The 224,501-nt window shown below is 41.4% G+C and overlaps 2 protein-coding genes and 3 pseudogenes across 2 annotated transcripts; 3 read left to right on the top strand and 2 right to left on the bottom strand.

The window, feature by feature from the left end:
• Nucleotides 1-15,713: 15,713 nt before the first annotated feature.
• LOC120610328 (uncharacterized) lies at nucleotides 15,714-15,832 on the bottom strand (annotated as a pseudogene).
• Nucleotides 15,833-30,978: 15,146 nt separating this feature from the next.
• Nucleotides 30,979-31,096, top strand: LOC120610327 (uncharacterized; annotated as a pseudogene).
• Nucleotides 31,097-37,168: 6,072 nt separating this feature from the next.
• Nucleotides 37,169-171,656, top strand: VWA3B (von Willebrand factor A domain containing 3B). The gene is given in 29 exon segments (XM_039872637.1): nucleotides 37,169-37,391; nucleotides 41,452-41,679; nucleotides 51,765-51,859; nucleotides 53,594-53,844; nucleotides 55,357-55,516; nucleotides 60,928-61,097; nucleotides 67,740-67,855; nucleotides 86,039-86,164; nucleotides 101,619-101,815; nucleotides 106,590-106,744; nucleotides 108,991-109,129; nucleotides 110,175-110,306; nucleotides 111,583-111,681; nucleotides 114,838-115,020; nucleotides 123,976-124,106; nucleotides 126,494-126,651; nucleotides 129,981-130,097; nucleotides 131,507-131,594; nucleotides 131,679-131,835; nucleotides 140,531-140,649; nucleotides 144,697-144,747; nucleotides 148,080-148,284; nucleotides 158,752-158,863; nucleotides 164,286-164,410; nucleotides 165,440-165,577; nucleotides 167,673-167,773; nucleotides 170,543-170,780; nucleotides 170,870-170,978; nucleotides 170,981-171,656. Coding segments are annotated over 28 exon segments (3,942 nt in total). The 5' UTR covers nucleotides 37,169-37,391; nucleotides 41,452-41,483; the 3' UTR covers nucleotides 171,055-171,656.
• LOC120610337 (uncharacterized) lies at nucleotides 71,044-71,162 on the bottom strand (annotated as a pseudogene).
• Nucleotides 171,657-186,210: 14,554 nt separating the features above from the next.
• Nucleotides 186,211-220,856, top strand: CNGA3 (cyclic nucleotide gated channel subunit alpha 3). The gene is made up of 9 exons (XM_039872496.1): nucleotides 186,211-186,269; nucleotides 200,316-200,446; nucleotides 206,956-207,066; nucleotides 209,165-209,341; nucleotides 212,140-212,193; nucleotides 214,388-214,459; nucleotides 215,508-215,612; nucleotides 216,980-217,086; nucleotides 218,602-220,856. The coding sequence occupies exons 2-9, from the start codon at nucleotides 200,346-200,348 to the stop codon at nucleotides 219,999-220,001; spliced, it is 2,127 nt and encodes a 708-aa protein (XP_039728430.1). The 5' UTR covers nucleotides 186,211-186,269; nucleotides 200,316-200,345; the 3' UTR covers nucleotides 220,002-220,856.
• Nucleotides 220,857-224,501: the final 3,645 nt, after the last annotated feature.

The raw sequence follows: 224,501 nt of genomic DNA, 5'->3' as shown, positions 1-224,501 counted from the left end.
GAGAGTTCTAGATTGCCTGCACCATTTCCTCCTTTGGTTCTCAAAGCGTGCTCTCCGGGGCCAGTGTATCAGCGTCACTCAGGAACTCCCCAACCCAGATCTACTTGATCAGAACTCTGAAGGACAATCTGAGTTTTAACAGACTCTGCCAGGGAATCTGGTTCTAGGTAAATTTGGGAACCATGGTTTCAACCCTCTCTGGCTTTAACAGTCCGCGGCTGTAGCTTAGGATAGCTTGTGGATTTGTCTGCTACGTGAGCATGAGGCTGTTGTGACAGTGAAACGAGGTGACCATGAAAGTCCTCAGCTCAGAGCCTAGCACGCGGTGGGCTCTGTACACACGTTTGCTGGATTGTAAGCGGCACAGTCACACTGTTGCATTCTTCCAATGTGACTCTTTGAGGAGCTGTAGAAGTTTGGAGCTGCCTTTCCCAGGTGGTGCTGTCACCGAATCATGGCATTCCCACTCCTTTGGACATTAGTGTCATCTCAGAGGAAGTAAGAGAGGAAGATAGGGTTTAAAGTCTCCGCAAAATTTAGGGGCATCAAAGGTGTGCGACACCACCTCTGTGCCCAGGGGCTTTCTCATCCATCCTCATCATGGAAGGGTTGTGTGGGGGAAGGCCCGGTCATTGCTTGTGGGGACAGGTCAGGAGTACTGAGAGAGCTTGTGCCTGCTGCCAGCATTGTTTAGTCTGAGGGCTTTCCATGGAACAAGCAATCCTCACAACCACGGGAGGAACGCACAGACATCACTCCCAGCACAGGAAGAAATGGAAGCATAGAAGGTGGCTTATGACAATGGAAACGTATTCTCTCACGTTCTGGAGGCCGGGCATCTGCAGTCAAGGTGTCGCAGGGCCATGCCCCCTCTGAGGGCTCCAGGGAGGGGCCTCCTTATCTCCTCAGCTTTTGATGATTGCCAACATCCTTGAAGCATCTTGGCTTGTCCATGTGTCACTTCGGTCTCTGTCTCCGTTGTCATGTGGCCCTCTCCTCTGTGCGTCTGCTTCTAGGTGCCTGTTTTCTCTTATGGACACCAGGTGTATTTCCGCATATTAGAATGATGGGCTTTTTTGATAATCTGATATTATTTTCCTTTTAATATTTATATTTATTGATTTAACTAATATCTTCGATCTCAATTGTCATAGTTTATGTTATGCTTTTTGTTTTGATTGATTCCTTTTAAAACCTTTCACCATGTTGTCTGACTTCTGTGTGTGTGTTTTCTGATTAGAAGATTTATTTTGTTCAAGAGGATTCTTTTTAAACTTTTTTTTTATTGACATGTCAGGTTGGGGTTAAGTTTATGTTAGTCTCTTAACTTTTTGTCTTTTTTTTCTGGAAAAGTTTGTGTAATATTGATCCTATTGATGTTTGGAGAAATTGTCCAGTTGAAGCCATCAAGGCTTGGAATTTTTTTGTGAAAAGTTTTAATTATATATTCAGTTTTATTTAATAAACGAAGACTGTTCATATTTTCTATTCTTTCATGAGACAATTTCAAAAGGTTGTATTTTTCAAAGAATTTTCCCATTATTGGTATAATGATATTTTTAATATCTTCTCATTATCGTCTTAATGTCTATAGAATGTTTATATTGCTGTTTTTATGCTATTTTTTCTTCATTGTTCCTGGTAGGAGATTATCAATTTTATTAGTCTGAAAATTAATGTTAGAATTTAAAGTTTTTTCTGTGTTGTCTATTTCTTATGATTTATTGATTATTGCTCTTTATTAGCTTCTTTCTGTCCCTTTTGGTTTTATTTTGATAATCTTTTTCTAATTTTCTTGACATTGGTAAAAAATAAATTGAAGAATTAAAAATTTCAAGAGTTGATTTGAGTAAAAGTTGATTGGAGTTAGGCAATGCTAAACCCAAAGTGGTTAGGAGCATTCCATGACAGGAGCTAAGGGGAGCCTCTCAGAGAACAGTTGGAAGCAAAGCAAAGAAATCAGTTGATTGGCTATAGCTTAGGCATTTGCCATACTTGAAAAAAGACTAGATGGCTCTCTGTGATTTGCTGTCCTTAGGTTTTGATTTCTTAAAGTCCTTCAAGCATTTCCAGGCTCAGGTTTGGTTTGCTTACATAGGCTGCTAAGATATTAGAACCATCTCAGTATAATGGCTTCCTTATTTAATTAACAAAATGGTTGCTTACCTAATTGACTTTTGGCTTTTTTTTCCTCTCATAATGTACACTTTTAAAACTAGAAATTTCTCTCTAAGCATGGCTGTGGCTGAATGTTACCTCGTTTTTGTTGTCAGTTAACTTTAAATATTTCATATTTTCCACTGTAATTTCTACTTAGACTTCTCGATTACTTAGAATAATCATATCTTCCTGTTAAATTGATTCTTTATTATAAAATATTCTTTATCTGTAATAATAATTCTTGTCTTAATCTCTACTTTGTGTGGTATTAGTACAGCTATTATAGCTTACTTTTGGTTACTGTTTACATCATATATACTTTTTCTATTTTTTAAAATTCTTTCTGAGGCCCCATATTTAAAATGTCTCTTCTAGTCTACAGCCATGCTACCCTGAATAAGCCCTATCCCATCTGATCTCAGAAGCTAAGCAGAGTCAGGCCTGGCTTAATACTTGATGCTGGGAGACTACCTAGGGAAGATTTGATGAGGTACTGTAGGTATAAAAAATAAGGGATTGTGCAAGCCGTGATAAGATCTTGTAATCTGTGAGGTCAACTGGCGGGCGGCTATTTTGCCTTGAAAAAAAAAAAAAAAAAGTCTCTTTTAAGCACTATAGAATTTGATCCATTTTAATGAAGTCTGGGAGTTTTTTGTCTTTTAATTATTTAGTTCCTTTACATTTAATGTAATTACTAAATACTTGGGTCCAAATCAACTAACTTACTATTTTTCTACTTGTCCTAAATTTTCATTGTTTCCTTCTATTTCTCTTTTCTTGACTTCTTTTAGATTAAGGTTTTTTTTGGTTGTGCTTTTGTCATGTCATTCATGCCCCTCTCTTCATTGCAGTTACATATTCTCTTATTATTTACCTTTGACATTGCGACATGCTTCTCTGACTCTTTAGAGTCTCCCTTAAATGAATACTTTCCCCACTTCCCAGGCAGTGTGGGGACCTTTGAACACTTTCATCCCTGATTTCCTTCCCACATTTTTGTCCTATTGTCATCATGTATTATATTTGAACATATATTTTAAACTCCTTGAGAAAAAAAATACTATTTTAAAATCAATAATGATTTAGAATTTACCCCCATTTTAATTTTTCTGGTTTTCTGCCTGCACCTGCAGTTTAGACCAATTTTCATCTGACTCTAAAAATGTAAACTTCATTTACTTCTCAATTTAGTAGTTTGCTGGTAATATAGTCTATCAGATTTTGGGATTTTTCTTTTGTTTTTGTTTTGAAAATGACTTTATTTCTTTTTCATTTTCGAATGCTATTTTTCCTGAATAGAGAATTCCAGGTAGGCAGTTATATTCTTTCAGTACTTGAAAGATGACAATGCATTTCCTTGGGCTTTCATAATTTCTCTTGAAAGTCAGCTAGAGATACTATTGTATCTTTGAAGGTAAGGTGTTTTTATTCTCTTTTTATAATTAAAAATGCTTTTAAGACTTGCTCTTTATCTTTTTTTTTTTCAGCCTTTGAATGATGTGCCTAGGCGTGGTTTTCTTTGTATTTATCCTGCTAGAATTCTTGACTCTGTGACTTGATATCTTTCATCACCTTGGGAAAATTATAAGCTAGACTCCGTTCAGCCACATTCTTTCTCATTTTCTCTTTCTGGGACTCGAATTCCATGTATGTCAGACTTTTTCACTGTGTTCCATATGTCTCTAATGCTCTTTTCTGAATTTGCTATCCTTTGTTTTTCCTTTCAGGATTTTAATTTGGATATTTCCAACTGACCTATTTTGCAGTTTCCTAATTCCCACTTCTGTGTCTAATCTGCTGCTGTTCTTGGGGAGGAGGAGGCGGGGTGGGAAAAGTTGATCTGATACAAACAACTCCATTGCAGTTGGAGATATCTCCAAATCATGAAAATTCCTTGGTCATTTTAATTAGCTCATTTTTCTCAATTCTCTCTTTTTATCTTATTGTATTTTCAGCTAAGTCTCTTCTCTTTTTAGTCTGTTTCTGTAATTTTTTTTTTTTTAATTTCACTGCTGTTCTATGCTCCGTTCACTCATATTCCTTCTTCCTTTGGGCTTACCTTCTCTTTCCTGGGCACCCCCAATCTGAGCATATTGTGCTCTTATTTTTCATGAGCAAATAACTTCATTTCTTTGTAAAATTTCTGGTACTATATTCAGTCAACTTTTCTCCCGTTCTGTGGCAATAGCCTTTTTGCTAAGTGTTCTTTACCTGCCACTTCCTCCCACCGTTACTTTCATCTTTTTATTTATTGTGTTACCTTTGTTTAGATTCTGTGACTTTTAAAAAATTAGTACTCGGAGACCACCTAGGAAGACCAGGTGCTATAGGCGTAAAAAATAAAAAAATAAGGGATCGTAAGCTGACAAGGTCCTTGCAATCTGTGAGGTCAACCAAGGGTTGCTTCGCCTAAAAAAAAAATTAATACTCTTTTATAAAGATATGAATTCTTCCTGAAGGTTTAGATTGAAGAGGGCCCAGTGCCATTTTCCAGGCTAATGACGGTTGTGTGTATGAGCATTCTTTTATTCTTTAATCCTCCCCAGTCAGATGAGATAAGCATGGCAGGACTGCTCACACCATGCTGTCTCACCATCAGAATGCAAATGTGGCTTCTCTGTGTCCTTCCTCATTTGGTCCCTGCCTTTCTTATTTGTCAAGACTTTGGATTTAAGCACTCTATGGAATCTTCAGCTGCAAACCTGTACACTGTTTCCATTCTCATTGTTCCAAAAAGAGATTTCCATGTCCCTTAGGGTGTGTCACTTACTTTGAGGGACCAAGCCTTCCTGGATTTGTCTGATGTGTCCCACTATGGACACCCTCCCTCGTTATCTTGGCTGGCTTGACCTTTGCTGCATCTGGGAGCCCTTCCTTACCTATTTCGGTTCAGGGTTGCAGATGTCTCTTAATTTCTTTCAAGATAGAATTTTGTTCCCGTTCTTATTCTTCTTGCTTTTGGGTGATTTCTCAGAAGAGAGAAAGTGCCCTCTTTATGCTGCATTTTAAAACCAGAAGGCTCACCCTCAGAGAGTCTTTTGCATACAATATTCTGTTTAGTTTCAGTTCTGCATCGCATATAATCTTTCAAGAGTCATATTAAGTGGCAAATAGAGAATTGAATTCAAATTTAAATTCAATCTTACCTGGTGCCACCAATGCAAATAACTCAATTGACGTGACAATCAAGTCATCAGAAACTGTCACACCTGGCTACATTTGTTTATGTGCAGGCAATGACAAGCCCATCACAGTATACTTTGCAACCTGGAAGCTAATAAAAATGTAAAAATTTGGAAAAACAGTCTATGGCAGTGGTCCCCAATTTTTGTAGCACCAGGGACCAGTGCTCCAAAGAGAATCCAATACCTGATGATCTGAAGTGGCGCTGAGGATCAGCTGGGGATCAGCTGCAAATACAAATGAAGCTTCGCTTGCTTACCCATCGTTAACCTCCTGCTGTGTGGCCTGGTTCCTACCAGTCAGCAGCCTGGGGGTTGGGGACTCCTGGTCTATGGCATTTCAGCTCAGCCGGAATCCAACTGGCTGGTGAAGAAGGTGAATTCATTCTATGGAGAAGCATTAACTTTTGTAAAGGCTGAGATTTTAGAATGGGTTTAGCCAAACAGAAAATAGTGCAAGTGGGAGGGAAAACAGAGTTCTACAGCATGTGGCACTTCTTTTCTACTGAATTGAATGCCAGTTCTTTAACTGAGAAATGAAATCTACACCAGTTTTCCAACAAACCCTTTGTCTTCTTGTTGTCCACAGAACAACGCTTAAATACTGCCACCTGGGACTCAGACCCTTCCACCCATAAGACAAAACTAAACTGAAGAAATTGGGTTAAATGACCAAATACCTTCTGTTTTGATAGCATTCTCTTTCTGCTTCCCCTACTGGTGTGTGACTGGTGTGTGTTGTCCGTCAAACATATCTTGCACTTTCTAGAATTTGATTCCTCCACTTGGAATTCTTCTCTTTCTCAATGACCAAATCTGCTGATAAAAACTCTGCTTATCTTTCAAAGCCCCACAGTCCTGTCCTGATTCCCCAACCAGGTGTGAACTTGCTTTCTACCTCTCAGCTGCATTTTTCATGTCTTTTCAGACCAAGTACCACTCCCTCGAGAGGTAAGGACTATTACTCTGACACCTCAACTCATCCCTCTGGGAAACTATTTTCAAAACCAGCCTTCAAAGTCTTCCTCTCCTGGCTCCCTCTGTCTAGCCTGAATCTCCATGTTCCACTGGCCTCTCAACTTTGTTCCTACATGGGCTGCAATTGGCTTCCCCAGAAGAGTCCTGGGAAATGTGGGGCAGGGGCAGACACCGTGGAAGAGCTCAAAGCCCTTTGTAAGCATCTAATCCTCTCAGATCCCTATGAAAGTAAGTGTTATTACTTATAAATGAGGGAACTAAAGCTTGGAGAGAGTGAGTTGCGCAAAGACACACCCCAGGAAAGTAGGCATAGCCAGTGATAGCCACCATGAGCCCTGCTTCCTGGTATCTACACCATCCTGTAGTCCCAGTTTCCCACAGAGAATCAGAACCAATGTGAGGGATCCAGAGAATATGGCAGAAATGACGATCTATCATTTCCAAGGCCAGGTCCTAAAAGACCTGTGGGTTCTGCCACCTTCTCTGAGATTGCTTGCCCCTGCAGAATTTACTGCCATGTCATGAGAACATTTACACGGTTCATAAAGAAACTCACATGAAGCCTTCTGTACCATCCTGGAAGTGAATCCTACAGCCCCGGTCAAGCCTTCAGATGACTGCAACGCCAGCTTTTAGGGCACCAGTCATATTGGATTAGGGGCTCACCCTGCTCCAGTATTACCTCATGTCAACTGCTTATATCTTATTGGCCTTATTTCTCAAAAAGTCACTTTCTGAAGTAATGGGGGTTAAGACTTCAACAGCTCTTTTCGAGGGACACAACCCATAAAACCTGGGAGGGTCAGGTGCAGGCACGGATTAGTAAGAGCTCCTCGGGTAGAAAGCGTCTGTGTAAACTCATGTCGGTGTAAATTTCTGTCTCGATGCCAACAGGGATGGGCCAGTGGGGTAGGTGGCTCCAAGTTATCATGGGAAGAGGGATAAGGAGGCAGAGGGATCCAGGTGACCCAAAGTAAATCGAAGATAATGGTTAGATTGAGAAAAGGAAGGTGATCCCTCATGGAAGCTGGGATAAACAGGGAACAAAGAACATAGGAAAGAAGCGTGTTTGATCCTCAGGTGTTCTGCTAAGTTGAAATATTTGAAAAATAATACAATTGATTACAATGTCAAGAGAAGGAAGTCAAAGCAGAGGCATCAAATGTCCTTCTAGGTGTTATTTCCAGGAGCATGTCTTGGTGGCATGTGTCAGGGGACAGTGCAGAGAAATGTCTGACATCTTGGGAACCACTTTTTTTCATCTTTGTGGAAGGCACTGCCTGGAGCCCTCTTTTGCTAATTTTCATGGTTTTGTCTTTTCCTCCAAGTGGCTTAAGCCACTTGAGGTCTACCGCTTGGCTTCAATAACAGGTTTCATTTTCAACTTAGCATACTTCTACATCAGCCAACACCCGTGTTTTGTTCCATTTGGTTTAGCTATTTTCAAAAGTTACTTGCATCTTCAAAGTGACTGCTTGCTACCTTGTGAGCAAAGCTAGCCCACAACTAAAAGCGTATTTCACACCTGCTTCATACAGCAGTTTAGGCAAATTAGGGAGAAACATTGTATGTTCCTGTATTACAAATATTTTCAAATTCATTCAACCTTCCAGCAGTTACTTGAGTATCTAGCACCTGGCATAAGATTAAATATTCTGCTTTTCCTATGGTATTATTCACTTGGCTTGAAAACTTTAAATCTGTGACAGCTTTAAGTAGGTGTTTTAGTTTAAAATACTGTTGTCTTAATGTATTTCTTTTCCTCCAACCTACCCATTTTCTTGCTTTAAAAAAAATTTTAAACAAATATAAAAATTCATTCTAAATTAGAAGTGAAAGTTCCTCTTTCAAACTCATAATTAAGAAAAATACTATCAGCCAGGAACCTTAGACCAATGAAGGAAGTTGTTTCCTCATTCAGAAAACTCACTCGTGTCGTAGAGATGGCTTTCTCACTTTGGAGAAACCACCATACAAGTTTGTCTTGTTTATTTTTAAAGGAGGGCATCGGATAAATCTCAAAGACATTATGTTGAACAAAAGAAGCCAGACACAAAAGAGTAAATTTTTATAAAATTCTAGAAGACTCCAACTAATTTACAGTGACAAAAAGCAGATCAGTGGTGGCCTGGGGCTGGAGCGTGGGGGATATTGTGACTGCAGAGAGCCTAGAAGGAATGTTCTGGGAGCGTGGAAATGTTCTATATCGTGATTGTGACAGTGGTTACACAGATATATATACATTTGTCAAAACTCATCAAACTACACACTTATTTATATGTAAATTATACCTCCGTAAAACTGACTGAAAAACAAGTACATAAATTCAATCTGGAGCTAGGATCTGAATGAAAAAGAATTCTTAAGGGACAATACAAATATATGCATACACACACACACACACACACAACATTTCTTTATTTCTGCTTTTTCTTTAAAGAGTTTTATTGAGGTATAATTTATGCATCATAAAATTTACCTGTTTTAAGTGTACAACTCAATAAATTTTAGTAAATGTACTAAAGAGTTGTGCAACCACCACCACAATCCAGTTTTAGAACATTTCCATCATCCCGGTAAAATCCCTCATACCCATTTGTCATCAGTCCCCAGTGGAGCATATGTTTTATTGTGACTTTGGGGGAAGTGAGCTAAGTGAGTACCTTAAATGGCTGAGCTCATTTGCCAGGACCCATGACTCAAGACTTGGTGGGCCTATTGTGGGGGTACAGCCTCACAGTCCCTCAGTGGCCCCTCGGAGGCAGGTTCTCCACTTGTGCCTCAATTCTTTCTGCAAATGTCCTCCATGGACATCCCCCAAAGACGGGCATGGGGAAGCCTCTGGCTTCTTCGGGTGCATCCTGCTGCCCTCTACGCCCCATGCTCTGCCAGTAAACAGGGCAGCTCCCTTGCCCAGTTGCTCTGGACAGCCCACCTGCTGCCCTTCTATGCCCAGGCACTACTAGACAGGGCTCAAGTGCATCACCTCTGCTCCTGCTCGCTGTCCAGGAGAAGGCCCAGGAGGAGCCTGTTCTGCTGGTCAGTTATCACTGGAAGCAGTGACAAGAACAGCTTGAATGTCCCAAGAGCAACACAAGAAAGTGGAGAGAACACAGGAATGATCACAGTGGACTTGGAGCAAAAATTAGCCCCACTTTGAACAGCAGTTACGTTTAATGTGAAAAGCCTGGCCCACTCCCAGGAATACGGATAACGCTGTGACCTTAATCTGTGGAAACCAAGGGTGAATGGATGACAGGAAGGTAGAGGACAACCTGAGCCTCTCCTCCATGTTTCCACGCAAGGTCAAAGTCAAGGGCAGAGCTCAGGATTTACTTTATGTGCCTCCCCAGGACTCTGCTGATGAAATTTAGCAATGAACAAGGACGACACCATTATTCACACATAGACTATCACAAATGGAAGACTATATGTGGGCCGAGGCCCTTTGTAAGGGGTTCTGTAGGTGGTGTGTGCAGCCCTGAGCTGTGGAGCTGCCCACAGCCTACGTGGAGCAATTTGTAAGCAGTGTGACAGGCCAGTCATCCCCGGGGCATAAAAAAAAGATATGTTACCCCCAGGACATTAAAAAAAGATATGTCATCCCCAGGGCATTAAAAAAAGATATGTCTTCAATATTTTAGAGTGTAAGGGCAATGTTAAGTGTGACAACAAGCTGCCCAGGGGACCCATGGCTTAGTGAGTTGCTTGTATATATGCTCTATGTTGGGTCATTGCCTTCAAGGCTGGCTAGGTCGTTGGCTAGGTCACTGGCAGGGCTAGTGCAAGATGAAAATGTGGGTCCCTTTGTTTATAAAGAGGAAAATGGCTTTTTCCTTTCATTTGTAGTCTCCATCTCAACCTGAAAAGGTGTTTTTTATTTGCTACACCCTACTATTCACTTCCTCGTCAATCCCTTTTGGCCAAATCCCACCTCAGATCTTCCCAGGAACTGAACTCAGACAGGCAGGGAAGGCTCTGCTCTAGTTGGATGACCACTGAAACATTATTGCTAAGGCACCGTGGTGAGTTCCCTGGATTGTTTTTCCCTCATTTACTCTAGACTCAGAGTGGAAGAAGCTGGAAATCTGGAGATGGTAATTGTGCAGACAAAAAAGTCTCAACTAAACGTGCTTTTTCTAGCCAAAGGACCAGGAAGGGACATCCTACAAGACAGAAAACTTGTTGACAGAAACTGCTCTCCTCCATCTAGATACCACAGAAAAAAGCCTGTGGCCCCACTGTCACCCATTCCAGCAAAGACTAAGTGGGAAGCCTGGACTTCCAGCTTTACCAGGTGTAAATAGCTGCCCCAACTTTCTGCCTAGGTGGGGTTAGAGAAGCCCAGTGAAGAGAGTCGGGATGTTCACTATTGCCCAGCAATCACAAAGCCACTCTCAGATGGTGTCAGTGGAGGCCATGTGGGGAGCAGTAAATGACAAACTTTTACTTATCCCTGCCATGGGGTTACGGCCTAGTGAGGAGACAGAATTTTCACCCCCACCCAGCAGTAATGAGGAGCCTCATCACCCTTGAGTATCAAAGGAGACTAGGTAAGGAACCCAGACTGTACCCTAACCCGGCAGTTACAAGGTGGCAACCTCACTTCTGCTAGAGTGGTGTCTAAAGAAGCCAACTAGAGCAGAAGGTTTAAAGAAGATCCAGAGTCTCATAACATAATACCCAGAATGTCCAGGATTCGATTTGAAAAGATCACTCATCTTATCAAGATCCAGAACTAGCTCAAACTGAGTGAAAATAGATAGCTGATTGCAACGCCAAGATGACAGAGACCTTAGAGCTAGCTGATAAGGTTTTAAAGCAGCCACAATAAAAATGTTCAATGAACATGTATGAACAAATGAAAAGTAGAGATTCTCAGCAAAGACAGCTGTTTTTTCAAAAAAAAAAAAAAAAAAAAAAAAAGACGATATAAAGAAGGACTAAATGGAAATCTTAGAACTGAAAAGTAAATAACCAAAACTGCTATATATAGGCTGAACATCAAAATGAATGAAATGGAGGGAAAAATATGTGAACTTTAAGATAGAACAATAGAAATTACTCAATCTGAGCAACAGAGAGAAAAAAATCGAGGAGCCCCTAGAACCTGTGGGACTGTAACAAAAGATTTGCTATGAATCTCACTGGATTCCCAGGATGAGAGGAGAAAGAGGGCAGGATTGAAAAAGTCCTGGAAGAAATAATGGCCGAAAACTTCCCAAATTTGGCAAGAGATGTAAAACTACAGATTGAAGAAGCTGAGAAAATTTGAAATAGACACACACACACACACACACACACACACACACACATTCCACACCAAAACGTGTTATAGTCAAAGTCTGAAAACTAAAGAGAAAATAAAAATCTTGAAAGCAGCAAGAAAGAAACGTCTTATCTATGGAGAAAAAACAATTTGAATGACATTAGACTTTTTATCAGAAACTATGGAAACCAGAAGAAAGTGGCACAATATTTTTCAAGTACTGAAAGGAAAGAATCCTATATCCAGTGAATATATTCTTTAAAAATGAAGAAGAAATCAAGATATTTTCAGATGAAGGAAAACCGAAGAATTTGTTGCCAGCAGACCTAAGCTAAAATAATGAATAAAAGAAGTTCTATAAACAGAAAGGAAGTGATAAAAGAGGGAACTTGGAAAAGCAGAAAGCAGTAAAAATACAATATAGTCTCTCTCTCCTCTTGATTTTCCTAAATTATATTTGATGATGGATGTAAAATTTGTAACACTGTCTGATGTGGTTTTAAATGTATGTAGAGGAAATATTTAAGAAAATTATATTATTAGTGGAGGACAGTAAAGGGCAATAAAGGGAAATAAATTTTTATGCTTCACTCAGCTGATAAAACGAGGACAAGACACTAATAATATATGTATATGTAATATAATACCTAGAACAACCTTTAGAAATGCTATAAAAATAGAGACACTAAAAACACTATAGGTAAATCAAAACAGAACTCCAAAAATATATAAGTAGCCCAAAGGAAGTCAGGAAAAAGACAACAGAGTAATGAAAAACAAAGAGAAAAAAACCCAGAAAATCAAAAACAAATGGCAGATTTAAGCCCCAAGATATGCCATGCTAACACCAACCAAAGAAACCTGGATGAAATAGTTTGCTAGGGCTGCTGTAACAAAATACCATAAAGTCGGTGGCTTAAGCAAAAGGAACTTATTGTCTTACAGTCTTGGAAGTCAGAAGGCCAAGATTAAGGTGTGAGCAGAGCCATACTCCCTCTGAAGGTGCTTGGAAAGGATTTGTCCAGGACTCTCTCCTAGCTTCTGACCAGTTCCTGGCTTGTGGCCGTATAACTCCAGTCTTCAATGGTGTTCTCCCTGTGTATGTGTCTGTCTCTAAATTTCCCCTTTCTGTAAGGATGTCAGATATGTTGGATTAGAGTTCCAACCTACTCCAGGGTGAACTCATCTTAGCTAACCACATCTTCAACAACCCTGTTTCCAAAGAAGAGTCGCATTCTGAGGTACTGGGGATTAGAGTCCCAACATCTTTGTGTAACACATTTCAACCCATAACACTGGAGTAGCCATATTAATTTCAGATCAACTAGACTTCAGGGCAAGGAAAATCATCAGGGATAAAAAGCAACTTTACATTATGATAAAAGGGTCAATTCTCCAAGGAGACAGAACAGTCCTTAAAGTGCATGCACCTAACAACAGAGCATCAAAATACATGAGGCAAAACCAGATAGAACTGCAAAAAAAAAAAAAGAAAAAAGACAACTCTATTATTATTGTTGGGGACTTCAGCATCTCTCTATTAGTAATTGACAGAGCAGTTAGAAAATCAGTAAGTATAGAGCTGACTGAACAACACCTCAATCAGCTGGATCTAAGCAACATTTATAGAATTCTTCATCCAATAACAGAATACGTATTTTTCTTAAGTTCATTTGGAACATTCACTAAGATAGACCACATTCTAGGCCACAAAACAAATATAAAACAATAGAAATCATATAAAGTATGGCCTCAGACCACAGTAGAACTAAATTAGAAATCAATAACAGAAAGATGGCTTGAAAAATCACCAAATGTTTGAAGATTATATAACATGCTTCTAAATAATGAGTCAAAGAAGAAGTCTCAAGAAAAATTTTAAAATATTTTTAACTAAATGAAAATAAAATATAACTTACCAAGATTTGTGGGATATAGTGAAATCAGTGTTTAGAGAAAACTTTATAGCATTGGGTGCATATATTAGAAAAGAACAAAGATCTAAAATTAATAATCTGAGGGACTTGAGAGCAAAGACAATGACTAGGAACAGAAAGGGTCATTTTTTAATAAAAGGGTCAATCCACCAAGAAGACACAGTAATCCTAAATGTGTATGCACCAAACAACACGACTGCAAAATATGTGAAGAAAAATTGTTATATCTAAAAAAAGTATAAAAATTCATAATCATAATTGGAAAATTCAATACCTTTTTATCAACAGTTGATAGAACTATTAGACAGAAAATCAGCAACAATTTAGAAGTGCTAAACACCATCAGTCAGGGAGATCTAATTGGCCTTTATAGAAAGTTCTGCACAACAGTAAAGTACACATTCTTTTCAAGTGTCCACAGTATATATACCAAGACAGACCACATCCTTGGCTATAACACAAACCTCCACAAACTTAAAGGGATTTAAATGATAGTGTGTTCTTCAATAATAATAGAATCAAATTTGTTGTTAATAATGGAAAGAGAACAGGAAACTCTCCAAAGACTTGGTAACTAAACAAAATACTTTTAAATAATCCATAGGTGAAAGAGGAGCTTTCAAGGGAAATTTAAAATACATTGGATTGAATGAAAATTGAACTCAACATTTGTGGAACACAGCTAAAGGAGTGCTAAGAGGGAAATTTGTAGCACTAAATGTAAACATTATAAAAGATGAAATGCCTCAAATAATCTCAGCTCTTACCCTCAAGAACCTAGAAAAATAAGAGAAAAATAAACCTGAAGCAAACAGAAGGGAGGAAATAAAGATCAGAGCAGAAATCAATAAAATTGAAATTGAAAAAATAGAGGAAACCAATGAAATGAAGAGTTGTTTCTTTAAGAGATCAATAAAATTTAAAATCTCTGGCAAGATTGACAAGGGGAAAAAAAGAGATAACACAAACTACTATTATCAGAAATGAAGCAGGGGTATTATTATAGACTTTGTACATACTAAAAAAATAATAAGAGAATACTACAAACAACTCTACCCACGTAAATTTGACAACTTAGACAAAATGAGCCAATTCCTCAAAATACACAAACTACCACAACTCACATTTATAAAATAGCTCATTTGAATAGCCCTATAAATATTATGAAATCTAATTCATTATTTAAAAATCCACCCCCCCACAAAATAATCAGTCTCAAATATTTTACCAAGAGGTTGGTAATTTAACACCAATTCTACACAAACTACACTGGAAATGGAAGGGGAGGGAACACTTTCCAACTCATTTTATGAAGCTAAAAAAATGGACAAAAAGATTAGACCAATATCTCTCATGAAAATAGATGCAAAAATTCTTAACACAACATTAGCAAATAGAATTCAGCAATATATATAAAGAATTATACCACAAAAACAAGTGGGATTTATTCTAGAGATTCAAGACTGGTTCGATACCCAAAAATCAATTAAAATAGTCCACTAGGCTAAAAAAGAAAAGTCACATGATCATATCAATGGAAGCAGAAAAATAATTTAATATTCAATTCATGATAAAAACTTTAATAATTGAAGGCTCAGAAAAAAGATAAAAGAAAGACATAATATGTAATCAGTGCATTCTTCCAAAGTAAAGGCCAGATAATGCCATGGCTTGAAGAAAATTTCACCATAGTTCAAAGGGCGACAATGATGGGAGCAGAGAGTCCTCAAATAGAACACGGTGATAGAGGCATTGCTGTGGAAAATTATATTCCTGTTGTAAGCAGCAATTTAGATCCAGCAAACCAGTATTATTTATTACATTGACTTAGTAATGTCAATTATTAATAGGTAAAAGTAATTGAAATTTAGTATATATACTGATTAAAATTTTATTGGATTTGTTGCTTTGCTTGTTTCACATCTCTAAAACTGTGTATAAGGAGTTTATATCTAGTTTTAAGTTTATATATTTAAGTAATATTTTGATTAAAACAATTAAAACACTATTATTAAAATAATCAAAAACAATAAAGTGGTAAATACTCAAAGTCCACAGAATGCTTTCCTTCAAGTATTATGCTGTCACAGAATAAATTTTTTCTTTTTTAGGCGAAGCAACCCTTGGTTGACTTCACAGATCATAAGGACCTTTTCAGTTTATAATCCCTTATTTTTTTATTTTTTATGCCTACAGCACCTGGTCTTCCTAGGTGATCTCCTATCCAAGTACTAGCCAGGTCTGACCCTGCTTAGCTTCCGAGATCAGATGGGATTGAGCTTTTTCAGGGTAGCATGGGCATAGACTGTTACAGAATAATTTTTGAACTGAAAATTCTTCAGAGATTTAATAGAGAGGAAACTGAAGCCCCAAGAGATTAAAAGACTTTCCCAAGGTCAGACACAGTTCTGTCAGTTTGGATAGGGAAGAAATGACATCTTCGTTTTCACTATCCTCAAACTGAAAAACTGTGCTTCCCTCCATTGTGAAAGCAGGCTGCATGCTGTGGCAGGAGGGGCACACCAGTGGTTCCGCAGGGGCCAAATGTTGGGTTTTTCCTTGATCTTAGTTGTTGTAGTACCTCCAAGGATTATTTATACTCACCATGACTTTAAAACCACAATAATCATTAGACTTGCCACCAGATCTTATTATTTAAAGTGTTTATAAAGAAGCACATATATTACTAGTAGAGCATAAATTTTCAGAAAAATATTTTGAGAACTGTACTTCAATATGTTTCCTCTACAATTCTATGCATTGTATTTTATTCATTTAAAAGCATTTTTCTTTTTTTCCTGAGAAGGGCACCATGGGCTTCCCAGACCACCAAAGAAGGCCATAGCACAAAATATTCAAGAAACCCTGCCCTAGAGGGTTAATTAACACAGGAATGTTAGAAATTATTTTTCTCCCATGTTAATAAGAGCTGTTCAAGTAGTGAGTCTGGCTCTTACAAACTGATGCTCCAGAGTCTAAACTGCAGTCCAACACTTGTCAATTAGACCAGGACCTTGGACCCAACTTGGTCTTCTCTTTACAAAAGACATGATCACCTGGCTCAGCCAGAAGCCTGGCTAGTCCTATGGTCAAGACATTTCTGTGTTGGCTTTGGAGTGATTCCTTCTGACAAGGTGTGTGTCATGGGTTGGTGTCCTCCAAAATGACATGTTGAAGTCTTAACCCCTGGCACCTGTGAATATGCCCTTTTTGGAAATAGGGTCTTGTAAATAAAATCAAGTTAAAGATGATGTAATGCTGGAGTCTAATCCAATATGTCCTTATAAGAAGAGGAAAATGCCATGCGACGACAAAAGCAGAGATTAGAGTGAGGCAGCTCAAACCCAGGAACACCAATGATTGCCGGCCAGCGCCAGAAGCTGGGAGAGGCCAGAGAGGATTTTACCCAATGTTTTGGAGGGAGCGAGGCCCTGCCGACACCCTGGTTTCAGACTTCTAGGCTCCAGAAATGTGAGAGCATATTTTTGTTGTTTGAACCACCAAGACGGTGGTGCTTTGTTAGTGTGGCCCTAAGAAACGAGTGCAGTGTGTGCCAGAATCCTTACCAAAGGGAGAATGGGAACCTCGCTGAGGCCACAGAGCTGGCTATGAGACTTTTGGAACTTCATCACTAACATACGTACATGTGGCAGAATCTGGTCTGAGCCTAACACCAGTTGTCACATACCATCTAGTTGAGAGGTTGTGGGGAAGGCAATGTAGAGTAGCCACACACTCACTTCCAACTGGCAGAACCTAGAGATGCCCAAAATAGCAGCACAATTGTTGGGCTTAGGGATTAGCTTAGCACAGTTGAAAACAGAATATCACTCTCTCTTTTTGTGTTACACTCAGCTAAATCCGTCCCATCTCAAGTGAAATCTGCACCTTACATTTTTACTCACCACCCTTTCTTTCCCTGGGGTTCAAACCCTAGTCCAGGGAAGGCTGGCTGGGGCCCACACTCACTGGTTTCATAGGGCTGTCTCCCTCTGCCTAGGATGTGTTCCGTCCCCGGGGCAAGTGGGATTGGTGCTCAGTCCTTTACACAGAGACATATGCAAAGTCTGCCCATGACTTTGCCAGACCTCTACCTTGTCTGCTTCTCAGGAGTGGGCAGGGTATCTGCGAATCAGGACTCTCGTCTCTATCAACCCAAGGCCTATCTCCCCAAGACATCAGATCCTGTTGGGTACCAGTTCAGACACCCATTTTAGAAAGCCCTTTGTGCGAGTTCTCAGGCAGAAGTGTTCTGGGGCCTTGAACTTCTTGCCTCCCTGGTTTGGATGCTTGAGGAAGGAACGGTGGAGCTTGGGAATCCTTATGGAAAGGAACATCCCATTATTGGCACTGCCACTTCTTCCCTCTTGAGGCCTCGTTCCCGGCTCCGAATCCTCATCAGTCCAAGACAGCCCTTCCTTCCATGGAGCCACTGCCTTCTCTTGCCCAGAAACTAAAGTCTGCCCTGCTCCCAACATATCCTTTAAAATACCCTAGTGCATTTGTAAGAGCCACCAATTCTTTAATAATTGCTCCCAGATCAAATTCAAAGTCAAATATTGATCTGCATAAACTTACACTTATGTAATCTCATCTTCAAATGTCAGAAAAATGGCTTCAACCTTCTCCATTCCTGAGAAAGTGTGCAGCTCCTTCAGTTTCACACAAAATCTTCTTCAAAATGTGTAGTGTGGTCCCTCAAATTAAGTTTTCAGCTGAAGAAAAACTATTGCTCAAAATGCTTGTGAACTAGCCTTTCATGCTACTAAACCACGCTGCTCCCTCTGCTATTTTTGGCCAGTGAACTAGCTCCTATACTTATTGATTTACTGAGATAATTCACATACCATAAAATCCAGCCATTTAAAGTGTATGGTTTAGTGGTTTGAGTGTAGTCACAGACTTGTACACTGATCACTACCATCTAATTCCAGAACATTTCATCACCCCAAAAAGAAATCCTGTGCCCAGTAGCAGTCACTTCTCCCCTCCCCCGGCCCCTGGCAATCACTAATTTCATTTCTGCCTCTATGGATTTACCTGCTCTTTTATTTTTTTTCAACCCTTTTCCATTCCCAAGAATCCACTCCAGCTCCACCAAATGAACACTACTTTAGCGAAGGCCTACTGTGAGGGAGGGACGCTCTGGGCTTTGACTTTGAAAGGCCAACCTTTCAAGTACTCTTTACTTGTAAAGTAAAGGAAGAGGGGCAGGGGGCCATAGATCCCAGGAAGGGCTGGGCTCAGGGGTTAAGGAGGTGTAGTAGCAGTGACCACAACACCCAGCGCTCCTGCTTCCTCTGTTGGAGCAACACTGCCTATCTCCTTAGCGATGAGGCTTCATAACCATGGAGAATGTGTGCCAAGTGCAGGAACCTTTGTTTCTAACTACAGGAGAGTTGCTGCAGGTGCAGCTAGCTTTCAGTGCAAACAGAAACACACTTAAATGTCCACTGAACTACTGGAAACTCGATTCTCTTGGGCACAGTCCACTATCTCTCTGGGCCCCACTATCTTTCACAGTGACCGTTTGTTGGCTCTGGTACTGCTGGGTTGACACCATCTACGTCCTCCTTCATGGCAGGGCTATTACTGCATCACCAGCTAACCAAAGTCTTATGAGATGAAAATAGTTTTAAAGACACCTTTGGAGAAGGTAATTTAGCCTTAAAATATATAAAATTAAGCATATTCATTTTGCTAGAATTTTTTTCTAAACTAATCTATAGTAATTCTAAATATACTTTTAATTTTGAAAGAATGTACATTTTCAAAATAATATAAAAAGATGTTCGTTTTTAAATAAAGGTCTGAACAATTTTTGGCAGTGTTCTTTTCTATTTATGGTACCTACTACTAGTATGTAAATGGGTTCACCTTGGTATCTCTTTATTCAGTTCATGTCCTTTTCTTTATACACTTTCATATAGTAGCCTAATTTATAATCTCTTATAACAATTTAGGTATTTTATATATATTAACATTTAACATATTAGAAGTTAAAACTGAAAACTTTAAAAATATTTAATTCCTTTAAAAATAACAGTAAACATATGTTAACAAACATTTTTAAGAAAAATAAGTATGTTTTCTAAAGAACTTTAGTGAGAAGAGTGGCATTGTTTTATATTTTGCAAATCTCTTTAATATCTCAATAGAAAATAGCTAGTTGCACATCAACTTTTTAAAATAACAGCTTTGTCAAGATCTAATTTACGTATCATACCATTCATCCACTTAAATTGTACAATTCAATGGTTTTTAACATATTCACGGAGTTGTACAAGCATCACAATTAATTTTAAAACATTTTCATTACCCCTCAAAGAAGCACTGTACCCATTAGCATTCACCATTTCCCCTTGCCCTCCACCCTCTTGGCCCTGACCTAGGAAACTCATGATTCCACATTCTGTGTCAGTGGATTCGCCTATTCTAGACATTTCCAGAATAGAAATGGAATTATACAACATGCGGTTCTTTGTGACTGGCGTCTTTCACCTGGCATAACATTTTTAAGGTTCATCTACTTTGTAGTGTGTTTCGGTGATTCATTTCTTTTTATTCCTGAATGACACATTTCATTGCATGCATATCTCACATTTTGTTTATCCATTCATCAATTGATAGACATTTGGTCATATTTCCATTTTTTGACTATTAGAAATAATGCTGCTATGAACATTCTTATACAAATTTCTGTATACATATATATTTTCATTTCTCTTCAGTATATGCCTAGTATATGCCTTGGGACATTGGGACACATGTCTCAGGGAAATTGCTAAGTCATATGGTAACTGTGTTTAACGTTTTGAGGAACTGCCAGGTTGTTTTCCACCAGATTTATGTTCCATTTTATATTCCACCAGCAATGTATGAGGGTTCCAACTTCTCCACATCCTTTCCAACACTTGCAATTATCTGCCTTTTTTATTTTTGCTGTCCCAGTGAATGTGAAGGGCTAGTCCACTGTGCTTTTGATTTGTATTTCCCCAATGACTAATGGTGTTAAGCTTCTTTTCATGTGCTTATTGGCTATTGTATATTTTCTTAGAAGAAAGGTCTACTTAAATCCTTTGTCTATGTTTAAATTGGGTTGTTTTATTGAATTGTAAGTCTTTATATTCTAGATATGAGACCTTTCTTGATACGTGATTTGCAAATATTTTCTCTCATTCTATGGGTTGTCACTTCACTTTCTTGATTGTATCCTTCTAAGCAGTTTTTCATTTTGATGGTGACCTATTTACGTATTTTTTTCTTTTACTGCTTGTGCATTTGGTGTCATATTTAAGAAACCATTGCCTAATACAGAATCATGAATTTTAAACCTATGGTTTTTTTTTTTTTTTTTTTTGGTGAGAGTTCTATATTTTTAGCACTTATTTTAAGTCTTTGATCCATTTTAATTTTTGTGTCTATTAAGTAGGAGTCCAACTTCATTCTTTTGCATGAAGAAATCCAGTTGTCCCAACACCATATGTTGAAAATAACATTCTTCCCCATTGGTGGTCTTGGCACCCTTTTTGAAATTAAATTGACAATAAAGGGATTTCTTTCCAGGCTCTAAAGTTCCTTCTTTCATTCCTGACTTTAGTCTTTTCTCTTTTTCCTTGGTCAAACTAGCTAAAGATTTGTCAATTTTGTTGATCTTTTCAAACAACTAACTTTTGGTTACATTAATTGTCTCTACTTTTCTATTATCTATATCATTAATTTCCACTCTAATATTATTTTCTTCTATTTGCTTTGGTGTTGTTTGTTCTTCTTTTTCCAAGTGTAATAAGGTGGAAAACTAGGTTATTGATACACACAAGTGTTTAGAGCTATACACACACACATACACACAAGTGTTTAGAGCTATAAATTTCCCTCTAAGTACTGCTTTTACTGCATCCTATAAGTACTGTTATGAAGCATGAAGCATGTGGTGTTTCTCCTCAGAGGGTGCATACTTGGGCACACAGTCACTCTGGGATGTTAGTGGCTTTAGCAGTGCTCTCTTTGACCGTCTCTTTTATCTCTGTTAAGCTGTCTGCACCATTTGCCTTACCCCCAGCTATCTGAGTCCACTACTTGCTGTCTAATTGCTCTATTGTTTTTGGCAATTCCCTGGAACATGTAGGGGTAGTTTTTGAGGCCAGTATTTTTCTAACCCCAGGACTCCTCTTCTTAACCGTTTATTTCCCTGGTTCTCTCTAGAGAACTAGCTGGCCTATGGTTTAGCTTGTTGAATTAATTAAAAGAAGCTTCCAGTCTCCTCTTATTGGCTGACCACCAAAATCTCCACTGTTTTTTAGAGGCCCCTTAAAGCTTGAACTTCCCCATATTCTGTTTCAAATAAAGTCAGTTCCTTGGGAGACTGATGGAGTGCTCTGTCCTTATGGATTTCATCTACCCCTGGGAAGATCTCCGAGCCTCCATACTCTGGGCCCTGGGTAAGAGTGGCAGCCTCTGGTCTTGACTTGCCTCTCCTGGTATGGAACCTCCACCCTACAGGCAGAAGGGGTAAGGTGATCAGGGTCCCAGCCTGCTCACCCTGCCTTACCTTGGATAAAGCCTCCACCTTATGAGTGGGGTCTGCATGGCAGAAGAGAGCCTCTGACCTGTTGTCCACACTTAGTAGGAATTTAGCCTCTTTAACTGGGAGTTGGAGATGAAAAATCCTGGTAACCTGTGCCTCCCTGTGAGATATTATATCTCTTGATGAGAAGTCCGTCCCTTGATGGAGTCTCATCTTCTTGGCCATACCTGTCCGAGTGGGGCTTCTGTCAAGCTGAGCAGGGCAAGGAGGAGTGGGTCATGATTCAAGTGCCACAGACTCTCTTCTAACAGAGTTTTGGTAGATTTTCTTGAACAAATATTGCTTCATTTGATGTGTGCCTTTAAGACAACTTCAAGAGACTTTATATTGTTGTTTTATTATAGTTTTCTAATAGTTTATAGTTGCCATTGTGGAAGTGGAACTCTCCTCTACCTCTGTATTCAATCCGTTTGGTTGAAATATGAAGAAAATCTATCACACAAATAGGTAGTTGGAAAAGACAGGAGTACTTTAATCACCTTTCATATAACTGTGGATACTCTTTGATATAACATGCAAACTCTATGATGTGGTAGTTCCTTAAGGGTTAATTGTAATTTGAAATAAAAAAACTATAGCAATGAATGTTTTGTTCTCTTATATGAAATTCATCGATCTGTCTTTGACTGGTCTCTTTTGTCCATGCATGATTTTATAATAGTATGTGTTGGTCACTTGGAAAATATTAGTTCACTAAGCTACAGATCTTTCAAATAGTGATACAATTCAGTATATGTAATATTTAGAATAATCACAGTTGTTAATGTTATAATCAATTTCATCAGAAGAATATTTAGGTGTTGGAAAGCTGGCAAGTTCATGGTGCTAGATACTAATCTTCTAAAATTCTGACTTTCACTTGAGAGCATACATTTTAACTTGAGTGTCAGATACCATCAGTTGTTTTCTTGAAGTGACAGGTTTACTTTATTTTCAAGAAAATATCTACAAAGCACCCAAGTCTGAATAATCATAGTTTGTCTCTCAGTTGTTCTTTCAAGAAAAACTGTTCTCTGAAAAAAGTGGCTAGTTCAGCTTACAATATGAATCATCTCACAGCTAATTTTCCTTAAGACAACCACTGTACTTGGTACACAGAAATGTACTTCCCATTTTGTCACAACAAATGTTTAAAAAGGTTGAGATTTAATATTTTAAAAAATAACTCACTGGTTGCTATTAATAAAATTAATAAATTTACTGCTTCCTCAAGATACTTTTAAGTGAATTGCCCTTTTCTCCTTGTATGTAGTGTGGAGAACACAATGACTACCAGTACAGTGTGGTGTCACTGCAGGGTCTGTGCTAACGCTCTCGCAGTTTTACCCACTATTGCATTATGACATCGATATCAATGTCGACTCAGTGAAGACGACAAATAATATTGTGAAAATATTGTTAGTATTATTGGAAAATACTATTGTGAAAATAGTTTTAAGCTGTAGACTTCCTAGAAGTGTCTCAGGAACTTGTAGGGGGTCCATGGATCACACTTTGAGAACTGCTGCTTTATGACATAAATGTTGTACGTGACATCTATAGAGTGAACTGTTTCCTTCTCCTCAACTTGTCCAGCTGTCATTGCTCCACCCCAATAATCCATACTACCCTGGAGTACAAGTTTGACAGGGAGAAGCAATCATTTCTAAAGGTTTATCCTGGTTCTAAAAATCCAATTTTAGCACTTTTTCACATGACTGTGATGACCATGCATGGCTTCAAGATGGTTTTAATTTTCAGTGCTTTATCTACATTTTCACAGTTGTAGCTTTCTTGAGTAGAACAGCTTTTTGAATGGAGAGACACAAACACAGAGAAGGAGACCAGATGGTCTAAATAGGAGCTCACTCATCTTTTCAAAGATTTTAGTGATGAGAAAGTGTACACAAGTCCACAAGTCCTTCTGGCCAAGAAGAGTGTTCATTTTTATCCCCTTTCCTTGTGTCTACTCCAAATGGTACTGGATCCAAGATTCAGGAGATTTAAACTGCAAACTCCTTCCTGTCTTGAGAAAAAGTGTTAAGAATTCTTCCCGTTCTGACTAGAGCTTAGAACATGTGGGCATGTAGTCCATACCTACGTCATAGCAATGATAATGCCATCAAGAACAATAATGACAAGTTTAATTAGGAGCTGAAAATTGCTGGGTGCAAAAGAATGCCATCTTGACCACACCTCTTTGAGCAGTAGAATATCTAGGAGGACATATTCTGAACTGTCACATACAAGCGAAGTCATCAAGTTCTTACCAAAATCAAGAACGTTTTTTCTTTAGCTGCTAAAATAAGGAATATAGTTACTCGATTAAAGGCATGTGAACAGGTCATTAACACATCTATTTTTGGAGTTTCTTACATTCTTCTTCCTCCTTCCCTAAACTAGTATTTGGTTTTCCTTTCATCTTGTCTGCTGGGTCCACCAGCCTTGGTACCATGTGCTGGCTGGCAGTAGGCCATGGATGTTTCGAGGCCCTTCATGAAATAACATGTGTGCTGAGAACTAGGATGAATGGGCCCATCTGTCTATACACATACCTGTCAGTGGGCCATATACCATAAAACCTTTTCTCAGAGAATATTTACTAGTTATAACCAAAAGCCAAAACACCAGTTAGGCGTTTTTACAAAGAACAATGTGGCTTTGGAATTGGTTTGAGGTGATGGAACTTATGGGTAGGGTCATTGAAAAACATCACCATGAAATTTGCATTTATGTCCAAAATGCTGGAAAAGGGCAACATTAATAGACTGCTAATTTTTTGGCATCATAATTATTATAATAATTACTACAGACATTTGTTAAGTTCTATAGTAGGTGATATAGGAAGCAAGCAAACCAAACAGACTCATTGATTTTTACAGCCTTGGCACATATGGGGCTCCGAAGACAATAAAAGCCAAGATTTCTTAATCTTCAGGGATACATGAGCTCTCCTGAAGGAAAAGGAGACAGACACTATTGTATTACATTATCTTTATTATAATATTTCCTAAATGCATCTACATACAGCTAGTAATAAATTGTTCAAGCTTATAACACATATAATTTTAAAACCAAAATAAATTTACAAAATAGAAGCCATGAAAACTCACAAAATTCAAGCTGACATAGACTGGGACATGCTACTGTTCTGCTGAGCCCACACTACTACTGCCATTGAGGAATGTTCTGACTGCTCCTACTGCCCTCTGTTACTGTTTGTGACATGATGACTCTATTTTTATACCACTGGTCTCTATCAAACTATGGTGAAACCTTCTCTAATAGAGGTAGCTTTGACGTCATTTGGCCTTTACTTGGCAAAATGCATCATTTCACATTCATGGTATTTTCCTGATTCTTGTCTAATTATTTGAGACATTTAATTTCTGACACTAAAATATCAAAAAACACATATAAACATGGTCACTCAATTAATCATTGAACGTAGTGACAGAAAGAAATTTAGCTATGGGTGGTGAACATACAAGGCAACATATATACATGCCTTAATGTTGAATTGTACCTGAAACTGGATTTTGTTAACCAATGTCACCATAATAATAAAAAAAAATACCTTGGGAAAAAATTAACCATTGGTTAGTCAGATATCATTCAAATATTCATAAATCAATCAAGAATATAGTTATATATATTTAAAAAAGATTAATAATGGAAAGAAAACAAAAAGTTAACAGATTTTCATAGAGTATTCATAGACATACAAAAATAAATTTAAAGAATGTAGGGGTGGGAGCCTAGTGTGAGAAACATTGTTGTAGGTTGATCTCTGATGCATTAAAAAATGTGTTGGTCTCACGGCTAAGTGTGAGACACTCAAAGGGGAAGTTAAATAGGGCTGAGGGAGAGGACCACAGTAGTCAGTTCAATATGCAAATGCAGCACCAGAGGCATGGTGCTCTAGAAACCACAGCGAAGCTTTATCAAGTAGGTGACATCAGTACTGGGCCTTAATGAATGGCAAAGTATTCTCCAGGTGGAGAATAAGAGAGGAGAACTCAGGGCAGAGAGAGCAGCATCCCTGAAATGAGTGGTTGTATGTGTTTGCAGCTCTATATTAATTATAGTAAGTCAATTAAGCAACAATGAGTACCTACTTTGTGTTTAGTTCAGTAGGGGACACAAAAAAGCTCATGTCTCTGCTTTCAAGAAGCTGAGAATCTAGTTGGATAGACAAAACCGCAGCTGGTAATAAAAGCCAAGATTTCTTAATCCTACAGTGAACCTACAAGGAGTGTGGCTCAGAGTCTAGATATGCTCCTCCCATGAAGCTCTTGGGACACCCACCCCACTCCTGCCACTCTGGCTGTTTGCTGCAGGAGTGGCAAGCAGCCAGAGTGGCAGGAGTGGGGTGGGTGTCCCAAGAGCTTCATGGGAGGGGAGTATGAATGAAGCCCAAGAGGACTGAACTGAACAAACCCTGCAGAGTGACATGCCTTCCAAAGGGCTGTCAATAAAAGGGGGGCCCTGAGGGCATCCCAACTCTGGTAAAGAAACTGCACACATGAGAAGATCTGGTACGGCCATTAGTGTAATGGTGTCAAGCTATGCTCAATTTTGATAGCCGAAGTCAATGTATTTTACCCAGTCATTAAATTTATGACTTTCCTTCACCTCTTCTTTTTCTCTACCCCAGAGAATAACTGTGTAGCAAGCAGAATTAACTGACAGGTTGCTCTTTCAACTGTAGCCCACAGACCACATTATATTCAATATTCTACCCACAGCAGTCAGGTTCCTGGCAAGAGCAGCCACGACTGTGCTTTAGGAATGCACAATCCTGTCTCTTGTAGTGAATGAGTGGGTAACAGCCCTCATGGGAAATGCTGGTTAAAGCCTCAGGCACCAAAGGCTTGTGAATGACATTAAGACAAAAACTTGATTAAGTCTGCTAAAGATGACTTCCAGTTGATACTGATTAAATTTTTAATTTTCAAGTTTATGTTAATTTTTGAATGGGCTATACATTTGCATAGTATAAAATTCAGAAAAATATAAAACAATATTTACCGAAAAAAATCTTCTTTCTGCTTGTGTCCATAAACATTCATTTCCCCTCCCTGGAGTCTTGAATTCCCTTCCAGAGATAGCTTATGCAGACAAGGAATCATGTATGTGTTCTTAAAAAATTGATTCATGTCAGACTTTCAAATCCTAAATAACTTTAAGGATGTATTTTCTTTCACTTAAGGGGGAAATGGTTGTTTTCAAATTATAAAATAATGCTTATTTATTATAGAAAACCTACAAACTACAAAAAGGAAAAGGAAGAAAATGAAAATTGCCTATTATCATACCATTTGGAGATAACCTACAATGATTTATACTTCCTTCTGGTACTTCTACACTATGCATATAATGTATTACACTGGAATCTTTTTGTTTTCATTTATTATAGTGTTTCAGCCTTTCCAAGTCATTGTGTCTCTATACGTTGTTTTTAATGGCTTGTTTGTATATACCATAATTTATCAAAGCCACTTATTTGAAACTCAAATTGATTCCAATTTTGCATCATTATGAATCTTTACTTGATAGATATTTGGTCTTTCCTGAGGACTTTGTAATTTAGACATAAGTTTCCTGAGGGAACAGACTGTGCTTGTCTTGATTACTTATATCCCTGGAGTGCAGTGCCTGGTTATTTGAATTTAACTATTAGACCATATCTGCAATAAAAAAGGATTTATTTAACTGAAATTAAATCTCAGAAAGTGTTGGATTACTGATTTCTCATGTAAGTTGATTTTGGAAGCTAGGACAGTATTTTTCCACCTATAGCTATGGAGGATACAAACAGGTTTGTTTCTCTTCTTTCATAAAAGGAAGAATTATGACTAGGGGTATTAAATAGAAGAACAAGGTCACAAAAAGGGCCTCTGTTTTTAGTAAGCAGCACCTTCTGTAATTCCTCTTATAGTAGGACAAAGAGTATACACTTTGTATCACTGGAATAAACAAGCTGTAGGGCATCCACACCAGCTGAAAAACATCAGATAAAACACTCTTCACAGTGGCTGTCAAACAATGCCATTTAAAACATTACAGAAAGCTATTTTCTCAAAACAATCTCCTGCTCCTCAGGTGAGGTCAATTTTAAAAGATACTAGTCACTAGACAAGTGTGGTCTTGTTTATTATTATTCTAAATGAGGCAACAGAACCCTTTTAGTTTGTTCAGTCTGCAAAAAAGCCTTTCCCCATCCCTAACTGTGAGTCTCCACCTGGGAACAAAGGATGTTTCAAGGGCAAGGGACAGACTGGCAAAGGAGGAGGACGGTTAGAGCAGATTTTTGTGGGATTTTGACTTGTGACTCAGCGGAAAGTTAAACTTTCAAATCAAAATGAGTGTCTGGAGATCACCCTTGTGTTGACAAAGTCCCATGCCTGGTCACAAAAATGGCCATGAAGACCAGGAAGGAATACTGAGTGCCCAGTATCAGGGATGATGGCAGTCTTGGGCATCTCATGTTCCTTTCACAATCAGGCCCTAGTCTAGGTTTAGGCTTATGCATGTGAAAAAATATCTCCCGCAAGTCTTTGACTTTGAAAACATTTGCAGAGAGAAGAGACACAATCACAAGCTTTTTCTTTGCTGGGAACTAAACTTTTGACTATTGTATGCAGAAAGAAGCTCTTTCTTGGGTCTGTCTTTCCCTGAAAGTATAAAAAGCATTTCTGCTTTTTTTTTTTTTATGATGATCCTTAAGACACTGATGGAGAAAGTTTCAATACTTTCAAAATTATACTTTAACACAAACTTGGCCAGCGTTTACCCTCAAATGCATCCGACTTTACAATCGACTCAACATCGCAGAGGAAATACAATTCTGCTTCTGTTAAGAACAAGATATAATCAGCCAAATAGATAAGGTCATTTATATAAACTTTGAAACATATACTACCCTTTTTTTTTTTTTTACTTTGATTTTTAAATAATTATAGACATGAGAAGTTGTAAAAATAGTAGAGTTCCCTGTACTCTTCCCTGGCCTCCAGTGGTGACATCTCACATAACTACAAATCCAGGAAATGGACATTGACATCGGTGTTATTGCCACTACTCATTTCGATGTCTGACAGTATACAAAATGAATGAGTTCCATCTCCTGCCAAGATTTACTACTACCTGGTTCAAGTTCTTCACACTCTTCTTTGTGCAGGCTATTTTGGTTTTGCCTTCTTTGGGCAGAGAAATGCTATCTCCTGTGAAACTTGATAATTCTTAGCCTTGAATGTAGAGCAAGCCTTACTTGTTCCTCACAGACCATCTTCTAATTGTTTTACTAGAAAAATAAGGTGAAATCTTTGTGGGTCTCTTCTGGTGCTGTATTTTGACTTTTCTTTTTTTTAACTTTTTATTTTGAAATAATTATAGATTCACAGAAGTTGTAAAAATAATAAAAAGTTCTTAGTACCCTTCACTTTGTTTCTCCTTTAAGACTCATTTATCAGGTTACTACATTTTAAAAAGATAATTCTTGCTTTGTTTGGTTTGGTTTAAACTAGGAAACATCAAACCTTTCTTTACTCCCTTTGTTCAGTGAAAGAAAATCTATCATGGCTGCATATCTCTTATTCAAGGGTTGGGGCTAATTGTTAACCAGTTAATTGAAAACATAGGAATCATTAAAAAAAAGAACGCTCTTACATACCTCATTTTAATTTGGCATTCTTCAAGCTTTTGATCTAGGGTTTGTCAACTGAAGGTCTTCACTACCAATTCAATGCCATTAAGAATCCTCAATTTGCGGTATGGGGAAGCAGGGAGACTTCATTTAGGGAAAACAGCTCAATTATAATACCCCTGGGCTGTGACACAGCTTGGGCCTGAGAAGGCTTAGGCATTACAGCTCCAGTTACCTTGTGGGAGGTTCAGCTTCTCAGCTAGTGAAACATCTCCTTGATAGAAATTGAAAGTGGTTGCCATGAGGAAGAGGGGTCTTATATAGAAGTGTGCCTGCCCCAGGATCCTGATTGGTCCATTGCTATGTAAATGAGGACTCCAAATGCTCACAGTTTGATTGGTCCAAATAACACCATCTTGGTTGGAATGGAGCCACTCTGATTGGTTGATAATAATGCAAATGAGTATACAGCTGCATAACTCCAATTAGACAGGGAAAGTCTCAGTTCTATTGGTGGAATTTCAATCCTAGGAGCTCTCTTATAAGGGTCTAATCAGATGGCAGGAACACAGCTGAAGAGGCTTGACAGTCCAGTCCTATGGTTTTTTCCTGAAAAGCAGCACATGTGAGAGGCCTCTGTAAACAATGGCTGCTAGACTCTAGTTATGAATTTGAGCCCTATTGACCATGTGGAATCCTTTTGGGCAGGTGTCCAGGGGCTACCTGGTGTCAACAAGTTGTACAAAAAATGTTTATACTTCAATGGAAAATGATGCATTGTCTATAGGGTACTCTTTTGCCTTATCAGATTGATTCTATGGGAACTATTTTATAAATCTGTACAGTATAGGTAATTGATAGATGTGCAAATTATGTCTTGTCTGGTAGGGATGGGCTTCCCTCGCCCCTGTGGAAAAGCCAGTCTGTGTTCATTTGCACATTTAATTCAACATTACTTTATATATATATATATTTTCTTTTCCTTTGAAGCAATTATAACATTTGCCTGGTTCCTTTGTTTGATGAGTTTAATAGGGTATTAACATGCATTCATTTTTATGTCTAAATGAGTCATGATTTTATCCTTTTCTGAAACTTACCTTTTAATAGAATCAAGGCTTTTGTCTTTGAATAATTTGTTGACTGTTGAGAGTTACTCCTCTTTCTTTCAAAAATCACACTCATACCATGGACAACAATGATCCCCTGTTTCCTTCTCTCTGAAGTGGAGATAGAGTGTCTATGGCCATGCCACTCTGAATGTGCCCGACCTCGTCTGATCTCGAAGCTAAGCAGGGTTGGGCCTGATTAGTACTTGGATGGGAGACCACCTAGGGAGACCAGGTGCTGTAGGCGTAAAAAAAATAAAATAAATAAAGTGGAGATAGAGATGTAAAGATACATGTATTGGAGAGCAAAATACTTCTAGATTCATATAAGTGTTTGTACCTTCTTCCAATCATCTACCGGGGTTTCATCCATCCCTAGGTCAATAGCAATGAAATTTAGAGACTCATTTTCGTCTAGTATTTCCAAAGCATTCATCCTAAGTTGTACAAAAATGAGAACCTTTTCTCTTGTAACACTTGTTTTTCACTAATTTATAACATTTATTCAAGGGTTTATGTAATAAAGGTCTAACAAGCATGAGTAAATTTGAGCATGAACACATCTGACATGATGTGTTCAGCTGGTTGGAGAAGAGCCTGGAATGTCTGCCTTCCTGGTTCTGGGAGCTGCAGTGCTGTGCTCGGGCAGCGTGCTGCAGGCTGGTTAATCTCGTGAACATGCTGAGGGGAGGCTGGTTAAGAGAGTCTGTGGAAGAGATTGGCTGTTTTTTTCTCCAAATTTCTTTCTCCTTCTTGGGTGCACATAAGGAAACGGAGTCCCCAGATCGCTGCTTGGAGAACCTGCTGATCAGAAGTGTCACTTTTGGCCTTTACACGAGCAAGACTTTAACTTCCATTGTGTTTGGCCCATTGTCTATTTCTGGGTTTGCCTGTTATGGCAGCTACAGTCAATGAAACTGATCTTGAGCTCCCACCGGTTCACCATGGTTGACTCTCTGTTTCTACTTACGAAGAAGAAGGCAAGTCTTTCGATGTGGATTATCTAGTAAAGGTAATTAGTTTAATTAGTCTGATGAAGTGGTTATTCTACTGAAATATCCTTTAAAAAGAAAACAAGCTGGATTTAGGTTCCTCACATCTTAATTCATTTCACAAAGATGCCTGGAGGAGCTATTGCATGCCAAGCACTATTCTAGGCCCCGCAAACATGCAGTGAACAGAACAAAGATCTCTGTTCTTCAAGAGCTCACATCCCATAGGGAAGAGACAGAGAATATGCATAATTATTATAGAAGTTAGGTGGAGATGCGTGCTGTGAAGAAAAGGGAAGGTAGACAGAGAGTTAGGGAGGGATGTGGGGTTGTCTGTCATTTTCAGTGCCTTCGTCAAGGAATGCCTCAGTGAGAAAGTGACGTTTGAGCAAAGATTTGAAGGTGGTGAGAGTGAGTCACATGGCTATCTGGTGGAAGAACATTCCTGGAGGAGTAAATACAAAGGTCTCTTTCCACTCAGGTTAAAATTCTACTTCCATTACGTAGTTTTAAAAGTCAAATATGGATTGGGGTAGGGGGTGGATTTCTGCAGTGATTGGGCCCCTGAGCATGGCTGCTGTGATGCTTCTTTACTGGCCTGCTGAACCAGTGTCTTGGGTAGGTCCAAGGGCACTGGGATATTAGAGATTGAGGCTTGAGCTTCACAAAGGAAGAGAGCTGACATTCATCACAAAGTTAGAGAAGTTCTCCATGGAGGGAAAAAAACCTATGAATATGTACTCCTTTAAAATCTTCTTTTCAATTAAAGAGGACTTTAAAGGATAAAAAGTGGCTTTTAGGTAATGACTCTCTGAGACTCTTGTTTAAACTTTTACCACAGTTAAAAATCAGCAATTCTTGCACTATTGGTTAATGACTCAAGAACCTGGTTAATTCATTGGTCAGAAGATAATCTTCAGATGATCATTATTATATTAACATTTTACAAAAGCCCTTGGTATATAATATTATAAAACTTGTCTCTGTGACAGCATTTCTATTTTAGTAAGCAAATCTTAGTATATAGTTTTAGATGAAACTGGATTTGTATGTATGTACGTGTGTGTATGTGTTGTAGGATATGTGTGTGTTGCAGGGTGTGTGTATTTTCCCGGCTCTCTGCATATTTCAAGTGCCCTTGCCACCACATTTTACCAGGCAGCCTGTTCCCCACTTCATTTCCTCAGGTGATGTACGTAGCATGGTAGAAAGCTGAGTGTGCCTGCAACTCTTTCTGGCTGTTGTTCTCCAAAAGTCTAAGCCTTGGCTTATATGGAAGAGAGAAATTCTCTGCCCAGTGATTATCCTGTGCTCCCCATATTTCCTCATCTTCTAGTCATTAAGTGGAGTCATGTGACTTGCTCTGGCCAGTGGGCTATGAGTGGAAGCAAACATATTTTTAACATAAAATGCACTTATTGCACGTATTTGTTCTGCAGCTTGATTAAAAAAACTCAACAGTATATTTGGAGATCTTTCTAGACTATAACAAATAAATTTATTCTTTTGAACTGCTATCATATCACAATGAGAATATCATTCCAACCACTGCCTTATGGACATTTAGACGATTTCCATTATTTTACTATTACAAGAAACACCCTTGTGTGTTCTCAAGGAAACCTGGAGGTGGAATTGCTTGGCAGAAAGGCATGTGCTTTTATGGATTTTAAAACAATAATTTAAAATATATTCTACTAAATTCAATTTGCTGGTATTTTCCCTAGGATCCTTATAATTAGATTCATCTATGAGAATGTCCCAATTCTTCTAATGTTAATCCTCTTCTTCTTCACTCTGCAAGAAGTGGGAATACTGATCTGATTGGCTCAGGTTCCAGGATGTTGATGGTGACAAGTTTACAGGTGTGAAGAGACACACCTGGGTGCACTTAGCTCATTCTCAAAAGGGAAAAGAGAGCAGCCAGACCAGAGCCTGCCACAGACCTCTTCTGTCTCTTCCTTCCACCTGAGCAGTGCCACACGTGTGTCTCTCTAGACTTGGCAGGGATCTGGTAGAAAGATCTGAGCTTAGAAGAAGAGAGGTCCTAGACTTGTGCCCAAGCCCTGTGCCCATACGGGGTTGCCAGGTTGCCCTATGCTAGGGTCAGAGGGACTTAAAATAAAGAAATGACTTCCTGTCCACTGCCATCATCAGGTGTGTGTATCCTCTCCTGAGGAGTCACAGAAAGAGGATGACAGGGCCAAGGCAAAGTACAGGCCCATTCCTAAATATCACGTCCTTAGGATCAAAATCTCATCCCAGGAGTATTGTTTTCAGCATCTTTTAGTATGAGCATCTGTTTCGAAGAGCAATTTTTAAATTTCCAAGTGTCTGAAACTTTTTGTTTAAATAAAGTATCTTTCTTTAGTTCTTCTTAATTTAGCTGTTGGGATGTGATAGTAGACCAAAAGGCATCCAGTTCTTTGAAAGCAGGGCCACATTGCAAAGACATTGGTTAGCAGGAAGTGTGGGAGGGAATGGTAATTAGAAAATATACCAGCTTTACGCCATTTAAAATCCTTTCGAATCCAGTGAGGTCTTCATTGTGGCATTTATATCTAGTTCTAAATAAACACTGTACGACTGAGATGACAAAACGTTTTTTTGGGGAAAACTAAATCCAACAACTGATCAATGTAGTGTATAATTAAGGGGGAAGGGTGTTGAGGCAGGCTGCCTGGGTTCAAGTTCTGGAGCCACCCTACACTAGCGAGTGGCCTTGGAGAAGGTGCTTAATCTTGTGTCTCAGTTTATCTGTAAAATGGGGGTAATTACAGTATTTCCCTCACCGAGCTTTCAAAGGGTTTGAATAAAGTGATAAAGTGGTTGGAATATTGTCTGGCATTCAATAAATTTTAGCTATTATTATTAAATGTTGATCAACACAGAACAGAGTCATTGTCAAGGGTAGGACATGATGCCTAAAAGCTCTATCCCTCACAAAAGGTGTTAGATTGAGAGCCGCGGGCTGCATTCACTCCCCAAATAATAAACACTGACCTGAAGAACATGACAATATACACAGTGTCTGTTAGACTCTGCCTCCCTCTACTCCCACCCACCTCTCTCAGGCAGGCCCAGACAGCCAAATACCCTGGAGCGACAGTGCCAATCAAGGTTCACCAGCAACTGCCATCCGTTTCGTTACTCTGCTCCCCCACTTTCTCCATCCTCTTCTTCCCTCTTTAGGAATGTTTCTGTGAATTCCGTCTCAGACTCTTTTTCACACATGCATACAATTCCCTTGAATGAATGTTCTGTTTATTCTTTGGCCTTGGTTTTTGTGGTGGGAAAATTGCTTTTCCTCCTTTTATTTCATTTATTACCCTCCCTGCTCCTCTCAAATTCTAATCATGATCATAAGGCCAAGTAGTGCCAGTCATAGACATGCTTAAAGAAAAACCATCCAACCTGAAAAGTAAATAGCATAAAGGTCAAATAATAATGTAAGTGCTGTCACAAAGCTGTGCAGTTGCCAAAGTGCAGTGCTGATGACTGACGCAGTGTTTGAATAGGTAGAGAGAAATGATTGGGTCTGGGGGGTCCATGGAAGAGAGAAGCACTTGAGCTGACCCTGAAAGATCTGGAGGGCTGTGGCCCCCAAACTTCAGTAATGCAGGATTGGTGAAGGGGGTGGTCTGAGTAAAGACATCTGTGGGCAGAGGCAGGGACCAGGTCAGCATCTCTGCTGGACAGTTTGCATTGTGGGCAGTGGGCAAAGAGGCTGAAAGAATAATCTAGGCCCTGAAGGGCACACTTAGGTTAGACATTAAGGATGAGATTGATAGGAAAAGTGTCAATTACTGAGGTTGAGGGTAGGATACAAATGATCTGTAAAATATAAATTCAAATCACATTTGTTAAAATTCAGTACAGTGATATATCACAACGGTGCTAAAGGTATTATTCCAAACCACTCAACAAACAAAAATGAGGTGAACCATCCTATAGCTAGCTGAACTCAAGTCCATATCAGCTATGTAATATTTCAGAATAACCTAGAATTCTGCTCAATCATCTGTCTAAATTTAAGTAGTGTTTATAAATTTTTGTAAGAATTTATGCTTACAGACCCATAAACATAATTGACAGAAACAGAGAGTCATCTGCAGTTACTTGCATGTAAGTGGCAAGTGTCCCAGGGAAGGCAGAATGCACGAGCTGAAGGTGGGAACAGGACTGCCTGGCAGGACAATGCAGGCAGTGGGTTTGGCTGTGTGGATGCTATGTTTTCTACCACATCCACATATCCCAGGAATATGAGTCTGGCAGGGTGAGGACAGCAGAGATTAATGTGGCATTAGCAAATGTGGGCGTGGCTGCTATGTTATCTCCCTTCTGAACAGAATTTTTAGTACTGTTGAGTTTTTGTTTGTTTTTTGGTGGTGAGGTTGGAAGGTGTGATTTGCAGGGCCAATCGCATACAATCATATAACTTTACAGAATGATTTGTGATATACAATCAAAGCTTTCAGTACTTTTTAGTTAAAAGAATGGTTTAGTGTTGAAAGAATGCAGAAAAACTAAACCTCTGTGAATGAAGTACTTTTCTGTTGAGGACAATTATTTAGTTCCAATATTAAATATGTTTTATTAGATCTTTGACTTAAAACCCTACATAAGATTTGGTCATTTCTTGAGTTTTCAAATCTAAAATGCAATTTTATGTCCCAATATACTTGCCTGTGGGATCTTTTATTAAGGATTTAAAGATGCTTTTCACAAATACAGTTGTATTTCCAAGTGATTGAAAAATCACAGGCATAAATTTCGAGCTCTTTGATCAGATAAGGTAAAACTAAAATAGGGTTAAAAACAAAGCTGAATGAAGAAAATAATGCCTCTAGGAATCCTCATAACTAATAGATAAACTTATTTTTGGTAACTGCAGCCCCTGCCCTCAAAATTGCAAAAGTGCAGGTCACAGCGCCTTGGTCTCAGTTCCACCCTTGCTCCAGCTGCCTCCCTCTTTAAGCTTCTTTCCCTGAACAGTAAAATAAAACAACGCTCTTCACAGCGTTGAAGTGAAGACTAAAAAGTTTTCTGCAGGTTGGAAAGTACATACATAAGTTAGTGGTAACATCTACAGTGTGTGCCGCATACGCCCATAGCCTCTACCAGAGCTCGTCTGTGTATTCGTCTGTTATGTTTGCCAGCGCAGGGGACAGTGCCTTTCTCCGCATCAGCTGGCGGGGTGCCCTTGCTCCGGGTGCCAGTTGGAGGGACCGCGCCCAGAACCCGCCTCGGGGCCCCGCCCCTGTCCCCGCCCCCTCAGGACGCGCGCTCTGTGGGCGGGACCGGCTGGACGAACCGCACAGCAATTGGTGCTGTCCCAGCAACCGCGGCGCCGCCGTCGTCAACAGGCCGCGCGCCTTGCGCTCGGGTCACACAGAAGTCGAACGGCTGGAATCGCTCGCTCGCGGGGCTTGCTGCTTATCACCTAGCAGGATGCGTCCCTCCCCCGCCCCCTCGGGTCTGACGGCCCGCGGAGGAGGGGAGAGCGGCTGCTGAGCGGGAACCGCCTGGCTTTCACCTGACAGAAGCCTCGTAAGTGCGGGATGCGGTCCCCTCCACGCCAGCACCTCCGAGGTGCTGAGAGAAATCTTGCAATCACACAAGTTCCGAGCTGGATTGCCCCCACTTACAGTTGTGGAAACAGGCTGGGCGAAGCTCCGCGACTTGCCCAGACTCACCAAAGTGTTTGGCGCCAGTGTCAGGGCGGGAAAAGAGTACCCGGCCCTGCTCCCCCAGAGCTCCTCCCACCCCTCACCCTCCATCTCATTCCCTCCCCACCCCGTGCCCCACCCTAACCTCCCGCACCTCCCCTTCCCAGTTCCTGACCCTGTCAGAGGCCGAAGTGGTGAGGTGAGGGCCGCCTGGGCTTCGGAGGCAATGCGAGAACCAGGAGAAATTTATTTGTGAGAAACAATCATAATATGAATAGTCTAGAACCGAAACCCATGTGTTTGGATCAGCCCTTGTGACAGCTTTTTGTCCTGGAAAGGCTGCTGGCTCCTTCGCTTACGTGTATGGTTGTCACGGTCACATTACTAAGATGAGCCCCACTCAGTTTTGCTCGTTACATATGGGAACGGAACTTAGATTTACTTTCCCCTGGTAGAGTTTTCCTCTCATCTTGGGAGCTCTTTTATTATTATTATTTTTCCTTAGCAATGACCTTCCCTTTACAGCACCCCATTTATTCTCAGATTTTCAGTCCATTTCAGTCTCCTTTCCTCTGCCCACATTACTTGAGTAGATGACCACAGTTTAGCCTTGACCCTCAAGGGCAGAAGAACGGAGGGGGCGGGGTTAAGATTTTCTTGGGGAGAGTTACAGCAGGGTACCATGGGACTTCATCCCAGCTTTCTTTCTTTCTGGAACAATTGTAATTCAAAATTCACATAAATCACAAGATATATCCACTTAGCCCACATTTGTTTTTCAGACACTAACAAGGATATAGGAAGTTTTGAGTGTTGACAATAAAGCAGGTAGAAGTATATGACATGTTTAAACTGAATTGATGGACTCAAGTTGTGCATTGTACCTTGACCTCTGGCCACATAGGACCTACTCTCTTAAGCCATGAAGACTTCCATAGTTGCTAACCCCAGGGCAGCCATGGGGCACCTCTTGGTTGCCCAACACGGGCAGATGCCAGCAGCCTAGGCTGGCTGTACATGGAGCCCCATCCTAGTTCCTTTGGTTGGGGCCTTTGCACTGGTGCCAGCTTAATCTTTCCATTTTCCCCCAAAACTCTGCCTGCCTGTCTGTCATCAGACTTTCACTTCCTTTTTTTTTTCTCCTCCCATTTATACTTCCTCTTTCCATTTAGGAAATTTCTTCCTATGTCCCCAAAATTTTGGCCATTAAGATAGTGCTTAGGGCACTGGGGTTTGTTGTTTCTTACTTCCTCAGTTTGTAATAACCTCGGATGAAGAAATCCTAGGTAATAATAGTATTAATAACAACAATATAGTAATATCCAGAAAAAATATGTCTCTGTTTAAAGAGATAACTATTTCCTGATCTTAGCTATATTAAAACTGTAAATCTTTGCCTTGTTGGAAAAATCAGGATTTGGAGTCATCAATTTAATTCAACTCAACACCCATACAGAGTGCCTGCTGTGTACAAGGCAGTGTACTGAGGACATTCATATAATTTGTCCCAGCAGGCATTGAACCTTCTTTCAGTCTAGAGAGGACAAACCTGACGTGTCCAAGGCCACATTGGTGAAGTGTCAGAGCAAAAGCCAGGGCTTTCCCCAGGGGAGGCTGCAGAAGGTTGGTGAAGGGGGTAGGAGAGGCTAAATGAAGGCAGGGTTTGAAATGGGCCTTGAAGGCTAAGATTCCACATAGGATGGCTGGGGACCAGCTTGGAGGTGGTAAAGCAGGTGGGCTGTGTGTAGAAGGGTTGTTTCTCAGGCCACTTGGCAGCATTGCTGTGGCACAGTAGCTTTTATCCCTTCAAGAAGGATGATCCTGTTTCTTGGAGATGCCCTTTTTTTTCCTTCCTTGTTTTCTCTGGATAAGTTCCATTTTTCAGTTACTTTCATTTCCAACAATACAGGAAGTCTCAGCCTAAAAAAGCCCTAAAGGTCAAGATCTAAATCAGAATGACTCATATAGGTTCTCTGATCCTAACGACTTTTTTGTTGTTGTTTTTTAAGTCATGTGCATGCAAAAGGAATTGAGTCATGCGCCTCAGCTGGAGGATTCAGTAGCCTTGCAGCAGCCTGGGAGGTAGGGCGCTTAGGTGGTGGTGCCACCATAGAGTGGGGAGGTCACTTACCTAAAGGAGTGGAATGGACCTATACAGAGTTTTCATTCTAAACTTCCCTCCTCTTGCATGATGCTCTCCAAATACTATTGTAACATTCTCATCAAATTGAGCCCTTGAAGAAAGAAGAAGGATCCTCACCAATAATACGAGTTTGTGTACCTTTGGAATTCAGCGTATACCGACAATGAAAATTCACATAGACCTTAAAATGGAAATTGTTATCTTTAAAAACTTGAAGATGACGAGCCAGGAAGCTCTGTCTTCGGTGAGGACTTAGGAGCCCTAAGGGGGAGCAGTCCTACTGGAATGCAGTCTGTCCGTGGGCTCAGACTATAGGTCAGGCAGGTCAGTTATAACAATTGTAGAGTGGTTAGGAAATGGCTTTGACTCCTGCTTCTGTCACTTACTGGCTGTGGGTCCTGAACAACTTCTTTAAATTCTTGAAGCTTCTGAATCCTCAAATGTAAGTGAAGTGTTAGCAGTGCATAATGGATGTGGTTATGAAGAATTTATGAGACAGTGCATATAAAAAGCTCACCCAGTACCTGGCCAACAAATGGAAGTTGCTGTGGTTGTTTTTATTATAATAAAGGCCACAACATTTTGTGTTCTAGACTCTAGAGTTTGGAATCTCACACCCCTACCTCCTGTGCAATCGTAGGCAAGTTAGCCATACTCAGTCTTGGTTTCCTCATCTGTAAAATGGGAATAATAGTAGCGCTACCTACCTCATAAAGTTATTACAAGGATTAAATATATTACTACACAGAATATATATAGAGTCAAATAAGTATTCGCTAATAATAATACTTCTACTTTTTATAAAACCTCCCTAGCTTGGGTCCAGCTGATTTGTGTGACTGAAATTTCGTGTCATTAACACGAGACTTCCAGGAAATACAGAGTTTTAAAAATGGGAAAAGGGAGTATTTTCATTGTCGAAGAAAAGTTTTATAGTCCAGAGACCACACTCATACGCACTGTACACTCCGGCTGATTTCTGATCTTTTCCCAAGTTGTCAGGCTCTGCCTGAAGCTGTGTGAGCGGGTTAAGCCTGCTTTACAGTTAAGCCAGTCCTTTCCTCCTGTGGACACTAGCTATATTTAGGCAGGTCTAGATAAGTTTAATATGTTGCATATTGCCTTGAGTCTGGTTATTCCCAGAACAGCTGGCTACATGAACCAGAATATTTAAGTCAACATTAAAGTCCCAGAGAAGAAAACATTCGGAAGGTGATGGAGTCCATGTATCCCAGCAGGGCTCTGCGGAAGTCTGGTTCCTACCCTGTGGTGAGCTCTCAGGTGGCCACTCCACCTGCTGAACAGATGTGTTTCCTCTTAGGGTTTTGTCCTCTTTATCCCCTTTGGAAGCAACAGGTAGATGTGATTATAATTGGAATACTGATGTGTAATGAAGGTTCAGGGGCAATCATTTATTTTCCAAAATGGAAGAACTTTGTATATTTCTGATTATAAAAGTAACTCCTGTTTTAGAAATGTTTAAATAATGCAGAAATTTAAGCAGTGTAGAAAAGGCAAAAACCACACATAATCCTACCACTCAGAGAAAACTACTGTATACCTATTGGCAGATATCTTTGTAGATATTTTTCTGTGTGAATGTGGATGTTGAATTTTATGGATACCTTTTAGCAATATCTGTGGCTATATTCTTTGCCAACAAATATACATCTGTATTATAATTTTTAACTGATAGAACTCCATGGCTGTACTATAATTTATGTTAAATCAATCTTCTTGTGATGTTAGATTGTTTCCAGGTTTTCAGGAAGTCTGAGTCTGACAATTGCCCTTACAGGAGGTCCCTTTGACTTAGATCCTGACTCAGAGATGGAGGTATCAGGTTCATCTTCTATCATCTCTGAGCAGCAGCTGCGGAAACAGGAAGGACTAAGAAACACCAAAACTGACATGGCCAAGCAGAGTCTCATCTCGTCCGAGGCATGGCTCCAGCTTCATGGGCTTAAGAGCAACAAATTGACCTTGAAACAGATTTTGTCACAAATTGGATTCCCACACTGCGAAGGTAGAGTACTCACAGAGTGATGCTAGCTGTGAAACCCAACTAGCATGCCGCCTGTTAGCCTCTGAGGAGGCTGTGTCGGTTCTGAAGGTCCCTCAAAAACCATGAGTCTCTGTGCTTATTTTGATCTCATAAGCTTATTGATAAAAAAGTTTGCACTCTCAATATATGTATATTATGTAGATGTACAATTGTCAATCCACATATTAAATATTAGTCATGCTTGATTTTGTTCTTTCTTCTTTGAAAGATGAAATAGGAGATATTTGCATTTATTCCCTGGGATGTGCAACCTTTGGAGATCATCGATTAAAACAAAAGCTCTGTGTAGTTCTAGAGAGAACATGCTGCTTTCCCATGTGGCCTTCCTTCTGCTGCAGTCCAGTGTTTTTTAAATGCGTTGGTTCAAGTGTTGGCTCTCCATTCTCAGGAGTACTGCCCTCCAATGGAGTATGGAAATATGTGAGGATGCGTTCTATTTTGGATGACATATTGACTTGGGTTGCAATATACTATAGGGCCTGGGAGTCAGGGACAGTGAGTATCTTACAACATGTAACTTAGCCCTCCCAGTAGGGATGTCCTGCCCAAACTATCAGTAACACCCCCACCCAAGGAGCATGCTTTCAATCAGGGCAATTTCCATTAGTAGGATTTTTCTCAGTAATTCTGAATTGGCCAATTAATTAATCAATTAGTTAAACAAGTATCTATTGACATCCTTTACTAATGTGTTTTTCAAAATTTTCACCAGTTCTCTTGGCAGCTTTGTTTCATACTGGTGATAAGGATAGTCCAGAGGATATGTTTCTTACAGACTGTTTGGAGGCCCATTCTGATGGCAAGGCCTTGCCCATCACGGCTCAGGCTGTGCCTTCTTATTTTTCCTTCCAAAGGGGCTAGTACAGCTCTGTACCATCAATATATTTTTTGAGTGGGGGTCTGCTAGAGTCAGGGCCTGTGAGATTCCTGTATAAGGAAACAAACTGAAAGCAGTTTTGTCTCATATTTCAAGTAATTATAATTCAGTCATTAATATTTGCAAAAATAGCAATTCTTTATATTTTGGTAAAGGTTTTTCCATCTAAGATCATGAGAATATTACTCTATTTTTTTGTTTTTGTTTTTTTACTGTCCTTGTCAGGTTTTGGCATCAAGATTATGCTGGCCTCATAAATGATTTGGAAGTTATTTCCTCCTCCCCTTCTACGTTGTGATGTCGTTTCATGTAACTGGTACTAGTTCTTCCTTAAATGTTTGATAGAACTCACCAGTGAAACTTATCTGAGCCTGGAATTTGGTTTGTAGGAAAAGTTTAATAAGAAATTTAATTTTAGTAAGAGATGTAGAGCTATTCAGATTTTTGTTTTTTTTTAAATTTTTTTATCATGCTAGTTTCAGAAAGGGGTGTTTTTTCAAGGAGTTTGTCTGCTTTTATCAGTATTTCCTAAGATATTGGCAAAGCATTGTTTATAATATTCCCTTAACATTTTTAATACCTGTAAAATCTCTAGCGATGTCCCCTCTTTTATTCCTGATACTGATAAGTTGTGTTTCTCTCACTTTTTCTTGATAAGTTTTATTAGGGGTATATCATAACTCTTTTTAAAGAACCAAATTTTGGGTTTGTTGATTTTTTTCTATTTTTTGTTTTGATTTAATAGATCTGCTTTTATCTTTATTTTTTACTTCCTTCCACTTAGAGTTTAATTTGTATTTCTTTTCCTAGCTTTTAAAATTGAAACTTAGATAATTGATTTTAAGGTTTTTTTTATCTCTTCTAATGTAGTCATTTAAAATTATAAGTATTCCTCCAAGCTTTGCTTTAGCTGAATCCCACAAATCTGGATAGGTAGTATTTTCATTATAATTGAGTTCAGAATATTTTCTTTTCCTCTTGTGACTTTTTTCTTTGATTCCTTTTTTAAAAGAAATGTGTTGTTTAATTTCCAAATATTTTAGAACTTTTAAAGATACCTTGTTTTTGTTGGATTTGTAATTTAATTCTATTGAAGTTAGAGAATGTATGATTTTAGTCTTTTGAAATTTACTGAGATTTGTTTTATAGTCCAGCACATATCTTGGCAAACATTTCAAAGACACTTGAAAAGAATGTGTATTATGCAGTGTTTAAGTAATGATTTATAAATATTAATGAGGCCAAGATAGTATGATAGAGATATTCTATATTTTTAGTGATTTTTTTTGTCTAGTGGATTTGTCCATTTCACCCTTTAGTTCTGTCAGTTTTGTTCATGTAGTTGAAACTCTAAATGCATACACATTTAGAATTGTTATGTCCTGGTGAATTGACAAATGTTAATATTTTGAAATGTCCATCTTTATTTCAGATGGTAGTCTTTGTTTGGACATTTACTTTGTCCTATAGTAGTATAACCACTGCAGCTTTCTTATGCTCAATTTTTGCATGGAAGGTATGTTTATGGTCTTTTACTTTCGATTTGTCTGTAGTCTCTATGTTTAAAGAGTGTCTCTTTAACCCTGTCTCCTAATCTCTGTCTTGTAATTGTAGTGTTTGGTTCTCTACATTTAATGTAATAATTGATAGTGTTAGATTTAGGCCTATCATTTTACTTTTTGTTTTCTACTTGCCCTATCCTTTCTTTTACCCTCTGTTTCTCCTTTCCTGCTTTCTTTTGGGTGAACTGAATATTTTTTAGTATTTCATTTAACTCCATTTTTATTTTTCCATTTAATTTTCAATAGGCTTAAGTATACCTTTTTGCATTATATTTTCAGTGGTTGCTCTAGTGATTATATCCTTAACTTGTCACAGTCTGCTAAACACAACCTTCATTCTACTTCTTGTAAAATGTAAGAACTTTATAGCTCTACCTACCCTGCACTCCTCTCCTTGGTGTCATTGTTTTAATATATTTTATTTCTACATACATTACAAATCTCACAATCCAGTGTTATAATTTTTGCTTTAAAAAGTCATTAGCCTTGTAAAGAAACTAAATGAAAAAATAGCATTTTAAAATCCACATATTTACTCTTTATAATATTTTTCCTTCCTGTAAGATTTGAGGTTCTATCTGGTGTTTTTTCCTGAAGAATTTCTTTTGAGCATTTCTATTAGTGCAGGTCTGCTGGTGACAGATTTTCTCAGTTTTTATCTGATATTATCTTTATTTCACCTTCTCTTTTTTAGTTGGTTGATTGATTGATTCATACTTTTTATTCTGAAAAAATGATAAATTCACAGAAAGTTGCAAAGATAGTATAGACAGATCCCGTGGCCCTTTGACTCATTTTCCCCAAAGGTTACCTCTTATAAAATTATAGTGTGATATCAAATCCAGGAATTTTGACATTGATACACTGTGTAATTTTATCACTTGTGTAAATTTTTGGAATTACCACTACAATCAAGATATATAAATATTTATCACCATGAAGATCTCCCTGTGCCACCTTTTATAGTCATTCTGACCCCTGCCTCCCAACAGCCTTAACTCCTGTGCGCCATCAGTCTGTTTTCCATCTCTACAGTTTTCTCAATCAGAGAGTGTTTATATAAATGCTGTCATATCATATGTGAGCTTTTGACATTGGCATTTTTTCACTTGGTATTATTTCTTTGAAGTTCATCGAAGTTGTTGCATGTATCTATAGTTTGTTTTTTTTTTATTGCAGAATAGTATTCCATGTTATGGATGTACTACAGTTTAACCATTCACCCTTTAAGAGACATTTGAGTAGTTTCCAGTTTCAGGCTATTGCAAATAAAGCTGTTGCGAACAATTGTTTACAGGTTTTTGTGTGAACATAAGTTTTCATTTCTAAATGCCCAGGAATGCAATTGCTAGGCTAACGGTATGTTAAGTATATGTTTAATGTTTTATTTTGTTTTGTTAAGAAACTTGCAACTGTTTTCCAGAGTGGCTGAACTACTCACATCATTAATCTATGAGAGAGAGTTTTTTCATATCACATCACCATTTGGTTTGTCACCATTTAAAAATTTTAGCTGTTCCAATAGTTGTGTAGTGATATTTCGTTGTTTTAATCTGTATTTCCTAAAGTGTAGTTTTGTTGAACATTTTTTCATGTACTTATTTGCCATATATTATTTTGGTGAGTTCATGTTTCTTCATGTTTTTTCATCATTTTCTAATTAGATAGTTTTTTTAATGTAGAGTTTTGAGAATTCATTATATAGTCTAGAAATGAATTATTTGTTACATATGTGATTTGCAGATATATTCTCCTACTCTGTAGCTTGCCTTTTTATCCTCTTGTTTCTCAGAACAAAAATGTGTTTTTAATTTTGACAAGGTCTAATTTATTGATTTTTTTCATGTATGGATCTTGCTAGATCTCAAAGATTTTCTCTTATTTTTTTTTCCTAAAAGTTTTATAGTTTTGCATCTTATATTTAGCCTGTGATAGATTTGAGACGTTTCTATATAAGTTCATTTTTTTGACTATGGATATTTAATTGCTTCAGCAACTTTTGTTTAAAAGACTGTTCTTCTTTTGAATTGCTTTTGCATTTTTGTTAACAGTTAGTTGGTTGTACTTGTGTGGGGCTATTTGTGGGTTCTCTATTTTGTTCTATGCATCTATGTGTCTGTCTCTCCACTAATACCATGCAGTCTTAATCACTATAACTATAAAAAATATCTTGAAATTGAGTAGACTGATTCTTCCTACTTTATTCTTTTTCAAAATTGTTTTAGTTACTCTAGTTCCTTTGCCTTTCCATATAAATTTTAGAATAACCATGTGTGTGTCTATAAAAATTTTGCTGGGATTTTGAAAAGAATTGATTAAACTTATATTTCAATTTAAGAAGAATTGACATCTTTACTATGTTGAGGCTCCCAGTCCATGAATATGGAATATCTTTCTATTCATTTATGTCTTTGATTTCCTTCAGCTGTCTTATAATTTTCAACATTCAAGTCTTGCACATGTTTTGTTAGATTTGCACTAAATATTTCATCTTCTGAGCAATTATAAATGACATTTTGCTTTCCACATGTTCATTGCTTGTTTATAGAAATATGGTTGATTTTTTTTAATGTTGAGCTATTCTGTGACCTTACTGAACTCATTAGTTCTAGATTTGTTTGTTTATTTGTTTGTTGTTATTGATTCCTTGAGATTTCTAGGTAGACTGTGATGTCATTTACAAATAGGGAAAGTTTTCATTCTTCCTTTCTGACTACGTGACTTGTATTCTTTCTCTTGCCTTGTGTTGTCCAGAACTTCCAGTACCATGTTGAATAGCAGTGGTGAGAATGGGCATCCTTACTTCATTTCAGATCTTAGGGGAAAGCTTTCAGTCTTTCACTATTAGCTATGATGTTAGCTGTAGGTTTTTTGTGGATTAAAAAAAAATCAAGTTGAAGAAGCTTCCCTATATGCTTAGTTTTATGAGTGTTTTTACCATGAATGAGTCTTGAATTTTGTTAAATGCTTTTTCTGTGTCAATTGAAAGGATCATGTGATTTTTCTTCCCTAGCCTGTTAATTTGGTTGATTATACTGATTGGATTTTGAATATCAAACTAGCCTTGTATCTTGTAATAAACACTACTTGGTTGTGTTGTGTAGTTTTTTATGTTGCTGAATTCTATTTGCTAGGATTATGTTAGGGTTGTTTTTTATTTTTTATTTTTGCATCTGTATTCATGAAGGATATTTGTAGTTTTTTCTTTTTATACGGCCTTTTCTCTGATTTTGGTTTAAGGGTAATACTGGCTTCATAGAATAAGCTGCGAAGTATTCCCTTGTCTTCTCTTTTATGGAAAATACTGTGTAGAATGTTAATTCTTCCTTAATGTTTTGTAGAATTCTCCAGAGAACCTATCTAAGCCTGGGGATTTTTTTTTTATCGAGAAGTTTTTAATTACAAATTCATTTCCTTAATAAATATAGGACTATTTAAATTATCTATTTCATATTGAGTTATGGTAGTTTGTATTTTGAGGAACTGATTCATTTCATCTAAGATGTCTAATTTACGTGTGCAGAGTTGTTTGTAGTATTACATTATTCTTTTGATGTTTGCAGGGTCCTTAGTGATATTCCCTGTTTCATTCCTGATATCAGTAATTCATGTCTTCTCTCTTTTTATCTTTGTCAGTCTTGCTAGGGGTTTGTCAACTTTATTGATCTTATTCAAATACCAGCTTTTTGTTTAATTGATTTTCTCTATTTTTTTTTGTGTTCAATTTCATTGATTTATGCTTTGATCTTTATTACTTATTTTTTTCTGCTTGCGTTGAACTTGTTTTACTCTTCTGTTTCTAGTTTCTTAAGGTGGGAGCTTATATTGTTGATTTAAGACTTTTTGTATCTTTTATGTGATCATTTAATGTTATAAATTTTCCTCTTGGCATTGCTTGAGCTGTGCGCCTCAATTTTTTATATGCTATATTATGATTTTTATTCAGTTTAAAGTATTTTTTATTTCTGTTGAGACTTCTTTCACCCATGGATTTTTTGAAAGCATGGTATTTAGTTTCCAAGAGTTTGGAGATTTTCATATCTTTTTGTTATTAGTTTCTAATTTATTTCTATTGTGGACAGACAACATACTCTGGTTTTAGTTATTTTAAAGTTTTTGTGGTTTGTTTTATAGCCAGGGATATGGTTTGTCTTGGTATATATTCTGTGAGTACTTGAAAAGAGTATGTATTCTTTTGTTGTTGTGTAGAGTTTTCTATAAATGTCAATTAGATCCTGGTTTTTACTGGTGTTGTTGAGTATCCTTGCTGATTTCCTGTTTAGTTATTCTATCAATTGTTGAGTAATATGGAAATCTCCAACTGTTACCATGGATTTGTCTCTTTCTGCTTTGAGTTTCATCGGTGTTTGCTTCACATCTTTTACAACTCTGTTGTTTGGTGCATACACATTTAGGATTGCTATGTCTTCCTGGTGAATTGACACTTTGATAATTATATAATGTTCTGCTCTGTCCCTAGTAATATTCTTTTGCTCTGTAGTTAACTTTTATGATATTAATATAATCAATCTTGGTTTCTTTTTATTAATACTCATATGATTTACCTTTTATTTTAACATATATATCATTATATTTGAAGGAATCTTCTTATAGATACCCTATTGTTGGGTCATTATTTAAATCCTCTTTGGCAGTCCCTTTTAATTGTTGATTTAATCGTTGTATTTAGACCACTTACATTGCATGTAATTATTGATGTATTAGGCCTTGTCTGCCATTTTATTTTGTTTTCTGTTTTTTTCTTCTTGGTTTTCCACTCATTTTTTTTCCTATCTTTCCTTTTGGGTTACTTAAACATTTTTTAGACTTCTGTGTTTACTTATCTACTCTACTTTTTAGTATATCTGTTTATACAGCTTTTTTAGTGGTTGTGCTAGGTATTACATTATAAATACATAACTTACTAAAGTCTATTGGTGTCAGCATTTTACCATTTTGAGTGAAGAGTGGAAACTATTTCCCTGTATGCACTTTTACCCTCCCCATTTATAATATAATTTATTATTTTTTTCATATTTGAAGAATAACATTAGACTGTGCTATAATTTTTGATTCAACCATCAAACATAATTTAGAAAACTCAAGAAGAGAAAGTGTATTGTATTTACCCATATTTATGTTTACTATGTTCTTTCCTGTTGTTTCAAGTTCTTTCTTTTATTATTTTCTTTCTGTTTATAGAACTTCCTTTATTCTGTAGCTCTGTTGGCAACAATTTTTTTTAAGTTCCTTTGTCTGACAATAACTTTATTTCTCCTTCATTCCTGAAGAATAACATTAATATATTTAAGATTTGGAGTTGACATTTCTTTTCTTTTGGCACTTAAAAAACATTGTGCCACTTCCTCCTGACCACCATAATTTCTGATGAGAAAAATCATTGCCATTATTATTGATTACCTATCACTAACATGTAACAATTTTTACCTTGATATATCTTTATTCAATTCATTACATCTTTGTATACTTTCATATCATGTCTTTTTTAATCTCCTATAAGAACTTGTATAATTTATATCTGTTGATATTTACTATATTGGAAATTAAAACTAAAAACTTTAAAAAAAATTTATTAATTTAAGAGTAACAAATTCATTATATGTTAACATAACATTTTTAAGAAAAATAAGTGTATTTTCTAAAAAACTTTAGTAAAAGTGGCATTGTTTTAAATTTTTGCAAATCTAATGTCTGTGTCAATAGAAAACACTTAGATTCTCATCTCTACCTTTTAAAATAACAGCTTTATTGAGCAGCGATTCACAAACTGTGTCATTCCTCATTTAACGTGTACAATTCAACAATTTTTAGTGTATTCATAGATATGGTCATCTGTTACCACAGTCACCTTTAGAACATTTTCATCACCTCAAAAAGAAACCCCGTACTCCTTGGCTATCCAGCCCACCTCCTCAACTACCAGCCCAAAGCAATCTACTCTGTCTCTATAGATTTGCTTATTCTGGAAATATTGATATAAATGGAATCATATGACCTGCGGTCTTTCATGACGGGCTACTTTCACTTAACATAATGTTTTTAAGGCTCGTCCATGTTGTAGCATATACCAGTACTTTATTCCTTTTTATGACCAAATAATATAAGGAGATGAATTGTATGAATATACCAGTTTGTTTATTAATATATGAGTTGATGAATGGAGAGCTGATTCTTATTCTAGCAGGCAGTTAATTTGGTTGGACTCAAACTCCAAACTCTTATGCTAAATAAATGCAAATCCCACCAATTTCCTCCTTTCAAGGATTAATGCCATTCCAGTTTCTGTCTATTTTTGATTACTCTCTAATGCCTTCAAGTAGCTATTTTTATATTTTGCCCAGAGTTTATAATTTTTTCTGTGTGAAGTTAGCCAATAAAATCTACTCCACCGTTAATGGATACAGACCTCACAATGCCTCACATTTAAATTAGTGATGCAGTTTATAGAGTCTTCCGTAGGCTCATCTCCTTCAATCCTAAAAACAAAACAAAACAAAACCCTCTTCTGACTCTAAATAAGTGTCAGGTAAAGAGAGTGCTGCTGGTGTTCTGAAATTGCTCTACCAAAGTCTTATAAGAAGTTGAACTCTTGGAATGGATATTTTAGAGTTTGAGAGGTTTATTGAGTGAGGTTATTGCTGATGGAATTCAAGTATCCATTCTTTACTTTTATTATGAACATTGTAAGTTTTATCACCCCTGGTGATTTGGGACCAAGCCTGCCCAGAGGCTATAAAATTCAGCCTTGCCCTTTCTGCCTTTCAAAGTAGGCTTTTATCCTGTCCCCTTAGAAAGTCAGAGGAATGAGCATACTGTATTCAAGAGTACCACCATTCTCTCCCCCACCTTGGGACTCAATAACACCAGCAACACTGAAACATCACAATAGGAGCAGTTCTCTGAAGCCTCCCTGTGAAGCTTGGCTTCATTGCCTATCCTGCCAATTCAGAGTTAGTCCTTGAGAACTTTCTGTAGCCTTCTGTTAGTTCCACGAAGGCATAGAAATATATTTTAGGCAGCATCATAGTCCCGTCCTGGAGTGCTGTGCTTAGCACTTGGGGTGCCCAATAAGTGTTTGTGAGACGGCTATTGAACAGCTGAGTATATAATCTGAGAAGAAATGTTGTGGTTTTGACATTCTGTGTGGGTATTCCGAAGCTATTACCTGCTTGCTTCATTTCACTCATCTATTCATGCACCCCAACTTGAGAGAATAATAGATAATATCTAAGTTTAATTTTTAAAATTGTGAAAACTAAGTCCAAGCCTTAATAAAAGTTTTTGGGGATTAAACAGTTTCTATGTTGTCTTATTGACCTCTGCCTTAATCATTCTGGGTAAAAGAACCAGGAAACTAAAAAACAGACCCTGTTTTTCTTCTCCATTCATTCATATGTTAAAGGATTATGTGTGTCATAAACAGTTGCATTTATCATAGCACCTAGAAACACCTCATTATGGAGAAGCATCACAGATTGCAGCTGTCACTGGGGATAATATTTGGTGTCAGAGAAAAGCATTTTGAAATAAAAATAAGAAGCATTGATAATGCACCATTTTGATTGCTCTTCTTTGTAAAAATGCAGATTATGTGATTTCTCTGGGGAGACTCGTGGCTTCCCGGTATGCCGAGGGCCTGTTTCCACGGGTCTACAGAGCAGAAGATGGTACAGCATATAATGTAAGTAGGACTTCCCTCGAGGGACAGACTCTGTGACACGCTGCTGAGGTCTGGGAGTGGCCCACGCTGAGAGGCTCACATGAGCCAAGGCCCTGAAAGTCCCTGCTCAAGAGCTGGGGAGGGAAGCACTTGGCCTGTTAGAGGTAAGTGCAGGAAGCTCTTGACCAGAGCTGAGAACCTCTGCATATCAACACCTTGCTTTGCCTTTAAAATAAAGAAAAAAGGCATTATGACAGAGATTAGCTAAAAGGCAAGAGCTAGTTGCTATTACCTGCCAGAGGCACTAGGAGTAGAGGCTGCTTTTGCAGGAAGGAGTGACAGAGAGCAAGTGGAGCCTCTTGCTGGACTCCATTCCCAGCAACAACACATGGTTCAGTTCGTGTGCCCACATTGTGGCCGGCCCTGCACATACCTGGTACATCACAGGGAGCTTGCGAAGACATACAGCCCATCATGGCATTTCACAGTGTATGTACACATGCACCTCCTGGACTGTTATTTCTTCATATTTAAAAAAAATTACTCTTTAGACAGCCTGATCCTAAGCAATAATATCCACGGACTCTTGAGTTTGGTGTGCTAAGTATGTTTGTTATCTGATCCACATGGAAATCAATACAGAACTATAGAAAACGTCTGTTCCATCTAACTCCACAGCCCCTGTGACTCGGCCCCATCCTGGTTTCTGCATTGTGGTAGGGATTTGTAGTAAGTCCTGTGAGCACTGGTGAGACAGGAATTCTGCCTTAAGGAGCCATAGAAAGCAGATGCTAGAGTTCAAGGAATAAGCTTGAGAGACAAGGGATGGAGAAGGAAAGGAGTTTAAGGCAGAGGGGCCAGCACATGCCAAGGCATGAAAATGTAGAATTTCACGGCATGTTCAGAAAACACATTTTCTTTAACAATTTAGGTATTTTGGGGGTGTTCTGAAGATTGTTAAAAAAAAGTACTAGATCTTTTAAAATTTGATTCTTCACAGAATAGGGTACAATTTTTATTATTCCTTTTTTATATCTCCTACTTCCCTACACCCTGAAAGGCCTTGCACAATTGTGTCTGATTTGTGAGTGATGGTTTATTTGTGTATACAAGAAATCACCCCCAAGTCTCTGTCTCCTTTCAGGGACCACCCCTATTGGTGTCGGTGGCAGCTGTGGATGATTGAGTGATCCAGGTACAGGGAAGCTTGGCCTGAGAGACAGAGGACACAGGACAAAGGTCATGAACAGGAGGCTGAGTCACTAGGGTGGCATTCTTAGAGGAAGCCAGGCAGATGTGCTGGCATGTTTAGAAGCATTTTCAGAATATTTTTGGCATGTCGTACTTAGGAAAACTTTAATGAGAACTATTTTTTTCAATCAGCTTTTGTTGATCTCTCTTTTCTCCCCAATTTCTTAAAAGTTCCCCTGGACATTTTCTAATAAAGATAGAACATGATCAAGAAACACATTTCTTCTTTAAAGAGTGCTGTGTTTTAATAGAACACACAATCATCTTTTCTCTTATGGAGAATCAGCGAAGGGTTTTCAGTTTAAAGACTGGGACACTTCTTGCTGGGTTATGTGGGGTTTGGAGGATCATCTACAAAACTACCGTTAACCTGCAGTTCTTGATGGTAGAGGCCTTGATTCAGTGGGCCCTGTTGTTCCTGGCTGCACTGTGGTCCAAGTGACTTACTTTGGTGTGCATTTATTTATTTATTCATTTATTTATTTAACTTTTATTTTCATTAAGTTGACAGCCAAATCAGAACTGATCTATCAGTTTGTGGAACATTTAACACAAGCTGTGGAGAGCTATAAGCAGCGGATGGACTGGCTCACCAGCGAAAGCCGGCAGATTTTTGGTGTCATCTTGGAACAGCACATCACCATAGTGCTAGATTTGGGCGGCATGCAGGAGGAGGAGCTCCGTCTGTGCCAGGACGCCCTAGTAATGGTCTTCCGGGAGCAGGTGGCTCACATAGCCAAGTTCAATATCATACGGTGAGCTCCTATAGGAAGGAGTTATTTTAGTGAAACTACAAAGGAACTTCCATTTACTGGAATTAAGTAGCATAACTAACATAGTTAACTCTATGGTGGGACGTGGGGGCAGTGTTATCTTGTAATTTCCCAGAATATAGGACTCCAGCAGAAACCCACAATGAATAAATCTTAGAAAACTTTTATCTGCTTTGCACATGGCATCCTAGTTTTCCAGTGAGGAGATATTTAGAAACATACTTTTTTCAATTCATGGTAAGGTCAAATATAAGAAGATAAATTATATTGAATATATAATTAAGGCCATAAAAATCCCTTCACTCATTTGAGATTGTAGCTTGGATAATGAATTCAAACTTGTCACAAATATCACTGTTTTTCACACTGAGCTTACAACTCAAGTAGACCTCCCCACAAGTTGACCCCCTTAATCAGAACAGCAGGTGGCTGGCTTTATAGAATTTCCCATATTTCAGAGTTTTTACAATCAATCATTTACGGATGCTTGGATTTGAGAGGATTTGGACTCCAGGCCAACTTCTTATGGGGAACAGTGGCTGTACCTCCCTGACAGGAAACATCTGGATGGGGGCTATCTACCTGACTGACTTTTTTTTTTTAAAATAAAGTATTTTCGGCTAAGTAGATCTCATCTTTGGGAACGCTGCCTAATTGTGTTCTATCTCAGGTTTCTGTTTTTGTCATGAATATATTATTGAAGGAATTAAGTGCTTAAGTCTGCAATGCTTTAGCTTTCTTGGAAATCCATGCTATATCATATATGCCATTCGGCCAGATTCCCTATCTAGAGGTGACATGTGGAGGTAGCCTCTGTCTTTGGAGGTGGGCTATGAGGAACAACTCAGGATGATTCATTTAGTCCATGAGTCATATAATTCTTATAATCCCGAATTCATATGTGACTCATAATTGTTCAGTTATAAACAGAGATAAATTCAAATAGCTGTTCTTGTACTCAAAATGATGAATCAAACTTTTCCAGGATTTAAAAACATATGCTCTGCTGAACTCAGAACAATACTGTTTTTGACCTAAAATGTAACTGATGGGAATCTTTCAGAACAATGAAAACAATGTAATAGAAGAATTAGACAAAATTTTAGAGTAATAAGATTATTGGTGATTTACAAATCTCAATGCTGTGAAGCCTTTTAAATTTACTAGTAATAGAAGAGTTACATATAAACCTACCTGTTTATGATAGTAATGTCCCTCAATAATTTTAATGCACTCATTAATGTTTGAGATTATTTTCCCGCAAACATTGTTTTTCCGTTGTCAGTACAGCTGATAGAAGGTAGTGGTGCTTTGGAAACCCATCTCAAACAGCCTGCCTGTTTTGTTGGTAATTTTCAGAGAGAGGACTGGAAGCTGCTTTTTCTTTCTCTTAGCGCTGGTGACCTTAAGTGGCTTGTTGCTTATAGCTGTGAGACTGAGGGCTGACAGCTATGTTGACCAATGCCTGGTGACAGCCCATGTGATTCCTTTCAGGGCTTCTCAAGAGCCTGTGAAATGGCAGGACAATGCTGCTCCTGTGACGGAACAATCCATAGCTGCGGCCATCAGTTGGATTGAGAATCTGACCTTTGAGCGTGCTCTGAGCCAGGCTAGCCACCTGGATGCTCTGCTGGAAGCTGGGAAAGACAAAACTGTAAGTGTATATCCAGAGCTGGCCGAGGTCCCGAAGGTGGCTTCAAGCTGATTCTTCACACTCAGTATCTTCATACTGCCTTTCAGCTGATCTTGGGTCTCTCCCAGTGGCCTCCCACAGAGGCCACATCATTAGCATTGAAGAGCCCATAAGTCTTAATCCTCTTCACCTCCGAATTTGGAACCAAGTGAGAAATAAGTGACAGGCTACAGATGGGGATCAAAATGGCCGGTTTAGTGATGGCAGATCTGGACCAACCACAATGAGACTCCCTAACCCCAGACCCTGAGCTTGCCTAGGCTCGCCCTGTAGGGCGATTGGGGACACAGGCAGGCCCTCATTTGGCCAATGACAGAAGAGCCACATGTGCTCACAGCTACTGAGCCTCGAGAAAGGATAGCATTAGGCCACAGTTGCACTTCTCTAACACTTTAATTCCACTCCTGCTTTTCAGTCCACTGGGAAGGGGGAAGAGGGTGGGATTCACAGAAGCCGAGGATGAGGCAGTAGGGCTTCCCAACACTGTTCCGAAGCTTTCCCACTTCCTTCTCTTCACAAATGAGTCTGTCAACTGTTTCTGCCCTGCATCATCCTCTTTCAGATGTCAGTGTATTCACATATGCATTTTGAAGGGACCTTTTGGAAATATTTATCTGGAAGAAGCAATTAAATGGTGTGTTACTGTCTCTTTTAGCCACAGGGTGTGTGTTTTTGTGACTAACCTGTGGCTGTTAAGGGTAGTGGCCAGTCAGAGAGTATGTCCTCTGTGCAGGAGGGGCTTTTGGCATCCCAGCTCTCTGCTGGGTGTAGGCCTGCTTTCCTTTGGGATACAGCTACTTAATTAATACCTATTAATTAATTAACATTTATCAGTAATTGCTTCCTCCACCCTGGAAGCCCAGGGATTCTGGAGATTTCAGGCTTTACTCTGTTGCATTAAGAAGTCCTTTCTTGGGCAAGGAGGCCCTGTAGTGGCACCTTGGAAGAGCAGCCCCCAGTGGTCACCAGACTGTGTTTATTGATACTGAGGATGATGATTTGAAATTGGAAACATGTTGTTTATCCTCATGAAGCCAGAGGAGCAAATGTTTCCCATTAAAGAGGAACAAGATATAAGCTCCTTTGTTCTTTGGCCTTTCAAGTTTGTTTTGACATCTGTAAAATTTCAAGTGTCTGGACACTGTAATTAGCATTCAAGAAACAGAAGGTTTCACAAGCTCTTGGATGTCTGTGTGTGTGTGTGTGTGTGTGTACATGGGTGTTCTCTTTCTTTGTCTGTTACCAAGCTACCCTTGTCACAGCTGACTCCAGTGACCTGACAGGACTGCAAGATTTCCCGGTGACCTTGATGTTCTATTTTTCTTTCCCTCTGGTTTATGCTTCTCCTTTCTCTGTTTTCATCCCAGCCCAGGAAACATGGAACATTTTTGTGAGTTCTAGGAAAGTCCTGTAGAAGAGGGAGAACCTAGAAATAAGCTTACAGGCATTGATCATCAAATGCCACCTGGAAACTCTTGAGCTATGGAATATGGCAAACGCAAAACATATTCAGACCACTGTGTCCCTCCACCTAGAGCTTATGTATGGGTGTGGTCCCAAGGGAAATTCTGGGAAATGTAACTGCTTCATAATTAAAAATGCCATTCCCTGTGGTCTATGAGGGGTAAACAAGACGCATGTGTTGGGGTACTGTGGGGAGGGGAATGGGTTCTATAAGGGCCGATCCCTTTCTTCTGTGCCCCTCATGTGCATCCCAGTGAGTTTGAAATGGATCCATGTAGCTGCCATTTGCTATGAGTAGAAGACATTTAAGGCTTAGGAAACTTGAACAGTAAAGCTAAACACCCAGACCTTTCCTATTGATGATCACATGCTTTGGGTTAGTGTCTCCCATGAGTGGGTCCTGACAGGAACTGAGAAAGTGGGTATTATCTTGTGTGCTTGGCAACGGTGAAGGAGGATGCTCAGAGCCACTGGCCTCCTCCAGCACTTGGCTTTGTAAGCACAGGTAGGACAAGAAGATAGAATGGAGAGGGGTGACTGAGCATGAGCCCCAGGTCCAGAGGAGCTGGACAGGGTGTGGGGTCCGTGTAAATCCTGGCTCTTACTGTAGTGTGTGTGGAGCACTTGATGGATGAACTGCAGTTGTACTCTGGGATAAGGAGCCTACTCATGGGAAGGGCAGCCTGTGGGGGTACTGAGGAAATGTTTGGCAGTTTAGAGGGGCCGGTGTCATCCCCAGAGCCCAGATGTGCCATCTAGTGCAGAGTTTCTGCTCTGCGGCACCCCATGGTCCTAGGACTCGCCTCTGGGAGGTTGGTAGCCTCCCTGGCTTTTGTGAGGAGGTGGTGTTGTGCCGCAAGTCCCCGGGAGGCCTACTGATCCAGGATGTGAGGGGCCTTTGGAAAAGGCAAGGCTGACGATCCAGTGACTGGGTCTGACTGCCTGAAAAGACTAACTGAGGGCCTCTGCTCTGCTTTCAGCAGAAGGCCACACACCCAGAGCGCACTCCCTCTCTCTGTTCGCTCAGCCTCTCTTCCATCCACCTGACAGGCACAGATTTGTTTCCTTTTTTAACTGGGAGACTAAGTGGGTGAATTAGAGGCAGATCCACATGACTCTGTAAGGGGACTTCTCCACTGGCCAGTAAGCAGAAGGACCAGCCACATCAGTCACGAACCTGCCATTTCATTTACCTCTGAAGGCAGTCCAGACAGGCATCATATCTTTTTACCTTTGTGTCCCTAGCGATGTCAAGGCCTAGCCCAGGCTTGGTAAATCTTCATTGAACATTGAAGGGATGGAAAGGAAATAATTTGATATTCTTAAGGGGGCTAGATGTGAGTCTAAGATAGTCCTGTCCTCACCCCTAACCAGCACCTCTGAGCTCCTTGGGGCAAGAGCCAGTCTGGATGACCAGCAGAAGCAGCCAGGACCGGGAGCAGCTTCCTCGCTGACCAGCATGTCCTTAAATGCTAATCTGCACTGAATTTGACAACACAAAACATGAAAAATATTTGGGTTCCATTCATCCATTTTACCATGAATCACAAACTCTTGCTACTTTATACTCTGTAAAATAGGGTGGAGCCTTTCTGTTTTCACTTGAAATGTCTTATTCTTTCTGAGATATTTCTCCAGCAGCTTCCCACAGTAACCTACATTCTGCCCAGCCAAGGAAGCCTTGACATCTTCCCAGCCACAGAGAATGGGGGAGGGGCAGGCGCCTCAGTGGGAAGTGTCCCAGGAAATCTGTGGCGTGGATAACTGAGAGTTGGCAAGAGACAGGCTGAGTGATGAACTCAGCAATAACCCTATAGTCTTAGTGAAGGAAAGGAAATCTGACTCATTGCTGGCTACAGCAATTTTTAGTTCGATGAAATCTGAGGGAAAAACCTTTCTGTGCCAGGACCTTGGAGTATTTATTGCCAGAGCAAAGAAGCTGAGTTTGCATGCCGGACAGCAGAGCTACAGGGTGTCAGAAGCCGCAGACAGACCACCTAGAGATCTTTGTCCTCACGCACCTCCCCGTTGAGCCAATAAACCCAAGTACCTCCCCGCACCATGTCTGTTCGCCTGTCTCAGGCCATGTGTGATTTTAGATCCTTATGAGAGGATGAACCCGTCCCCATGCTGTGCTTGGGCACCAACACAGCTAGAACACTAAGTAATAACTGCAGCTCAGTAGAGCTCATTTAAAATCTGACACAAGGTAATGTATAACACCAGGAGACAAATGGAATGAATTAATGCATTTGTTGGAAGAACAATATTAGTTGTCTAATACGGAATCTGGAGAACTCTTCTTTCAAAGTTTTTTTCTGCCACTTGGGTGACTGTCTGAGAGAAGGTATAGCATTCCTCAGTCTTTGCCTCCCATTAGACCTTTTTTAAAACCAGGGAGCTGGTGCTGAAAGGCCTGAGAGAAAGAGTGGGGGGTTAGTTTGGGGGGGTAGGGTGGACGTAGGGGATGCTTTATGCCCACTTGGAGGAGGGTTGTTGGTGCAATAGGCTGGTCTCAGCACCCACTTTTGCTTTCTCCTAACTCCCGGTCTATGCCCTCTACCACCCTGCCCTCACCTGGCTCCGGGAGCACAGTCTGCCCTGCTACTGCCCACAGGGCATCCTACCAGCCTGTGACTGACTGTACCCCACCTCTTTCTGTATGGGTTTAAGTCTCAGGTTTGAAGTCGCAGGCAGGTCATTGACTATATACTTTCTGTTAACGGAGGTCTATAATTAGATCAGAGAGAGGCTCGTGAATCCTAAAAGGGGAGGACATCTATTTGTCCCTTAAACACAACACATTTGTGGGGTTTCTTCCCTAGGTATCTGTGGAGACAGTTGATTTGGGTGTTTGTAGGGCAGGCTTAGATGATATGTAGCCCCAGCTCTCCCTGGGTTTTTACATTCTGAGATTTACTTATGTAGGTGAAGCCATCTTGTTCAAACCCAGCTATGAGTTAAGCTGCATTCTCTCCCTTATTGCTACTAAATAAATCACTTGCCTGAGGTTACAGAGCTCATGAGTGGGGGAAGACAAACACCATGGAAGGCAAATCCTAGGGAAAGAGCAAGGGTGGTATGGTTGGGGTTGGGATTGGGGGAGAGTCGTTGTCATGGGGGGCTCTTGGGTAGATTTGACATCTCTCTCTCTAAATTAAGCAGAGAACAAGTTGGGATTGTTTCATGCCTGGCAAGGTGTGTATCTCCTGGGTCCCTGAAGGTTGGGGTGTTTGTGTGTGTGTCAGGTGTGCTTGTATTTGTGTGTGTGTGTATGTGTGTGTGTGTGTGTGTATGTGTGTGTGTGTGTGTGTTTTTCCTGACACAGGGTAGTTCGTTCTCCCATTCTTCTTATGGCTTGCCATGGCGGTGGGAGGCAAGGCCCTGTGGGTGGACCTGGCTTCTGACCTGCTGTGTGAAGTCAGGACAGCCTCACCTCCCAGGTGAGACCAGAGGATGAACTAACTGGTAACATGCCCTCCTGCCACCTTCAACTTCAGAGTGAGGATGGAGGAGTCGGCACTGTGAAATTCTGGCTCTGCCATGGGAAATGGCTAATGAGCTCCCCACGCACTTGCCTGTGCCAGTGTTTCCTTCGTGTTGAAAACACCTGTTCCTGACCGATATGATGTACTCATGCACTTGGAGGAAGCGCTTCTCCAAGTCTACCCGCCACGTCCTTTCCATGCGAACCCGAGACTATACCCACCGCCAGGAGACCTGCTTGGCACCATCCCTTGAGTGTCTCACTTCCTGACTTTGGCCCCTAAATGTCCACACAGGAGAGTGAGCAGTGCCACCTTTACTGCCCTTTATTTAAAGGCAGTGCTGTAGATAGTATATAGCCCCTAAGTCCAGGACAAGGCTGGGCATATCAGGAGATAAACTGCTGGTTTGCTGTTTTGCAGATTGACTCCATTTACTACTTTGTGGTGGGGGACGTTCCTGAGGAGTCTAAGCAGCTTCTCGTCCAGATGACTTTGGAAATCCTGTGTCCTGTCTGCACCGTGTCCTTCAATGCCAGAGGAGAAGGCACTGTAGCTTTCTTAAAGGATCTGAGTGCCAAGGCCCGTGGCAGGTAGGCAGAAACGTGCTCTGCTGGGACAGAGAATGAGCTGCCTGCTCCCACAGGATCCCCAGTGGGCCTTGGGTCTTTCATAGTCAGAACCCATCTGCTGTTGTATTCTTCCCATCTTGCTCACAGTCTTTAGCCTCCAAGCACTTTCCTTCTCTGTCCTGTACTAATCTTGCCTTTTTATTTTCTGTAATTTGAATGTTTAGACATCTTGGAACCTTGCGGACTGCACAGAGACCACCTTCCCAGGGCTGGCTAATTCTAAGAGGTAGTGAACAACTCACCCAGCAGCACGCCTTTCACATGCAAACTAATCCAGAGCCCACAGGCTCACTCTCAGGACCACTATTCCCTAGTCACCCCCTCGCTGGACACCAGATGACTCGGGGACAGCCTATATACCCTAGAACCTGTAGAAATTATTCAAACTAGCCAGTGCTAAGCCTGCTTACTCTGCTTTACCCATTCCTTCCTGCAGGATCCACGATACAGACTCTCTCTCATGTTTTCCCTTTGTTCCCTCTGCCTCCTGACCAGCCCCAGTGCTTCCCTGTGTGGCCCTTTTTGGGTGGCGTGGCCCCCCTCTTCGGCATTGTATAGTCAGTTCGGGCTGCCATAACCAAGTACCATAGACTTAGGGCCTAAACAACAGAAATTTCTCATAGTTCTGGAGGCTAGAAGTCCAAGGTCAAAGTGCCTGCTGATTCAGTTTCTGGTGAGAGATCTCTTCCTGGCTTGTAGACAGCTGCCTTCTTGTTGTGTCCTTTTATGAGAGAGAAAGAGTGAGAGAGGGAGAGAGAGGGAGGGGACAGAGAGGGGGCAGCAAGCACATCTAAGTTCTCTGGTCTTTTTAAAAGGACGCTAATCCAGTAGGACCAGGACCCTACTCTTATGACTGCATTTAACCTTGATCACCCCCTTACAGGCCCTGTCTCTAAATACAGTCACAGTAGGGGCTAAGGCTTTGACATATTAATTTTGGGGGAGACATAATTCAGTCCATAGCAGAAACTATGAGTAGCAAACACTTTTCAATGGCAGTTGCACTAATCTGTTGGCCTCATCATACCTGAAAATAATGACACCTACATTTTAAACCATACTTCACTGCCCCATCTGTATGTATGTGAGTTTAGGTCCCTTATGGAAAAAGACCAACTGCTTATGCTATTACAAGGGGCATGGTTGGGTCATTTCCTGGACTAGCTCGGCTGACGTGAGCATGATGGCTGCTCGTGAGTTTCTAGGTCGAGTTGCTCATCATACTTGTGTGACGGCTCACTGGTCATCAGAGGCCTGGGCTTCACTGTGCAGGCTGGTTGCACATGGTCCAGGGGTCCCAGGAATGTGATCTCACCCTTCACGCTGTGTAGGAATTCCTGAGGGAACTTGACTAAATGCAGAGGTCTTGGCCATAGTGCCCTGGAGTCCGACCATTTGGCTCTAGTGAGAGCCAGGGATGTGCATTTTTTAACAAGAGTCTGGTGATTCTGAGGACCACACTCTGGTTTCTCTTAGAGCACTTTGAAGTCTTGGCTTCCATTCTGGGTTCCTGAGCCCCTCTAAATACTGAAGGGGCTCACTGCCCCTGTTGTACCAGTGGAGGGAGAAAAAGTCAACTGGTAGGGCTGCCTCTCTTGTTTGTCCTCTGCCCACCTAAGGGGGCACTTTCTCTGGGCCAGCAAGAGGCCAGGGGATTTACTCTGATTTTTAGCAGTTTAACTTTTAGCAACTGAATACTCCAGGTTAACTCCTGACTTTTAGGCCATGTACCACAGAGTAGGAGTTTTGGAGAAGAGGACAAGGTGTAGACAGCCCTCCTGTCCTTGCTCTGGCCCTTAAAAGCGATTCAGCGCACAGCTGCGGTGCTCCTGCCTACTTGGTGCCTGCCAGGCCCCTGTGGCTCCTGCTTGACCTCTGCATCTTCCGCTGCTGAGGCCCAGCTGACGTACATTTATTTATTATCCAACTGTAAGGGAATGTCCTGGGCATCTCAGCTTGCAGGGAGGCTGGACTCTGGGTCCCCCTGTGCTCAGGGCTGTGTCTGGGCCAGAGCCATGAGCCACCAGGCACAATGCTGTCCTCTCCAGCCTCCCCAAAGATCCCATCTTAAAGGTGATTTACTTTCTGCCCAAGTGAGGCTGTATTAGCCAGAAGGGATGTCTGCCTTGTTCTCTTTCCTAAACTGGAAAACACATCCTGGGCACCAAATGCCTCGGCACTCAGGGTCGGGGCTGCCAGGATAAACCTCAGCATCTTTCCTCTGCTCTGCAAGGATGCTGGCCATTTCTGCTTTGGAGGAGGTCCCAGCAAGAGGCTGGCTTATTCACTACCATGAAGCCATCCTCCTGATGTCAACTAAAAACCTTTAGAAATAGACATGACAAAGGCTTTCCATAGCCCAGGAGAGGCTCACACCTCTCCTGCCACTGGCCTACCTATCTGTCCACCTTCACCTATGCTTCAGGATTCTCTTTAGGTTAAGTAAGTGGCAACAGGTCTCTCTGGAGGGGCAGAGGGACCATTACTCAGAGACCTCCGTCCAAAAGAAAGTGCCTTTTAGATTCTAGATCATTGGCTTTAGGTGGGACTTAGCCCATCAACCATGCACTACACCAGCACTCTTTTTATGTTTGTTTTTTCTTTTTCAATTAAAATTGACATACAATATTGTATTAGTTTCAGGCGTATAACATAGTGGTTAGACATTTATATAACTTACGAAATGATCCCCACCCCCCCGCATTGGTCTAGGATGCATCTGACACGATACATAGTTATTACATTACTAATTGTATTCCCTGTGCTGTACTTTACATCCCATGACTATTTTGTAACTACTAATTTGTATTTCTTATTCCCTTTGTTTTTCACTCAGTCCCCCAATACCCCTCCCATCTGGCAATCATCAATTTGTTCTCTGTACCTATGAGTTTGTTTTTGTTTTGTTTGTTCATTTATTATGTTTTTTTAGATTCCACGCTGATTTATTTCACTTAGCATAATACCTTCTAGGTCCATCCATGTTGCTGCAAATGGCGAGATTTCATTCTTTTTTATGGCTGTAAATCCCCATTATGTATATGTACCACATCTTCTTTATCCAATCATCTATTGGTGGACACCTAGGTTGCTTATATATCTTGGATATTGTAAATAATGCTGCAGTGAACATATGGATTCACATATTTTTGGATTAGTATTTTGGATTTCTTCAGATAAATACCTGGAAGTAGAATTGCTGTGTCATAAGTAGTTCTATTTTTAATTTTTTGAGGAATCTCCACACTGTTTTTCATAGTAGCTGTACCAATTTGCAATCCCACCAGCAGTGAAGAGGGTTCCCTTTTATCTGCATCCTCACCAAACACTTGTTGTCTGTTGATTTATTGATGATGTCCATTCTAATAGGTGTGAGATAATATCTTGTTGTGGTTTTAATTTGTATTTCCCTGATGATTAGTGACTTTGAACATCTTTTCATATGTCTGTTGGCCATCTGTATGTCCTCTTTGGAGAAATATCTATTCAGGTTCTCTGCACATTTTTTTAAAATGAGATTGTGTGTGTGTGTGTGTGTGTGTGTTTGTGTGTGTGTGTTAAGTTGTATGAGTTCTTTATATAGTTTGGATATTAACCCCTGATTGGATGTATCATTGGCAAATATATTCTCCCATTGTATAGGTTGTCTTTTCATTTTGTTGATGGTTTCATTTGCTGTGCAAAAACTTTTTAGTTTGATGGAGTCTCATTTGTTAATTTTTTTCTTTTGTTTCTCTTGCTCAAGGAGATGTAGCCTAAAAAATGTTACTAAGAACCATGTCAAAGAGTTTATTATCTATGTTTTCTTCTAGGAGTTTTATGGTTTTGGGTTTTCCATGTAAGTCTTTAATCTATTTTGAGTTAATTTTTGTATATGGTATAACAAAGTTATGTAGTTTCATTTTTTTAATGTATCTGTCCAGTTTTCCCAACACCATTAATTGAAGAGACTGTCTTTACTTCATTGTATATTCTTGACTCCTTTGTTATAGGTTAAATGACCATATAAATGTGTGTTTATTTCTGGGCTCTCTATTCTCTTCCATTGATCTATGTGTTTGTTTTTATGTAAATACCATGCTGTTTTGATAACTATAGCCTTGTAGTATAGTTTGATATCAGGGAACACGATACCTCCAACTTTGTTCTTCTTTCTCAAGATCTCTGCAGCTATTTGGGGCCTTTTGTAGTTTTATATAAATTTTAGGATTATTTGTTCTAGTTCTGTGAAAAATGCCATTGGTATTTTGATAGGGATCACATTGAATCTATGAGTAGATGAATGCTTTGAGTAGTATGGATATTTTAATAATGTTAATTCTTCCTATCCCTGACCGTGGTATATTTTCCATTTATTTGTATTTTCTTCAGTTTCTTTTTTTAACATCTTATAATTTTCCTAGTATAAGTCTTTTACCTCATTGGTTAAATATATTCCTAGCTATTTGATTTTTTTGATGCAATTATAAATGGGACTATTTTCTTAAATTATTTTTCAGATAGTTTATTATTGGTATATAAAATGCAACCAATTTCTGAATGTTAATTTTATATTCTGCTACTTTGTTGAATTCATTTATCTGTTCTAATAGTTTTTTGGTGGACTCTTTAGAATTCTCTCTATATAGTATTATGTTATCCTCAAATAATGACAGTTTTACTTCTTCCTTTCTAATTTGAATGCCTTTTATTTCTTTTTCCTATCTGAATGCAGTAGCTAGGACCTGAATAATATATTGAATAAAAGTGACAAAAGTGGACATCTTTGTCTTGCTGCTATTAAGATTCTCTCTTTGTCATCTCTCTTTGACATCTTAATTCGATGGGTCTTGGTGTGGGCCTCTTTAGGTTCATCTTGTTTGGGACTCTCTGTGCTTCCTGGACTTGTATGTCTATTTTCTTTGCCAGATTAAAGAAATCTTCATTTGTTATTTCTTCAAGTAGGATTTCAATTCCTTGCTTTCTGGTACTCCCATAATGTGAATATTGGTATTCTTGATGTTGCCCCAGAGGCCCCTGAAACTATCCTCAATTTTTAAAACTCTTTTTATTTTTGCTGTTCTGATTGGGTGTTTTCTGCTACCTTGCCTTCCAGATCACTGATTCAGTCCTCTACTTCTTCTAATCTGATGTTGATTTTCTCTAATGTTGATTTTCTCTAATGTATTCTTCATTTCAGGTATTGTATTCTGTATTTCTGACTGGTTCTTTTTGTTTTCTATCTTCTTTTTTATGTTTCCTATCTCTTTGTTGAAGTTCTTACTGGGACCCATTTATTTTTCTCATATGTTCATTGAGCATCCTTATAATCAGTGTTTTGAACTCTTCATCTGCTAGCTTGCTTGCCTGCATTTTGTTTAGTTCTTTTTCTGGAGTTTTGTCTCGTTCTTTCATTTGGGACATGTTTCTTTGTCTCCCCATTTTGGCTGCCTCTCTGTGTTTGTTCCCATGTATTAGGTAGATCTGATACATCTTCCAGTCTTCTTAGAGGGACCTTATGTAGTAGGTGTCCTGTGAGTCCCACTGGCACAGTCATCCTGGTTACCCGAGTCAGCGCTCTAGGAGTGTCACCTGTGTGGGTTGTTTGTGCCCTCCGGTTGTCGTTGAGCATCGATTGATGTTGGCACATCAGTGAGTGGAGTTAACTCTTGGGCTGACTGGCTGTGAAGACTGGCTACAACTGTAGTTGATGAGCTGCTATGTGGGAGCTGACCCCACAGAGTCGGATCCACCCCAATGGGGCTCTGGTGCCTGCCAAGACCACTTTTTGGGTGTATCATTTGTAGAGCTGATTGGGTAGTGCTCTGGTGTAGTCTAAAGCCAGCTACCAGATATGTTTGTTCTCAGGCCTCTTGCGAGCGGCTCTGGTGCAGACTTGTGCCAGGCCTGGGGCCACCTGGTAGGAGGTATAGAGCAATTCATGGTTGGCAGCTGCCTGTGTACACCAGCACTCTGGGGAGCTCATTCAAGTGCAGATTCAGATTCACATCCAGGTGGGTGCAGGAACGCACACTGTAACCAGTTCCCAGAACTGGCGCTGCTCCTGGGACCACACTTAGAGGAGTCAGGTCCTAAAAGCCTGTCCATACAAGAATTTTTTCCATTAGTGCTACACTTAGGTCCTGGGGAAGTGTGTATTTGCTGAGTTAAAGTTGACTGCAGCCTGTCAGTCATCAGCAGGTAAGCAACGGTGCCTGTTGTCGTCTGCTTTCAACATTGACCACAGGCCTGCAGGCACTGTGGGGTCTCTTTAGACTTGGCCTGTGAAACTGTACTGCCATCATTGAATCCTGAGCACAGAGGATAAGCATAAGCCCAGGGTGTCTTTTTTCCAGGGTCAAGAAATACCATCTGGTTGAGTTGTTACCCTGTACTGAAGTGAAGGGTCAGCAGTTAACATCCCAATGCATCCACAGTTCCCTGTTCTCTCCCACCTCCCTGTCATCTTTCTGCGGGGACAGAGAAGGTACAGGGGAAGTGGTGAAACGTTTGTAATGCTAAGCACCCGCGGAAGAGCATATTCATGGTGTTGGAAGAGTGTGTGGACACCTGCAAACACTACCTTCCTTCCAGCCTACTGTTGCAAATCTCTTCATATTACAGATTCCACGCGTTTGCAGAGAGAACAGAGTGTGTGGAATTTCCTGAGTTCCCCCGAAGGGATGGTGACAGTACGATGACTTGGAATTCAAGGAAACTAAAAGGAAAACCCCCTCCAGGTACTTGGAATGAAAAAGGAACAGTATCTTAATAACTTTGGGTGACCCATATCCTTAGGAAGTAAAGCACTAGGTAGGGACTGTGTCTTTTTTATTTATGTGGTACAAGGACAGAGTTCATGGATATTAATGGAGAATTTATCAGTTTAGTAACTGGGCATAAATTTATCACCTAGGCAAGTGACCTAAGTGATATGTGTTTACAAACTTGGGAACCTTCCAGAGACATGGCCCTGGGTGTGTCAGCACAGGACTTAGTTCTTGGCAGGGCAGAGCTGCTCTGCTGTCCAGGTTAGCTGGACACTCTGGTGAGGACGCCTGCTATGATGAGGTTTTCTGCTGGCCTGCCCATCAGTGACAGCAATGCTTGTAGATGCACTTGCGGAGTTCACCTGCCTGTGTGGGGCCGGGGCCTCACAGGAACCTCTGTGGAGGCTGAATGAACCTGCCTTTCATTCAAGGAATGTGATCAGAAAATGTGATCAATTTAACAGGCATAGAAAATGAAGTCCAAAATCAGTGAGAAATGGGGCCATGATTAGGAAAAACAGTACTAGACAGTTACTCAGAAAGCCAAGAGATGGGAGTTTTGGGGGGGCTGATGAAATTGCAAAGTACCAAAGATAACTGAGTAAATGGCGCTGAGAGAGGCAGGAAGGAAGCAGGGGTAGTTAGGAGTCTGAGGAAGCCCATCTACCTCTACCTTCTTGCTCATTTTTAGTACTCAACACAAAGATTTCTAGCTTCACTATGAGGTAAGAACTCCTCTTTGGGGACAGGGGAGAAGCTGAAGGATATAGCTACTTGAAAGTTTCTTGTTTACATAATGGTGTTGAGAAACTCTTGGAGGAAGGGCGCGGAGACTGAGCAGGAGGCAGTTTTGTCAGATAGAATCAAAGGCAGGGGGCGGAGTCACAAAGTGTGATCCACACTTTGTAGATTCAGATCCTAGTGCCTCAAAGCAGAGCCAGGGAGAGATTCCCTGGAACTCATTGCAGGCATGGCTTTAGGTAATAACTTACACCTTGATTCCATGGTGAATTGGACATCAAGAATTTGAAAAAATGCCAGTTGATAAGCAAGGTTGATGCTAATCTAGGCAAAAAAATTAATTCAGGATGTATGCCATGCCTATTGGAAATAATTTACAAGATTATTCTAGTGGGCAATGAATCAATCAAGGTAAAGTGTGAGATGTCACCACCTCTTCAAGGAGTGCCAGTTACTGTAAATGGCCTGCCTTTTTTTGGCAACTTAGTTTAAAAGGAAAACATATCTGGCTGCATAGCTTACATTTTCAGCAAGTACTATGTTCCTAATCCTGCAAAGCATACAAAAAAGTTTTTCTTAGTATGAAATGCTCAGAGTGTGGCCTGCCAGTCTAATACCATTTCAGTGATCACATGTTCTGACTCTGAAGAGAGAGTCCCAAATCCTAAGTATGCCATCTTGTCTCCTCTATCCATCACAATGTCCCAGAAATTCTAGCATTTTGAAGTCGACCTCTCCCACTCAGAAACTGCCCCGAAACCCTTGACTATTTTGGTTTGGAAAGTGCATGGTTTCCAGCATCACCTGGGGCCTCAGAGAAAGTTCTTTTCCTGATCCGTTCCATGCCTCTGTGCTCCCATCATCTGTTTCCAGCATTTGTCAGTGTCCAGTTTCCTCAGGCCCCTCTCCAGTTTGGGAAGAGAGGTTGTCCCCTCAGGAGCTAATTTACCTCCTTTTGTAGAGAAAAGAGACTGTCAAGTGGAGGAGCATTCTCAGAGAATTCAGAGAGAATTTTAAAGAAATTTCCTGCTATTCCTGACTTTTTAGATTCCAGGTAATTGGCTTTCAGAGTATAACTTACCATTACCCTCCCCCATGCACTATACCAAAGCAAACAAAACAAAACAAAAAACCCTATAGTAAAGGTAAACAGTAGTTTTAGAAATTGTACTAAAAGATACTTAACATGAAATTGACCATCTTAACCACTGTTAAATGTACAGTTCAGTTGTGTCAAGTACATCATTGTGCAGCCATCTCTAGAACTCTTCTCATCTTACAGACTGAAACTCTGCCCCCATTAAACAATAAATTCCTATTCTTCCCTCTCCTAGCCCCTGGCATTCACCAGTCTACTTTCTGTCTCTGTTTCCATTGCTTAATTATTATTTTAAAATTCAACAAATGCTTAGACATTGCTTGGTATGTGCCAGGCACTGTTCTAGCCTCTTATCAATTTTAAAACACTGCATCTTCATCCCAGCCCTGTGGAGCAGGGTCTGTTAGTATCCTTATATTAGTATGGGAAAACCAAGACAGAAAGTGGCTGCTTTTCTCAGCGAAGCATTTTATGTATAAGTATGATAGATTGCCTTTGTCTGTCTCCTGATCTATCCTTTTCCCACTAATATTTTAAATACTTTATTTCTGTTTGTGTTCACTTTCTCTGGTTTCTCACAGTGAGTTCCATTATTTATTTTCTTCACTGAGCTTCTACCCATTTTATCTTCTGTGATTTTTTTTCTACTTTCCTGAGTTTTGGGGATTCCATTTCTTCCTGTTGTCTTGCCATCTCACTTGAGTTTTTGAATTTCTGCTTTGTTTCCTTCCTTCATGGAGATGATGGCTTCATGTATACATATTATATACATAGAAATAAATTCATGGTGAAATATTGGATCACAATTTTCATGTATTCCATGATAACATTTTTAGTATTTTTCATCTCTTGATTGGTTTTCAGCTCTTTCCCTCATTTTTTTTCCTCATAATGCCATGTTTGGATGTTGTGTGCTAGCTTTCTTTTTGTTATGCTTCACTAGAAGGAGGAGACCAGATGTGTACAGGCGGTTCCTGTGGGAGGCAGGGAAGGGAAAGGCTGTGCTTCACAGCTCAAGGCTCTCTTCTCTGCTGCTGCAGAGAGCAGTGCCTACGGGTAAGTTTGTTCTGGGTAATGCTTTGGGAAGCCCTCCACTCTTGCCTTTCTAAACCAAGTAGACAGACTTTGCTATAGCCCTTGTTACTGAGATACCAGAATCCATCATGGCCAACCAGGCTCACCTTTGACTTTCAGAGGCCCCCTCTTCCTAATACCTGCTCAGCCCTCTGATCCCTTCCAGGTGCTCACTCTCTGTGCTTTCTTCCGCACAGTTTCTGCTCTATCTTAACTGCTCTTTTTTTTTTTTTTTAACACCTGGTATTTTTAGCATCTAGTATTCCTAGGTGGTCTCCCATCCAAGTACTAACCAGGCCCGATCCTGCTTAGCTTCCAAGATCAGATGAGATTGGGCACGTTCAGGGTAGCATGGCTGCAGACCATCTCAGCTGTTCTTGACAGCTCTTATCTGGATGTTATTTTTGTCTCCTAATTTAGCTGAAGGTATTTGTGTTTTCTTTTTCATTCTCATTTCTCCCCATAATTTCTAGGAGAAAGGGAAAAGATATTGGCTTACAGAGTTGTGTTTATCCTGGAAGTAAAGGCTGCATCTTAAATGTTCAGGGGTGTGTTACAGTGAGCTCTGAGACCAGATGTGAAACCTAATGTCGACATCTTTGTGGGGTAGACAAGATCTTTCACCATTTCTTGTCATACATTTATTTATATGTCATACATTATGCTGCCACTCACTGTATTTATATAAAAAAGTGTCATTTGAACACAGCTCATCTAGTATCAATTTCTCAAATTCCAAAATAACTTTTGATATGTTGTTATAAAATTCTGGTGTTTTAAAAGAGAAAATAATTTGTTATATTAAATATGAATATTAAAAAATAACTATCATCATGTTTTTTCTCCCATCATTACATTAGTTATTTCCTAGAAATCATGATATCATTTCTAATTATTGAATAAGAGTGATGAAATGTATTAACCCTCTAAATGTTTAACTTTTGTCACTTCAAAGGATTTTTTCCTAAGATGGTGAAAGCTGGGCTATGTATGTGTATGTGTATGTGTGTGTGTGTTGCTAGGTACATTACATACATTTACTCATTTAATCATTACAGCAATCATGTGAGGTGAATGATACTATTATCCCTATTTTTCAGAAGAGAAATAGCCTCGGAGTTATTGTCTGAGGTTACATGACTGGTAAGAGGCAGACCCGGAGATCTGAAGGACTGAGCCCAGGCTCTCATGAACACTTGGCTGTCCTGCATTCTGCTGACATAGAATAGACAATATGCAAAATATAGAGAAAAAAGGAAATGAAATATTGTTGCTACCCAAAGATTCTCACCATTGAACATAGCAGTATATTTCCTTCCAGTCTTCTCATGGTATACTATTTTCAAAAAATTAAAGCATAAACATCATATTATATACCAATTTGAATATTACATTTTCTTTTTAATTTAATTTTATTTTTAAAAACTTTTTAAAAATTAAGTTTATTGGGGTACATTGATTAATACAATTATATAATTTTCAGGTGTACGTTATAATTTGACATCTGTATATACTATTGTGTGTTTACCACCCAAAGTCCAGTTTCCTTCAGCTACCATATATTCGATCCCCTTTACCCACATCACCCTCCTCCTATATTTGACCCCCTTTACCCAGTCTACCTCCCCACTCCTCTGCCATCCCCTACCCTCTGGTAACGACTAGTCTATAGTACATGTCCAACAAGTCATTTGTCTTGTTCATTTGTTGCTTTTAGGTTTATATCCCACATATAAATGATATCATGTGATTTTCTACTTTTTCAGTCTGGCTTATTTCACTTAAAATGATTATCTCGCAGTCCATCCACATTGTTGCAAATGGCAGTATTTAATCTCTTCCTATGGCTGAGTAATATTCCATTGTATATATGTACCACAGCTTCTTTAGCCAATCATCTATCTTAGGACACTTCGGTTGTTTTCATGTCCTGGCCACTGTGAATAATGCTGCTATGAACATCAGTGTACAAATATCTTTTCGGATATGGATTTTCAAGTCTTTGGAGTAAATACCCAGTAGAAGGATTGCTGGATCATATAGTAGATCAATTCTTAGTTTTTTGAGGAACCTCCATACTGTTTTCCATAGTGGCTGTACCAATTTGCAGTCCCACCAGCAGTGTATGAGGGTTCCCTTTTCTCTGCATCCCCAGCATTTATTACTTGTCCTTTTGATAACAGCTATTCTAACACGTGTGAGATGGTATCTCACTGTGGTTTTGATTTGATTTGCATTTCCGTAATAGCTAGTGATGTTGAGCATCTTTTCAAATATTTGTTGGCCATTTGTATGTCCTCTAGGGAGAAGAGTCTGTTCAGGTCTTCTGCCCATTTTTTGATTGGATCATTTGTTTTTTTGTTGTTGTTGTTATGGACTTGTATGAATTCTTCGTATATTTTGGATATTAGGCCCTTATCAGAGGTGTTGCTTGCAAATATATTCTCCCATTCAGATGCTTTTCTCTTTACCTTGTTGACTATTTCTTTTGCTGAGCAGAAGATTTTTAGTTTGATGTAGTCCCATTCATTTATTTTTGCTTTGACTTTCCATGCCTTTGAGGTCAAATTCATAAAATCTTCTTTAAGTCCAAGGTCCTTGAGTTTAGTTCCTATGTTTTCTTCTATGCATGTTATTGTTTCAGGTCTTATATTCAGGTCCTTAATCTATTTTGAGTTAATTTTGGTATGTGGTGATAGGCAACAGTCTAGTTTCATTCTTTTGCAGATGGCTTTCCAATTTTGCCAGCACCATTTATTGAAGAGGCTTTCCTTTCTCCACTGTATGTTTTTGGCTTCTTTGTTGAAAATTATTTGCCCATATAAATATGGGTTTACTTCTGGACTCTCAATTCTGTTCCACTGGTCTGTGTGTCTATTTTGCTGCCAATATCATGCCGTTTTCATTACTGTTGCTTTGTAGTATAATTTGAAGTCTGGCAGAGTGATGTCTTCAGGCTTGTTCTTTTTTCTCGGGATGGCTTTGGGAATTTGGGGCCTTTTGTGCTTCCATACAAATCTGATGATTTTTTGTTCTATTTCTTTAAAAATGCCGATGGGATTTTGATGGGGATTGCATTAAATCGGTATAATGCTTTAGGTAATAAAGTCATTTTAACTATGTTGATTCTTCCAATCCAAGAACACGGAATCTCTTTCCATTTCTTTGTATCTTCTTCAATTTATTTTAATAAAGTATTGTAGTTTTCATTATATAAGTCCTTCACTTGTTTCATTAAATTTATTTCTAGGTATTTTATTCTTTTTGTTGCAATTGCAAAAGGAATTATTTTTTCCACTTTTTTTTTCTGACACTTCCTTATTAGAATATAGGAAAGCTATGAATTTTTGAACGTTGATTTTGTATCCAGAGACTTTACTGTATTTGCTTATTGTTTCTAGTAGTGTTCTTGTGGAGTCTTTAGGATTTTCTATATAGAGAATCATGTCATCTGCAAATAGTGACAGTTTGACTTCTTCATTTCCTATTTGGATGCCTTTTATCTTTCTCTTGTCTGATTGCACTCACTAGGACTTCCAATGCTATATTGAATAACAGTGGTGATAGCGGACAGCCTTGCCTTGTCCCTGATCTTAGAGGGAAGGTTTTTTAGTTTTTCACCATTAAGTGTAATGTTGGCTGAAGGTTTGACATATATGGCCTTTATTATGTTAAGGTACTTTCCTTCCATACCGATTTTGTTGTGTTTTGATCATAAATGGATGCTGTATCTTGTCGAAGGCTTTTTCTGCATCTATTGATATGATCATATGATTCTTATTTTTAAATTTGTTTGTGTGGTGTATCACATTAATTGATTTGCGTATGTTGAACCATCCTTGTGCCTCTGGGATGAAGCCCACTTGATTATGTGTTAATTTTTTTAATATGTTGCCATATTCAGTTCACTAGTATCTTCTTTAGAATTTTTGCATCTGTGTCCGTGAGAGATACTGGTCTGAAGTTTTGTTTTTTTGTGTTATCCTTACCAGGTTTTGGTGTCAGGGTAATATTGGCCTCATAAAATGAGTTGGGAAGTATTGCCTCCTCTGATTTTTTTGGAAGAGTTTGAGGAGAATAGGTATTAAATCTTCTTTGAATGTTTGGTAGAATTCACTGGTGAAGCCATCTGGTCCTGGGCTTTGACTTTTTGGTAGGTTTTTGATGATTGTTTCAATTTCCATACTGCTGATCGGTCTATTTAGATTTTCCAGTTCTTCTTGATTCAGTCTAGGAAGGTTGTATTTTTCTAAGTACTGGTCCATTTCTTCTAGGTTATTAAATGTGGTGTTATATACTTTTTCATAGTATTCTTATATGATCCTTTGTATTTCTGCAATGTCAGTCATAATTTCCCCTCTTTCATCCATGATTTTGTTTATTTATGTCCTTTCTCTTTTTTCTTTAGTGAGTCTAGCCAGAGGTTTGTCAACTTTATTAACCTTCTCAAAGAACCAGCTCTTGTTGCATTTATTTTTTCTATCTTTTTTTTTTGTTTGTTTTCAATTTCATTTATTTCTTCTCTAATTTTGATGATTTCTTTCCTTCTCCTGACTTTAGGCTTTATTTGTTCTTCCTTTTCTAGCTTTTTTAGATAAAGCATTAGGTTGTTTATTTGGGCTCGTTCTTGTTTTTGGAGATAGGCCTGTAATGATATGAACTTTCCTTTTATGACTGCTTTTGCCATGTCCCAAAAGTTTTGATATGTTGTACTATCATTATCATTAATTTCTATGTATCTCTTGATCTCTGTTTTTATTTCTTCTCTGACCCAGTTATTCTTCAGTAGCATGTTGTTTAATCTCCATTTGTGTTTCTTCCCAATTTCTTTCTGCAGTTCATCTCTAGTTTCAAAGCATTATGATTAGAGAATATGGTTGGTATGATTTCAACCCTCTTATATTTGTTGAGGCTATCTCTGTGTCCCAGTATGTAGTCAATTCTTGAGAATGTTCCATGTGCACCAGAGAAGAATGTTTAAGTAGCTGTTTTGGAATGGAAGGCTCTGTAAATGTCAATTATGTCCAGTTGGTCTAATGTGTCATTTAAGGATGTTATTTCCTTATCAATATTCTGTTTGGATGATCTGTCCATATCCATCAGTGGGGTATTTAGGCCCCCTACTACGATAGTGTTTTGGTCTGTTTCTCCCTTTTGTTCTGTTAGTAATTGCTTTATATATTTCAGGGCTCCCTTATTGGGAGCATAGATATTAATAAGTGTTATGTCTTCTTGGTTCATTATTTCCTTTATCATTATGAAGTGTCCCTCAATATCTTTATTTACCTTTTTTATTTTAAAGTCTATTTCATCCGACATTAGTACCGCTACTCCCGCTTTTTTCTGAATGCCATTTACTTGAAATATCATTTTCCACCTTTTCACTTTGAGTCTGTATTTGTCTTTGGAGCTGAGATGTGTCTCCTGGAGACAGCATATGGTTGGGTTTTGTTTTTTGATCCATTCTGCAACTCTGTGCCTTTTTATTGGTGAGTTTAGTCCATTTACATTTAGGGCGATTATTGAAATATGAGGTTTTCTTATAGCCACTTTATCTTTTGCTTTCTGGTATCTCGGTGTTTCCACTGCTTTCTTGTCCTTGTGTTTCTGTTTTCTTTATTTTGGTTGGCTTTTGTGGGTTTTCCCTCTGGTTCTTCTCGTTTTATGTTATATACTTAGGTTCTGAATCTTTGGTGTGTGGTTACCATTACAAATATGTAAAGGATAGTTAGTTAATATATACAGCCATCCATTTTCTTCTGCATGTACCTTATCCTCCCTTTTTCAGTCATTGTTATCTCAATTTGTCCCTATGTATGCTAAATGTTCATTACTGTCTTGCTATAGCAATTCTCTTCTTATTATGTAAGCTTATAATGTCCTGTTCTTAGTAAGGATTGCACTCCTCTACTTCTATTTGCCTTATAGTCACTTTACTCCTAATTATGTTTGTTTGGTTTTTGTTTTCTTTTGTTTTCTTTTTGTCATTTTGTTTTAGGTGAGCTGACCCCTTTCAGTATTTCTTGTAGTGCAGGCCTAGTAGTGGAGAATTTCCTCAATTTTTGTATGTCTGAAAAGGTCTTAATTTCTCCTTCATATCTAAAGGAGAGCTTAGCTGGATACATTATTGTAGGCTGGTAATTCCTTTCACTTAATAGTTTCAATATTTGATTCTATTCCTTTCTGGTTTGTAAGGTTTGTGCTGAGAAGTCAGGATAATCTAATGGATTTTCCTTTATAAGTTACCCTTTTCTTCTCTCTGGCTGCCCTGAGAATTTTAAGAATATTATATTTTCTACTTAATATTGTTGCAAGTATTCTTCCCTATTCCTGGAAAACTTTTGTAAGTGATGTTTAAAAATATATAATACTTCATTAAAGTGGTATACTATAATTTTGTTAATCACTTACTGTTGCACATTTGGGTACTTTCTAATATCTTTGCTATTAGAAATGATACAGCACGTATCTTTTTTTGCAGTGTATTTACTTTTGTATTAGATTTTGGGAGGGTAGATTTTATAGTAGTGAAAATATTGGATTAACATGTTTGAGCATTTGGGGGTAATTGCTGATTGAATTGCTTTCTGAAAAATATTTTAAGGCCATGTAATTCACATCAAAAATATATGGAGAAGACCCATTTCACTGAACCTGAATTATCATAAAAATAGTATCTTTGATTCCATATAAATTTCTTTGATGAAGAAATTAATGTAAATTAATAATGAAAAGTGCTGAAATTGAATTTTTTTATATTTAATTTGTTTTGTGAATTACCTGTTTGTCTTTTGCCTAATAACCTCTTGGGATCTTGTGTTTCTTATATTGCATGAACTCTTTGTATACTTGACATTAACTCTGGATAATTTATCTCATAATTGTTTTCCTTTTGATCATGGCTATATTTTATATGCAACCTTAAACAGTAAATCCAATCTGTAAATCCTATAACTTCCATGATTCCATCTCTTTTCCATTTGGTTCTTTATAGCCTGAGTTTAAAACATAATCAAGAATCTTTTGGTCCATTTAGATTTATTTTGAGGTATGGTGTGATGTAAGGATGTCTAGTAGCTAACAGCTGTATTCACATCAGTCACTTACTAACCTTTTTTCTGCCTTCCTTTGTAATTTATTCCAGTTTGGGATGGGTTTACTGCCGGGCTGTGTGCTCTGCTTCGCTGCCCTTTCTCTTCTACTTGTCTCTTTCTAGTGATGACATTTGGCATTAATTCATTTTTTACCTGCCCTCTATAATCTTGTAGATATAAAAAAACAGATTTGATATTATCCAAATAAATCTTCCTTGTGTGTGGTGCTGAACTGGATCTTCTAAGAGGGGAGCATGTATATGCTTGGTTTCTGTGCTATCTTATGCAGTGCGTGCTCGTTTCCTCATAATATCCATTGATGTTTTAAGATTTTATTCTTTTTCCTAAATACTTTTTCCTTCTTTTCTCTTTTTTCTTTTCTCTATTCCTCTTCCCACTCTGTTCATTAATATAGATTTAGGTAGGTCCAGTGGTGCAATTTGAAAGGAAAATAAAAGATTGAGCTATATCAGCAGTTTGCATACTGTACTTCTCTTGTCAATGTATTAAAGCCTTTAAAAATTTGGAACAAACAATATTGTATTTATACGCATTATCAGTTGGAGATTTAAAATGTGACAATTATTCTCTAAAGTTCCCAAAGTCTTTTGTACTACTACAACTTAAATTAGTAGAGACTAGGTGAATTACATAAATGCATTGCTACAAATTCTAATTTCATTTAATTTTAACATTTGATACTTGTTGATAAGTAGATATTTATAGGAATTTGCATTTCTTATAATGAGTTTGATAAGTAAATTCTAATAGTGTCTGCAAATAAGTTAACCGAGTATGAATTATGACCAACTGTTAGGGCTTATATCTTGGGGTGATTCCTTACACTAACCTCTCTTCTAAGAGGAAAACATAGTTGTAAGCTAAGAGCAATTTTGTTGTTTCTTGCTTCATTACAAATACGCGAAGTACAATAATTTGTTTTGTGCTTGCTTTGGATTCATATGTGCACATTAATTTCTTAGAAGATTCCCCCCGCCAGATTGAATTTTTTTCCTGTTTGTTTGATTTTCCAGGACTGCTCTTTTCAGGTGATGGAAAGCTTTCCAGTGTTTTGACACAGGCAATATGTGCTGCTTAGGGTGGTACATGAAACAACACATTGCATTTTAATGTTTTCTTGCATTACCTCCTGAGAGTTCATAGTCAATCTTTTTTGACTGTCAAGAATATTTAAAGAAAGGACAGGATGGGGACTAAGGTTCGTGGCACTGTGTGTGTCAGCTCCGCTGAGCACTTGTGCAGGTGGTGGTGCCTCCCACCTCAAGGATCAGGAGATAATCACCTCTAACCCCTGATTCTGTGGTAGGTGCTATCTGAAGACCTTTCTCTGTGTTTCTGATAACGCATAGAGGAGTAGGCATTCCCTTCCATTCCGCTTGCCTGCTAGGATCCTCTGTTTGCCTGCGCTGTGTCTGCTTTCCCCATGTTAGCCTGGGTGAAAATTCATTTCTTCTGTTTATTCTCTCCCTCACACTCTTCATTAGGTGTGATTTTAATAGATGGTACTGACTCTCAGAAAGGTAGGAAAGATGGGCATGCATCGTCCCTGGATCCTCTCTTCTAGTTCTCCGTTTGCCTTCTGAAGACTCTCACTGTTTGTTTTCAAGAGCAAAACATGCCACAGAATCTCCCCTGCAACTCTGATGATGCATATCTTATACTGGGGTTTGTTGAGCTTCTTAAACTTGTTGGTTTATAGTTTCAATAAAATTTGGAAAAATTTAGACATTGTTTCCTGATCACAGATCTACAGATCAACTGAGGTTTGATTACTCTAGGATGGACTTATTCTCCTTTAGCTAGTGTTATCCAGGGTATATTTTTATTGCGGCAAATATCATGAGCACAAGAGCCAAGCCAAACCCTGAAGCTATGTTTAAGGCCCTTGCTCATGGCATGTTCACTAACATTCTGTTGGCCAAAGGAAGTCACATGACCAAGTCCAATATCAGTGGAATGGGAGGTCTACTCCACTCATGCTGAGATGGAGACGGAAATAAATATTTGCTGAGCAATAATACAAGCTATCGTGATCTTCTGTTCTGTGTGATTCCTTTTTGGCTCTGGGAAACACTGTTTTCTGGACAGTGAATCAACTTTGGAGTCACACCTGGATTCAAATCCTAGTTTTGCCACTAATTACTAGTATGACCTTAGGTAAGTTACCTAACCTTATGAGCTATGTTCCCTTAGTTGTAAAAATGGGAATAATAACATTTACCTCATATGGTTGTTGGGAGAATTAAAACATATAGCACACATGGAAATGTTTAGCGCAAAACTGGCATTCAGTTAATGTTAGTTTCCTTTTGAGATTCTAGCTAGGCTTTTCCTGTAGAAATTGGTTCTAGAAAGTAAGACAAACAATCCAACAGGATCTAAAAGAGCACTCTTAGAATAGTCATGATACTGATCAGTTTATTTGCATGTGTAATGATGGATGGGAACTGGATCTTGGAACTAGGCAGCGAATACTGTATTGGTGTCCTGATGAGAGGAAGAACCAGATTCAAGATTGATACTGGGGTAGGCCACTGGGATCTATCTAGAAGAAGCCAGGGCGCACCTGTTCTACTGGAGGTGGTGAGTAGGATTCTACCGTAGGGCCCTTTCAGGGCATGACATCACTCACTTTTGTTTGTCAGACTGGGCTCAGTGAGGGGGTCGCGTGGTGCAGGAATATTTGTAAATGGGACATGGTAATTTTGAAGTCTCAGAAGCTGTTATGTAGGGGTTAATTGTTCTGGGCTGGGTTATTGCTGTCCCAGGAGGAACTTTCACAGCTCATGCTTTTCGGGGACTGTATCTTTATGGGGTACAGTCCTAGTCGTGTGCAGAGCTGCTTCTGAGGTTCTGAAAGCCCTATGGGCCCAGACCGAAGGGTCTATTTAGTGGTTTGAGGAAGGAAAGAGACTTTTGATCTCTTGGGTTCAGACCTTATCTTTCATTTTGGTTCTTTCTTCTTGTTTTATCCTTGAAAAAATCTAAGCTGAAATAGTGAAATTTTCACTGATGGCCTGGCATCAGGCTAAAAGAAAGGAAATAATTTCAGCATTGACGGAGCTAGCCTGGGACTCATCAGCGAAACTGACAGTGGACTGATTTTAGATGGCCTCTGGTGTTAGGCTCTTCAGAATTGGAAATTCAGGCCACTTCAGAGGTAGAATGAGCACCCAGGCTGACAGCCACAGCAGGAGCTCTGAGCTCCCACTTTGAGCCAGAGCATTGAACTTTATACCGAGAAGAAGGAAGAAGAGATGACAAACTACAGACAATCAGAACACAGTTTTAACTTTAGCACGGTTTCATTTATCCAGCCAATAGAACTTTCTCCTGGTTCCAGGAGGTTGGGGTTGGTCAGTCTACCCACCCACATCAGCCATTACCAATCAGTCCACCAACGCCCCCTCCCACTGAACCTGCTGTACTCATAGGGTGAGGCTGAGTGTAGATCCACGCTCACCTCAGCAGGGAGGGCCGTGGGGCCAGATCAAGCCAGCAGGTGTGCAGTGGCCTCTCAACAGTGAAACATCTTAACATAGAATTTAACACAAGTAACTGGGAATTTTTCTGTTATAACGAAAGTCACCGATTCTACCATTTTCAATCCCTGTTGGAGGTACTACTCCCCTTCTCACCAGATCCATACTCTAAATTTAGGTCTCTGGGAATTTTAATCACCTCATAGTTTATTATTATTTTTAAAATGTTATATTTTAAAAATATTTAAAATGTTTTCTAAAAATAGAAGTGTGTGCTGCTTTTCATGAAAATACATTTCCTCAAAATGCCTTTTGATGATTGTTTTCAGCTCTCTCAGATGTTCATGACCGAAAGGGAGTTTGACCAGACAGCAAGGTCAGGCAAACAGCAAGGTCCATACCCGGCTAATCCTGGGCGGTGGGGAGAGGGCAGCAGATAGGCCGCAGGTGGATCTGGGCATGGTCTGGGGTTCAGCATTGCTGTGGGGGGTTTATTTTTGGACCGCCCTCTCCAGGGCTACACATTAAAGTGTCCTCAGACCAATGCCACATCTAGCTGCTTTTCTGTCTGCCTCCCTACTACCCCCACCCTCAGAATAATATTTCAGATATTTAGAGAAGCCCTGCCTGACTGTCCTGTAAAGGTCTATAAGGAAAGGACTTCCTACTTTGGGGTGTGTCATGGCTAGTGTCTGGGGTACCTGGGGCATAGCCCTATGCTGAGATGGTAGCAGTTGGGCACGTACCACCCAAGAACTTCTTGCAATATTGAGGCCATCAGTTATGAGGCAAGAAGGAATGTTTCGTGCTCAAAAATTGTTTCTTTGTAATTAGGAAAAAGAAAAACAAGAAAGGGTGGGAATTCTTACCAGAAACTCTGGATTCTGTGCTAAGTGCTGTGGAGGATTCAAAGAAAGAAAGAACATTGTCCCCATGCTCAAGATGTTTGCAGTCTAGTGGCAAAGTCAGCCTGTACCACCATGAACAGCAGCCCAAGGTCATACATTGACTCCAGGGGAGATCTGCAGGCCACAGTCTCAACAGCACGGTGGGCGTGGACACGCTGCTGGGTGGGGAGCTGTGCTGGAAGCTGCTGCCTACTGCCTTTGTGAAGGATTAGACTCAAGGTAACACGTATATGAACTTATCACTGGCTGATGTGCCTTTGTGTGCCTTGGAACTGGAGGCTGGTGTGACAACACAGCCAGGAATTGCACATACCACCATCCCATCTACTAGCGTGGCCCAAAAGGGTGTCCTGGAAGCAAAAGACTGAGGACAGTGGCTGTGGCTGGTGCATTCCATGGGAATTGAGAAGGAGCAGGGGACAGATCACTGTTTCCAGGGGTGGCTGGGCCAAGCTTGATGGTGGAGTCAGGATGGCACCTTGAATGAAGTGTGGGGCTAGGGAGTGCCATGGAGGGCTATGAGACCCCTAGTAGGGAGGACACTGGGAGGATGGAGATCCTAGGGAGCTGTGAGGACAGTGTGAGTATTAGAGGGAATGTTATGAGGCCTTAAACCTTGGACTCGAGTGTTAATTCAGGACCCTGTCACCACTGCGTCTCAAGTGGTAGTGCCCACCCACCACATAGTAGGTGCTCAACAAATGTGTGCTAAGTGAATAGATTAACAGCTGGACTCTGACAACTGGACTTTATCCTGCAGGGGAGACACGGAAGATTTGACAGGGAGGAGGTATGTGTTGTAGCAGGTACTCAGTGGCTCTTCCCCTGACACATCAAATGTATCTGACCTGGGTCTCATGTCTCTTGTTAAACTAGTAGTCTGAGAAATCAATACTGGGCACTAATGAAAACTAGCAGCTTGACATGACATGTCTCCCAGTTGATGTCAGCCTTCTGTCAGCCTTCAGGTTGTGACCTTGGCATGTGGGACATGTTGGGGTTGGTGCAGGAGGGGCCACTGGGTTGGAAGATCTTTCAGGTCACCTGGATGTCTCTGTGAGGAACCATGTTCTGCTTCTGGGCACAGTAGGCCGGGGCTGACTGACAGCCTGGTGGTTGAGATCCATAGGCTTCATTGTTGTTTTGTCACCTCTCTGGTTGAGCCTAGAAAATTTCAAATTCACAGAGCTCTCCAAACACTGGGATTTCTGCACTCTGTCCTCCCTCCTCTTCTCTCTCCAGCAGGGTTGTCTCCCTGGGCTGCGGCTGTCCAATATCCCAGCTAAGTCTCTTAGAAGTAACCCTCATGAAATGGCAACCCTTCCACACTGCTTGTGGAGTAATTTGAAATAAAACTTCTGCATTCTAAGCTATGCTTTTTACTGCCCTGTGGATTTTCCTGTTCTCTAGCTGGTTTTGTTTTTAAAGCAAACCTAGTTAAGTGGATAGTTTTGAGTTCTGTTTCCTCATCTGCAGCGTAGGAATCTGTCGCTGCCTAGTCACAATGATTAATGATGGCCCTAATTATTACTCGCACAGGGGAGCAGGTCTCAGGTCATTGCTGCCCTAAACACACTTTTGTGTCTCTGGATCAAGACCCAGCTGTATTGGATATTTCCCTCAGATGCTGACCTGTGGTCACCCACCCTTAAGATAGTATCAACGAGTCTGGTGTAGAGGGATGGATGGAAAGCCTTGACTCATTTGAAACTTTTTAAGTGAGATCCCTGTTACTTAAGACCTCCATGCCTAAATGAGAAACTGGAAGCAGGTCTTGCTTTTGTAGGGGTCAGAAAGGCCCATGGGCTTAAGGTTTGCATTTGGCAGGAGGCTGTGGTATTTTTGGAGCTCCAGTTCAGGGCTGAGTACACATCATGTTTCATCCCTTGGGCTGTTGATGACTGCAGAGCCGTGGTTGCCATCCATCTCTGTCAGGGCTTGTCATTCGCTTCTTTCCAAACACAGCTATTAATACCCCCTCACTTGATCTGGCCAACTTCTGGAGGGTGAGGGCTCTGATGTTCCTTTTCTGCTGCCCTGCCCCTGTGACTACCATTTTAAAGTTAGAAACAAGCACTGTGGTCCACCCCACTCTATCTGGTTTAGGGTCAGTCCTTTGCCCTGGTGGACGAATCTCTTAGGGTGACCCATAAACCTGACAGTGGTCTTTCATTCTCTGTGGCTGTGTGAACTCAGGTGTCTGTGGACTGTTGTGTAGACAGGCTTGGTTAGCAGCAGAGAGAGGGGTGACAGGGCCCCTCTATAACCATCCACTTCTTTCTCAGGGCAACTAGTCAGGGCGGCTGAGTTGGTGAAGTCACACCAACTTGGGTTTGACTCTCTGCTGTGCCACTCATTGGACAATTCTTTCTGCCTCAGTTTAGGCAGCTGTAAAATGGAGACAAATAGAATTTACCTGCAGAGTTATGGTGAAGAGAAATAAGAAAATGTTTAGGAAGGCCCAAGTGTAGTGCCAGGCACATGGCAGGTACCCCCAGAAGGTATTTATCATTAGAGAATTTGGACTCAGCTCACTTTAGTATAGCATCATCTGTGTTCTCTGAGCTGATTGTGTACAGTCTGTGAAACAAACTTGTGTTTTTCTCTAAATAATTTTTTACTGGAATGGAGTTTTTAAGACTAGGGAATACATCTGCTAAATTCTTGTCTGTACAGCTATATTAGAAGCATCCCCAGAGCAGTGCCTCCCCTGTACCCCCCACGATGCCTGAGTAGTACCAGGCTGGTGGCTGGGCCCACGGATGCCACTGGAAATGGATGTGTGGCATCTTCCACTCATGGTGGCCCCTTGGAGTCACCACTGGCCTTGTGTGCACAGCAAGTTCTGGCAGAGAGATGTGGAGATAATTGTAGGTTCACATACAGTTGTAAGAGATAATGCCGAGATGCCCACATGCCCTTTACCCAGTTTCTCCCAAAGTAACATCTCGCAAAACTGTAGAACAATATCACAACCAGGATATTGATGTTGAAACTCAAGATACCACCACAGGATTCCTCCTGTTGCACGTTTACAGTCACGCCCATTTCCTCCCAACTGTTACACCTTCCTTAACCTCCTGAAATTATTAATCTGTTAGAGCCTGGACCTGGGTGAAGGCAGAGCATAAACTTCTTACTATGGGATGAACTTTTATTGATTGATTGATTGCGAGAGTGACATAAATGTCTATATTAATTGAGCCAAATCATTAAAAAAAAAATGATACAGCCCAAACTAGCTCTAAGTTGAGACAATAATGGTGCAGAAAAGAAGGCCAAAGACTTGTGATTATATCAGGGGAAATAAGACTTTGTGAGGGTGCTTTGAAAGAAGTAGGCAATCTCAACTAAATCAACAAAGGAGGAGAGTTGTTTCTTTCATAAAGCATTGAGTTTCCCTTCCTCACCACGGTCACCCTGGCTTTTAATAGGTGCCTTTGAATATTTTTATTCTTTGTCTTGAGTATTATCAATAATTCATCTTAAAACATTCTGGCTGCTACAAATATTTACTTTATAAGGTTTTACTGCATCCTAAAGTCTGCATTTATGATTTCTTGAGATGACAGCACTTCCTTAGAGATTTCAGTCTGCTTCTCAGATGTTAGAGGGGAAAGTGGAATGTTCAGAAATGTTATGGAAATTTGGCCAGGGTGTGCCAGGCCTGCTAGGCCCACGGGAGAGTTCTTGGGCCTGCTGGCCTACTGGCTCACGCCGTGTTTCTCTCCCAGGAGCTGGGGTCCGCGAGGACGTGTTTCTCATTTGGAGGGAGATGGAGGAAGCCTGCGGCACCCTGGCCCAGATCCAGAGGCTGCTGGCCACACTTCCCAAATTCGGCATGGCCACAACAGAGCATGGTGGGTGCTACTTATGGTCACTCGGTCGGTCACTTGTGTGAAAGAGTCGAAAGTGTTGCTGGTTGGGCATGGGGCCTGTGTCCATTTTCTCTGCCAAGGAGAACTCCCTAGCCCAACCCGAGGAGAGCGTCTGGAGCTGTGGGGTGTACGTGTGTGTGAGTGTTCACGTATGTGTATGTGTGTGCGTGTGCGTATATTGTTAAAGTGAAACCAGAGCTGGACAGCAGTTAAAGCAATAAAACAGTTTCTATTTAGGAACTACTGCAACAGGGAAAAGAGATGTTGGTACGAACTGGGCTATTATGGATATAAGGTGGACACTGTGGGGATTTATAGCCACAGAGCCAAGGGGGTTGGTGGGTGGAAAATCACTGAGAGAGAACATCAAGTGTCAGGGGGTATTTTTGGCTGAACTGGCCTGACAGGATTCTGGCTGTAGTCAGGCCAGGGTGACCGGATGGATGTCCGGAGGTCACCTGGGGGTGGTGGTGAAGCATTTGATCAGATAATAGGGAGATTCTGGCTAAATTGCCTTTGCTAAAATTGGGGGATGTGAAGACAACAGGGAAGTCCAAAGATCAAGGTCTAGTTGAGAAGACGATTCAGAGGAGCCTGAGTTTTGGAATGAGAAAGCCCTGGTTGTAGATTCCATCTCCATCACTAGATTAACCTGACTTAATCTCTTTAAGCCTTAGTTTATTATTCTGTAAAACGATTATAATATTGCTCTCAAGGGACTATAGTTAATGTTAAGTAAAATAATGTATGCTTTCCATCAAGCAGGTACTTGGTAAATGTTCACTCACTCATTTCCCTTTCACAGTTAGGGTGAGGGATGGTCAGTAGACTGACTCTCCTGCCTGAGCACTTGAGTCAGTGAAGGACTTCCTCTGTAGGACACTTTTTCATTCGGGGCACCCCTGGTAATAATAGCAGTTAATTCTTACAGCATGTACCTTACACATCAGGCACCCTTTGGGGCTCTTCACAAATATTAGCTCATTTAATCCTTCCCACAATCTTATAAAATAGGTGCTACTATTATTTTCATTTAGGGATAAGTAACCCTCAAGGTTATGCAAGGCCACACAGCTAGAAGTGATAAAGCTGGGGTTCAAACCTAGTCCATCAATAAAAGTACCGACATCTGGCGCCTACCCCAGATGTTCTGATTAATCCGTATGGGATGTGATCTGCACACCGGGAGTTTTGAAAACTCCCCAGGTGATTCTAAGATGCAACAAAGTTTGGGAACCTCTGCCTGGTTGTATTGCCTTCTGGTACCCTGCCTGCACTATAGGTGTCATGTGGAAGGAGAGCAAGGATACCAGGCTGGCTGAGAACAGGGATGCAGTTGAAGAAGAGAAATGGAGAAGGGGACATGTGTAGTGGGGGAAGTGATCGAGGGCCTGGGCAAGCTTGCCCTGTGCAACTTGATAAATTTCTGGTGACAGGGACTTTTTTCTGTGACTGGGTATCTGACTTGACCCTGAGAAGAAGCAGCTGCTATTGCTTTGTCAGAACCAGCTCTCTGGGGTCCCCAAGCAGGGGCCTAATTAGCCTTGTCTGGAGGGGTCTCTCACTTATAGTGACACCCCACTCAGAAAGCTTAGAGTCTAGAACCCAGACAGTCCTCTTTCATCCTGAGAGAATGAAAGTGAAGCAGGCAGACATAGGCTGAAGTAAATATCCATGCCAGGCAGAGAGAATGGTGACCCTGCTGCTATTTGGTTGTGGGGGTGCTATGGACGGAACTGTATGTATTCCCTGCAAATTCATATGTTGAGGCCTTAACCCCCTGGAGACAGGGCCTTTAAGGAGGTGATTAAGGTTAAATGAGATCATAAGGGTGGGGCCTTAATCCAAAATGACAGGTGTCCTGATAAGAAGAGAAAGAACTCTCTTCAAGAGTGCATAGAGGAAAAGCTGTGTGAGGACACAGCAAGAAGGTGGCTGTCTATAAGCCAGAAAGAGATGCTTCAACAGAAACCAACACTGCGGGCACCTTGATCTTACACTTCCAGCTGCCAGAACTGTGGGAAAATCAATTTCTGTTGTTTCAGTCCCCCATCTATAGTGTTTTGTTATAGCAGCTTGAGTAGACTGACACAGGCAGTATTAAGCTTGAGGCAGTTAATCTTAAGGGTCAACAGAAGGCTTTTAGATGTTGTTCCTAAGGGAAACAGAAGAGTTATTGGCCTCTGTAATTGATAGAAGGATAGATCAGATTACTTCCTTTAGATCTACCCCCCCACCAAAAAAAAAAAAGCCCCAAAAACTAAAAACTGAAATAACTCTAAGCATAATTTTTCAAAAGATGCTTCAAATGTACTACTTTTATTTAAAAAGGAAAATTTGGCCAGGTCCTTTCCAGTGTTAGATACCCCTCGAAATTTTGTAACCTTGCTTTGTTTGGCATCAGAGGCCACACATGGAGTATCTGACCTGCTTCAGTTGCCACCCACAACCCAGTGTTATTGAGGAAAATGCTGTGTCAGCCAAAGACCCTGTGTCTGTGTCACGTGAAGGCAGTGGCCATCCCCTGTGTTTGGCTGCTCAGGGCCTGCAGGCCAGAGGACATGGGGTAGTCATCTTAAAAGAGGAAGGGTCAGAGGGGAGATCATGTGGGCTGCCATTGCATATGGAGCCTTCATGTGAATTAGACAAAGACTTGCCTCCTGGGCATAACAGCTCCCATGTGCCCCTTAGGCTGGGCACACTGGTTCTGGGATCAACTGGCACCTGTAACCATAGGGCCAGTTTCTGGCAGGGATGACTCATCAGCCTGATGCCTGGGATAAGAAAACAATGAGGCCAGTCACTACGGACACTGGTAATTTTGTCCTCTTTTAATTATCAAGAGCAGGACAGAAGAATTCCCTTGGGAGGAGAGGTAAAAAAAATGGCGTAGATGATAGAGACTTTGTTTATCCCTCTTGTGACCAAATCAAAGTTATGACAGAATCACAGAACAAACAACAAGGAAAGTCGCCTGAGATCTAGATGAACAAGTCCTGCAACTAGAGAGAGAAATAAGAAATCACCCTGGAACATGGTCCCGAGTGGCTGAGTGGGACAAATGCTATGGCAGTGGCAGCTGGCAGCTGCAGACGTCTCTTAAAGGGACCATGTCCGCCAGCGGACTTTTGAGGTGACGGACTTGCTCTAAGTACCAGTGCTGGGGATGCCGCGCGGGGGGCGCCAAAGACTTACAGTGTTGTTGAAGCGAGGGCTGGAGGTGAGGCATTCTCCTGGACAGAAGTGCTGGCAGTATCCATTATTCCTTTGTTGAGCCCTCCCCTCTTCCAGTGTGTGGACACAGCGCTTCCTCAGCTGAGATGTCATCACACTAGATAACAGAGGTCGCTCTGCCCAGAGGATTCCCTGAAACTCTGCCTCCCCCAACTCACGGCCCCACCCAAGTCATATCCAGGTGTATCCTCAGTGAGTCAGGTGCTCCATCCTTGGAGCAGCACCAAGGCTCACACTGGTGGCAGCTGGCCTTGGTTTCTGGTGTGGTTTCTTAAAGTAACTATAAGCACAGCATCTGTGGATTGCTAGCTGAATCTTAACAGGTGGCAAGAAGCACATGCTGGGGCTAAACCTGGCCTGCATCTGAACCCTTCTCAGGACTGTGTCACTGGACACCTAGTAAACAAAGCCTCACTAATAAGACTGGGAGACTTAGGAGCTTTGCTCAGTATATAGTGGCAGACACAGAAAGGCAGCCAAAATGAGGAGACAGAGAAGCAGAAACCATATGAGAGAACAAAACAGAGATCCAGGAATAATGGAGTCAAGCAATCTAACAGATATGGGGTTCAAAACACTGGTTATAAAGATGCTCGATGAATTTAGGGGAAGTGTAGATGAATTCAGTGAGAACTTTAACAAAGGGATAAAAACATTAAAACTGAAATTATAAAAAGGAATCAGTCAGAAATGAAGAACACATTATCTTAGATAAAGAGTATATTAAGTGGAATAAACAGTTGATAAAGAAGAGGATCGAACCACTGATATAGAGGATGGGGAAGCCAAGGACACTCAATCAGAATAGCAATAAAAAAGAAGCCAAGATTGTAATAATAATTTAAGTAGCCTATAGGACACAATTAAATGTAAAAATATCCAGGTCATAGGAGTACCTGAAAGAAAACAAGAAGTTGAAGAGCTATTTGAATAAATAATGATGGAAAATTTCTCTCACCTGGTGAAGGAATTAGACATACAACCCCAGGAAGCTCAGAGAGTCCCAAGAAGGAGGAACCCAAAGAGGCCCACACCAAGACACATCATAATTAAAATGCCAAAGGTTAAATACAAAGAGAGAATCTTAAAAGCAGCAAGAGAAAAGCAGTTGGTTACCTACAAGGGAGCACCCATAGACTGGCATCTGATTTCTCAAAAGAAACCATGCATGACAGAAGGGCTTGGCACAAAATATTCAGCATGATGAAAAACCAGGATCTACAACCAAGAGTCAAAGGACAGATAAAGAACTTCTCAGACAAAAATAAGCTAAAGGAATTTATCAACGCCCAGCCAGTAGTACAGGAAATGTTGGAGAGACATCTTTAAGAAGAAAAAACATGTATCAAAAACAGGAATAAAGAATGATAATAACTACATTCCTATCAACATGTACCTCAAATGGATAAGAATTAAGTGTTCCAACCAAAAGCTAGAGTGGCTGAATGGATAAGAAAACAAGAACCCTACATATGCTGCCTACGAGAGAGTCACTTCAGATTAAAAGACACAAACAGACTAAAAGGAAGGGGATGGAAAAAGATATTGCCTTGTTGGACCTAGAGGATATTGCACTGAATGAAATGGATTGGATAGAGAAAGACAAAAATCGCATGATTTCACAAACATGTGGAATCCAAAGAACAAAATAAACAACAACAACAAAAGCAGAAATAAATTAATGGATACAGAGAATATTTTGAGGGGTACTAGATAAGAGGGGAGTTAAGAGGGACAGCAAAAAGACAAAGGTATTCAAGAGGTACACACAGATAGTTGCAAAACTGATGTGGAGATGCAGAGTGTAGCATGGGGAAGATAGTTAATGATGCTGTAATATGTAAGGGGGAAGAGGGGTACTAGATTTGGTGGGGTGATCACTTTGTGAGTTATGTGGATCTCTGATCACTAGGCTTTACAACTGAAACTGGTATTGTATCCCAACTATAACTGAAAAAAAAAAAACCACCTCATTGAATTGTATAATGTAAATATGAGCAACTAATTATCTATTATATTTCAATAAACCTGGAATAAAAAAGAATTCCCTGGGGGGGAAAAACTAACAAAAGTATATGAAACAATGGTTTTTCAAGACGTTGAACATCTAGCAATTAAGGCCAGTGGACCCTGAAATACAGGGAAAATTCATGGCGAGCTCTATGATTGTCCCAGCTTAATGCTTAGAGTTTCCAGGCCATGGTATGGGGACAAGGACCTCAGTTGAAGCACAGCAAATTTCTGAGCTTGGAAGCCAGAGTGAAGAGTCCAGGGAGACCAAGATATCTAGATTTCACAGAACAAAGTACTAGAGAGGAGAAAGGTGCACAGAGGGAGAACTCTGGAAATCTGCAGAGAGTTTCCCTTGAGAATTCAGCTCAGTTCTAATCAGCTCATTTACGTGAGGAAATTACTTGAGACTGAGAAAGAGTCATTGGAAAGAAAATTAGAAAGAAAAGCCTCGGTGCTCACACATGGCCTGTTCTCACCAGCCTGACTAGAAAATGTATAACTTCGGGACACCACTGAGTTGGCTACTTGGGAAGGTCTTGCCTTGGTAATGGGGACTGACTAGCCTTAAATTGACCTCTGGGCTCTCCTAAGAAATCATCAAAGCAAGACATGAAAGGAAGGAACTCTTCATAGGTAACTCAACTGCATTGTAGAACAAAACTCATGAAGATTTATAATAATACAGAAACCTCCAATACCCAATGAGGTAAAACTCACAATGATTGATGTCCAATCAAAGTTACTAGACATGAAAAGAAAAGGAACAGGAAGTGTTCACCTTCAGAATCAATCGATCAAGCTGACTGGGAACTGACACAGACATTAGAATAGGCAGGAAAAGACATTCAAAGAGTTGTTATAATGATTTCATATGTTCAAAAAGTTAAGTAAGGATAGAGGAGATATAAAAAAAAGGTACATGTTGAACTTTTAGAGATAGAAACTTTTAGGGAAGAAAATATCTTAGATGAGAACATGCTAAATGGGATTAATGGCAGTTTGACATGGCTAGAAAAAAAGATTAGTGAACTTGAAGACATAGCGATAGAAACTATCCAAAATGAGACACAAAAAAATAATAAAAAGAAAAAAAAATGAACAAAAAATAACTAACAAACAGAGCATTGGTGAGTTGTGAGACAACTTTAAGTGGCCAAATATACATGTAAGTGGAATTCTCGAGGAGAGGAGAAGAGAGAAAAATATTTAGAGAAATAAAGATTGAAAAATTTCCAAATTTGGTGAAAACTATAACCTAGAGATACAAGGAGTTCAATAAATGGCAAGTACAGGAAAATGAAGGAGTCTGTACCAAGGGACATCACAACCAATTTGCTCAAAACTGATAACTAATACATAGGAAATCCTAAAAGCAACCAGAGGAAAACAAGGCATGTTATGTACAAAGGAATGAAGGTGAGCATGACAGCAGATTTCTTGTAAGTGAAGAGATAGTGGAGAAACATCTTTTTTTTTTTCCATTCAGTACCTTAAATTTTCAATGTAGAATTCTATATTCCATGAAAATATATTTCAAGAACCAAAGCAAAAAAGATGTTTTCACACATATAAAAGCTGAAAGAATTTATTATCAGCACATTTGCACTGCCGAAAATGTTAGAGGAAATCACTTAGGCAAGAGGAGAATGATACTTTTTTATGGAAAAATGAAGGGAAATATGAATCAATACAAAAGAATAAAGAACACCAGAAACAACTACGTGGGTAAATATATGATATTTTTCTATTTAGACATATTTAAAAGATTGTTTAAACACAAGTAATAACAGTGTGCTGTGGGGTCTATAACATATGTATAAGTAAAGCATATGACAATAATAGCATAAAAACTATCAGAGGAATAGCAGCATTATTCAAAGATAACCCATATGGCCACTGGATAAACAAAATGTGGTATATACATACAGTGGAATTGTATTCAGCCTTAAAAAGAAAGGAAATTCTGACATATGCTACAACTTGGATATACCTTGAAGACATTATGATAAGTGAAATAAGCCAGACACAAAATGACAAATATTGTGTGTTTCTACCTATATGGGGTACCTAGAATACTCAAATTTGTAGAGCAAGAAAGTAGATTAGTGGTTACCAGGGGCTGGGGCAGTGGGGAATTATTATTTAATGTGTACAGAGTTTCCGTTTGGGATACTGAAAACGTTCTGAAGATGGAAGGTGGTGGTTGTTGCACAACAATGTGAATGTACTTAATGCCATGGAATTTCACACCTAAAAGTGATTAAGATGGTAAATTTTGTGTTATGTACATTTTACCACAATTAAAACAACAATAAACCACTGAACTGCAAAATAAAATTCAAGAGGGGAGAAAAGGAAGTATGCTGTTGTGGGTTTCTTATACTATTTGTGAAGTGGTGTAATATCAGTTGAAGTCAGACCATGATACATTAAGAATGTATACTATAAACCTAAAATAACCACTCAATGACAAAACGAGCATACAAAGTATTATAAAAAAATTAAAAATAGGAAGCTGTCAGAAAAAAAGATAAAAGGAAATGAATAGCAAGATGATAGACATAAATCTAATCATACATATGCCAAAACTTATCAGTTTGTACTAATAATGTGTATTGTTTATCATACGTTGATTATATGTTAACCCAGCTGTTAATAAACAAGGAGGATGTAGGTCACTCCTGAGAGGCTGAACTGTTCAGAGTTGGTGTGTTTGAGCGTTCTTTGTATGTGTGTCTGTGTGTGCCAGGTGTGACTCTCAAATGAGAAGAAGGTTTTTCTCACAAAACATTCAAGAATTCGTCCAAAGTTAAGGAAACTTTACATTTATTTGGATAATATTCAGCTGAAAACATTTCAGGAATTTTTTATTTTGAATAACCTTCACAGCCATTTTATGACCCACTGGAGATAATCAGTGTAATTGTGTTGTGTAGCCATGCCAAGATTGGACTCTGAATACTTGGTTGCTTCAAAATATCAGACTCAGTGACAAAAGACAAGGAAGGGGGGCTAGAGGCTCACTCAGGCTCTGCAGGGAGTTCCAACCAGGATCTCCACAGGAGTTTTGAGCACTTATTTTTGAACAAATGGAGAGAGGGACAATCCTGATTTTTTATTGTCATTGTATTAAAATAACCAGCCAGATTTCTCTGTAGTCCTGGGTGATGGTGAAGTACACAAGTTTGGAGTTAGAAAGATATTCATCCTGGTTCTGCCTGCTCCTATGTGACCCTAGGCAAGACATTTATTATCTGTGCCTCAGTTTCCTTATTTGTAAAATTAGGATGATAATGATAATACCTACCCCACTGGGCTGAGAATTAAATGAGGAAATACATGTAAAACACTTAAAACTGTGCAGGCTTATTGTTAGAATATAATGATCACTTAAGAAAATGTTAATATATTTATTCTTTCATTTATTGAGCAGTTACTATATGTAGCTCTGTGCTAGATAATGAGTATAATGATGAATAAAATAGACATGGAGTGGGCCCTCATAAAGCAGGACCTTGTACTATTTCTTGCTCAGGAAGGGTAGAAAACTAGATTCACAGAGAAGTATGATTACCAACTGGGGTAGAATAACTAAGTAAAAATGTGAGTTTCTGAGTTATTCTCTGGAGTCAAGGAAAGCTTTGCTGAGGAAATGATATTGGAGCTGATATGTAAGAGTTGAGGAGGTAAGTTAATGAGGTGAAGGAATAAAGGTAAGAGAATATATACCAGGCAGAAGAACATCACATGCAAGGGTCCTGAAGCAAGGAGGAGCATGGCACTTTAGAAGAGTTTTAAAAATGAGTGTGGAGCTCAGAGTTTAAGTTAGCAATTGGCCTGTGATGAATCTGGAAAGGACTAGCTCATGCTGGGTCTGGAAGCCATGGTATGAGATGTCAGTCTTTTATTTCAGATCAGCAGGAAGCCATTGGAAGATTTTAAGCAAGGGAATGATAAAATCAGATTTGCATTTAGAAAAATAATCATTTTGGCTACTGAGTGGGAAGCAGATTGGAAGGGAAGGACCAAGCAAAGATGAGGGAAGAGAGTTACGATGTTGGAATAGATGAGAGATTATGGCATCTGGGACTAGGGTGGTAGCATGTGAAGGTGTAAAGCTTTTGTGTACTATTAAAATTAATTTGGTATTAATCCCAGCTGGGTTGTGATAAAATGTTAATTGTAATCCTGAGGGAAGCCACTAAGAAAATAACTAAATATATATACTTATATATATAACTAAATATATGTAACTAAATATTATATATGTATGCCAAGAGAATTAAAGCAGTATCCTAGAAAATATCTTTTTAACACAAAAGAAGGCAGTGATAGAGGAATGAAAAAGATTTAAGACATATAGAAAAATGACATGTGTAAATCCTGCCATATTATTTATTATATTACATAAAAATGGATCGAATACTTCAATAAAACAGCAGAGATATGCAGGATGCATTTTAAAAAAACATAATCCAGCAATATGCTCTATAAAAGACACATTTTAGACTGAAAGATGCAATAGAATAAAAGTAAAGGATGGAAATAATATACCATACAGTTAGAAACAATTGAAGAGCTGGAGTGGCTCTACTAATTTTAAACAAAATAGACTTTAAGACAATATTTTTTGCAAGAGGGACATTTGATGATAATGAAAGTGTCAGTTTACCAAGAAGTTATAACAATCATAAATATATATGCACCTAAAAATAGATCCTCAAAATGTATGGTGCAAAAACTGTCTGACTGAAAGGAGAAATAGTTCAATAATAATTGTCGAAGACTTCCGTATCTCACTTTCAATAGTGAATGGAATAATTAGGGAGAAGATCAATAATGAAATGGAAAACTTTCACAACACAACAAATGAACTACACCAAATAGATATCTATGGAATACTCCATGTAACAGCAGTAGAGTATGTATTCTTCTCAAATGCACACTGATTATTCTCCAGAAGAGATCATATGTTAGACCACAACAATAAATTTAAAACGATTGAAATAATACAAAATATGTTCTCTAACCTCAATGGATGAAACTGAATATCAATAACAAGGATTTTTTTTTTGAAACTGAGAAATATGTGTATATTAACAACATACTCCTAAATAAAAATAGGTGAAAGAAATCAAAAAGAAAACTAGAAAATACTTTGAGGTAAATTAAAACCAAAAACTTAATTTGTCAAAATTTAGGCAATGCAGCTAAAGCAGTTTGTACAAAGTAATTTATAGCTGTAAACACCTATATTAAAAAAGAAAAAAAAGAACTCTAATAAACTAACCTTCTACCTTGAGAAATTAGAATAAGAAGACACTGAACTGAAAGCATGTGGAATGAAGGAAATAATACAAATTAGAGAATAATAAATGAAATAGAGAATAGAAAAATAATAGCAAAAATAAAAGAAACCAAAAGTTAGTTCTTTCAAAAGATGAAGATGTGCTGGCATTAAATAGTGGTGATGGTTGCACAACCATGTAAATAAACCAAAAACCACAGAATGGTACACTTTAAAAGGGTGAATTTTATAGTATATGAATTATATCTCAACAATTTTTTAAAGAATACAAGAAATAAATATGCTGACTAAAAGTGAAAAAAAATACCTTGGTGATGGTGATACAAGATCAAAAAAGTGGCAAATATTTTAATTTCTGAAGGGAACAGATTCAGATTTCTGTCTTGGTTTAATTCCAGTATTCCCACTCTGTTGCAGAGTTCCCATTCTCCCTGTGACATGAATTTCAGGTTCTTAATCTAAAGTTCTCAAAGTCCATTTATTCTTTTCTCAGTTCTCAATCTTGATTTTTTCACTTTATACGAAACATCTTGAATTGACTTGTTTATTTAGCCAGGTCACACTATTTTTAAAGAAATAGTTGCCTGAGGTATAATATTCTTCCTACGTCACTGACCCTGAACTATTTTCGGCTTATTTTAAATGTCATTTTAGATGTAGATACATGAAAATGTGGTTTTCAAAATTCTTCTCTTGTAGTCTGTGCTCCACTAGTGGTTTCCTCTCAGCCTTTGTGCAGGTTTGTCACTAACCTATTGCTCCTTATTCCTCAGTGGCCAGTTGCATGTGATGTAGTTTAAACATTCTTCCTACTTGTAGAATAATATTTTTTCTTTCTTTCTGTCAGACATCTGAACCTTTTCCTTTTCAACTAATTTCACAGCATCCATTTCCCATGCCAGTTCCCTTGTGGCAGGCAAGGGCTGGGTTAGTATCTTATGGTACCTGTGATAACAGAAATGTTGGGCAGTGTGTACCAAACTGTCGTCTATCAAATGTAAGCCCTCCAAAATGTTCTGTGTGGAGAGGGTCTGGGACTAACTAACTTTAGGAAATGCCATTTATGCCTCTGCTTATGGCGGCCCCACTGCTGTGTCCTCTGTCAAAGGCTCGAGTAAGCCCTATGATAAAGAACCTGTTGAAACTGTTTAGCTTCAAGCTCCCCAAACTTTTTGCGAAGGAACCCTCTTTCTGAGTTATGTCAACTCCCATACAGTGGACATATGTTTGTGGAACACAGCGTGGGAAATGTTGACCCTGATGCTCTCTGAGGTTGGCTCCATATAGGGCTCTAGTCTGTTCGTTAGCTGGTGGTGCTTCCCTTAAAAGTCACATGGGCCTGGCATGGCAGGAATGAGGCACTGGACAAGTTACTTTCAGTGGAGGAAGATGGCTGTGTTAGTCGGGGTTCTTCAGAGAAACAGAACCAATAGGATGTGTGTGTGCGTGTATAGAGACAGAGGCAGAGAGAGAAATGACTCACATGAATGCGTGGGTTGGCAGGTTCACAATCTGCAGAGCAGGCTGCAGGCTGCAGACCCAGGGAAGGGCTGGCATTGTCGTCCAGGTCCACGGGCTGACTGCTGACAGAATCCCCTCTTCCTCAGGGAAGGTCAGTCTTTTTTCTCTGTACTCTTTCAACTGAGCGGGGAAGCCCACTCGTGTAAGGCGGACAATCTACTTTACTCAAAGCCTATGGACTTGAATGTTAATCTCAGCTAAAAAACATCTTCACAAAAATGTTTAGTATAATGTTTGACCAAGTATCTGTGTAGTGTGGCCCAGCCAAGTAGACACGTGAGACCATTCATCACTGTGGGACAGGCAGTTGTGGTGGTAGTGAACCCTTGGTGGCTATGAGACTCTCAGGAACTGTACCCTGAGGGTATCAGTGGACACTGATACACTGTGCTCAATTTGTCATTTGGCCTTGGCTGCAGCAGTGATGTTTCAAAAGCATTGGCCAGTAGGTCTTACTCATTAAAACATGTTCCGAGATTGCTAACTAGGACGGAGAAGACCATGCCAGGTAATTCTGTGGCATAGGTGTGGTCTGCCATGTTTTCCTCTTGTTGTAACTGACAGAAACTCCTTAGCAATGTAACACATGGAAAAGAAATTAGTATAACCAGGATGAACTGTGAGCTCACATCTCTAATAAATGGAGGTATTTATTATGTTGGGCTCTGGAGGTGAGAATTTGTGTAAGGCTCTTGTTAAGACAACTGCAGAGAAATGGAAAGAACTCCTCAGCAAGTGACTCTGATGACCTGACAAGGCCCTTCCCACTGACCCACTGGGCAAAATTTGGCTCAGCTACTAATTGGTACAATACACACTGAAAGTGAAAAGACTTCCTCTTTTACTGTCTTCAGCTTTGGAGCACTTAGGCTGTTTTTGCATGAAGTTCAGGTTGCTTTGGGATCTCCTCCCAGCCCCCTTTTTGGAGGGTGATTAGAGTCTGAGTCGTGCCCTAAACTGCCCTGCCTGATCCTTGATGAAGCTAGAAGGAGTCAGAAGGTAGATTCTTTAAACAATCTTGTTAAAATTGGTTTGATTTTTTTTTTCAGGAAGTTATTTTATGGTAAGCTGGAATTTATCATTGATAAAGGGCTTTTTAAAAAAAGGCAACCGAAAACAGAGCAGGATGTGACAGTATGTGTGTTGCTGTGGAAATCATTGAATGAAAAATTTACTTTCTTCTACACCTACTGATCAGAATAAAGGGAGGCGATAATAAAGTAGGAACAAAGAGGCGACAGAGACTCAGAATGTAATTAACAATCATCAGACAAAGTGGCCACCCAAAGAATTTCTCAAGAGGCTGATTCCACAGATGAAATGACTCCGTCCTCTTTGTCCTGCTTCCCTATGATGCAGGTGAATGTGCAGAGGAAACTTGGGCATCAGAAGCTCTGGGAAGACTCTGATCGGAGCTCCCTGCATAGGGTGAGAGGACACTTTGCGAGTCACATAGAAACCAAGTGCTGGTATTGTGGATGGTACCTAAAGGGGCTTTCCATGCCAGGTTGGTTTAAAGTTCAAAAGCCAAAAACAAGGTATTCTTAAGGTATTCCAGCTCCAATAGATTTCAGAATGTGTTATTTAAAAAGTGTTCTATTAATATTTGAGGACATGGCTCACATATAGAATTAATGGACAGATACTTTACCTATTATTGAGAGCAGTTGGCTCTAAAGTGTTTTATGTCTCCAAATCTTATTCTAATTATATATTCCCTTAAATATAGTAATGGGCAAGTATGGGTCATATTTTTGTTCCCTAATAGTGAGCAGTACTTTTTAATTAAAAGTATAATTTGACTTGACTCTGTGTCTGGTGGAAGCATAACCGATGGAATCACCAACTCATAATTTAGAAAGCTCTTTTCGTCTTACCCCAAGTGCAAAGTTTGTATGCATGGTATAATCATCTGGAAAGCTTTGAAAAATCCCAGTGTCCAGACCAATTAAAACAGAATCTAATGAATGGGGCCCAGGCATCAGTATTTTTATAACTCCTCAGAGGATTCCAGTGTGCAGAGTTAGAACCACAGATCTAAGTGGTAATAAACTCTGTAGAGCTGGTGGACCTAATACTCAGTAGTACGCTCAATAAAAACCCACCTCTGCCCAGCACCTCGCGGTCCTTCTAGTGCTGTGCTGTCCCTTCTGTGGGGCTGAAAGCTCAGGGTCCCTTCTGCCTTCCTTCCAGCAGGCATGCAGATAAATGTTTACTGATCCACTCTCTGGAATTAAAAAAGCCCCGATTTGTAATATTTGCTGATTTCTAAATTCCGTGAATACTCCCAGCATGGTCAATTTCACCCCCCCGCTCCCCCAGCGATATGCTACCACTGAGCATGGGGCTGGCAAGAGAGGTGCCGTCAGCTCTCATGGGCCAGTACAAGTCAGTTCCAGCTACCCATGCCTCCTCCTCCTCAGCTTCAGATCTGCTTGCCTTCTTGGTGCCCATCTCCCTCCCTCAGATACCCTGGTCTCTCTCAGATGGCAGCAAGAGTTTTGAGCCACCAAGATAAATACTTTTCTGCTTGTATGATAGCTGGCTTTTGTGTTTTTTTTTCTGCTCATACAGCATAATACCTCCTACCACTTAGAGAGTACAGGAAAGCTTTGGAAAACACCAAGGGTCTGTTCCTAAGGCTGGGGATATTTGGGCAGTTGGCCTTCTGGGTTATACTTTATCCTGGGAATCTGACCAAGGTGAATTGCCATAGATCAACTCCTGGGGCCAGAACTGACATGTGAAGATTCTGAACCTGCAGAGTTGAGGACCAGGCTCTGAGTCAGGATAAATCCATCAAGTTAACAGGGAAGCTCTGGGAGGCAGCCTGCTAGCCTTCCAGGGTTGACTCATTCCCACCTCAGTGCAGGTTACATGCCCCAACTTCTCCCTGCTTGTTACAAAGCACTTCCACATGACTTTTCCCCTTGAATTACTCCAACACATCTAGGAAGACCCAGCAGATGCCATCTGCGGGCGAAGAATTCTGCTGACGCTCGGGGAGGTTAAGTGGAGTGACTAACCCAAGCTAGTAAGTGATGGAGGCAGAAATTGAACCCAGAGCTTCTGACCCCAAGTTTCAGTCTCTCACGACACACAGCTTTGATCTGTTGGCCATCTCCACCTGTGCATGGTGCCAGTCAACTTAGACAGAGGGGACTGTGGGGTGAAAAGCATCAGATTTCTGCCTTCTGTCTTGTGACCCAGCTCTCTACCAGTCTTGCTTTGGAATGCGTACTTCCCGAAAAGAATGTGGTTTAACAGAGAACAGTTTCTGCTTGGTAAATACTGAGGTGGGGTGAAATACAAATGGTTTGTGTGATATGGATGGCTGATGAGCTGTGATTCTAAAAACAGAATCTGGAGCCACCTCTGTTCCGAACGAATCAAATCTAGAAGACACCTGGGACTCCAAGAAGTGGCTGCAGAAATATGGCTTAAAAGCCCAGAAACTGTCATTTTATGATGTTCTTGCTGAGTGCTCCTTCCGCCACGCTGACGGAGTTGTTGATATAAAAACCAAACCTGAGAATGAGTCCACGCAGACAAATGCGGTAAGTGACGAGCATCCTGCAGGGCTGTGGCCTTCTCTCAGTGCCCTGGGTGGGTGTGGCCTTCATGAGACCAGAGCCCAGGGCAGGACCAAGGTTGAAGGTAGCATAGAGGAAACCGAATGGGGTTTTCGCGTAGAAGGGTGCCCCTCTGCTTCTCACCATCCGTGGCTCTGAGTTGTGCTTATGGGAGTGGGGATTTAGTCTGAGAATGGTTTCTAGAGATAAGTGAATCATACAATAATTATCCATAAGCCAGGAGCTGGGCTCGTAGAAATTCAGGCATTATGACTCTTAGAATTATTCAACAGTGTGTCAGAAGAGAAGCCCTTTAAGCCCTGATGTTGAATGGAAGAGAGAAATTGCTGGTGAATATGCCCCAAGCAGACATTTCTAGGGTCCTCTTATATTGTCACTGTCTTAAAGATACATCAGTCTAGGGACTGCCAGTCTGTATTTTGTGGATTCATAGTAAATATAAAATCAGATTCTCTAAGGGGTTACAGCCCTAGAAGGGTGGGAAAACTTTTGAAAGCTGTAGTTTCATGGTGCCAGTGGGTCCGAAAGGAATACAGCTTCTCGACTGGCTCACAACGGAAGGATAATGACCTGTTGCAGTGGCTCCTAAACTTTAGTGCAGGAGCCAATGGGTTTGAGGGGGCTGCCAAGAATCTGCATTGATAACAATGCCTAGATGAAGTGAAGCTACTGATCCAAGGGCCACACTTCAAGAAACATTGATGTGTAGAACAGGACACGGAAGACTTTCAGAGCTTAGAATTATGGAAAGACTAGTTTAGAATTCTGGAAAGACTAAAATGTGTCACAATATGAAACAAAAAATTGGGCTGAGAAATATTCTAAATTTGTAAAACTGAAAGAAATCTCTTTTAGAAGATAGTAAAGGCCCAGTTACACACTGTGAAGTGAAAGCTGAAATGCCAGCAACAGAGCAAACAACTGGGAGAGGAAGTCAAGGTCTTTTTCAAATGCAGGCAGCTTTACATATTCCCTAAGGCTCTGATTCAGTGTCAAGATTGCCACTGAGATGTCTGTCAATTCAGAGGTGAAAACCCAGTCTCGGACACTCCTTGGGCTATCTGGCCACAGGGCTCCTTACCCTCTGGGGAAGGGCTCTTTCCTTTGGAGTATAACAGCCACATGATGTTGTGTTTTTGCTCTCTCACTGCCATGTGTTGACAAAACTACAAGGAAGAAAATATAAAAATTGAATTAGAAAAATGCAGCACTGACGTAAGACTTGTTTCCTGGTGCAGACACTGGGACACAGAATAATTGCTGCATTACAGGGAAATCTCATTTGTTCGTTTCCTGGCCCAGTACAGTCTTCTGATTTTGTGGACATTATTCAGATATGTCATTAGTTCAGAAAATTATTCATAACTAAATTTTTATTTTTAAAATGCATTAGGCCCTGGATACTGAAAGATATGAATCCCTGTCCATTTGAACATAGCTTACTGTGACAGTGTGGTGGTACACTCAGGCTTATCTCTAATACTGATTTTCTCTTTGTTCTTTCTTGACAGTTTTAAATGAAATTTTATGGGGGCAATTTGACAAATCAGGCTTACAAATGGGAAATTTCACCTCAAATTTCTTGTGCTAACAAATAATAATACACTGAAAGTTGAGAAGTATATAGTACAGCTGCCCTCTTTCACAATGATGAAAAGGGGACCATTTTTTTACTATTTGGGGCTACATATCCGAAACTGGATTTATGACTAAAATTGTGATGTATATAAGGTAGGGAGAAACTGAGGCTGTGAAATAGGTCAATATCCCTCCCACTGTCTAGGACTCCCTAACCTTTTAACTCTAAAAACTGGTTGGTAGGTATGAATCTAGGAAACTCTACATCTATGACAAAAAAGGCCTTGCTGTGTAGCATTTCTAAGATAAACGACCAGGTGGGAGGAGGAGACAAAAATATATTTCTAATTAGGGCATTTTAGGCAACATCTAGTAACTTAATATTTTGGGGCACCCATGAAGTCTTATTCATGGTTATTTATGCTGCTTGTGTACAAAGCCAGCCCTGATGTTCAAAAAGCCACGCTAGTCTCACTATTTATTCCTCTAACAAATATTTATTGAGCCTTTACTATGTACTAGGCAGTGTGGTTTGGTGGAACGTGCACCAGATTTGGAATGAGAAGACCTGGGTGTGAATGCTATTTCTACCCGTTACTAATTATGGACTAGTGAGCAAATAATTTGACTTATTTGAGTCTCACTCTCATATCTGTAATGTGAGTGGTGTTAAAGTCCAAATTAAAAAATGCATATCTGAGTACAGTGCCTGGCGCTCAGGAGACGCCCAGTAGACATTACCTTCCTCCTTCCCGTTATTGCAAACATGGTGAATCAGAAATAGACATTTATGGAATGCCCATGTGCTTTAGATAAAAGATGAATATTTGTGCTCTCATGAGAAAAAGTCTTAAGGCCTCAGAGAGGTTAGGCAACTCACCTGCTATCCAAGGTTGAACTCAGCTCTGCTTTGCTCTCACACTGTGCTTTTCTTTATCATTTTGACACTCTCCTGCCTGACATCTGTATTCACATAACTTTCTAGTTGGGAGTGCCCAAGGCACAGCTGGGAGATTCCATGTGATGGGGTTGAGAGTAGGGAGAACTCTCTTGGGTGCTATCCCCGGGAACGGGGTGAGAATGAGAGAGTGGACATCCTTCTCCTTCCATCTTTGCTCTGAGGTGAAGCAGTGGTTCTCTCTCTACTGCCTGGGCCACAGCAGGGCCAGTCTCTTCGTGCCCTCAGCCCTGTTCTCACCAGTCACCGCCAGACCCCTGAATCTCATCCCCGAGTGGCTCGGACCTCCCTTCCAAGCCTCCTCCTCTATTCCTCCCTGACTCCTAGAAGCCCTGCACCATGCCCTCCAGAGCTAGAAGTCATAAGCAATCCCCCTAGAACCTCAGGTGCTCTGAGATGTTTCCTTCACTTGCTTGTCTGAGTTCTCTCTCTTGAGAACCCTGGTTTTTCTCCCAGCATCCTGTGGCCCAGAGGTGGCTTCCTTGCTCTTCTTTGCTGTTTCTTGATCCTTCTCCCACCCTCTTCCTATGTCATCAGAAAGTACCACCCACTACACCTCCTGTGGGTGTCACCTACTGAGCCCCAGGTCATCTCTGTCAATCCTTTGTGAAGCCTCCGACAGTAAACTTCTGGCTCACTGTCACTGGCTTCAACTGTTTTAAGTCTTAGTGATGTCAGTCACATGAGGATGGCACATCCCTTACCCTGACCTTTCGTTTCTCCGACATCCTCCAACAACTTTCTCCTCCACTCCATGTCTCCCCTTCCTGTTGTAGGCATACCCTTGGTCTTGTAATCATAACCCACTTCATTGATTCCAAAGATCCACAATCTGACCACTTTTTTTAGGTCATTAATTCCACCAATCTTTCAACCCTGCTGGGATGTAGAATTTGTTTCTACCACCTTTTCTCTGTCTCCTCTATCCTCAGTCCTTCTCGTATGTCCTCAACTATGTTTTCTCTCACATTATTGCGCTCCTCTGGCAAAATCTCAACCCTGGTTAAATCTCAACTTACTGCCTTTTCTGCTTTATACCTGTGCAGTTGACTGCAGTGGAAGAAACTGGAGAAAAACACAGTCACAATGCTTGGTTTCACTTTAAATCCATGACTTCTAACTTCTAACTTTGTGCTGCCCTATAATCTCACTGTGCTCTCCCAATCCACTCAGACTCTCATTTTGCAAGATGTCTACCTTCTTCTTCCTCTTCAAACTTCAACACCTTCACCTCCATGCTCTCTGTCAGCAGGTGACCTTGCCTTCTATTTCACTGAATGTGGAAGTGAACATCCACGAACACCTGCCTCCATCTTACAAATCTCCCATCATCTGCACCTGTATGTTCTACTCTTATTTCTTCTAGGATGGCTATACTGTCCTAGCTTCTGTCCAAGGCCAGCACCTCCATGTGTGCACTGATACCCATTTGGTCCCTCACTTGTTCTTTCTCCCTTTTCTATTCCACATCATCAATATTGCCCTCATCTCCAGACCTTTCCCATCAGCATGCAAACATAGTGTTATTTCTCCCATATTAAAAATACAGCATTTGACCCCCTGTTGCCTCTGTCTGTACCTCATTAGCCTCGTTTCTCTTCTCCTCTTTAGAATTTAACTCCACATTCCCCCTCTAAAATTCTGTGGTTTCCCCATGTTCTGTTGAACACACTCTAGTCAGGCAAAGGCCCCCCTCCACCAAAACCCACTCATACCTGAATAACTAAATCCAGGTGTTGATTCTCAGTCTCTTTCTTAGTTGGCCTAATATCAACATTTGATATAGTTGGTTACCTCCTTGAAGTTTTTGTACTTGCAGAAAATACCTCTCCTGTGTTTCTTCCTACCTCACTGCTATTTTTTCTCAGCCTTCTTTGTTACTTCTTTCCCATGTCCCCAACCTCTAAATGCCGAAAGTGCCATCCTCAGACCTCGTTTTCATCCACACTCATTGTCTAGGTGTTACCCACTGGATACACTATCTTCTCTGGGGTACAGATGGGATTGTGCATTTCTTTCTGAGCATCGTTTGTGACGTCTAGCACAAATAGGTCACATTTGGTCGAACCGACAGTTGAATGAATTTACCATGGGAGTGCGTGCTAAGGGCTGAGTAAATAAGGCAGAGATGGAGATGCCATCTGGAGACTTTTCTTCTTTGTATGGTTTCTGAATGGCTTCTGTTCTTTGCCCTTTCCTTAGGAGACCAAAAAGAAAACAGTCCATGCAAAATACTGTAGCAGATTTATCCACGCTCCTTGGAAGGATGGGAGCTTGGTCCATGTCTGCATCACTAAGGAGAAGTGCACATGGTACAGTGAGAGGATTCACGCAGTCCTGGCCCAGATCCAGAGGAGGTTGGTGTGTTTATGGGAGGGTACAAATGATCTAGTCTCTCTTGAAATTCAAGTCTGCTCGACCTCTTGGTAAAAGCTTAACCAAGAGAAATGGCCAATAAGCGTATTGAGTTAAGTTTGCCACCTGATGGTCTGCCAATGGCCTCTTTGTTAATAACAGAGGGTGCTGTTTGTGTTCAGGTTCCAAGCTGCCTTGGTGCCAGTGCAGACTCTTGAAAACAACAAACAAAGGTTGTGTATCATTGGGGTAGCTAAGGAGAAGGCTGCTGCCCATGTCTTGCATTTCTTGTGGGTCACTGGTATATTGAGGCTGTATTACACCTGTCTTCTGTACTCTCGAATATTACATTTCAGGACAGCTTTTACAATGTGAAATATTTGAATACAATGCAAGAATATATATATGTATGTATGTAGTTTAGAAATCAGCTAAAAATAACTTCATGTGATCCCTCTCAACTCTGCTGTTTCATAAAGTGTGGTGATGCTAATGAATCTGGTGTACTAACACTGTGACTTCAACTTCGGCCCCATGAGGATGATCTACCTTCATGCTTTTACCTCCTGATGCCAGGGGACAGCTTTAGACCACAAAGACCAAATCCATTTAGGTGCATGGGCTCTGAGGTCAGATAGAAATGGATTCTAATCCAGCTCTGCCACTTGCTGTGTGACCTGAGACAAGTTAGTTAGTGTTTTTGTGTATCAACTTCCTCATTTATACAGTGGGAATAATAGTGCCATTTATCAATATATTCTATGGATTAGATGAGATACTAAATCTAATGAGTCTAGGCTAGTACCCAGCCTGCAGTAGCCACTTGGAAATGAGAATTCCCTCCCTCCTTGTGTGTTTTCTGTTACAAAGCCACAAGATGCACAGCCTTGTCTGTCACCATATTAACTTTCCAGAGCCCCAGCTTCTCAGAACCCAGCCAGTAATGAATCACTCAGATAAAGTAAGCTTTGTATCTGGAGTCTCCTTTGTTTATACTTTTACAGTTGACTTTTGGGGAGAGTAATTTGGATTTCAGCTCTGGGAAAAAGGATGCTGTTTAAAAGATACTCTACCTGGCAGCTGCTGGGTCTGTTTGACCCCCTCCTCCCACCAGGTGTCAAGGCTCTCTGCGAAGTTTTCTCTCCTCTATTTCCCAGAAGACTTTGTGGCAAACTGGTATCATCTCTCCCTTAAATGTTTGTAGAATTCATCACTGAAGCCTGGAGTTTTTCTTTGTCAGAAAGTTTTTAACTATGTATTCAATTTCTTTAAATGCGCATAGAAATTATGTTGGTAATTTATGTCATCTTCATTTTCTAATCAGCTTGGCTAGAGATTGTCCATTTTATCCATCTTTTCAAAGAACCAACTTTTGGTTTTATTTTTTTTCTCTATAGGGTTTTCTTTCTATGTCATTGTTTTTACTCTCATCTTTTTGTTTCCTTTTTCCTCCTTACTTTGGGTTTAAGTTTCTTAAGATGAATGCTTAGATCACCTATTTGAGACTTTTCTTTCTTTCTAATATAAGCATTTAATTTTATAAATTTTCTTCTGATTGCCACTTTAGCCACCTCTCACAAATTTTGATATGTCGTATTTCATTTCATTCAATCCTCTGTATTTGTCCTACAAATTCAAGTTGTCTAGGCCTTGCAGAACTCAACTCAGTTTCAAATAATTTTTTCCTCTGCACTTCCTCCTTCCTCAGGCTTTGCGTGTAGCCACACACTTAATTTACATCCTGTCATGGGAGCCTGAGCCTTGATCCCAGAAGCAGTCCTATTCATACAGCCACCTGATGCTTGGTTGTTATAGGGAGCTGGGGTTGCTTGATACTGTCCATAAGCTTCAGAAATGTGCTGGCATCACTGGCTAGACTGCATTCAACAGGGCTGGGAGAGCAAATGGCCTGAGTCAGAGCTGAGGGCTTCATACTCTCAGATGACTGGCGGTAATTTACTTTTGGCTTCAAAACCCAGTACTGAATTGATTTTTCTGTCCTATTGATTTTCCTAGTTTTGTTTTACTTAGATTGATGATGGACAGTGGAGGGGGGCTGATGAGACAGCCAGCCTAAATATAGGATTTTCCACAGAAACCCCTGAAAGTGAGTAATCGACTCACAGAAGATTGTGTGTAAACAATACAAAACAGACCTGGCCTCCATACACGTATCATTCAGTTCTTAGGAAGATGCTCTTGTTGCCATTGGCTTTATCCATTCACTTGCAACCTATTTCCTGCCTAGGATTAAATGGCTACAGGATGGGAGTCAAATCCTTTTTGGAAAAGTGCGGAACGATTGCATCTATGTCCTCATTGATACGTCTCACTCAATGAAAGACAAATTGGTCTTCGTGAAGGACAAGATTATCCAGTTCATACAGGTTAGATGGAGCCATCAGTTCATGCATTTGTGGGCCTGTGTGTATCATGGGTACATCTCTACCATGGTCAAGGGAGAGGCACAGGCGAGTTTTGCACACAGAAGTCCACAGGAAAGCCATTTAGGGGAAAGCTCCCTCCTGCCGTTAGAGAACCTTCAGTTCTCCTTTGAAAGCAGAGCTCTCTTCAGCAGATCCCTTCTATTAACTCATGCGTTGCTTAGGGAATTTCTCTGTCCATTGCTTCTGGTTTTCTTTCTTCTGAAGTCTGCTGTGTGCACACACTTCCATGGTTTGCCAGATATGTATCAGCTCAGCGTTTGAATGTGAACTTCAGCATTTATGAGGGTGCTGTGTGCCCTGGCCCCAGCACTGAGGTGTGGGAGGGGGGCAGGCTGGTGATTAGGAGTGTCCCCTTCTTACTGCACCTGTGCTGCCTCTGAGTTGTGGGTCCTGAAGCCACGGCCCACATTTCCTAACTCCGAGTTTCCACACCCAGAAGCGGGGATCGCTGGTGGTGCTGATGTGAGTATTAACCACAGAAAATAATCGTGGGGAGTGTTGACAACTACAAAACACAGCTTCTAATTTGGTAGACCTCTGCTGGAGAAATATGGGCTCTTGGAAGGCAAGTGAATAGATATGTAACGGAATAATGGCCTCACCAAAACGAGGGTGACCTAAATGTGACACTGTGTTGGGTTTCCTTTCCTTTAAGCATGTTGGATTTAGTGTGCATATTTGGTATACCATCAATATCAGCATTAAAGACATTTAATGTCATTATATATATAAACTTATATGTATATGTGATATATATAATATATACTTATACATATTTACACTTGTAAAGATTTAGTATCCAAACTGTGTGTAAATTTTACTTAAATGCCTTTTGTACTAGAAAAGACTTTCTCTATTGAATGTAATTTTTAGCTTCTAGACTGAAAACATATCATAGTGATTTAAATTTATCAAAACATCACCTGTCATAAAATTTTCTTTCATTTGAGTGGTTTTATGGTTAAATAATAATTGTCTCTTACAGGAACAGCTGAAATATAAAAAGAAATTCAATTTTGTGCAGTTCGATGCTCAGGCAGTTGCTTGGCAGGAAAAACTTGTTGAAATTGATGAAGATAATTTGAAAGGGGCTCAGTCATGGGTGAGAGACATTAAGGTAAGATGGAAGGGGGTCTGGGAGAAGCAGTTTGACTTGATCGCCTGCTGAGGTTGTCATGGCAGAGAAATTCTTGAGGAAGTGCTCTGAGCCCCAAGCATGGTGGTAGCTTCACACAGACGCTCATTTGTTTACAAAGGTTACATTAATCCACTCCCCTTAGTGTTTTAACTGCTCCTCCCACAGGTGTGGAGGCTTTGCTTTTCCCTTTTTCTTTCCCCAGCTGTCCCTAAGGGCGCCATGTTCAAGCCTTCTCCCCTCTTCCCCACCACACACAGATTAAGGCTTTTGTTTTGCAGGGGAGACAGGAAGGGCCTCTGTGGAGATGTATGTGTTGCTCTCTCGCTGTCCTGCATCATGAAGGGGACTCCCTGGGACTCTCCCTATCTTTTCTGTGAGCCCATCATGAAGGGGACTCCCTGGGACTCTCCCTATCTTTTCTGTGGGGCCTGTGGTGGCAAAGCCTTGGAGAGAATGCAGACTCCTCTCTAGTCGTGGTCTCCGGGCTTTTACCTGTCACCAGTGTACACCTGGGCGGCCTCTACCAGTTCACCAGTTACCCCAGCCAAACTCCTTATGAGTGTCTGGCTGTGTCTTGCCCAGGAAGCCATCACTTGCATTATGCCAGATTCTGCAGGTGCCCGTCTCCCCCATATTTGGGGCCAGTTGGTTACCCTGTGACCTGAGCACTCCGATGGGTGTAATAGCAGTTACGTGCTTGCTGACTTGCTGGCTTTCTTTTTATCGTGAGTTTCAGAGTAACATTCTTGCCAGTGCTCTGCATCTCTGAGCAGAAACAGCAGTAGGAGTTTTTAAAATTTGCAGTTTCTTTGCTATACATGCAGATAGCTAGTGATATCACCTTCGTGTCTGCCGAATTCTGGGTGTCACGAGTCAATCCTGGTTTGACACAAACCTGATCCCTGCCAGGGTGTACTCAGGCTGCGTGGTTAAGCTGTGCTGACAGCTGAGCGAGCAGTAACTGAGTTAGTGCTTCACACAGAAATACACAAAGATAAAATTGCATGAAGAGCTCTGCCATCAGGACAGGAAGTCCATAGTCTTGGCTTCCTGAGACCATCAGAGGCTCATGGCACACCAAGGTTTGGCTTCCTGGAATTACTGGGCTTAAATTATTATCTCAATATAATGTTAATTTACCTTTTATTTCACAAGTACTTTTTTTGGGGGAAGCAGAAAATAAATAACACTTGTTTGAGGCCTTTTTTGAGATTCAAGTGTGTGCTTGGCTTCTCTTTCTCTGTCTTCCCTATAGATTGGAAGTTCCACAAACACTCTAAATGCCTTGCAGCTTGCTTTTGCTGATAAAGAAACACAAGCCATCTACCTTCTGACAGATGGCAGACCCGATCAGGTACTTATCAAAGTTGGGGACAAAGAGGAACTCACCAGTGTTCTGAAAGTCAATGCTGAGAATGGTTTTGGGGACCAGAATGGTTTGGGGGAACTTTCAGTTGCTGTCGAAAAGCCGTTGGGAGATATTTCCTTGGCTGAGGGACCCAGAACTGAAGTGAGAAAATATACAGAGGAATCCCTTTGTTTCTCCCCTGAAACACTGAGGAGAATTTATGTGACCATGAATGTCATCTGGTTAGTGTGACACATGCCTGCAGGCCTGGAAACCAACCCCATGTAAGGAGATCTCCGCCTTCCAATGAAGACTGGTTTATATTTTATTATAGACTAAGAGTGAGAAGACTCTTTTTGATTTTTTTCCTTTGGAGATTCTGAATCTAAACATGTCACTGCACAACGTCCTTGGTTTTACCCCTAATTTTAACTTAGTAATCATTTAAACAAAAGCAGGCCTTTCTAGTGGAATGTTCTTTGTTTTGTTTAGCCTGACTGGAAAATATTTGAAAAGTTTTGGTGGTGTCTGTTCATCTTCTTTTGAGCTTTGTGAATGGAAAACTAATGCACTGAGCATTATATAAATACACAGACTTGCAGGCCAGTACAATGTGAATTAACTGCCAAAGTGAATTAGTACCAACTTGTTTCCTTCATCGTGAGGTGTTTGCTTGTGAAGACTGCTAGGCAATTAGTATAAAATATATTCTGTGTCCAATGGTTTAGGGCTTAAACAGCAAAGCAATTGGATTTTACTGCAGCATTAGATTTATTATGACAGACAAATTCTATGTAAAATGAAATTTTATTTGGAATGATTTTTTTTTACCAATCTCACAGTACTTTCTCTGTGGAAGCAATGTATTGTGCCCTGCTCATGTTCTGTGTGTGGTGTCAAGGTTTGAGGCTACAGAGGTGAATAATATCCCTGCCTTAGGGAAGGTGACATTGGGGAATGTGCTAGATATATGGTTAACTCTCACATGATGTGGGGAGTGGGCTTGCCTATGCCATGAGATGTTTCAGAGCACAGAGTGGTGAATTCTGCTGTGCATGAAGGAGAGATGACAGGCTGTTTCCACTGAGGAGGGAACATTTCAGCTGTGTCTGGAACGGGGAGAAAGAATTTTCCAAACAGAGGCGATTACTGGTATCCTGGGCAGAAGGAACAGAGAAGCTGCTCTGAGAAACAGCCTGAGAGCAGGGCAATGATGAAGTGTCAGGGCAGAGGCTCGAAGGCTAGGCTGGGGGAGACTGTGAGGTCCTTGAATACCACATGGAAAGAGCAGGCTTCCCCACAGTGGGGACTCTCCAAGAAGCAGATGGTCTCATACATCTGTATTTTATAACTCTGCCTCCTTAGTGCCAGGGAAAGACTAGATCTGGTAAGGGCCCACCTTGGATAGCAGCAACAGAAATGGAGACAAGAAAACTCTTCAGAGATGAGATAATAGAAGTAGCCTCAAAGGACTTGGTGACCAATTTGGCAGGGGAAAGAGGGCAGCATGAGAAGAGGTGGGAGCAAGGGAGAAAAAGGGGTCAAGATGACTGATTTTTGGTTATAATGATTATGTTATTAACTTATTTAAATTCGAAGAAGGAGCAGGTTTGGAGGTTGCTGGTGGGGGAAGCTGGGCTTGAGCACCTGCAGTCCACAGATGTCAGAAGCCCCAGAAATCTGAGGCTGGCATTTGGGGCGGATGTGGGCTGGAGATTCTAATTTGAAAGTCATCTGGACAAGGGGTCTTTTTCTATTTAATAAACTCTTACTGAGTTTATTGCAATTTATAAAATCTAGACAAGTGTACAAACATAAGGAAGAAGAAAACTTAAATCATTCATAATTCAATTTTGTGTTTGCTTTTTAAAAAAATCTCATATGCATGAGGTTTGTTTCATGAGAAATGTTTCGGAAACATTCTTAATGACTGCATCATATTCCATTATATAGATTTCATGAAACTTCTGTCTTAAAAACTAAATTTTTATTTAATTTTAGGGTAGTAATACATTTTCATTGTACAAATTACAAAGGTACAAAAGGCTATATAGGGAAAATTCTCCCTCCCATCTTCTGTTTACTCATGAAGAGGCAACTTATATTACCAGTTCCTTGTATCTTCTTTCAGAGATAGTTTGTTTGCAAGCAGATATGTATATGTGTGTGTGTGTGTGTGTGTGTGTGTATCTCCTTTTAAAATATACAAATGGTAGCAAGTTACACACAAAATTCTAACCTTTAATAATAAAACAATATAACTTGGAGGTTGCTTAATATCATTTCATAAAATGCCTCCTCAGCTTTGATAGCTGCCTACTATTCCATCACACAGCTATTTAGCCATTCATTCTGTAGATGGACATTTAGATTGTTTTCTATCTTTCTGTTATAGACAATGTTGCACAAGTAACTGTGCACATATATTATCTTGTACATGAGTATATCTAAGAAGTAGACTCAGTCAAAAGGCATATGTTTTGATAGATACTGGCAAAGAGCTTCCGGAGGGGATGCACTGGTGACACTCCTGCTCTCAGGGTATTGAGAAGGCACAGTCTTTCCAGAACTAATTCACAAGACGGTTGTGAGGACTGACCAGGATATTATACCCCAACAGAGTGCCCAGAACACAGAAGGACACTTAATGGCCCTTCCTTCACTCCATGGGAGGCACATTGACAATGGCTGTCTGAGGCTGGAGACTGCTCTTTTTGTGATGATCTTAGGAAGTCACATCAAGGTCCAGTGCCCCACTCTGCAGAATCCTGGTTGTCAGGATGTTCTACTCATGGCTTCCGACTCCAGTACTTTAAATGCTCTATGCATAGCCTAGTACTTAAGAGTATGGACTCTAAGCTTCGGTGCCCCGAAAGCTGAGTTATCGGTTAGCCAAATCTTTCTCCCGATCGTTTTCCCCACCAAACTGTGACCCCACAGAGGGAAAGGGCTGTGATATTGGTCTCTTGCTGTCTGGTAGTGTTGGCTTTGCTCCCTGAATTGGATTGACACCTTTCAAAGAAGCCAGTCACTGCTATGTAGGGAATTACAAGTTGAGGATTTCACTATCTGTAGTAAACACTAAGGGTTTTTACATCTTATTTTTTTGTTCTCTTCTCTCTTCTCATCTCCCATTCCCTCCCTCAAAATTTATCATTTCAGCCACCTGAAATGGTGATAGACCAAGTCAAGATTTTTCAGAAAATTCCTATTTATACCATCTCCTTCAGTTACAATGATGAGATTGCAAATGGCTTTTTGAAAGAGCTTGCTTCCTTGACTGGAGGAGAGTTTCGTTCTTACAATTTTGGCTTCAAAGATCCCTGTCCTATAGAGCCTGTTCAGGTAAGAGCTTGATAAACTGAGAATAATGTTCGCTTAATTGAACGTTTGAGGCTGGAGGCCCATGGACAAGTATGTTAGTTGTAAAAACAATAGCCACACAGACAATTAAGTTGAGCAAGTGAATCACTTAGAAATGAGTGTACCAGTGTTACTCAAAATGTGGTCAAATGACCACCTGAGCTAGGACATTTGTGAAAATGCAGATTCCTGGGTCCCACTTCAGAGCTATAAATTGGGCTTTAGGCCTAGAGACCCAAAAATCTTATTATATTTTGTTTTTCTTCTAAGCTTTTTTATGGTGGAAAGTTTCAAATATATACAAAAGTGGAAGAGTATATGTACCCCCATGTACTCATCAGTCAAAGTCTACAGTTATCAACATTTGGCCAAAATTCAGGAATCTGTATTTTTAACACGCCTCTCAGGAGGTCCATATATGGCATTTGTTAACCACTGCCATTTATAGACATTTGTGAGAAACTTTCAAAAAATCCAGTCTTCTTAGACTATATAATAACCATGTGACCCTCTGATAAAGCAATTTTTTCTAATGAGCTAATGAGAGAAAGGAAATCAGATTCTTGGCCTGAGGGTATGCATTTCAAGAGTGCCCTTCTAGTGAATGTGTTTTTCATCTTATTGTCTGTCCTGCAAGGTGACTTTAAATCCAGGACAAGTCAGGGTACTGATCAGTGCTTACATGTGAGGGAACTACTGGAATCTAGGCTTGGATCATTCCAGAGGGTTGCAGGGAAGTGTGCTCTGAGCTCACTCAGAGCTGGGAATAGTGACTACTCCCATAAGCTAGACTAGAAACCTTATAATCCCATAGGCATTGGGTAGAGTATGCAGAAGGGTCTTACCTCAGTACTGGGAACAACCTAATATGGCTACAGTTCTGCCTAGAAAATCTTAAATGGAAGACCTAAAAGGATCAAACTGTTGCCAAGGAACTTAACTGCATCCCTGAACAAACCTTAAGAATAATTATAGGAAAGCAAAAATATCCACTACCTAACAAAGTAAACCTGAAATTTTCTGGCATCCAACCAAATAATACCAGGTATGCAAAGAAGCATGAAAATACAGACCTATAATGAGGAAAAAATTCAAATAGAAAAATTAAAACATACATATAACTGCCTCAGATGTTAGTGTGAGCACATTAAAAGTTATTGCAATTGTATTTGATATGCTCCAAAAGTTAGGGAGGGACATAGAAGATAACAAGTGAGATACAAATCAAACTTCTAGAGGTGAAAACTATGATGTATGAGATGAAGAATGCATGGAATCTGATGAACAGATCAGACAGTGCAGAACAAAAGATTGGTGAACTGCAAGGCACCATAGAAACTATCCAAAATGTAACAAAGAGAAGAAAGAGAATCAAAACCAAAACAAACAAAAAGCCAGGCATCAACAAGCTGTGGAAAATTTTCAAGTAGCTTAATTAATTTGTCATTGAAGCAACAGTGGCCAGAAATTTTCCAAATTAGATTAAAACTGTAAACCTGTAGATCAAAAAGTCCATGAATCCCAAGCATAAGAAACATGAAGAAAACCACACCAAGTCACATCAGAATTGAACTTCTCAGAAGCAGTGACAAAGAGAAATCTTAAAAATAGGGAGCAAGAAAACTTATTCTGCAGAGGAACACAGTCAAGGAAGGCAGCCAGTTTCTTATCAGAAAAAAATGCAAGCGAAAACATGGTAGAGTGACATTTTTAAAGTTGAAAGAAAAAGACTGTCATTGTAGAATCTATACACAGTGAAAATATCTTTTGAAAAGAAATGTGAAATAAAGACTTTTAAATATATATAAAACAAAAAATTCATCACCAACAAACTTGCAGTACAAGAAATGTTAAAGGGAGTACTTTAGGCAGAAGGAAAATCATACCGCGTGGAAATACAGATTGACATTAAAGAATAAAATGCAAAGGATTTGGTAACTGCATGGGTAAATACTTAAGTTTTTTTCCTTGTTTTCTAAGTCTAATTATAAGATAAATTGCTGGAGGGATGTCTAGTCCCAGCAATAACAGAGTAGCTCCATTCCTCCTAGGTCCTCCATCTTAGCTAAAAAGTCCTGGACATAACACAACAAATAAGCATAAGAAGACTCTGAATGATGGAAAAAAAGTAGGTGGGATGCCTGGAGACCTCTGGACTTAAGGAATGACATGGCAGTGACTCCTCTGGATTTTGTTACTGTTTCCCGTGTATCCTAGATAGGGTACAACAGAAGCCTCCAACCTCATCTTTAAAAGGCACAGACAAAAAAAAAATCATTCAAGAAAAGTCTGTTTCCCCTAGCCAAAGGACCAGGAAAATGTTGGCCTAAACATAGTAAACTTTTTGGCACTATCTGCCTTACTCCACCCATACATCTAGGGAACAACCACACCCCTTTCCCTGGGAGTTCAATGGAGCTGAGCAAGAAGCTGGTCTTCCACGCCACTCCCCTGCCCCATGGAAATAAGTGACGATGATCTGATCCCCCAGCTGAGTGGTATTCGTGTAGCTGACCAGAGAGCCGAACTTCCATTCCCCACGTGGTGGAAGCAGATGGTGATGCTCTGAGTTCTCTGCTGGAATCATCAGTAGGACTGAGTGGAAAGCTGATTCTCTAAACCCCACTAGGCATTACAACAAATCTGAACTAATTTAAAATAATTAAAATCATTTTAGTTTGATTTTAGAGTTTAGAGAGTTTTAGAGTTTAGAGAACAAAATCATAGAGTTTGTTCTCTGACCATGGTGGAATCAAACTGGACATTAATAATGGAAAGGCAGCAGGAAAATGTCTAAACACATGGAATTTAAACAACAGAGCCCTAAATAATTCAGAGGTCAAAGAGGAAGTCTCAAAGGAAATAAAAAATATTTAAAACCGAATGAAAACAAAAACACCATATATCAAACTATGGAGGATGAAGTTAAAATAGCATTGGGAGTAACGTTTATAGCCCTAAATGCTTATGTTGGAAACAAGGAAAGGTATTTAATCAACAGTCTGAGTTTCTGCCCGAAGAAACTAGAGCAAGAAGAGAAAAATAGACCCAAAGCAAGTAGGGGGAGGGAAACAATGAATAAAAGAGCATGAATCAATGAAATTGAAAATAGAAAAATAATAGAGAAAATTAGTGAGACAAAAACCTCTTCCTTTGGAGAAAAAACCTTAAGAACTGATAAAACCTTTGGAAGGCTGACAAAGACAAAATGAGCATTCACAAAGGACTAATATCAGAAATGAAATAGAGGACATCACAATAGATCTTGGAGTCATTAAAAAGATAATAAACACAATGGACAACTTTGCACTCATAAAGTTGATAACTTAGAAAAAAAGGATCACTCCCACAAAACCCACAAACTACCAAAACTCAACCAAGATAAAATGGACCATGTGAATAGCACTAAAATCATTAAATAAATTACATTCATAATTTTTAAACTTCTGAAAAAGAGATACCCAGACTGAGATGGCTCTGTGGGGAATTTTACTAAATAATCAAAGAATAACTAAACTGATTTATTTCAAGAAATAGGAGGAATCACTTCATAATGCATTTTACGAGGCTCCCAAACCAGATAGACAGTATAAAAAGAAAGAAATCTACATACCAATCTCCCTCATAAACAGAGATGCAAAAAGCCTCAATAAAATATTAGTAATCTGAATCCAGCCATACATTAAAAGAATTATACTTCATGACCAAGGGGGATTTATTTTGGATACACAAGGCTGGTTAAAAGTTAGAAAATCAATGAATGTAATCCAGCATATCAACAGGCTAAAGAGAAAACATATGGCTACATCAATTGTGCAGAAAAAAACCTTGACCAAATCCAACACCCATTTATGATAAAGACTCTTGGCAACATAAGAATAGAGGGCAACTTTTTCATCGTATGTCATCCTAACACCTACAGCTAAAGTCATACTTAATAGTTAAAGATTGATTAATTTCCTCCTAAGATCAAGAAAGAAATGGTCATCCATTCTAATCACTCTCATTCAGAATATTACCAGAAGCTTTACCCATGGCAACAAGACAACAAAAGAAATAAAAAGCATACAAATTGGAAAGGAAGAAATAGAACTGTCACTTTTTCAGGTAATGTACTGTTTACATAGGAACCCCAAGAGATCCACACCAAAAAACTTTGTCAAGCTATTAAGTTAGTTCAGCAAGGTCACTGGTTATAAGATCAGTACATAAAATTTAATCACATTTTGATAAAGTAACAATGAACTTGCAGAAGTCAAAATTGAATAGTCAATATCATTTATAATTGCTTGAAAGAAAATGAAATATTTAGGTATATACTTTAAAATATGTACGGGTTTTTATGCTGAAACTTTAAAAATGCAGAAGTAAGAAATCAAAGACTCAACATATTAGAGATGTCAGTTCCCCCCTTATTTGATCTATAGATTTAATTTAATTTCTATCAAAATCACAGAAAAGTTTATAGATATAGTTAAATTTTATATGGCAAGACATAGGACCTAGAAAAGCTTAAACAATCTTGACAAAGAAGAATAAACTGGGAATAAAGCTTACTCTGTAGCTGTATTAAGACAGTGTGGCTTTGGGAGAGGAATAGACATATAGACCAATGGACGATAATGTAGAATCCAGAAATACACTCACATGGTATGCCAAACTGATTTTTGACAAAGATGTAAAAACAATTCAGTGGAAGAAGGAGAGACTTTTCAACAAGTGGTTGGAGCATTTGGACATTCATAGGCAAGATAATAAAGCTCAACCTGTATCTCTCCCTTCATGCAATATTAACTCAAAATGGATCATGAATTTAATGTAAAACATGAAACTATAAAACTTATAAAAAGAAATATGGGAAAAAGTCTTGAGGACCTTAGGCTAGGCAAAGAATATTTAGTCTTGACACCAAAAGCATGATTCATGAAAGAAAATATTGATAAATTGGATCTCATTAAATTAAAACCTTTTTTTGTGTGTGCGAGAGCCTGTTAAAAGGATGGAAAGACAGGCTACAGACCTGGAGAATATATCTACAAACAACATATCTGAAAAAGGCCTAGAATCTAGACTGTATGAAGAACTCTCAAAACTCAACAGTAAAAACCAAACCATCCAATCAGAAAATAAGACAAAACACATGCACATGCATTTCACTGAAGAGGATATACAGATAGCAAGTAAACATATGAAAAGATGTTCTACATCATTAGCCATTAGGGAAATACAAATTAAACTGCCATGAGGTATGGCTAAAATAAAAAATTAGAATGGCTGAAATAAAAAATTGTGACAAAATTTAGTGCTGGCAAGGATGAGGAGAAACTTAATACATTGCTGGTGGCAATGTAAAGTGGCACAGCCATTCTAGAGAAGTTTGGCAGTTTTCTTAACAACTAATATTTAATTACTGTATGGCTCAATACTTATTCTTTTAGGCATGTTTCAGAGAGTGAAAACTTATATTCACATAAAAGCCTGTATTTGAATGTTCATAGCTGCTTTATTTGTGTTAGACAGAAACCAAAAACAACCCAGATGTCCTTAAACAGATGACTGGTTAAACCAATTGTTGTATGTCCATATCCTGGAGTATTACTCAGTAATAAAAGGAATGAATCATTGATACATGCAACATCTTGTATGATTTTCCAGGTAATTATGCTGAAGGAAAAAGCCAGTCCCTAAAACTCAGATACTATATGATTCCACTTGTATGACATTTTTGAAATGACAAATTTTTATAAATAGAGAACGGATTAGTGGTTGCTAAGGTTTAGGAAGGATGTGGGAAGGGTGGAGGGAGGCGGCTATGGTTATAGAAGAGCAACACGAGCCCTCTTGTGAAGATGAAACTGCTGCTCTGTATTTTGACTGATGGAGGATGTACAGACCTACACAGGTGAGAACACTATATACAACTAAATAAACACACAAACTAAAACAGGTAAAACTGAGGACATTGGAATAAGACTGGTGGGTTGATCAACTTTATTATTCTTGTTATGATATTATATTATTGATTTCAAGGTATTACTAGCAGAGGAAAGTGGGTGAAGAGTATATGGGCTTTATGTTATTTATTACAAATGCATGTGAATCTACAGTTATCTGAAAATAAAAGTTTAATTTTAAAAAGACAAAGACAATTTACTGGTAATGCAAAAAATAATAATAAATTTAACATCTAAGATTAAATGATAAATTACTCAAAAGACACAAATTACCGAAAACTCTCTCAAGAAGAAATAAATAACTTGACAACCCTACATCTATTCAACAAATTGAATTTGAACTTAAAAACATTTTTGCAAAGAAGACTCCAGCACCAGATGACTTACTGCTGATTTGTATCAATTATTTAAAGGAGAAAATATTATCAATTCTATACAAACTCTTCCAGAAAATTGAAAGGAGGGAATACTTCCCAACTCATTCTATGAGGCTAACACTAACCTGATACTAAAACCTCACAAACACATTGTAAAAAAATTATAGGCTAATATCCCTCATGTACATAGATGCAAAAATTCTCAACAGAATTTGTAAAAAATATAAATAAAAATATATATAATTGGGGCAATTAACCATATTAACATACTAAAAAAACTTTGTAGTCATTTAACTTTACGGAGAAAATGCCTTGACAAAATCCAACATGCATTTCTAATAGAGACTGTTAGTGAAGTACGACCAGAACAGACTTCCTCAATCTGCTAAATGGCATCTGTGAAAAATCTACACCTAACATCATACTTTAATGGTAAAAGAGTGTATGCTTTTCCCTAACAGCAAGAAAATGAAAGGATGTTTGCTTTTGCCATGCCTGTTTAACAGTGTAAGGGAGGTTCTAGTTAGTACAAGAAAACAGGGTGTGGGAGGGTGGGTGGGGGAAGGCATATAGATTGGAAATAATGCAGTGAACTGTATTTTCATTCAACATGTTTATCTATGTAGAAAATTCAGTGGGATATACAAAAAAAGCTACTAAAACTAATAAGTGAATTTAGCAAGATTGTAGGATGCAAGGTTAACAAACAAACATGAATTTCGTTTCTACATATTTACAAAAGACAATGAAAAATTGAAATAAAATCATTTACAATCACATCAAAAATATGAAATATGTAGGAACAAATCTATCACAATATATGGAAGGCCTGTATACTGAAAATTACAAAACATTGCTGCTGACATTTCTTATTTATGGGTCAGAAGATACAGCAATATTAATATATCTATTCTCTTTCAGTCGATCTGTAGACTCATCGAAATCCCAATCAAAATGCCAGCAGGCTTTTTTGTAAAAATTTACAAACTGACTCTATGAAGTTCAAAGGATTTGGAAGAGAAAAAGAAAGTTGATGACTAACACTACCTGATTTCAAGACTTATAAAGCTTTAGTAATCAAAAAACTGTGATATTAATATAAAGATATAGATAGGTGATATATAGAAAGGCAGACAGACAGACACAGATATATATATATATATATCAATGGAACACAATGGAGAAACCAGAAGTAGATGGACATTTATATGAATAACTGAATTTTCAAAGATGCAAAGACAATTCAATGGAGAGAGGATGGTCATGGCTTTTTTTCCCCATTGAAGTGGTATTAGAACAATTGGATTTCCATATGCAAAGAATGAACTTTGACCCACACCTCACACCTTATTAAAAAATTAACTTCAAATAGTTTATGGACCTAATAAGACCTTGGTTTTTCTCCTTATAGAGGAAAACATATGAAAAACCCTTTGTTACCTTAGACAAAAAAAATTTTAATAGGATTTCAAAAGCATGATCCATATAAGGACAAATCGATAAATTGGACTTGATCAAAATTAAAAGCTTCTCTACAAAAGACAATGCTAAGATAATGAAAAGACAGTTGTAGACTGGGAGAAAATATTTTCAAATTGTATATCTAATGAAGGACTTGCATCTAGAATATATAAAGATCTCTCGAAACTAATGATAAGGAAACTCAAAAAATAGGCAAAAAATTTGAACAGATACTTCATCAAAGGAGATATATGCATGGTGAATAAGAACATGCATGGCGAATAAGAACATTATTAGTCATTAGGGAAAATACAAGTTAAAACCACAATGAGATACCTGTGCCCAGCTGTCAGAATGGGTAACACTAAAACGATTGACCATACCAAGTGTTTGTAAGAATGTGGAGGACTCGGCATGCTCATACTTCACTGGTGGGAATGTAAACTAGTGCAACCCTTCTGGAAAACAGTTTGGTAGTTTCTTTAAAAGTTTAGCATCACCAGCCATATGATCTAACTGTTCCACTCCTAGATCTTTTCCCAGGAGAAATGAAAGCAGATGTTCATAGCTTTGTTTATAAGATCCCAAACCTGGAAACAACTCAAATGTGCATCAACAGGTGACTAAATTTTGGTGTTCAGTATATAATACTTCTCGGTGATAAAAATGAGTGAGCTATTGATTCATGCCACAACATGAGTGAATCTCAAAATACTTATATGGGTGAAGGAAGCTAGATAAAATAGTACACACCATATGATTCCATTTATGTAAAATTCTGGAAAAATGAGACTATAGTGACAGAAAGCAGATGAATAATTGCTTTGGAATGGGGGAAGGGGTTCAGAGGTAGGGGAGGGCAGATTTACACTGGGGCACAAGGAAAATTGGGGGCGATGGATATATTTATTATCTTGATTACGATGATGATTTCACGGGTGTGAATGTCAAAACTATTTAAATGGTACACTTTCCATACATTCAGCTTATCAAGTGAGAATTACAAGAAAGCTGTTTAAAAATGAAATAATGGAAAAACTACATGAATTGTTTACCTTTTTTTCCTGATACAGTGGCTTTATGTTAGAATGGTTGCAGTGCGAACTCATATAATCTCATAGTGTATTCACTTCTCATTTTGGCAGAGTGAAGATCTGACTCTTTTAATTAAAGAAATGGAGCAGGGACGCAGTGACCTGGAAAAGGTGCAAAACCTTTATTCCGAGTCCTTGATCATGGACTGGTGGTACAATGGAGAAAAGGGACGAGACAATAAGTGAGCATGCCAAACCGTCGTCACTGGGGGGCTCTCTCACGCTCTATTCGCTCTCCTTGGCCCTTCTTCCTTCTGCAATGCTTTGTGAGACTTCTTTTAGTGAAAAGAATCACATAGAGTGATTATGTAAGGATTTTTTTTTAAACAAAGAGAACTATCCTTTATAATATGATAGTTTAATAACGAAGGACTTAAGGAGGTCACAGTTGTTGGTTTGATTGATACCCAGTGTAAACAGGCCGCTGACCTAAGCGGAGCGGAAGTGTGTGTAGTGAAGGAGACTTGGGGCTCAGGATGCCCAAGGGCTGGACTTTACTCTGCAAGCTGGTGAATTCATAACTTCCCTCCATGCCTGGCCCTTGCTGTGGGTCTCTCATCTTTGAAATGATGGCTATGGTCGTAGGGTTTGGGATTGATGATTTCTCAGGTCTTTTCCTACACTATATTCTAATATGTTTTTAATTAGTGGTTTTTAAACAAAAATCAGAACCACCTCAACATTCAGAAAATGTGTCAAATCTCCTTAAAGTGATTTAGCATTATACAGATATTTGAGTATCACAGCTTTATATTAATGCTTTATCAGGAGGATGTCTTTTTATTTAAATGAGTGAGAGCAAAATGGAAAGAAGTTGAAAATATATTTGTTAATCAGGATTTGTTCTTGATTGAAATTCACCGTCTTCCTATTAGCAACTTAAGCATTAATATGGGCTGGGAACGGTGTGGGCATGGAATCGGTAAAAAGAAATAAATGTTATACTGGGTATCTCTTATAATGAAAGTTTACAGCATTATTTTTTAAGTATTTGGGAAGGCTCAGATACATTTTCTAAATTCAGAGAATTTGAATATATAAACTAAGAATTAAGTACATGAGCAGCACTTCAGTGTAAACTAAGAATTAAGTACATGAGCACTTCTTCATGTACTAAGAATTAAGTACATGAGCAGCACTTCTGTGTACTAAGAATTGTGTACATGAGCAGCACTTCAGTGTAAACTAAGAATTAAGTACATGAGCACACAATTAAGTACACTTCTCTGTATTTTCAGCCAGTATCTACCTTTATTGTCCTTATCCCCTTGTTTAATCATACTAAAACTCTCAAGACAGAATGACCAGCTATTGGAAGTTGGCTTGGTTGGTTGACTGTACTTGCTATTTATTGATTGAATAGTGGATGCATTCTAGTGTTTTTATATTTCTTTTTTAGGGGCTGGAAGGGGCAGGTTCTAGAATCAAGCAAAGTATTTTAATACCGGCTTCCCATCATTCCATGTTAGGTAACTTTGGGCAAGTTATTCAGCCTTGCTGAGCCTTGGTTTCCTCCTCTCTAACATGGGAATAATGGCAGTAATCAAGTTGTTGGTGAATTAATGAGGGCACGCCTGGCACATAATAAGAGCCTGCATTAATATAAAGGAAAGAGTAAAAAGCAGTGCCTCGTTCTACAGACTTCCTTGTGACATAACAGCATTAGGGCAAATTAATTCGTTGACTTAGCTATGGTCAAAAATGAATTGCCTTGCTCTAGTTTCCTACCAGCTGTAAATATGTTACAGTCCCCAAATCTCCTCTCCCTTCCCTTTTTTTCCCAATCATTTGTTGAGTACAAATCAGGCACCAGGTGAACTGGGTGGCACAGATGAAATGTAAGCCTGGTCCCTTTGTCACAGGACGCACAGCATGGTGGGTGATACAGAAAGGATTTTAGACACTGAGTGGTAGCAATACTACACAGCGTTGGAGTAGGAGCTTGTTCTGGAAACATGCCTTTCTGTGGCTGCTGTGTTCAGTGCCTCAGAGAAGGCGTGTCTGGGAAAATACTCAGGCACTTCTAGGGTGTCCCTTCTGGCACCCCTGATCATCACCAGAAAAGCTTGCTGTGATCTGGTGCTGGCACAGGGGATCCCAGGTGGGTTCCCTCATCTGACTTTTGCCAGAGCTAGCCATCAGCCCTTTGCCTAGAGGTATGGCTGTCTGTAGTGCCTCCTGGTTTACAGCCGGCTCTCCTCGTGTCTGTCCTCAGTCAGTGCCAGCTAAGGTTTTCAGCAGTTTATAGATAAGGAAAGTGCTGAAGTTCATGGAAGACTGAGAGACTTCACCGAGTCACACAGTCAGGAAGAACCAGAGCTGTGCTGTGGGCCATATCTAGTGACCCCACTTCTGGGTCCCTGTGTACTACTCTTCGGGATGGGGCATGGAGAAAGGATGATTCTTACACACTACCCAAATAGAGGAAGGCTCACTTCTTTAAGTTTCCAACTTTCTACATGGTATATTGGTCTAACTCTGCCTTCTTGATGGAAATTTTATGTTTCCCCCTCCTTTTTCTTTTTGTTCTTTCTTTCTCTTTGTCTACTTTTGATCTAAATCAAAACAGGCATCAAAAAGAAATCTGTTCTATGGTTTCAACCCCAGAAAAATGTGTAAATCCTCACTGCGATGTCGAAGCAACACGGACGTCATCCTTAAATATGGCAAAATTACCAGAAGACCTTTCAAATCAAAAGATTCAGAAAAAGAAAGTCCTCCACGCAGGTATCAGTGAACAAAATGGTTTGAATGTCATTACTGGTTTTCCTTCAATGCAAGAAGGTAGAATAAAACTAAACCCACTTAGTATTATTAAAGAAGCCTAAATCTGTGTTTTTTTTTTAATTGAAATTTTTATTGAGATAATTAATTAAGCATTCACATACAGTTGTAAGAAATAATACAAGAAATCCCATATATTTATCCTTCTTTCAATTTCCCCCAATGGTGACATCTTGCAAAAAGAAAAAAAAAAGTAAAATATTGTACCCAGGATCGTGACAGTCATACAATCTATGATCTTATTCAGCTCTCTCCAGTTTTAGTGGTGTTTGTGTGTGCATGTAATTTTATACAATTTTTAAATTGCCAAACTATTTCCCAGCGTGACTGTGCCATTTTACATTATCACCAGCAATGTACACATGATCCAGTTTCTACACATTCTCACCAGCATTTAGTGTTGTCACTATATTTTTTATTTTAGTCATTCTAATAGGTGTGCAATATCTCATGGTGGTTTTAACTTGCATTTCCCCAGTGGCTAATGATGTTGAGTGTCTCTTCATGTGCTTGTTTGCCATCTGTATGTTCTTTTTGGTGAAATGTCTGTGCATGTGTTTTGCCCATTTTTATTGTGGATCATTTGTCCCTCCTCTGCTATTCCTGGAAGAAATTGGAGTAATTCTTTTTTGAATATTTGGTAAAACTTTCATAGAGCCACCTGGGCCTGGAAATTTCTTTTCCAGGGCTTTTTAAATTAAGAATTCAATTTTTAAAAATGGTTTTAAAGCTATTAATATTGTCTGTTCCATCTTGGTTGAGTTTGGCACTTTGTGGTTTCTGAGGAAGTGGTCCATTTTTTCCCCTAAGTTGTGAAATTTATACGTGCAAAGTTGTTCATTGTACTCTTTTATTGCTTTTATAATGGCTGCAGGAGCTGTAGTGATGTCTTTCTGGTGGATTTATAACTTTATTATGTGAATTTTTCTGCTGCAAAATCTACATGATCAGATTTTAATATAGCCACTTTAGCTTTTTATTAATATTTGCATCGTATATCTTTTTCTATCCTTTTACTTTCAATCTACCTAATTTGTAGTTGGAGTATAAATTTCTTATATGTAGCATATAGTTGGAAATACAACTTTTGTTTCATTGCTGAGGTTTTCTATTTGTGCATTTGTCTCAAGAGAACTTATAATTAATTATTGAAGCATTTAAAGACAGCTTCTTTGAAATTCCTGTCATATAACTCCATCTTCTGATTCATCTTGTTATTTTTTTCTCACTCAAAGTGTCATTTTCTTGGTTCTTGATGTAATGGGCGATTCTTTTTCTTTTTTTTTTTTTATAGTATCCTGAACATTTTGTCTATTATATTTAAATCTTTTATTTTAGAAAGTAGTTGCCCTGGTTAAGTTTCACAGATAGGCTTTGGCCTGCTTTTATGGTCTGTGGTTCCAATGGCAATTGAATTTTCACAGCCTTTGTGGTTATTTTTGGTGCTTGGTTTTCTGATGTCACTGGGGCTCCTCTTGGTCCCTGCTAGTGCTTCTGAGGGAGCAGTAAGAGTTTGCTCAGGCCAGGATGCTGGATGGGGCTTCTCCATCAGTGTCTGCTGCATGTCTCTAGGGGAAGAGAGCCTTGAATACTGATGGGCCACTCACTGTATCTTGGTTCCTCTTATGTGATGTCCACTTGTCCTGGTGTTTCTAAGCAAAGGTGGACTGTCTTAGGCTCATGGGAACACAACGGCCTCCATTTGTGTGGCTGCATCCCTTTTGCTAGTCTTGCCTGCCCATTCAAATAAATCTGGGTTTTGCTAAAGATGCTACTTGCTAGTCATTATAAACATTTTAATGGTCTTTTGGCACTTCTATCATTTCACTTAGATTTGGGATCTTTGCTACTGTCAGGCAACTATGTGCTTAATTTTTATTCTATTTCAATTTATAATGTAGAAGAATGAATTATGTGAGGACTGACTTGCAGAGCTTGGGGAATAATTAAATCCTTGAATCCACTGCTAGATAAATATGCTTTTATTCAGTACTTGCAGAGTTTGGGAATAGTACAGGTTTTGTTTGGGGACTTTTGGAGATAAATTTCATTTTTATTTTGGCACACCTATGTATGTGGTTGTTTTTGCCTAGTGATTTTGGCCAAGGTGGCCTGCCTGTGTGATCAGCGGCAAAGTTCAGCTCTCCTGTGCGGATCATTTATCTCTTTTTCTCACAGACACAGCTTCCAAGAAGATTTATCCTTTTTAATCCCTGGTTATACAGGCAACCAAGATAGGACTCACCATTTTATTGCCTGGAAAAACAATGAATAACACATAGGATACTCCTATCTCCAGGCATGGAGACTTTTCTGACAAAAGATAGATAATTTGCAGATTATTAACTAATCTTCACCCTAATTTCTTATGGGAGATACTAAGTCCCTTCTTGTTACCAACAAGCACACGTTTTATCCATGAGCACTCTTGAAGCTTTGGCAGTTGTGCTCCTAAGTTGTGAATCACAGGACACATTTACCATCAGTATAGGTTGTGTAATCACACATGAAAACTCATTGAGATGTCTTAGTACAGGTTTATTATCCTCCAAAAAATAAACCTGAAATACTGATTAAACATCAGTATTTCAAGTGTCTACCTGCTAGTCTAAGGGCCCCAACAGAGGGTAGAAAATAATATAGATAAAGGTCTGGACAGCGACAGAGGTAGGCAGAGTTTCTAAAATGGCCTACCAAAGATGTCCTAATCTAAACCCTGCAACCCGTGACTATGATGAGTCATCACTCCCATGATTATGTTATGTTGACCTTGAGACAGGGGTATCTGGGGTGGGGGCGGAGGGGAGGCAGGTACTCATGAGCCCTTAGAAGCAGGGGCTTTTTCCAGCTGGTGGCAAAAGAGAAAATCAGAGAGACTTGAAGCACAGAGGAAGTTAGCACTCTGTTGATGGCTTGGAGATGGAGAGGGCCATATGAATAGAAATACTAGTGCCCTAAGGAGCTGAGAGAGGCCCCTGGCTGACATCCAGCAGGGAAACTGGGAGACCTCAGTCTTACAACTGCAAGGAAATGAATTCTGCCAATAACCTGAATGACCCTGGAGGCAGATTTCTCTCCAAAAAGGGCAGAGCTTGAACTCAGATAAATGGAGCAAGCTATCACCACAGCGTTCAGTTGGTGACAGAACTATGCTCTGAGGATTGGAACACTGAAACTGCATTCTTTTAAGGATCCAAGGAAATAGTTGCATCTAATGAAGCATCTCTCTCCATCCCAAATTCCTTTAACCCCTCTCCCTGTGATACCCACAGAATCAACAAAAACCAGCCTGCTTAGAAGCCAGATGTCTACCTTCAAGAGCTCACCTTTCAGTGAAAGGAAGGATGACCTTTACAGTTCCAGCAATTGGAGCACTCCAAGTGACACAGGCAAGCCAGAGAGGGTCTCTCTGTCAGAATGGCCTCCCTTTGCCCAGTGTCTCTGCTCTTGAAAGAACTGCATATAGATACTTTAGGGGCAAACAAATCATTTTGAAGTGGGTCCGGAGTGCTTTCTACTCAGAGGATTCTCTTGTAAATCAGGTCAACCTGCTTTCATAAGCTGGATTTTCTTAGAGACCTACACTTGCACACATGTGGCCTGCATAACTATGGTGCTGGTAGTGGTAATGCTGCTGCTCTATGGTTTGAATTTGAACATCTAATATTTCATTGTATGTTTATTTTCTTCCCTTCATTCATAGATATAACCATCTGATGAGCCCTCTCTGGTTCATATTGTCAGCTTTTTGGGGCTAAATGTGAGGAAAATATGACTTTACTCAATTTTTATTACTATTGATAAAATCATTATTCTTAAAATAGTAAATTTCTAAAAGTTTAATTCTTGTAGTATTTTTCTCTATATTTTAAATAGTTGATAAATGATAAATCCCAGCTACACACACACACACACACACACACACACACACACACACACACACACACATACACACACACACACACACACACGCACACACTCCCCTAGATAGTAGGAAGCACCTGACAAATTCACACCTGTTGTTACTTGGTCATAGCTTAATCAAACTTTGTGTTCTTCGATGCTGGCTGGTGTGATGTCTTTTCCCCACTTTCAATTAACCTATCATATTTCCTAAGTCTGCTACATGCATAATCCTTAAAGGATTATCATATGATGATTAGGATATGATTTCTTAGGCATTTAACTAGCTCACTCCCAAACATCCCTCCTTATAGATGCTGCTGATTCAACTAGCTAATATTCCTTTTCATTAATAAATCCAAGTTTATATAAAGGTATACATTAAAACTCCCAAATACTAATTCAAAATTTTGAACCTACAACTAAATAGGACCTAATAGGGATTTTAGTTTCCCACATAGAACTGAACCACAAAACAATTAAAAACTAAAATGTTGATCAAGGCTCCCGTGTGTAATTTGAAAGGAGTCTAATGAGGACAACATTGAATGATTGCTAGTTAATGGTATTCTTATTTAGCACTTTTAAAATGTGTTCTCTGGAGAATGAGAGAATGGGTATGTCTCATTCTTCCCTGGAGAGATTTCTCAATGGCCACAGGGTGAGGTAGATAAAACAATGACAGCACCATATTTACCTCTACATTGCTTTTTGGTATCAATTGCCAATGAATCTTGCCTGAGAACCCACTCTGACACACCAGCATTCTCTGAAATGTGGTCCATTTATTAGTCTTCAGTTACACCTGAACTCCAAGATATGTGTGATTCTTTTGTATTTTGATATAAACCCCATATCTGAGGAAATTATGCAACTGCCATTTCCCTTTCCACAGAAATGAGCATCTTGTTGACAAATGAGTATCCAAATGACAAACCATTAGAAAGACTGACTCCAGAAGGAAGCCAAGTTTATGATCAAGAGTGAGTATTTTAATTTTACTAGGATAGTTTTGTTGTGTTTTTAGTTGTTATACGTTTTAAAATGTCACAGTCTTGTGTTCTCAGTTCCTCAGATATATCTTTAGCAAACTGGCTCAAGACCCATGGTTTGGTTGCCAAGAAACTCACTATCATGGACGCCTTGTCAATGACAGCCATCCCTCACAGCCCCACCTACGTTCCAATTTTGGACAAGCATGTTGCTTCCAAGGTCTTTGATGAGGTAAAACTGATTTTCTACATGTTCCTGAGTAGCATAGTTTCAATTTTCTGCTTAAACGAAAATAATCTCCTTTAGTATCTTGTGCAGTTGTAACAGAAATGTGTTTCAGCCATTGAAATAGAATTATTTGTAAAGGTAGTAAAAAGGAGAGAGAAAAGCTTTTAAGCATTTTTGCTTTTAGGCTGAGAAGAAATTGGCCTTTGTTGGGTTGGCAGTCATGGTTCACTGCTGATGGGTGGCAGTGTGGAGATGCAGAAAATGCTTGAAAAGCCTCTAGGTCACAGTTCTGAGTCCTGAGCGAATATCATCCAATATCAAAGGATAGGAGCAATGTGTGAGAAGTTATGTCCTTCTTTTGCTCACTTTCTATTCCTAAGAGTGGTGGTATCTTTACTATCATGAAATTCTCCAAGGAAAAAGAGAGAGAAGGAGGGAGAGCAGAAGAAGAGAGAGAGAAATGGAGAGCAGAGCCACAGCAATAGGAGCCCTAAGAGAGTGACGAGTAACAGTCATTCATGTCCTAGAAGGAGAACAGAACTTCCAGGAAGAGGGTGTGGTAGGGTTAAATATGGAGGGAGCCAAGTGAGTGCTGCAGACTTTCCCTGACTTGGGCAATGAGAAGGCCCTCGCCCTCAGCAAAAGCAGCCCAGTGGGGCAGCCAGATTGCACAGCAATGAGGGCCATGAAGGAAATGAGAGAATACAAGAATTGAACTGTGGTGCTTCAAAGATAACATCAATGAGTGATTTAAATAGGAATATATCAGGCTTTACAGTCACTAAACGGAAATAATACTCTTATCTCATACAAAAATATTTATAGAGGAAATGTAAGAGGTTTGGGATCTGCTTCAAGATAATCTGGATGGTGGGGGAGTGGGGGGAGGAGTACATACAGCTAGATTAACCATGAGTTGACAATTATTGAATTTAGATTATTGAGTGGGAGGAGGCTCATTCTACTGCTCTGTCTGCTTTTTCATATATTTGAAATTTTTCATAATAAAAAGTTAAAAAAAAAACAAAAGCAGGAAAAAAAAAGGCTTTATCTAATGTCTTACAATAGCTGTGATATGATGTATTTGGAAAAAGTGAATGAATTGGTGAATTTTTTCTATTAGTCACATTTAAGAAATTGTACCCATGGAGTTGACATGTCCAGTGGCTCTTGCTCTGGAAGTTGTGTGTGTGATCACTTAGGCTGGGTTCCTGATGACTTTGCCTCAAGGTGAGTGGTTCTGTCACCTTGTGACTGGCAGAGTCTATTTATATCTTCAGTGAACTCTAACCTGATTAGTCAGATATCAGCTTAGCATTTGAACTTTTCTTTCGGAAGAAACAGAGAAACCAAGCCCTGATTTATTTATTCTAAGGAGTTTGGTGACAGCTTCTCATATTCTGTGGATTTATTTTATTAATATTCTTGAGTTTTATTTGGAATAAAGTATATTTAGTGAATGCTTCCTGGAAATGGAATTTTCTTGTGTTTATCATGTCTCCTTCAAAGTCTCTCAATAACTCAAGATACATCAGAAAGTAAATTTCTCAAAACATAAGCATGATAGGGTAGGAAAACAAGCATAAAATCAAAGGGAGAACCCAAAAGAAAAGATTTATAGATTAAATACATAAAAACATTATTTTGCATAAAAACATAAAATGAAGGCGGTATGAAAGTCAACTGCAATTGAAAAAATAAATAAAATTTAAGAAAGAAATTAAGATACCAAATAGACAGAAAACAATTAGGCCATTAAGGACTAGAAAAAAAAAAATGAAGGCAACTCTCAGAAAAACACTGGTAACATATACAACAAAGAACTGAGGAAATAGCAACTAAAATAAGACGTTCTAGATAAATCTGATGAATGGAAAGTGCAGAGTGCAGGTGCAGGAGAGGCCCCTAACCCAGTTTCAGTTGTCAGAGCAGTCAGGCCTGGGGGAAGAGAAGGAGTTAGAAGATGCTGGGTGGGGAGGAGTGTCCTAGGCAGTGGGCAAGCTTGTGAGGAAGGCCAGAGAAAGTTTGTTATTCCAAATAAAGTTTAGTTTACTGGAGGAAGGTGTTAAAGCAGGTAAGGGAAAGGTCTTGATTGAGTTAAGGATTTGGAGCTAACATTTTGAATGTCATCCTGAGGGGAACTGAAGGAGTTTTAGCAGAGGAGAGAAAAGAACAAGTTTGGGCTTTGCTGCAATCTAGAGACAAATTGGAGAGGTGTGAGACCCAGAAGCCAAGGGGCAGTCAGGAGGTGAGGTCTAGGAGGTGAGGTTTAGGTGGCTGTGACCCCAGCGGCAGCACCGGGGATGGATCCAAGGCTATTTATAATGTCAAGTTGAGGGTTAAACCACATGGGGCTGAGAGAGAGAAATGTCAAGAGTGCAATTCAAGAAGGAAAAACTAGGAGGAAGAATGGTGAGGGTCTTGGTCTTCAGGGCAATGTTCAAGTCTTCTGACTCTAGAAAGCAAAGACAAGGAAAGAGGACTGACATTTTTCAAGTGCATTTCACCATGGGACTGGTGCTTGATAGCTTTGTGACATTGTAAATTCTCCTCACAAACCTGTGGGTCAATTGCATATTGCCCAGCATGCTTCATTATTGACAGTAAGAGCAAGAATCATGATGATGATGGTAATATACTGCAATAAATTCCAATTTCACCCTCAAAGCACACTCAATATTTTCTCTGACTTTGAGAGGCCCTTGGCTGTAAATGGGAAGAATCTAAAAATATATCCCACCTGGTAGGATAAATAGCTTTTTGAAATTTGGACCTGACATTTTATGTAAAAATAGACAAAAAGTAGAATGAAGCTGAAAAGGAAACATGAATTGTAACCCACTCCACTGAGAATTTTAATTGGCTCTTACTCCTGTGTTCTGTGCACAGCCACATCTGTCTGGGTAGAGTTGTAAAGCAGTGTTTGGCTTTGTCGCCAGCTCTTTGTTTCATTGATGACATATGTGTGGGTTTTCTTCTTCTGGAACACAATGCTGTTTTGATTTTCAGTGTTTCTTGGACCAGCATCGAATCTGTCACCTTGGAAATGAAGTACTGAGCACAGAAGTTGTCCTAGCAACTCTTCATTACAAGATGCTAACTGGCACTTTCAGTTTCCAATAGACCAGATAATTTTACCTTAGCTCTTTCAAAAAAATTTACTCATCGCTAAGTCATATACAGAATAAAATTGTTTAAGTTATTTGGTAAATCAAATAACTAATTCAAAGCTTTTTATTGGCAATTGTTTTGCAAAAATAAAACCAAAATAATCTGGGAACATTTTGCCTGCATCACTGGAAAATCGTCATCGTCATCATCATCATCATCATGTCTTTAACAGCGTCCCCACATGCTTTGCTCTAATGTGGGTCCAGCAGATGGCTTTGTGGTCCTGGGCTTGCACCCCAGCTCTGTCCTTTACTACTGACAGAGACATGGCAGTTCCCTGATCTAGTACGGGAGGAGTCCTCATCCTAGATTCGGAGCAAAGCATTTAATATCATCTAAGTATTTCATCTAAAACTTAGAGCAACCTAGCGAGGTGGATATTCATCCCATCATTTAGCTGACAAAGAACGTTAGGTGCACAGAGTTTGGGGGTGCTGGTGCAGACATGGCATTTTGTTGCTTTCAATGTAGTAGCATTAGACGCAACTTTTTTTATCGATAGAAAAACTTATTTTTTTGCTTTTAAAAATGAATTTTATTGAAATCTAATTCACATACCATACAATTCACCAATTTTAAGTGTCCAGTTGAATGGGTTTTTTTTTTTTACTTTACTTTTATTTTATTGTTAGTTTCAGGTATACAGTACATTGGTTAGACATTTATATAGTTTATGGCATGATCTTAGAAAAGCTTATTTTAATTAAAAAGTTTTAAAGAACAGTTATGGCAAAAACTGTATATATTCATTGTGTAGAAAAATTAGAAAGTGCAAAAAAGTGAAAAAAAAACCCCAATAGTTATAACAGATGAATCACTGGTGTTAGTTGGCCATAGCTTTTTCACTACATGCATATCCTTTGTTCTGTGTTTTTGTTTTACCAAAATGAAGTCAAACTGTACCGTTTTACATCCTTGTTTTTATTCAACAATCTATTGTGGGCATTGTTCCATGCCAACAAATATATATCTATTACACCATTTCAATTGAAATTTAAATTGAAAAAAACAATCTTTTATTTTCTGAAAGTTTAGGTTGAAAAATGTGAGGTGTAACCTAAACATATTTGTAGTAATATGTAGTAAGTAACATATTTTCATGGGTTTATGAATGATCTATTGTCACACTGCTTTGCCACGTAATGTTCTGGCCCTGCCTTCATTTTATTCTTTGGAGATAAGAGATGGTTCAGCTTGAAAGCAGACGTGTAGGCTTCAGCACTTGGCAGTTTGTACAGTGTGCCATCTGTAAGGCCATTGCGTCTGTGTTCAGTTATCCATTTGGGCAATGTGTGCATGGCTGTTGCTTTTCATCACACATGTCTAGTCACACCTGTCTTTGGCCAATCTGACAGCAAGCTCTGGGATGCTTATTGGAAGAACCTATTTTGTTGCAAAAAAGTGAAGTTGGTAAATTCAGTCAGGGTGGAACAATAAATATATAAAAACCAGTTTCTCGTTTTCAACATGTGGGATTACTTATAAATACAGGATGTTGCTAGGTAGAACTCTACCTGTAGTACTTTAATATCTAATAGAACTGTACACAGTTCTATGTTCCGCTTTTTTCATGTAATGTATGTTATGAACATATGTCCTTGTAATGTCCATTTGGGAATGAATTTTTTTTTAATCTTTTATTTTTTTATTTTTATTTTTCCCCCTCCCCCCTCCCCCGGTCTCCTCTGGTAACCACTAGTCCATTGCCATGTCCATGAGTCTCTGTTTGTCTTGTTCATTTGTTACTGTTAGGTTTATATCCCACATATAAGTGATATCATGTGATTTTTCAACCTTTTCTGTCTGGCTTATTTCGCTTAATATTATTATTTCAAGGTCCATCCATGTTGTCACAAATAGCAGTATTTCATCTCTTCTTATGGCTGAGTAATATTCCATTGTATATATGTACCACAGCTTCTTTAGTCAGTCATCTATCATAGGACACTTTGGTTGCTTTCATGTCCTGGCCATGTGAATAATGCTGCTATGAACATCGGTATGCAAATATCTTTTCGGATATGAGTTTTCAAGTCTTTGGGGTAAATATTGGGGGTGAATTTTAATGGTTGCACTAGTATTCAAAAATATGAATTACTACATTTTATTTAACTATTCCTTCCATTATTGGGCAGTTTACTTGGGATTTCAAGAGTATATATTTTTCTATGTATTTGCTGTCACTTAGAGCAGTAACATTAAAAAAAACTTTGCTAATTGTTATGTGAAAATGGTATTCTATTTTAATTTTATATTTTATTGTTTGAGAATAGTTTTCTTATGTATGCTAACTACCTCTCTTAAAACCTTGTTCACTTTATTCATATTCTTAGCAAACACTTCTTTAAAAAATGACAAAGTTATACTCATCCTGTGCCTAAATTGCCAAGAATTCAAATTTGGTAGAATTTGAACTTAATTATGTTTTACAATATGAACAAACATTTAATTTTGAGCCTTGGCCATTATTTTAATTTTTATATAATTTTAGTCTTTCGAGTATTCAATAAATGGTCACTTCATATGTGTGTTGTGCTAGAAACTAGTATTTTCAAAAAGGAATAAAGACCTACAGAGTTTAGTGGGGAAGAAAGCCATATAACAAGAACTGCAATTCAATGTGTATATCTCTACGTATATCGATAAGCCTTCTAGATTCATCTCAAGAGAACTGAGGTAGGTAATACCTTGAGTCTCCCTTTTGTTATAAAATATTATCTAGAAAGGACTCTCATTAGTTGGTTATGCTCGATTTTCATTCTAAGAGGTATTAAGGAGGGCATTTTCAAAGGAGGTGTGATCAGGTGGTTTTATTCCCTCTCAAACAGTTTATTCATTAACTGCGCCCTCCTCCCTTGCTTCCTGACAGTGGCTGGGCAGCCATGATTCTGATTGCCCCAAGTCCCCCTGAGAGTATCCCTTATGACCTCATAGCCACATAAAGTTGACATCATAAAGAGAATACCCATGGTACCACCATGTGACCATCATGTTATAAAAACTAAGACCACAGACTGAAGGTGTGGAGTATGACTTTGTCTTTCCCTAAATCTGCATTCACACAAGCCAGATTTGAACAGATTTGAACGGCTACCACACTGAAGTGCACCATGGCCACGCAAGGCATGAGATCCAAATCCACAAAAGAGGGAAGTGGAGCGTTGAACAATGGGTTTTCTTTTAGTACGTTGAGTCAGGAGTCAAGCTGATCTTGGCGAAATATGATGACGTTGCTAAATATTTTGTGGTGTTGATTTGTAGTTGAGCCATAAGTGGGCAGACTTGGAGAGTTATTTGTAGACTTCTAATGGGAGATTTTTTTTCTCTCAGGGATGATAAAAATATAAGTCTTTCCTTTTGTTGACATTGATTTTCTTTTCCTCTGAAAGTTTATGTGATATGCAGCTCTATTTTGAAAGAACTTTTTTTTTTTTCATTTCTGCAAGCTTCATTCCATTTTCAAAGTCCAGTCGACTCACCTTTTAACCCACTGTTCTGGTTCCTTCTCTTTGACAAAGGTTATTAGAAGCCACATGCTGAATTCATGTGTCTGAAAGTTGCGAAATTTGACTATGGATCCTGTTAACTTCATTTCTTCCTTTTCAGTTTTCTGAATCTTTGCCAGTTTCCTTGTTTGTTTTGGTCTTGATGTTTTAATTACAAGATTAATACATGTAGTTTCAATTTCAGTGTTTGTTCTTTCCAAGATAGATTTTATTATTTAAAATATTTTTCTTTTCCCCATCTATCTCCTCTTATGGCACTTCCGTTTATTTTTGTACTTTTATATGACTGTTGCATCTTTGAACAACCTAATCATAATTAAAATAAAGCCATTGTTAGATGGCTCATAAGTTAATTTCTTGTCAAATGAACTGACGTTCTGATCACTGATTTGCTTGGCTGTCATTTTTGGCTTTTTCGGGGGGGAAATGTTTTGGAATTTTAGTATGCTGGCCCATTTTAACAAGCTTTTTATAATCTGTTTTATTTTCTCTTCTCTCCTGTTTTTCAGTTGCCTAAATCCGCCCCCTTGAACCTCCCTCATTGAGATTTAGGACTCTTGTTTCTTGGTGACACTACAGTATCATAGATTGAGAGGGTGGCTTGGTGTAGTTCTTGGTTGCAAGGCTGCATCAGTACCCTCTGTCACTAGACCAGGCAATCTTTCAAGGGTAAGGGACCCTCATGCCAGTGCTGGCTTTGGGCACTGAGCCTGACTTGGACCCTTGTCTTTCAGAAACTCACAGCCCCACTTGCTTTCCAGAAGCTGAGCTCCCACTTCTCAGTTGCCTTTGGGCACAGAGTGGGCAAGCCCACAGGTTCATCCCCACTCACTTCCTCACAGTTCTGTTCAATTTTTTGCTTCTGGAAATCTATTTATCAACCATGCGTCTTTCTTTTTACTTCTTTCTTTTTTTCTATGCATTTTTTTCTTCAACAACAACAACAACAACAAAACAATTTTTTTGTATGATTTTGGAGGCAAGGGGGAACATTAAAGCTTGAACTATATCATCTTGATTGAAAGTAAAAATTTACTTCTTAAAAGCAATTCTCACATTTCTAAGATACGCCTTGTGGTTAGAATCAGGTACAATTTTGAAATGATATTATAGCTTAGAATTCTCTTGTTAGACTTTTGTTGTTTTTGTTTAAATATTAAAATATGGAATATGCCTTTTTGTGAACGTATATTCATTTATCAACAAATATTTGTTAAGGACACACTATGTGCCAGGCACTGCTCTAGGTGATAGGAATACAGTAGTGAATAAAACAAAAGTTCTTGCTCTGATGGGGCTTACACTGTACGGAAGAAATAAGTAATAGGCAAACAGGTAAATGTGTAACATTACAGGTACTGTTAAAATGGCATGGAATCAGAGGCATCCCAACCTGAAAGTAAGCACCAGGTGCAGACAGGAAGAACTCAGAAAGAAGCCCTTTCTTCCTGCTACTCTGCTGTTCTTAGAGAGTGTGCTTTCCTTGATCGCTAAGCCTTCTTGACTTGACGTGCATGTATTAGAACCTCTTATAAACCATTAAGGAAAATGATCAAAAGATGTTAACTCTCATCAGATATTCTCAAGAGAAAATCAAATGTAAAATAAATATATGAAAAAGATGTTTTAACCTAACAGGTAATTTACAATGTAGCAACCATGAGATGCTATTTCTTATTGCTCACTCTCATCAATTTGATGGGGGCTTATGAAGATAATACTCAGTTCTAACTACAGTTTCCTGAAACAGTTTTCAGTGTGTGTGTGTGTGTGTGTGTGTGTGTGTGTGTGTGTGTGTGTGTGGTGATTTTTTAAAATATATAGTTTTTGGAAGGAAAAGGTTAGTAATGATATCTGATTCCTATATTTTCCTTAATGATTTCCTATATTTTTCTAAATTTTTATAATTATAATATGTTGGTTTTATAGTCAGAAAAACATACTGCATAGTTATGTAGATCCATTTTTGAAGGTACACGTTAGCCTATCAAATGACACTTTGCTTTGGTATTAATGTGTAGGTGTTCCCTCTGGCACACGTGTGCAGCGACACAAACAAGATGACATTAATTAACCCCCAAGGAGTCAAGCTCAATATCTACAAGCAAAAAGTGGAACAGGCAATTAAGTCCTACGAAAAGTGAGTATGACTCTTGGCCGCTCTTTACAGAGCACTCGTAGTCCCACTTACTCTCTAGCCAATAGAACAGCACCAAGTCTTTTTTAATATTGGTAGTCAAAGGATCGATCTAATTATAATCATGTGTTCTTATCTATCCCTTTTAGTGTATACTCTACTGGATATAGTATAATATATATCATATGTATCCAAATACATCTCCATCTCTATATCTACATCTGTATCATGGAATTTTTTCTTTTGGCCTGTTTTCTCTCGTTTTAACTTAAATTTTTTTCAGGTGGAGCAACTGTTTAAAACTTGTCTATAAGGAATATCAAATTCAGCAGCAGCAAACATAGGTGCTTCCTGTATGTCAGGCACTGCGTTAAATTCATCACCTGAATGTGTTCGACAGAGTTTTAAAGAAACCGTCTTCCTTTCCAAATTCTGTAGAAATCTCATGTTTCCACAATATTAGTAAATTCCTTTAGCAGAGTGAGTTTGGTCATTTCAGTACTTAATGTTCTGTAAACCAACTTGTAGAACTGCACGATAATGAAATAATAGAGAACATAGAAGTGTGTGCTATTATGTAAACTGTTTTTATATCAAGATCAAAAAGACAATTATGTTGACAACGGTAAAAATTACACTCTTAATGGTCCCTGTGTTAGTGCTAAGATAGGGGCCTTTTTCACAAGGGCAGATGACTTGGTCTCACCCTGTCCTAGCTCTCTAATCACCGCCCCCCGCCATTCTGCCTCCAGCACTTAATTAATCCTTGGTGCACAGCACTTAATTAAATTTGGAGGGTCCCCGGCTCAAGGCAGGCTTAGTCTTAATTCTGGAAGCTGTGCCATAGGGTTTCCATAGGGTTTCATTGACCACTGCCTGGGTGGGAAAAATGAAATAAAGTACACGAAAGTTAACCAGGTCTGTTGTCATTGTGTAGTGTATGTAGTGTGTGTCCAGAAGAAGACTGACTCCTGCCCCACGGGGTGCACAGCCCAGCTCAAAGGCAGGCCTTGCCCACCGTGCTCATCACAGGCCTCTCTGCATCTCCTTTACCTGAGCCTTTTCTGTTGCCCTCACCTAGGAAGGGAAGCCGTTTGCGTGAGCTCCTTCAGCTGCGTCCAGGGCTCCTCAGGACTCCTCTGTGTCCTTGTCTGCCCTTTGTTTCTCTGGCAGCAGGATGAACTGTGTCAAGGCTCACCCTTCCCTGGGGGCCTGAGACCTGGCTCTGCAGTCAGCCCCTCTCCCTGCCCAGGCTTGCCTTTCCTTGCCTCCAAGCCTTGCTTCACCTCCTTCTGTCCCCCAGCTGGCCTCTTCCAATGTGCCAATGGCCCTCTTCAGAGAGGCCTTTCCCAGTGACTGTCCACCACCCACCCTGTGTGTGGCCCTCAAGGCACTCATGGCTTCCGCGCAGACCTCACTATCCCCTGCAAGGATGTCAGATGCCAAGGACAGGGGCTCGGGCAGCCTTCTTTCCTCCTTTGTCTCCTCTGCCTAGCAGATGCCACTATATATATTTGACTATTGGAATTTAATTTGAATTTGATCTAATTCAAGTTTAGTCATTAAAATTCTTCAAAGTCAGTTATTCAAAGTGTAATATAATCATATCATTCATATTATAATTTAATTCACTTGAATCATTAAAATATTTGACTTTTATAATTACCTGGCCTGTGGAAGGCTGGTACAGGGCCACAACCTGGGGGCATTGAGGCCAGACAATTCTGGGTTTCATTTTTCTCTGTGACATCTACTTGGCAAGTCATGTGACAATTGTGCACTTCCTATTCCTTTACAAAATCTATGTCACAGAGTGGTTGTAAGGGTTAGGTAAATTATATACAGAGAGCAGCTGATATTAATTGCCTCCCCTTTCCTTCCCTGGGTCTGCTAATCCTAAAATAACCATAAATAAATGGAGCATCATAGTCACATAGCTCTTCCCCAGGGTTCCCAGGACACACGGACCCCCTCCCTCCCAGGCAGAAGAGAGACCTTCTTCCTTATTACCAAAACCAAAATACATAGTAAGTGATTTGTCCTGATTCTTCTTTCCAATGAGTGAGTCTGGAAAAGCCTTTTTGAAATACCCTTAGGAAAATATATTGTATTTTAGTATTAATAATAACATTAATTTTAATATTTAATATTGTTGATTAAATTAGTATTATTTGGTATTAGCAATTTAATGCTTATAGTAAATGAATTATTTATTTGATATTGTTATTTACTAATATTAATAATCACATTAATATAATATAGAGCAATACTTCCTGATCTTTTGCATTCAATAGTATTTAAGAATTTTGTTGGTATGAGGGTCAATTCCCTTTTCCATTTTGTTCCACCTTCTTAAAGATATACATAATATGAAAAATAATTAGTGAAACCTGGCTTACCCCAACTCCACCCCCAGTGTAATGTGTCTAAGGAATTCCCACCACACGGAAGCCAGACGTAATCATAAATCCATACAGTTGGAGACGACAAGGCAAATGCAAAGCTCACAGCCCTTCAGCCACAAAAGTGACATAAACTAGCTCTTTTGGTCACATTTAGTGCCCGTATGTGGGAGTACTTCTGTTTCAGTATTTTAAGGATGGAGGCAGCAAGTTTTGGCTTTGCATGTCCGAGCGCAAGCTTCGTATGAGGATTGCCAGGCCTGGCTGAATTCTGGGGCAGTTTTTCTTCAGCTTACTTTGATTGTGACTCTAAGGTCAAGGTTGCAGGCCTTAGATCCACAGGAAAAGCATCAATTCCAAGTTGGCTCTGGGACCGTGCTTAGTAACCTCTACTTACAGTCTCCGAAATGCTTGGGCTGCTGCCTGAACTTCTGAGGTGTCATTAGTAACAAGTTGCTTTGCGAATAAGTCAGTTCTGGGTACAAGTGTAGTTGTGACCCAGAGTTATCCAAAGCTAGTGAATGCCACCCCTCAATCACATCTCCTAAAATAAAGAGGAAATCTGTGGGCAGTCACATACCTGAGTGGAAGGGCTGGGCCACCACAGAGAGAAACTTGTGTGCAGCGCCGTCTGACATCCCCTAGGGACCATCTCAGAAAAGTCTAGCTCTGGGCCCAGGCAGTCTGCCTCTAGGGCCTATGCTCATCCCACCATGCCAAACCCCTGTTCCGTCATCCTGCCAAGCTTGTGACAGGCGATCAGGGCAGGGCGGGACCTGCCAAAGTACATTTCCAGAGCCCTGTGCACTGGTGCTGGGGCCAGTGGTCGGGAGAATGCCTCCTGGAGAGTGACAGTATTCTCCCAACTCACTTTATTGAAGCAGTTTTTGTCATGGGACACCAGCTCACAAGCCCAGGAGCCGTGTTCCATGCCCCATGCTCCAGGACCCGATTTGGGTAACGATGTAGTATCACTGATCTGGGCTGGAACCTCAGAAGGCAGCATCACTAATCAGGAACCAGAGGAGGAGCCTGACTTCTAGAAACCACTACTCTAATCTCCTCCCTTTCCCCTGGGTTGGCAGCATCTCTCAGACTAGTCCAGCCATGAGCTTCAGTCTCAGCATCGCCAAGCAGCTGTGGTGGGTGAGCAAGGCACTTCATTAGTCACCCCTCTAAGGTGCCTCATTTGGAAAACAAGATCAGGCTGGTTGGTCTTGAAACTGTGTCACAATCTTCTTAACGTGACCCTATTAACCTCTTTTGCTCTGGAAATCTAGGCAGAAGAATGTCTACAGAAGGCAAGCTAAGGGCACACTTATTGTTTTCTTCAGGAAGAAAAATGGCGGGTATCTAGAAATACTTTCATTTGGATAGGAGATCAGCTTGTTTGCTCCTTTTCTCAGACTGGGTTTTACCTGATTGAGAGAGAGCTGTGTCCTCCTCTAACATTTAACACAACTGCCACAAAGCCACAAGGCTTCTACACTGATGCTGAGGCTGAGGGACAGAACGCTTATATCGAACCTCTTTAAGCAAATGGTGGTGACACGGGCTCTCCCTGCAGTGCCCTTCAGGGCCTGGGGTCACCTTTTGCTATGAAATGAAGTATTGGTACTAAGCAATTATTGTTGATTTTTTTAAACAGGCGCTTGAATAAAATCGTTTGGCGCGCATTATCTCAAGAGGAAAAAGAAAAGTAAGTCAGTTTTTCCTCACTTTTTTTTTTTGGTGACAGTCACATAACCTACAAGTAACTTTTTTAAAAGCGAACAATTTAGTGGTATTTAAATTATTCAAAATGTTGTTCAAACTACCACCTCCCTCTACTTTCAAAACTTTTTTTTTATCACCTCAGAAAAACACTTTATATCCATTAAGTAATCTTTTCCCCTTCCCCCCACGCTCTCTGGTCTGCTTCCTATGAATCTGCCTATTCTGCACATAACATATGAGAAGAACCATATAACAAATGACCTTTCATGTCTGGCTTCTTTTACTTTACGTATAAACGTAATGTTTTCAAGTTTCCTCCAAATTGTGGTGTACGTTGTCGTTCATTCCTTTTTATGCCTGAGTAATGATCCTTGTGTGTATGTGTGGACGTTTGGGTTGTTCCCACTTTGGGGCTATTACGAACAATGCTGCAATATACACTCACATAGAAGGTTCTGTGGGGACATATGTTTTCACTTCTCTTAAGTACATACCTAGAAGTAGTTTCACTGGATCACAGGGTAATTCTGTGTTTAACTTTTTGAGGAACCACCAAACTGTTTGCCACAGCAACTGTACCATTTTACATTCCTACCAGCAATGTATGAAGACTTCTCCACATCCTTGCCAATGCTTGTTTATTGATTTATTGATGATAGACATTCTGACAGATGTAGGTTATATCTCATTGTGGTTTTCATTTGCATTTCCTTAATGAATTTCAGGTGCTTGTTGGCCATGAGTATATCTTCTTCAGAGAAATATGTATACAAGTCTTTTGCTTATTTTTAAATTGAGGTGTTTTTTTTTTTTGTAGTTGAGCCATAAGAGTTCTGGATATTCACCCTTTATCAGAGAGATGATTTGTCAATATTTTCTTCTGTTCTATACATTATCTTTTCACATTCTTGATAATTTCCCTTTTTTGCCCAGAAGTTTTTAATTTTTAGGAAGTCAGTTCATCATTTTTTTCTTTTGTTGCTCATGCTTTTGGTATCAAATCTAAGAAATCAATCCATTGGCAAATACGAGGTCATGAGGGCTTACCCCTGTTTCCTTCTAATAGTTTTCTGGCTTTTAGCTCTTACATTTAGGTCATTGATCAATTCTGAGTCAATTTTTACATATAGAGTGAGGTTATCACTATCTGCAAATAGTTTTCTTCTCCTTTCCAATTTATATGCCTTTTGTTTCTTTCTCTTGCCTGGCTAGATCTGGCTAGGACTTCTAGCATAATGTTGAAAATAGCAGTGGTGAAAAGGGGCATGGTATCTTGTTCCTGATTACAGAGAGAAAACTTTTAGTCTTTCACCATCAAGTAGGGTGTTAGTTGTGGATTTCTCATAAATGCCCTTTATTGTGCTAAGGAAATTCCCTTGTATTCCTAGTTTGCTGATTTTTTTATCTTGAAAAGTTGTTCGTTGAATTTTGTCAAATGCTTTTTTTGTATCTGTTGAGATGATGGTGTGAGTTTTTTGTTTTTTGTTTTTTTTCCTTTGTTCAATTAATGTACTGTGATGTATTAAATCCATTGATCTTCTTAGGTTGAACCACCTTGCATTTCTGGGATAAATCCCCCTTGGTCATGGCATGTAATACTTTTAATGTTCTATTGGATTTGGTTTGCTACTGTTATGTTGAGGCTACTTACCTCTATATTCAAAAGGGAAAATGGTCTTGTAGTTTTCTTTTCTTTAGTGCCTTTGTCTGGTGTTGGCATTAAGATAATGCTGGCCATCTTTTGTTCCTTTGTTCCTGTTACTTTCCCTGTTTCTCTGTATGCCTTAGCATCTTTAGTTGAGTTTTGAGCATTTGAAAAAACAGACACTCCTGCCAGTCCTCATAGACTGGCTTCTTACAGGAGAAGACCTTGACCCACCATCCAGGCTAGAGATTCAGGGACCCCTCAACGCTTTTCTGGAGATATGTCTTCTCTAGGCTAGTGTGTGTGCTTTCCCAAAGAGGTTTGCCTTGTTTCTTCTCAGGAGCCTGTCCTCTCTTGCTCCCCTGGTGTCTGTCTTTGGTACTGCAGACTTTGGTGCTATAACAAGCCATGGAACTCACCTTTGTTCTCAGCTACCCCTAACCTGGCATCCAAAGTATAGAGGTGTTCTCTTAGTACTCTGAGTCAGGTGCGACAGAAACCAGTCTCTCTGGCAGCCTCCCGCCCCCACCAAAGCCAGAATGTTGGGTGCATGTTCCCTTTTCTCTTTCCTCCCAGGATTTAGTTTTCTGCCAAATGCACTACAGCAGGCCTGGGAACGAGAGGGGCTGCACCAGGCAAAATGTGACAAGCTTTTCTACTTCAGTGCCTACTCTCCTTGGCTTCTTGAAGTGCTGCAAGCTTTGATCTGGTTTTTGGAATTCTCAAAAAGGTGATTTGGTCCGTAAATTGTTGTTAAGTCTGTATCTCTGTGGGAAAATGAGAGCCATTCCACCATTTTGCTGACATCACTCCAACTTAGATTTGTAATGAGAATTTTTTTCTGTCTGGAGACAAGTTTGTTCGTGGGTTGAGTCTTGTGGTTGTGCTGAGTTTATACTGTTCTCTTCCAATACCCTACATCTAAAGGAAGTGACACTTTCAGCAATAACAGAACGATAATTTTGAAATGCCTGCTCTTTCTCCCTACCCCACCCTCCTTTCTCTCTCTGTCCAAGAGTGTCTGACTCTGTAGTAGCTAGGACTGGAAATAGAATCTAGGACCTGGGCTGTCATACCACCCTGGAGCCCCATGGCCTGTTCATCATCTTGTAGAAAGTTCAGCTTCTGTTCTTTATGTACCAAAACAATGCCACCAGAAAGTTTAGGTTTAAAAGGAGAGGAGATCAAAATAACAAAAATGAGGTAGTGGAAGAATGACTGCAGTGAGGCAAATAAATATTTGGGCTTTGTTTTGTTTTGCCTTCCTTGATTTTGTTTTCCAGAGTCACCGCTAGGGATAGTTGTATGAAATTTCTTTGAAGCTCAGGTTTGGTTCTGCCAAAGGTTAGACTTAAGGAGAAAGGAATGGGTTCCAGATATGCCAGAAGAAGTTGTTGAAAAAATGTCATGTGTATCAAATGTCTTTAAAATCAGATAATTAAATTAGGTAATAGAAGTGTCTATCATAATTTACAGAGATGGTTATTTTTAACCTATGAAAGCCACTAAAGTCCCCAGACACCCGAAGGTGTGGCTGTGATTCTGTCAGCTGATATCCGACATCTGCTTTGACAGATGTTTCCCTGGGGAGGGTTTACCGAGAAACCATCTTTCCATATTTTTTCTATTATGGTCACTTTCTTTGTTTTTTGTTTCAATTTTTTTTTTAGGCTAGATGCAAACAAACCAATGCGGTACTTGGAAAACAAGGCAGCTTTAAACAAGGCATTAGAACGGTTGAATTGGCCCATTTCACTGAAAGAGCTGTCGATGCTGGAGAATGAAATCCTAGCTGGGAAAATGTACGTACAGCAGGCCATGGAACTCCAGGAGGCTGCCAAGAAGGAGAATTATATGAGCAGGGCACTAGGAGAGGTGGGTACCGTGGAGGTGTCTGTGTTTCCTCCCTCCCTCCTGTTCCAAGTCCGTGCCATCCCTGGTCCAGCCTGCCCCTCTCTCCCCTACCCCCACTACTCTGAGTTATAAGAGTTAGCACCAACCTAGTTAGGATCCAAGAACTTCTTTCAACAGAAAGGAAATGCCATTTGATTTTACTCTGGCCTTATTTTTTAAACAATACATCTTTTAACTGTAAAATAAAACCAAATGGAAGTATAATGTCATGATTAAAAGCCTAGACTTTGATATAAGCCAGACCAAGGTCCATTCTCAAATCTGCCACCTAATCCTTGCGTGATCTTAGCCAGTTACTCTGTCTCTCTAAACCTTAGGGTTTTTACCTATAAAATAGTATTGATAGTATTTGCCTCAAGGGTTGTTATGAAAATAAAATGAACATTTAAAGAACTTAGTATCGAAAACCTCCTATAAATGTTAGCAATTATTAATAAAACAAACCTTATACAAAGAAAAAATAATTTATTATATGATTGCCTTATTATTTATTACCATTTTAGATCATTTACTTCAAGGTTTATTTTCCTCATATATATTTTATACATAGATGCAGTCAGCGTGTCCATAATCATTTCATATTCTGCTTTTTAATTTAGCATTATTTCGTATACTTTCTCTGTGTTTTTACCAAATCATGAAGTTGATATTTTTTATGGTTACATAACATTCCAAGGTGTGTATATATCCTGATTTATTTAACTCTTAACTGAATATTGGATGTTTGGATTATTTTCCAATTTTCTGCTCTTTCACATTATGTTTTAATGACTTCTGTGGTGTATATAGTTTAACTATTTTGTTAGGATAAATTCTTAGGAGTGGGATCGTTGGATCAAAGGGCATATACATTTTGGGGCTCGAAATATTTGTTGCCAGGATAGCACCCCCTGACTACAGTTTGGTGTGTGTAGACCTGGAGTAGTTCATCTAAAATCTTACTGAATTCTATATAATTTTCATATATCCACCATATGGCAGTCTAATAAATATACCCCAAAACTGATCTTTGAGATTTATTGTTTTGGTTTCAGTCTTTGCTAAGCAATAGTGGCTTTGCCTGGTTTTGATTCTATATTTGCTGTTCTGTGTTTTGTTTTGTTTTTAATTTTACTTTTCCCCTGCAAATGGCATTTGTTTTCCTTCAGTTTAGAAAACTATTTCTTTTGTGCAGAATGCAAAATTTTTATCTATTTATTTTTATCTTGGGGGTTATATTTATTTTATTTGCTTTTGGATATATATATTTGTTTGTTTTTATTCAAACCAAGTGATTTCCTCAAAGAATTGTTCAGTATTTTCTCGGGAGGAGACATATGTCTCATGCCTCCCAATATGTGGTCTTCCTCACCTAGAGGGCCCCATGGGCACCTGAGAATCAAGAAGACCAAAAGTGAATTAACTCCATCTCCCTGAAAATCAGCTCTTCCTTCCATTATGCCTCTTCCTCTCTGTTCTTTCATTTGTTTATTGAAATATTTCTGAGTTTCTATGAGGTGCTGAACACTATTCCAGGCACTAGAAGTACCTAAACACAGGCACTAAGTCCCACCCTTATTCCATTTGAGGGGACAGACCACTGCAAGTCCCAAATGATGGACTTTCCCATGTTAAACTATTGAGACACCACTGCCCAGCAGCAGAATTTCTAGCATTATTCCTTATCTAGACTTTATATTAAATTTTAAAATGGGAAGTGATGGTAATGGAGTGAAAAGAAGCCACCTGTGATAGTATGTTTCACCAAATTTATCTAGAATTGTGGTAATCAAAAGCTCATTGATTATGGGCCCTGAATCAATTGTTCTATATCTTTATTTCCTTTATCCACAGAGTAGGAATAAATGTAATTTCCATAATTTCTTCATTCAAAAGTATTCATTCACTCCCTACCATGGATCAGCTTCTGTGCTTGGCACAGGTGGGCTCAGGCAGTGAATAGACCACCTCGTTCTCTCTCTCCTTGGGGCCCCCCAGGGTGACACTATGCATTGGACATGAAACAGGGCTTGTTAACTGCACTGAAGACATAGGCCCATCCTAGTGGAGGAGACGTATTGGAATAGAATGTAACCTCCATGAGAAGTGAGGTTGTCTGGCCTTATTTGTAGCTGTATCTATAACACTGAGAATGATGCCTGGCACACAGTGGGCACTGGACAAATATTTATTGAATAAACGAAGCCCAGATCCTCATAGGAGAATATCATAAATATGACAGTGGGGGTATATCCATAGAACAACTGGAAAATGGGAAAAAGTGAGTGGTTATGGCCGGGAGTTGGGGAGAGCTTCACAGAGGGGATAATTAAATTTGGTGTGGAATGAGGTGTAGGAATAAGGGAATTGGGGTGTGAGAAATGTTCTCAGTAAAAGAAACAGCCTCTGCAAAGGCAGGGAGGTGGGAAGGACATGGCATGTTCTCCCAGGGCATGGCCGGAGACAAGACGGGAAGGAAAGATGGTGCCAGAACACGAGGAACTCACAGTCTCTCCTAGGACAGGAACTCTTGCCTGTAGGAAATGGAGAGACAAGGAGTAGAAGATGTTAACAAGTTTGGGTCTTGGAAAAATTATTTTGGCAGCAAAATGAGGCTCATGTGGAAGGGAAAGACCAAAACCAGGTACAGCACTCCACTGAGGGGTATGGACTCCTTGAGCCAAGCCAGAACCATGAGCAGGGAACAGGGAACAGAGACATGAGTTGGTGGAAAGTGACCGTGTGGGATGAGCCAGAGGGTAAAGTGGAGGATACCCATAGACTTCCTATATTGGACAGCTGGGGAGACTGAGGCACTGTCAACCACTTCCAGATGGCCTCTGTTTCTTAGGGACACAGGCCTTCCCTGCACAGCCCATCTAAACCCCTGGCATCCTCTAACCTCTTACCACAGTTCATTTTCTTCGTGGCATATTGCATGCCCTGACAGTACGCATGTGTTTGTTAGTGATCTGTCCCCACTGCTGGAATCGGGGTGGGACTTGGTCCATTGTGTTCTAGGACTTGGTCCATTGTGTTCTAGGTGGGACTTGGCCCAGTGCCTAGAAGATTGCTTGGCATCTTGTAGGCATTCATAACTATTTGAATTAACAAATGAAAACATAGACCAGAGGAAGAGTATATTTTCAGGGAAAGATAAGTTAGGTCCTCTTGATACTTAGATGTTCCTGGGGCCTTCAGACAAGACAGCACATGTTTGGGGCTCAGGAGATAGGTCTGAAGGTCACTGAGGGGCTGAAAGAAGAGGAGCAGACAGTGGAGGAATGGAGGCAGGGAAGCGAGAGGAGCAGGTGGCCCAAAGTAGGGAGGTGCGAAGTGAGAGCCCGGGGTCTGGAGGCAGAAAGACCTGAATGCAGGTCTCAGCACTGCCACTTTCTAGCTGTGTGACCTTAGCCAGGCCCTCTAAGTCTAGTTTTATCACCTTTAAAATAGAAAAATCCAAGTACCAACCAAAAAACTGGTTGCAAGACAATGCACATAATGTGCATAGTACAGAGTGCCAGCACTGAATGCTTAGTGGTAAATGCACTCTACATATATTATCCATTATTGCTCTTCCCATTATTAAAGTAATTGCTGAGGAATCTTGAAAAATCATACAGAATGATGTCTGAAAGCCATCTGATTTGGCAAGGGGGAGATCACTGGCGTTCTTAGCCAGAATAATTTCAGTGGCAGTGTGGGAGCAAAGGAGCAGAAGCCAGTTTATAGTGTGTGGAGGGGTGGGAAGAAGTCAAGAAAGTAAAGTGAAGATTTTTGTTTCAAATTCTTCATAGGGAAGGAAAGGAGAAAGCGAGATGTTGAGAACTTGAACCAGAGTGAGAGGAGACGTTTAGTTAGTATAATGACATTGATGAGCCCACTGCTGCCCCGCTTCTTGGTCAGGGTGCCTTGTCCCTACACAGGTGTCCAAAGCTCCCACTGTGTGTTTGAGGAAGTGTCCATGTGCCCAGGACAATTGTCTATGGGTAATGAATCGGGGGAGGGGCTCATACTTGGCTGCTTATCTTCAGAGCTCTTTCCAGTCTTTTAATGCCCCTCAGCAATGGAAGATTTTATATACAGTTTTTTTTTTAATTACATTTGTCCTTACCATGGGTGATGTATTCTGAAATAATTTTATTCCATTTTTATCACGCCCCACTAATTGATTTTATGACCTACTAACAGGTCTTGACCAGTGTGAAAAACACCAGTTGGGACCAAAGCTCAAGGTTGCAAGGCCTTGTGAGGTCCCAGAGTGAAAATTCATCATAGATGCAAGTCATTTTTACTGATTTGTATATAAATATAGTCCCATTTTAAATCCTTTTAGCAAAGGCTAAGGATTTCGATCAATGATTATAAATTGAAGAGGACCAGCCTTCCATTATGAAAACCCCCTAGAGTTTAGCAAAAGGTGATCAAAGTTTGTTGGAGTGAGACCATGCAATGAAAAGAAAGTCTGAAATTCTAAATTCCCCTTGAAAACTCCTTCACTAGCACCCTTCTTGTTGCCATGGTTGCAAATTTCACCCTCAACAGCCAGCCCTGAGCCCTGGGGAGCTGTGCTGTGTGGAAATCACTAGAGGGCATCTGAATGATAAGTAACCAGGGGTCCTAGGGACACAAAGCGTGGGGAGACAAGTACCCCATCTTCCCTCCTGCCGCCCTCTGACCCCATGCCTCCCATCGACTCACCCTATCTGGATGCAGGCCTGCAAGGGAAATAGGGTGGTGTCATCCTTGGAGTCAATCTCTTGGAAAATAGGGCAAGGCAGGGCAGGGCAGGGCAGGGTAGAGAATGGATTTAGAAGCAGGTGGGTGGACCAGAGTAAACAACTCAGAGATCTCTTGAAAAGATTTCTTAAGGCTCAGCATTTATTTTTAAGACATAGCCTGTGTGAGATATTCGTATCCAGCTATGGTGCACAACTGGTGAGGTCCACACTCCAGGCAATGACCCAAAAGTGGGTCCGGGTGTGGCTTTTGTTCCTCTCTAGAGTAGTGGCATATGGATAACCATTTCAGTAACATCCTAACTACAGATCTCAAAGCTGTGGTAATTTTCAGGTCTAAATATTTAAAACATTTCAAATTTTTCTCACTTTGATTTTTCCCTAAAAGAGCAAGGAAGGACTATTCCCCGAAGTATTACAAGTTTGCTCTTCAAGGTAGAGAATTTATTCAGCATCTGATGTGTGTTTATTAGGGCTTTTGTTGCTAACACACACACACACACACACACACACACACACACACACACACACACACACACACACGTATCTTCTCACTGAAGCCCTTCGAGTTGACGATTTTACTCTCAGAGTGGCCAGCTCTCCTCACAGCCCTGTACTACATGGTGGAGGGGATGAGAGGGCTGTTTTCTAGGTCAAGGCTTCATCCTGTCTTCCTGTCATGGTGTCCTGTGCTTCCTAAGGAGCCACTCACACAGCACAGAAGCAGGGACCAGGGGCAAGAGAGAACAGCTTACCCAGTTGGTGATCTGCTCAGGAAGCACCCCCCCCCCAGAGGGAAATGGAAACTGCACAGAATTTTTGGGATGTGTTTCTCATGCTGTGTTTTCTAAAGTTATTCTATTCTCTGAGGTGGAAGGGAAAAACAACTCCACAGACGCACTCCCCTTCACCCCTCTGGATCTTAAAGCAAGGCTAAGTGCCCAAGACTACTTAAAACAGATGGTAATTCTCTCTGTACATCCTCCTGGCAGCAGCCGCCCCCTTAAGCCTTGGCCTCACGTGCGATATCCTCAGGGTCCTTGTGACCCGAGTGTTGACTCGCTGTGCTTGTGAAAGGTCTTACAAGGAGACAGCTCCCTCTTCAAAAGGGCAGGGCTGACACAGAAAATTCTACTTAGAACTTTACTCCTTTGGCGTAGTGGCTTGCCTCCTGTTACCAAAGCCTTCCACTATTTTCCCCTGGGTCATCACTGCAGGGAGTAGAGGGGCCGGGCAGGAGACTGCCACTCCTGATATACATTGTCCTGTGAGGTCTTTTTTTCATTCTCTCTCTACCTCTCCCATAACAAAGAAAGAAAGAAAGAAAGAGAGAGAGAGAGAGAGAGAGAGAGAGAGAGAGAGAGAGGGAGAGAGAAAGAAAGAGAGAAAGAAAGAGAGAAAGGAAGAGAAATAAAGAAAGAGAGAAAGAAAAAGGCTGCAGGCCATAGATATTCTGGGAGTGGAGGAAACACCTCTAAAGCTGAATGAGAGGAGAGAGAGTGAAGGTCAGGAAACCTCTGGGCTGGCCCTGTCCTCCTCTCCAGGGTTTTAAAGGGAGTTGCATTATTCACAGACAGTGTGAAATGTTCTGGTCTCATAATTAGGAGTCCTAGAGAGAAGAGAAGACAAACCATGCCTGACACAACATGTATCATCTTTGAGCTCTATTGGCTTTGAGGACCAAACGTGGACAGAGAAGCACATTAGAGCTGCTGTGTGGCAGCAGTTCAGTGATTTGGGGCAGGGAAAAAATATTTAGTAGTGGTTTTATAACAAGATTTTGAGCCAAAGACTAGTTCTAGTTAAATCCTAGAAATACATTCTGTACCTGATGTAGAAGTATGTTGTTTGTTAAATGGAAACAAATTTTAAAGCATCAGACATTTAGTAAGTTCACTATCCTCACTGGTGCAAACTAGAAAGCATGACCTTGAAACTAAGAAATGAAATGAAAGGAGGGTGGCACCATTTTGGATACTGCTCTACATCACCTGGTAATTGAATCTGGCAAAGAAGTGAATTAGATTCTCTGGATTTTGGAGACAAGGCAATATCAAATTACCCAGCAGACAGCATCCCGACTGCTGGCATCAGCGCCCATTGGCTTCCTCCGTGAAAGTGGCTTGCAGCTGCTCTTATGCCCCAAGCCTGCAGATCTGTGGACTTACCGATTTACAGCTGGCATTTCTTATTCTCACTCTCCATCCCCTCTGACTCTCATCCTCTGTGGATTTCTTTTTAAAACTCGATGACACTCGTGTGTTTTGCGTGTGTATAGGTAAGGCGTGTCAGAAAAGGAATGGGGCTAGGGACTGGCTTTAAAGTCTTTGGCAAGATTTGGAAAGTATGGGATATCATCTTTTTGGAAAGGTGTCAGCATTGTGGCTGGAGGGATGGCGTGTCCAGCTTCCCTGATCAATGTCCTTCCATTTGGGAAGCCAACGCTCTGTTTCTGTGGAATGAACTGTTGTGTTAAAGCCAGCCCTGCAGGTTCGTTTTGCCATGGCCCTTCTGCCTTAGTGTGGTGTGGCCGAATTGATAGTAGCCAGGCTGAATCACCGAGTGTACAGCAAATGGTCCTTCCACAAGGCTACATGTTGTGGAGACAACCGGAAATGGATTGTTGCCAATAGTAATAACAGTTGCAAACAAAAGCAGAGTAAATGTGAGTCACCTGTGCAAAGCCCTTAGTATCTGCAGTGGTCTTTTCAGGTGAACTCATAGGTATATGAATGATTTCAGGGCCAGGGGATGATGCTTTGCAGCCATTTTGAAAGTGTTTTCTTAGGTGGCATTTTCAGTGTGTTAAAAATGAACACAGAGCTCTCTATATTGCTACCATTCATTCTTGTTGCCCACGCAGGGGAGGTCTTTGCAGGATGGGTGGTATTCCTATATCAGATGAATTGGGAAGTGAGTGACAACTGTAGAAAAAAGAACTCTGATGATTTCAGGGAACTGACTTCACAGAATTGTACCTGTGACAATGTAGTAAGCAACCTCATTGGTTAGCTTTGGGCTTGGATATGGAGAGAATCAAATCAATATTTGGAATCTAGAGAGAAAAGGAGGCTAGATAAATAAATTATGTGATTATACTCATTCAGAATTTTGATAAGCAACTTTAAATGTATCTAGGCATAGGTTCAAATAAATGGCTTCTCCGTTACATTGATGAAATCTAAAGGGGAAAAATGCCTTTCTGGAGTCGATGTGGACATCTCTCTGGAAAAACAGGTGGTCATCATCTGGAGGTGGAGAGGCCACCTAGTGCCTTGGTGACCAGCAGCACCTCTAGACACTTGGTCTTTGACATGAACGCTGGTGGCATGAAGCAGGTGGCTTTGGAAGTTAACTTTATGCACAGGTAGCCTTTATGGAAGGTTACCTTTATGTAAAGGCTTTTAAATAACTATTTAATTTGTGATGTTGCAGATTCTCAAGGGTCTGAATTCTACCAGTGATTAGAAACCTTACCTGGATCTGTTGGAAACCTTTATATGAATCCTACCTGACTGTAGGAAATGGCGGTGTGGGCATCTCTTTAAAGTATGATGACGGAAAACTGTGCTACTCGTAGTCACAGTTCTGCCAGTGCATCTCCCTCAAATTGTAAAAACTAAACAAGGTCATCATGCTTGTGCCCTGTTCTTGTAAACACTTGACCTGACAGTTCCTCCAGCAGCACAGAAGGGCCTAGAAGGGCCTAGGTTCTCCGGGACCAAAATATGGATTTAGCAGATATTAGAGATCCTTTTGGCCACCCCCTCTTTTTGTAGACACAGAAACTGAAACCCAAGAAAGTTAAAAGGTCACAGAGCCAGCTGGACAGCACAAGTTCTGTTTCTCCTGTCTCCTGGTACAGGTTCTTCCCTTTGAGGCCGTTCAGACTGCAGCCAGTCATTCTGGATCACCCATGGGATGGCGTGGTTAGGTCCCTCTAAGTGAAAGCCTAGGACAAGCAGTGACATTCCCCACCTACCAGTGACCTTGGCCGTCCTCTCTAACATACTGATTGCATTAGTGAAAACAGAAATTCCATGAGAATGCAGGTGCCTGAGCAAAGTCTGGCAAATGGGAACATCATAAATTAAAGAGTAGTATTGATTTGATGGTTTTGTCCATGGTTGCATAGGCTGAAGATCTGATAATATCCCACAATTCTTTCAAGAGATCCTAACCCCTTAGTTTATTATTTTTTCACTTCTAAGGACTTGGCTCTAAGTTTTTACCTTCCAGGGAATAAACTGTACTCCTGCTTCTTTTCATGAACCCAAAAAGCATCTCTGAACAGATTCAAAAAATAGATGCTGCAACAGAACCCAATTGTATCAGGACGCCTTATAGTGACCCCCTTATTTCCAAAGAAGAGTAATGACCCAAGAGCAAATGGTGTTCAGACCACCTGGAGTTATTTCAGGTTTGACAGTCACTTGCCTCATAGAGACGCCTAAGTGGAGTCCTGTAGATGAACTCATAAAATATGCATTTAATACTTTATTTATGATCTAGCTATAGCACTGCACAAAGGTGACATCAAAATGCATGTGAAAACACCTTATACCGGCTTTGTATCAGGTGAAAAGTGGCTTTTGATAGTCTGTGAAGAGAAGCTGGAGAATGATATTGCTGGACACTCCAAATGGAAGGAGGACTAATTTCTTGGAAAAATCCAAGAATTAATAAATTAATGGTCAAGAAAGAGAAAAAATGAAAAAAATCTAGGAGGGAAAATCCCCACTTTCTGCAATGTAGTGATTTGAAGAAAAAGGCCTGTTTGGTTTACCTTTTAATTTAAGAGTATATCCAGAAGCTTCCATGTTCATTTGCTCATTCAGCCCACCATATGCAAAATATACTGAGTGATTACACAGAGCGAACCAGAAGTCAATGCTGCCTATTTTTACCTTTAAAAAAAATTTATAGAAATATAACTTTTTACCATAAAATTCATGTTTCAATTCACTGATTTTTAGTGAAACTGACAGAGCTGTCAGCCACACCACAGTCTAGTTTCAGCACATTTCTATCACCCTGAAAAGATCCGTCATGCCCATTTGCAGCCAATCTCTGTCACCTCAGGTAACCACTGATCAATATCTGTATATGAATTTGCCTTTTCTGTGAGTTTCATATATAAATGGCTGAATAATATTCCATTGCATGAAGATACCTTTTTTTCCCCCTGAAATTGCCTGGGGGTAAAGTCTTCTCAGAGAGATTATAACTGAGCTGGGCTTTGAAGGGGTTATTTGGACCAGGAAGGATGTTGCTCATTTTAAAAAATATTTTCTCTCTATGCTTTGCAGATTGGATAATTCTGTTGATTTGTCTTCCAGTCTCTTGCATTTTTTTTTTTTTTATAGTTTCTATTATTCTGCTGAAAACCTTTTGCCATACATTTTAGGAGTATTTACTTTCATCTCATGGACTATGGTTATAATTGCTGATTTAAAGTCTTTATCTAATTATTACAACACCTGGGTCATCTGTCATCTGAGTATTGTGATCTGTCGATTGCTTTTTACCATGAGAATTGGTCATATTTGCTTGCTTTTTTGTATGCTGCATTTTGGTTATATAATGAATATATTGAGTTTTATGTTGTAAGACTCTAGATCCTGTTTAAATTGTCCGGAAAAGGTTGTACCTGTAATTTTCATTATCTGCATTGACTTTTTCTATCAGTTCTCTGTTTTATCTTTTTTAGCAACAGAAGTTTCAAGGAAATCCAACAAAGAAAACCAGATCAAAAAAATTGGATTACCTTAAAGGCCAGAAGGTTATTGCAAGATGTGATGAAAATGGCTTTTATTTTCCAGGTAGATATTTCATTTTGTGAGATCCTTTGTTAAAGAAGACGATATCGGGAACTGGAGGTTCTCAAACTGTCCTTTCCCTGGAACACTGACTTTTCATAGCTATATTAAGGTACTCCACTTCTAGAATGCAGTGGTGATGGGGTTTCTCCCCATATTTGTGGGGGGAAAATAGCCAGAAAAGATATTTATTTTAATCTCTTCCTTAGTATACAAATTTTACTACACATCTTCTGTGTTCCGTGTGTGTAATACCCCTAAAGTGCTGGTCTGATGTGGTAAGCAAACATGAAAATTCTTGTCTTCATGGAACTTATATCCTAGTGAGGGAGACAGACAAGCGACCAAATAAGGAGGTTGAGAGAGTGAGGGGGAATGTTGCAGTTTTAAATATAGTGGTCCATGAAGAGTTTCTGGGGAAGGGGAACCATGAGTAAGGGCTTACAGGAAGAGAGGCAAGCCATAAGGTCATCCGGGGGAAGCAGAGTGTTCTAAGCAGAGGGGACAGCAGGTCAAAGTGATGAGGCCACAGCGCACGTGACTCCCCAGAGCAAGAGGCCAATGTGGCTGGGCCGGAGAGGTTTGTGTGGGTGTTTCTGGGGCATGAAATCCTGAAGGAACCCGCCAGGCGAGGTTCAAGCAAGAGCTTCGTGAACAGTGAAGATCTAGAGCTGAAGAAAAACACTTTATGTCAGAAACGTAAAATAGATTATGGCTGGAACCTAGAATTAAAAGGAAGGGGAGAAAAGAATAAGGCTCCTCAGAGAGGTAAGTATGGGGCCATCCCTAATGGGTCACGTTAAGAAGTTTGGACTTTTTCAGGGAGCCACATTTAAAACAGGGAGGAACGCCATCACACATAGAGCTTAAAAATATCTCTCACATCACTGCGTGAAGAGTAGCTGTGGAGTGGGTTAAGATGTCATTCAGGTCCCTGGCTGGGCCATGAGGTAGATTGTGGTACCTACCAGAGGTGGTGTGGACAGGAAGATAATGAAGTGTGTCTGGACATAATGAATCTGGGACATGATGCCTTATGTTCATGTCTCAGAATCTCCATCTCCAGACCCAGAGTAGTCATCAGTGAAGATGTAGTCACTGAAATCACAGGCAGGCCTGTGGGGAAAGAGGGTTAGGATACAGTCCAGAGGAAGATCTGCTGGAGAAAGAGATTATACCGCAGAAATATAGCTGCTCTTACATAGGCATTATCTATCAAATACCAGGTACACTTTATTAAATCTTTTTAAATGAGAAAAAATGCTTCAGCAAGAGTTTAGGTTTCCAGCAGGCATATACGTAGGACTGACGACCAGGACATTTCCTTTGAATTTGATAAACATGCTTTGGAGTTGACTGGATAAGAGTAAATATGAATCCAAGCCTGTGAGATATGAGATCCTAGGCTAGGGCGTGAAACTCTCCTTTGCAAGAGTAGGGCCTCAAAACCCAGGGCTCATTTCCCTGGGGCTCAGACTTGCTGACAAGTGATTATAGGAGCCACCCCTGCCTGGTTTTCTGAATTTGAGCCCTGGAGAGGGGTTTGAGGTGAATTTGACAGTTGAATAAAAATGCTGAAAAAGACTGGATTCCAAAGGTCTGGATGAGGCTTGGGGTCAGTTTATTGGCCAGGGTCCCAGAGGAGAGCGAAATGGCTGAGCCTTCAGCACCCACCCCCCGACCCCCCTTTTAATAAAATGCTGAGGCCCTACTGTTGCCAATCTGGAGAGGGAATGGGTTACGCCATGACACATGCAGTACTTGAGACCAGTTCAGCAGTGATTACCGCTCTGGTAATACACAATTAGAGGCAGAGCGCAGATACTCCTGAGAGCTGCATAGAACCTGGCTAGCCGGGATCATGCGTGGGCTCTTGGGTGGCCTTAGCCTTTGTCCCCCTCCCCTAAAGTCAGTACATCTTTTCTTTCATTGAGACTTTTAGCTGTACTGTCATAGAATTATTTTTTTATAAAAAGTAATTTCAAACTTAAGAAGAGTTACAAGAATAATGCAGAGAATTCCTGCATACTCTTAGAGTTACTAATTTTTAACATTTGCCACATTTATTTTTACCACATTTATTGTTCTCTCTTTCTCTCTCTCTCTCTTTCTCCACCTCCACACATACACACACGTTATTTTTTCTGAATTATTTGAGATTAGGTAACATCATCATGCCCCTTTACCTCGTAATACATCAGCCTATTTCTCAAAACAAGGGTATTCTCTTACTATAACCACAATAAAGTTATAAAATTCAGGAAATTTATCATTATTATGCTATTTTTCACCTGTATATTTCCATTTTGTTAATTGTTCCAATAATGGCCTTGATAGCATTTTTTCTCCAGTACAGGGTTCTATCCAGAATGATATAGTGCATTTAGTTAACATGTCTCTTTAATCTAAAATTATTCCCCAGCCTTTCCTATTTCATGATATTGACATTATTTGAGAGTAAGGTCAATTCTTTTATAGAATATTCCTCAGTTTGGATTAGATTAGATTCAGATTATGCATTCCTGGACAGAATGCTACCTAAGTGATGTCATGATGTCACATCCCTCTCAGGACAGATGTCCCATCAGAGACACCGGTCCTCATTAGTGGTATTTAGATCACTTGTCACTGTGTATTACTATTTTCTCCTGGCTTGTTGGTGCCAAAGGCAAGGAAGAAGATGCATTTCAAAACCCTAAGTTATTATGTGTGGGAACACAGTCATTCTCCCTATTGTTCAGTGAGAAGCGGCATTTTACTTTAGGAAACTCATCATGGCGAAAAGTCAGGTTTGTAAGATTTCTGCGTTGCGCCATAGGAACAAGTGACACTGGAAGAAAAGGTGGGGGGTAGGGACTGAATACTTTCTCAGATGTAATGATTTAGGGTCAGGAAACCTACTTGTAAAGAGTTTTCTAATTTACTTGAATTCTGCCTCTTTCCTCTGCTGGCCACATGAAGTTCTCTGAGCCCGTTTCCTTATCTTTCCAAATGGGACTTGACACATTTAAAACCCCCATCAAATTGCCGTGTAGATTAAATATGATAATGTACAGCATACCGTAAAGTGTTAATTACTTGTAAAGAGTTTTCTGTCATCCCTCATGAGAGCCCCTCTTAGGAGATATAACCAGTCCTCTTCCCGGAGTAGAGGGAGCTGCTTGCAGTTTACAGCTTTGACAGCAGTTCGAAGAGGCAAAACCCAGCATGGCGGGCTACAGAGGAAACCTCTGAGACTGAAGGAGAATGAGAATATGATGAACACGTGTAGGCTGACCCTCAGCTGAGTGGGGCAGGTGGAGGAGCTGCTGCTTATGCCTTTTCAGGAGATAGAATTTAAGCTGGCTGTGAATATCAGAAGAGTCTTAACAGCCAGGGGTAAAAACTCCAGTCTGCAGTCTGAGAAATGCCTGTTTGGAACAAAGATTGAAAGCGATGTATCTTTCGCCAAGTGAACTGACCCACACTATCTACTTAGTCTATTTCTCTGGTCCCCTGACCTCTGAGCTTGGGCCAGTTTTGCTAGAGTCTCCACAGGGGCACATTCCCCCTTCCCCCAGCCTGGGGACAGGAGATCCCTCTGGCCAAGGTGGCAAGCAGACTTGTAGCCAAGAAGATGCCCGGGATCACCAAGCCTCCATTAGGAGAAAGACCAGGCAGGTCCCTGGAATAGTTCCCAGCGACATTTCAGAGCCAGGTGACAGGATCTCAGCTCTTGGGGTGAGGACAGAGAAAAGCTGCAGTGTCGGGGAAGCCCAGATTGGAAGCTGACCCTGAGTGGGGATATAGAGATGGTAGCAGCTCCTTCATTAGATGCAGAAGGAGCGGGACAGGCTGAGCCCTAACTGGACAGGCTGCTCATGTCCTGGGTCCTCTAGTTCCCAGAGCATGGCCAGCCACGTGTCAGCACTGTGTCAGCCCAGTGTCAGCACCGTAAGGCTGATTCTAGGTCATGCCGGGAGAAAGCGCACTGATTTCTGGGGGTGGCCAGAGGCCCACATCCACAGAGATTGTATGAAGAAGAAAGGAGAACTAAAAAGAAGTTGTAGTAACAACTCTAGGTCTAATCGCCTAGAGCAGGTTCAGCAGACATTTTCTGTAAAAGGCAGAGAAGATATGCTTCGACTCTGGGGTCATGCAGGCTCTGTCACAGCTGTGCAGCTTGGGCAAATGGCTGGGAAACCGTGTTGCAGGTTTAAGGCTGGATTCTGCTCAGCCCCAAAGGTAGGGTATGAGCGCGGTCACTCAGGCCGTAGGGCTGGCTGGCAGCCCACACCCCGAACCTGACCTGTGGGGTGCGGGATGCAAGGAGCCACCTCCATCAGGGGTGGTTCTTCATTGTTTCCGTAATAGGAATTCTTTCTAAAAAATACTGTTGGTTTTTGTAATTAAACGAGTAAAGTCACTGTACGGTATGAAATGTGTGACTAATGTGTAAAGAATATTTCGAAAACCAAATTGAACATTTCAGTTTGATAAGAAAGCACACACACTGGAAAGCTGTTTTTCACGTGTATGTTTTTTAAAAAAGTTTTCACTTTTTTGGTTCTCTAAAACAAAAGACATAGACTTGAGGTGAAAACCTGCAGCTGTTTCTTAGCAGCATAAAAGAACATGGGACCTTGCCAAGGCTGGCGTGTGAGCTGGGGCGGGTGCCAGGCATTCACACTGTGGGAGCCCAGTGGAGACAGGCACATTTCTCAGAGCGGGGGTCCATGTGCAGCTGTCACTGCCTGGGGAAGTGTCCATGTCAAAACTCCCCCTCATTATTTGTTATCTCGTTTTAATGGAAAAGTACATTTCAGCTGGGCTAAATGACAAACTATGTGAACCTTAAAACAGTATTTTCTTTTCCTGCTGTAATAATATCCTTGAGGAGAACTAAAAGATGAGGAAATGCCTGGCTTCTTTTTCCTTTTCTCCTCTTTTGGTTGTACCTTTCCGGGAAGCGAGGGGATGCGCTCAGCCTAGTTAACTTCTCATCTATTGAATATGAATGAAAAACTGGTGATGGGAGCTCACATTTCCTTTTGACTTTCACAATTTAACAACATCAATTTTCTATATCTAAGTTTTATAGAAAGAAATATGGCTAAAATAAATAGATAAACAGATGATAGGAAGTGTTCAGGAAGCGGCTACTTTTCTAAGAATGACGTTCCCAGTCAGAATGGTTGCTGGTGGCGCAGGACAAGCAAGCTTCTTTGTGTTCCCTGGGCTCAGCAGTGTCCTGGACTGGCGTGCTGCACTTCATCCCTTTGCTTGGTGGGCCCCAGATGCATTGTTTTCTGGTGGAGAAATCAAAGGGCACACTGATCTAAATAGGCAAAGCGTGACAGCTTAGCGCTGCCAACAGGATGGGGCCAACCTAAGGAAACAGACATTGCTTGTCTTTATACTGTATTTTAAATCTGATTCCTTCCAGGGGTTGTGAAGAAGTGTGTGAGCCCCACCCATGCACTAGTGGGCTTCAGGTACGGAGACACCAAGGTCGTGCCCATCTCCTTCATCACGCCTGTGGGGGGCGCCATGCCCTGTCCGCTGCTCCAGGTACCTGCTCTGCCCACCTGTCCCAGGCCCCTTTCATCATTCCCAGTGCTCTGAGAGTGGCATGGCCACCGTTGGGCCCTTCGCTGGGCATCTGGTTGTGCTCCTGCAGAGGGCTTGCATTTGGGTGAGAAGTGGCCCCCCCCCGTCCTCTTACCCCTTGCTGGGTGTCTGCTCACACCCTGTTAAGTAGCTCACACTTCGCTTGTCAATTTACAGACAATAGATGGTCAGGGAAGGGAATTACTGTAGCCGCTAGTGCTCTTGAAACTTTAACCACAAAAGAGTATATTAAACTAGATTTAAAACAAGGGCCGAGGTAGCGCTTTCCTTGACACCAAGGCCAGAGAAGACAGAGGAAGCCTCCCGGGGTTCCACTGCTGTGGTTTCTTGGGTAGAGTGAGCCAGTAGGAAGAGCACTGCATGCACTCATAAGGTGTCTCCTGTTTATCCCGCCTTCCCCAGCCAGACCCAGGGCACATGTCAGTGCACTTTCCCCTGATGGTTAGTCCTTTCCATCTGATGAATGCCCAGAAGCCTCTGCATGACCCTTCCCAAATTCCCTTCCTGCCAGACGCTGTACCTCTGTAACTTTTACCCATGGAGTCCAGCTGTGTTCTTAGAGTCATGTGAAACAGACCTGCTCCTTCCCAGTGTCAGGGTGACAGCCCTTCTGATATATGAGGACACTGTTCATAGCGACCCTTGGCTTCATGTGAAACTCTTCAAGTTCTTTCCACCAGTCTTAGGAGGACCCCCCCTCTCCATTTTGCTGGCTGTCCCCAGGACCCTAGTCAGGTGAGAAAGTCACCTGCTAGAATGGGGCTGGCCCAAACCGATCACAAAATTCCAGATGTGATTCAATGAGCACAAAGAATTTTGGAGCTACTGACTCTGAAAAAAATATGCATTTGAATTTTAACAACAATACTTCATCTTGGGGTGTTTTAAAATGAGCTTATATTAATATTGTTTATAAGATCTGGGATCTGGAAGCAAAATGTTTACTACAAAATATGTTCTCATCTACAGGTGGGAGACTATGTGTTTGCCAAAATAGTGACACCCAATGGATTTGATTTCTATGTCCCTGCCATTGTCATAGCACTTCCAAATCATGATGTGGCCGAAGATAAGTTCTACACAGTTTTGAAGTGTAACAACCGGAGAGTAAGTAGACTTTCATTCAGAAAGGAGTTTCTCGCAAGGCAGGACGTGGCTCCTTTCACGCCCGCCTTCCTTGCAGGCTACGCCAAGCCCTTTCCTGGCACTGCCAGATGACCTGAAGGAATGAGTTCCCTGACTGTACCTACCTCCGCCCAAGTGCATGTGTCTGCTCTGGTTCACAGCCTGCCCACCCTGGCACACAGTCTGCCCTCATTGAGACAGCCATGGCCTCCTAACACCATTTAGTGGCCATTTTGGCTCCCAATCCTCGCTGATGGCTGGGGGCCCACTTGCTTCTTCAGTGCCCTCCCTGTCCTTCCAGTACCACTCTCTCATGTGTCCTTGCTGCTGCTCAGACCCCTCTTGCTTTATGCTCCCCTGCCAGTCTTCCTTAGGTATTTTTCCTAAAAGTTTTAGAAAGTCTTTATCAGTTTACTTGCCTACCTGATATCCATCCCACCCCCCTTCACACACACACACACACACACACACACTTTTTTCATTAACTTCTAGGAAAAGCCCAGCACAGCACAGGCCTGCCCCATGAGCATGGCTTCCAGCCCCATGGGAGCTGCTTCCTGAATGCAGTAGGCTTTTCCAAGTCCCTGGGCTTTAATTCTTCCTGGACCACCCTCCCCATCTTCTCTCCATGAACACTTGTCACCCAAAAGACACTGCCCAATTGTGACTTCCCACTGAGGCCCTCATGGTCCCCTACACACTGGACTGCCCACTTCCCACACTGGCTTCCTCCCCAACCTCCCAACTCCTTAACCGTGGGGATGGTGCGCCATTCATCTTTGTCCCCTCACAGCCCCTGATGAAGACAAAGGTCTCACAATTGCTTTTTAAATTACTTGAATGCATGACATTTCTAATGGAAAGGACATTGCCTTGATGGACCACTTAATATGCCTAGAAAATAGACTGGCAAGAAAAAGCAGCAAATAAAATTATATTAGCTAACTTTATTAAGCACTTACTGTGGGCCACAGGGACTGATGCTATCCGCATCACAAACAATTGAGTGCTTAGAACACTGGGGTGGGAGCTGTTATCATTCTCATTGTCAGACAAGGAGACCAAGGCAGAGAAGTTAAGTCACACAGGGTGAGCCATGGAGCAGGCCTGCGAACCCAGGTGGTCTGGCTGCATCGCCTGTACCCTGACCCCCTGTGTCGGACTGCCTCATATACCGAAGAGACATAGCCAGTCGTTTCTCAACTGTAGCATGAGGTATCCATCAGGGAGGGGGTCACAGTTAATGGATTTGAGGATTAAAGACAAAGACTGAAGGCCACCAGCTCCAGTGGGGCCAGGAATACTGGTTCCATTCTGAAAGAGCAAGCAGGAGAAAGGAAAAGCCCTGAGAGGAAATGGACTTTCCTGGAGCTGTTTGGGTGGCAGTAGAGATGGTCTGGAGGGGCAGCAGAAGGGGAGGCCCTGTGGTGCTGCTCTGGAGATAACTACCTGCAAGAGAGGGGAAAGCAAATCAAGAGATGATTAAAGAGACATCCCTGGGCATGTCCTCAGGGTGGGGAGAGATGAAGCAGTTGACCTAGGATCCCAGAGCAAGAGCCCAGGAAGGACCTTGGAATCCACCCACAGGACTGTGGGGCCCTGGAGACCAGAGTGGCATGGTGCAGGGGGTGGATGCTGAAGACAGTTCTGATGGAGATGCTGGGAGACTCGTAGGGCTGAAGGTGGGGCGTTCAGCAAGAGGCGGTGGTGCTAGCTTATAAGTCCAGTAAAGAGATTGCCAAGCTGAAGTAAAGACAGGAACGTGGTTATATAAAAGAATGTGCGTGTGTGTATGTGTGTGTGTGTGTGCGTACCTGTACGCATACTCCCTGCTTCTTATGTGGATGGACTTGGCAAATGATCCAGGATGTGGAGAAGTGACAGAGAGGACTCAACAATGACTTTTATTCAACATGTAATTATCAAGCAGGCTGTACATTTAAATTGCACTCTGAAGTATCACCCTGAGTGGGATAATGCTTAGTAGCTATTATGAATGGTTGAGCTAGAATAAAATTACATCTGAATTGTGGATACATCTGATTTAAATTGAGTGAACGCTTTGGTATTATTACAGGAATTTTGCCCTCGGAGTGCACTTATTAAGATCAGCCAGAACAAGTATGCTCTCTCTTGCTCTCATATAAAGTCACCCCCAGTCCAGGAGGATCCAAAAGTGTAAGTGGCTCCCCCTTCTCATTTCCCGAATTATATTTATATTTTTGCACCTAGAATCAGTTTCTGAGTTGAGATCCATTCCTACTTAAAATGTAGTTCTGTGATTATTCTTCCTTCAGTGTCACACCTTTTACCTACCGGTTATTTGTCTATCTTAGGGGCCCCCAATCCCCAGGCCTCGGACTGGTACCAGTACGTGGCCTGTTAGGAACCAGGCCTCACAGCAGGAAGTGAGCAGTGGGGCTAACGAGTGAAGCTTCATCTGTATTTGCAACCACTCCCAGCGCTAGCATCACTGCCTCAGCTCCACCTCAGATCCTCAGGCATTAGATTCTCATAGGAACACTAGTCCCTTATGCCCAAAAGGTTGGGGACCATTGGTATCTGGTTCTAATCTCAAATCCAGCATTAGTTTACTGACCTTTCAGAGAAGCATTCACCCCTGTCATGAATCTGAAGAAATTATTCCCTTTTTATTTGTTATGATTCAAGGTCTTCTAATGAAGTCCAACTATGAAACAATTAGTTGCAGTTGAGAACAATCACCTGTATGCCTCTCCCCTTGGGGGTCAAGAGTGGAGCTCTGGCCCTGGCTGGACTCTCTGCCTCACTTTTTGGGTGCTTTTAGTAAACCTGAAAAACTCTACTTCCCATTCTTCCTTCTTTGTTGCTCTTCTTTCTGAGAGGTTATAGGTTAGAAACTGGACTGCGATCAGTCCTAATACATGGGAAACAGAAAACCTTCAATGAGGAAATGCTGTGTGTCAACTTAGTCTACTCTGGAGGGGGGCTATCTGAGGGGCTTGGCAGTAGCGTGGTACGTAAGACTAGGTTTCAGAGGACAGGCTTAGTGAGTACAGCTTTATAATGTGAGTTCAAGACAGGTCTCTGAGAACCTGGCCTCACAGAACTTACACATCTACACAGGCCCTGGCCTTAGATTTAAAGATAATTTTGTGGCTTCCTAGGAAGCCTTTTTCCAATGATACTGCTATTGATCAGGCTATTTTTTTTTATTATGGTAAAAGATACATAACAGAAAGTTTATCGTTTTAACTGTTTTTAAGCATACAGTTCAGTACATTCATATTATTGTGCAGCCAAAATCATTATTCATCTCTAGAACATTTTCACCATTCCGCTCTGAAATTGTCCCCACTGAACACTAACTCCCCCTCCCCCAGTCCCTGTCAACCACTATTCTACTTTCAATCTCTATGCATTTGATGTTCTAAGTACCTCATATAAGTGGAATCACACAGTATTTGTCTTTTTGTGACTGGCTTATTTCACTCAGCATAATGTCCTCACAGTTTAACTGTGTTATAGCAAATGCCAGACTGCCTTCCTTTTTAAAAAGCTGACAATATTCCATTGTATATGTGTACCATATTTTGTTTATTCACTTACCGTCAATGAACACTTGGGCTGCTTTCATCTTTTGGCAGTTGTAAATAATGCCGCTATGAACGTGGGTCTACAGAGAACCATTTGAGTCCCTGCTTTCATTCTTGTGCGTACATGCCCACAAGTGGAATTACTGGATCATGTGGTGATTCTATTTATAATATTTTGAGGAAGTACCATACTGTTTTCCACAGCAGCTGCACCTTTTTACATTCCCATCAACAGTGCTCAAAGTTCCAATTTCTCTACATCCTTGCCAACATTTGTTATTTTTTTGTTATTTTTTTCTCCTTTTTTTTTTATTAGTTATATTAATGAGTGTGAAATGGTCAGGCCAATTTTTTAATCTTTCTTGGAAATTACCACCTGACTCTCTGAGCCAGTCTTTGAAAAGTATCATATGTGGTAAATCTCGATATATTAGAAATAGAATATTTCTAAATATTCTATTTAGAAATAGCTAAAAAATATTTTCCCATTCTCTTAATTTTTTCTTGACAATTTCCAAAAGATCTGAAGCAGCCATGGTCAAGTTATTCAGATTGAAGGCTGGGTGATCAAGGTGGCAGATACTGATTATGGGGACAAAATACAGTTTAACACCAGGTAGCTTGGTGTCCTTAACTTACCCTGAAAGCTCTGAAAAAGGCAAGTTCCTAGATGGTGTGCTGTGATGGCATGCTGGAATGAAGTCAAGGTGTTCCCAGGACACCTTTGGAGGACAACATTTCTGGATAAATAAATTGTCCAGTATAGTTTTGTTTTCTTTTTTTGGGGGGGGATACCCTTTTACCAACATCTCTCCATTTTCCATCCCCAGCTCCCAGCCCCTGGCAACCACCATTCTCCTCTGTGTCTATGAGTTTGACTTATTTTAGGTTTCACATATGAGTGAAATCATATAGTATTTGTCTTTCTATCTGACATATTTTACTTAGCATAATACCCTCAAGGTCCATCCAGTATTATCCCAAATGGCAAGATTTCCTTATTCTTTACTGCTAAATTATATTCATCACATTTTCTTCTTCTATCCATCCATCGATGGACACTGAGATTGTTTCCATATCTTGGCTATTGTGAATAATGCTGCAATGAACACAGGGGTGCAGATATCTCTTTAATATAGTGATTTCATTTCTTGTGGATAAATATCTAGAATTATGGTACTTCTGTTTTAAATTTTTTGAGGACCCTCCATATTGTCTTCTATAGCGCCTGTACCAATTTACGTGCCCACCAGAAGTGCATGAGGGCTCCCCTATCACTACATCCTTGACAGTGCTTATTATCTCTTGGCTTGGATATCTCTGTAGATATAGCCACTGTCTGGCCCAGGGTGACCCTAATTTCTCCCTCTAGGGTGGACGTAGACAAGAACTCAGCTCTCCTAACATGGCCCATCAAAGGAGCTGACACTGCAGATTTACAGGAGCTGAGGCAAGAGAACCCTAGAAGGAAGAAAAAGAAATCTGCCAAGAGGCTGCCTCTGCAGGAGGTGGTGTCCTCGGACTCAGAAGATCCTTCCCATGACAACAGGTCCCAAGACTCCTACCCCAAGAGACACCCCAAGCCCAGGGTGGGAGGGGGACAATATCATTGATCTCCGGAACACCTTGAAATCTCTCTCAAGAGTATTGCCCATGAGAGCACTCCCCAGTTTCTGGGCCACCTTAAGTCCCAATATAGCAAAAACTCTTAACACCCTTAAATAATGCTGACATCCACTTCCCCAGAGAAGGTCCCCTGCTGGAGGTCTGGGAGGCAGCTAGCCACACCACTGCTGCCACACCTCCACCTGAGCAGCCCCACCTTGCACTCATAGAGCCACCCACAGCAGCAAAGGGCTGAGGATCGTTGCCAGGAAACCTTAAAGAAGTCTAGTGGCAGCTCTGTGTAAGAGAGCCAGCGTTCCCCCAGGGCTGCCCAGACCTCAGCCCTCCGACACTGTGGACCCTGCCCCTCTGCTGAGGTAAGGCTGCCCACCTTCGTTCTGCCCCTGCCCACCCTGTCTAACAAAGGTAGACTGCCCTGCCACCCCCACCTGGATCTCCTGCCTGTTTGAGCTCTTGGTTTTGTCTTTCCCCGACCCTTCTTTATCCTGTTCTTTCCCATCCTCACAGAACTGTGCTCAATCTTCTGGTAGATTCTCCACATCCAGAAGTTCCATCTGACAGGTTACTGTCATAAGATTTTCAAATTTTTTGGAAGTCAGTTATAATCACAAGCCTGAAGTCTCGTTTTAAGTCGATTATCTCATATGAATTAGGGATTTTGTCACTTAGTGTTAGGACTGAAATTGAGCCCTATGAACTTGTAGGAGAACTACAAGACTAAATATACCCTATTTTACTGTTAATCAGGAAATTTTTATTGAGCCCTTCCTAATTATTTTTGTCTGTAGTCTGTTGTAGGTACCTCTAATTGAGCACAGAGCCAGAATAAAAACTCTTACATTGGAAACATTTCAAAATTATTGGGTTGTTTGTTTCTATTTTCTTTGAACACATTTTTGCAATAGCATATAAAAGTATTCACTTCTGTTCATTAATTTATTTAATTAGCTTTATTAATTTCAAAAATGAAATAGCTCTCCCAAATTCTCCTCTTTTAGTCAATACTAGCTTTGGAGCTAGATAATAATAGGGTACAGATTATTAATAAGAAAACTATTGGTTGTTTTTCGCAAACAGGAAAGTTAGGGCAGTGTTCCAATACTGTGAAAATTTATAACCTAATTAAAAGCGATGCTCACACTCCTGAAAGCTAGGGTTAAAAGGAGGAAAGTACTTCTCAAAATGTAGAAGAAGCAGGGGCATGAGTTCAGCATCAGACTGAGGCAGTCGGGTAGTGAGAACGGACCAAGGAGTGAGGAAATCACCTAGAACAAGGCGGAGGCAGTGCGGGCGGCAGGCAACCACCCAAGGCCCAGAGTTTCTCAAAGACAGGAAGGCTCGGAAGCAGCCTCCTGGGTTTGGTCTGCACAGTGGAGCCCTGCAGGGGCAGGAAAGAAGCCATTCATCCAGTGGGGTCATTCATTCATTCACTCATATATGCGTGTTTTCAGTTGTACGACAGGTGATTGACTGCTGACGGTGTGCCAGGCTCCAGAGAGACTGTCAGACTTTTGAAAGATAGTTACCTTTTCTCTCTATTCTACCCCTCATCATCTACACAGGGGTTCAGGGATGAAGGACTGTAGGACAAAAGACACATAATAACAGTTTATTGATACTGTGTTACAATGCATGATATGCTTGGTGATATTGAGTGATATGTTCAGTGTATCAGTGATAATGCCCAGTTCCATGTACTGGAGAAAACTGCAATAACGACAGTGTATTTGCACTTAAAGCCAGTATGGAATAACAGAACTGTATCCCCCTCCCCCACCTGAAACAACTAAACCGCCTGACATAATATATGTAACAACGGTTTCCAAAACATTAGGCATAAGCAATGATCTCTGAGAAACAAGCAAGGTGAGATAGCTTCCACACTGCAGCACATGCATCCGTGTATCACCTTAGGTAATTACCTTAGATAATTTGTGTGACAATTCAGTTTGTTACTTAATAAATCTGCACATTTACCATATGCCAGAAATAATAAAAGGGGTTCGATCTGTTAAAAATAACAATAACAACAATAGTAATAAACAGCTATATATCCAGATTTTATGGCCACCCTGTGTAATTGGCCTGGATCATAAGCCAGGGGGAGGGGAAGGACATCAGGATGGAGTGATTGACAGCTGCACAGAACTGTGAGGAATGGGTATGGAGATAAGCTCTTACCAGAAGAAAGGGAATGGATATTCAAGAACAGACTGAATGACCTCTTGAGTGACATAAAAAAGACCCATGCCTCAAGTGACAGAGTCACCAACATTGCTTCTAAGTTCCTTTCAACTCTGGAGTCCAGGGATCAATGATGTAGTCCATTACCAACTCAGAGCAATTCCACATGTATGAAAAACTATCCTTATAAAAGGTATGGCGGGGGTGGGGGGCGGGGGTGTGTAGCCAACGCAATTAGACAAGAAAAATTAATTAGGGAAATAGACTTGAAAAAGAAGTAAAATTATATTTGTGCATGGTAAAAGGGTATACCTGAAAAATCTGAGAGAATCCATCACAGCACTAATTCAACAATAAAAATAACACGGTGAGGTGTCAGGATAGAAATATACAAAAATCAATAGTTTTCATGTACACAAATAAAGATCAATTATAAGGTATTTTGATAGAGAAAACCTTATTTACAATAGCAACAAAGAGGATAAAATATAGTCAATTCTCATTATTCGTGGCAGTCTTGTTCTATAAAGTCACCTCTAACACTGAAGATAGCAAGTTCTGAATCAATGCTCCTAGGGAAATACAGAGTTAGGTTCCTACAAGCCTCCAGTCACATTGTTTTCACCAACCAATCAATATGTAACCTCCTTTTATGTGTGTTTCTGTTAAAGACACCTCATTTTAATATCTATTGGTGATTTGTTAACAACTCATGGCCAACAGCACTATTACTCCTCAATGACGCTTGTCTAACACGTTTTCTTTGTAGGACACATCATAGCCTCCTTGCACTTAGGAACACTGGATGGCACTTCACAACAGTTGGGTGCCATTTAAACAGTGAAATCAACATTAAGCACAAAAAATATGAAAAACGTGACACTAAATATGCCACAAAAAAGAATTTTTTTTACAAGAGCTGAAAGAAAAAGACAAAGAAAACAGCTGAAAGAAAAAGACAGAAAGGGGAGTCAAAGTTTCAGCACTCCAAACATATCTAACTGCAAAATGCCTTGCGTATTGATTTTGGAGTTATAAATAAATTTTAGTGAGGTGAATTCACAAACATGCAATCCATGAAAAATGAGGAGCAACTCTTCCTAGAATAAACTTAATGGAAATGTGTAAAAACAATATGAGAAAAACATCAAAACATTCCTGAAAGGCACAAAAGTAGACTTAAACATTTCTTATTTTTAGATAGGATGGCTCAACATCATGGTGTTAATTCTCCCTGAGTTTATTAATGTAACACAATCCCAGAATACCAGCAAATATTTTATGAGGCTTGAGTAAAGTTCATATGAAAAAATAAACATGTGAGAGTAACTAGAAAATTCTGAAAAAGGAAAGCCATTAGGGAGGACTTATAAAGTAAGCTAACATGTAAAACACTGTAATATCTTTATACTCAAAATAGTGTGGTGCCAGCGCAAGGGAAGACAAGTAGACCAATGGAATAGAATAGAGTCCAGAAACAGACTCAAATATACACGGAAATTAAGTATAAAGGTGACGTAAATGGCTGATGTCCCTAAAATATAGAGAACTCTTAAAAATTCAGGGGAAAAATAACTAAAAACGTGGCAGAAAAATAGGCAAAAGACATGAGATATCCACAAAGATATAAGAACAGACTTAAAATATGAAAAGATGTTTAACTTCACTCATAATAAGATAAACAAGTTAAAAATACACTTAGAGAATTTCCAGTAATGTTGCAATGTGAATGGATAATACAAATCCTTTTACAAATAACAACCTGGGTAAAATATTTTTTAAATTAGCAAGTATTTAAAGGCATGACAAAATGTTTAAAAACATACAAAATGTGGAGAGTTTATTCTCCAAAAACTGTAACTGGAAGAAGTAAGAATTGCGAGATTGTGACACTCTGGCCTAAGGACACTTTCCAACTTTCATGGCCAAGGAAACCAAAAAATGCAGCCCGACAGGTGCCAGAGATAAGAGTTCAAGACTGGAAAAGCAATGAAATCTTAAAGAAGAAGTCCTGGCAGCAAGAAACCACAGTAAGAACAAGTCATAAAATCTAAGTATAAACTCTGTTTTAGTTCCTGGCTGATTCTAAATTATTCATGTACAGGGGAGACCCCAAGAGAGTCTTATTTAAAAAAAAATTAGGCAGAAAACAGAGAGGAATCTCTTAGGAGAAGGAGCTGCATGGAGCTATGTCTGTGTATTTGCTGCTTGTGACCTGAAATGCATTTCCAAATCATGTACAGCTTGGGCAGCAGTAATCTAGTCCTATAGGATTACTGTGTCAGGAGGCAGGAAAAGCAGTTGAAAATTTAAGCAAGGAAATCACTGAAAGAGTGAACTCCAAAATATTCTCAAATCTTACACAAATTATGTAGGCATAATTATGTAGGGGAAATACTCAAGGTGCCAGGATAAAAAAGCAGCAGTGAGAAGCCATAAGAATGGAATAGAGATGTGAACTGCTTCATACTATAGGAGAAAAACGTTTGCAGTTTGAATACAGGAAAATTAATTTCCTACTAGAATAGAAAAAAAATCAAGCAGCCAAAAACAAACAAGAAAACATTGAAGGACGCAATAGAATATTTCACTAGAACACATTGCCTAAAGTGTTTTGAATCAAAAAACTTAGTAGACATGCAAAGATACAGAAAAATGTGTGTTCTATTTTAATGGATAAAAGACAGTCAATAGAAACTTTGAGTCTAGACGTTGTATTCAACAGACTTCAAAACAACTATTATAAATAAATATATATATATATATATACACATACATATATTTAAAAGAAAATATAGTATCAACGAAGAAATGAATAGGGAACCTCAATAGAAAAATGAAGGTGTTAAAAATGCAAAAGAAAAACTCTACAACTAAAAAGAACAACAAAACATATACTAACTGGACTGAACAGCAGGAAGAGAGAGCAGAAGAATTGCTGAACTTAAAGATAAATTAATAAAAATTACCCAATTAAAAAAATAAAAAAGGATTGAAGAAAAATAAAAAAAAAACCTCAGAGACCTGTAGGATAATTTCAAGCATTTCAAAATATGTAAAATTGGAGTCCTAGAAGAGGAGACAGAGAAAGAGAAAAAAAAATCTGAGACAATGAAAACTTCCAAAATTTGGTGGAAAACAATAGATCCAAGAAGTCTAACCCTAAGCATTATAAAGACAAAGAAAACCACTCCAAAGTACATCATAGTCAAACTGCTAAAAGATGATGATGACGAGGCAGAGAAGAACAATATGTTACATTCCAGGAAACCTGACATGGTACTGATGAGTTATCAGCCAAAATATGGAGACCAGAAGACATTGAAATGGCAAAATGCAGAAAGGGAAAAATAACAAAAACCTGTAAAAAGAATTGCATATTCAGTAGAACTAGCATTCTAAAATGAAGATGAGAAGAATTCCACTTCCAGTATGTTTTAGTGTTTATACTCTTAACACAGAACCCTCTGATAGATAACTATAAACTCTGGATGAAATAGAAATAACTACCCAGAGATTTTTGAGAGTCACCAAAGGCAGGTCCTGATGTGGCAAGTTTTCTGTTATTACATATTTTAGTTTGAGGGCAGCCTGAGGCAGGACATGGTTAGTGCCACATATAGAGGTTTAATCTCTGAAAACATGTAGTCTTGCTGGCTTGAAAAACCAAAAAACTGAGTTTGGAGAAACTATAACTTCTGGAAAGTGCATATAGAATCACAACATGGAGAGAGCCTGAGACAGGGAGCCAAAAATTTTGTGTATATAAACTCTGCCCAAATCCCTGACTAATACCTTAACCATAGATGCACAGGTAGGTTACAAGATCATTGTCCAAGGCTAAAATAATTACACAGAAATTTGAGCTGTCACCCAAGAGGCGGAGATTTCTGTTCAAGTTCAACAAAGTTAATGTCTACTAAAGCAAAAATATCCAGGCTTCGGAGGGATGTTACAGAATTCTGAGTCTCTGCAACTTAATATGCACAAAGATCTGGGATGCAACGTTAAGTTATTTGACATGAAAATGTGACCCAGTTTCAAGATAAATGACAGATAAATGACAATAAACAAACCAACCATGATATGACCCTATGTTGGATTATCAGACGAGGACTTTAAAGCAAATATAACTATATCCATTAAGCTAAAGGAAAATATGCTCATAATAAATGAAAATACAGGAAATCCAGCAGAGAAACTATAAAAAAATGGAAATTCTAGAACTAAAAGTCACAATATCTTAAGTTAAACACTGAATGGGATACAAACAGAATAGAGGAAAGATTCTATGGATCTGAGATTGATTAATAGAAATTATCCAGTCTGAAAAAGAGATAAAAAATTTTTTTTAAATGTGAAGAAGACTTCAGGGAACTGTGAGATGATATCAAAAAATCTAGTATAGTTTGTAAGTAGAGTTTTAAAATGAGAGAAGATGGGGTGGGGGGTGCAGAATCTGGAGAAACAATGGCTGAAAAAAAATCCCAAATTTATTGAAAGACCAATTTATAGAATCAAGTAGTTCAGTGAATTCCAAACAGGATAAATAAGAAAATCATCCCACCATAGTTATAATGTTAAAAACCAAACATAAATTGGAAATCTTGAAAGCTTCTAGAATAAAATGACACATCACATAAAGAGGAACAATAATTAGAAATCACTGACCTCTCATCAGAATCTATAGAAACTCGAAAGCAGTGGAACAACATTATTAAATTGTTGAAAGAAAACAAAATCTCTCAACACAAAATTCTATATCAAGTGAAATATCCTTCAGAAAATGAAAGCAAAATACATTTTCAGATAAACCAAAAGAAGTTATCATCAGAAGATTGTACTCTAAGAAATGCTAAAAGAAATTCTCAGGCTGAATAAAAAAGATACTACACAGAAAACCAGATCTTAAGGATGGAATGAACAGTATCCAAAGTGGTAAGTACCTAGGAAATAGTTTTTAAACTGTTTTCTTCTTAATTTTCTTGATATACATGTGCATACGATACATATGGCAACTCTGGCGTAAAAGGCAAGAAACAGGTAAAGTGGTAAATGGATCGATCTATATGGTCGCAAGTTTTCAGCATTTACATAGTTGTGAATTTTAACTTTTTTCTCTTAGCACTTAAGTAGACAAACAAAAGCAAACAAACAAACTAAAAGGACATGTATTATCTCAACCACTTTGTACTCTAAATCCTGGAAGGCAGTCTTTTCCAGCCTGCTCGGTACTTTCACCAAGATAGCCCACATGCTTGGTCATAAAATAAGTCTCAACAAATTTAAAAGAATTGCAATCATACAGAATATGTTCTTGAACCCCAGTGAAATTAAATAAGAAAGCCCCACCCTCATGCCTTCACTCAGAGTAGCCAGGAGCCGCAAGACAAAGATAACCATGAATTCAGAATTGGCCCCCAACTTCTGTCATTGTCCTCCTCATACTGGGAGACTTTCCCAGGGCTCTCGCCTTCTGCAGCAGCAGCCCCTGGCCCCCACCCAGCAGCAAGCCATCCTCCATGGAGGAGTTGGTAACCCACTGCCCTCTCCACTATCGTGTCCTTCCTGTGTGCCACTGGAACTCCCAAATCCCCCTTCCACTGTCATCTCAGACGTGCATGATCTCACTCTGATCCAGCTCCCTCCTCCCCCATCGAATGGCTGGTGGAAGCCCTTACCAAGTGCCCTTTGGAGTCAAAGTGCTATGAATCTCCCCAGTGCCCCAAACCCTTGGCCAAGACACCAGTGACCCTGTTGAGCCTTAGCACCCCTCTTGGTGTTCCCAAAGCAATCCTTCAGAAGCTCGTCAATCTTTGTTCCAGGGAGTGCATGGCTGTGTCTTGTATGATCTGCCAACTCCATTCACACTGAGTACAAATCTTTTTCAGTTTGATGAGGTGAGCCAAGCACACAGTATGTGCTCAATTTAGTTTAGCCACCCTTGCCCCTGACACAATATATGCACTTAAGAGAAATCACTCACTCTGGGCCTGGCGTGGGCTGGCTGGTGCTCCCCAGGCAGCTGCTCTGGGACATGTGGAGTGGGGAGGATCTCTGCATGACTGAGAGCACATGCTGGAAAGCCCGACCCTGTCCTTTCTGAGTCAGCGTCTGTAAAGAGGCACATGTAGTATAGCCTGGCTGTACCTGTCTCCTTATAGGACCTGTGGTCACCAGCTGTTTGGTCCCTACTTGATGGTATTTTTCATCATATGCCCTGTATCCTCCAGTGAATAGAACAATCGTGGACGGGCCAGATGGTACAATCAGGAATAAAATGGAAGACCTCTTTCTCGGAGAGTCTGGCCAGGGAACTGTGTTTACCAATGTGCCTACCGTTGGGCGTGATAACATGGACCAAAAAGGAAGATGTCTACAGTTCATGGCTGATTGTGCTTTGGGGCAAACAATGAAAGCAGGCGGGGACCCATGACATCACTGGTCATGGGGAAATGAGCATCTATCAAATGCTCATTTGATAGATGAGCACCTTGGAAGCTGGCCATTTAGGAGGTCAAAGAGACCACACTTTACTTCTCCTAGCTGGTTCACCTTCCTCATGACTTAGCGGTTGGGTTTGCATGGACTGAGAGCTTCACAGACACATCAACAACCACTTTTATGGCCTGAGAGTTCACACCCTCTGCTGGGTGTCTCCTGGGAAGATTCTGAGTCCTAGAATGGGCTGGGGCCAGCTTCCTGACGCAACAGCGACCACAGAGACACAGTTTAAATGCATGCTGAAGGACCTATCTCTGGTGCCTATCTAGCTTTATGGTAGTGGGCCCCTGTCCCATGCCTCAGTTTCCTACTCTGTTTTTCGTGAAAATTAAATAAATTGGTTGGCAAGTGCTTTGCACAGTGTGTGACACAGTATAAGTACTGTGACTGTTATTATCACCAGGGCTCAGGTTTTCTCAGCATCTCTCTCTAAATAACAAGCAGGTCTCATCCCTGTAGGATTGTGACAGTCTCTCCTAAGAAAAGAGCAAGACTTAGCTCTCCAAGGTCACGAAGCTATTGGTCTGTTTGATAGTTCTGAAAAATGTTGTGCTTTCTTTTTAATAGGCTGGAGGCATCACCAGAACCTATTGAGCACATCCCTCGTCATGACATTGTGGGAACTTGAGGACATCTGGGGCAAGACACCTGGCTAAAAAGTCAGGGCCTGATCACAAAAGGTGGTCATTGGTGAATAGCAAAATCAGCTGGGCATTTAAGCTCGAGCTGGTCACTCCCCATTCTAGATCGCAGTTTTTCTCATCTGTGCAGTGGGCAGGTTTGAGGAATGTGGCCAGGCCCCTGCAAGGGGCGAGGGGATCCACATTGTTCTGTAACCCCAAGACCCTCCTGGTCTGCCTCCTCTGGTTCCACTCCCCATTCTTCTTCCACAGCCAGAACAAGCATCAGAGTAATCATGGACCACAGAGCATACAGAGGAAGTGAGCTCGCACAAGGCAGGAGAAAATGGTGATGACACCCTAATCCCAAAGGGCAACTGGGGTGCAGAGGGGGTAGAACAGAGAAGAGAGAGAAAAGGAGGGAGAGAAAGAAGGAATACTGAAAGAAAAAATGGGAGGAATGGAAGAAGTAAGGCGGAGGGAGAGGCAGAAGAAAAAAGATAAATTCCTGTCTATATCTACCTAGAAAGATATCAGAATTCAATAGAGAAGAAAAATTCAAAAGCCACACATGCTGCACAAAGAATGTAAAATACCCTATCTTCTCTAAAATATGTTATTCATTGCCCTGTGTCACTGCAGATGTGTGTGCTGTGCCCACTCACAGATAAACAGGGTACATGTGCATGATTTAAATGTCACTCAGATCTTGTGAATAATGAACTGGGTGGAGCCATCCCAGAGGGTCTGAATCACTTCCCCTGCAAAGTCTTCCTCAGCTAAGACTTCTTGTGCTGTTTCATTACCAATGACATAGGGGTCAAAATGAACCATGTCTCCTTCATCAGCAGCTCTCAAACACTCTGGTGCATAGAACCACCTCATCACCATACAAATAAGTTAGACTTGCCTCCTGTGCCCCAGGGGATTTTAATGTACAGCATTGAAAGAGGCAGGATAATTGGCACCAGCAGGATGAGAAACAAATAAGCAGCTATGGATGGGCAGGGGAAATGATGGCCTTCACAAAGCCTTCACTGGAAGTATGAGTGTCACCTTACCTTTTCAGGGCATTTTAACATATATTATCCCCCATTATCTATGTTTCAGGGAAGAACTCCTCCCCTCAGTTGCATTCCTGGAGATTGGCACCCAAAGCCAGGAGTCACACATTTAGCAGATACTCTCTGAATTGCTACTAGGTGCCAGTCTTATTCTGGGCACTAGGAGGTATAGCAATAAACAAAGGAGACAAAAGTCCCTGTCCTTGTGGTGCTTACAGACTATGGGCATGATAGAAAACAAATAAAATATATAGTATGCCAGATGGAAATAAGTGCTATGGAGAAAAAGAAAGCAAGAAGGAAAGGTCGAGTGTGTCAGGGGATGTGAGTGGGTCTTGAACTTTTGAATGGGATATTCAGGTAATTCCTTGTTGAGGAAGTGACATTATAAACAGACATGAAGGAAGTGAAGGAGGCAGCCACATGGATGACTGTACCAGACAGAAGGACGAGCAGGTGCAAAGGCCTTGAGGCAGAAGGGGGCCAGGCTGTTTGAGGAGGAATAAGGAAGCTAGGGAAGGGGCAAGTGTGGAAGCAGAGGGACCAGTTAGGGAGTGATTGCAGTACTCCAGGCCAGACATGACAGAAATGGTAACACCGGAGGTGGTGAGAAGTCATCAGGTCAGATTTATTTTGAAGGCAGAACAGGTGAGATTTGCTATGGGAGTGGATGTGAGCTATAAAATAGAGGAGGCAAGGATGACTCTAAAGTGTTGGGCCTGAGCTACTTGAAGGTTGACGTTACCTTAGCGAGAAGGTCTTTAGGAATACAACTCAGACTGGAGAAGGAGGCCCTGAGTCTTTTTGAATATTAATACTGCCGAGAAGTGAGTCATGGAAGAGGGGAAGGCAGGAACCAGACTCTGGGGGACACATTCCTACCCTTCGCCCGTAGGCGCCATACACATCATCTTCTCATCTCATTCTATTCCTGTTTTAGTGGTCATTGATTTTTTAAAAAAAATATTTAATACAATTTGTTAAATGAAGTATAATTTACATATAATAAAATGCATAGATCTTAAGTGCTCAGTTCAGTGAGTTTTGACAACTGTAAACACCCAGGGCAACATCACCCCAAACCAGATATAGAAAGTATCTTCATGCTCAGTTGTAGTCAACCCCACCCTGTCCCCCAGGACCAGTGTTCTCATTTTTCTTGACCATAAACCAGTCTAGCCCATTCTAGGGCTTCTTGTAAACAGAATCATACTTTGTGTACTCTGTGTCTGAACCATTTTTCTCAACATCATGTTTTTGAGAAGCGTCCGTATTGTCGCATGTATCAGTAAGTCCTTCCTTCTCATTGCTGTGGAGCATTCCATGCCTGAATAAACCACGATCTGTTTATCCTTCATCTTTTGGTGAATATTTAGGTTAGTTCCAGTAGGGAGCTATTATAGATAAAACTACTATGAACATTTGTGTACAAATCATTTTGACATCTGTTTCCATTTCTCTTGAGAAAATATTAACAGTGGAAATGCAAAGTCATAGAGTAAGTATACATTTAACTTCATGAGAAAGTGTCAAATTGTTTTCCAAAACAATTGTATTATTTTACACTCCCACAATCTTTGGAGGTGTTGCTCCACATCCTCTCCAAATTTAGGGCTGTCAGTCTTTTTAACATTAGTCATTCTGGTGGATATGTGGTAGTATTTCATTGTGGTTTTAATTTGCATGTTTATTTGTAATTTGATTATTAAAGGCATTGAATACTTCCATGTATATATTTGCCATCCATCTATCTTCTTGGGTGAAATGTCTGTTTAAACAGATATTGTTAATTGGGTTGTCTCTTTATTATTGTCTTATATATATTATTTATATCTTTTGGAAATGAGTCCTTTGTCAGATATACATATTGTGACTATTTTCTCTCTGAGATTCATTATACATTTCTTTTTAAAGAGATTTAAGACTTATAGAAAAGTTGTAAAAAATAGTCCAAAGAATTTTCAACATATATCCTTCACCCAGAACCTAAAAATGTTAACATTTTATTATTTACTGTGTTGACTTTATCAGCCTCTCTCCCCCTCTCCCCCACCCACCACCACACATACATACACACACATTTGAGATCATGACAGAGATGATGGTCTTTTATCTCTAATTCGTCTATGACTATTTTCTAAAAACAAGGTCATCCTCTTAACCACAGAACGATTATCGAAATCAGTAAATGAACACTGACACACAACTATTACCTAATCTACGAATCTTGTTTAAAATTCATCAGTTGTCTCACATGTCCTTTTCAGCAAAAGAAAAAATAATCTCTAGAGTCAAAGATGCAAACCAAAGTCACATTGCATTTAGTTGTCATTTATCTTTCATCTTCCTTACTCTGGAACAGTTCTTCTGTCTGTCTGTCTATATATTATGTGTTTATTGTCTTTCATGATCTTGACAGTTTTGAAGAGCACATAACCGTTTGTTTTGCAGACTATCTTCTTTATTTTCCTAATGGTATCTTTTGATGAGGAGAAATTCTCATTTTGATGAAGTACAAGTTATTGGGGTTTTTATAGCTAGTGCCTTTGGTCCCGTCTAAGAAAATTTTGCCTACCCTAAATTATAAAAATATTGGTTTTTTGTTTGTTTATTTCTATGTATTATGATTGTAGCTTTTATATTTAGGTCTGTCTATGATCCATCTCAAAGTAAATCTCCTGTGTGGAGTGAGATGGGAGTTGAGATTTGTTTTTATTCATACATATCCCCATTGTCTGTCCACCATTTCTTAAAAATAAATTTCCCACTGATCGTCCTTGGCATCTTTATCAAAAACCAATTGGCCACAGACACATGGGGTTTTTTTTCTGGAATTTCCATTTTGTTTCACTAGCCTTTTACTTTGCAAATACCACACTGTTTGGATTATGTAGCTTGATCATAAGTCTTGAGGTCAGGTAGTAGAAATCCTCCAACCTTGTCCTTTTCCAAGATTTATTTTTTCTAATCTAGATCTTTTACATTTCTATAAAATTTTAGAGTCCAATTCCTTAACCGAAAAAGCCTGGTGGGATTTCGATTGGGATCGCATGGAGTCTATAGATGAATTTTAAAATTCATCTATAATTGTAAAATCATTGAGATTTCATAAATGTATACCACTACATGGTATATCTAGATATTTATTTAGGTGTTCATCAGCTTTTCTTAGCAATGCTATATAAGTCTTGTACATAGCATTAGATTTATGCTTAAGTAATTATGTATATGATTTTTTAAAATTTTATTTTCTATTGTTTGTTGCTAGAACATATAAAAGTAGAATTGAGTTTTGTATATTTACTTCATGTCCTGCAATCTTATTAAATTCACTAGTGTGAGTAGGAGACCAGGAGCTGTGGAGCTTGTGTCAGAAGGATTGTGCCACCAGGTCATCACAGGAGACAAACCTGGGGACAGGGGCATAGGGAAGAAGAGGGAGTTGGAGCACCGGTACAGACAAGAGGGAGCTGCTTGAAGGTGATCACCTGGTCCAGCTGGGGCTGGGATGTTGTCAAGGGACCGTGTGTTCTAGACATGTGAGTGGGGCAATGCACCACTGGACATTCTCACACTCTCATTGCTGACCAGTGGTACAACCACTAGAAATAGCAGGTGAGTCCCTGCTTCCATGATTTTCCAGTATCCTCTACTTGGAAATCTTAATATCTTGCTCACTGTAAGGAAGAAATGCTTAGAGTAATTCTACAGTGCGGGTATTGAAATTTGGAGCTGAGAGGCAATGAGTTGATAGCTGACATAGCGTGATTGGAGAATGGGGTGTCCAGGATTTCATCCATCCAATATCTAGTAGGGGATCCTGGAATAAAAGTGAGAAATAGGTACCTTTTTTTTAGTAGGTGAGGAACCTGAGAGCCCCACATTAAATTAATTGCTCAAAGTGACAGAGATTTTTAAGTAAAACAGTCTAGACCTTATGTTAAATAAGCCCAATTGTATTGAAGAGTTACTAGTAAGAATAAAAACAATAAAAACAATCAAAAAAAGAGTAGACATATATGCACTGGAATTATGCATCCTAGGCTTTCAGTGAATTGAATGAATCTCAGTGGGAAATGCTTGCATGTCTCTATAATAAATATTATCATAACTGAAATAAAAAGGCAAGCATACTGAGGGAAATATTTTTATCAAATATCCCAGGGAAAAGTCTCTTTCAATACTGCACAAAAAGCTCATGAGAACAAAAAGAAAAATATCAACTTTGATGTAAATGGGTAAAAGGCATGAGTAGATGATCTGCAAAGAGGAAACACAAGTAGCAAACAGATATAAAATGTTCAATTTTACTATCTCTTACTAAGATGCAAATTAAAACTGTAATGGTGTAGAGTTTATGCATGAAATTTAAAAAAATAAAATAGCTGGTAAAAAAAAAGATGGTGGGACTGATAAATGATTGATGGCAATAGAAATTGCTAAAACTTCTCTTGAATTCAGATGTTCACATCCCTGGAATAATCCTACTTCTGAGAATATAACCTAAGGAAATAATTATTAAAAAAGTAGGAAAATGTTCTATGCATGTGTTTATGGCAGTCATTTAAAGTATTGAAAAATGGGAAATAATTTAAATTATGTCCATAAGGGTCCATAATAGTGTAAGTTATTCTATTAATTATGTAATTCATTTGACTATGATCATAGCCAGTGATAAATGACTTGGCCATAGCCAAAAATCCTTGGAAACTAATGCATCAAGATAGGTTACTTCTCAAGACATTACACCTAATGAAAAGCAGAATAAAAAAAAAAGTATATTTACATGTGAAAGAGAATGATATGAGTATGAGAAGAAAAACCAGAAAATAATATAAAATGAAGAATTGATTTATTAAATTGATTTTTAAAGTTTACTATTAATAGAATATTGTTTATGCAACACTTTTTTTTTTAATGTGGCTACAGGGAGGGGAAAAAACAGCACATATGATAGAGGCTCTGTTCATCCCTCTGCTGACCAAATCAAAGTTGTGACAGAAACAAGGAGCAGCAGCAAGGAAAAAAATCACCTGGGATCTAGATGAACAATCCATACAACTAGAGAGAAATCCAAGAAATCACCCTGCAATGGCAGAAGGTAGGATGGGGTGAGGACATGGGGCTCCCTGGTCTCCAGCAGCTGAGTGAGACAGAGGCTGTAGCAGCCTCCTCTTAAAGGGGCCATGCCTGGGAGCAGATTTTCTCAGTGACGGATCTGCTTGCTCTGAGCATCAGTGCCGATTCGACTGCGCGCAGGGGGCACCAGGGACCTACAGGGAGACATTGTCAGAGTGAGGGCCGAGGAGAGACTTGCTATGCACAGAAGTGCCAGAGGTATCCATTGTTCCTTGTTGAGCCCTCCCCTGTCCCAATGTGCAGACATAGCACCGCCATAACGGAGATGTTATCAAACTGAATAACAAAGGATCGCTCCGCCCAGAGGACTCCCTGAAACCACTCCTTCTCCAACTCAAGGCCCCACCCAAGCCACACCCAGGTATATCCTCAGTGAGTCAGGTGCTCCTTGGGGAGCAGTGCCTACAGGCAGCTGGCCTTGGTTTCTGGTGTGGCCTTTTGAGGTAACTATAAGCACAGCATCTGTGGATTGCTTGTTGAATCTTAACAGGTGGCCCTGGAGGGGTAGCGGCTTGGGCTAAATTTAGCCATCAGCTAAACCCCTCTCAGGACTGTGCCACTGGACACTTACTCCACAAATCCACACTAATAAGACCGGGAGACTTAGGAGCTTTGCTTTGTACATAGAAATAAATACAGAAAGGCAGCCAAAATAGGTAGACAAGCAGAAACCATATGAGAGGACAGAACAGAGATCCAGAGATAATGAAGTCAAGTAATCTAACAGATACAGAGTTCGAAACACTGGTTATAAAGATGCCCAATAAACTTTTGGGAAATGTAGATAAATTCATTCAGTGAGAACTTCAACAAAGATAAAAAAACAAAACATAAAAATCGAAATGGAAATTATAAAAGGGAACCAGTCTGAAATGAAGAACACATTCTCTGAGATGAGAAGTATATTAAATGGAATAAACAAAGGAATAAACAAAGTGAATAAAGAAAATGATTAAATGCTCTATCTAGAGGATGGGAAAGCCAAGGACACTCAATCAGAATGTCAAGAGATTAGATACCAAGACTATAAAAATAATTTAAGGAGCATATGGGACACTAATAAGGGTCCAAATATCTGATCAGCGTACCTGAAGGAAAACAAAATGTTGAACAGCTGTTTGAAGAAATAATGATGGAAAACTTCCTTAACCTGGTGAAAGAAATGGACATAAAATCCCAGGAAGCTCAGAGAATCTCAAAAAACAAGGATCCAAAGAGGCCTACACCAAAACACATATAATGAAAATGCCAAAGGTTAAATACAAAGAAAATATTAAAGCAGCAAGAGAAAAGCAGTTAGATAACTACAAGGGAACATCCATAAGACTGGTAGCTGATTTCTCAAAAGAAACTATGCAGGACAGAAGGGTTTGGCACAAAATATTTGATGTGATGAAGACCCAGGATCTAAACCAAGGATACTTTATCCAGCAAAGCTATCATTTAGAGTTGAAGGACAAATAAAGAGCTTCCCAGACAAAAATAAGCTAAAGGAATTTATCACCACCAAGCCAGTATTACAGGAAATGTTGGAAGGACTTCTTTAAGAAGAAAAAACATGTATCAAAAACAGGAATAAAGAATGGTAACAACTATATTCTTATCAATAAGTACCTCAACTGGAAAAGAATTAAGTGCTCCAACAAAAAGATAGAGTGGATGAATGGAAAGGAAAACAAGACCCATACATGTTGCCTATAAGAGATTCACTTCAGATTAAAAAACACACACAGACTAAAAGGGGATGGAAAAATATATTGGTTTGATGGACCTAGAAGGTATTTAAGTCAGACAGAGAAAGATAAACACTACATGATTTCACTTATATGCAGAATCTAAGGAATAAACTAATCAAATAAACTAATCCAATATACTAATCAAAAACAGACTCACAAATATAGTGGACAATTTGGTGACCAACAGAGGGAAGGGGGGTTGGGAAGATGGGAGAATAGGGTGAAGAGTTAAAGAAATATAAATTAGTAGCTGATGGATAGTCATGGGGATGGGGAGAATGGCATAGGGAATGCAGTTAGCATTAATATGATGGCTAGGTGGAGGGCCAGGGGAGGGAGGGAGCAATTGGGATCGTTTTATGAACTACATAGATGTCTAACCAATGTACTATATACTTGAAACTAATTAAAATAAATTTTAAAAAATGTGGCTACTAAAATGAAAATAATACAAGTGTGTTGATGAGAGAAGAACTGAGGCCTCTTTTCTAGATATATGTCTATGGAGTCAGCATCATTTCTCCTTAGCTTTTCACCAATTTTTGTGGAGACATGTCATCCTGAGGTGTCACATCATTTTGAATGAGGCCTGCTGGGCCACGTCTCCTCTTCCTGTGTGTGGGTAGCTGAATTTGGGGGACCCTAGTGCAGAATCTTACCTTTGTTCCTGTTACATTTTTATCTTGGTCTAAATATTCAGCCCATCAGCTCTCAAGACTTTTTTTGGATCATGATTTACACCCTTTATTTGCCATATTTCCGGAGTGCATGTTAATTGTACATTCTGTCTACTTTAAAATATACAGGAGACTCCTTATGCTTTTCCATGGCCTTGATGAAAATGTCGACCTGAGCAGTCCTGAGCCCCAGGACATGTCATATTGATTAAGGAGTGCCTTTGATGACATTTACCTTGCAATCCACTAAAATAGTCTTGAATCCAGTACACACTGGCCAGATTCAACAATCAGCAAAGGTGATTGTCCTTTTGTGGGTGAAAAGTGAAGGCTTCAGGCTTAGAGGAAAACTCAGGTGGTTTTCCTAGAGCAAGACCAGGCTCAGCTGTGACAGGGAGAGCAAGTGTGCCCTCAGTGTTCAGTGCCATCACTTGGGCCTTTTTCCCCTCTGATACCACCTGTGCCCCTGCCACAGCATCCATACCATACCACCCTCAATGGGCTCCAGGGTCATCAAATGCTCTTCTCAGTCTTCTTACCAGACTTGTTTGGGGTTCTTTACACTTTATGTCCTGGAGTTATCTGCATTGTAAAAGAAATCGAAGGTTGGAAATGGAGGGAGGGTGGACTTGCAGGCATTGACAGTCAGATGGAAGAGATCTGGGTGAGGTGGGGAGGCTTGCATTGGGCTTGATAGACAGCCCCTACCTGTCCACAGTCTGCAAGGCTGGCCTGAAGGTGAGACTTCCTAGGGACAAGGCAGATTAGATCCCATGGGACCACAGTCCTTCTCAGGCTCTTAATGATATTTGGATAGAATTTACAACGCTTCACATCTCATTAATCTAATGTTATTCTCTTCTATTCTTTCAACTGCCAGATAGGTGAGGGAAAGATACCATCATGTTTGCTGTGTGAGAAGGAAGCAGACAAAGTGGGTCTTGATAACTGAAAACAACTGCTTTTTCCATCTTTGGGCCCTTTACCCCCAGACAACTTTGCACTGATGGAGAATTCCTACTGGGGAAATTGATGCATCATTACTGCTCATGTGAACCTTGCCTACCTCTGCAAAATATTTTATTTCCCAAAAGACATCCCTACAGATTGCCTTATCGTTTGCCAAGGACCTAGACCACCTGCAGGAGCAGACTCATGCTCCATCTCCTTACTAATAACTGGGCTTATCTCTTTACATTTCTGCTTATCATCTGCTAGCCTGGCTTATCGCCTTATCAGATTATGTGTTCTTTAACACACTGCATAGCATATGGTCCCCAGTAGAGTGGCTGTTTTGTTGCCCACCTGTGGCACAATGTATGTGCCTTTTAACCTGAACCTATAAAAGTCAGATCCCAGTATATCTGAAATTTTTTGGACTAGGAAAATTTTATTTAATTAGAATAGCAAAAATTTAGTTCTTCGCAATTTTTTAAATTAAAAGGTATAATCTGAACCAAGAATAACAAATCATATATTTATACATGAAACTGAAAGAACTATAGCTATGATCAACAACCACTGAATTCTTAACATCGATTGAAAATAAAAGCAAATCCAAGAAAACTATATAGACCATAATCACATTTTCTAAATTTTCAATTTTAAAAACAAAATGACATAAGTCACACGTGTGCACACTCATGCTTACACTCAACTCCTCTGAGCACGGCTATTATTTATCCTTTTATCTCTCTGGCACTGAAATCACAGGCAGGTAGAACTGGACTCAGCAGGTTCCCTGGCTCCAGCTTCCCTCTGCTCCTGATGGCTGCTCACCACCCTTTTCCCCACATACCCTGTGTTTCCTAAGCAAGTCCTAAGGCTGAAGGACCTGGAATTTCACATAGCCCCCCGCCCCTAGTCTCACTTGCCCCATCTGCACAAGGAAGTGGTGCCTGTACCGTAGCTCCCTTCTCACTGTAGTCCCCCAGTTCTGGCACGGGCTTTGGGTTTCTGGGGATCACTGTCCTAGGGCTCTTTGTGCCATGCACCTGTTAGGACACCCCACTAACTCATCTGGGGACCTTGACAAAGGTGTCCTGCATCTTGACAAAGTATTTCTGTCCCTTCCGCTCTGTGCCATATACCGCTGGTTGTACCTCAGATGAAACTTGAGCAATGGGACACGTCCACAAAGCTACCCCACTCAGTGAGTCTTTGGCGAAATCTGGACTCTCTCTCTTGGCAGCCCAAGATCTTGCTGCTGGATGCCTTTTGCAGGCAAATTCAGAGATATCCCCTCCGGGCTCTTGCCACTCATTTGCAGTCTCCGTTCATCTGTTTCCACCTTTCAGATCCCAAAAGTTCTCCTGTGACGATTACTGGCACACACATCTTTTCCCAAGGGCCAGTGATGTGCCTAACCCTGCCCTGGTTACTTCTGCATCAATCCATCAGACTCAGTGCTCATCTCCATTTCACGGTTAGTTTTGTAAGGTCTTGTTTTCCCCGCTCAGATCTTAGAAATGGTCTGTACTTCAAAAACAACATCAAAAGGGATTTTTCATTTTTAGGATTATGCCTTAAAATGATCTCATAGCAACTACTACTTTCTCCAAAATCAGCTCTGAAATGTTTCTGGACAACAGAAAATAACCATCTGTTCCCAGTCTTCTCCAAGGACAAGCCAATGAGAAAGAGCTTTAATTCATGTCAGAAATTACAGGGATTAGAGGAAATAAAGCATTTCCTGACAATGATGGCTGTAAAAAACAATGCTCAGGGCAACTGATGTATGTTGGAGGTTCTCTGGATTAAGGATATTAAGGGCCTCAATGACACACGGTCTCATGAGTATGTTGCCTCTTGTGTTAAACTCACTCCAGGTTTCTTCCAGAAACCCAAAAGAGAAAGCAAGAACTCTACTCTCCTCCGATTTCTGTGCCTTCAACTTTGTTTTGTTGATTCACCACTTCTGTTTTCCTACTACCTTTACTGAACAATTAAGCCTACCTTGACTTTGGGGAAATTTTTTTCTAGGTTTTTCTTCCCTTCTTTAAGATGTGTGTGTGTGTGTGTGTGTGTGTGTATGCACGCACCATCCCAATTTTTTATTTCTCCAGTGAACAGTATACTTATCTCTCCCTTCAAGTGTTGCATAAACTTGAAAAGCCTTCTCAAGGCAATCTGCTCCATGAAAGGACAATTTGATAAGTACGTCCAGGAAATGTCATGTGCCCCAAGTCCTCAGAGAAACCTCTGGTATTCAGGCTGCTGTGAGATCTGCTCCTGCAGAGTTTCATCCCATAAGGGCATCTGTCAGTCATGGGAACCTGGAATCCAACAGGCTTCCAGACCTTGTCCTAGACAAGAAGGCTGGATTCTTCCTAGGACCTGCTCCTGCCAGAACCAGTGGGAGGGGGAGGTGAGATTCCGTCTTCATCCTGGATGGAGACGAGTATCCTTGGACATATATCTTCTATGGTAAAAGTGAGTTTGGAGAAATGGGGAGGCTTTGTCCAATAAAGTTATTTTCTCCAAAAAGATTTTAAGTTCCTTTGGTTTCTATTGAGAACAACGAATACTACCTGAATCAATGGGTTTTGATTTTTAGTTCAGGGAATCTGGTGTTGTCTGGTGTGATAGAAACTAACAAAAGCTCTGCAAGGAGAACACACTATCTCCCTATAAGAGGTAAGTGTCTAATTCCCCTCTAAGACTAAACAAGTTTAAGGGGATATATATTCCCACCTTTAAACTCCAAACTCCCAGATCTGCACTGGGTCTGCACCCAGTGTGGATGAATGACACTACTGGTTAAACACCCCAGGATCCCAGGACAGAGTCCCAAGTGGCCGCTCACGGTTAGGAGAGAGTCCAGAGTTGACAGACGGACTTTCCTGCTTTCTTGTTCTTGGTTTGCCCCCTCTTCTCTGGGAGGGGATGGTGACATGACCTCTTCCGGGACCGCCTTTGAGGCTCCAGAGCCTCACCTGACATTCCCAGAGAGAGGGCGGCAACAGCTGCTTCCGCAGTCGGTCCGCAAAGAAGCGTCCTGGGGCCAGAGCGCTGCCCAGACCCAGAGGGAGCGAGGAGGACACGCTCCGCCGGACTGAGGCGCGCCGCGGGAGCTCAAACTTTGGTAGGGTAAGGATTTTCAGGGCTCTTGAGCTGGGAGTGCTGGGTGCTGGCAAATGTGTCTGGGACGCAGACTCTGCCAGGAGGAGGGTTCAAGTCCGCGCGAGAAAGCGGGGAGCAGAGCACAGGCGGGCGCAGCACTGTCCGCAGTCCTCGGTGCTGAAACGGAATGCGTCTCGGAGGAGGAGAAAGGGGCAGAAAGCAAAGGCCAGCTCGGTCGCTGTTTCCACTCCCGGCGCACACAAACCCCTCCAGCCGGGGTCACAGGACAAGAAACCGTCTCCTGTGTTCTCCAAGTCGTTCGCACCGCCTTTTACTCACGTCCCGCCGCCGCGCTGGGCCAAGCGGGTCTGAAACGTCGGGGCAGGAGGCAGAAGGAGCTGGGCTGGCTCCCGCTGGGGACAGAAAAGGTGTCCAGCCACCAGTCCGGGGACACTGTCCCAAGACACTCTGCACCCGGAGGCCGCGCGCTGCGCTTCCAAGTTCTCACGTCCTGGAAGGAGCGCCCCAGTTGCCTGGCTCCCCGTCTCCAGGTCCGGGACTCGAGCAGAGTCTCTCCAAGTCCCCGTCCAGCGTGGGGCGATTTGTCCATGGCTCAGAGGTAGCGGGAGTGTAGGGGACCAGCGAACGGGACCGAGGACTGCCTCTGCCAGTCCCTACTCAGCCTTAGGAATCTAAACAGATAGGTGGGCTGAGGAGGAGGCGAAGATTTAAAATAATTTGGGGGATTCAGCAGTCATTTCTTTTTTAATAATAAAATTATAATCCGCAGTCTTGGCTTTGGTGCTTGTGAGCCAGGAGATGGGGCTGCGGGCCCTCTGATCCTCTGCAATCCCCTAACCAGATGATCCCACCGGCTCCCTGTCCTCTGGCTTTTCTTGCAGCTCAGCCCTTAACCCCACTCCCTGCACCCCCGGAGAGGGACCTGCAAAGCACACTCAGCCACCCCGGCTGGGGCTGGGTGACTGGGGGTGGGGTTGGGTAGAGGTGTAGTTTCATTCCATCCCATTTTAATTCCCTAATTCACAGCTGTGATACCTTATGCTGCTGTTGAGACTTTAAACTTTGTCACTCTGAAGCTGGTATCTCCAGCTACACACAGCTAGTGGCTGAGGATGGAAGGGGAGAGAGCAGAAGGGACCCGGAGCCTGCAGCCTGGCCTCTGTGGAGGTGACCTAGGGCCCTTGGACCCTCAGTCCACTTGCTCAGAACCCTCCCTGCTGGCAACTTTGTGAGCACAAACTCTGGCCCAGAAAGTAGACAGCCAGATGGTGGACAACCCTCCCAGATTTTCCACAGTGTGAAGCTGGGTGTCAGAAAGGTCCTTTGCACCCCAAACCTATAGACAATGCCCCATCCCATCTGGGTTTAGGTTCCACCCCGGAGTGGGCAGCCCAGATCCTTAATTGTCTCTGAACCATCTGCCAGCCCCTCCCACTCCATTCATTCATAAAGAATGAGCAACAATATTGCTGTCTGGACCTGGGGTCACATACTTCCTAAGTGAGAAATCATTGGAAGGGACCGTGGAGAGTTGAGCCGAAAGAAGGGAGGTGACTGCTATCGCCGCCACTCTCCAAACCAGGTCTCTAAACCAAAGTCCCGAGTTCTTGAGAATTCTGCCAAGTCCGGGAACCCAGCTGGGGTTTCATTGAGCCAGTAGGAGCCCTTTGGGCAGGAATGGGGCAGGGAAGACATACACACCCCCTCACACGAATGCCCATACACACGTTTTCGCTCTTCAGCCTCTGTTTGGCCAGAAATGGGGTCCCTGTTGGGAGCCTGATGCTGGAGAAGGTGAAGGCGGCTCTGGGTGACTGGTGGGAGGAAGAGCTCAATCAGTTTAACTGGGACCTCGGCCAGCTGCATAGCCCTTTGCCTTTGATGTGCTGCTTTTTGTGTCTTCTCTGTTCTCATTTACTATCTGCCAGCAGTCCTGCTTCTGTTAACAATGAGGTTGCCATAGTGACCAGTCTCTCATCGCCATGGTGCACAGGAAGTAAACAATTGGAAGCTGCGGAGGCTCTTCGCTAGCTCCCCCAGATGGAGCCTGCAAGACTGGAGGAGGAATGGCCAGGACAAGGCTCTTCAAACCCACTCCCATGCCACCCCTACCCACTAGCAGCCTACTCACCTGAAACACCCTCTAACCCCTACTAACCACCCCGAGGGGCTTGAAATGGATCAAGCTTTTTTCTTTATTCCCGAATTGCATAAACTGAGTCCGGGGATAAATTGTCTTCCTTCTGACCTAATTCATGTCAGCTGCACACTGACTACACCTGAGTACAAATTACGAGGTTAAATCTGGTGGGAGAAACGATTAAACAGACATAGTCCCTGCCCTCTGCATAGTGTGGCATAGTGTGGCATAGTGTGGGAGACAAGCTCTTTCACCATAGGCTAGAATAGACCACCTCTACTCTGGGCTGAAATAGAGGTAATTACAGTGCCCTGGCAGTGGAGAGACATGGGAAGAGACTGCCTCCTGGTCAGGGAAGGCCTCCAGGAGAGGTCATATTGAAGTCAAAACTTGAAGGATGAAAGGAATTTCAACTGGTGAGCAAGAGTGGAAATATCTCTCTAGCCAGAGAGACTAGCAGGAGCAAAGACATGGATTAGTCAGGAGCAGATAGACTAGGAATGTCTTAGTGGCTCGGCCCATTGCTTGTGCAATATTATGAGTGCAGACCCCAAGAAAGAAAATACCTATGAAAACAAGCTCCTGGTGGCTTAGTGGGCTCAGAATTAATACAAACAAACAACATCATCAACAACAAAACATCTAGCAGCCATTTCTAAACATAGGCCTCTTCTTTAAACTGTACTTTAGAGAGAAGCCTGCACTAAACTACTGTACTGTGCCTCCTGCACTGTGCTTCTGCCATTTGAGCCAACCCTCATAAAGGAGTTCCTGGAATCCTATTTCAATCAGTAAGACTGAAACTTTCCCATCCAATTGGAGCTGTGCAGCTGTGTCTATATTTAGCATTTTCACTAACCAATCAGAGCAGCTCCATTCCAACCAATCAGAACAGTGCTTTTTGGACCAATCAAACTATGAAGATTTGGTGTCTTCATTTGCATGAAGATGGACCAATCAAGGACCAGGGTTGGGAACTACTCTCTACATAAGTCAGCTCCCTTATGGCTTTGGAGCATAGTTTTCCTTTCCAGTGGGTGTTACTGTAGGGACCCTGGAGCTGAAAGTATGTAGGAAGACATCTTGTGGGTGTGGAGCCTTTTTGTCTTCCTGTAGCTGAGTGGATTGGACCTGACTGGACCAGAGGAGAGCCAAGCAGGGCTGCCTCGTGGCCATGTTGTTCCACAGCCATGTTGTGTCACAGTTGATCTGTTTGCAGTGAAAAATGTCTCTTCCTTCACCTCACCCCAAGGTGGGGATTCCCATTGGCATTAAATTATGTGAGGCATTGGGGAACTCTGAATCATGGGAGGAATCCGCTGGCCAGAGCTTGTCACTCAGCCGTCGCCTGATCTGGAAGGAAAAAACAAATGCAGGAAGTACAGGATGCACTTTGGTGAGCAGTTCGTGCCAATAGGTGGAATGCGAACATTCATGACACACTTAAAGAAAGCATGAGTAATGTGGTTTAAATGGAGCAGCCTGTTTAGGCCAATATGGTCCTGATTACAAAAAGTCTTCAGTGTCAGGTTAAGACCATATTCTGGAGAAAATAGGCAACCTCTGAAAGTTTTTGAGTGATATGACTGAAACTACCTTTCAGAAAGACCCTGGTGTCAGGGAGGGGGAATTGTTTGGTGAACAATCCCAGGGAGGGGGACGCGGGTCTGGACAAAAGTGGGAGCAGAACCCAAGGAGGCCTCTTTTCTCCTCCTTTTGTAGGACTTTCATGGTCCACCTTGTATTACAATAATGCAGTGTTGTTCCCAGTTCTGCTACTGGGGGACTTTGAACAAGTTATTTAACCATTGTGAGTCTGTGCCTCCATGTGTAAATTGGAAGTGATAGTTATAACACCTACCTCATTGGGTTGTTGGGAGATGTAAATGAAGTATTTGGAGTGAGTTCTTTTGCTCAGTGCCTGACATACCAAGTGTTCAAAGTTAAATATGACCCTCTTATTTATTATAATGATAGTACATTCCTTTTATAATTACATCCTCAAAGTTAATTAAATAAATGAATAAACAAAAACTGCTTTACGTCCTGGGCCTGCAGCTAGGCTTGGTGAAAGAGGTCCTTGGGGAAGAAAGGGAGGTCTTGTGTGTTGGTGCGGGGAGCAGACAGACTTCTAGGGAAAGCATCTGTAGAGCTGGCTATTGATATCTGGGTTCTCCAGCTCCAGCAACATCTGGAAAGCAGTTTCATCTTGGAATCTCAACCTGAGCAGCTGACTCTTACTGCAAAGCAGTCATTTTGAAGCTGAGCACACTTAGAGCCAAGGAAGCCAAAATCCCACTTGTCCTGAGTCATCTCTGCAGAGACCAAGACACTTTCCAGGCCTGAAACAGGCCTCTATCTGATGGTCGAATAACACGATTGATTACCTTGTTACAGTTTCAGTGCATTCTCTTTCACCCCAGATCTCTTCCTGTTCTTGGACTGATGTTAATTTTTCCTCCCAGGCAGGACTTGAAAACCCGCAGCTGACATCTGCAATCTTCTTTTTGCTTGTGTAATAAAAACGTGTAGAGTTCAGGAGGGAGAACTGCAGCTCACAGCCATTCAGAGGTTTCCTTGAGAAACAAGACTCAGGGCTCCTAACTCAGACTCCTTCTCTCTGTCTTGGTGTGGGGATGTTTCCCGGGGTCACCTCTACTCCAATTCACAGGAAAGGGAAAATGGGGACTTTGCCTTTCATTCTCCATCACCTAGAAGGTTAGCCCTGAGCACAACTGGACACACCCTCCTGGTCTAAGACCTGAGCTGCCTTTCTTTGGACCTTTCTTGGGCACGTGGAGGAAGCTTCGATATTTACTCTTTCCAGGAATTGGCCTTGTTTATGGAGGGGAGGGGGTTAAGCTTGCAGGCTCCACAGTTAGATTGTCTGCCGTAGTCCTGGCTGAGCTGCGTATCTTGGTTTGCCCATCTATAAAATAAGAGTAGCAACAGTGCTTACCTCATGAGGTTTCTGTGGGGATAAAATGAGTTGATATAGGTAGAACAGTGCCTGATGTAGTGTGAGCCCTCACAAAGATCATCATCATTGTTATATTCAGTGTACAAATCTTTCATTTCCTTGGTTTTATTTCTAGGTATTTTATTCTTTTGCCACTATTAAAAATAGTTTTTTTAACTTTTGCTTTCTTATTCATTGCTAGTGTATAGAAATACAATTGATTTTTGTATGTTGATCTTGTATGTTGCCACACTACTAAACTCATTCATTAGTTCTAATAGTTCTTTAAGGGATTCCTTAGGATCTCTATATAGCAGATCACATCATGTACAAATAGAAATAGTTTTACTTCTTCTTTTTCAATCTGGTTTAGAAGAAAGGGCTTTATATGTTTTGAGCATCTTTGTTGCTTACCTGCTCTCTCCCCCATCAATCCCTAACTGTTTTTCAGTGGGATAGAAGTGTTCATTGTTACTCATTCACAGCAGTGTTGTGAGGATTAAATGAGTTAATACACATTTAAAGTTATTAAAACAGTATCAGGCAAAGAGAAAATGTAACTATACTGTCATTATCATCAGTGTCACATTACAATTACTTACCTGTTCTTGCTCCATTTATACCACTCACTTTATATTACCCATCATATATATATATATGTCAGATATTTTGGAGAAAAAAATATTTTTGTAAGTAAAAGGGAATAGTTCTTGCCTTTGAGGCTTTTGGAGTTAATAAAAGAATGAGAAAAGTACAAGAATAACTGGAATGCTGGTGAGCGGTGTTAGATTCCTGGCCAAGAATGATGGAGAAAATGAAAGATTGCACTAGAGCACAAAAGTCACAATGAAATCCTGAAAGGCTCCTGACACAATGGCTAAGGCATGGTAAATGGTGAATAATGTTAAGTGAATATCATGGCTGCCCCTCTCCTGAGGAGCCTCCTTACCCCTTGTACCTGGTCAGTTACCATGTTCCAGAAGTTCTATCCACTTCGTAGTTTTTTAATTTATCAGATTCACTACCACAAACTTAGTTTAGGCAACTGTTCTCTCTCCCCTGAGAACTGCAGCAATCTCGCATCCACTCTTGTTCCCTGAGTGTGGTCTCCCCAGTGCAGCCAGAGTGACCTCTACATATGTGACCAATCCCTGCTGAGCTCAGGGGGAAGGCCCAAGCTCCTTGACACAACCTGTAGGCCCCTCTGGGGTCCAATGTCTGCTCCACTTGACTAGAAGATCCTGGAGAACAGTCTTCGTTTTGTCTTCCTTTGCATCTCCTGTGGTCAGCCAGAAACTCACTGTTATATAAATGAATATAATTCTTAAAAATCAAAACATTGAGAAAATTATAAAATTCAACATCACAGATTTAACTGTCAAATATTAGAGCTGCACCAGGACTGTCTGACCAGCAGCTGCCCTCAAGGAACTCATAGGAAATTGACCTTGGTGACGTGAGGCGGTGCTCACGTCGGCCACTTTGGCACGGTGCTCTGGCTCCTTGCACTGCCTTCCTTTGGGTATGGAATTAATTTTGTCCTGAAGTGAGTCACGGGGCTATTTCTAGTGGTCTCGACTGCCATCTGACACACTTAGCCGTGTGGCTGCTCAAGAGAGCCAGTGCCTTGTCTGTTCCAAAGTAACTGTCCTCAGAAACTCCTTCCACCTGGAAGGTTCTGATCAGAAATCATGGAACTGGCCAGTCTTTGTGTTCTTCACACCAGCCCTGCACCAGCCCTGCACCCACACCAGCTGTAGAGCCACCTGCTGGTGTTTGCTGATGGAAGGGTATTCATGATCTGATTTCTAGCACTGAGATCATGCTGTTAATAGGTTCTATCTATTTCTTTGCTTGGGCAAGCTGCTTAAACACCCTTGAGTCTCATTTTAGTCATCTTTACATGGGGATAAAAAATCATAAATATACAAGCAGGTTATTGTGAGGATTAAATGAGATAAAACGTGTTCAACATCACATCATAAAGGTTTTACGGATGTCAGGTATCGTTCGTTTTTTAATGCTTTATTTTAAAACAGGATTTGTGGGAGCTACTAAAACATGAGCAAAAGTATAAGAAGTAAATGGGAAAACCGGAGTTAAGTGGTACATAGCATCACCCCAGAGAATCGTGAGGGTTTCAGCTTTCTTATACCAGACACCAACTTGGCCATTCATTTGTTCATTTGCTGGAAGGGCACTTTGAGCAGCTCTGCGGTGTGGCAGCATGTGCAGAGGGGTGAAAGACTGTGTTTATGCTTCAGGTGGGTCAGCAGAGCCCAGAGCTGCCCAACTGAAACACAGTGAGGCGGGAACTGTGAGGGAAAATGGAGGAGGGCTTGCCTGCATGAGGAGCTGGCCCTGCAGTTAACTCCCCAGTCCTGATGCTGTCTGCTCTGTGTTCATGTTTCAGCAGCCATCTTGGAGCCGAATGTGACACAAAATGGCCAAGGTTGTCACCCAGTATTCCCACCCCAAGCTGACCCACCCTGCGGTGAGGACCACGGGCAGAGAGCTAGGTCACATTGAAAATGGCCTCAGCAGGTAAGATGGGCTTTTAATTTTATGCATGAAAACAGTTATTCCCATAGCTGATCTAGACTGCGGGGGAAAGAACGCCTTCGCCTGTGGCCAACCACAGGTTGGAGGGCAAGGGATGTTTGCTGAGATCCTTTTACCTTTTTCATCTCACCAAATCCTCGCAGCCCACACTTTCATAGTTTTTAATCTCATTTTAGATGTGGGAAAACGAGGCTCGAAAAGTTACATAACTTCTAGATTTTAAAGTTCTACTGTAGAAACTTCTCCAAGCTGGCACACTTCCTCATGTGTACCTCAGACATGTGGGACTCTGTTGGGGGTGCTGCACAAATCAGAGGCCCTGCTCTCATGTCCAGGGCAGGTCAGGATTCACACTAGTAGACTTGGGGAAATTCACTTAGCCTCTTCATGCCTCAGTTTCTTCAACTGCAAAATGGAGCAGCATTCTTTTTCAAGCACCTGGTGAGGAAATAGGAGACTACCCACATGAGGCAAGAAGACTGACATTTTTGTTTCTTAAGTTCCCAACGTGTTGACTGAGTGGAACCATGAGAAACTTAATTTCCAACGCTTATGTTATTTTTGTCCTAAATACATAACACTGAAAATGTCTCACTCTCATGACGACTGCCTATTACCTGGTGGCCAAATAATGCACTGACAGTCCTTCATTCCCTGGCACTTGGCCCCCATCCATCACTTGTCCTCACCCACTTATGAACATAAATCACTTCCTCTCTCAGAAACACTGTTGTTTCTTCTCTATCTGGATTCTTGATTCCAGTTCCTTAGCAACCTCTGTTAATAAGTGATAGACAACAATTTGCAAAGAGATTGAGTCTCTATTATTGAAAACTTATGTAGCCCTTACATCCCACTTTCTGGGGTTTAGATAAAGGGAGAAAAACTTCAAAACATCCCAACAGAGATTTATTCTGTCCAACCGTTTTAATGTGGTGCTGGAGCTCAGGAAATTCGATGTGACCCCGGGGCATCAGAAATCCCCACCATCCTCAAGTTGCTGCATCCCAGCTGGCCTACTGTCAACACCTGTGTCCCACCACTGGGGACTTATTCTTTGGATTAAGGCATTGCTCCTTATTTAAAAGAAAAAAAAGTCAGGGTCCCTGGGCAGCATCAGGCTCCTGGGATCGTGGGCCCAGTGGGATAAGGATAGAAACTGTGGGGATGAGGGGGGTTTGAAGCGAAATGGAACTCATACCCCATTGCTCCCTTTTACTTCAATGGGGCACAAGCAGAGCATCTCACAGAGCTTGCAGACTCCCTGGGGCTGAGACAGCAACAGCGGGGATTCAGTCTGCCTCCTTCCAGTGAGATTCTTAAGAGAGGGTAGGCTCCATTGGTGATGGGGCTGCTGCTCAGAACTCCTGATGGACCAGATGCCATAGTAGTCCGACTCTGCCTGACTTGTCCTGGCTCTTCCTCAGCCAGTGGCCTACAAGCCTAACCTGGGGCTGTCCAAGAGGGCTCGCAAGGTCTCCTGGAAGACAAGCCTTTGCAAAACAAATGGCCAGCTCATCAGGCTACACTCATACCCAGTGATGGGGCTCTGGCATCTAAGGGACACTTCGGCTCAGCTGGGATCATTCATGCGCTCAGGGGATGGTTGGGGCTCTGAATCAATGGTATTTGCCATTTTTATGGGTGAGGAAGTGCCCTCCCAACTCCCCCGTGTCCCCACCCCCTGCCCAGCGTGGTGGCTAACAGCACAGGCTCAGGATCAGACTGCTTACCTGAATGATGGCTCCGTAATGGGCCAGCTCTGAAAAAGTGCTCAACTGCGCAAGCCCCACACAGTGAGAGGCTGTGGGGTTCAGAAAGGTCGCAGCTCTGGGTTCCATCCGTGCCTGCAGTGAGTGCTTCCGCAGTCACTGTCAGCCTTGGAAAAGAGCCCTCCACTCCCACGTGCAGCCTCTGGTGTCCCCGCTGGAAGCCTTCTCCACCTCAGACCTGAGAGCCCAGCCATTCCAGCACCTGGAGCTGGCCCTTTCCTGCCTGTGTCCGAGTCTTGCTTTCTCAGCCTGATCACTAGCCAAGTCTCGCTGAGCTCCACTCGGGGCCTGGCCCAACAGCTCTCATGGGAAAAAGTTGTTGACAGATTAATGCAGCATCCCATGGAAACTCTGCATAGATTTCAAAAGGGGAGAGCAAAAGGATGCTTCTTTCATGAGAGAGAGATGCTTTATTTCAAGGAGGCAGGAGTGTGTTAACAGATGGAAGTTTCCAGAATGGGTTCCCTGGCATCACCAAGGATTGAGAACCGTGTTCAGGCTGGGGCTGGAACAGCAGCATCCAGGCCCCTCCCCCACTTTCCAGCGCAGCCCAGCATCTAGTTTCCCCTGATTTATTTGAACAAAGGACTCTGACACATACAGAAAAACATTTTAAAGTTTTAAATCTCTGTTTTAGGGGAGGAAATAGTATTTGAACAAACCAGAGAGCTTTGCCTTGAAATTCAAATCCTTTTAGAAAGCTTTTGGGAGAAATAGTTGTGAGTGTATGTCCTTAAATATTCATTACTCTTTATCCTCAATGACATCAAGAAACTATGCTGGAAACCTGTATGTCAGGGTGGTCCTCTGCTGAGTGCCCCCAAGAGGGAGGAGGCATTATGTTCCCACCCGCTAAGACTGTCCCCAGGTCTTTCACCAAAGTGGACACCCAGATTTCTGTTTCTCTTTTTAAACCATTAAGGTCATTTTCTTGGTGAAGAGTCATAAGGAAAAATGAAAACATTTCATTTGAACCAAAAAAATTAAATTTACACCCTGAAAATACCAGAAATAAAAAGTCTTGAACTTTTTTTTCTGCGTAAATCTGTTTTGTTGACTCAATTATTTAAGAGCCATTTGGAAAATTTTGGAAGATAATGCAATAGAGAAAGACTCCAGAAGGTACTACAGAAAAGTGCAGCTAGGCACAAGGGCACCTCAAGTCCCAGCCCCATCTCCTGCTATAGCTATGTTAGGTGAGCTTTTGGGCATCGGGGTTTTTTCCCCTGCGGAAAACAAGCATTCTCCATGCTGCGTCCTGGGCAGAGCCCAAAGAAGTTATCACTGAAGAAAGCCATTTCCAGCTGTTTCCCAAGATGGAAGGCAAGAATTCACTGACTTCAGTACCCTGGTCATATGCTGATGGCAGCATATGCCGGTGGCAGCGTATGCCAGTCATTCAAGTTCCTCAGGGCTTGGGGAGTGGAGGAAAGACATGACCCACTATGTTCTCCACCTTGGTTCTAGAAGGCCATTTCTGTTTGCTCTCATGTCCCCAAAGTCACCAGAAAAGGCACCAGGTGCCCTACAGAGGGCAAAGTTAATTACCAGTTCCCACTCTGACAAGACTCTGTCCTGACATGATCTGCTTGCTTGGCAGAGACTGAGGTTCCCATGAGCCCTCGCCCCAGGCCCCTCCATCAGCTTCAGGCAGGACACGCTCAGCCCCCAGCCTTTCCTGCCACCGTATTTCCCTGGGAAGCTCTAGGTCTCACTCTTGCATTGGTCACCAAACATTTCTCCCTTTCCTTAGTACCTGTGTGTCCTTGGGGACTCAAAACTGTCACCTCAGACACTCGGCTCCTCCCCTCTCATCCCACCCCCTTCCCATCTGGTGGTAGGATCAGTTCCTCTGAGGAGTAACTAGGTGGGTTTACTGGTTAATACCCTGGCATTTAACAAGGTGGAGACTCTAGACTAGAAGAGGATATCGTGGTAGAAATTCAAGCATCAGGAACCAAGTGGAAAGATGCTTGGGGAAGAAAGGACCTCTCAGGTCCCCTGCACTTACGTCATACAAGGCACCCCACTTCTTCACGGCCGAATGTGCCCTTATGGTCTTGGGCGTATGAACAATACTTAAGTCAATATAGAATCACCAATTTTTCTTTCCTTTTCTTTTTGAAGACCAGGAAACAAACTCAGGGAGGGCGAGTGACCAGCCTACAGAACACCTAGAATGGGTGCTGGAGGTTAGGGCTTTGACCCAGGCCCCTTACTTTGCTGCCTTCCCTCAAGTGGGTGTCACAGGTCCATTTCCACTGCTGCCACTCCCACAGATCCAATCCCACTGCTGCCAGAAGCAGGCCTGCTTTGAAATCTGGGAGGATTCTGCCCCCTTCATCAGCCCACAAGCTCTAATGTCATAGGCATTGACTCCTTTGCTATAAATGCAACCGAATCTGGTCTCAGAACATGCCCCCATGTAATTAATGGAAACCAGACCAGGCAGAAATGCCGGACTGACTGCTTGGTGCCTAGAGCTCCCTGAGGAGCTACTGGTGGGGAAAAAACCCCTCTGTCCTTGGGATTGCCTCCAGGTCTTCTGGCCACACGTGCCATGTCAGAGCTCCAGCCCAGCTGTCAATTGCTGCCACTCGCTCTCCCCACCAACCCCCGACCTCCCTCCACCACATGCCAGCTGCTAGGATCCAGGTGCTGGAGAGACAGACTCGCTTGACCCCTGCCTGTTCCTTCTATAACTGACTTAGGCGCCTTGGAATGTGGATTCCACCTTTGTAGTACAGCAAATATTAGGAGGGCAAGGGAATGGAAGCTTTCTAACTGTAGCAGGGCCTGACAGGAAATAAAGAGCTACACCCACACAGTACAGTCAGGTGGACCAGAGTCATATCTCTAGTGGCATACCACAGGGCTCAGTACTCAGCCACATCCTTTTCAACTTTGCTTTAATCAGTACTATATGTGAAAATACAGAGGGCAGCTTCATGGAGTGCATGGGAGCAGGCTTTGAAGTGGGATGGAATGACATTCAAATCTCAGCTTTGCCACTTGGCTGTGTAGCCCTTGGGGAAGTTACTTAATGTCTCTGAACCTTAATTTCACTTCTTACTGAGTTGTTATATAGATTAAATGATAAAATGTATGTGGCCCATATACAGTAAGCAGTCCATAAATGGCATGTGATTTTTGTATTGCATTTGCGAATGAGATGGAGTTAGGAGGAAAGGCTAGTATGATGCCACTGCATACCAAGGATCCCTTAAAACATCAAGTGACTCAGATAATTGGGAAGGTCTAATACTTACCTCCAACTAATAAATTGTATATGCACAAGACAGGGCTTTCTGGTGTAGCAGCAGCCCGTGTTGTAGGGTTTGGCTGGTGGTAGTTGGTGATGGGGGCACCATATACATGCATGTGAACCCACAAACCTACAAAGAGCTCTGGCTTGGGCTCCAGGAACAACAAGATGGTCTCAATTTCCTTGCCCAGGCAGGTGAGACCACAGGAACCTGCTCCCAGGAGAGCCTGGGGACTCGAACTGATGAGGAATGGCTGAGTGGGCTGTGGGGTTTAGCCTGGAAAAACAGCAAGGTGTGAGAACGGACCCATCTCGGAAGGCAGCCATGGGGGAGATGGAGTTGCCTGACTCTGTGTGGTTCCAGCAGCCTGATATGGGGAAGCTGAGGGAGGAAGAGAACTGCTAGCAGTCGGGGCTGTGCAAAGATGGCCTGAGCTCCCTGCTGCTGGAGATGGCAGAGATGTTGTAAGGAGACAGCAAACTGGTGGCTGGGATGCAGGACTGACCTCCCATCACTCACTGGACAGAAATAGAGGCTTGCCCCTGACAGGAATTTCGGCCTCCTCTTCAGCTGTGCTACCACCTTGTTAAGAAGGCTGATTAGGTTGGAACAGGTCACGTGATAGAATTAATTTGTCTTGCCCGGCTCTTCAAGACTTGGAGAATGAAGTTCAGATCCCGAGAGGCCCATGCCTGGATGGCTTTTAATCAAGCTGATCAGACTTCAGCACTAGGAGGTTTTGAAAGAAAGGAAAATCTTCTCAGACACGTGGGTCTTGTTCTGGGCAACTCCACGAACACCAGGCTCTGCCGACGTGACTGGTGTTCCTACTGCATTGTGGGCACCTGGCCTGGGAATGTGCATGCTTCCCCCTGAATTGCCCAGTGAGCTCACTGCCCCAGTTACCCCCGCATTACAGGGGACGGAGGGTAGGGTCTGGTGAAAAGGGTACGATGGGTGTGGATTTTCATTTGAAAGCACCGCAGATGTGGGAGAGGAGGCTAAGGAAGGCTTCCTGAAGGAGGTGGCACTTGGTCTAGCCTTAGAGGATGGGATTTCAGTAGGCAGAGGTGAGTTTGAACTAAAATCCTTGTTCTGGGGGCATAGTGTGGAAGCAGCTGTTATGGCTCAAGATGGTGGCACTAGAACCTCCCCTTCCCAGTGCTCTGATGGTGCCCCTTTGCAGCTGGCTCACTCCCTCTCAACAAGCCCATGGCAGCAGCTGGACTTGAGTTTCTGTCCTTGGTCTGGCTTGCTATAAAGGAGAGGCCGCATTTATCCTAAGAGCCAAGATCTGCAGTGGAGTGACCTGAAGTGGGGAGCCCCTGGGTTGAGGACCTGTGACGGCAGCTGTCCTCATTAAGCAGGGCATCTGGCCATCTCATTCCTGAGTGTGTCCAGGAGGTGAATGAGCTTGAAATCAATTTAGCCTGCTGCATATTGGATTTCCTAGGACCCACTTGCCATGTGAAGAGACGTCAGAACTGCAGCAAGGGATCGCCATGGAGACCAGTGGACGGGCTGGATCCGGACGAGGCTCCTTCACCGGCCTCAGGCCTGCAAGGTAACTGATTGGTCTCAGCCCTCACCTGGGAAGGGAGAAACTGAGGCAGAAAGAAGCGGTGGGTGGGGGCGGGTTGACACTTTGGAGAAGAGACAGGAACAGAGCAGTCAGAAATCCATCGGTGGGTAATTTCCTCTTGGGCCAGGTGTTCCGAACTCAGAAAAGTCTAAGAAAAACTGCCCCTATCTGAAATTGCTTTAATAAAAAGTGATATTGAAGGACTTGCCCAATTATGAAAGAATTCAAGAAAAAAGCCAACCAGGGAAGTTTCAGAAAAACATTTAGAAAAAATCCCAGCTAGCCATGGGAGACCATCGAGTGGGCCACCATGGCATGCAGACAATAGTGGTGCTTCCGAACTAGCCTCTGGCAGTCCTCACCAGTGCGTGTCTGGGCTTCATAGCTGTCCTTGTGAAAGCATTTCAGAGATTAACCAGGCTCTGTCTCCCTTCTGATGACAGCTGCACTCCGGCTAGCCATGCCACCTGAAGGGAGTCATGCCCTTTCAGGTCTCACATAGAAATGCATCTAACCACTCCAGCCCCATAGTAGCGGGCTCAAAACAGAGGTCCAAAAATCTGGACTCGTCATCTTCTTCCACTAATGCTTTTTTTTTTTTTTAAACAATGCCATAGTTATTTTACGGTCCTGTGTTCTACAGTTTTGCTTAGGTTGATTGCAAAAATTTTATTTATTCTTCGTTATTTTCATTGTGGAGGATGCTGCTGCCATTATTCACATCACTCAGGCCCCGCAGCTGGATATTTAAGTGATGTACAGTGTCTTTGTCTTATTAATAAAGTACTGTCTTAATGCTCATTGAATACAAGGAAAAGAACACCTCCAAACCAGCTCTAATTAAACCGCATGGGGCAGGGCTGGGGCAGGGTGCTGGTGGCAGGTGAGATTCAGGCCACCTCAGGAAACAAGCCAGGGCTTATGGGTGAAACAGGGGAAACAGTGCCTTCTTTCTCTCATTTTCTTATGGAGTTTCAGGTCTTGGTGCTTTTTTCTGCATGTCTGTTTTGTTTCTCTCTCTCTCTGCTCACACATCAGCAGGCATGGGCTGAATATGACCTTTGCTGTGTGATATCAAGTTGAAACACCCAACCCCATCTTGAAGTGGGTCTTAAGTTCAGAGGCTTGAGTAACTCGCTGTGAGTCAGCCACGGCTGAGGCTGGAGGGCGAGATATGGCCCCAATTCAGCCTTCTCAGCAGAGGGAGGACGAGGAAGGGGGAGTGTCTGGAGCAGACAGGTGGGGCTGGTGGGCACTTCGAAGGACTCTGCAGCAGCAGCTGTAAGCATCTGTTCCTGGGATGCTTTCTTGCTTCAATCCATTCCCGTGGGCTAAGGTCACAAGCGTGCAATTAAAGTCAAGTATGTGACAATTCATGACTTCATTCCAGATTGCTCAGAACTGATTTTTGGGGGTTACAGTGGCATGCACTGTAGATGACAAATCAGGAAAACCAGACATTGAGATGCAGAGCGGAGCCTCTCCTCCTGGTCCCCTCCAGCAGAGATGAGGCGGCAGGAGGCTTGAAGGTTTCCCCCAGAAAGCTGGAGCTAAAGCCAGCTCTGGGGATGGGGACTGCCCGTCTTGGGGCTTGAGGCCCCTGTGGGGGCTGGCCCCAGGAGAAGGGTCAGGGCAAGTTACAACAGAATTGACATGCAAGCCTGGGGAGAAAATGAGTGTATAAGAACTATCAATCAGACAAAGGTTAGGGTAAGACTCTAAATTGTATCTAGGAGCTTGTTCCTTTAAGCCTTGCTCTAAATTTTTCACCATCTAGAAAGTGCTTTTTATTGCTCCTCTGCTTACTAGTCCTAACACAGAGCTCCACGCAGGGCAAAAGCGATGGTGAGCTTGCCCATGCCTGTTTGAAGGCTCATGCTTCTGTAGGGTTGAGGCTGTGGAAAGACAGAGCCATACTGAAGACAACGTCCCTTTCAGAGGAAGCTGTGTCCCAGGTGAAGCGGGCAGAGGATGCAGGAATAAAGTCCCTGGCATAGTGAGGTGCAACCTGAGCCAGGCCGGAGGGGACAGGCGCTCCTCTCCCTCCTCTGTGCGCTGCTGCAGGTCTGTCCCCTTCCAGGTTATGGCGCCACATTATCTCGCTTCGCCTGTGGGCCACCAGGCACTTATACCCCCAGGACCAGAGACCTGACTCTTTCCTGGAGCGTTTCCGAGGAGCCGAGCTCAAGGAGGTGTCCAACAGAGGAAGCAACTCCCAGGGCGGCGTGGGCGGCCAGGAACCAGACAGAGGGAGGAGGTATGAAGCCAAAGAGAAATGGCTGCCTGCACCAGACATGGGTGTCAGGCAGGAGAGCGAGCGGGCGGGCGGACATGCGGCAGCGCTTGCTTCTTCTCCTTGAAGGTGTTGGTCTTGGGGGAGCACTGCGTGCTCTAAGTGTCCCCCATCCCCCACCCCAGAGTCCAAGAAGCCCTGCAGGAGAGAAATTCTTTAACCAGAGTCCCCAGCCTCAGGCAACCCCTGCCCCAATCCTTTCCAGAGCTCAGCCAGTGTCTCCTGGAATTGGTGCTGTCAGAAACACCCGTGGGGGTGCTTGTCTCACCCACTCCTTTCTATCAGAGGGCCCTAGCCCTGGACTGCACTGTGACCCACCTGGACAAAAACAGGGGTTCTTACAGCGCAAGCCTTGAGGAGAACCCAGATGGTGCCCAGAGTGTTGTGCATAGGTATGCACGCATTCCTCCGGGAAGAAGGTCTGCAAGTGGGTCAGAATTTTTGAGGGGTTCTGGGATCTGTTTAGGAACCCTGAGGGGTGGGGCAGGAGGCGGGGCTAGGGTGGGGCAGGTGTTTGTTTTTCCATAAGAGAAGGGTCTGGGAGCAAGGACTCTGGGCCTCTTCTCTGGACCCACTGCCCAGCTGGTAGTGAGTGGCAGGGGCCGTGTGGCACAGCTGTGTGGACAGACCTGCAGGTGCTGGACTTGCTTCCCCACCCCACACCCATGCAGCCTTGCCTCCCTCTCTTCTTGTCCTTGAGACAGCTTCCCAGCCCGTGGTCAGTAGAGAGACCACTGGGCCACCACCAGTTAACTCAGTGGTCACTGAGCAGCAGAAGGTCCTTGGGCCCCGAGGGGCAGGTGGAGATCATGAAACTGGATCTTCCTGGAGCTTTTGTTTTACTCCCATATTTGTGTATGTGGGTAGGGGGAGTATTTTTACTACAGATGTGCAGTAGATTGCAAAATGTACATGCATGTTTAAGATAAAATCTGCGAGTTTGAGGCGATTTCTTGCTAGACCACTGTAGGAGACCTGGTTGAGTCTTATTGCTGGGGAGAGCTGTGAGGATTGCTGACTTGGATGTGGGGGCCCCTGGAGTACATGCTGGGGCTCACATCTTCCCATGAGTGTGGATGCAAACCCCTGGGCTCCCTGGGCTGTGGGGTGGGGACCGTGGAGGGCTCGAGTACAGGCGGCACATATACAAGGACATCCCAGGTCCCCAGGGCCAGGCAATCCAGACCCTGCCTGCAAGGCCTGCCTGCTATTTGCCGCTGACAGGGGTGGTAGTCAAGGGGAGAGAGAAGGTGGGGGAGAGGAGACAGAGAAGGAAAGAGGGAGGAAAAAGAGGTTTGCTAGCAAACCGGCCAGACTGGTTCAGTTCCTTTTGGGCGAGCAAAGACTTCTTGGCTTAACTGATCAAATTACCTTCTCCACAGCCTTACACATGAACATAAGGCTCCTTATCCATTTCCCAGTGTAACCAGATGAGCAGAGGATTGAGCTAGGACCCCATCAGGGCCAGGCCCAACTGTACCACAGAGGCCTGGTCACTCTTGGGATGGTTCAGGGTGGGGAGATAATGTCGATGCTCCAGGATGGTAGCCAGTCAATCAGGGAGGCTTCCTGGAAGAGAGACTGTGTTTTTGAGGTAAAGTCTCATTGGCAAAGCAGAGAGTGTGCAGAGATGGGTCTGAGCTCTGTGGGGTTACCAGCACAGAGATGTGGTGAGCACAGGCCACTGTGCCCCATGCAGCTAAGCTTTCCCTCCTGTGCAGTCTCACAGGGGAGTTTTGCTTCCTTGGGGGATTTTCTGATGTTCAGAGTCAATTCCCAATAAGCAGTTAGAGCAGCGCCCTGGGTGAGGAGAGGGAGGCTTGGATAGGGTGGGCAGAAATACTGGGATGGCATTTGGCTAGATGGTCAGCATCATAGAAGAGGTGCCCTGCGGGTGGGGTTAGAGCATCACTGGCCCCTGGCTTTGGTCTCCAGGTCTCCTGTGAGTGTCTGCAGTGACCATGGATAGGCAAGCCACCCTCGGGCTCTGTGAGGCCAAGCTGGCTTCCTTACACCAGCCATGTCCTGGCACTTGGCCACTTGGAGATGGACACTTGGTTCACCATGAGCTGCTGAGCAATTCAGATTTAAGTAAACATCCAGTTGGGTACAAAACCAGCTCTGCTCCCTACCAGGTTCTCACAGAGATCGGGGTGGCAGGCCCAGAAGTTTTAAGATGAACGAGAGGGCAGGGGACGGGGGAAGAGAGATTAAACCCTTGGACGGTTCTGCCTACTGTCTCGGTCTTCGTTTGCTTGCAAATTGGAAGCGGCTGCTATGGCTGGATTTTCGAGGGTGGGCACTTTTGAGAGCCAGGCTCGTGTACACAAGGGTAGCAAGTTGTCACCACTGCTGATGTGTCTGTTCTGGTGCAGAAGGCGCTTGACTGCTTCACCTGAGAGCACCTGAAGGGCAGGTGTCACGTCGAGTCTGTGTCTATGCCCCTCATGCAACCTGGCACATGGCTAAACTGACTGAAATTGAGTGGAATCTGAGCCAGATGTACACAGTTACTCCCCGTTTATTTAGAAACCTCCCTTTAGCCAAGCATTCACCTCTTTCCCCAAAGCTTTGACCATAGCAAACCCGTCACAAGACACCTCAGCCCCTGACAAAGAGCAACACCGTCTGTCCTTCAAGCTTTGCGGTAAGGCCCGGGAGATGAGATGCGGATACTAGAATAGCCACCTGAGGGGCAAGTAGTCCCCAGGAATGGGAGCTGAGTTTAGGTTCCCATGCTGCATCGTTTCTGCCTCCTGCAGTGGCTGGCCTCTGGCCAGGGACAATGCCAACAACTGCAACAGCTCAGAGAAAGAGTGAGTACTTGTGCTCCCTGCAGAAACCCCAGCTCTGCCTTTCCCCTTGAGTACTCCTGCTTCCCATCCTCTCCAAACACCGCTAGACTCTTCTAGAATCCTGTTCCTTTCATTGGAGTTCCATCCCTATGGACGAACGGGGAGGGAACCTGGTCTGTCTGACTTCTAGAAGCAGGTCATTTTATCTCATTGTCTCACTTTTTTTTCTTTATCTATAAAACAAAAGGGTTAGATGGGGTACATTTTAAGCTCTGTCACCTTATATTGCCATATGTTTGACAGCATAAATCGAAGCTCCTTAACAGAGCCAGGGGCATTCTCCTTTGGGATAAGAACATGTTTTCCATTCTACAACCTCATACACCTGCATGCTAGAGAAGTGCCCTTGTCTTAAAGGCAGATTTGGGCTAATTTGGAAGGTGGAATTGGGGAAGTGGAAAGAGAGAATTTCAGTATTCCTAGGGCATAGCCTCTGGAAACAGTGGCCTGCTGTAATTACTTTCTGTCACCAGATGCTGAGCTGGCAGATTAGTGTGATATGTGATTCTGGCAACTGTTGCCCAAGAGCAACAGGGATGGAGTGTGCGGGCATGCGTGTGTGTGATCATAAATGTGTGATGGCGCATGTGCACCATTCTCCCACCTTCTTCAAGGAATACGGTGGGAGTATGTAGGGGAGGGCGTCTCAGAGCTTAGGGAAAAACCATCATTATACCAGCAGTCAAGAAAAATGAAATTATTTCATTTGCAAAACATTTACAATTGCAATATGTACTTGACTGAAAGCCAAGCCTGATAGTAACCACCCTCGAAATCCCGCATTGAGTCCCACAATCAGGGAAAGGCTCAGGGCCCTGGGAACCATGGACAGAGGTCCTGGGGTCGTCTGTCCTGGGAATGGGATGTGGATGAGGGTGGAGGTGGACAGTGTCGGCTGCATCGGGCTCCCATAAACCTTTTCAGATAGGCTCGTATCATGGGTCCACACTGCAGCCAGGGACCAAGAGACAGAGTTGGAGACTCCCAAGATGGGACACGGATACAGAAATAATTCTTATGGACACCCACTCCCATCCTTCCCCTGTACTTCTGGCATTTCCGCTTAGTCTCATATCCTGAATCTCCCTGATCAAGTTCTTCCCAGTCAGAAACCAGTATTGTTTTATAGCTCTGTGTAGGTCTTTTGGAGGCAGTGCTGGGTGGATTTGGGGATACAGCTGGATGATGCTGGCTCTTTCCTAGGCTCTTAGCAAGTTGGTAGCCAGAGGAAAGGTCAAGGCCTGTACCAGGGGTCACAGATCCCACAGAAGAAAACCTGAGCCCCGTGCAACTGAGCTCCCAGCCAGGCTAAGCGTGCCAATATGCTTGTGGGCAGCGCCCTCTGCTGGTGCTTTGAGGTTAAGATGTCAGTGGCAGAAAAGACCAGGAGGCAGATTACAGTAGATTCAAGTCAGAGGATGGGTTACTGTCCTTGCTCTTTTCATGTAACAAGTTTAATAAGTTTTTATTCTTACTCAATTTATGTGTATATGCATTGTCAAAAACTTTCCAAACACAGGAAAACACCCATGAACACACACCCACAGAGATGACAGCCCAATAAAACAGCAGCAGCAGAGTAAAGCCGAAAGGGAGCTATTCCACCCCCAGACTGCAGACTACTCAAAGATGAGCCGCAACATGGCAAACCTGCTCTCACCTGTATGGAGTTTGCTTCTCTCCTTCCCCCCTTCTCTCCCCGTCCTCGCTTTCTCATCACAGCCAAGTGTTTATGTGGTGTGGCGATAGGTTTTGAGAACAACCTGCAGTCCACACCCACATCCAAGAGTCTCAGTGACTTTTCCACCCTACACGTGTGGGTTTGGGTTTATTGCCGGTTGCCTCAAAATGTCTGCAGTCTCAGCTGTTTGTGCTTTGCTAGGGGCTCGTAAAAATGGGTCAGAAATTGCCCAGTGTGAGGCTGAAACACTGTCCACCACATACGCTTCTTTGGGTGGTTCACCTCACACTTCAGGAACAAATAACAATAATAATAACAAAATAATTAAGTCAGTAACCTCATCTCACCCCAATGTGCTATAAATACTCACTTCCTACCCCATGCCCTCTCCTCCTTGTCACTCCAGCCTACCCTCCCCATGTGATAGTGTCTGTAGTATATGAAAACTGCTAAATGTCACCCCATGTCACCCAGTGACCGAGCGAGAAAGGAGGAGAAAGAGAAAAAGGAAGAAGAGGGAAAGGAAAACCACCCCAAACTAGAGGAGTGAGTACTGGGAGCAGCCGCCTCCACAGGGTCTGCTGATCACAGGCCAAACTTCCTGGGCCGGGACCTGAGTCTGAGAGGGATGCCATGGGCCTCAGTGTAGCCCTGGAGCGGCGGCTGCTGAGGGCTCGGGAAGGACTTGGTCACAGGCGGGGCCAGGCTTCTGAGGTCCTGTGAGGGCCCGTTCTGCAGCGAGAGTGCTGCCCAGCTCAGACCCCATAGAGGGAAGCCTCCTGGTCTCCTTGGGGGCGTAGGGACAGCTCTGCAGTCCAGCACATGAGGTGTTCAGGGTGGGGTAGAGACACATGAACCCAAAGAAAAAGAATCCCCAATACCACCTGTAAGCTCTAATCCTCAGAAAACCTGAAAATAAAAACAGAAAGCACCCTAAACCATCTCTCCACTCAGGGCTGGCCCGCATTGTCCAGGCGGCGCCCAAGTTCGTGGTTTTGGTGGTTCTGATGGAAAGGCAGAATCCAGCTATTTGGAGATGATCCTTTAGAATGTCTGTGCAAGTGATGTGTGCAAGCAGGGCATGTCCCCAAGGGACTGCCCCAGGCTCCCAGATTCAGTTCCGAGGAGAGCTGCCTCAGGACCAATGGGCAACGTGTGAATGCACATTGCCAGGCCCCAGCCCTGGAGGGGATCTGGGTGGGCCTAGGGATCTGCATTTTCACAAAGCTCCCCCAGATGGTTCTGACACTCCCTCTGCAGCCCTTGGAGACATCACCGTGCTGCATTTTCATTCCCAGTGTCCTGAGGGCAAGGAGGATACCTCAGACACATGGGAATGTTACCACCATGATTTTATAGTCCACTTTGACTCCCTGGGGATCTGAGCTGGGCTGGAAGGATCCCTAGAGTCTGCCCTGCCTCCCAGACTATCTTCCCATGCAGGGCCACTCATGTGCCCCCTAAGACTGAGAGGATGCTGAGCTTCAGCTTACAATTGCCCTGGGGTCCCCCTAAGCTAGGCCAGGTCTCTGAGATCCTCCAAAGCTGTGGTCTTCTGATGCACTGCACTGTGTTCATATGCGTCTGTTTCCAGAAAGAAGGACACCATCATGGTAGACCCTGCCAGCAACGCGTACTACCACTGGCTGACTGTCATCGCCCTGCCTGTCTTCTACAACTGGTGTCTGCTGGTCTGCAGGTAGGAGAGGGTAGGGAGCACATGAGGGCAGCCAGGCCCCGTGACAGAGCTCTGAGTCTCAGAGCCCCAGCCTCTGGCCCTCTCGCCCTCTCACGGCCACCATCCAGCTTCATGTGCCTCAGTTTCACCATCCACAAGGTGGTTCTAGAAGGCACCATCAAGGTGCTCTGAAGCACTGGTGGGAACAAGTGGGGGCTGTGTCCTTCCTGAGCAAGCTGCAGGGCAGATGCAGGTGAGCGGCTGCTCTCTGTGGGCAAGCAGAAAGTCTGCAGGAGAGTGATGTTGGTCTGTCGTTTGTCCTCTAATGGGGCAGGTGACGGCTGGAAAGGCATTTCTGAGCAAAGTATAGGGCAAGGATGCAGGGACGAGAAGCTGCATTTCTGAGAGTGACCAGTGGGCTCTGGGAAGTTCCTGTGTAGGCATCTGGGGACATAGCTGTTGCTCTTCTGGAGTGCATAGGAGGCTTTGGGCTTTTCTAAGCAAACTTCAGGACAGAGTAAGAAGTGACCTGCTACTCTCTGTGAGTAAGCAAAGGGTGAGGGGCCTTTCCTAGCAGGCCTGTGGGACAAGGATGCAGGGTGAGCAGCCACTATGCTGAGAGTAGGTGGGAGGCATGGGGGAATGGGGGCTCTGTGGCTTTCCTGGGTCAGACTGAAGCAAGGAGGCAGGTTGAGTCCTGTGCTCCTGGTGGGTTTGGAGCTACCTGATGACACCGCCTACTGGATGCGGAGAGACACTCTGCTCTCAAGTGTGAGCTGGGAGCTCCAGGGCTTCGGGGGAGACCAGCTGCTCTTCTAATGGAGGACATGAGCAAGCTTCAGGACAGGGACACAGGAACAAGCTGCAGGACAGAGGCACAGGCACAACCTGCGGGCAGGGGCACGGAGGCGAGCTGCTGCTCTGTGGGGGCTAGGAGAGATATTTGGAGGTATTGACCATATGAGAAATAGTGAGCATAAAAAGATCTAGAAAGTAGAAAAATTTACTGGCTTCTTCAGTTGTTAATCTCTCAGAAATTCTAATCTTTTTGTTGGCCTTTGACCCAGAGAGGGCAAGTCCTCCACCCTTTCAATTGACTCTTGCAGTGAAGCTGAGAGAAACTGCCCCTTCTGGGGCTCAGAGCTTCCTGCTTAGAAGCAACAGGACCCGCTCTTTGGGCTCAATGCCAGCTCTTGTTAGGAGGTCTGTGACCTTGGGACAGAAAGCCTTCTCAGAGCCTGGTGTCCACCCCAGGGTCTGGTCTGGTGATGCTGGGATACAAACTCGTGGCAGGGCTGCTACCGATGACCCAGCCCAGTGTCTGCAGCCCTGAGCTGGTGCCCACCTGGGACCCTGCCCCGGACATTTGCTCCTTGTTGTTGGTTTAGGGCCTGTTTTGATGAGCTGCAATCTGAACACCTGATGCTGTGGCTGGTCCTGGACTACTCGGCGGATGTCCTCTATGGCTTGGATATGCTGGTGCGAGCCCGGACAGGTGCGTGTGCCCCGGGCCCAGGAACTCTCTGGGCCAGGCCAGGGGTTTCAGGGGACCACAGGCCATGTAAGGTGGACATCACCTCCCTCTGACCACCAGAGGCCAGGCAGGTCTGAGGAACTTTAGTGTGAGAGGGTGATGCCGCTTGGAGCTCCCTCTACAGTGACTCCTGGGGTTGGGATGCCTGGGTTCTGGTCTCTGCTATGCCAACCGTGTGACCTTGTGCAAGTTGAGCTGTTGCTCTGGGCCTTGTTTGTGTCGCCTGTGAAATCAGAGCACTCCCGGCCCTGCCCTCAACACTGTAGGAAGTGGGAGACAGCTCAGTCATCCTTGGGCAGCCAGAGGACCAGGATGTGCTGCTCAGTGGTTTTAGAGGACCTTAAATACGGAGAAGTAAAACCTGAAAGGGCCTTCCTTCAGTAGCCTCTGGTTGCAAGTGAGGGCTAACCCCCACGCCACCCCCGCCATAGACTCTGAGCCATGTGTCCTTGGCGCACCCTTTTCTAATTTTCACAAAGGCGTCTCATAAACTAGTGGAGGCCCTGCATGTCACTTGAACTAAAAAACACACCTTTGTTACGAATACAAACAACACCGGCTCACAGGAACAAGCCTTGGTGAGGCTGGCTTGGTGGTGTGCATAGCGTTTTGGTGCGTCTTGTCTCCTCAGGGGAGCTGCTGCGCGAGACACTAGTGCAGTCACGACTCTCTCCATGTGGCTGATCTAGAAACAGGCCCAGAGATGCTGAGTGGTGTCTGGCTCAAAGTCCATGGTCACTACTCAGCAGGCCAGACTGGCGCCCCGCTTGCTTCCACATCGGTGCCCAGCATCTTAACCTACAGGACCTCACCTACATGACTTGAGGTTCTATGTTTTCAACAGTAATGTGTAGCCAGGAAGGAGAATTACTGCTTTCCTAGGCAGGTCGTGCCCCATTAGTGACCGATGAATCAATTGGATAGGCCATGGCCTGTGCTCTTAAATTTTTTATTAGTATTTTCAAACATATACAAATTCAGAGCAAATGGTGTTATGAATCCTCGCATGCCCTCACCCATGCCCTCATCCGCTGCAACAGTTACCAACAATTCACCAATCTTGATTCATTCTCCATCCCCACCCCCTTTTCTTGGCTGGAGTATTTTAAAGCAAATCTCAGACAATAACTCCTTTAGCATGTATCTGAAACTTTAAAGGGCCTATTTTTTAAAGCTTAACTTCCACCTATCTTTTAAGATTCAACAATCATTCTTTGCTATCGTCTAATACCCAATCTACATTTAAATGTACCCAGTTTTTCTATATTTTTTAATTGAATAAAATAGGTTAGATCATCATAGATGTTCTAATATCAGAGTGCATTTTCAGTAATAATTGGTAAGCATGGTTTTGGAAGCGGTTTTTTATCACATGTATATAACTACGTCTTCTGTCATCATGTTGTGGAATATTTTGCTGTGGTCGAAAATGAGCAGCCCCTTTGATGTACAGGTGACTTCCATCCTCTTCTTTAGGCTTCCTCGAGCAAGGCCTGATGGTCAGGGATGGCAAGAGACTGTGGCAGCATTACACGAAGACCTTGTACTTCAAGCTGGATGTGTTGGCCTTGGTCCCCACAGACCTGGCTTATTTGAAGCTGGGTGTAAACTACCCAGAACTGAGGTTCAACCGCCTACTGAAGTTGACTCGGCTCTTTGAGTTCTTTGACCGCACGGAGACAAGGACTAATTACCCCAATGTGTTCAGGATTGGGAACTTGGTCTTGTACATCCTTGTCATCATCCACTGGAACGCCTGCATCTACTTCGCCATTTCCAAGTTCATCGGTTTTGGGACAGATTCCTGGGTCTATCCGAACATCTCAAACCCAGAGTATGGGCGCCTCTCCAGGAAGTACATTTATAGCCTCTACTGGTCCACCTTGACCCTGACCACTATTGGCGAGACGCCTCCTCCTGTGAGAGACGGGGAGTACCTCTTTGTGGTCGTAGACTTCCTGGTGGGTGTCTTGATTTTTGCCACCATTGTGGGCAATGTGGGCTCCATGATCTCGAACATGAACGCCTCACGGGCTGAGTTCCAGGCCAAGATTGACTCCATCAAGCAGTACATGCAATTCCGCAAGGTGACCAAGGATTTGGAGACACGGGTCATCCGGTGGTTTGACTACCTGTGGGCCAACAAGAAGACGGTGGATGAGAAGGAAGTGCTCAAGAGCCTCCCGGACAAGCTGAAGGCAGAAATTGCCATCAACGTGCACCTGGACACCCTGAAGAAGGTCCGCATCTTCCAGGACTGTGAGGCAGGGCTGCTGGTGGAGCTCGTGCTGAAGCTGCGGCCTGCAGTGTTCAGCCCTGGGGACTACATCTGCAAGAAGGGGGACATCGGGAGGGAGATGTACATCATTAAGGAGGGCAAGCTGGCCGTGGTGGCCGATGACGGGGTTACTCAGTTCGTGGTGCTCAGCGATGGGAGCTACTTTGGGGAGATCAGCATCCTGAACATCAAGGGCAGCAAGTCGGGGAACCGCCGGACAGCCAGCATCCGGAGTCTTGGCTACTCAGACCTGTTCTGCCTTTCCAAGGATGACCTAATGGAAGCGCTCACTGAATACCCTGATGCCAAGAAGGCCCTGGAGGAGAAGGGGAGGCAGATCCTTATGAAGGACAACTTGATCGACGAGGACCTGGCCAAGGCCGGGCCAGACCCTAAGGACCTCGAGGAGAAGGTGGAGTACCTGGAGTTCTCCCTGGACGCCCTGCAGACCAGGTTCGCACGGCTCCTGGCTGAGTACAGTGCCACCCAGATGAAGGTGAAGCAGCGTCTCAGCCAACTGGAAAGCCAGGTGAAGGTCAGTGGGAGCAGCCCTCTGCCTGATGGGGACGCCCCAGAACCAGAGACCAAACAACAGTGAAAACACAGAGGTCTGTCCCCTGCTTCCCAGAGCTAGCTGTCACTGTGATGCTGTGACCGTGGCTACACGGCAAGGGACTTGGCGGGGTGGCATTCCAGCTGCCCTTGCCCTTTGCAAGCTGTGTGGCCTCGGGAGAGAGCCTGATTTCCTCATCTAGAAGACTTGCTATGTCAGCCTCTGGCGAGTGGCAGGTTATTACGAGGTTTCCACGAAACACTACATAGGGCAGGGCTTTGTAATGTGCAAGGTGTCCCTGGTGCGAGCTATGAAAGCCTAGGCACAGAACCCTTATTTTTTTATCCATAAGGAATTTTTCGACTTCTGAACTTATCACTGTAAGTGGAAGGTTACTCAGTCCCCCTCCCATTCTTGCACTCCCGCCACCAACTGCTAAGGGAGATGTCACAGAGGCTGAAAAAGTACAATGTGGTAACAAGTTCAAAGCAGCCTCACACAAGCAGTTTGGGGCAGATTTCTGAACCTGGTCTCTCTTCACAGACTCTTTGAGACCCTAGAAACCTGGGCCTTTGTTGGTGCTGTGACAAGCACAGGATGAAGCAAGATCACCCCATTTGAGGTCACTTTGAGTATGCAGCACAAATCCAGTCACCCTGCCATCCAGCCCCTGTGACATAGGACTCTGTTTCATGGAAAAAGCATCTTGGTGTAGGAGACCGCCCTTCTAACTCCCGAAGGAACACAGAGACAGCCCACTTGTCCTTGAGTTGGGGCTCTGGGCCAGCCTCTCCTGGCTGGAGGGGGACAGTCTTGTTCAGGGGAGGGCCCTTCAGGCTGGAGGTAGGAGTGAAGTCCTCAGCCAGACAAACCTGACAACAGGGACTTTGAGACGATGTGACACTTTGCTAACTGCCTCTTTATCCAGGAGACGCAGGCTCGCTCCCTCTCAGAATTGCACCAGAGGCAAAGCTCTTAGCCAACAATAAGCATGTAGAGTGCAGAATCTAGCTTTTAAAAAAATTCAGTAAATAGAATTCCATTTATATATATTTATATATCTTATAAAATATTATAACCTCAATGATCCATTCTTTGCTTAAATATGCATCGTAAGTTACCCTTCTCCTGTTGCAGATAAGCCATATCGGAGGGTTTTACTTCTCTTTTTTTCTCTTAAATCTGTCTTTTTCTCTCTCCCTTCCTCTCTTCTTTCCTTCCTTCCTTCTTTCCCTCCTTCCTTTCCTCTTCCTTTTTTTGCTTCTCTTTCTCCTCAGACAAAATGCCCCATTTTGCTTTGACCACTTCAAAGCCTAGTGGTTTAGTGTTATAATATAACATGCTACCCAACTGGACCTGGATGGAGTTCATGCAAAAGGTGCTGCATTTCCAAGTATGTATTTTGGATTTTTATGGGCCTCTTCTGGTTTTTATTATGGCTCATTTGACCATTTTAACTTTTTAAAAATGAATGTAAAATGTCTGTTAAAGGGAAGTGTGATCCAAGCTCATATCAGCAAAATGTAACTAGCAATGTAGTCTCAAAATGCATATATTTTAAAAGCCTTAACTATTAGTTATGCCTACATTCATACTTGTACAGGAAAAATAAAGACCTGGATTGAAAAATGCAGAACGACTCCCACTTCATATTTTGTCATAAGGGAAGATGCCATCCTCGAGCATGTTTTTAGGGCAATGGCCTGGCTTCTGCAAAAGGAACAGGTGCTGGTGAGCAGAGGACAGCACATACTCCATGTGAGGGGACATACACAGCCAGGAGTAGGCTTAAGAGCATGCCACCAAAGCTGCGACATTTGTCAGAGTGAAGGGATCAAAGCATTCAGGTGTACATGAAGTACATCCTGGGTGAGATGCTAAATTTGTTGGCACCCTTTGGTCAGGCAGTTTGAGGAGCCATGAACAGACAGGAAGCTGGGGAAGCCTGGGTAAACATATCCTCAGCTTTCCCCACTGCTTATGCCGAAGGAGTCTGGGTGGTGGGTTAGAATGTGGGCTTTGGGAAGTCGGGCAGACTAAGAATGCTTTTCTGAATTGCAGAAAGGGATTTTGACTAATAAATTTGAAGATGATACCTGTTACCTAGCAATCCTCCTTTTGGCTCCACGTTATAGGACAGCTATCACCTATGTATACCAAGAGACAGGTACCAATGTTCATTTCAGCATGGTTTTTAATAGAAAAGAAGAAAATAGCCTAAATATCAGAAGGACAAATTAGGGAAAATATATAATATGTTAGAGGGAATTAATCACATAGGCAGTGGAGGGCTGGAAGGGCAGAAAGAGGGCACTGAGGTTGTCTGGAGAGAGGAACTGTAGGGAGCAGCCATTGCCCCTTGGGCTGGAGGGACAAAGGGTAGGGGTGCTTGGAGGACCCCCTCAGAGCTGGACCTCAGACCTCTGAGGAATGGCTCTTGCTGGCTGTTACTGGTAATTTAGGAACTCAGAAGAGTTTGGCAAAGACGGGACTTCAGACATAATCTGAAGAGAAGCATTGCATGGTGAGTTTGGTCCTGAGAGTCCCCCGCAAAAGCCCCCAAAGTAGTCTGGGACTAACTGCCCCTGCCAGGATGATCTGCTGTTGCTTGGACAATATAGTTAAGACAGTAGGCAGACAGGAAAGTCCCTTCTTCCCTCCCCCTTCCTTCCTGTCTTCCTTGTAGAGAGTTCTAGAAAAGTGAGGACTTGACTGACAGTGTCATTTCATTTGTATTTATTTGTTCAAAGGTGATTTTACTACTTCCCGCATTTGTTTATCAGTCATTTGAATTTTATTTTTTGTGTGAGTCGTCCTTTCCAGTTCTATTGTCTGCTGACTAACCATGCCAGAGAGACAGAGTCGCCCCTTACATAAAGGCTGGGTAAGGAGAAAATTAACTATTCAGAATCGCCCCAGGAACTCTCTGCATTGCCCTCTGATTCCAGTCCAGAATGGTCTGTAGGGTGTAGTGTAGCCAGTGAAGCAGACTGCTCATTCTTTGGCTGGGAACCAGTGGAAGGAATTGGCTTTGTTGTTGTTGTTGTTGTTGTTGTTAGTAACTATGTCGAAGGCTGTCACATATGGTTGCTCTGCCCCAAAGGGTCCTTCCAAAAACACACTGCATTTGTCGCCATCAGTGTTAGTATTTATTATGACTGTTCTCCAGCAGATGGCAGGAAAGGGTCTTGTTCTAATAGAGTCACCCCAGTGTGACAGTCTTCCCATAGGGGACGGTAGAGAGTCTTGTCTGGATAGGGCTGCTGTGTGTCTTTCCCTCTCACGTAACTATGGAGACACAGGTTTTTAATCAAGCCAGTTTTTGACCCCCACTAGAGTGTCGCAGCATGCTTGTAGCAATGATTCATTTCTGAGTTCTTTCATATATATTTATATACAAAACCAGTTGGCCAATATCAACTGCCCCTGGAGAATGAAGCTTCTCGAGATTTACAAGACAAACTGGCAAATGCTGTGATCATTTCTATAGGAAAGTGATAATGGGACACACAACATTAAAACAGTCAAAGAATTTCATTTCCATGAAAGTGTGTGTACCAATTTCATAACAAATCAATACATCTTAGTGAGTTTGGGTTCCTAATGGTTCAAAGTTTCTATTTTATCTTTGATAATTTGCTTTGCACAATTTTTTAAAAATGGCTTTAAGTTTGTTATAATTATTCATATTGAGTGCTAAAAAATCCATGAACTAAAAAAAAAGTTTGCCTGGTCCTGGCAGGAGAGGGTCTTGTTCTAATAGAGTCACCCCATGTTGAATGTCAGTGCGGTGAGCCTCCCACACTCAGATGCCCTTGACATCCTGGCTCCCTTCAGCAGGGAAGGAGGGGCAGCGTGTCCCACACGGTTCAGATTGCTTCCCTCCCACTCTGCCCCAAACTTAGACAGTTGCATTTGCAGAAGTTAAAATGAGCCAATGGTGCAACTCCACAATGTTTCTTAATGTTTCGTTGGCAAAGGGCACTGGGTTCGGGGCTCTGGGGCCACTGTGTGAGTTAGTGTTGCTTCCAGCAGAGTGACATCATTGCTCCCGCATCTCTGCCCCTGGGACAAGAACAAGGGCATGGGGTCAGCCAGTTTCCAGGGCTCTTCCAGCTCTGCCCTCCTCTGATCCAACCGGGAGGAAAGACGAGGACTGTGACCCTTGTGTTTTGCAACTCTGGTGGCCACTAGTCCCTTGACTAATGTCCTGGCAATTAAAATCGACTTGGTGAGAATGAAGGAACTGTAAGAGTTTGGCTCTGTTATCACTGTCATGGGTTTTGCAGTCATTGTCTGGGGTAGGGCAGGTCCTCCCTGTATTAGAAGCAGCGTACTGGGGACATTGGGACCTGCCCCTCTCCTCCAATGCCGTTAGCACCGCAGTCACCTTGACAAGCCAGCACCCTTTCTACTCACTTCCCAGTGCCCCTCAGGAGGTGCTGAAATTTATTCTAGTTTTAGAAATTAATTTGCCTTTTTAAAAATTCTTTTTTGGCGGAAAGTTCTATTTACACTGTATTTTAAATTAGACATATATTGTAG

The sequence above is a fragment of the Pteropus medius genome, unplaced genomic scaffold (genome assembly GCF_902729225.1).
Source record: "Pteropus medius unplaced genomic scaffold, Ma_sr-lr_union100, whole genome shotgun sequence".
NCBI classification, from domain to species: domain Eukaryota; kingdom Metazoa; phylum Chordata; class Mammalia; order Chiroptera; family Pteropodidae; genus Pteropus; species Pteropus medius.
The sequence above is the reverse complement of the archived record's forward strand: the minus strand, read 5'-3'. Positions and strand labels throughout refer to the sequence as shown.

What these genes read in the sequence shown, in the direction of transcription:
- CNGA3 (XM_039872496.1), top strand. Translation starts at nt 200,346, where the DNA reads ATGGCCAAGGTTGTCACCCAGTATTCCCACCCCAAGCTGACCCACCCT. An exon ending in ACCGGCCTCAGGCCTGCAAG is followed by an intron (nt 207,067 to 209,164) that starts GTAACTGATTGG and finishes GTCCCCTTCCAG; the next exon opens with GTTATGGCGCCACATTATCT. An exon ending in AACCACCCCAAACTAGAGGA is followed by an intron (nt 214,460 to 215,507) that starts GTGAGTACTGGG and finishes GTCTGTTTCCAG; the next exon opens with AAAGAAGGACACCATCATGG.